A 241,986-nucleotide genomic window follows, 5' to 3' on the forward strand; every position below is an offset into this window, starting at 1 on the left:
AGTCAACACACACCCCCACAGAGGTATATTTAGTAAACTTTTTTCCTCACAGGGCTTGAAACATCAAAATTGCTTTTTAAAAAATAATAAAAGGAAACAGCCACTGTGGTTTCTTTTGACACTAGCCCAATTTCTTGGCTGTCACAATACTTCCAAATAACATGTGTAAGACTTCACTGGGCTGTCTCTTTTTCCCTAAAACCCAAGGCAAAAAATGTCAACAAAAGCCTGCAGTTCCAGCTGCATGATAATGTTTGGTCAGAGGCTTCCTGAGATCTTGAACACTCCTGGATGGCTTATAGGACCTGATGTTTCCCCTGCAACTGTGAAATGGCTTTATGCAAAGATAATATGGGCCAAGGTGTAAACCCAGACTCACAGCCTAACCTCCTGGGTTCACTATGTATTCCTATGGATCATCCTTGAAACCCACCTGGCCAACCTTTACAACTATAAAATATACCTGGGGCGCCTGGTTGGCTCAGCAGGTTATGTGTCCGAGTCTTGATTTCAGCTCAGGTCATGAAGTCAGAGTCATAAGATCAAGCCCTGTGTTGGATCTGCTTGTGATTCTCTCTCTCTCTCTCGTCCTCCTCCTCCTGCTCACTGTCTCTCTCTCTTAAATAAATAACACCGGCCATCATAGTCTTCCTTGTGGGAGATAAAGAAAGCTTTGGGGCTGTTGAAGTTACAAGGTTATGTTCCACTGTGGCACTAAGAGACTTCTCACTCCCTCCAACCTCAAATCTCTCTGTTCTGCATGTCACTTTCTTTCTTTCAGGTATAGCTTAGAAGAAAAAGTCTGTCTTGTTTTGTTCAAGATTAGCTCTTCCCTCTATTGTTATTTTTTTCCCTCTATTGTTTTGATCCCATTTTATGCTGAGGACTTGGTCTCCAGTTAGTCTCTCTCTTCCATGTGAAAAAAAAATTGTTTTATCAGCTTTACTCAAGTATAATTTACACACAGCAAAATGCAACCATTTTTTAAAAAATGCAACCATTTTAATGAATGGATGAGTTTTGACAAATGAGTACACTATGTAAGCATTAGTACCACAATCAAGGTATAGAACATTTCCATCACCCTCAAAAGCTGCTTCCTGCAGTCAATTCACCCTCAAATCCACCTCCCTCCCCAGCTACCACTGCTGAGTTGTGGCAGATTTGCTTTCTGTCACTGTGGATTAATTTGGGCTGTAATAGGATTTCATATAAATGGAATCATACAGTATACACTTGTTCTGACTTCTTCTGCTCAGGATAATGCTTCTGGGATTCATCACGGTTTGGTGCAAATCAGAAGTTCACCTGTTGTATTGATGAGTAGTATTTTACTGTGTAGATAGAAATACTGCTATTATTTATCCATGTGCCTGCTAATGAACATTTGGGGTGTTTCCAGTGTAGGGCTATTACGAATAAAATTGTTACAAACATATGTATACAAGCTTTGTTTGGACATGTTTCCACATCTCTTGGGGAAACACCTGGAAGTGGAATTTTGAATTGCATGTTAAGTGTATGTTTACCTTGTAAGAAACTGCCAAATTGTTTCCCAAAGTGGCTATACAATTCTATACTCCTGCTGGGCATATGTGAAAGGTCTACTGGCTTTATATCCTTACGAATACTTGGTGTTGTCAGCCTTTTTAATTTTTGTCATTTTAGTGGGTGTGTAGTGGTGCCTTGTTGTGGTTTTAATTTTCACTCCTCTGATGACTAAAGATGTTGAGCATCTTTCAAGTAGTGCTTGTCGGCTATCTGTATCTTCATTTTTTAAATTTTTATTTTTTAATTTATTTTATTTTATTTTTTTATTTACTCATGAGAGACACACAGAGAGAGAGGCAGAGACACAGGCAGAGGGAGAAGCAGGCTCCATGCAGGGAGCCCGATGTGGGACTCGATCCCGGGTCTCCAGGATCATGCCTTGGACTGAAGGCGGTACCAAACCGCTGAGCCACCCAGGCTGCCCCTATCTGTATCTTCTTTTGTGAAATGTCCATTCAAATTTTTTGCCCATTTTTTTTGTTCTCTTACTATTGACTGTAACACTCTTCTAACTCCTAGATACATAAGTATATCTTTATATGAAAATATGATATATATCCATATATATATTTGTCTTTTCATTTTCTTAACAGTGTCTTTCAAAGAGCACAAATTTTATACTTTGATGGAGTCTAGTTTATCTCTCCTATAATTTCAATCTCTGATGGCTCCTTCCTTTTAACATATAAACAGGCTTAAGGTGTCTCAGTTGGCTAAGCCTTCTGCTCAGGTCATGATCCCAGGGTCATGGGATCGAGCCCTGCATGGAAGTCCCTGCTCAGCTGGGAACCTGCTTCTCCCTCTCCCTTTGCCCGGCCCCCAGCTCTCCCTCCCTCAAATAAATAAATAAAATATTTAAAAAAATAAACATGCATAAGTCTCTCCAATAACTACAAAAACCAGCTAAACAAAAATAGGGCAATAACCACTTCAAACTACTATGTAGTAGTACTCTGTATCCTTCCCTCTTTTCACAGACAAGCACTTCCAAACAACAGTCTTCCTTTACTCTATCTTCCCAAACTGGTCACCTCTTTAGCACACTCCCATCACTGCACTGAGAAATCCCTGGCAGAGTCATGAACCCTGAGGTACGGCCAGGTACTAACATCTTGGGAACCAAGAGCATACAAATGTACCACCTCTGGTTTGCAAGGGCAGAGCTGGAGAGCCATGTCTGGATGGTGGTGGGGACTGGGAAGCCCTTTGACTACTTTCTCCTGGTGTTTCAGAGCCCTGCTGCTTGTTTCCTCTATTGTCTTTGGGTTACTATCCAAATAATCATCACAACACATTACCTAAAAAAATGATTGACAGGGAGTTTACCTGCGGAGGGTTCTTATTGAGACTGTCCTTTTCAGCCCGGGTGGCTCAGCGGTTTAGTGCCACCTTCGGCCCAGTGCGTGATCCTGGAGACCCGGGGTCGAGTCCCACGTCAGGCTCCCTGCATGGAGCCTGCTTCTCCCTCTGCCTGTGTCTCTGCCTCTCTCTCTCTCTCTCTCTCTGTCTCATAAATAAATAAATGAAATCTTAAAAAAAAAAAAAATTCCACAGACTGGGTGCTGTAAACAACAAAAATCCTTTAAAAAAAGAAAAAAAAAAAGACTGCCCTTTAACTGGCTTCCACTCTGAGCGGCACTACTTCCTCCAGCCCAGCCCTGTTTTTCTGCACCACACCACTCTTTCCTGATGGGCTCCAGCAAGTGGGCTCTTGGGGCTTATTTTTCCTGATCAGCACCAACATTCTTTTTCTCCTACTTGTTGCCTATCTAGCTTAGCAAATACATACTGAGTTATATGAGTATATGTGATAAAACTCAACCACAAGGGATCCCTGGGTGGCGCAGCTGTTTGGCGCCTGCCTTTGGCCCAGGGCGCGATCCTGGAGACCTGGGATCAAATCCCACTTCGGGCTCCCGGTGCATGGAGCCTGCTTCTCCCTCTGCCTGTGTCTCTGCCTCTCTCTCTCTCTCTCTCTCTGTGTGACTATCATAAATAAATAAAAATTAAAAAAAAAAAAAAAAAGGAACTCAACCACAAGTACTGATTTAGCTCATGGTCTAGCTGGGGGGTCCAGCTGAGTCATCTATCACCACAGTTTGACTTGTGAGTACAGAGGAGTAACACCCAAGGCAGTTTAGGGAGATTAGGGCAAGTAAAGGAGCTCCAAGCTCTGTGATTGCACCTGCAAAGGAGCGTGAATGCATGTTTAAGCTGTGTGAGGTGTGGAAGAGCAAGACATTTACAGCAAACAGGTCATTTGGGAGAAGCTTAAGGAAACTGTGGGAAATATCACAGGATGTAAGCATCATAGGATACATTGCCTAAGTCCCTAGCTGTTCACCAAAATCCATTGTCTCTAACAGAAATGGGGTGGTTGCCTAGGGTATGGCTGTACTACCTTTCCCAGCCTTCCTTGGTGTCAGGTGGGGGACACGTGACAAAGTTATCACCAATGGACTGTGAGCAGAAGGGTGTGTCCCCTTTGAGCCGAGGCTTTTGAAGAGTGGGTGTGTCTCCTTCACATGCGTTTTCCCTCTTTGAGAACTGGATAGAGATCTAATGAGGCCCTGAGGAGATAGTGGACCCACATAACGGGAGGAGTTTTGGTCTTTGAATGACTTGTGGAGGCAGAGCTGCCCTGCCATCTTGGATAATCAGCCAAGATAGTGTAATAAGCAACAAATAAACTTATAATGTGTCACTCCATGGCAAATTTTGAATAATTTTATTGCTGCAGTATAACCAATCCTACATAATACATTCTGATAATGGTGCACTTATGAAAGCTTTCTAAAATATACATACATGTAGGGGGAAAATGGAATAAAGTACACCAAGGTGTTAAAAATGGTGGTTGTCTTTGGGTGGTGGAGTTATGGGTGAATTTCATTTTCTCTGTAATTTTCTGGCTTCTCCAAATTCACTACAATGAGCATGTTATCTTATAGTCATGACAAATAGAAATTCTCTAAATTCAGGTAGTTACAGAGATAATAACAAGTTGAGGAAGAACCTCATTAGCTGGAGGCATGTAGAAAGTCTATTCCAGTAGTAGAAGTCGAGAGTGGGAAAAAAGCAGAGGAAAAGCAAAAAAAACAAAAAAAAAACAAAAAAAACAAATTAATTCCACATTTATTGAGGATCTGGTCATGTAAAGGGGAAGAGTAGAGCACAACAGAGGAAAGCCCAGTACATGCTTCTCCTGTATTCTTACCCCCTGCCCAGAACCTCCGTCCAACCCCTGCATGGCGGGTGCTGCTGAGGGAGGGGGCTGCGTAACTTTGTTTTATATCTTCCTTCATGTAGTTGAGGGAGGCTGAGGCTCTCCATGAAGCTGTTGGACAGAGGTTCCAGCACCAGAAGATGGGAAAAGGAAAGTTGGATGTTCACTAAGGGGGCACAAGTGGCATGTAGATTACACACATATTTCCTGTTCCTCCAAATTCCTTCCTGAAACTCATCCCTCCTTTGGCTTCCATGAGAACCTAAATTTCTGGGGATCTTTCTATGTCTCCGACCACAGGTACTTTTCTCTGCCCATCTTTTTGGTTTCTCAAGGGTCCACTCTTGGTGTTCATACTATACTCCCTTCTGAAGTAGGCTCATCCTCTCCAATGTCACCCCAAGGCTACTCTCTAGTGTAGCTCCAAACCCAGATGGACAACTGCCGCTGAGCTCTCTTTGTTGACCGCCACCACTTCCCACTTCCCTCTAGGGACTCAACTCACTGCTGTCCAGCCGGAGAAACCTGGGTGTTAGCCTCATTTCTCATGCTCAGCCTACTTCTTTAATATCTGTTCAATGCATCTAGTTCCCTTCATCACTGCTGCTATGGCTTCTGTTCAAGCTATTTGATCTCTTCCATATTTCTGTATCATTCCCTAATTCACATCCAGAAACTCAGGACCCTTCATTTTCCACACAGCCCCAAGAATGTATTTTTTCCAACTTAAAAAAAAATTGTGGGGCAGCCCAGGTGGCTCAGTGGTTTAGTGCCGCCTTCAGCCCAGGGTGTAATCCTGGAGACCCAGGATCAAGTCCCACATCAAGCTCCCTGCATGGAGCCTGCTTCTCCCTCTGCCTCTGCCTGTGTATGTTCCTCTCTCTCTCTCTCTCTCTCTCTCTCTGTCTCCCATGAACAAATAAATAAAATCTTAAAAAAACAAAAACAAAAACTATGAGGGGCACCTGGCTGGCTCAGTCAGAAGAGCATGTGACTCTTGATCTTGGGGTCATGGGCTCAAGCCCCACATTGGGTACAGAGTTTACTATTTAAGTAATAGCAATTTTATTTATTCAAAAATAAGTAAATCAATTTATAAAATACTTCTTACATTCAGAAAAGGACATTGGGAATTCATAATAACCATAAATATCTGTATTACCCACCTCCCATCCAGGATTAACTGATGAGAACATTTTCTTACTATTTTCTCAAAGATAAGTATTTCTAAAACAGAGATTTAAGGGTGCCTGTGTAGTGCAGTTGGTTAAGCATCCAACTCTTGCTCTCAGATCAGGTCATGATCTCAGCGTCACAAGATCGAGCCCCAGTTCAGTGTGGAGTCTGTTTGAGGTTCTCTCTCCCTCTGCCTCTCCAGCTCCTGCTCACTCATTCTCTCTCTCTCAGAAATAAATAAATAAAGCTTTAAAAAAAAAAAAAAACAACAAACAAACCTGTAGAGATCTAAAAATTTTACAATGTTACTTTCTTGATTAAAAATTCTCAGTAGATCTAAATAGCACTCAATATAACTTCCAAATTCTTGATCAGTCTTCTGAGACTGTCCAGTGGTTAAGAGCAAGGGCTGTGGGGTCTACCACTCACCAGCTTATACAAGTAGCTTATCAGTTATTTAACTTCTCTGAGCCTCAGTTTCCATGAGGCGATAGTGTTGTGGGGCTATTTGGGGCTTACCTGAGATATGCGAATTGCCTAGCACAGTACTTGGCACGTAATATACACGTCCGATGTCTAACTCTTCTGCCCTGAATTTCAAGGCAAGAGAGAAAAGTGGAAGCAAGAAGAGGGAGGGAACTCTCTCAAAGGAAGGGAGAGGAAAGGAAAGAGAAAAGGATCAATCGAGTTTAAGCAAAGAGTTGGATAAGAAAGAAGCGAGAGGTGCCTTGGTGGCTCAGTCTGTTAAGCATTGGATTCTTGATTTTGGCTCAAGTCATGATCTCAGGGTGATAGGATCAAGTCCCCCTCACCCCACAGTCGAACCCTGAGAGGCTCCAGCTCAGAGGGGATCTGCTTGAGACTCTCCCTTCCCCTTCCCATGCTCATGCCCATGCTTGAATTCTCTCTCTCTAAAAGAAATTTAAAAAAAAAATTTTTTTTAAAGAGAGAGAAGAGAGGGACTGAGAAGATGAGAGGAGAGACATCTAAATAGAGAAACAAAAATAATGAAGGAAAAATGCCAAAGGAGGAAGAACCTTCCCAGGATGAAAGAGGACTTTGGTGTCTGGGAGGATTGGGAATGAAATCAAGGGCTACAGAGCCGGGGTTCGTTGGCAGGAGGGCTCTGCGGGCATGGGTCCTGCAGCATCTCCACCGGGGCAGGGTGGAGCCCTCGCTCCCTTTGCCTATAATTCACCTCCTCCCCAGAGGTGATGCAAGGGAAACACGGATTCAGTTGATGCCAAGTCGCTTGGATAGATTCTGCTACTTGTTATTTGAGGGATAGGACAGGTATCAAGCTTTCTGGAGATTAATTTTTGATTTATTGGTGGTAACAATGATTTATTCTGATACACCCCCAGGGCAAAGGAAGGGCTGTAAATATTTTAAATGCTGTTAGCCAGTGACAAGAAACATTGCTGGTCGGGGAGCAGGGCAGATGGGAATTTCAAATGCCTTCTCTAAATTACTTAAAGGCAAACTGTTAATACTTGCTAGCTTGTTGAAGACAGAGGCTGGGGGTAGGAGAGAGAAGCATATTAAATTGTTATCTTATTAACTCAGACAACATCTTATGCTTTCTCCGTAGAGTCCATTTGCTTTTCCTACAGACCGGATTGGCTTGGCTTTCACAGCCTGCTAAGGCAACACAGAGACATCTTTCAGGCTCCTGGAGAGGGACTGTCGGGGACAGGAGCCCCCTGGCCCATGTTCTCCAACAGGAGCCGAGGAGCCCAGGGCCTGAGGCAGGGTGGGGTGGTAGGGAAAGCCTTGGACCAAGAGCCTACGCCAATTGTGTGACCCCGGGTGAGACACTCTGACTTTGTTTTTTTTGTTTTGTTTTGTTTTTTGTTTTTGACACTCTGACTTTGAATCTCAGTCCCCCACCCTGTAAACAGGATATTAATCCTGGCTGGTGTGGCAAGGTGGAGACTGTGAAGTCTGGGAGCACTTGGTATAATCATTGGTGAACATAGCTCCATGGGATTTGCTTTCCCAGCCTCCTCCCCCCTTGGTTCTGGTATCAGCCCTGATTGTCAGGCCAAGGAGAGAAGGCTATTCCCTCTCACATGATAAGGAAACGGGCTGAGCAGTGGGCCAGGCAGAGAGCCAGGAGTGGAGTGAGTGTCAGGCCCTTTGGAAGCTGGGACTAGGGGGAGGTGAACAAGGCACTCACTTCTGGCCTGCAGGATTTCAGGGGGCACCAAAAACTCAGTAATCAAGATGAATAATATTTTAATGCAATAGTTAAAAAAATCAAAATTAATGCAGAATTCCACAATGAACAAAATACCTCATTTGAATTTTTAAAAAGATTTTATTTATTTATTCACGAGAGACACAGAGGGAAAGTTAGAGACATAGGCAGAGGGAGAGAAGCAAGCTCCCTGCTGGGACCCCAGGATCATGACCTGAGCGAAAGGCAGACACTCAACCACTGAGCCACCCAGGTACCCCAAAATATCTCATTTTTAAATAAAGACAAAGTCAATCAATCCTCATCTTGGAAAACAAGCTCAGTCTTCCTGCTGAGCAGAGAGGCAGAGACTCCCCAAAGTGGAGGAAATACTGGGACTCCGCATCAGGACTTTTGTTCTTCTTGGTCTCTCAGCTCAGGGTATGACTCCTTTCCTTTTCTGACTGCCAGCTGGCCCCCTAGAGGCAGGCAAGACTGATTTCAGGTCCTGCTCTATTATTTACTAGCTATGGGGTGTTGGACTAGTTGCTTCACACTTGATAAGCCTCAACTTCCTATCTGTAAACCTGTTTTCTCATCTGAGCCTGCCTTGTTGGGTTATTGCAGAGATCAAGTGTGAGATAATGTGGGGAAAGCACTTAAAGGGGGGGGGGCTGGTCCATCTTAAGTGCTCAATAAACATGAGTTATTATTCTTATCTGCAGAATGGGTATCACGTCCCCAGTCCCAAAGTGAGACAATTGTATGCTAAAGAGACATCATAAAATCTGGAAGAAAGGAGAAAAAATCCAAGCACAGTGCTCCATTCCATTCCATTCCTGGAAGCCGTCAGAAAGACAACACTCTCTGCTCATCCCTCCAGCTCCTGGAACAATTCTGGGCATGGCAGGGGCATCTCAGCCAGCACCCCCAAGGGAGTTGTGCCAGAACCCCAACCCGCTGCATCATCTGCCCCAGTGAGGCTGCTAATCCCAACCACATGCTGCCTGGGGCAGGTGCTGGGGCCCAGAGACAGGTCACCGTGGGAAACCGGACCTCAGGGTGGCTAAGCTCTGAGGGTCTGGGTGATGAAAAGCTCCCCCCAATACTACAACTAGTCCTGCTTCCCTTTTTAAGTTGGCTACCAAGAGCATGGAGCTAAATTTATGGCTCATCTCTAGCCAGCACACAATACTTCATTTTCTACATTTGGTTACGAACCTCCATCTAAAATGCACACTCTTATGTTCCCTTGTCTCATTTCCCTTCACTTGTTTTAATTTACTTTAAGCTGCCTTAAATCCATTTTGAAACAAGGTAAGGATAAATAAACACATCCTATCTGTATTTAAACAGCTTCCCATTGTATATGTATATATTCTTGTGCATCTCTTTTCCAAAAATTACTGCCTGCTGCTTCTTGCAAATGGCTGTGTTTGTGCGTGCTAATTGTGTAACTGGCTGCATTTAACACTGAGAGCTATGAGGAGTACTCAGGAAGGAAGGAAACAGTGTTTTAGTTTTCAGTATAAAAGGCAGGGTCGGGCCCAGGTGTCTGCCCCCAGGAAGAGTCCGTTGAAGGCGCTGGTTCTCAACAGGGGCGGATTTTGCCTTCCGAGGAGGCATCTAGCAACATCTGGTGGCATTTTTGGATGTCACAACTGGAGGCCAGGGGCGGAGTGGGTGTCTGGCACTGCTACTGGCATCTGGTGGGTCGAGGCCATAGAAGCTGCTAGGCATCCTACAAAGCAGCCCCACGACAAGAACGATCTAGTCCCAAATGTCAACAGTGCTCAGCTTGTGAAATCCTGACTTAAGGGTAGGCTGGTTCTAGAAGGCGGAGCAGAGGCTTGTAGATACCCAGAGTGAAAACAGGGGGCCAGCCTTCCTGAACCCCTCTGGGAAGAAGGAGCAGCTGAGACAGCCTGTCTCCTCAATTACCAGAAGAAACTGGGTCTCCCACTGGGGGCACAGGAGGAGGAAGGCCACCTTGGGAAAGAAAAAGACCTGGCCAGTGTCCCCAAGGAGGGTTCAGTTCTGGGTTAGCTGGGGTGGGGTGAGCCCCTTCATTCAGCATAGGCCTCCTTCCAGTGGCCCCTCTGCCTTTCTTTACTGAGATTTCTGCCCCATGAAGCTTCCAGTGGTGCTTGGCTAATGGGAGCCCCAGCAGAGGGGCAGGAGGCAAGGGAAGCACAAAGAAGGGAAATTGGTCCCAGCTGCTCCCTGTGGGCCTGCCTCAACCAAAGTCACAGCTCTCTCCAGACAGCACCCCCACACCAGTCCCTCCTTCCAGGTTCTGCTAACAACCTTCAGGTTGTCCCCTTTTGCCCCCTCCAGGCTAGGGGGTGTCCGAGCCCCGCTGGGGGACCACGTCATGTCTTGCGGTCTCCCCACAGCCTGCTATATGTTTGTAAATACCCCCTCTACTCACCCCTCCTCAATTTCTCCTAGTTTGAGTGTTGAGCTTATCTCCTGTTTCCTTCAGGGAGCTTAGCCATCACAGCGCCCCATTTGTTTATTAAATGTTCATTGAACACCTCCTATGTACTGAGACACTGTTCTAGGTGTTTGGGCTACCCAGGTAGACACCCCACCCCGCCACCCACTGTCTTTGCACCTTCCAACTCGCACCGAGGAGCACCTAGGGGAGACACACTCCTGGTTGGACAGTGTCAAGGTGTCCGGCTCCACTTCACACCTGCAATGTGGTAGGGCCTGAGTGAGGGCTGCTCCGGGGGATGGCCAGCTTCCTGAGACTGAACTCCTCGGGTAGGAGGCAGCGGGCTGCCACCCTGACGGCCGCAGCTCTGCAACCAGTCAGCTTACACACCTGCGCAGGTCACCAGCCCCTCTGGTGTTCCCCTTCCTCATTGGCAACTCCTCATCTGGTAAGGGGCCGGACCAGATGGCCAATCTGTAGGTTTTCCATATTTGGAATGAAAATATCCTGGCCCGATTGATGCCCACATCCTGGGTTGGGGGCAGCAGAAGCAGGCATCCTGTGACAACTGTATACATGCCAGGCCTTCCAGAAGGAGCCCTGGTGAGGGCCAGAGAGGGCGGGGACTCCAGGTCCTCCTGTTGGCTGTCTTGCTTACCTTCTGGGAGTATGGAGGTGGGGTGAGCTCCTCCAGGTCCTCTGAGGCCCCCTAACTCCCTCACACCTCCCCTGCCAACCACTCTTACTCTCAGGCTTGTAACTGTGCCAGGGCCAGACACTGCAGGCCAGGAAGCCCTGGGCCCCTCGGCACACCCAGGGTGTCCCTGTTGGCTCCAGCTGGCAGGCCTGGCAGCTTCCTAGGCAAACATTCACAAAGCTTTCTGGATGCTACAAGTTGGCAGGGCCTGCCAGAGGCCAAGGAGTACCCCGTGCCTCAAGGCAATGTTGCATCTGGCAGCCTAGACTTCCGGCGTCTCTCCTGCTCTGACAGACGTCCAGGGCTAGACCCCAGCAACCTGGCTTCACAAAGTCGGCAGAGCTTGAAGGATGGGCAGTGGGGCCACAGGCAGTGAGCAGTGCCCATGCTGGACCTGAATAAACAAACATTTGCTGCCGTCTATATGGAGCATAGGGCTTGAGCCAGGCATCTTCACGCAGAGCATCTCTGCGGGGGGGGGGGGGGGGTGTTTGTTTGTTTTTTAAAAGATTTTATTTATTCATGAGAGACACAGAGAGAGGTAGAGACGCAGGCAGAGGGAGAAGCAGGCTCCCTGTGGGGACCCTGATGCGGGACTCGATCCCAGGACGCTGGGATCACACCCTGAGCTGAAGGCAGACGCTCAACCACTGAGCCCCCCAGGCGCCCCGAGAGCATGTCTGCTAACTTCGCAACTCCTTGGAGAGGTGTAACCATACAGCCGTTTACTGATGAAAACCCTGGGTTTAGAGAGGGAAGTGACCGTCCTGAGGTCACATGGCTGGCAAATGGAAGAGCAAGGATTTGAAACCAGGACTATGGGCTCTAAACCCTGAGAGCTTCCCGTTACAACACATGCTTCCTGCCTTCAGAGACCAGCCTCCCCCCAGCTGCCCCCCAACCACCCCCGCAGGATTTGGTCTCCAGGGTCACCTCTTGGCTCGAAGGGAAAAGGTGGGGCCGCGGGGGAGCTGTCGCATGCCAGCACCCAGTCTGTTGGGGCCTCCAGCCAGTTACTTGGAGAGGGCGGAGAGTGCCGGGATGCAGGGAGGCCACTCCAGGAGAGCAAGACCGCTGGGCTGCCAGCCTGGGCACCCAGCTTTCCAGCCAGGGCTCACCCCTTCCGATGCCGGGCAGATCGGGTGTCCTGTGGGCATCTTTCCAGGACATTTTCCAGCGGGGAGAGGGGAAGACTACAGGAGCCAGGGTCTAAGGAGTCTCCCACCAGCCTGTCCCAGCCTGGGCTGCAGCCATATAGGAAGCGAATTTTGCTAACCCATCCACTGGGGGTCAAAACATCTTTTTCCCCCTTGAGCCTGGAAGAGAGCAAAGGGGACAAAATGCCCCTTTTTTCTCCATGAAACTTTCTTTCTTGACTGGCATGAAGAATTCCTCCCTCCCTTTCTTCTGCCTTCCCCTTTCCCTTCCACCCACTTCCCACCTCTTTCCCCCAATACAGACTCAGTTATCAACCTCCTCGTGCTTCTAAAATCTAGTGCGTACCTTTGCACAGCCTTGGTATGTGGCATCACACTTGCTTCTGCCTCCCTGGCCTCTTTGAGCTCGTACCCCTGCCCTGGCCCAGTGCCTGGCCAGGGAGGGGTCCCCTACAGAGGGCTCTTGGGAGAACCCAGCACCTCCATTTGCTTTCTTCCACAGGTGTCTGCACTGCCTGCGAGTGCCCAGCTCTGGGCTTGAGGCTGGGTGAGCTGTTCAGAAACCAGGAGCCTCATCCCTGCCTTCAAGGCTCCTGGACTGTATGTAAGGAGAACAAGACAGTGCATCATGAAGCAGGGACTGGACAGCAACCTCAAAAATATTATTAAGACTTTTCAAAGATGAGCACTGGGTGTTATACTATATGTTGGCAAATTGAATCCAAATAAAATATTTCAAAAAAGGGCAGCCCCGGTGGCGCAGCGGTTTAGCGCCGCCTGCAGCCTGGGGCATGATCCTGGAGACCCTGGATCGAGTCCCACATCGGGCTCCCTGCATGGAGCCTGCTTCTCCCTCTGCCTGTGTCTCTGCCTCTCTCTCCCTCTGTGTCTCTCTCATGAGTGGATAAATAAAACCTTTAAAAAAAAAATATTTCAAAAAAGACTTCAGAGGCAGACATAAGGACTAAAATTATCAGAGAAGTCACCAAAGAAAAGGTGAGACCCTGAAGGATGTCAGAACTGGATCCATGGAGAAGTGGAGATAGGCTGTGCCAGGTGGGGGCAGGGGAGGGCAAAGTGAGGACAGGTTACACGGAGGAGACAGCCCCGGCCACATCAGAGGGTCAGCATAGGGATAGATGGGAGAGGATGTAAGGTCCATTCCTGGTCAGTCCCAGTTTGCTGAGCACCTACGATGCACCACACACTGAGGCACCTCACATGCATGCTCCTCCTTACTCCTTACAACAGCCCTATGGGGAAGGCAGGACAACTTCTCGCTCCATTTTGCAGGTCAACAGCATGGCATGTGGAAAGCCCCAGAGGTGCAGCAAACTGTTCAAAGCCAAAAGACAAAGGAGTGGGATCCGTTTACACCAGGGCCTTTTGGTTCTAAAGTAGGGGCTGCTCAATGGATGGTGGCCATGGCAGGGCAGGACTTGGGTGCTCATTCATTATTTCAACAGGATTTCCTGAACACCTAAGGCTGGATGTTGGGGTTACTCCAGTGAGCAAAGCAGACACAGTGTCTGCCTTCATGGAGCCTGCAGACTAGTCAGGAGATGGATTTTTTAATGTTTTTTTTAAAAATCGTGTAAATGTTTATAGGCATGTAATTAAAAATATGTATTTTACTTTAAAAATAAACTTCATTTTGGGGATCCCTGGGTGGCTCAGCAGTTTAGCGCCTGCCTTTGGCCCAAGGTGGGTGATCCTGGAGTCCCGGGATTGAGTCCCACATCAGGCTCCCTGTGTGGAGCCTGCTTTTCCCTCTGCCTGTGTCTCTGCCTCTCTCTCTCTCTCTCTCTCTCTCTCTCTCTCTCTCTGTGTGTGTCTCTCATGAATAAATAAATAAAATCTTTAAAAAAATAATAAACTTCATTTTAACACATATATATGAATTTTGGACAAAAAGTGCAAGGTGCTATGAGAATAGGTAACAGTGTGCTAGTAGGTTCAGATTTCTTCAAAGAAGGTAATTAAGGTTGATCATCAGGAATTCCTCTTAAAGCTTTGTTGGACTTAATTCTTGGATGCAGTGGTGTGCCGGTCAGGGGCTAACAACAGGCTGGGGGTGGGCTGCCCTGATGCGTTGTGATGCGATGTCCTCAGAGTGAATATGCCCACCACGGTCAGTTTCGTGCTACCAGCAGGATGTCGCAGAAGGCAGACCTAAGAAGAGGTGCAAACAGTGGGCTCTCATGAGCTCATGCCAGTGGCTCTAGCACACCACTGAATTTTGCTTATGGGGGGTAGGGGCTTTGAAGGAGTAGATGAGACTCTAAAGTACCCCAAGTCACCCCTTCGTTCTCCCCTGGAATATCCTACTCTGGGGAGAGAGGAGAGGATTGCTCCTGGCCTCCTATCTGGGCCGTGTTTGGGCACTGCCTATGGGGTACCTACTGACCACTGTGCACATGACTCACAGTGCCCCCAGCCCATCTTCAAAGCACCCCGTGCCCCAGGTGGCCAGGATGAGCAGCATGTCCCCTGCAGACAGGATGGCGACATGGCCAAAGTCTGTGCCCTAAGGGGTTGATTGGGCAGGTAGTCGCATCACAGAGAAAAGAGCCATGGTCTTGGAGCCAAGAACTTGAACTGGAGTCGCACCGTGTGGCTTATGCATGAGCCACATCACCATTCTAGGCCTCATTCTCCTCCTCAGTGGGGTGAGAAAGGGTTGGGCCGGCCCTCTGGGGTGGTAGAGGACCAGAAGGCCTCTGTGAAAGGTGGCATCCAGGGCTGGAATCCTGGGCCTTCATGTGTAATTCGCTAAACCACAGTGACCATTTATAGTCTACGGAATCCTGGAAGCTGGGCCTGGGGTGGGCCTGGGGCAGTCGAGGGGGGAGTTGTAGATTTCTCCTGCTCTGGTGAAAACTCCCCTTGCAGAATCCCTGGTGGTGGCCACCCCGTCTCTGCGTGGTCCAGTCTAGAGGCCCAAGTTCAACACATGTTGGAGCCCCGGGCAGTCCTCAGGGTTGGGACGTTGCTCCCTTCACTGACCTGAAATCTGCCCACTCTGCGTCTGTCAGCAGACCCTACCCTGCATGCACACATACACTCTGACGCACGTCAGCAGGAACATACATATTTATGACACGTAGCTGATGCAGTTGGCTTGTAGGATTTCCAATGCTTCAGATGGAAGCTTTTTGCACAAGAAGACTTCTATCTGGGGAGGGGTCCTGGATAGGGAGTGGAGGATTCGGGCAGTTGCGAGGAGCCTCTTGGCCTCTCTGAGTGTTCTGGAAGCTTGCCCTTCACTGCAGCAGCCCTAGGATCTAAATTTGAAGGAAGGTCAGATGGCAGCTGCCACCTTGGGCTTTGAGCATTGACAATCCATCAGCCTTTGAAGGCGTTTACGCAAGAAGCCCCTTCCTAGCTCTGCTAGGCCAGGCCTCGAGACGAATGGTCCCTATTCAGAGGAGTCTAAAGCACTCCTCAGCTGGTTGCCCTGAGGTTGAGCCTTTAAGAGGGCAGAGCAGAGGGTTCTTACTCCCACCCCCCACTGGCTTCCAGATTTCCTCCAGAGCTGAGTCCAGGGGTGACTACCTAGATGACTGCCTCTAACCTCCAAAAGACCCCCGATAAAGTCAGCTCTCAACATCCCCAGCACATAGCCCACATGTCAGGAGATGCAAAGACTTCAAAGACTTCAAATGGGGTAGCCAAGAGCTCAATACATGTGGGTTCCTCCTATGGCTGGCCAGCTAATGCCTTCAGTGTGGTGGTACTTCTGAGCATCCTGGGACTGAAGGTATATATCATGCTCTGGACTCTGAGGAGTGTTGTGAGGTGTGATGGGCAAAGGAGTGAGAGAGAGGGGCAGGGGAATAGTCAGCTTAGGCCTAGAATGCACCTGCTCCCTGGGAGCAGCCTAGGAGCATCCACAGGGGCAGAGCCTGCTCTTGAGAGGAGAGGAGAGTGTTCCCTGGAAGGCAGTAGGATAAATCCCAGAAGGACCCTTGATGAGGCAAGATCTAATCACCCAGAGGCTACTTGCAACCCCTTCCAAGCATGCATTCCAAGGCTCTATTTCTCCAAGCAGTGTCTTAGACTCTACACCACTCACCTACCACCACCATCTCACCTCCCTCCATGTGACCCATTGACAACACTGGTTTCCTTTCCCCTACTTGGGGCAGCTCCTCTGCTGGGGAAGAAAGGGAGACAGGGTGATAGAGGGTATCAAGGATAAGAACAGGATTAGCTGTAAAAGCTGGGCTGGGCACCCCAGACTCCTATGTATCAGTAAGGCTAAGCCATAGAAGCTTTTCCACCAGGAAACTGTCCCTCGTTCCACTCCCCGCCTGCGACCAGGGTAACCACCTTCCTGTGTGTCCTTGTAGCACCCCGGGCAGATATCTCCCTATCACTGTGCTAACAACATTATGTTCATTTTGCTCATATGACTATTTTCCCCCAAAGACTGTAAGCTCCTTGAGAGCAGAACTTGTGTATTGTTCATCTACCTTCGAATTCGGGATGCCCACCACAGTGCCCGACACATAATAGGCGTTTCATAGATATTTGGTGACGGTTTCCCAAGCTTGTGAAACTCACCAAAGAAAATGTAAGCTCCAGGACACACCTATCAGTGGTCAAGGCAGGGGTGGAGTTGAAGTGCAGTCACAAAAACCTGACTGCATTTGCACGTTTTCCAGAGAGCTGGGAGGATGGAGCCCAGGACCATGACGGCGATGAAGAGAGAAGCTGCAGGGTCTGACCCCCCAGGGCTGAGGCCAGCTGCAGGCGGCCCCTCTGCTGGTTTGCTATTTCCACAGCAGGAAAGGTCCACAGTCCTTGCAGCATAGGAAGGGACCTTTCCTCCAGCCGCTCAGGACCAGGTGCTGACAAGTTGGGGGAGAAGTAAAGACAGCTGTGATCTATGTGGAAATTCTATTTCAGATCCTACAGATCTTGCTTTATTACTTTTGATGGCTTCATAGCATTCCATTGCACACATGTGACAAAGTAGTTTAACCAGATCTATATTAATGCACAGTTATTTTCCTTTTTTTTTTGCTATTGTAACAAATATTTAAATAATATTCCTGAATATATATAACTTTATACATGTTTATCTAAAGGAACAGCTAGGTCAAGGAATATGTACATTTTAAACTTGACAGATAATACTCATAGTCCACCACAGAGGTGCCATTGCATGAGAGTATCTGTTTCCTTCTCACAGCAATATTAAACTTACTAGATCTTTGCCAACCTAAAGCATGGTATCTCATCATAGTGCTAATTTGCATTCTGTGTGAATTAAGTTAAACATACTTTTACATGTTTAAAAGGCATCTTATTTGCATTTCTTTTGCTACGTAATGTTTAAAACCTTTCTCCATTTTTTCCTATTAAATTCTTCTTTTTTTTTCTTATTGATTTATAAGAATGCTTTATTTATTAAGGTAATCTCTTGTTTATGATGTTGCAAATATTTCCCCATCTGTCATTTGTCTTTTTACCTTTTTTTACAGTGTTTTTTTTTTTTGTCATAGAAACATGGTGTTTATGTGTCTGAGCTTATCAGTACTTTCTTTAATGGCTTCTAAGTTTGGGGCATGCTTAGATCTTATACACTTCAAAATTAGAAAAATTTGCTCCCATATTTTCTTCTGGCACTTGTAGAGTTTCCATTTTATATTTATTTATGTAGTTATATTTTTTTATTTAAAGATTTTATTTTTAAGTAATCTCTACACTCAACATGGGGCTCGAGCCCAAAACCCCGAGATCAAGAGTCACACACTCTACCAAATGAGCCAGTCAGGTCCCCTCATTTTATTTTTAAATATTTGATTGATGACCCAGAGCAAATTTTGATGTTAGGAATGGCTTTGCAAAAAAAAAAAAAAGGAATGGCTTTGCTTTTCTCATATAGCTTGGATCTCATCCTTACCAGCATATGAAAGTCATCTCATTCTTTTTATTATGTGCATAGTTATTCTATCATATGGTTTATTATAATTTAGTAATTACTTTCCCAAATTATAGATTACCAAATTATTTCTATATAATGTGCCATTTAAATGACAATTAATGAGCAACCCCTTCAAAGACATTCTAAAATGTTTGTTTGTTTTATAAGATCTTGTTTATTTATTCATGAGAGAGACAGAGCAGAGACAGAGGCAGGAGGAGAAGCAGGCTCCACGCAGGGAGTCTGACGCAAGACTCGATCTCTGGACATTCTAAAATGTTTAATGCTTCTGAAACTATCATGTGCTTATGAATCACATGGGGATCTTGTTAAGATGTGGGTTCTGGGCAGCCCCGGTGGCTCAGCGGTTTAGCGCTGCCTTCAGCCCAGGCTGTGATCCTGGAGACCCAGGATTGAATCCCACATGAGGCTCCCTGCATGGAGCCTGCTTCTCCCTCTGTGTGTGTGTGTGTGTGTGTGTGTGTGTGTGTCTTTCTCATGAATAAATAAATAAAATCTTTTTTAAAAAAGATGCAGGTTCTGATTTAGTAAGTCTGGGTGGGGCCTGAGAGCCTGCATTTCTAACATGGCCACAGGAGATGCTGTGATGCTGGTCTGTGGACCTCACATGGAGTAGCAAGGCTTAGCCAACTGCTTGTAGAGTTCTTAAATTCTCTGTATGCATCCTGTTCCCTAGGGAGGAAGAAGCACGATTGAGCCATCTCATTACATCTTTGAATGGCTCCGGTTGACACTCTTCTTCATATTAAGTCAAATCTGTATTTCTTGGCTCTAGTTTTATTTCCTGGATCTAGATGGATCAAGTTGGAACTGTCACTCACATGGCAGCCCTTCACATTCTTGCTAGACAGTTCTCTCGCATGTATCCTTTATTCCGGCTAGATGGGCTCCTCTTCCTCACCTGCTCCCCGCAGGCCAGAGTGGGGGTGGGGAGGCGATCAGGAAGTGGGCTGCCCTGCTCCAGCTTCCTCCTTTTAAATTCCAGTCTCTGTTGTAAGCTCTCCACATCTGCCTGTCCCGGTAAGGTCATCAAGTCTTCCCAGCGCGAGAAAGGTCAAAGCCAGGTCTTGCACTGCATCTTGTACAGCCTGTGGTGGGAGGGTCTGGATAGGGTGGGGTGAGGGGTGGGCAGGGATGTGCTGGTAAATGTGCAACAACTGGCCTTCTGAGAGGAGGAGATTCTTCCTTGATTCACAGCGTTTGCTGATTTCGTGATGTGAAGCTCCCGCTGTGGCCTTGCAGACTAGCAATGTGATGTCACCGCGTTGTAGAGCCAGACTAGCAATGTGATGTCACCGCGTTGTAGAGCGTTACCTTGCAGGATACACGCAAGTAGCCTGAAGAATATGTGTAATAGATGGCATTATCACAGTTAGAAAGTGATGCGGTTTTAGTGTTTATTACTTTTATTTCTTTTATTATTTTATTTTTTTTACTTTTATTTTGAATGTAACTTATTTCATTCTAAGTTTTGAAAGATGGCTGTGTTTAACAGCAGGCTTGGGGGATGAGCACTGGGTGTTATTCTATATGTTGGCAAATTGAACACCAATAAAAAATAAATTCATAAAAAAAATTAGATCATGAAAGGATTAATGCTAGCATGCTTATCCTACACGAGCTAATAGTTCAAAACAACAACAACAACAACAAAACACAACAGGCTTGGAAACGTTTTGAGAATTTAACCATGGGCTCTTGTGAGCCTGTCCGATCCAGCCCTGGCACACCCCGGCACACCCCCGGTGGGCATCTATCTTGCAAGTCTGAGGCCTCTGGGAGGGAGCAAGCAAGGGCTCTCTTCCCGGCGACCTCGGTCCCCAGTCTGGAAAGCAGACCCCACATCTGCAACGTCAGTGTTCTGCTGTCCCCTCGTGGCAGCTCCTGCCCTCTGCGGCCTCTGGGAGCTTTCTCCCCGCAGGACCCACCAGCAAAGTGGCAGGATCAGAGGCTACCCGGCCAGTTGAGCAATCTCCCCCTCCCACCCCAGCCTCCTGGAGCCCAAGGGGGAGCCGGGCCAGAGCACCCACGGTCTCCAGCCCTGCTGCGCCCGCTCCATCCCGGATTCGTGGTTTCCCACTGCCCTCTGCAGTTCTCTCGGGGTATTGATAAGCAGAGCAGCCGGGTCTACCTGGCACTGGAGCTCCACCCAGTGCCCCCTCCAGGTCAGTGGCATAGGCACCTGCATTGTCAGCCCCATACAGGGCATCCCTGAGAAGAGCTGCTCTAAGAGAATTCTGACTTAAGAGATGTGGTTTGTTGTTGTTTTTGCTTTGGGGCCCCATGAGAAACTCACCAGTCACCTGCGTCAGAGCGGGGCCTCCTGTCATCTCAGAGCGGCTGAGCAGAGGCCAGCACAGCACCAACACTTCTCCAATGATGGGGTCAGTAGCCTCACCAACAGTCTGGCCACCAATAGTCCCAAGTAGAACTCAAAGCTCCAGCTTGGGAGAACCCTAGGATCCCCGAAGGCAATGGTCCTCACACCATATTGATAAAGGCCCTCAGTAAGAAGTGTTTTACAACGTAACAACTGCTGACATTTCCACGATTCCCAATTCTGCCTTTTCCATTAAAAACAAAAACAAAACAAGTTTGCTGCAACTTAATAAGTAAGAATTCACAGCTCATCACTGGGTTATCACCAGCAGTTTGCAAAACACTGGCTTAGGTCAACCCCTCATTTCAGAGAAGAAACAAGGCAAAGAAAGAATGAGCTTGCATATTAGCAAATCAGGGGCAGGTCCAGGTCTCGAATTCAGCTCTCTGAGCTCTTCTGCCATCACGCCAGGGCCTCCCCTGGGCTCTGTCCCAGGGCTTCCTTTGCAACGAAACACGTAGAGGCCTCACTGTCTGTGATGCTGATCCAGTTACCATGGACTATCATCAGGATCTGACCTTCTGGCCCCTGAAATCCGGGTTGTCGTGTGAGAGCTCACGCCTCCCCTGTGCCAACACAAGGCGGCAGCAAAGAGAAGCAAACAGCCTTGCTGGTGGGAAGGGGAAAGGGCGTGGCAGGCGCCGGACAGGTGCTGTCACCTAGGAGGTAATGAATATCATCAGCACTGTCACTTGAGGTCAGAGGCTTAAAGGCAGTGGCTTTTTTTTTTAAAGGCAGCGTTGTACCAAAGACCTTTGGGATTTACTCACTCTAAAGAGATCCAAATGCATGAGGATATGCTTACAACCAAATAATGCCGGGTGCAATGTTTGTTGAGTGAACTCTGACGGAAGTATACATCTGTGCAATCTTCCTGAAAAGTACTTTGTCATTATGTTTCAATAGTTTTTAATATTCAAGCCAGAAACTCCACCAGTAGGAGTTTAATGCAAGGTGCTAATTATATATACAAAGATGTTTGCTACCAAATTAGAAATCTTTAATGGAGAGTATTAAATAATGTCAATATGGAATTCATTTTTGGGATCCCTGAGTGGCGCAGCGGTTTAGCTCCTGCCTTTGGCCCAGGGCGTGATCCTGAAGAACCAGGATCGAATCCCACATCAGGCTCCCGGTGCACGGAGCCTGCTTCTTCCTCTGCCTGTGTCTCTGCCTGTCTCTCTCACTGTGTGCTTATCATAATAAATAATAAATAAATAAATAAATAAATAAATAAATAAATAAATAAATAAAATAAAAAAAAAAGGAATTCATTTTTAAATTCTGCTACAACAAAAAAAAATGTATACTCTGCAACTATTAGGTATAGTGATGCATAATGTAAAAAGGGAGTGTACAAAGTAGTACATGTGCAATGAGCCATTTGTGTTGTGTCCAGGGATTCTCTTTGTAGTGGGGTGAAGGTGAGGTGCCTTCCTAAAGAGGGTGGTCACCTGGGGAGTCTTTCAAACCACACAGCCTCCCCCAGCCTCTTGCCCCAGCAAACTGTGATGTGGCCCCCTGGGAGAGACAGCTTCCTTTTGAGAATCATAGCCAGGGGTGGGGGGCATACACCTATTTGCACATGGGATGTGTGCGCATCTGGGATGTTAGTGGGGTGTCACTAGCATGTAGCAGGAGTTGTTTCTGGGTGGTGAGATTTCCAAATAATTTTTCAATAATAAAACAATAATTTGAATAATTATGATAAAAATACAGTTTGTTTAATCATTCACCTGGTGAAGGCATCTGGGCTGTTTTTTCTTCCTTCCTTCCTTCCTTCCTTTCTTTCTCTTTCTTTCTTTCTTTCTTTCTTTCTTTCTTTCTTTCTTTCTTTCTTTCTTCTTTCTTTCTTTCTTTCTTTCTTTCTTCTTTCTTTCTTTCTTTCTTTCTTTCTTTCTTTCTTTCTTTCTTTCTTTCTTCTTTTTGTTATTACAAATAAAGTTTCTGTGAATGTTCACATACAGGTTTTTGTGAGAGCATGCTATTGTTTCTCTAACATAAATGCCCAAGAGTGCAATTGAAACTTGTTTTATGGCCTAGCATATGGTCTATCCTGGAGAATGCTCTGTGTGCACTTGAGAAGAAAGTATATGCCATTGTTGGCTAGAGTGTTCCACAGGTGTATGTTAGATCTAGTCGGTTTACAGTTTGTTAAAGTTTTCTGTATTCTAGTCAATTTTGGAAAGTGAGGTATGGAGGTCTTGAACTATTATTGTTGAATTGTCTGTTTCTGTCAGATTTTGCTTTATGTATTTGGTGCTCTGTCATTAGGTGCGTATATGTTTATAATTGCTATATCTTCCTGATGGATTGACCCTTTTGTCGTTATGAAATATCCTACTTTATATCTGGTAACTTATTTTATTTTATTTTTTAAAGATTTTATTTATTTATTCATGATAGACATAGAGAGAGAGAGGGAGAGACACAGGCAGAGGGAGAAACAGGCTCCATGCCAGGAACCCGATGTGGGACTTGATCCCGGGACTCCAGGATCATGCCCTGGGCCAAAGGCAGGCGCCAAACCACTGCGCCACCCAGGGATCCCCCAACATATTTTATTTTAACATCTGTTTTGTCTGCTATCACTCTGGCCATTCTAGGTTTCTTGTGGTTGCTGTTTGCATGATGTATCTGTTTCCATCCTGCCACCTTCAGAGTGTTTGTATCTTTTGATATGAAATGGGTCTCCTGTAGTTGGATTGTGTTTGTGTGTGTGTGGGGGGGGGGTTGGATTTTGTGTGTTTTTAACCCATTCTGACTATCTCCACTTTATTTGGATTGTCCAATCTACTCATGTTTAATGTTTCTGTTCTCTTTTGCACTAAGGGAATGTAATGTTTTAATCTTTTAGTGATTTTTTCACTTTTTTAAGCTATTATTTTAATGGTTGCTCTAGGCCTTACCACATACATCTTAATTAATCAGAATCAGCTTCAGACATAGACATGGCCAACAAACACATGAGAAAATGCTCCGCATCACTTGCCATCAGGGAAATACAGATCAAAACCACAATGAGATCCCACCTCACACCAGTGAGAATGGTGAAAATTAACAAGGCAGGAAACCACAAATGTTGGAGAGGATGCGGGGAAAGGAGAACCCTCTTGCACTGTGGTACGAATGTGAACTGTTACAGCCACTCTGGAAAACTGTGTGGAGGTTTCTCAAAGAGTTAAAAATACAACTGCTCTACAACCCAGCAATTGCACTGCTGCGGATTTACCCCAAAAATACAGATGCAGTTGAACACCAGGACACCTGCACCCCAATGTGTATAGCAGCAATGTCCACAATAGCCAAACTGTGGAAGGAGCCTCGGTGTCCATCGAAAGATGAATGGATAAAGAAGATGTGGTCTATGTATACAATGGAATATTCCTCAGCCATTAGAAACGACAAATACCCACCATTTGTTTCGACGTGAATGGAACTGGAGGGTATTATGCTGAGTGAAGTAAGTCAATAGGAGAAGGACAAACATTGTATGGTTTCATTCATTTGGGGAATATAAAAAATAGTGAAAGGGAATAAAGGGGAAAGGAGCGAAAATGAGTGGGAAATATGAGAGAGGGTGACAGAAGATGAGAGACTCCTAACTCTGGGAAACGAACAAGGGGTGGTGGAAGGGGAAGTGGGTGGGGGGATGGGGTGACTGGGTGATGGGCACTGAGGAGGGCACTTGACGGGATGAGCACTGGGTGTTATACTGTATGTTGGCAAATCAAACTCCAATAAAAAAATAATAAAAAAAAGAATCAGCTTCGGATTTATGCTAGCTTAATTCCAGTGAGATAAAGAAATGTTGCTCCTATATAGCTCTATTTCATCCCTTCTCCCTCTTTCCCTCTTATTATGGTATTATTGTTGTATAAGGAGCTTTTTTAAAAAAGATTTTATTTATTTATTTGAGAGAGAGAGAGAGAGAGAGAGAGAACATGGTGCCCCAAGGAGCTTTTTTTTAAAGTACAGACTTCTGGGATCCCTGGGTGACTCAGTGGTTAAGCGCCTGCCTTCTGCCCAGGGCGTGATCCTGGAGTCCCAGGATCAAGTCCTACATTGGGATCCCTGCATGGAGCCTGCTTCTTCCTCTGCCTGTGTCTCTGCCTCTCTCTCTCTGTGTCTGTCATGAATAAATAAAATCTTTAAAATAAATAAATAAATAAATAAATAAATAAATAAATAAATAAAGTACAGATTTCTATATCAAACTAAAAAGATTTTGTCCAGCAAAGGAAATCATCAACAAAATGAAAAGATAACTTAAAGAAAATATTTGCAAATCACATATCTGATAAGGGATTAATATCCAAAAATACATAAAGAACTCGTACAACTCAATGGCAAAAAAACAAACAATTTGATTTAAAAATGAGCATAGGATCTTCCAGACAGTTTTCCAAAAGATATATAGATAGCCAACAGGTACATGTGCACAAATGTAGCAACAGTCAGACGCACAAGGAATAAGAAGCTTGTGCGCGGAGCCTGGGTCCCACAACTCCCACCCAATGTTCTCCCCTACCCACGCTGCCGCTTCCCCAGCTGACCCTCTCAGTTTCTCTCAGTTTCCTGCTCTTGGCTCCTGCTAGCTTTTCAGACAAGGAGAGGAATAAAATCTTTTGCAAATCATTGGGTCTTCATGGAAAAGTTGGGAACCTTGCACAGATTCGGCCAGGATGACCGACCAAGAATTGGTTGTGACTCATTCCAGGAAGAGCTCTACTAACCCTTGTGTTACCCATGAGGAAATAATCTGGGAGAAGAAAGGACATTTCACGTATTCATTTAACATTTATTTAGTGTCTAGTGTGTGCCAGGAATTGGGGTAGGCATTAAGATAAAACACCATTCCTGTTCTCAGGTTGCTTATGAACTTTGTAAAGAATACATGGAAAAGGTTAAATCTGCTCAGAAAGTTTTATGAAATGAACCTTTTTCATAATTTATATGGTAGTAACCCTAATTTAACCTGAAATCATTTGGTAGCAAAACCTGGCCTGAATTATCATAAGGCAATGAATTACAGCCTTATTCATCTTGCTTAGTGTGACTATTCATACATTTCACTGCAGAAGTATTAATGTGTCTGATTTACAGAGTGCTGCCCCAGACATCACTGAGGTTATTACATAATATACAGTATCTACATCAAATTATCTTTCTAAAATTGAAACAGTTCTGAATTCTAAAATACATCTGGCCTAAGGAGTTTTACTCTCCCTAGGGGATATACCTGTGTATATCCTTTTGACCTTTAAGTCCTTTTGACCAGGAGAATTCTGGAGATTTGAAGTTCGTGTCCATGGTGAAGCCAGAATTTCCCCATAAAGAGCCTCTGAATGACCACTAAGATAAAATGTAAGAGCACTAGTATTTTTATGTGAGTCAGTCAGGCTATGGCTCTTTGAACTTCTCCTGTTGCAGAGCATTGGGCCCAGCTTGGCTAGGGAACCTTCCAGAGCATCACAACATAACCCAGGATATGGTATGACCAGTTTTGACAATGGTGGCCAAAGGGGACAATCAAACTGCATGGACCCACAGAGGTAGGGCAGTCCCTGCTGCAATTGCTAGACAGTGACCCTGGGTCAGTGGTCAGTGCTTGAGTCAGGTGAGGGTCTGGCAGGAGCGAGCAATTCTCCAACCAGCTGGGGACAACCCAGTGATGGGAAATCCAGGGTGAGAACATGTAGAGTCCAGGCCAAGAGGTGGACAGCAAAGTCCAAACCCTAGACAGGGGGTTCAGAGGAGGGCCCCAGTCCCAGAGAAAGGCACAGGAAAAAATCAAGCACAGCCTCAGTCTGAGAAGCTTTCGGAGCAAGAGCTCGTTGATGGAGATAGCACAGAACACCAGGTACCTGCCTGGGATGCAGATAGGGACTGGGTCTCAGCAGCAAGACTACCTGATTGCTGAGTTGCCGATAAGGATCTAAGGTAACCTAAGTCTCTCCCTACTACGGTCGGCTTTGGCCTCTGAAACTGGGTGTGGACCAGAATCTAGAAACGTTCGTTCTGCAGGCAGAGCACAGCACCAAGATTTAAAAGTCCATAGAGGGGCAGCCCCGGTAGCTCAGCGGTTTAGCGCCGCCTTCAGCCCAGGGTGTGATCCTGGAGACTCAGGATCGAGTCCCACGTCAGGCTCCCTGCATGGAGCCTGCTTCTCCCTCTGCCTGTGTCTCTGCCTCTCTCTCTGTCTCTCTCATGAATAAATAAATAAAATCTTAAAAAAAAAAAAAGTCCATAGGGAAGAGAGATTAGGGATCCCTCCAGTCCTAGTGACTTGGGTTGGTCCCTGTGCCGTAAAGTATTAACCTTGCCCAAGGAAAGATTTGGTCCTTGCCCAGCTCCTGGGAGATACCTCTAAAGCCTTGGAATAGCCTACCTGACAAGGGTGTCTTTGTTTACCGAGAGGCTGTGGGTCACACCAGATAGTCTATGCCCATAATGTGATATATGCTGGAGGCCTTGGCCAAACAGCATCAACTTGCCTTTTGGAAGTGCTGTACACCAAGGTCAGCCGTCCTACATGACTGACCCCTATAAAGAACCTTGGAAAAAAAAAAAAAAAAAAGAACCTTGGACAGCAAGGCTTTGGGTAAGCTTCCCTGGCTGGCAGTACTCTCTACATGTTGCCACTGGGAAAAGTAAGTACTGTCCTCATGTCTGTAGTAGGAGAGGACCACTGGAGGTTTGCTCCTGCTCTCTCCTGGGTCCTGCCCTATGCAGCTATCTCCTCTGCTGATTTATTTTATTTTTTAAAGATTTTATTTATTTATTCATGAGAGACACAGAGAGAAAGAGAGAGGCAGAGACACAGGCAGAGGGAGAAGCAGGCTCCATGCAGGGAGCCCAACGTGGGACTCGATCCCGGGTCGCCAGGTTCACACCCTGGACCGAAGGTGGCACTAAACTGCCGAGCCACTGGGGCTGCCCTCCTCTGCTGATTTTAATCTATTTCCTTCCACTATGATAAACTGTAACCATGAGTACAACAGCTTTTCTGAGTTCTGTGAGTCCTTCTACTAAATCACTGAACCTGCAGGTGGTCTTTTTTTTTTTTTTTTAAGATTTTAATTATCTATTCATGAGAGACAGAAAGAGGCAGAGACATAGGGAGAGGGAGAAGCAGGCTCCCTGCAGGGACCCCTGGATCACAACCTGAGTGAAAGGTAGACAGACCAGACACTCAACCACTGAGCTACCCAGGTGCCCCTGCAGGTAGGTGGTCTTGAGGATCTCCAAAACTGCAGTTCCAGCTTCCTCCCTACATCAGACTTGAAATCAACCCTGAAAGCCAAGCCCTTTTGTACCATTCTCACTCTTCAACATGTCCCTTCTCCTGAATCTTCAGTGACCAGCTGGATGTCCTCTGCAGATCAACGTGCAATGGCTGCTAGTTTCATTTCATCCCCAAGGTCAGGGCCCGTAGAAGCCAGTACAGCAATCTGAGCTTCCTATTGGCACCAGTCAGAGAATTCCACTTCCATTTGTCACCCTCCCTTTCTGGCTTCTGGACCACTTCCCTACCACAAGTCCAATCTGGGGACTAAGTATGTGTTTTGGAGGTAACAGTTTATTAGCAATGACTTCATAAGATCCTATATAAACAATTACCCTGAACTCCACCCCATGGGGGAGCTGTGTAGTAACAGTGAGACCTCCAACAACTTACTTCCTTTCTCCAGGCTTCAGTTCCCTAGGTTTGGGGAGCAACCACCAATAACCTACAGTGTCTGTAAGTGCTGCAAGCTTCAGGAAGGACATTTTCCCAGCGTTCTGTCCTCACTAGCATTGGGCAGAAGTAAAAATTTTTGTATAGGCTTCCCCAGTCTCTACTTTGCTTAGAAAAGAAAGCTTTTATTGCTATCAAATAAAAAACTTGAGGAAAGTTTGAAAAATAGAATTTAATGCTCCACATCATGTGTCATTGGGGAAATGCAAATTAACTCACCAATGAGATATCACCACCTACCTATAAGAGTAACCAAAATCCAGAGCACTGACACCAAATCACTAAACCCCAAATGCTGGGGAGGATGTGGAACAATGGAGACTCTCATTCACAGCTGATGGGAATGAAAAATGGTGCAGCCACTTTGCAAGACAGTTGGCAGTTCCTTAAAAAACTGAACATACTCTTATCATATGATCCAACAATTGTTCTTCTTGATATTTGCCTGAAGGAGTTGAAGTTTGTCCATATGAAAAATTCTACACAGATGCTTATAGAAGACTTATTCATAATTGCCAAAACTTGGAAGCAACCAAGTTGTCCTTCAGTAGGTGAATGGACAAACTGGGGTGCATCCACACGATGGAATGTTATTCCACACTAAAAAGAAATGAGCTATCCAGCCATGAAAAGACATGAAGGAAAATTAAATGCGTGTTACTAAGTGAAGAAGGCCAATCTGAAAAGCCTAAATACTATATGGTTCCAACTATAGAACATTCTGGAAAAGGCAAAACTATGGAGATGGTAAAAAGATCCGTGGTTGCCAGGGGGTGGAGTGAGGAGGGGTGGGCTAAATTGGTGGACCACAGAGGATGTTTAGGACAGTGAAAACACTTTGTAGGATGCCGTGATGATGGATACATGTGACTATATGTTTATTTAAATCCATACAATGTACAACAGCTGGAGCAGAGCTGAAATATAAACTGTAGCCTTTGTGTGATAATTCTGGGTAGGTTCATCAGTTGTAACAAATGCACCCTGCTGATGGGGATGCTGATAGTAGGGGAGGCTGTATGTGTGCAGGCCTGGGGGATATTGGGAAATCTCTGTACTTTCCCCTCAATTTTGAACTTAAAATTACTCTAAAAATAGTCTTAATTAAAAGAAAAATAGAATGTAGAGCAGGAGAACACATTCATTCACACTTTTATGAGTTTTCTGCACCTATTTTTTTATAAGCATGTTTTTAATTGGCTATAACATAGAGAAATGTCTTTTCCCCTCCACATTAAACATAGCCCTCTCGTCTCCTTTTCACCAAAACAAGTCAGCCTTGACCCAAGGTTCCACTTTCACTGTGATCCCTGCCCTTCTCCCCATCATTCTAGGGGTCTCCCCCCCACCCCCCATGTCCCGTTCTGTGGTTGCCCAGCTGATCCCTGCACGGCACAGACATAGCACTCTTTTTGGTGGAGGGTTTTCCCAGAACGACCATAGCCCACCTTGTGAGATAGACCATGTGGTGACTCCCGCAGGTGCCCCAGCCTGATCCCCCGCCCCCAACATCCTAATGAGCTGGAAAACAGAGGGAAATTAACTTCATGAATATGCAAATGAAATTCCCAGGATCAGAGTGTGTCCTTATTCCTTCCCAAGACATCCTCAATCCCTCCTCCATTTGTTTGGTCATCTTGTTTCCCACTGAGCAGAATAGAGACCAGAAGGATGAAAAAGCCTTTGTACCTACTACCCTAAGGTCATAGCAGAGTGACCATATCTCTACCCCACCCCCACCCCCCTTAGGAAAGAAGTAGTTCACCAATAGCTAAAAACCTAAAGTTTTAGCTGCAATAGTTATCAACTTTTGCTTTCTACTTTAAAACAAATCTCCCTTTTCTTGAAGACATCTACTTTTGGTTAAAGGCACAGGCTCTCCAGCCATAGCACATGGGTTTGGATCTGGCTTTTCAGTTTGACAGCTGGGAAACCTTGGACAAGGTACTTTACCTCCATTTTCAGCCTTGTTTCCCTCATAGCCTTGATGTAGTGATTCAGTGTGTTTAATAGATATCAAGTTCTGGGGCTCCTGGTAGCTCAGTCCTTTAAACATCCAACTCTTGATCTCAGCTCAGGTCTTGATCTCAGGGTCATGAGTTCAAGCCCTACTTTGGGCTTCACACCAGGCATGGAGCCTACTTTAAAAAGTAGATAAGTTCTTAGACTGGGGACAGGTACCCAATAAGCACTATCTATGTTAGCCATTATGACTTTAACATGAAAATGTATAAAATTACTTAATAGCAAATTACTAACTTTCCCCATCCCATCACTGTCCCCATCAGATCTGAGTGAAAGAATTATGATCCCTGGAGATATACCATGTTCTAGAACCCTTCATACTGTACTGATGACCCCGTGTTACAAAGCATGGAGGTAGAGAAAAGTTGACCCCTGAACAACTCCAGCCCAAATCCCAGTAGCTGGGTATTTGGTGCCAACTGGCCCCATTCCCTTTCATACCGAAGCTAAAACCCTTTTGCCTTGCACCAAAGCCCAGACCAATCTTGCTTGATCATGAATTTCTATCATGGTTTCTCACTGCTCCTGAACACCCTAAACCTTGACTAATCATTAAAGGAAACTTCCCCAAAATTGATATTTTGAAACATCACTTCTATATCCTAGGGCAATTCACCATAGGAAAATGGGAATTTTCTTTTCTTTTGTAAGGTGAGAAGTGGACTATTTTGAATACAAGCCCTTCTCAGACAATTCTAAGAAAGTGCAAATATAGAATTTGAGGACCCAGAAACCAGTTCCCTTAAAATTACTCTTGTGCACATACTTCTTGAAAAAGTCTCCTGCTGCCTATAAAGGGTAGATATACCCCATTTTTGAAGACCACTGATCTAGTGTACAGTGCCCCAAATGCACTAGATACTTGCTACATTTAAATTTGTCTTGAAGAAAAAACAATAGAATCAAAAGCACAGAGACAAGAGACCCAGGGCAGGTTTGAGGAACAGAAGGCAGTCGGCTTGGGCTGAAGTCACGGGTGGAAGTAGAGAGAATCCTAGGAAGCAAGGCCAGAAGGGAAGATTGGAGGCAGAGCACTAGGGCCTTGAATGCCTCACTCAGGTGTTTGGGCTTCAGCTTCATTCTAGAGTCACTGAGGAGTCTTAAAGTAGAAGCAGCAGCTATGGGATGACAGCAAGAACACTTTCTTGGGAATCAGAAGTCCTGAGTTCGTTTTGCTCTGGGAAAGCAGAAAGTCAGGGAAGTCTCTCTGAGGCTTTATGTCTTTGGTCAAGTTCTCTAGAAGTAGAGCCTGAGACAGGAATTCAGATGCATGTGGCACATGGAGGGAGGGCCTTCAGAGAAAGGGAATGTGGGGAGCATGCCAAAGAGGAAGCTGCCAAGCCAGGCTGTGTTTCAGGTGAAGACTGGGCCTTGAGCAGCCCGGGTGGCTCAGCGGTTTAGTGCCGCCGTCAGCCCAGGGCCTGATCCTGGAGACCTGGGATCAAGTCCCATGTCAGGCTCCCTGCATGGAGCCTGCTTCTCCTGTGTCTCTGCCTCTCTCTGTGTGTGTCTCTCATGAATAAATAAATAAATAAAATCTTTTTTTTTAAAAAAAAAAAACCAAACTTGTTTAAGACTGGGCCTCATTCACAGCTGCTCTGGGTGTAACTCATACCACAGCAGAGTCCTCCTGTGCAAAGGGCCAGGCTTTGGACCCTACGTGAGCTGTTGGCCATTGTGACCTGCAGGCATCTCAGAGAAAGGCACTCCCGTCAGCCTGAGCTGGCTCCCAGAGGACACAGGCATGAGCCTTCGTCATTTTTGCCACACTCACGGAGGCTCAGCCACTAAGGTGGGTATGCACAGTTAGTACCACCGTCTACCACATCTGGCTTCCTCTTCTGTAAAACAGGCTAACATACTGACCTCACTGAGGTTGCTGTGGGAGCCAGGAAATAGGAACTCTAAGCTGGGAAGTGGCAACAGTGAGGACACAAATGTGTGGCTGAGTGGCCTTGGGGTGGAGGCCAGAGCCAGCCTGTGGCAGTTCATAAGGGCCCATTGCTAAATCTTTTTTTTTTTTTTTTTTGGACAAAAATATATTTTATTCTCAATTAAACAAAATCAAAACTCCAAACAAGTAGTACTTAAAAGATCCACTGACTTTATACTTTAAATTGTGTAAAAGTTTTCTCTAAACCAGAATTACCTCAAATATGTCAGCATATCTTCTTTGAAAAATCTTTACTAAGACCAGTTACAACCACAATAGCACTTGGTAGAATAGTGATGTCTGAGAATCCCTGCACAATGGACAGCATCCAGTTAAAATATCAGTGTAGCTTTCATTCATCAAAAAAATATTTTATTCAAGCTCCCAAAAGAAATTTGAGGAGTTAAGTTGGGTTTGAATTGAAGAACAAGGCCAAGTTAAATACGGAAACCAAGTTTTCATTTGGTGAAGTTGAAATCCGTGTATACATTCTAATCAAAGACCAGTCCCGTGTAGGATTTTTCAGGGGTTTAAGAGTCTACCAAGCCAAACCCTTCGCTGCTTTTGCTGCTTTGGCTTTGCTTTTCCCCTTCCCTTTTTCTCGCTTTGCCTTAGCCTTTTCCTTTGCCTCTGGTTCGTCCATATGGGGTACTGTCCATGCTGCTCTATAAGGCTCTTTCTGTTTCTCTTCATTTCAGTCTCCATTTTCATGTCATCTTTTTCACCTTGTACTACACACTGAGTTTGCTCTTGACAATGTTTGGGTACCAGCACGGTGGCTATCCCTTGAACATCTTTCATTAAAACATCACCATCCATTTTAAGAATACTCTTAAGTCTGCTGAGTTCCTTTGGGCATTCTTTTTTCTCTTTTCCGCATGCATCTTCCTTTTCCACTTACTCCGTAAGCTTTTAGCCACGTTACCTGGAAAGCGGGACACTCCGAGGCCGGTCACCGTGCGCACGGCCACGCCGACCGGAAGCCCCATTGCTAAATTTTTAAGAACTTTGCAAGCTGGTTGTGAAACGCAGCCATTAGGAAAAATTAAATTATGTAAGTTTACAATTAAATAATTCTATTAAACACATAGTAAGAAATACTTCAAAACTCATCATTTCCTAATTTTTCAGGTGCATTTTAAAGTGCTCTCTATGATCTTGAGGTTATTTACATCTATTGTATTGATATGGTGGAAATATTATATAATGGTGAGTTGCAGCACATCTTTTCCCAACTCCCTGCTCAATAACCTCCTCATGTTGGCACCTTGAAATTTTTTATTTTTTATTTTTATTTTTTGGCACCTTGAAATTGACCGTAGTGGGAGAATTTACATCACAGAAACTGGAAAATATTACAGATCAGGGCTTCTCTTTTTTTCTTAGTGAACCAATTATTAAAAATTTACCAGCACATCACTGCTTCATGCCAACTCATTCTCCCCCAACACACAAAAAATGCATACAATGGTCACATGCCTGTTTAAGAGAAGGTTCTTTCTGGACAAGGAGAGGGGTGGTGTTTGTTTTGGATTTGTTTTAAAGATTTTATTTAATCATTTAGAGACAGAGTATGTGCACAAACATAGGGAGCGACAGAAGGAGAGGGAGAGAGGGATCCCTGGGTGGCTCAGCGGTTCAGTGCCTGCCTTTGGGCCAGGGCATGATCCTGGAGTCCCAGGATCGAGGCCCGTGTCAGGCTCCCCGTGTGGAGCCTGCTTCTCCCTCTGCCTGTGTCTCTGCCTCTCTCTCTCTCTATGTCTATCATGAATAAATAAATAAAATCTTAAAGAAAAGAAGGAGAGAGAGAATCTTCAGCAGACTCCCCACCTAGTGCAGAGCTTGATATAGGGTTCAGTCCCAGAAGGCTGAGATCATGACCTGAGCCAAAATCAGCAGTCAGACACTAAACTGACAGCTACTCAGGTGCCCCTTGGATTTTTTTTTTTTTTTTTAGATTTTAGTTTTAAGTAATCTTTATGCTCAACATGAGGCTCAAACCTACAACCCTGAGATCAAGAGTTGCGTGCTCCACCGACTGAGCAGCCAGGCACCCAGTTGGTTCTTGGAATTTTTAAAGCAGGGTGTTAATGAGGGCGGAAACACTGTGGGGCAGAGGGATAGGGAGTGGAGTGGGGGGTGCCTTCTCTTCTACCAAACACACATCTTTGCAGATAAGACCTACCTGGTTGGTCATGGTACTTTGTCTCTATGAAACAAAAAAGAGCCCATGGCCCATGAAAACTTCTCAGGTGCTTGGAATAATGTTAAATTATGGCCATTTATCCATTCATTCATAATGCACTCTTGTGTCTGAAAGCGTGTGGTACTGCTTATTTTAGGCCCCAACCTCAAAGACAAAGTGAATGATAAGACTCTTTCCAAGCCAGGAACTTCCCTAGCAGGAAGATGGCCTTTTCTCCAGCTCCTAACACTTAAGAACTTGAAGAAGTTAGTCCATTTGAAGTCTTTAGAAGAAGATTTAATTACTAAGGCTATTGTATTTACAAAGCCATTGTTATTTGTTAGACAAATTCTTTGTCATAAGTAAACTCTTAGAGGGCGCCTACCCAGAAGCCTGCACAAACACTGGTGAAGTTGTGACAAATCTTGTATTGAGAAGCACACACTGTCTCACCTGCCCAGTCAGATCTGCTCTCCTGGGGCCACCCACCAGGGGGAGGTAGGAGGCAGAAGACCACCCATCTTGGGCCTGGCTGAGCATGGAGCTCAGGTGTAAAGCTTGCAGACAGGAAATGCAGATGCTTATTTAAAACGCCCTCCTGCTCACCTCCCAGGGGTTCTGTGCTAATAAATTGGCATTAATAAGATAAATTAATTGAGGGTGGCCTGGCTCACAGGCCAGGTTCTCAGCTGCTACCTCCTGGCTCCCAGCACTGGCAGCCAGCAGGAATTGTGCTGGGGGGTGAGGAGCGGGGTGGGGATGGGGCAGAGACAGAGGAACCCAGGGTCTGGAGTGCAGGGCCCCTGGCTTGCTATGAACGACAGTTGAAGCCTCCTCTGTTTCTCCCTGGCCTGCTGAATCTGGTCTGGTACAGAAGGGAATACTTTTAACCATTCAGATGTATAGTTCCCTTGGCAGAGTAAAATTATAGCCCATAGGAGATGGACAGGATGGAGAGACACAGAAACCACATTTTCCTGTTAGAAAACGGAGACACATGGTCACCGGACATTTATACATTTACGGTGCACAGAGGTAGAGCCTGAAAGATAGTTTGGAGGTTGAAATGTTGCAGTGGATGGGACATTGCAATGGTTTATGGAAACAACATGGAAGACCATTGTAAATCTTACCTTGCCCAGAAAATCAGTGGCTGCCACCTTAGTGAGATTTTATGTTTGCTACATGAAGACAAATGTTTTCTTTGGCTATGTTTCCATAGCCAACATGGTTATTTCTGGCTACTATGAGTATTTCTCTAAGAAATAATTATAGAAAAATAAGGTCTATTTCAAACATAAGTAGGGAAACACATTAGTTTTCAGGCTGTAAGGATGGCCAGGTTCTTTATATATTTTTTTTCCTTTGGTCTGTTCAATTTTTATATATTTGACAACCTGATCATAATCTGTTTACTTCATTTAGCCCATATTTATTCAAGGAAGCATTCTTTATAGTGTGCTTCTATTTAAAAAAAAGATTTTATTTATTTATTCATGAGACAGAGAGAGAGAGAGAGAGAGAGAGAGAGAGAGAAAGGCAGAGACACAGGTAGAGGGAGAAGCAGGCTCCATGCAGGGAGCCTGACGTGGGACTCGATCCAGAAACCCCAGGATCAGGCCCTGGGCTGAGGGCGGCGCTAAACCGCTGAGCTACCCAGGCTGCCCTATAGTGTGCTTCTAGATGGTCTCATGCCTGTCTTGGACTATAAATGTCTGTGTAATTATTTGACCAGCAAGTAGCACAGCACCGCCTGTAGGAAGGTACTTTGAATGACCCATTTTGAACAATTTTTTATTTTAGTTAATTTAAATTTAAATAGCCACATGTGGCTACTGGCTACCATCATTACACACTGTTCACAACTACATTACAATCTATGTTCACAACTCTGTTAAAAAAAAAAAGATTACTAATTTGAGAGAGAGTCTGTGCTCCAGAGCACGCATGGGGTGGGGGGCAGAGTGAAAGAATCTCGAGCAGGCTCCCCCACTGAATGCAGAGCCTGACGCAGAGCTCAAACCCAGATCCCGAGATCAAACCCAAGCCAAAATCAAGAGTCGGATGACTAACCACGGAACCCCCAGGCACCCCCACAACAGTTCTGCCCCATTTCTGCTTTTATCCGTACATTTATTCACCCATTCAACAAATATTTTTGGAGCTTCAGCCCTAGGCTCTGTGGATATAGGATTCCCTGCTCTCAGGAAACTTCCAGGCTAGCAGGGGAGACACACCTATAAGGAAACATGGTGTGATGAGCACAGGGAAGGAGCATTTATTGTGTGCACTGCTGCCCAGAGGAGAGGCTGGTTCTGGCAGGAGAGAATTTTTTCCACAGGAGTTATGTTTAAGCTGGGTCTTAAAATAGTAGTATACCACAAAGTTAAAATGATTGAGAGCATTCAGGAAAAGAAGTTGTTAAATATATTTTAACCATTTGATCATAATGGCATGGATGCCTTTGTGGTTAGCAGTGTATAATCACTCTGAAGACTACTCATACAAATAGGTTTGCAAGGCAACTACAAAAGAAAAAGCTCTTTAAATTTTTTAAAGTTTTATTTATTAACGAATCTGTACACCCAATGTGGGGCTCAAACTCATGACCCCAACATCAAGAGTTACATGCTCTTCGGATTGAGCCAGCCAGGCATCCCTTTTTAAAATTTTAATCGTATTTTTTTTTACATTTTAAGATAAAGCTATTTTGACAAGGGTTTTCTGAATGTCAGGATTTTCCAGCCGAGGAGGGATTGTGTTCATTGCAGTTGTTTGGAGACTGGGTCAGAAAGCAACCTGCTGGAAAATCAGCCCTTAAAGGCCTCCGGAAAACTAAGGTTTCATATATAGAGTGAAAGAGTCTGAAGCTGAGCTTGTCTTCTTGCCAGCTGGCTGATGGGAAGTAGGAGAGAAATGTCCGATTTTCCTACTATTACTGGTAAACAGGTGGGGAGCCTTCTACTGCAGTAGAGAACAGCTCCAAAAATCCTTCTCCCTCTAATGCATTGATGCGGATGAAATTTGCCCCAAACGATCATTGCAGATAGTTTCAAAGGGAGAAATGTGCCCTGCGTAAAAGTAGGCATCAGGGTGGCTCCATTGCTTCAATCTCGGAGCAGGGACTGGGCTAAGACACGTGCCTAGTCTCGGGGCTGGCTACTTGCTATTCCGAGGTCTCTCCTCTCCACCTACCTCCTTGTTTACTGCCCAGTCTACTGGGAATAGAATTTTGCCTGCCGAGGGTAGAAGACTAATTCCACATACTTGGGGAAGGCTTTGCATCTGGGAGCCAACAGCTTGGTGACCAGAAGCTCAGTTCTGCCCTCAGCAGTGCTGGACAGGAGGCTAATCCAAAGCAGAGTTTATTTATTTATTTTTTTAATCCCAAAGCAGAAAGTGGGAAAGCAAGTGGAAAGACACTCTCCAGCTGGATGGGGGCAGAAAAGGCTAAGTACCTAGGAATGTGCTGAATGTAGGGGCAATAGGGGATTGTGGGAAGCATGAGGTCTCCATATGTGTGCTGCTGCTGCTGACCACCAGCACCGTGGTGTGGCCAAATGGGAGAAGGATCAAGGCCAGTCTCTCCTTCCCTCAATTCTATATACAAATTGAAATGTGATCCTCCCTCTTGGCCTATAGGGAGCAGGGAGGAGATGCTGAGGCAGACAAGAGGAGAGTCTTGTCTATATCATGGCTTCTAGCTTCTTGGAAGATCTATAAGGGACCAGGGCTCCCTGGTTGCTTCCCCCATCAGCTTTTTTCTGCACCTGCTTTCCTGCCTTCCTACATTGTGAGGGACACAGATTCCAGGAACTTTCTGAAATTTGCTCTTTCTATTTTCCTTTTTAAAGATTTTTTTTTATTTATTCATTTGAGAAAAACAGAGAGAGCCAGCAAGAGCACGACTAGTTAGGAGGGGCAGAGGAAGAAGGAGAGAGAAAAGCAGACTCCCCAACCCAGGGCTCAATCCCAGGACCCCAGGATCATGACCTGAGCTGAAGGCAGATGCTTAATCAACTGAGCCACCCAGGCACCCCTCCTATTTTCCCTTTGAGCATGCTATTCAGTTTGCTTTCCTATATTCTCGTCCGACCACCTTGCTGTCACTGGTGTGGTCATCACACTGTTCTGGCTCTTCCTCGTGGTGCTAGAATGTCTTCTCTTCAGCACTTGTCCAACGTGGGTCAGTGTAAAAGAGTGTGGTGAACTGGGAGGAGGGCACACTCTGGAGTCTCTGAGATCTTTGTGCAAATTCCAATTCTACCCTTTGCTATCTTCAAAGTTAGCAGCAGCCTCCAAGACCACCCTCACTTCTGACATTACTTGAAATTTTGGGCGTTGCCAAGATGACTCTTGACCTCTAATCTGCTAGTAGAATACACAGAACTCACTGGAAGCCACAGTACCCATAGTTATGTTTTATTACAGCAAAAGGATACAGATTTAGGTTAGCCCGGAGAAGAGGCACATGAAGCAGAGTTCAGGAGGGCTCCATCTGCAGAGCTTCCAGTTGTCCTCTCCCCATGGAGACATGGAGACAGGACTGCACTCCAGTAGCAATGTCTGACGGTGTGCACAGAGTGTTGCCCACCATGGAAGCTCGCCCAAGCCATAGTGTCCAGAGTCTTTACGAGGCTCAGTCATATAGATGTGGCTGACCACCCATGTAGCTAACCTTCCTTTCCAGCCTCTCCAGAGGTTGAGCTGATGCATGCCCCAAGCCCCCACTGTAAATCCCTTTGTTAGCATAGACTACCTAGTGTGGCCTCAGGTCCCCAGGTAAAGACACTCTCGTCAGGCGGAATATACCTAGGGTTCAGAGATGACCTCCCGGAAGCCAAGGACAAGGCTAGGCTTCTCTTCGGGCAAGGTTAATCCTTTAGCACATCTCATCTGTGTGATGTTGAGATTTTATAGCTTCCCTGGGCCTCTCTTTCCTCATTAGCACATTGGACGCAATGACCACAGATCTTACTGGGTTTTTGTGACAACTAAGTGATATGACAGATGTAAAGGACCTTGTATGTGAAAGGCTTCAATGAAAATTAGGTCCTCCCTGATATCCTCCAGGCGATTGGTTCTAGTCTCCTAAACTGGCCCAGGACATCATTTTCTCTTTCCTCTTCTTCCCACCCCTTACACCAACTGATTTTCCACTGGAAAAGGGTAATATCCCACATGTTATTTTTTTTTATCCCACATGTTATTAAGCTGTTCTTCTTTTGAAAAGATATATGTGATCTATTTATTTATTTTTAAATTTATTTATTTTTTGAGTGGGCTCCATACCTCTTCATTGCACAAATCAACACATGTCAGATCATTGCCCTCTGGATGGGCTACAGTGAACATCCCTATGCAGATACATCTTTGTGACTTGTGCAGTGTTTCTACAGTCTGGATTCTTAGAGGTGGCACTGATGGGGTAATATGACCATTCAGAGTCCTGATGGTACTGCCAAACACTGTCCCTAAAGCCTGCATCAAGTTAAATCTCTATCCAAAATGCACGGAACAGCCTATTGCCCCATACCTTCTGGGGACCATGTGCAAGAGGGTGGCTTGGAGGGCATAAGAGACACACTGAAGCCCGGCCCTGTCCCTCAGTTTCCACCAACCCTGTGCATGCCCAGAGTCCTACTGCATCTGAGACTCAGTGCATGGAGGCTTTCTCTTCGCCTGAGCCCAGGATTACGCAGGGCTTGTGCCATCCATTGGGGGCAATGAGATGCTAGGGGATGTGAATGTCATTGGTGTCTTGCCATTCACCAGGAGACAGGACACAGTGAGTGCAGTTTCAGGTCCAGGGTCAAAAGAGTCCATGCCCGCTGGGGTTTCAGCCAGAACTTGAAATACAAACTCAGGGAAGTAGAGGAAGCAGCAAGGCCAGATGAATGTCTGGAAAGAAAAAAGCAAGCACTGTCTGCTGTTGGCACTGAGAGGTTCTATTCCTGACACGCTAGCAGAACAGCCTGCACCAGATCCAGGCCTGTCTTCATCCTGGGCATCCATCGACAGCAGGTGATGTACCCTGCTCAGGGCAGGCCAGTGGCTGGGGACACGGAGGCCTAGGAAACATCTGCCTCCACTGCATCTGGGCATCTGGGGGCCTCACACTCCCGTCAGGCCTGTACTTTACTTCTTTACACTGAGGCCATGAAATATGAGCTCTAGTTCAGTTTGAACCACCAAATCATTGCATGAGTTCTATCTGTGTGATCTTCTCTCTAGGACTTGGTTTTCTCAGATGTTTAAAAAAAATGAACGAAAGAAAGAGAAGTTTGGGTAGTAACTAACATTTGTGCAGGGCACAAAGTGTCTTATCTCCTTGGTCCTCACTTTATCCCCACTTTACAAATGGGAAAAATAAGTCATAGAGGGGAGATCCCTGGGTGGCTCAGCGGTTTAGGACCTGCCTTTGGCCCAGGGCGTGATCCTGGAGTCCCAGGATCGAGTCCCCTATCAGGCTCCCTGCATGGAACCTGCTTCTCCCTCTGCCTGTGTCTCTGCCTCTCTCTGTGTGTCCCTGATGAATATATAAATAAAATCTTAAAAAAAAAAAAAGTCATAGAAGGGTTAGGTGATTTGCCCACATTCATCCTGCTGGTCAGCCAGGACTTTCTTGGAAAATCCTGTGTTTCTCCAACTTGACCATATTGGAAGATTCTAACATCATAAATCTAAGACTTTTAGGGCCCATTCTAAAATAATGAAGGGATTTTATGTAGGAGTTTTCAGACACATCTGCTTTGAACCATTACTTGGGCAGGTTACTTGCGCTTTGGTTTTCTCCTCTCAAATAAAATAAGGCAATATTTATTGAGTCTTTATTACATGACAAACACTGTGCTACATGAATTATTTTGCTTATCCTCACAACAACTCTATGAGGTAATATAATTATCCCCATTTTATGGATGAAGAAATTGAGCTTGACAAGGTCAATAACAGTGTCCTGGGCACAGGGAAACCAACAGAGATTGGAACCTGTCAAAAAGCTCCAGAGAGAATCTTCAAGGAGATAAAATTGATAAAATTTCTGACAGTTCTGAACATAGGGATAGAGACAATTGATGGAGAATTTAGAGTTGAATTATAATTACTGTACATAAAACAAGTAAACAAAACATGCTAATTATTAAGTCCCAAAAAACCGAAAAAGTTTGCAGGAAATGAAAAGGTCAGTTGTGAATGGAATTTAAGTCATCATAATAAATACTTTCTTTGGTATAACCAATATGGAGTGATGTGACTAAACTGGGAGGTAGGGAAGGGGACAGGAAGGCTATGTGAGAGATGAAGGTAGAGCTGAAGGAATGTCTTCTCTAGGGTTTTCACTATTCATCAAGAGATAATGCTTGAACCAGAAGCAAGAAGTAGCAATTTAGCATGTTATTTAGAGATAGGAAGGAAAAGAGCCAAAGAAACAGCTCAAAAGAGTTGAAAGTGATGGCTTCTGGGGAGGGCGGAGCATGAGGGAAATATATTTTATAAGAAAACTCATAGGATGATTTGACTCTGATTCTGCTACATGCTTGTGTAACTTTAATGATATTTTTTAAAGAAATAAAAGGAAAATAAGTAAATTGCCCAAGTCGACCCAGACCTGATGTGGTGGAGGTGGGATTTGGACGCCAGCAGTCTGCCTCTAGAGCTGATGCCACAGCCACTGTGCAATATGGTCTATAAAATATCTACCTCCTAAAGCTGTCAAAGGCAAGTGACTGGTACATTCAAGAAACCCAGTGGCTGACATACAATAAGTGCTTAGAAAAGGAAAATTATTTTCTTTTTCCCATTGAGCCAGCTACATGGACACTTCTGGTAAGGAAGAGAGGGGGGTCCTGCCCTGGGTCTAGGCCTGAGGGGCCCTGGTGCTTTGAAGCAGCTTCCTCTAAGGTCTCTAAGTGACCCTCCCCCCCCCCAGTGCTTGGGACCCCCTGGGATCAGTCGTGTCATCTGGATGGGGCTCCCCTGTTTCCAGATTTTCCCCTTCAGAGAATTTTTCAACCATGTACATTCCCTCCTGCCTCTCCCCAAAGAGGTTGACCAGACACCCCCAGAAGTGCCAGGACTGACTGATACATCCCAGGGCCTCTAGGAGGGTGCACTCTTTCATTCACAGGATTGTGTGAGGTTAGGCTGCTGGAATCCTGCTGAGAAAAGATTTTGGGTGAAATCAGATTGTTTATATAGACAGGGATCCTATAGACACTTTTGCCCATGGTCCCTGACGCCCACAGGCAGCTATGCTTTCAGGCCCTGCCGTATGGACCTTTCCGTTTCCCATGACATAGTCTTCATCCCATAGCTCCGACTGCAGCCAAGGGAAGAGCGGGACATTTTGTCGGTTACCCGGAGGAGCGAGTATTTATGGAGCTCCTACTCTGTGCTAGGCTGGGAGGGCATGGGGGGCAAGATGCATTCGGGCTCTTGCACACCCACAGGCTGGAAGGGAGACAGGCGGGCAGCGGGTTACAGTTCAGGGAAGATGGTGACAGACAGAGAAGACAGCGGAATGTGGCCTTGGATAAGACTTCAGAAGCAAGTGTGCAGGGAACTGTGGTTCGGGATGAGGGGTCAGACGAGAAGCTCCCTCCCAGGTGTAAGGTTTTTTGATTCCTCAATTCAAACCTTTCCACTGATTCGGCTGATAACTATAGTTAGATCTCTGTGTGTCTGCAGGACCCGATGTACTGTCCCTGTGGAGCTAGGAGGGGCGTGAAGGGATCATCCAATCAACTTGTCTGTCTTCAGTGGAGGACACTGAGGGAGTGTGGTGTCCTCGTGAGAGACTTGGCACCAGGTGGAGCACAGATCTGCGGCCTCCCAGTCTTTGGACGTCTTCACCCTCTCTCAGGTCTGGGACAGGGCCTGAGGCCACACAGGGCAGAACGAGATCTCCCCTTTTTATTTTTATTTTATTTTTTTTAATTTTTATTTATTTACGATAGTCACAGAGAGAGGGAGAGGCAGAGACCCAGGCAGAGGGAGAAGCAGGCTCCATGCACCGGGAGCCCGACGTGGGATTCGATCCCGGGTCTCCAGGATCGCGCCCTGGGCCAAAGGCAGGCGCCAAACCGCTGCGCCACGCAGGGATCCCCGAGATCGCCCCCTTTTTAAACCACCCCGCTAGGCCAGCAGGAATCGCAACTTTCTTCCATCCCCAATTCCGGATCCAACACTTCTTCAATCAACAAACGTCCCTGGAGAGCCCCCCGGGAGCCAGGGTCCCCGGGAACGCAGGCTCCCCGACACACTTCTGCCTCCGAGAAGTCACAGTCACAGCCCGAGGGTTCTCACCGCCCCTGCGCGGCCGGGAGCAGAGAGCATCCTCCGGCTCCTCGCCCGGGTCCGTCTCGGCGCGCGGAGGGGGGGCGCGGGGGCGCGCACGCAGGGCGGGGGCGCGCGGAGGGAGGGGCGCGGGGGCGCGCACGCAGGGCGGGGGCGCGCGGAGGGGGGCGCGGGGGCGCGCACGCAGGGCGGGGGCGCGCGGAGGGAGGGGCGCGGGGGCGCGCACGCAGGGCGGGGGCGCGCCGGCCGCCCGGGGATGCGCACGGGCCGGTCTCTGCCCTAATGCGGCGGCGGGCTGCGAGCGGCGCTGCGGGGGCGGCGGCGGCGGCGGCGGCGGCGGCGGCGGACGGCACCGACTGCGCCCGGGGCCGGAGCCCGCGCCCTCGCAGGTAGGCGAGCGCGGATGCCGGGGGGATGCGGCGCGGCCGGGGGGTCACGGAGACCCATCTAGCGACACCTCCTTGTTCCCGCCCCGCTCCGCCCGGCTGCATCCCGACCTGTCCCCATCCCCCTCCGCCCACATCCCCGTCCCTTCTCGTCTCCGCACCGTCACCTGCTCCGAATCCATCCTGTTCTGCGGACATCCGGGCCCACCCCGTTCGGCGCCCACCCCCTGCCCACCCCAACACCTTTCCGTCTCATCGGCCGCATCCCCTCCCCCTTCCTGCATCCTCGACCTCTTCCCCTTGCCTCTGTCCCTCCCTGCCTCCTCCGCAGCCCTGCCCCTGTACCTGTTTACCTCCTCACCCTACTTTGAATGACTCCATCCCTTCCATCAGCCCCTCCCCTTGGCCTCCCCTGTCCTGGTCTCCACCTCACATCCCCATCACTCCCTGTGGCCGGCTCTGCATCCTCGGTCTCTGTCCTCCCCAGGTCCCCCTTACACATTCCGTCCCAGGCCCTTCCCAGCTGCCTCTTGGTTTCCTCCTGAACCATAGTCTCTCTCAAGAACCCCGTCTTCCCCTCCTTGGCTGTTAGCTGGCCCGCCACCCATCACCTTTCCCACTTGCCCTTCCTGGTGCTCTGTGTCGCTACAGGGCTTGTACGGAGCCCCATCACCTGCCACAGGGCCCTCCTTCCCTGTCTGTGGAGGCCTAGGGCTCTGAAGGCCCAATGTACTCTGGTTGCAGAATCCACTCATAACCCCTTTCTGCATGTTTGATCCGATTCATAGCTTGAGGATGCAAGGTGCTGGGGGTTAGCAGGCCTCTTATGTGCCTCCTCGGCCACCCTCTTCCCCTGGCTGTTCAGGTTTGTTTCCTAGATGGACTGGGGGGAGGGGATGCTAAGCACAGGGAAACTAGGTTGGGCAGGAGTCAAGGTCCAAGGGAATGGCTGAGGACCTCTTCCTGGTCTTGCTCTGAGTCCTGGGATGCAAAGGCCTGGATATGGAGCCCTACTGGAGGGTTGGAGAATTTTGGATTTTAGAGAGAATTCTTCCTCAGCCTCCAAGTCAGCACTTTGGCATCAGGAGCTGTCATGAGTGTGGCCCATGGGCTGGGCTGAGAGCGGGCAGAGTGCTGAATCACTTAGACTCTGGTCCCCATGGCAGCCCCTCTCCGACCCTGAGCCAGGTTCTGCTCCTGATCCCTTCCTTGGCACTTGGCAGTGGGTTGTGTGTGTGTGCGTGTTGGTCAGAGATGCCTCTTCCCTCAGTCTGGAGGAATGGATGACAGTGCCCCTTTCCAGCCTGCCTGGGATGAGGGCCTGGTGTTTCTTATCTACCCTTGGAACTGTGGTGAGCCCTGCTGGGGCCCAATCAGATCTCCAGCAAGGGCAGACTGCAGGCCTTTGAGACATGGTTGGGCCGGAGTTGAATTGTTTGTAAGGGGCCAGAGCCTGGCAGGTTCAGAATGCACCAAACTTGAGGCATAAGTAGGAGAAGCCCAGGGGAAATGTGTGTGGCAAGTGGAATCCCCTGGGGATGGGGGCCGTATGAGCTGTGGGAGTGGGCAGCAGGGAGAAGAAGGAAGGCAGAGGCTTCTTCTCCCCTCTGGTTTGGGGATGATTGGATCCCATTGAATTGTACTGCAGGAAGAATTGAAGGAAATTGGGGGGGGGTGTCATTCTAATCTTTTGTCTTGACTGAGTTGGCATTTCTTTGTGTGTGTGTGTGTATGTGGAGGAAACTGGTGGGTTTTCTTTTTTTTTCTTTTTTCTTTTCTTTTCTTTTCTTTTTTTCTTTTTGGTCACGCTCCTGAGGGATTAATATCTTTCCTTTTGGATTCACCTGAAAGTGTGTGTGTGTGTGTGTGTGTGTTGTGTATGTGTGTAGATAAAGAATGAGAATAACACAAATGAGGAAAGAGACTCGTTCACATTTAACCCCACAAATTGTGTTTTCCCCTCAAACAGGGAATGGCAGCCCAATTCCTGTCTTGGAAACCTCAGCTAAATCCCCAGGGCTTAAACTGAAGGTTAGCGTACATTGCTGATGGGTTCTGTCCCATTTCTGTAAGGATCCCTCACTTTAGAAATCCAAGTGTTTGGACTCCAGCTCTTGTGTGACAACCCTAAAGGGGACTTAGATACTGCCTGGCCCGGGGGCAAGGTGGGGGGACGGGGAGGGGTGCACTTGCATCTAGGGGGATAGCTATCTTCTGCTTTGTCATCTTTCTGTGCCCCCTCCCATGATAGGGGGTGGGGCGGGAAGCTTCCCGAGGCACTTCCTGGTTCCAAGAGGAGGCAGCACCTGGAGGGCTGCTTGGATTAAGGTTCTGCTGTTGAAATGCATGATTGGGGCTCAGTTTCAGTGGGGGATTCTGATAACAATGTACATATTTGCCAGTTTTGTGCAATGAATCTCACCCCACATCCCTTGTTTGGCATCATAAAGGCTAAGCAGGGATAAACCAAGGCACATAGAAAGAGGAGCTGGCTCCCCCCGGGAGAGCTGGAGTAAGAGGTAGCTAGCTCCCTATGGGCCGAAGCAGATTGGCTTCCAGGGCTGCTTCTTTCAGGGGCGCATTGAGGAGGTGGCTGATGTCTGGGGTGGGGGAGAGTTCGGGCTTGGATATCTGAGGAGGAGGTACAGAGGAGGGTCCTTTTGCTGCAGTGACTGAGAGACAGAATTCCAAGGCTCCCATCATTCCGTTGTTGCATCTTGTTCCCTTCCCTTGGCACCACTGTCCTCCAAGACCATCCAAGAACTGGGATGTGAGGATCATCACTTAGTCTTTAGAAAAAAGAAATCCTTAGGAAGCCAGAAAGGAAGAAGCAGAGAAGTTCAGTCCTCAGTCTGGTTGGCCTGGAGGACATGGGGAGAGGGAAGTGGGAAGAATTTAAGGCCAACTACGTACTTTTTTTAATTTAGTGAATACTAAGGAACCCCTGCAATGTGCTGCTCTGCTCTGTGTGGGGATTGTAGAGATGAAAAGCGAGACAGTGTCTAGTCTCTCAGAGCTTCCAGGGTCATGGAAAAGAGAGACAATAAACAGACAAATACCATAGATAAGCTTGAGTGAGAACATCTGGACAAGGATGTTGAGCAGTGGATCTTTCTTTCCAGTGGTATCAGCCCCCTCTCTTCCAGAACCAGGAAGAGGGCTGGGTGATGCTATCCAGAATGGTAGGTCAGAGCTGGCCCTGAAGTTGACTGAGGAAAAGGGTGGAGGAGAAGGAGGTAAGATGCAAGATTTTTTTTTTTTAAAGATTTATTTATTCCTTCATGAGAGATACAGACTGAGAGAGAGAGAGAGGCAGAGACATAGGCAGAGGGAGAAGCAGGCTCCTCACAGGGAGCCCGATGTGGGACCCGATCCTGGATCCCAGGATCATGACCTGAGCTGAAGGCAGGCACCCAACTGCTGAGCCACCCAGGTGTCCCAAGAGATGCAAGATTTTGCCAAATCCCTGGCTTCAAGGGGAAGGGAAATGTTCCTTGCACAGCTGAACCTCACTGGGTGCTGCTTTAGCTTGATGGGGGCAGGGCACCTCTAAGGAACTCTGGGACAAGATCAAGGCTACTCAACTCTCCCATATCTGCCTCCTAAGCCCTTGTATTTTAGGGGCAAATTGTGGTCTGGGTGTACTTAGAATGTTAGAGTCAAAGGAAAAGAAGCCCAAGGTCTGCCCTCCCGGAGCTAACTATCTGACAGGAAAGTAGCAAGTACATGCATAGATGCATGCTCAAAAATAAGATCAGTAGGAAAATTACAAGCTCTGATATGTGGGGAAGAGTCTTGGAGTTCTGGGGAGGTTGGAGTCAGGTGGGAGCCATCAGAGAAGTCCAGATGGAGGAGGGGAGGTTGATGGTGGGCAGGGGAGGGTTTTGAAGTTATACTCCTGTGCACAGGTCACCATGAACATCCATATTTGACCTGGGAAAGAATGCAAGGATAGACACACTCAGCCTTATCTATCCGAGGAGCACCCTTCTTCCCCACACACTTATTTTAGTTCATTTCATTAGTGTGTCCCGAGTCTTTGAATATATCCCAGGAAATGTGCTCGATGTTGGGCGTATGAGTGAGTTGGAGAGACAAAAATGAAAACAAATTAAAATTCAGTACAAGAAATGCTATAAGAGAGGGTGGATGAGTTCCTGACACTGTAGGAGCATGACTGAGGGGTCATGGTGGGCAGTAGGACCTGGAGTGATTGTACCACACTGTTTAGGTAGACCCTGTTTTGGCCAGAGCAGCTTGATGTCAAGCTTTTGAGCATTTACTCAGAATGTCTGCTAGAGCCCACACCTAGCTGCAAGGGCAGATGTTGGATGTATATGGCCTGGTCCTTGGGACTGTAGGGAAGGGCCCTGAGAGCTAACTGCTATGCTGGGTGCTTGAGTAGGCACTTCTAAAGCTTTGCTGACCTGCGGCACCAGTCAGATTGTGCCAGTCAACTCGAGAACTCTTGAGCCACCCTCTTTTCCTTAGATCTTGAGGCAGACCAAGAAAAATAGAAGTGTCGTGCTATAATAGTCATCATTATAGATTGTTTGATATGTTCTAGGCACTCTACTATGTGCTTTATATGCATCATTTCATTTAATCTTCATAAAGGTTAACTTTACAAAAAGAAGTATTGATAGGATTCTGGTTTTATAGATAAGGAAGCAGATTCAGAAAGGTTGTTATTTAAGATTGTAGAACAGGTAAGTTGCAGAGCTAAAATTTAAACCTATATTTGTTTGACATCAAAGTGTATGCACCGGGGATCCCTGGGTGGCTCAGCGGTTTGGCGCCTGCCTTCTGCCCAGGGCGTGATCCTGGAGACTCGGGATCGAGTCCCGCGTCAGGCTCCCTGCATGGAGCCTGCTTCTCCCTCTGCCTATGTCTCTGCCTCTCCTCTCTCTCTCTCTGTGTTTCTCATGAATAAATAAATAATTTTTAAAAATCTTTAAAAAAAAAAAACCTATGCACCTCTCCTCTATATTATAAGAAAGGAAAAATAAAAGCCTGAGATGTTTTACCCAGTGGTCCAAGGCTCTCCAGGAAAATCTGTTAGAAAGGCGTAGTTAGCATGCATATTTGAGTACCTACTATGTCCTGAAGGATACAGAAGTATGGTTCCTGTTTTCAAATGGGGGAAATAAATAGAAACGTGACAATTCTTAGGAATCATATAAAACAGTATGTAATTAAGTCTTCAGACCCTGGAGAGTAGAACTTCAAAGGAAGGAGTGATCCCTCAATATGACTGTTGGAGTCAAGGGAAGTGATATGCATAGTAGAAACTACTCAGCCTTTGAGGTCAGACAGATTTACATTCAAACCTTGGTTCTTCCGTTTACTAGCTGAGGAGCTGCAACTTCTCCATCTGTAATTTGGAGATATTAATATGAACCTCCCAGAGATGTTGTAAGGATTAAATGTGATAAGGCAGTGAAGGCCCCAGCAGAATACCTGGCTGATAATAAATGCTCATCAAATGCTAGCTGCTTTTCACAGAGGAGATGAGAATGGAGTTGAGCCTTGAAGAATTAGTAAAATTGGTAGAAGAGGGGAGTATTCTAGATGAGGGAACCCATGAGGTATATCAACAAAAACCTGATAGGTTCAGGTTCTCTGAGAAAGAAGTGACCTGCTTCATTGAGCCTGCTCACTCCAGGTCCTTGCAGTAACATCCTACAGGAAAAGGACACCACCATGAAAAGCATGAGGGGCTTATGTTTTACTTCTGGCCCCCTCATTAACAGAGCTTAACTGTGTTTCTCTCCCTGTAAAACTACAAGATTGCTCAATGTCTCTTGTCTCAGAAGCTCATGTCTCTGGAAGTTATATCATTGATTAATTTCTTGTCCCGCCCTTCTTCCCCCAAATGTCATGCCTTGAGAAAGTTATAGTGCTTGGGTTCGGTGGGCTCATCCCCTCGGGCTGTTATCATCCCCTCCTGGCTCCTGCAGCTTCCTTCTCTGGGAAGCAGCTGCCTGAGCATCTGCCTTCTCCTTCACCTGCTCCTCCTCACTCATCCCCTCCCAGGCTGGTCCAGCCCCTCCTGAAAGGCCTCCCTGGCAGCCCCTCTCCCTGTCATTATGATGCTAATCGTGTTGTTAATTTTTCTGAGATGCAGAAAGAAAGCCCCAATCTGTTCTAATGAATTTAATTAGAGAGGGGTTTGGAGGGCTTCAGAACCTCTTACCAGGATCACAATAAACAGAGTTAACGAGATAAACAGCCTGGGATCAGCGGCTCAGGGGTAGGAAGGGAGGATTTCCCATTCAGTCCTAGATAGAATGAGGAAAGCCCAGGCACCCAGAGTTGGAGGAAGGCTATGTGAGCTGTTGTCCACCATGTGGGCTCCCTTTAGGGCTGTTTCCATTGGCCTCTATTTCTGTCCTTCAGTGGCAGATGCGCTTTCAGAGAAGGTCCTATCATTGTCATCATCATTACCAAATATTTGTTGATCACCTCCTGTGTGCATAAGGAGTATTGCACCAACTTCTGGAGGCTCATGAGACCCTGTCTCCTCCCTAAATAGGAAAGAAAAGATACATTCAAATATAACAAACAATTGCTAATTCCAGACAGTAAGTGCTAGAAAATTGGCAAGAGATTATGTTGGGCTTGGGTGATCTGGAAAAGCCTCTTGTGAGACGAAGTACTTGAGATCTTGAGATAGCAACACTTGAAGACTTAATAATCAGAACTCCTGGAGTAAGAGCAGGGATGTGCGACGGGGCAGGGCGGGGAGGGGGGGGGATCTTTGATTCAGGATGAATAAATGGTATGGCTTCGGTGTAGGTGCATGTAATACGGAGATGTAATTGGAGAGGACCCTGAATGCTGGGGTCTTTACTCTTCTAATCTGGCTGTGCTGGAGTCTTCCTGCTTTCCTTTTCTGGAAACTTAGCATGGCCAGCTTGGGGAAGGGCCTAAAACAGGATGGTTTCTGTGCTGAGCTCACTGTCCTGGATCTAGTTTAGGCCAACGGGGGTGGATTGACCAGATGCTAAGTTTTGTTCTCTGATCTTGTGATTTTCTGGGATGAGAGTGAATGGCTGGCAGAGCAATTCCAAGGACTTTTCCCGGTGAGAGTTCCTTCCTTCTTTACTGATGCTGGCCAATTTGCTTTGGCAGTAGCATTTTTTGCAGATATTCAGTGGAATCTTCCAGTTCCAGGGTCAGTGAGTTTCATAACTTGTCTCTTTATATTAATAAGAGTTCTCTGAGTATGTGTATGTGTATGTGTGCCTGTGCTTGTGTGTGCATGTTGCCTATGTTAGTGAAATTATTCCAACTAGATTCTAAATCTAGCTTGATCTTTATTTGCAACACAACAGTTGTTAAACATTTCTGGGCCTTAATGTCTCCATGTGCAAAAGAGGAAAAGTCATCCTTATTTCTTTTTGTGTGTAGGTCTGTAAACTGAATGCTTTGAGAGTAGGGTTTTATTTTTTTATTTTTATTTAAAAAATTTTTTTTATTATTTTTATTTATTCATGATAGACACACACACACACACAGAGAGAGAGAGAGAGAGAGAGAGAGAGAGGCAGAGACACAGGCAGAGGGAGGAGCAGGCTCCATGCAGGGAGTCTGACATGGGACTCGATCCTGGGACTCCAGGATATTGAGCTGAAATTTTAAGTCAATTCTCTGTCCCCTTGGAACTTCTACCTGTGAGACTAGCCAAAGTTTTATTTTGGGGCTTCACCAAATCTTTCACCAAAGATTATGCATTTTGTTATTTTCCAGAGCCTATCTGGACTTATACATAATTAATGAGAAGTCAACACTGCTGTCAGGTGTTGGACACTGTTATAATACCCATTGTGCAGGGGATCCCTGGGTGGCTCAGCGGTTTAGCGCCTGCCTTCGGCCCAGGGCGTGATCCTGGAGTCCCAGGATCAAGTCTCGCATCAGGCTCCCTGCATGGAGCCTGCTTCTCCCTCTGCCTGTGTCTCTGCCTCTCTCTCTCTCTCTCTCTCTCTCTCTGTGTGTGTGTCTTTAATGAGTAAGTAATCTTAATCTCTCTCTCTGTCTCTCATGAATAAATAAAATCTTAAAAAAATACCCATTGTGTGGTATATTTCCAAACATTGATGGTGACATGTTCTTTATGAAGCAAAATGCCTTTGAGGCCATAGGCAATTTTCCTATGCTGATGTAGGTGAGGACAGGAACTCGATCTCTTTCTGATCATTATCATACATTGGGTGGAATAGAAGGCTTTGGGACTCATGTTGGGAACTATATCAGGGTTCTCTGACTGACCTAAGCTCTGCGCTAGGCCTTGTAGGCATATATATATATATATATATATATATAGAGAGAGAGAGAGAGAGAGAGAGAGAGGGAGAGAGAGAGAGGCCTTGTAGGTATATATCCAAAGGAATATATATATATCTCTACCTATATAGGTATATAGGCCTTGTGCATATATATGCAACACATATTATGTATGTAATTATATATAATATAATAATTATATATATAATATATATAATATGTGTTGCACCTGCAGCCAGTCTTCAAAGGCTCTACTATTTGCATGGCACATTTCTAGATGGCTTCTTGTTTTGAAAGAATCCTCAATTTCATAGAATGTTGGAGATGGTCTAATCCAAGATCATTATTTTACTGATCAAGAAACAAACTCAAAAGGGCTACATATATTGCACATGGCTCCTTGGCTAGTTGCTGGCAGAGGTAGTTCTTCCACATACTAAACTACCGGGAACTTTAAAAACTGCATATAAAGCTAGTAATTGTGCAAGAGAATAAGTAAATATTCTTTTTTTAAAAAAAATGATTTATTTATTTATTTATTTATTTATTTATTTATTTATTTATTCAGGATAGACACACACAGAGAGAGAGAGAGAGAGAGAGAGAGAGACAGGCAGAGGGAGCAGGCTCCATGCCTGGAGCCTGATGTGGGACTCGATCCCGGGACTCCAGGATCGCGCCCTGGGCCAAAGACAGGCGCCAAACCGCTGAGCCACCCAGGGATCCCTGAGAATAAGTAAATATTCTTATACTAAAGTTCCCTAAAGCACTATCTAAACCAATAATACTTTGGGATATCAGAGAAGAGAGGAAGTTCATGTAGACTAAAGTCCTTTGGGAAAGTTTTGAAAAGAAGCAGGGACTGGTTTGGGGCTCTGAGTATAGGTAGGATTTGAATAGGTAGAGGTGAGGAAATGGGCCTTTCTGGTGGGGTAAGAGAACGTAATCAAAGGTTTATAGGAGGGAAGCTGTGGTCAGGCATTGCACTGGCCAGGCTGGAGCAGTGGAAGATATAATTGGAGGGAATGGCTGGGGTGGGACTACAGAGAATCTTGACCCTGACTGAGTAGTTGGTCAGGAGCATTTGAAGCGTCTTGACTGAGCTCGTTCCCTGTCTGGGGTGGTGTTTGAAAGGTAGTTACTTCTGAAGAGGTATTTGGGGAAACTTTTTCTTGGGTGCTGGCAGGGAGCTTGCTGCTGTCCAGGGTGCTGACCTGACTCTGAAAGCTTTTTCGTTCCAATGATGCCAGGTTAGAAGGTAAAGCCACAGAATGTTTAGAGCAATTCAAAGGGATCTAGAAAACAATTCTGGCTGGGACTAGGTAGTGCGTGGGCTTTCTGGCATCAGCCTAGTTTACAGCATCTGATTTTGCAGTCTTTGTAATGAAAGCAAAAGTATGGATTGGGGGAACTAGTAAATGGCCCTTTTAAGGAGAAAACACGTGTGTGCACATATGCATGCTAAAATGACCCAATTTGTAGCCTTGTAAATTTTGCCTTAGAGTCTTTGTATTTATATGAGAATCTCAGCACATTTTTCTTTCATTCTGAAAACACACTCCCTAGGGCAGCCCCGGTGGCTTAGCAGTTTGGCACTGCCTTTGGCCCAGGGTGTGATCCTGGAGACCCAGGATCGGGTCCCGCATTGGGCTCCCTGCATGGAGCCTGCTTCTCCCTCTGCCTGTGTCTCTGCCTCTCTCTCTCTCTCTCTGTGTGTGTCTTTAATGAGTAAGTAAAATCTTAAAAAAAAAAAAAAAGAAAGAAAGAAAACACCCTCTACTCAACATTTTGGAGTATCTAAAACCTCTCTAGGGGGTGCCTGGGTGGCTCAGTCCATTAAGTATCTGACTCTTGGTTTTTGCCCAGGCCTTGAGATTGATCTCTGTTTTGGGCTTGTGCTCCTCCTCCCCTTCTGTTTCTCCCCCCACTCGAGCTCTCTCTTTCTATCTCTCTAAAATAAATAAATAAAATACTTTCAAAAATAAAAAAAAATAAAAGTTCTCTAACAAACATGGAGAGAGCAACAGAATTTCCTAGAATACCCTACTCATTAGGGTATTTTATAAGGGTATTAAGGTAATCCTACTCATTAGTTCAAATGAAGCACTTCAAAGTTCAATAGTAGTGCTGTTCAATAGAGCGTTCTGTGATGATAGAAATGTTCTATATCTGTACTGTCCAACATGGCAGCACTAGGCACATGTGGCTTCTGAGCACTTGAAATGGGGCTCATGTGAGAATTGAATTTTTAATTTAATTTAATTTAAATAGCCATGTGTGACTAGTGGCCACTGTATTGGACGGCATAGCTCTATAGTCAGAACTCTCGATGTTTGCCACTTACTCTTGTATATTGGCCTATCATACCTAGACCTCTTTGACATAGAGCAAAGTGGACTTTTGAATGGGAATGAGCTTGGCACAATGCTGGGAAAGCCCCATGCTAAATTTGACTGGAAATCTGCTTCTGGCTATGAGTTTTGCCCTGGCTTTTTTATTGTCATGGTGAGAACAACCATACATGATGTACTGTGGTTTTCCTTTCTTTTTTTTTTTTAAATTTTTATTTATGATAGTAACAGAGAGACAGAGAGAGAGAGAGAGAGAGAGAGGCAGAGGGAGAAGCAGGCTCCATGCACCGGGAGCCCGATGTGGGACTCGATCCCGGGTCTCCGGGATCGCGCCCTGGGCCAAAGGCAGGCGCCAAACCGCTGCGCCACCCAGGGTTCCCTGTGGTTTTCCTTTTAAGGTCAGAGAGTATGCTCCTTGAATTCTGGCTGGGGTCCTAGGGACCTGATCCAAGACTTTTTAGAGCCTTGAATGGGCAAGCAATGCACTGTGTATGGCCCAAGAAACTTGGCATTGGGGTGAAGTGGCAGATAGATGATATGCTGTTGTGTTGGATGTTTGTGGGCATCTAGCAGAGAAAAGTTTCTGGTCTTGATCCATCTCCCCTTCTAGCTCTAGGCATATTTAAGTCCTGTTTATCTGGTATAGTGGACATGGCCCAGGATGGGGAGTCTGGGTGAGTAGTAGAGGTACTAGAGGGAAAAAATACTTAAAAATGCCAATCAATAAGTAAGAAATAACCTGTCAGAAGACTGGAGTAGAAAATTTCCATTGTGTTGGTATATGCTAGTGTACGTAGGTGTGCCTAACTTTATCACAAACATAACTTGATTTCCTTGGGTCTCTGGCCTTAGGCTTGGTACATTGAAATCTGATTTCCTAAAACAGAGGCCATGCTTTTTGAAGATGTGCCTTATAGTTTCTTATTTCCTCCTATAGAATCTCAACGTGCTGATGGTAATCCTTAATAAACGCCTGTTAGTGAGTAAGTAGCTCTTTGTTAGCCTGGAGCTATGAGTTTGACTTCAAGAAAATGTGTGCACATGAATACAAATAATATTTATTGAGCCCCTGCTGGGCGTAAGTCTCTGTACTTAGTACTGTGGGCAGTGACAAAGGAGGAGCAAGGATGGTTGCTCTCAGTCTAATGAGAGAGCAAAGGCAGGCATGTGTGAAAACAACACACACATACAACTGAGAGACAGAAACAAAGACAGAACTGGTAGCAGGGATAAAGAGCTGGGAGTGGGTTGCAGGATGCTGGCAGGGGCCAGATTTTCTGTGTGTCTCTGTCTGGCCTTCTCTCGAGGATTCCCTTCTTCATGAGGCATAGCTGGTACCAGCCACCTCCATGCCTGCAAGGACAGTGCTGCCTTTATGGTTGGTAGGGCAACTCGATGTCTCACTGGGGCTGGGCGGTGCTGTCCTGAGTGTGCCTCTTTCTCAAAGAGCACTTGGGAAGGGGGAGAAGAGTGTGTGGAAGGGGAAGAAACTTCTTTATCTTCTGGTCACTGAAATGGTGACAGGGTCTAGCTCTCAAACTTCCTTCTAGCCACAGAAGGGATTTGTTGGGACTCCAGCAGCTCCTGTACATGGAGTCCCATGATGCAGGCCCAGATGCAGCTCTGGGGGAGACAAGAAAAGTAGAGCTTGGTGGCATGGCTCCCTACAGTCACGTGATGCCCACCTCAAGGAGTATGCGCTGCCTGGTGGGGATCAGGTGGGCTATATCTATGTCCCAGCTGGGGCTAGGTGGGGGACTTCTTTGGTTGACTCACGGGAAGGAGCCTGCCCTTTCCCATCTTCTGTGTGCACACAAGTCACCAAGGATCTTGTTAAAGCGTAATGGCAGAATGATGAAGTCTGGGTTGGGCCCGAGTTTCTGCGTTCCTTACCAGCCTCCATGTGATGTCAATACTGCTTGGCAGCAAACCATACTCTGATTGGTAAGGCCCTATATATGGGTTCTTAACCTGTAAACATATTAGTCTCACCCGGGGAGATTTTAAAAATCTACAGATGCTGGGGCCCACTCTACAACCAAATAACTCATAATCTCAGAGTTGAGTCAAGGCACTAGAATGTTTTAAAAGCCCCTCAATGATTCTGATGTACAGCCCAGGCTGAAAATCACTGGTTCTCTGGATGGCTTTTCTCTTCCCTCTGATACACTTTTTATCTGGCTGTGTCTTCCTTACCCCTAAGAGCCTGTAAGGTGCCTCAAGGGCACTGAATGTCTTATGTCAGATTATCAGTCATACCCTGCAGTCATCCTCAGTCAGCCTGTGGGTGGTAGGCTCAGCTGGTTACAGCATGATGTGTCACCATCTATCTCTCTGGCCACTGCTCGCATGCACGTACCATCAGCCATGAGGGATCAAAGAACGTGACTGGCTTAGAGGAGGACAGTTCTACTCTTGGAACAAGTCAGAGTGGGCATCCAGTGCCTAGAACCATGCCTGGAATCTAGTAAACTTTCAGGAAGTCTATATTGAATGGATGATGATTCCAGGGTGGGGTGGCAGAAAGGGCACTAGATTAAGGATCTGAAAACCAGAGGGATTAGGGGGTCTAAAAGAGTAGGGAAAATTATTTGACATTCTTTAGCTTTAATTTTCTCAGTTGCAAAATGAGAATAATAATGCCTAGCTAACAGGGCTATATAAATAGAAAATAATGTAGGAAAAAGGGCTCTGTAAATGTTTGTGTTATGCAGACAAGAGATTGTGTAAGAATTTATTTTTATTTTTTAAAAGATTTTATTTATTTATTCATTAGAGACAGAGACAGAGAGAGAGAGAGAGAGAGAGGCAGAGACACACACAGGCAGAGGGAGAAGCAGGCTCCATGCAGGGAGCCTGACGTGGGACTTGATCCCCCATCTCCAGGATCCGCCCCTGGGCCAAAGGTGGCGCTAAACCGCCGAGCCACCGGGGCTGCCCAGAATTTATTTTTAAAGTGGTGGGCTATACTAGAGGCTTGGCTTTTGTCATCTCATTGATTCATCACAACCCTTGGACTGGGTGTTATGATCCTGATTACACTGAGAAAATGGGGGCTCGAATGGGAACCAACTTGCCTAAGGTAGGACAACTCCAAGTGGCAGAGCTGGGATTGTATCTGATTCCAGAGTTTCCTAATCCTGGCACATTACCCAACAGGCAGCCCTGGCTTCCAGCATGGGCTGGTGGTCCCTTGGTTTGAGAAGCTTCCTTGTCTTGGGGCAGTCACTTGTTTTGAAGAGTGAGATAAGAGTCTGAGTATCTCAGAAACACCAGTCATTAGGGAATGTTAGAGTCTTGGCCAAAACTGCACTGTAAGGTCACTGCTCAGGCTTCCTCAGGCTCCAAGGCAGAGGCTGTGACACCTTTCCCTATAGAAGAATCACCATCTGTCCCCATGGTCCCCTCCCTGCTTGCAGAGCCACTGACTGAGCCAGCTCTCATCTCTTTTGCCTATCTAGGTTTTCCTTTCATTCTTGTAAAAAAAAAAAAAAAGAAAAAGAAACACAAAGGAGGCAATCCCATGAGCCTCTCCTATCCACAGGTGTAGCATCAATAGGATTTTTTCATTACCTGGTGCTCGTGCTCCCCTTCTAGGGCGATGCAGGGGAGGGGCCCATCTCCTCCAGTAGCTTCAGCACAGAGAGGAGGTCCCAGTGTCTGCTGTCCTCCTGCCCACCTCTCTGGCTTTGGCAATGCTGTCAAGATAATAAGGACACGTCGTGGCAGAAGTCAGTCTGGCTAAGTTGTTCAAAAAAGAGGAAAGAGGGCTGATTTTTGCATGGTTTGACCAATTCCAGAGGGATCTACCTGGTCCAGGTGCTTATCTGTGTCTACCTGGGAGAGTTCTTTAACTCAGGGCCTTGTTGGGTATTAGCTGAGACTAACTGAATCCACACTGAGAAAGAGAACTAGACAGGAAACTCAAGTGACTTCACAGGCACTACAAATATCCCATGGTGGGCTTTGGATATAAATATCTGACTCTCTTCACTGAGATGTGACTAACTGTCTATTCCTATGTGGTCCACATTCATCCTTTTCTGTGTTCTAATTTGGCTGATTTTTCTCTTATGTAGTCCATGAATTCTGCGCTGAGATATTACTTTCCTGTATCAGGGCCAGGATTGCTGCATCCAGAACCTTCTTTGGCTTTATGAATTGCCCAGAGTTGACTTTTAAATACAGAGGGTTTATCCATTGTGTTGCCTCAGTATTTCCTCTGCTAAATCCTCATTTATTTTTTTAAGCCATTTTGGCTTTTTTCCTCTCTCTTTTCTCTTTGAGTATCCCTAGGGTTTTCTTCCTGAGAACTCTGCTTCCTGTCTGTGGTTCTGCATGGTCAGCATGCTGCCTCTCTGGTAGAAATAGATGCCCAGTTAGGCCCAGTCTGCAAATGAATCCCCTGTTGCTTGGAAGACTGGCTGCCCATGACCCCTTGCGCTAACACCATGCAATACCCCATCCAACTACAGGCGTCTGGAGTCTAAGTGCATCATCTCTCCACTCCCAAGGACACGTGGCTATTCCAGCACAACCTGTTCTGAGTATCTTAGCAATCACCATAAAACCTATTAGGCTTCTGGAGCTGGAATAGGTTTGGCTGGAGGGCCGGCCCCTAGGCCTCTGACCCTCTTCATTCTCCATCTGGCTGCCCTCAGATGTGCAGGCGAGGGAGGAGCCGAGGTCAAAGGAAATGTTGCAAAAGACTAAGAATGGTGTGGGGCTAAGTCCAGCTGGAAGGTTCTGGAAGGCTGGTGTGAGGAGAGGATCAGGGTCTGAGTAAGGCATTGGCCCCATTCTTAGACAGATTGGGAAACCCTCTCTGAACACATTTCCCAGATTGTTTGTGTTCTTATACCTTGAGAAATAAAGAGAGAGCTTTTAGATAGCACCCCCAAAAAGTTGCAGCTGGGGTTTCTGAGAGCAAGAATGCTTTGTTTCTCAAAAGGCTGGTGACGTGATCTGGTATCTACCCAGATGCTGGCATGTCAGGAACAGACCAAAAGGCCAAGGGCTACTCAGAGGTGGCTAAAGCTATTCTGCTAGCTTGGAGTGTGTTTGCTCCAGATCAGTTGTCAGCCTTCAAACCTTTCTTCCTAACCCAGGTTTGTTTTTTCCAGTTTCCATTGTAGAAAGCCCAAGGGCATGCATCTCGTCTTGGAAGGGGAAACTAGCTCTAGAGGAAGAGCCTGGGTTCAAGTCTGGCTCTACATTCACCAGTTGTGTGACCTTTGGCAAATTATTTAAGTCTCCCCTACTTTTCATCTGTAAACTGGGTTGTTAAGTGGTGCTCACCCCACATGGAATTGTTAGAATGAAATTAGATAATACACATGAACCCCTTTGCATAGCGCCTACCAGGTAAGAAGTGGCCCATGGAAGTGAGCTCTTGATACTTCCTAACCCCCTTCCTTATAGTAGCTTCATGCCCTACCTTATCTGCTAATGACTTTGGTGAGCAACAGATAATATTTTTGAACCTCAAAAAGGTGCTCAGTTGTAGGAAGAATTACAGCAGGAAGTAGGGGCAGTCTCTTCTGGTAACGTAGTTGTACCTGGTACTCTAGTTGACAAAGCACACCAGGCACCTGTGTGTAGTGAAGGTCACTAATTACACAAAGTAATAAAGGATAGATGCAAATGGCTGGTTCAGACCACAGAGCTCATGCAGTTTAGCAGAGAGAGTGCATACAATCTATGGTAACCTGAAGACTTCAAGGAGATTTACAGTGGAACCTTTAAAGATGGAGCTCTTGCTCTTTCTGCGCTCCAGCAAGCTCGTTAGGGAGTGTCTCTAAAAGGGAGGGGGCAGAAATTAGGAAGAAATGGGCAGTCTGGTTATCCTCAAGATCCAATTTCCTAATTTCACGCTGGCCACACCCACAGGGAAAAAAGATGGCAGGGAGGAAGGGTGACTTTTCCTTCCGAGGTTCAGAGATGGTGAAGAAGTCAATATAAGGTCAATTAGCAAAACAGAAATTGATGTGAGATGCACATCTCAGGACTGGGAATGAGAGTCCATTTCTCATAATAAACCATTTTGGTCCCCTTGTCTTGGTTCCTCTGATCTAACTGTATCCTTATCATACCCCTGACCACACTGAGTTAATATATCACTTTTAGATAATATTTCATTTCCAGGTGAGAAAATCAAAGCACAGAGAATTGAGTGGCCAGATGAGGAAGTGGCATGAATCAGGGCAGAACCAAGGCTGGGTCTCCACCTCCTGACTCTTGGCCTATGGATTCCTAGTCTAGCTGTCTCCTGGGCATCTCCTGTGATTCAGGTTTCAGCTGGTATCTAGCATAAGGCAGCCCTGGATCTCTAGGTGGGGGATGGAGAGCAATCCACCCAACACAAGACCTCTTCCAGTTCAAGCAGTTCTGGTCCAGAATACCATGTGACCATCACTGTACCCTCTCAGCTTTGGCTGGGTTTCAAGTCCTGGTCTCAACAGCCACGGGACTTGGTGGCCAGGCCTGGGAAGAACCCATTGTCTTCTTGCATCATCACTGGTTGTGTGGCTGCTGGCTAGCTTGCTTGTTCATTTTCTATTTGTTTTGTGTAGGCTGCTCTGAGCTCTATATTCAGGCACAGCTGGGTAGCTGGCACCTCCTCAACCTTTGCCCCAGTCTATCCTAGAATTCTCCATGGAAGACTGCTGGCTCTCTATGTATGTGTATGCATGCATAAGAGAAGAGGGGGAGAGGAAGATGTAAAGCTTCCTGAATAGTAAGAGATCTCTTTTTCCAGTGAGGCTTGGTTCTGGGTTGAGAGATCTAGGAGCCCCCGTGCTTTTCTTCTTGTAGATGTGTGTAAATTGACCATGGTTATCAGCCTGATTAGCTGTGGGAGGACAGGAGGTATGCTGTATTTAGGCATGAGTGGCCCATAACCTTTCCCATCCCTGATTATTGTCATAGCAGCAGTAGTAGTAATAAGAAGAGCAAGGTTAGAATAATGACAATCACCAGATATCCACAGCTTACTATGTGCTAGGTAACGTGCTAAGGGCTTTTGATAGATATCATCTCACTCCACACTTCACTTATGATGTATTTTCAGTAGCCTTGTTTTACAGGAAAGCAAAACCCAGATACTTGAGCGACATTTTCCTGAGGTCTCAGCTACTAAACTGTGCAGTTGGGGCTTCAAATCAGATCCATCTGGTTCCTTTTTTTTTTTTAATATTTTTTTTAAGACTTTATTTATTCATGACAGACACAGAGAGAGAGACAGGCAGAGAGACACAGGCAGAGGGAGAAGCAGGCCCCATGCAGGGAGCCTGATGTGGGATCGATCCCAGGTCTCCAGGATCACACCCCAGGCCAAAGACGGCACTAAACCGCTGGGCCACCAGGGCTGCCCTAATCTGATTTCATCTGATTGAGCTCCATGCTACTGTGAATGCTGAAAGCCTCTTACCAGCCACAAAGTTCACTGTAACTCTAGGCAGAGACCCTCTTCCTCCTGCTGGAGTAAGAAACACACAGGTCTGAGCAGCTGATAGGTTCTTTGGTTATGAGGAAGCCCTTAGTATCTCGTGTCTGAGCTTAGGGAGATTTTGGGACTAGTGTCAAGTCCTCCATTTTGCACAGAGGGGAGTGAAGGTCCAGGAAGTGTCTCACTCAAAGCTGTGCATCAACCCCAAGGCAAAGCCAGGAACAGAACCCACCCTCCCAACTGGTAGCCAGAATTTTCTCACCAGCTGTCTATTTGTAGAATACCTTTGCTGCCCCACACCCCTCCACCCACTTACCCAAGATGCCATTGTGAGACGGGAGGGAGGCAGGAGGGCCAGGCCAAATTATCTTTTTCCCACAGGGCTGCTGACTTGCTTTGCACTGCATAGGCTGGGAGGGTGTCCCAGCTGGCCCTTTCCCCCCAAATCCAGCAGCCTCCTTTCCTTTATGTCTCTTCACTCACTGATGCTCTTGGGAAGTCCGGGGGTTATAGAGGACTTGACTCCCTCCTGCCACTCCCCACCCACTGTGACTCATTCTTTCTAGAAAATTCTGCAAACCCAGGAGATTGAGTCACTCCTCCTGACTCCATGTTGGATGCACCTCCAACTCCACTTGAAGGCAGGCCACCTTATATTTTGCTTCTTTCCCTATGAGCAGTGGACATGAGGAACAAGGAGTGGTGGCAGTTTGTCAGGTCTGTCTGTCTGTCCTTTTCCAAGGTGAAAGCTCATAGGATCTCTGGGGGCAGAGGAATTCAACTGCATTAGTTACAGTTATGATGCCTGTTTCTTAGACTTGCATTTGGGCCTATGAAGAAGGCTCAGAGGGCCACAGCCACTGAGTGAGAAGATATGGCCTTATTCCTGGGCTGGTTGGCCTCAACCATTTGTGTCTGAGCCTTCCTACTGAGATCTGTGGGGTGTGGAATTATTTGTTGTAAGGTGCTCAAAGGAGTGTTTGGTGCTGCAAAAAGTCAGCAAGTGTTTGTTGTTGCCATCATCATCTCCTTACGCAGGCTGGGCTGGAAACTGCGGAGCTGCAGAGGACCTGAAAGGCAGGCTAGTCTGTGATGCTCAGACTTTAGCCTGATCACAGTTCCTGGAGGGCTTGTCAGAACACAGGTTGCTAGGCATCCCCCCCCCACACACACACACACAGCTTCTGAGTCAGGAGGTCTGGGGTGGGCCTAAGAATATGCATTCTGACAAGGTTCCAGGTGATGCTGCTCTTGCTGGGTCAGGGACCACACTTGGAGAACCACTGAATCAACTCTTCCATTTTCACAAGCAGATGTCTGCTATGGCCTGAATGTTTATATCCCCCCCCCCCCAAATTTATATTCCCAAGGTGATGATATTAGAAGGTGAGGCCTTTGGGAGGTGAGTAGGTCATGTGGATGAAGCCCTCATACATGGGATAATTACAATTATAGAGAACACCCTAGAGAGCCAGGTCACCCCTTCCACCAAGTGAAGACACAGTGAGGAGTCAGCAGTCTGCAGCCCAGAAGAAGGCCCTTGCAAAACCTGATTATGCTGGCACCCTGATCTTGGCCTTTCAGCCCCCAGAACCATGAGAAGTAAATTTCTTTTGTTTACCAGCCACTTAGTCTGGCATTTTGGTATAACAGTCCGAAAAGATGAAGACAGGGCCTGAGTGAAAACAGTAATGGTCTTAATACTACTTGGTTCCAGAGCTAGGATCAAACCCAGGTCTTCTGATTCTCAGTGTAGTGCTCCAAACATATTATCGATGTCCTGGTCACCTATCCCCTTGGGGCTGTCAGCAGCTGGGTGGTGAGGGATGGTTTTCCTGACAAATTAGAAATGGTCCTAACTTTATGGAGGGGGATAAGAGCTGGCACTGCATGACTTGGGTAGGGAGTGGGGGGGCACCAGGAGCACAAATCCTGAGCCTGCTGCAATTTCATCCATTTATTTATCTGATAAACATTTGCCATGTGTCTCCTGTGGGGAAAGAGCTGGGCCTGGCACTGGATGGGGTAGCCAGGCAAATAGGACATAGTCCGAGGGCTGGGGCTCTATTTCTTACCTCATTCTTTCTGATCCCTTGACACTGCCATACCCTCTAATGGGCTTCTGGGTCCATAGTGAGGGGAGAGCACTTAGGCCCCTGGACACCAACCTTTGCTTCTTTCCGGTATATCAGGTGAACTCCACCTTCTCCCTAGGCCTCAATTTCTTCATTAGAAAATTCAGTGTGGCCCCGAGTGAGGTAATGGTTAAACAAGACTCCTTTCTCAGCCTGTGCTTCTAAAGCTCTGGGAGTTCTTCAAGGGCTAAAACGGCATCTGACTTCAGTTCCATTTATTAATATCTTGATTCCATTTTTCCCTCCTGAAGCAGATTGGGGCTGTCTGGGGTATGAGGTATGAGGAGTTCCAGGAGATCCGGTGGTATGTTACGTACGAAACACTGCTGACTGACTGCAGGTCTGGCTTTGGCCTCTCGGTTTTAATTTACTCTTTCTTCCTAGCCATCTATTGTTTAGTTTATCCATAATGAGCCATGAATGGAGAAGGGAGACATATGGAACTTCATAGAGTTAACGAGGAACCCAATGATAATAATAATAATTCTGCCAATTTGCCTGAACATCATGGTTACCAGATTGTATTCATTGGACCAGAATTTTTATATAGCACATCAAGATGTTTCTAGTATTCAAAAAAGTGATCTTTATACTTAAAGTGGATTTTCATTCACTGGAAATAAACACCATCCACACCTGTAACAGAGAAGTCCACATTAATCACTCTGAAGGCTTCTCTGTTTTAGAAAGAAAATTTAAAGCTGACAAAGTCCAAGGATAAGAATTTCCAACTTCAGAGTATGAGAACAGCTTTTGACTATTTTTATACCTTAGCATTTGATTAAATTATTTTAATGGAATATGGTCCCTGGGGCTGACATATAATATGACATCTACAAATGTGTAAACAAATCATGCTATTTCTTCTCTACTTAATCTGAACTAAATGGGACAATATGTGTGTGCCATTTGCCAAATGAGGGGAAAGTTGAATTTATGCACGTGATAACCATTGATAAAGATTGTATTAAAACTACACTTGATAAACATTATAGTAACAAGCTGACCTAAGATGGCATATTTTTAAACTTAAAAACATGAAAAAATAACCAAATTATGTTACATTCCCTTAGAGTGCTTACAAGATAAAGGATGGAAAGGATTAGCAAGAACGATCTCTGAGATTCCTTCTGGCCGTGACACACTGGGATTCTCGAATGGTGCGGGGTCTGAATACCACGATGAAGAGCAGGAGACTATAATAGTTTGGCTGAGGGTAGGGAACACGGGGTGCCCTATTCCCCACAGAGTGTTTTTGGAAATGGGGTGAGACACATTCTTTGAAAGTCCAGATGTCAGAACTATAGTCAGAGAGCAGCTCTCTGTTCAGTTTACCCAAGAACTGTTAGAATCACCAGGTCACAGAGTAGGAAGGGATATTAGACATCACCTGATCTATTAGAACTGCCCCCAAATAGAAAGGGAAGTGAGAATCCCCCAAGGACTGAATCCTGTGTCTTAGGTGTGTTCACACAGAGGACGTTGACGCCCCGACGGCTGGGGCGGTGGCCTGCTCTGTTCTGGCTGGAACCTGCCAATGGGGCTCAGAAGCCAGTGCAGCCAAATGGACAGTACATTCTCCTTTCCTCTCCCATCAGCTAAAAGTTGTCTTTGCTAAAGGTGGATCCATTCATCCATGAATGGATGCATTTTCGGCCCAGTCCTAGGGCTCCAGGGAACACGGCTGTGGCACCCTGGGAACTGTCACCAGCCTAGTCTGGTGAGCTAGCTCTTACATGGCTTCATAATTTTAGTTACGTGTTTGTGAAGGAGGGGGCAGCAACATGGCCTGGTTTGGAGGAAATGCCCTTGAACTTGGGTTGGGGATGCACCTGTGGCCTCTCCTAGGCCAAAGCGTCCTCTGCTCTGTCAGTGGACACTGTCTTTGTATCACTTTCCTTGCAGCCTGGCTTGCTGCTTTTATGACCCCCTTAACAGATGGGAAGCAGTACTACAGAAAGCCTCAGCCCCAGATGATCTCCAACCTACATTTGGCTTAGGAGCAATCTATTGGATGTCATTCACTTTTACACAGATTAACCTTCCTTGTTTGTCTTTTGTTGAGGCTGAAAACAAATGCTTTTATATACGTGGAGTCCATGTCAGAAGTGGGTAGCCTGGAATGCGCTCAGGCTCAGGCTCAGAAGTAAGCTGTCCTCGGCTGAACATTTGCTGTAGATAACTGATTGCTTTTAGTTCCCCATAATCACATTAGCTTATATTTTTATGTTAATCCTTTTCAACTATGGTCATTTCCTCTCTCTCTCTCTCTCTCTCTCTCTCTCTCTCTCTGTCCCATTTACTCTATTTACACTTGACTGACCTCCCAGAACCCCCGCAGAGACCTTTCTGCATCTCTCTATAGCAGGGCTCAGTAACTGGCTCCCCTGACGTTTTGGGGTGCTTTAGGATGAAGCCAGCTGAACCATAGGTATATAACCCTGGGCCACTCCTTTGCATTATGTTCCTGTCAAGGGGAGTAATTTGCTGTAATCCAGCTGTCCACTCAGCCCATACCTCCTGGTATTGTGTCAAACCCATGCCAGCCCCTCCATATTTCACAGACAAGTAGAGAGAAGTCTCTGATGCTCCTGGTTTGCCCACCTGGAGAGTGAAATGGGGGAAGGGAATCCCCTGTGGTGAGGGTGTGAATGAGTTTCTCAGCTGGGCTTCTCAGGACATACCCTCTCTGCCTGCTACTCCCACCATTAGGGTCTGGTAGGCACACTCGTGGATCTCTGCTGGCAGGGAGATCTCCCCGGAGCAATGGGAGAAGGGCTAGAGAGAGACAGACTGCAGGAAAGCTGATTGGCTTCTTTTCTGCTCTTTCTTCTAAGAGGGTCCAGGCAAGCTTCCTGGCTATCGCTCAAACTTGGACTTGACCGTGAGCATAATCTTGCAACTAGATTGTTCACACTGATTGACCATTTCCTACTCCCACCCTATAGCCCTTCTGAGTCTTCATAGACCCAGCAAAAGCCAGAATCCTTACGAGCTCTCTGTTGTTCTTTCTGTTCTTGGGCAGGGGACCGTCCAGGGAACCTGTGCATGGGAGCTTGTGTGTGGGTAGCTTTACCTTCTTCCATTTTCCCCACACCAGGCTCCTTCAGTTTTTGGCTGACTCTCAATAGATGGATGCCTGTCTTGGGGGAAGGGGCCAACTCTGCTGGTGAGCTTACTGAGTCACTGGAGCTGTGTGGGTGCCGCCTCCCACCCTCCTGACCTGGGAAATCCTCTAAGCTGACCTAATTACCTGCAGTGAGGGACAGTGGACTGAGTCCCTGCAGATGTTGCTGTTTGAGGAGGGAGGGGATCCCTGGACAGGTGGGTGTGTGCCACTCTGGGATTAACCCTCTGGTCGCTCCTCCTTAGGACGATTGTCTGTGTCTGCTTTCACTTTGCTATCTTTCGGTGTTCTTCCAGGCCAGCCAGCCCTCCCCTAGGGATTCATTTATCTCAGTGACATAAGGGATCACAATCCCAGTTTAGCACAAATCTGCCTGATTCAGGGGCATTTCTGCTCCTCTCTCTTGCCAAGGTATCATCAGGAGATGGTGTGTTTAGTCAGAAGCCCTAATCTTTGCTCCTCCAGGGTCCCCTCCCAACCCTGTCTGAGCAGGAGCCATTCAGTCCCCTGATAAGTCATTGGACTTTGAGAAGCTGTTTTCCACTGAAGCCTCTCTGGACCTCACCGGGCTGCCAGCTGTTCTTTAGACCCACCACCTTCAGAGAAGCTGGAGTCCTGGAGGGTGGTTGCAAGGCGCATTCACCCAGCTCATCAACCAGTTACTGAGTGTGTGCTTTACCGGTATGTGTTACATTGTCTCATGCTTTGTAGTGTGTGGGGCTCTTTGACCTGCAGGGCCTGGCTGAGCTTCTGTACAGCACCGTGGGAACTCTGACGGGGAGCCTGGATGAAGACCGCTCAGGCTCCTTCAGTGAATGAAGGATGGGGCTAGGATGTGCTCAGTCCAACTGACTCCAGCAGTGGGCTTTTCCCACTGCTCCAGCTCAGTGTGAGCCCTTGGCAGGTAGAGCATGTGTATGAGACTGAGTCTCTTCCTCAAGTTGATAATCTCAATGTGGGAGTAAGATTTACACATGCGAGAAAGACTTAAGAACGCCATTCCATGCTCAAACATGACTGAGGATGACTGGAAGCTGATGGACGACAACGGGATGAGGAAGGAGAAAGGCCGTTACTGACGAGAGTCTTTGGGGAAGGCTATGTGGGAAAGGCAGGCTTTGAGGTGGGCCTTAAAAGATCGCTATTTTGAGGGGTACCTGGGTGGCTCAGTAATTAAGCATCTGCTTTTGGCTCAGGTCGTGATCCTGGGTCCTGGGATCCAACCTTGTGTAGGGCTCCCTGCTCAAAGAGGAGTCTGCTTATCTGTCTCTGCCCCTCCCCGCCTTGTATGTGTGCGTACACGCTCTCTCTCTCTCCCTCCCTCAAATAAATGATTAAAATCTTTAAAATAAATAAATAATCAATATTTTGACACATGGAGAAAAAGGAGAGAGGTCTTTAGGAATAAGGAGGCATAGGGAGGAGGAATGGTAAGGAGACCTCTCACTGCAAGGCTTGGGTCTCTGTTGTGTAGGGGGAGACAGAGTGAAACCTCATTTGTGGGGGGGTTGAATTCCAAGCTGAAAATCAATCCCAATTACACTCAAGAACTGGAAGGGAAGAGGCCAGGGCAGCTCCAAAGAGTGCTTGGAAGAGAGATAGGGTTCCAACCAAGCCTCACTCTTGAGCACAGCCTCGACCTCACCCTCCAGCCTATGCTGCCTAGGGCCCCAGCCCCACCCTAGTGAGACCTGGAACCTCTGCTTGTTGCAGTGACTGGCCACATAGCAGATATGGTGGGACCATCAGGTGAGGTGGCTAAAATGGAAACTGTACCTGAGATTGGCCTTGAACACATTTTAGGGGGAGAGAAGAAGAAGGAAAATATTTATTAAAGGCCATTTTCTGTTGGGCCTTTCGTGTATGTTTGTTTTGTTAACCTTCACAAGGACATGACAAAGTAACTATAATCATTGTTCTCTGTTTGAGTTGGGAGGTGCAGGATGCTCAGAGAGATTCAAGTACCTTGCCCTTGGTCGCATAGCCAGTGAGTGGCGCTGGTCTGTTTGGCTATAATAATGCTTGTTTGGCTCACCCCTCGTAGTAAAAGTGAAAAGTTGTAGCCTTTACCTTCAAGGACTACAGTCCAGTTGGAAGAATCAGCTAAAATGCCCAAGAAAATCTCCCAAGAGTGTTGGGCAACAAAGGGGGAAAAAAGTGAACACACAGACAGAAAATGTTAGCAGTGGGGAGTCCAGGTGGGACAGCTACCCTGAACTGTTGCAGACAGAGCTTCACAGGGGAAGCTGGGTGTTGAGGATGTCAGTGAGGGTGTAGACAGGAAGGAGGGTGGTCCTGACGGGGATGACCACAAAAGTGCCAAGGAGAGATGCAGAAAGATATGTGTGTGTGTGTGTGTGTGTGTGTGTAAATGTCTGTCAAACATACACAAAGGCAGAGAGACTAGACTGATCTCCCATATACCTACAGTTTAACTTAAAAAAAAATAATTGAAGAGCAATTTTCATGACATAAGATTAACAATTTTAAAGTGAATAGTTCAGTGACATTTGGTATTCACAATGTTGTGTGACCATCACCTCCTTCTAGTCTCAAAACTTGTTCATCACCCCTAGAATACCCCATATGCATTGGCTCACCACTCCCCATTTCCCCTTCCCCTGGCCCCTGGCAACCACTAATCTGCTGTGTGTATGGATTTGCTTGTTCTGGACATTTTGTATTAAAGAAATCATACGCTATGGAGCCTTTTGTGTCTGGCTTCTTTCATTTAGTTTTCACTACTCCATGTTGTAGCATGTATCAGGACTTTGTTTCTTTTTATGGCCGTATAATATTCCATTGTATGGATAGACTCCAATTTGTTTATCTGTTCATCCACTGATGGGCTTTTGGCTATCTTTCGGCTATTGTGAATAGTGCTGCTATGAAGATGTGTGCGTTTGTGTGTGTGTGTGCTTGAGTCCTGTTTCCAATCTTTTGAGTGCATACCTAGGAGTAGAATTGCAAGGCCATAGAGTAATTCTGTGTTTAACTTGTGGAGGAATTGCCAAACTGTTTTCCTTCACAGCTGCGTCATTTTACATCCCCACCAGTGATGAACGAAGGTCCCAGTTTCTCTACATCCTTCCCCAGTGCTTATCTTATGACTTAAAGATCTCCCCTCGCTTTTACATACTGGATCAGTATAATATCCAGTATCCCTGTGTCCATGTCTGTGTCCAAATCTTTTTCTTTTCAATTTCTTTTCTGAAATCCACCCACCTTGGGCCAGGGGCCTTGGCTGCTTCTAGCACTTTCCATTCCATGTCTCACACTGATCCAGCCATCGTTCAGTGGTGAGTTCTCTTAGGGTAGAGATCAGACTCTGAGAAGTTGGACGAGTGTGCTCTAGTCATCCTGAGTGGAGGAACCCAGGACCAGTTTCCTGCACTGCCTGCCCCTGATTTCCCAGCTCCAGGCCTGCTGGCTGGTTTCTGGCTGAGCTGTCCTATCTCTCCCCAGCCCTGCCCACTGGCTCCAGGCCTCTGAAGCCCATTGTGTAAACACCAGTGACCTCAAGGTTCTCTGACCCTGCTGCTGAGATAATGTGTTCAATCCATTTGGGCACCCCAAAACAACAGCTGGCTTTAAGAGGGTCCTACTGGTGGTGTATTAATTAGGCTGCTAGGGCTGCCATAACAAAGGACCACAGACTGGGTGGCTTAAATAAACAAATTTATTTCTGCACGGTTCTTGAACCTGGAAGTCCCAAGATCAAAGTATCAGCAGGGTTGGCTTCTTCTGAAGCTTCTCTCCTTAGCTGGTAGATGGTTGTCTTATCCCTGTGTCCATGTCTGTGTCCAAATCTTCTCTCTTCAGAAGAACACCAGTGATCTTGGATTCGGGCCAACCTAATGACCTCCCTTACCTTAATTATCTCTGTAAAATGCCCTGTCTCCAAACTCAGTCACATTCTGAAGTCCTGGGAGTTAAGACTGGCATATGAGTTGGGATGGGGAGCCCCATTCCAGCCATAGCAGGAGGAGCAGAGCAGCAGGGGTGCATAATGGCCGGGGAGGCAGAGAGGGGGTGAGGAAAGGGGGTTGGGGGCTGAGGGGAACTGATGATTCTTCTGGGCCCCTGTTGGGTTTCAGAGAGACCAGCTTCCAGGCAAATACAGAACAGGTGGAGGAGGGGAGAGACGGTGGCGGGGAAGAGGGCACTGGTGGCGGGGAAGAGGGCACTGGGGGTTTCGGGGAGGCAGGAAAGCAGTGTCCGTGATCAATAATTTATTCCTGGATGGCGCGCAGGAGGGCGTCGTCATGGCAACGGGTGGGCTGCTGGTGGTCAGGGCCTGACAGTTGCCTCTCAGAGCTGCCTGTTCTCCCCAGCTCCTCTCTCCCTCCCCCTCCTTTTCTTGTATGCCTCTCAGGAGGTTTTTTGTGGCCTGCATCTTGCCTGCGCCTGGGGCGCCCTGGTGTGTCTGCTCTGGGGTGGGGACCCTGGACTATCAACAGCTGTAGCGGCTCCTCCTCCAGTCCCATGTGGCCCTGGGCAGGTGACAGGGAGAAGCCTGACTCCCTCCAGCGGTCATCCCCCTGGCTTCCCTGCCACAAGGCCTCTTGCCGCAGGCGCTCAGAGCGCTGCTGCTTCTGGCAGCCTGTTTCACCCTGTCGCTCCTCCTCACTCCTCCGCTAGCAGGTGGAATGCATTGTCTTCTCAGCGCTGTCACTGCACTGGGTGTCTCAGTCCCCGCAGAGATCCACCCCAGCAGGGCAGCTGGGCAGGGCCTTTCCCAGCCTTAGTCCCCTACACTCCAGCCCCCCCACCCCGTGGATCATTCTTGGCTCTGCCATCGTTGGCTACAGCAGCTGACCATTCACTTCCTTCTGGCCTCAGTGGGCAGAAGATGCCAGGAGCATGCAGCTAACCTGCAAGTCTGTCCTCCCCACCATATCATAAGCTCCAAAGTGCCACATGGTAGGTGCTCGGGAAATATTTGTGCTTCATTGTGAATGAATGAAAGAGAGGTCTGAAGGAGGCTTGTGAGTCTGGAGCAGGTTCTTACACTGGGCAGGCATCCTCTGGGGTCTCTCTCCCAGCCTTTCCCAAAGACGGGCTCTTAGGTTCAACACCTAGTTGTACAGAGCCTCAGTGATTGAGACCTTTGAATTTTTAAAGTTATTTTTCATATGTATTACAATTCACTGCTCCCCTGATTCACTGGCTGTCATGACTAATAAGGGATCTGGGTCTGTAATAACCATCTAAGACTTAATGTTATTAGTCTTGTAATTGCTGCTAAGAGTCTTCTCTGTTCTCTGAATTTGTAAATCCTCATGCACAAAGATTAGGAAAACATACCCCTAAGCTGGAAGCTGCCAAAGGGGCTGGGTGGTTGGAGACCAGCCTCAGCTGCCTGGCTGGGGTGTGAGTTTCCCTGACAAAGCCTGGAGCCAGAGATGCAGATATGCCTGGGGAGCATCTGTGAGCCTTCTTGGGGAATTGGGGAAGGAGGGGGTGCCCTGCAGGGGAGCTTGGCCTGGGTTGCCCTCATGACAAGCAGCTGCTGGTGGAGAGAAGCGCCTTATCTCCAGGGAAAGGACACTCCTTTCCTGCCCCCTCCCCATCCCAGAGGCTCACAGCCCTGATGGCCCAGAAGAGATGGCAGTGATGTCCTAATCAGATGGTCGTGATGCTGTAGGCAGAGATTAGAATCGACGGGAAAACCAGCTGTATTAGAAATGTTCTCCCCTGGCTTGATCTCCGGAACAGTTGCTGCCTCTCCCCACAGGGGATCTTTTCCCACGAATGGCTCTCTTGAGTCCTCGTTGAGAAGGGTTTATCATGGGTTTGATAGTACTGCTGTGGTGGAGGGCTAGGGCACATGGCTGATTGTCACTGGTTTGTGGGCCAGTGTCCCTACACTACCCTCCTGCTCTTCTATCTGTGAAGGCCTCAACACTGCTGCCTGTGAGTATTCCCACCCAGGGCCAGCACCCTTACCCTCCACATACCACTTTCCTGCTACCAATTAGCGTGGAAACTCTGCTCACTGCTTTCTCCTTCTTTTTTTGTGATGAAACACACATAAAGTTTGCCTTTTTAATCATTTTAAAGTGTATAATTCAGTGGCATTCAGTACATTCACAACATTGTGCACCATCATCACTGCCTGCTTCCAGAGCATTTTCATCACCCCAAAAAGAAACTCCCTACCAATTAAGCAGTGACTCCCCATTCTCCCTCACCCACCCTCCCAGCCCCTAACAACCACTAATCTCTTCTGCTGTGTCTCTACCAACTTGCTTGTTCTGGATATTTCATATAAATGGAATTATGTAGTATTTGGGCTTTTCCTTTATCCATCATCTCTGAATGGATATTTGGGTTGTTTCTTGTGAATAGTATTGTTATGAACAACACTTTGAGCATCTGTCTTCAGTTCTTTCAGGTAGATACCTAGGAATGGAGTTTTCGGGTCACATGATAATTCAATGTTTAACACATAGGGAAACCGCCAGACATCACCAACTTCTTTGCATGTGCCACACTCTGTCGTCTTCTTTTTTTCTCTGTCTTCTTTTTTTAAAAAAAAATTCTTTTTATTTGAGTAGGAAGGGGCAGAGGGTGAGGGAGAGAGAATGTTAAGCAGACTCCATGCTGAGTGTGCAGCCCAATATGGGGCTCCATTTCATGACCCTGAGATCACAACCTGAGCTGAAACCAAGAGTCAGACACTTAACCAACTACCCCACCCAGACACCCCTTCCCTCTTTTTTTTTTTTCCCCCCAGACTCTGCCTTCTTTTGAGATAGGGGGCAGCTTGTTCCTTATGCCCATTCCAGGCTATGACATTTGGCAGCCACTTTTGGAAAGTTTCTGGTTCCTAGCCCCTGGTCAAGACACAGTGACGTGAGTGGATGCAACAAAGGAATCTAGTGTTGCCAATGGAGTGATTTCTAACTGCTTTTAAGGATGTTGCCAGATTTTGCATACCCACACATGTGCTGTCCTCCAGAGCCGTTTGGGGGCTACACATTGTTCCTGCAGGGGAGCCAGCACTCGGAACCTTGTTTCATCCTCCCCAGTAACAGTCTTCAGAGATCTTTCTTTGATAATCATTCTTTGCTTTTGACATGAAACGGTATTCCCAACTGCATCACCCACCATGTTTTTCATTCTTGGCCCGATCTTTGAACTTAAGGAAGAAAACTCAAATCTACCCTCATAGGATAGAAATTTGCCACCATGGGGGCCCACCAAAAGAATATGCTATAGGTTTTGAAAGCACTTCCAAAAGAGAAGCTTCAGAAATGTTCTAAGCATGGGCAGGTGCATTGTTAGAATATGGATGTAACCTCCCGAGGGGACAGCTTTGAAAGAGGTGACGCTCATTTAAATGTATAAATTCTGGTGTGTTCATTTAAATGATCAGTCAGACGGCTTTATGGGCATATAATAAAAAAGAGGATGTGAATGGTTATTGAATTATGTACACCTCTAGAAAATCAAAGAAAGTTACACATTTTAGGAATTTTAAGAAGATGAAGTTCAAATTCCTAACCCAAGACTGTAGTGGGATGGTTAACACAAAATAGTGTTGCCCAGCTCCTGCGGAGGAGAGAGGTCAGTGGGGGAACCCAAAGGCTTAGAATGGCATCCCCATCTTCATAAGAGTTAGAAGACAGGTTATTACAGCCATCAGTCTGGCTAGGAGGGGGCCATTCTCCATCTTCCGGGACAATGAGAGGGTAGGCTGGTGAGAAGTACAGGTGAACTGCTATCTTGGTGAACTGAGTTTTAAAATTTTTTATTTCTAATTTTTAAAAAATATTTTATTTATTTATTTGACAGAGAGAGCACAAGGTGGGGGGAGTGGCAGAGGCAGAGGGAGAAGCAGGCTCCTTGCTGGACAGGGAAACCGACATGGGACTTGATCCCAGGACCCCAGGATCATGACCTGAGCTGAAGGCAGATGCTTCACCGACTGAGCCACCCAGGCACCCCGAGTTTAAAAATTTTTTAAAATAGCCTATCTCTTGCTCTAGCCTGCACCACTAGGGCTTCCCTTTGATGTTTAAATATTGTATCCAGCTTTGGAAGAAGTTTGACAGAGAAGCTTTGGGCAAAGCCCCTAGGCCAATGTCTTGGGTCTATTTGACCTACTGGGTAGTGGTGTTTTTCCTCCCTGTTCAGAAAGCTCAAGTCAGCAGCGAAAGGAGTGGGACCAAAGACATCTAGAGAGGCCTGGAGGGAAGATGGAGACTCAAAGCAGCTAGTCTGGCTCTTAGAAGATTTCAGAGTTATGTTGGAGCCTGCTGTATATGATATGACATCCATATACCTAGCCTATAGGTATAGGCTATACCCTAGCCCGGAAAGGGGATGACAAGGTCAGTGGAATTTCAGAGCCAAGAATAGATCCTCTCTCACTCATTACCTCAGTAACTCACTTCAAGATTTGAAGAATATCCCCCCTCTAGGAAAGTGGTACTTCTGAAACCTGTTTCACATCTTTGTCTCATTAATCCCTGTAATCATTTATTTAGAATCAGATATTGATGAATTTGACAGCAAAGTAGAGAAGGATGCTGCAGTGACTTAAAAAAAACTTTATTACAGAAAATATATACTTTTTATATTTTTATGTATCATATATATTTATATATTTTTATGTTTATATATATAATTTGCCATTTGAACAATTTTAAATGTATAATTAAGTGGTATTTAGTATATTCACAATGTTATCTAATCATCACTGCAATCTATTTCCAAACTTTTCCATCACCCCAAATAGGAACTCTGTAGCTATTAAACCCAACTCAAAAAAAAAACCCCAACTCCATATTCTGTGTTCCCCAGCCCTGGGTAACCTCTCATTTACTTTCTATCTCTATGAATTTGACTATACCAGGTACCTCCTTTAAGTGGAATCATACAGAACTTATCCCTCTGTGTCTGGCTTATTTCACATAGCATAATGTTTTCAAGATTCATCAATATTGGAGCATGTATCAGTACATCATTGCTTTTTATGGCCGGATAATATTCTGTTGAATGGATATACCACCTTTTGTTTAGCCACTCATCCATCCATAGACATGTGGATTGTTTTCAGCTTTTGGCTATTATGAATAATGCCGTGATGAACGTTTGTCTATAAGCATGTGTTTGCATTCCTGTTTTCTATTCTTTTTTTTTTTTTTTAATTTTTTTTTTTTTCCTGTTTTCTATTCTTTTGAGTGTATACCAAGGAGCAGAATTGCTGGCTCGTATGGTAGTTTTATGTTTAACTTTTTGAGGAACCAAATTTGCATGTTGGCCATTTGTGTATCTTCTTTGGAGAAATGTCTGTTCAAGTCCTTAGCCCATTTATAAATTGGGTTGTTTATATTTTTGTTATTGGGTTTTAGGAATTCTTTATATATCCTGGATATTAAATGCTTACCAGACATACAATTTGCAAATATTTTCTTCCATTCTTCAGGCTGTCTGTCCATTGTCTTGATAATGCCCTTTAATGTACAGTTTTAAATTTTGATGAAGTCCCATTTATCTGTTTTTTCTCTTGTTGCTTATGCTTTTGGTGACACATGTATAAGAATCTATTGTCAAATCCAAGGTCATAAAAATTTACCTCTCATTTTCTTCTAAGAGTTTTATGGTTTAGCTCTTATTGTTAGGTTGTTGATTGATCCATTTTGACTTAATTTTTTTACATGGTGTGAGGTAGGGGTCCAAATTCATTCTTTTGCCTGTATAAATCCAGCTGTCCCAGCGCCATTTATTAAAGAAACCATTCTTTCCCCATTGAGGGGAAACCATTCTTTCCCCATTGAGTGCCCTTGTCAAAAATCAATTGGTCATAGATGTATGGGTTCTATTCTATTTTGGTCTTTATGTCTATCCATATGCTAGTACCACACTGATTTGACTACTATAGTTTCATAGTAAGTTTTGAAATCAGAAAATGTGAGTCTCTGATTTGAGAGTCTCAGGATTGTTTTGGCTAGTTAGGGCCTCTTGCAATTCTGTATGTGTTTGAGTATAATCTGTTTTGGCCATATCTTTTCATGAATGTATAAGTACTGATTTCTTTTGGGTGAATACCCAGAGATACTGCTATGCCATACAATATAAGTATGTCCAGCTTTAGTACACTGTCTGTTTCACAAAGTGGTTGTGCCAGTTTATTTTTCTACCAACAATTATGGGAGTTCCAGTTGTACCAGGTCTTTCACCAACATTTGGTAGTCTCAACTCTTTTGCAAAGTTTTTACCTTTTTGAGTAGATTGCCCCCAAATTATGAGTCAAACATTACTGTATTTTTCAAAGGCAGTGTAATCATCCATGTCTTTGTTCAGGTGATCTTTCTCTTGGCATCAGGTCTTGGAAAGTGCTGCTTGCTCCATGCCCCATCACCAGCAGCCAGGGTCTTGGTCAACTCCAGAGGCTGGAGATCTGGCTGGTGAGCTGCATCTTTAAAGCACAAAAGCTCAGCCTTTTGTGATTTGGAGTGTGCCTGTAAAGTTGCTAGAGGAAAATCGATAACTGGAATCTGTCCTGCCTGCAGCAGTCAGCCATATGAACACCATTGTGGATGAGGCTTTTAGAGCTGTGCCTAGACCCTGAGAGAGATCGGTTCTTAGGTAACTGCTTCACAAGAATGAGGAAGCTAGCAGAGCCATCCTATTTGACTTTGAGCATTTGCTCCTAGAAGAGACTCCTTCAGACACAGAGCCTGAGTCCAGGAAGGGTAAGTGGCTTCTCCTAGCCCTACAGCACACTAGGGCTGGAGAGTCTTAGATCTGTTTTTCGTACTTGTCCAGGACAGCGACTGCTCTTTTCTACTTTCAGCTTGCTGGTTAGCCAAACTCAAGTCATATAGTTCAGTGAACATTTACTGTAGGCCTCTGTGTACCAGACATGGAACCAGGGACCTTAAGAACTGCAAAAGTCAGGTTGAAGTCACTATGTGTTGTTCATCATTCTACTGTAGGGGAGGAAATAACTTGCACACATCTTTGCAATGAAAGGAGGATGAGGTCTGTGCTTAGTGAGGAATATACATAATGTGCTTTGGAAGTCAGAAGCCAGAATGTTCCTATCCAGCCAAAGGGCGGAATTGGCTTCCTGGAGGAGGTGGCATTGGCACTGGCCCGTAAAGGATGAGCAAGATTTTGTTGAGCAAAAATGGAATAAGGGAACTCCAGAAAAAGAATCATGAAAAGCAGAGGTAGAGGTGGGCTGTTCCAAGCATTTGGGAAAAAGCAAGTGTAGTCAGATTACTGGATGCCGACAAGGAGTTTCCTAGATGTCAGCAGGGGAGATGGATTTTATTCTGCAGGAGGAGGGAGCCCCTGCAGGGTTTGCATGAGGATCAGTCCTTTAGTGTTGTGCCTGACTAGAGAGCATTCTGATAATGTAGGGAGACCACGGGATTGCCCCAGCCTCTCCTGCCTCTGCTTCTGCACACATAGTATCCACACATAAGAAAAGCACAGACATAGGACACACATCAAGGAAGATGTACATATTTACAAACATACCTATAGGAACCAGGACAGACACATGCATGGAGCCCAAGAGACCCACACATCAAAACACACCAGTATGTAAGAACTTATTGAATATGCATACACACAGATTCACACTCACATGTACATACAGAGTGATCCATCCTGTAAGCTGAAGGAGACATGCAGCCAGTGCCACATCCATGGACTAGAACACCTATAGATAACCGTAAGACAGGTACCCACACATACTGAGACACACTAATAACATAAGTCATGCATATAAGACGGAAATTATAGGACACACCTACGCATATGCCTACCAAACCAGCCAGGAAGACATATACATACCCTAAACACTTTTTCTCTCTCTCTCCCACACACACACACATACACACATACACACACACATACACACACACATGTGCACATACACACAGAGCCAAGCAGAGTGCTCACACTCACTGAGCCACACATTTGGGAACTGAAACTCTTCCCAAGGATGCACAGGTACATGCTTTCATGCACACTCATGAATACATGCTCACATGTAGACACAACCCCAAGCACACCCATGAGGCAGTCGCACCACAGCTGAGGCAGACATATGCTCCAGTGGGTGCTGACTCAGGTGCTGTGGGTGCTGGTGGGCGCAGGGAGACTCCTCACATTTTCCTCCTGGGTCCCCTTTGAATGGCTTCTTTCTTGATGGTGCCGCCAGCCCTGTGTGATCCTGGGGTCTCCACGCTGGATGAGCCCTCAAAGGTGCTCTCCGCCTCCGTGCTTGGCTTTCTACAGCTCCTCTGACAGGAGCCACCCACAGTTCTGCTTAAATCCTTCAGACAAAATACTGCAGGTTTCCTGTTACAATAGAATTCACTTTCCATCCCTGGAAGTGAGGATTATGCACCCAGAGAGGAAAAAGACCTTTAGCCAGGACAACCAGGGTCATTTAACAACTGCAGTTTGAGGGCCTCAGGCTCACCCAGCCCCACGCTGTCCCCTCCTTTCCTGTAGGCAATCACTTGGCCACACTCTGGCAAGGTCAACCGTCCCCCAGATCACTGCATTGCTTATCTCTTCTGGTATGGGAGAGTGGGTAGGCGGGGCTTGGCACACCGGGCCTCTAGGGGGGGGGCAGTGGGTGGCAGGGGGGTGAGCCTGCAGGGGCAGGGGTGGGGAGCCCCGCCTAGGACCTGGGTCAAGCTGGAGCTCTCCCACAGGCACGCCAGCTGTTTTCACAGCCACGGCCATCCTGTACTGCTGTGGGCTGTCCTCTGCGAATGTGACCCACATTGAGGCCAGCCAGCCCCAGCAGGTCTCCCTGCTCCCTATTGCATTCCTCCCCTCTGGCTACCAATCCTTCCTAACCCCCTGTTCTGCACTGGGGCAGTCTCCCTCACTCAAGAAGGGAGCTGTGACACAGCTGGCTCTGGGGGATTGACCTGTATGGCTGCCTCAAAAGAAACCTCCAGAAGACAGTAGACCGCCAAAGCAGTGGGGTGGCCCTGCTCTCTGGGGACACCGCCGCCCCCATCTGAATGCTTGCCTGATTTTCTCAGAATCTAACCTCCTTGGGCACCTGGGTGGCTCAGATGGTTAAGTGCCTTTATCTGAGGTCATGATCTCCAGGTCCAGGGATCGAGCCCCACGTTGGGCTCCCCACTCAGGGTGAAATCTGCTTCTTCCTATGCCTCTCACTCTGCTTGTGCCCTCTCTAATAAGTTTTTTAAAAAATCTAAAAAATAATAATAATAGAATCTGGGGCACCTGGGTGGCTCAGTGGATGAGCGTCTGCCTTTGGCTCAGGTCATGATCCTGGGGTCGTGGGGTCGTGGGATCGAGTCCTGCATCAGGCTCCCCACAGGGAGCCTGCTTCTCCCTCTGCCTTGTCTCTGCCTTTCTCTCTGTGACTCTCATGAATAAATAAATAAAATCTTTAAAAAAAAAATCTAACCTCCTTTTTTTCCTTTCAATGTGGGTTAAATCTGGTTTCTCTCCTAACCCCTCTCTTACCGTGCTGATGTGGGAAATGGGCTCCCTTTGCCCCCACCTGGGGTGTACCCTTCTATTCTGGCTCTGAACCATAGGACCGACACCCTCCACTCTGGTGTGCCTTCCTCAAGTATCCTTCCTACATTCTTAGAAACTCTACTAGCGAGTGTTCATTATAAACAAGAGAAATGGCTCGACAGTAGTCCCTGGGAGAAAGCCAGGCTGGGGGCAAGGTGTAGGGCAGGAGGGAGCCAGGGCCAGGGGGCTGCGATGTTGACTTGAGCTCAATAAGAGCCAGCAACGTGATGTGATGGTCAGAGAGGCAGTGCAAGCTGAGCTTTCCCAGAGGAAGGGCAGCATCTGGAACCAGGGCTGGTGTGTGTTCTGTGCTGGGGATCATACCACACTGTTACAGATACCTTTTCTTATGAATAAAAGGAGTTTATGTTCTTTGACGAACATTTAGAAAATATATATAAGTGCAAAGGAAAAAATGCGGATTATCCGTAATTTTACCACCCAAAGAGACGCCATTCTTACTCTTTTTGTAATTTGCTATCTTCACTGAATAATTTTTCGTATCATTAAAATATGATTTCATCATTTTAATAATTATATGACATTTAATGGCTTATGATAGTAATAAGAATCCAGTTTTTTTTTTGTTATTTACCATATGTGTCGGGCATTATCATTCATTGAATTTTGTAACTTGAGATTAATACTATTATTATCTTAATTATACAAATGAAGAGAATGGGATACAGAGAGGCTGAATAACTTGCCCAAGGTACACAGCCAGTAAATGGCAGAGCCAGATTTTGAACCCACATCATCTGGCTCCAGAATCCTTATTTTCATTTTTTTAAAAAATATTTTATTTATTTATTCATAAGAGACACACAGAGAGAGAGGCAGAGACACAGGCAGAGGGAGAAGCAGACTCCATGCAGGGAGCCTGACGTGGGACTCGATCCCGGGTCTCCAGGATCATGCCCTGGGCTGAAGGCAGACGCTAAACTGCTGAGCCACTGGGGCTGCCCCAGAATCCTTATTTTCAGACACTACTTCCTGTCACACCATGGACATGGCATAGTTTATCATTTCCCCTAGTGATGGCCCTTTAGATTGTTTCTAACTTTTTACTATTATAAACAATATTCTGATGAACATTTGTGTGAATTACATGTTTTAGTTATCTTTGATTATTTACCTAAGATCTACCCTCAGAAGTAGAATTTATGAAACAAAGCATAAACTTTTTAAAAAGATTTTTTATTTATTCATGAGAGACACACAGAGAGACAGAGACACAGGCAGAAGGAGAAGCAGGTTCCCTGCAGGGACTCAATCCCAGGACCCCAGGATCACGACCTGAGCCAAAGGCAGACGCTCAATCACTACTCAGGTGCCCCAGCATAAACATTTTTAAAGAAGATTTTGTTTAGGGCAGCCTGGGTGGCTCAGCAGTTTAGCGCCGCCTTCAGCCCAGAGCCTGGAGACCGGGGATCGAATCCCACGTCGGGCTCCCTGCGTGGAGCCTGCTTCTCCCTCTGCCTGTGTCTCTGCCTCTGTGTGTGTGTGTGTGTGTGTGTGTGTTTGTGTCTCATGAATAAATAGATAAAACTTAAAATATTTTGCTTATATATTAAAGAGAGCGAGAAAGCATGAGCGGGGGGCGGGCAGAGGCAGAAGGAGAGAGAATCTCAAGCATACTCCTGCTGAGCATGGAGCCTGACAGCAGTTCAATCCCACAATCCCAAGATCATGACCGGAGCTGAAATCAAGAGTCAGATGCTTAACCGACTGAGCCACTCAGGTGCCCCAGGGCATAAACATTTTTAAGACTTTATTTTTTTTAAAGATTTTATTTATTTATTTATTTATGAGAGACACACAGAGAGAGGCAGAGACAGAGAGGGAGACACAGGCTCCCCACGGGGAGCCCAATGCGAGACTCAATCCTTGGACCCAGGATCATGCCCAGAGCCGAAGGCAAATGCTCAATTACCAAGCTACCCAGGCATCCCATTTTTAAGACTTTTAGATGCATTTTCAGATTTCCCTCCAGAGGAATGTCAGCAGAGTCCACTCTTACCAGCAATATAGGAGGGCTGGGCTGTACACTTTAAGAGGAAGCCTGACCCTCAGAATTTTGGCCATTGCAGGGGGAACAGGTTGGTACAGGATATGGAAGTAGTTGCATGCAAGGCAACGGGACTGGAGATACATAGTCTGGCGAGGACTTAGATGCTAGACAGAAGGCGAGGGTACACTCGTGGCCACAGTCACATGTGTGATGGGCTATTGAGTGGAAGAGAGAGAGGTTTGTCCTGAGGCTTTAGAGGAGAAGTGGGCCAGCGAGCTGTAGTTGACACTGTGAGCCCTCGTCCTTTGTGGGGCTTTGGATTGGGCGGGGAGGGTGTTGAATAAGTGTTACATGACCCGCTGCCATCCTGGCTTGGGTTCGGGTAGGGCATGCGTATGGGGGAGGCCGATACCACCCACAGAACATTACATCTTCTGGTCTTAAGTGGGGGGTCTGCTCCTCCTTCCACCCCTGCCTTGGGGAGCCTGGCCCAGCCTGGTACTTCTCTCTGTCTATTCCTTCAGAGGCTGAGCAGCACAGCCTGGCTTGTGTCATGGGCCACATAACTCTTCCATTATGCATGAGGGAGACCCAGTGGTGAGCGAATGAGCAAGCTGGGGTGGGGGGGTGGGGGGCTGAATGGTTATTAATAAACAAGTGTATTGTGTGGGATTCCATTCACAGCACTTTGAGAGGACGTGGTGGGCTTGAGATAATAAAGCCCTGTTTATGTCACCAAGGGCTGGGGAGGTGGCAAGTGGGAGGTGGCAAGGAACAGGGAAACCAGGAATTATTTTGATTCCACCCGGAGCAGGGCTGCTGTGTTTGCTCTGAGGCCAGCATCCAGGGGGGCAGATCTAGCTGGGATTTTGCTCAGGCTTCTGCACATTGGAATAGCCTGGGTCCTGAGAAATGCCCAGCTTTCCATCCCCATCTGTCCCCACGGAGGGAGGCTGAGAAGACGCTGGATGAACTGGAGCACAACTCGTTCAGGAGAGAGGTGGAGTGGTCAACTCTACCCCACTCCCGGCCTCCTGTCCCTGCCCCATTCCTTCTGGGTGAGTCCTTCTGCTTTGGCCTTCTAAGATCCAAAGTGGCCTGTGTTAGGATTGTGCCTCATTTCCTGAAGATGCTGGAGTTGTGTGTATGTGCAAGGTCTGCAGGAAGCTTCCTAGCCAGTGAGAGGACTGGTTTGGTATTAGGGTGTGAAACATGAAGGAAGCAGGCCAGAAGGGAGAGAAGTGATAAGGAGGGATTAGCTTCAATTTTGGAGGAAGCGCAGCAAGGGACGAGGCTCCCAAGTCCTGGCAAGGAGAGCCTCGTAGGGGAGCTTTGTCTGAAGGGTGTCTGGGAAAGAGAGGCTGAGGAGCATTTGGCAGAGGAGGATCTCAGGCTGTGCACCTGATTGCAAAGCCCGTATTAACTCTGTGACTTATCCCTCTGGGTTAGCCCTCCCGAGCTCCTCCCTGTCTCTCCCTCAGCCCTTGGCTCTGGGCCCCACCATCCCAAAACAGCCCTCTTCGGCTCATCCTGTCCCACTCAGTCCTGGCATGCAGAAGCTGCTGGTTGGGAGGAAGTGAGAATAGACCATTTTGCTCTCCGCTGGCTTCTAGGGATGCAGAGCAGGTTTTGATTCAGGGTGTCTTGATTCTCTTTCACTTTGAGTTGAACCAAAACAGGAGGGAAGCCAGGGCGCAGGCAGGCCTGGGTCAACTGGCTCTGTCAGGAGCTAATGGTACTCCCTTTGGCCATGGCGAGTGGCTCTGGCCTGGAGCTCCCCTGATCCGGGAAACGTTTCCATCTCAAGCCAGCTCTAAGAAGCCGTGTGCTGGTTTGCTTATAAGTTGGGGGTGAGAAGGAGGCCGGTGCAGGGACTGTCTCTCCTGCCTTCCTTGTGGGTACATGGCTCCCTGAGGCAGGGCTTGGACTCAGTGACTTGAACTTTTTGTTCGGATTGAGGATTACATGACCCTACTTAACCCAGGAAGGTTTGAGGCTGTATTAGAGCCAGAATGGGCTGATTCTAGGTTATTGGAGGCTCAAATCAGAAGGGGCAATCTCCCCAAAGGCAAGCCAGACTTTTCCCCAGGGCAGTGTCAATGTCAATGTCTCAGAGCTATGCAGGCTACCCCCTTACCTGAATGCACAAAGCAAACAATGCAGGTTCCTTGAGTACGCTGCACCCCTGGATGGCCCACCCTGGTCCTAGTCGCAGAGCAGTGGGATGAGGAGGTGGCCCTGCAGAGTACGGTAGCTCTTCCTCAGGCTTTCCACTCCTACAGATGCTGTGGGCACTCATTTCCCTTCCTTCCCACAGTCAGAAGAGGTGGTGACTATTTTTAGAAGCATCTGCATGCTCCTCGGAGCACTGTTTCTATGATTTATGTGTCAGGCTGGGTACTCTTCTACTAACAGAGGGCACCAGAGCTGGCAAAACAGCGGGAGGTCAGGAGTAGGGGTGTGTGTGATTAACCCAACTGCAGTCTGCCTGCCTAGGCACCTAGCCTGGAGGAATGACCCAGCATCTTCCACCAAAATTTTCGGGGATTCCTACTGACTATTTTATGGTTGTCAGTTGGTGTGGGAGGTTCCTAGAAGGTCCAAGAACAGAGACAAGGGCCTTCCTCATAGAGGCAGGCAGGCTGAGTCGTGCCATGGGCCCTCCCCTCTCAAGAAGACAAGCCCAGCGTGTACCAGGAGGGATAGGCAAGATGGCCTTTCTCAGGGATGGGAAAGCCATCACAACTATAACTCTAACAGGCAACTGCTCACTGAGAGTCTACCTGGGATGGGCTCTTCTCCAAGCACGTGGTGTCTGGTTATCTCCTGTAACAGGTGCTACTGTTCTTTTAGAATGGAGGAAACAGAGAAGATAAGCATGTTGCCTAGGGTCACACCATCCGTGACCAAGCCAGTTGTCCTCCCCAGCCCAAGACCCTGCTCTCCTGAGACTGTAGTGGGCTGTCTCCCAGTAGAAGGCAACAGCATGCTTTGTTTTGGAGGTAGGCCATAAGGAGGACTGAGGTCAGATGCAAAGAAGGACTTCTTGACAGTAAGAAGGGCCAGGTGAAATCTTCCTTGGAGATCTTTGGGAAGTATCTAGTGCTTCAGGAGGAGGCCTTCGCACAGGCCGGACTCTGGATTAATGGCCACTTGGAGATCTTATGTCAGTAAGCTGTCCGTGAGAGATGCAGGACCATGCATCAGTTGCACAGCAGCCTCTGAGCATGCCACGGATCCAACTGAGATTTGGATCAGCCCTTGAGATTTGGGGTCTAGAAAAAAAGGCTGGCATGGGGAGGGGAGTGTCTGCTGAGGGCCCAATAGAGAGAGGAAGCCAGGAGAGGGAAGCCGCCCCAGGGAGCTCTGGAGCAGCCTGGGGGTTAATAGGTTTTTCATTTGAGCCTTCCAGTCAGACGTGCCCAGAAAGAGATCCCTGGCTTTGCTGGGGCTCCATTCCTGGAACCACCCCCTCCCATATGATGCAAGCATCTGTAGTTCATGTGAGCTTAGGGACCACTGCTGGGGGCTGTCCATGCTGAGGTGGGATTGGTGAGCCATTTGGGGAGGATGCTGACTCCTCTAGCCAGGCAGCCCCAGGGCTACCCTCCCCATTTCATGCCCTCGGTCCCCTGATCTATACCATGGCGGCAACCTCAGAGTAGAATATGCAGGGTGGGAGAATGCTCTCTCTTCTCCCTTGATTGCTGCAGTGAGGAATGGGTGTAGGCTGCCTGGGTTTCTGGCCAAGTTCTACCCCTAGCTGGCTGACCCCCTGGTTCCCTCAGCTGTCAAGTATGACATTAACAGCACCTGTCTCTTGGGACTTCATGAAGATAGATGAACTAATCCACAACGTCACTTAGCCCAGGAGAAAGGAGGAAGACCCCTCTGTCCAGGGCCGCCACACAGCCACTTCAGTCTCTCTCCCACGCCACCCCACTCTGTCTCCCACTGGGGCCCAGTTCTGTGTTGGGCAGGTGGCCTCACCAAGTGCCAGAAGCTCTATCCTCTGCTTTTCTCCTTGGCTCAGGTTAAATAGTCCAGAGGTCTCCTGGCTGCATCCTGCTGCTGCTCCCTTTAGCTGCAGGAGCCAGTGTGAGGCCAGATGCTCAAGGTCCAGGACTTCTGCTCCATGAGCTGCCTGCAGCCCCATTTATTTTGGGTCTATAGAGGTAAGAGTCCACTTCTGGTTTATCCCATGTGTCTGACCTGGCGAGTCTTCCTCATAGCTCAGTGTTACCCACCGTTTGAGGGCCTAGAGTTGAATCAGGGCTCTCTTCTGCCCCTTTCTGCCCTGTGACAGGCTCTCCACATTCCAGCTGCTGCACCTCCAACCCACCATCCTGCATCCATTTCCTTCTCCCCACCTTTCTGGCTTTCTGTCCTGACTGCCTCTGCCCCAGGTCCCTCCCTTTCTCTACCAGCACCCTTCTCCTTTGACCAGCCCTGCCTTGTCCCTGGGCTGAACATCGTCCAGTTTATACTTCTCAGGGATCCAAGGACACTATGCATGCCTAAAGCAAACATCTGTTGACATTTAGAAGTACCGAAGGATCCACATTTTCATTTCTGTATGAATGTCACATATTCTCCTTCTGGTATAGGAAGCTTAAAGCTGGGCCCTGTGATAGCCCCACATTGATGATCATTTTTTAAAAGGACAGGTAACTTTCCACTTGGCTCCAGACTAAGCAGGGTCAGAATGAGGGGGTTGAGAGGACAATGGTGACATAATGCTTTCTGGCTGTCCCCAGTCACTGCCCTATCCTTTTGATTCAGTTCTTTCCATAACTTGATGAGTCAAATACCACAGTCCCCATTCTATCTGTAGAAGGGGAAACAGGTTAAGTGACTTGCCTAAGGTCACACAGTGATTAAGTGGGAAAGTCAGAATTTGAAAGTGGTTCTGTTTTGGGTCTGCAGACACCTCTGGAAGCTGGATTTCTGACTCTGAACAAATCCAAGTGTCCTATTCATGTTCCTTCCTCCTAACCCTACATTCCCTGGTGGTGAATCTCTGAAGGTGAGAGAGGAGACCTCCACCTTGGGCCACTGCCTGTCAGCCTCCAGGGTGGGCCAGCAGTCAGCCATACTGCTCAACATGTCAGAGAACAGACTATATTTAACTGGAAGAAAGGGAATAAGAAACAGAATGAGGAATCTGGAAGTGCCTGAATAATACAGTATTAGAAAGTGAAAATGCTTCTCCTCCCAGAGTGCCTGGGCAGCTCAGTCAGTCCGCTCTTGATTTCAGCTCAGGTCATGATCTCAGGGTCCTGGGATTGAGCCCTGCATTGGGCTCCCTGCTCAGCGGGTAGCCTGCTTTTCCCTCTCCCCTGCCACTCTCCCTGCTTCTGTGTTCTCTCTCTCTCTCCCCCCCACCAAATAAATAGATATTTTAAAAATAAATAAGTAAAGTGCTGCTTCTCCCTAAAAACAGTCTGTGAAGGAACATTCTGCAAAATGTTTGCAGATGGACCAGAGGCCTTAGAGCCAGAAACCTGTACAATCCGTAGGAGTAACTGCTCCCCATCACCAGGCTTGAGCTGTTCTCAGGGCTTTCTCTCTCTCCAGTGCCCCTCAGCTCCCCTGCTGGGGGCTCTTTGTATGGGAGTGACATGGTAATGGGCCTAAGCACACACCAAGAGCCAATGGTAGGTACCAGCCACCCTATTCCCCCCCCCCCCCCCAAATCCCCAACCAAGACAGGATGTGATTAACTAGTTCTGAAGAGCATTTGGAACTCAACTTCCAGCGGCTTGAGGAGAGGTCTGATGGAGTCTTTGTTTGCCTAACTCTGAAATTCTGAGGTTGTGGGAGAGGTGGAGGGAGGAGGGCTCTGCAGGCCCTTTAGATTCAGCCAAGAATCGTCTGGTAAATATACAGTCATTTGGAATGTATTGTCTTCCTTCTTAAGCCTTTAAGATCTGCCTTCTAAATTACTACTAAAGCACACGAGTCTCTAGTGCTCATAGTGTTTTTATCTTTTCACTTTTAAAATAAACTGTATTGGAGTATAATTTACATTCAATAAAATGTACTCATTTTAAAAGTGTAGTCAGATGAGATTTGACATATGTAATCACCACTCCAATCAAGTTATAGAATATTTCATCACCCCTGAAAATGCCCTCATTCTATCTGCAGGCATTCTCCCCCCAGCCCCTGGCCCCAGGCAAGCACAGAGCAACTTTTGGTCACTGTAGATTGATTTGCACATTCTAGATATCTATGTGTGTGCAGTATGGTCTTTGTGTCACTGCTAGAGTTTGATAAGCTTCAGGGGAGAATAAATTATTTGAGATTCCTGCACGGGCATGGCCCCTGCCGGCATCTCTGCACCCCCTCTGTTCTTCCCGAGCCCTTCAGCCTACTCTCACCTGGTGTGTGGACATGGTATTCCTTGAGTCTGTGGCAGGAGAAAGATTCCTCCCTTCCCTTTGCTTTGGCACTAGGTCTAGGGAAATGGTAGGGAGAGGAGGTTTGGGGAAAAGCAAGATGTGAGGAATGACTCTCAACCATGAGAAATGGCTGTGAGGTTCCAGGTGACGGAGCCTGCATAATGTGGAGGTGGACAGGCAACTGAGCTGGCTTCTCTCCTGCTGCTGGCTTTGTTACCACTACTGCTGCCATTCTTTGCATTGAGGTGAGTATGAAAGCTCCTATCCTAGAATTCAGGGGTTCTTTTGAATGAATTGAGGGGCATGGAAGGAGAGGAAGCAAACTTTAGGTCCAGCCTGTGGGGTGTGTATCCTGCCTGGCAGGGATGTGTTGGAGGACAAGCAGCAGGGAGCTTGGCTTATTGGCCATCTTGTGACTAGAGCTGACCGTGCCACAGTCTTCTCTTTGTGCTCAGGTCTGCAGCTTCTCGTCTTCTTGGGCAGGATGGAAAGGCAGCACATGTAAGCACTGATTCTTACATGGTGGCAATGATCCTGGGTGTCAATCTGGACAGAGAAGGACACAGTGCTAAAGATTTCCTGCAATTTGCATAACCTTTCTGGGATCCTGTTGACCTATCTCCACAAGTGGGCATATTTGAAGGATTTTTTTTTTTAATTTGAAGGATATTTTAAAGGTGCTTTCATTTCTTGGGGAAAAGGAATACAAACTAAAATCAAGATGCTGTCATTATGGTATTTTTTTTCTTTTGTTTTATCATCATATTATTATTTCATTGTGGTAAAATATACTGTTGGGGAGGAAGAAATTTTTCTATATCTTTCAAGATTCCTCTAGCTACATTGAGAATTAAGTCAATTAAGTTGACGTGAAATAGAGTAACAAGAGAAAATTCGAGCTTAATTTCATACATACCGGGAATCTACACAGACATGACAATCCAAAGACATTCAGACAAAATGAGGTATATATGTCATCCTGAATTAGGGAGAAGGGGTAGCATCTGTGACTTCAAAGAAAAGGAATGCAATTCACAGAAGAATGAAAAAGTGTCAGCATTTGGTAAACAAATGTTGTCGGACCACTCAGAAACGGTGGGACCTAGAGGACTTTGGTGGGACCTAGATGACTTTGGTCAGTCAGGCTCTACTAGGTACCTCTCAGCCTACTCTCCCTAGTTTATAGCATAATGTAGTTATTTGTGGTGATAGCTCCCTTTTTGGAGCAGGTCCTCTATCTAAAACTTTTTAGGCAGTTGGTATGTGTAGAAGGCAGAGGTCAAAGTTTTTTCCTGAGTCTTTTGGGTCTTGATTTTTTTTTAGCTTAATAATCTTTTTATAAACTGCATGCCAGTATGGTACACCTTGAGGCAGCCTGCCCTTGGCTCTTGCAATACACAACATAAAATTTTAACCATTTTAAATTATACTGTTCATGGTACCAGACACATTTACATTAGGTGCAACCATTACCACCATCCATCTCCAGAACTTTTTATCTTCCCAAACTGAAATTCCATACCCATTAAACATTAACTCCCCATTCCCTCTTCCCCTGGCACCTGGCAACCTTCATTCTACTTTCTGTCTCTATGAATTCCATTATTCTCGGTATTTCATATGAGCAGAATCATGCAGTGTTTGTATGTGACTTATATCACTTAGCATAATGTCTTCCAAATTCATCCCTGTTGTAGCAAATATCAGAATTCCATTCCTTTTTAAAGCTGAATTAACATTTGATTGTATAGGTATACCACATTTTGTTTATCCATTCATCTGCCAGTGGACATCTGAGTTGTTTCTGCCTTTTGGCTGTTGTGAATAATGCTGCTATTATGAACATTTGTATACAAATATCTGTTTGAGCCATTATGGTATTTAAATGCTCAGCAGCCCCTCCTACCAGCAGTTCCTGCTTAAATTTACTGCTGTCCAAGGCCCAGAGTGATGTGCATTCCTGCTCCTCTAGCCTGGCACCCTGTCTTCTCCAAGTTGGTGCCTGTGGCAAGTGGTATGCTTCCAATACTTCAGTCTTTGATAAGTATTGGGACTTAGGAGTTTTGAGTTCCTTTCTCTAGAAGCTTCTTTTTTGGTGTGTTTTAGCTACTCTTGGCCACCAGCTGACTTTTGGAGTTTGATTCCATTAAGCTTCTTAATATCAGAATATAACAGACCATCTTTGGTTCATCAAGGAAAGAAAAACTAAATTTTATCAATTATCTATTATGTGCTATCAGGAACCTGTGCTATTCTGTATATTCACGTACTACTAACTTCACATCCTTTTATAGGGCTGTCCAGTGAGATAGGGACCCATCCTGAGTTTTAAAGGTAATGAAGCTGAGGAGAGGTTCAGGGAAGTTAAGTCACTTGCCCAAGCTCATGGAGGCCAACATTCTATACACTACCTAAATACCTCCCTGGTCTTTCAGATGCAAATGAGCCAGAGAAATTTTCTGGACCTTTTCTTTTACAATGGAAATCCAAGCCTGGAGTTCCCCCCCTATGATTTGAAAAGAATAATCCTTTGGGCTTCGTTGCCCTAGTTTTGGTAAAATATGGAATTATTAATTAAGGCTTTGCTTTGTTTTTCTGAATATACAAAAGTAGAGAATAGTATCATGAATCCCCACGTACTCCTCACCCAGCTTCAATAATTATGGACTGTTGGTCTGTCTTGTTTCATCAGTCAGGTTCTTCTTTTTGATCCATGGGGTCCTCCCAAGTGATATGGCAGCAGTTGGTGTTTTCTAGAAGAGAGGAGGGGAATAAGCAGATCTGGAAATCGTGGAGCTAAATCTCTTCCCAGCTGGAAGAGTGTTAATTGCCACCGGTTGGAATCCCCTCTGATGGTTCATTATTCAGCTGGTTACTGAACACCATCCAGGAGGCAGGGGAAGGAGGGCAAATCTTTTGAGAGGCCTGGCAGGACCTGGCAGGGTGGTATGCAGAGAGGCTTCCCTTTCTTAGAGCATTTTCTTCCTACTGTTTGATTTTATTGGAATTCTTCTGAGTGGCAAGAGAGAAGGTTATGTGAGGATAACTGTCCCCTTAGGAGAACAACACTAAGCCAAAGCAGTCTTGAGGTAGAACAAGGACTGGTGGGAAAAAAGCCTATAGCCTATTCCACTAGATTTATTTAACAAACATTTTCACTTTTATTTTGTTATGAATATCCACAGTGGGCCAGGACTGAGCAATGTAGTAGACAGATCCAACTATGACACATTGGTATCTGCTCTCAAAAACTTGTGGTCCACAAAAATAATAGCTAAATAACAACTAACATTTGTGTGTGCCAGAGACAGCCAGAGTACTTTATGTACGTTGTCTCCTTTATAACCCCTACTCTGCCCCAAACAATCTGCAAGAATTATGTCCATTTTATAAACAAGGAAAGTGGGACTTCCTGCTGCCCTGTCTGTGCAGAATGAGTGACAGATGGGGAGGACCAAGGGTCAGGAGAGGGCCCAGGAGACTGGGACCTTCTCTCAGGCTGCAGGAATGTACTTCTGTAAAACCCAGGCAGATGTGCTTTCTCATAGAATTGAGGGCAGCCAAATGGCACATTTTTTCCTTGGGACTTTATTGAGGACCATGGGACTGATTTTTATTTAAAAGATAAGGCACTTCTTTTGGGAGGAGGAGAGGAGTAAAGACTGGAACTTGAGAAAGAGCACTTTTCTGAGGCTGCAGGAAGGGATGGACTGTTTGGGTTTTATTTAAAAGAAGATTTGGGAGGCGCTGGGTGGCTCAGGTCATGATCCCAGGGTCCTGGGATCGAGTCCTGCACCAGGCTCCCTGCTCAGCGGGGAGCTTGCTTCTCCATCTTCCTCTACCGCTGCCCCTGCTTGTGTATGCTCTCTCGCTCTTACTCTCTCTGTCAAATAAATAAATAAAATCTTTAAAATAAAAAAATAAAAGAAGATTTGGTGTCTTTCAAGCTGGAGAGACTAAAAAGAGATAGTTTTAAGGACAAGGAAGGAGCAATTTCTGATCCAGGCTGATTCTTTCCAGGATCAGGTGGTTTGGGGTTTCTGTGGCAGTTGCAGGAACAGCTGGTGGTGCCATCCTTGTCCTTCTGGGGTGAGGCCGGCTCCGTGGGCCCAGTTTCTGCATGGAAGCCTGCTTTGTGCATTTGAACATATTTTCTACAATTGTCTCGGCTAATGTGTCTAGCAGGGGGCAGCAAGTCATTTCTTTAAAAGACAACCCATGAACCTCTTTCCACGCACCGTGGGCATCCCCTCATCCCTTGCTGTGTGTAAGTCATAACTTGTAGGGTTAAGGTAAATTTAGAAGGCTCACTCCCCCTTTCCCCAAAAGGATGTGAAACGTTGAAATGAGAGTCCCAACGGCATGACTCTCCTTTAAGAAACCGAAAGAAAATGAAAGTTTATTATATTATCATTCTAATTTTTAAATTTTTAATTAAAAAAAAAATAAAGAGGTTTTTCTACCAGGAGATGAGGTGTGGGGTGCCATCTGGATCAGAAGCAGGAAGAAGAAACAGCTCAAGGTTCTTTCCAACTATGTCATTCTCTTGTTGTTTCCCATTCTGGGCTCCCAGATAATTTAAAAGCAGGGTTGCATACAGGATTAGCTTCATATAGAACCCTAGAGAAAATCCTGCCTTCAAATCAATGCATTGCCTCCATTTGGACCTTGCTGACAGAGAGAGGAAACATGAAAGTGGATGAGGACACCTCTTTCAGAAACGGAGGGCGTCCCAAACTGGCTAGACAAAATGCATGTGGCCTTTCAGAACAAGCCAGAGTCCGGGCAGGCTGCCTGCTCTCCTGGGACTACAACTCAGAGATGACGGTTGCTATGGATACGGGCAACTGGGGCTCCCCTGAGACAGCAGGGAGTTGAAGGCATGAAGCTGTTTGTTGCAGTGATGTGAAGGCTGGTGTCTGTACTTTCCTCACTGTGGAGCCACACTGTGAGGGACAGAAGACCAGCCTGGCCTAAGTGGTGCCTGGGCCTGGAGGACCCCAGGTGGCCCACCCTGGGGTGCCTGTGTATGTGAGATGGGGCACACCACCAGTGCAGAGTCACTGGGCTTTAGGTGACACATGGAGGACCTGTCCCATCAGTGTTGGATGCATAGTTCTCTCCTCTTTTCTCCTAATTTTGGAGGCCGGCAGTGCTAATTGCTCCCCAGACCCAGGAGTGCATTTCTGGATTGGAGGCGCTACCCAGTGAAGCTTTACTGTGAGTGGGGCTCCATCCTGGAAGCTGCAGGAAGGGTGTTAAAAGGTAGGGGGAACATAGTTTGTGCCACCAGGGCACCCCTGGTGTGAGGGGAGAGACACAGCCCCTGCCATCCATGAGCGCCCAGTCTGATGCAGACAGCCAGAGGTACATCAAGGACCCGGGGTGATAGACAGAGACAGGATAGAAAAAGCCCATCACTTCACACTTCCCATGAAGTCAGACACATCCGTGGTGTACCTCTAGGCTCAGCATTGCTACTCTTTCCCCAAGCTCCCTCCACTCCTGCCATGCCAGGGCCTGGGCTCTTCCATTTGGGTTCTTCAGATGGTACAGTGGGCCCTTCCTTGCTGTTCCCTTGGCTTGGGGCTGTTTTCTCCATCACCTCCCAGCTCCCTCACTATTTCACCATATTTATTCAGACCTCTGTTTTGGTATCATTTCCTGACCACCCTGTGGCAAGCAGCCCTTCCTGGCTTCCCAAACCTCTCTCTTAGCCACTCTGCCTGCTTTATTTTTCTCCATGGCACTTGTACTATTTACTAGTCTATTGTTTGATCATCTGCCTCCCCATTGGACAGTCAGCTCCTCCAGTGCTGGGACAATGCCTTGCTTACCACCGAATCCCATTGCTAAGAGGATCACCTGGCACCTGGGAGGTGCTCAATAAATATTGGATGAGTGAGTGACAAACTGTGTAGCTCATGGTTCACAATGCTTCAATATTAGTCCACCAGTTGTAAAGATAAAACTTCTCACTTGCAATTCTAATTTGTGACTGAAGGACATTTTTCTTAAAATTAGGTTTTGGTTTCCTAAGACGGTATCTGTCACACAAGGGTATACAGACTTGGGGAGATTCTTAGATATGATCATGGCAGTTTGGGGATTTGTGTTACCTTTGGAAGATGGGTCTGTGTATTAGTCAAGTTTGGAGGACCCATATGTAGTTATTGGAAATCTGGTACATAAAACTTTTGAGGTAGGGTGCGTTGGAGGTAGCCTCAGAACTTTCTGGAGAGCAGATCTTGAACAGCAAGTAGAAAGAAAGGGGAAGGTCTTTTGACAAGACAGAAAGCCATTGGATGACTTGCTATCAAGGTCTGGTTTGTAATGTAAGGGGCCATATGGAGCAAGCCCCCATGGGCCAGCAGGTCCCAGCATACCTACTTGGCTAAAGTGGAGTCTGAACTTAGATACAGCAAGGTGAAGCAGTTAAGTTGAGAGCATTCCCTGCTCTGGAAACCTGCATTTGAGTGACAGCCGTGCAGGGCTGGGACTGCTTTGGAGCGGTGACCCATAAACTCTGCTCTCTGGCCCACTCCCCATCACTTATGTCTCACTGTGGTCTTGTTGGCATGACGGCCCCCCCAGGGGGGGCACCGGCCCACCTGCCATGGCCTGTGCAGCTGGGGCGTGGAATGTGTGCAGGAGTCAGCTGGCAGGTGGAAGATGACCCAGCCCTCGGAGGATGGTCCCCAGCTCACCAGCTTGCAGTCCTTTGTCTAACTGGGAATCAACCAGGCCAGAGGTCAGCGTTTTCCTTGGAAGACTGTCAGAGCCTGCCTATGGTTGAGGGGGTAGCAGGGTCAAGTTTCCAGGAAGTGGGCCAGGACAAAGCTCTATCTCCTGAATCAGCTCTCCACTGTCTGCAGCCTGGCAGGTGCCAGCAGCATGCGATTGGCAAGTTGGCCTCTGGTCACTGAGCTGTAGACCCGGGCCACTGGGAGGCCCTTTACAAACCACACAGTGACCTCTCTGTTATAGGGAGGAGGTGCCCAGAGTTACTGCGGAGCTGGGACCCAGACCAGCTCATTGCTCTTTCTGCCACCTCCTGTTTGGAATGGGGGCCCAAGTGAGCAGTGAGATAGGTGCCACAATGCTGTGCACCTCAGTTCCTGCACTTCTCTCAGCAGTATTAAGGTCTGCTTTGGGAGATTAAAAGTATGCCGCTCTCTGCTGGTTTGGCAGTTGTCCTTGGACCCATGGCTGTGATGTGGCTTCCTCACCCTGCTGGGGGTGGCAGGAGGCACACACTTAACCGCTGTGCCTGGGGGACTTTCAGCCCTGGGGATGAAGTGTGTGTAGTGAGTAGCCCTGAAATGGAAGGGAGGGCCCCATGCCTGGCGGGGCCCTACCCTTCTCTGTCGGCTGGCTTCCTTTCCACCTGCCCTAATGCTTCTGTGGTGGTGGTTCCAGAAATCACCTCGGGGTTTTGAGGTCCCTTCCTCCTGCCCCCTCCCCGCCCTGGAGGGTGGGATCATCCAGAGGCCAGCAGAAGGGGCTGGGGCAGGGAATGGGGCCTGACCTAGAGGATAAACTGAAGGCCTGTTCTAACACCTCCATTTGGGATCTTGAGTTTGGGAGTGAGTCTGAGTATTAAGGGCTCTGGTTTTGGAGCCTGGGAGACTGAGATTTGCACCCAAACCCCTCTCCCTGACCTTGAGCAGCTACTTAACCTTTCTGAGTCTCGATTTCCTCATCTAAAAAGTAGAGTTATTTTTTTTAAAGATTTTATTTATTTATTCATGAGACACACATACACAAACACAGTGAGAGAGAGAGAGAGAGAGGCAGAGACACAGGCAGAGGGAGAAGCAGGCTCCATGCAGGGAGCCTGATGTGGGACTTGATCCCAGGACTTCAGGATCACACTCTGGGCCGAAGGCAGGCATTAAACTGTTGAGCCACCCAGGAATCCCTAAAAAGTAGAGTTAAAACCACCTTGCACACAGCACTGTGATGAGGACTCTCTGAGATAATACATGTATCAGTAGAGCACTCATCCGAATGCCCAGCCCCTAGTAGACATACGTGATAACATAACTTAGCGTTGTCATCATCACCATGTGACAGCTCAGTGCCTACACTGTGCCTGCTCAACACTGTGCTGGATGTTATAGAAGATAAAGGGAATTTCTGTACCAGCCATTGGGCATTGGTCTGAGGACAGAGAATGACATATAAAGGAGAAAACATACTCAAAAAGATAAAATGGGGGGATTTCAACTAATATGGTATTGGGAAGGAATCCATAAGGGAAGAAGGCGACTTGAGCATGGGACTAAGAAAAAGCTTGATATATATTCAAAATAATATTCTACTTTTATTATCTCTCCCCACCTTCCTCTCCCTAAGTGAACACTTGAGAATAACACTGTGAGGTTCAAGGAGGAAGTCCTTAGCCCGGTGGCCAGTAGCGCAGGGAATAAAACCCTCCATCTCCACATTTGCCTTGTCCTCCTGGGGGCAGAGACCACCAGGAGCCTCCTTCTCAAAGACCAGAGTGTCTGCATGGCCCGATGAAGGAAGAATCTTCCACCTTCTTTGCTCTCACTGGACTCTGTGGGAAGCTAGAAAATTTTTCAACCCACCGAAGGAGAAAGAACTGACCAGGGCTGGTGCCAAAATATTCAGTAAATTCAAAAAGAGTCTTTTGTTCTATGAAGAAAGCGGCTGGCCTGGAGCCTCCTCTTCTGATTTGACATCACAGCCTGGTGGGTGGGGCCTTCCATTCTTGTCCAGCCCCCACTCCCAGGTTGAAAGGCAGCAAGCCTACTCAGGATTCTTTAGGAAAGCTCATTTGTGAGTCCACCTGTTTGTTTGACAGCCTGAGACAAATAAATCTTTGGGCCCCTCTGGCCTTAGTTGCTTCACCTGTGAAATGGCCATGCTGGTTCCTCTCCCTCTGTTGGACCAGTTCTGACCTGGTGGTCTCTTGCTCCACCTGCAGCTCTCGGGTCTGGGCTTGGATAATGTGTCGCCCCTTTTCCAGATGGGCACTCCAGGATGTCGAATATACAGTTCTGCCGTTATCCGAAACACATTTGAGTTCTGCTTTGGAATTTGCCTTTGAGCTTGGGCACATTCTTTCAATATTCTCAGTGACAAACAGTCTTCTTCCTTTTAGAGAGAAGTTGATTTCCTAATGGGGGCAGTAAGTCATGTCGTATATATGTGTCATGACAATAAGGATACGATCAAACTGAATGAAGATGCTTTTAGTTCCAAACAAATGAGGCTGATTTTGTTCTGCTTTAAACCGACCGACTCAGAAGTCAGTTCCAAGTAAAATTTTAAGAACGTTTTGAGCAAGAAATGCAGCCTGAGAACACAGGTGGTAGACTCTTGCAATTTTAAGGACAGCACTCATTTGGATACATTAGTTCTGATTTTAAGAAAATGAATTTGCTGCTTTATGTTTCCGCCTCATGTTTTAAAAAAGTGACTGTCCTCTTCATTCCTGTTCATTTCCTAATGCATTTGTTTTATGTTTGGGTGTTTGTGCTTTTTATTTTCTTGACAGTGTGGCTTGCCCTGATTGTTATTAGTTATAAAAACATAAAAAGTCCTGTCTCAGTGGTTCTCAGCCCTATCTCAGCTCGTTGAAACCCAGACTTCTGGGCTCATGCATACTTTCTGATTTAGGAAGTCTAGGAAGGCTTTGTAATTTGCATTTTTAATATATTCCTAGGTTATGCTGCTGCCCCAGGACCATATTTTGAGAACCGTTGGCCTAACTGGAAGGGGTTTTGGTGATTAAAGCCAACCCCCTTATTGTACAGACTGGTAAACTGAGGTACAGGGGGAAGTGCCTCCCTTGCTAAATGGTCTATAACTAGTTTAGTGACAACACTGGCAGGAGAATCCAGGCATCCTATATGCCCCAAACTCATGCTTCTTGGTTAGAGACTAGTTAACAGGACCACCGGTTTGGGGGATTTTGCAAAACCTTCTTAATTTCAAATAATCTGGCCTGTTATCCCCTTTAGTATGACCAAACCATGATTTTCATCTCACTAGAGAAAAAGCTCTTTTTAATTTGCTCTTTTTATCATGATAACATATCTGTGACCTAAAATTTACCTTTCTCGCCATTTTTCAGCGTGCGGTTAATTCTGTAGCATGAAGCACATTGACACTGTGGTGCAGCCATCAAGACCATCCATCTCCAGAACTCTCTCATCTTCCCCAGCTGAAGCTCTGTGCTGGTAGCCACCGCCCCCAAACCCCCGTGACCCCCATGCTACTTCCTATCTCTGGAAGTAACCACTCCAGACACCTCATCTAAGTGGACTCAGGCAGTACTGGTCCTTTGATAACTAACTTATTTCACTGAGCATGATAAGGCCTTCCAGTTTCATCCACGTTGCACCACGGATCAGAATCTCTTTCCTTTTTAAACAATAATATTCTGTTGTAGGAATATACTACACTTTGCTTATCCATTCCTCTGTTGATGGGCACTTGGGCAATCTCCACATTTTGGTTATTGTGAATAATACTGCTGTGAACATGAGTGTGTAAATATCTATTTGAGTCCCTACCTTCAGTTCTTTTGGGTATATGCCCAGAAGTGGAATTGCTGGGTCAAATAGCAATTCTGTGTTTAATTTTCTTTCTTTCTTTTTAAAATATTTTATTTATTTACTTGAGAGAGAGCAAGTGCAAAAGAGAGAGAGAAACAGAGACTGAGGCAGAGAGACAGAGAGAAGAGTAAGCGCACAGAGGGAAAAGGGGAAGCAGACTCCCCACTGAGCAAAAAAAGCATAATGCGGGGCTTGATCCCAGGACCCAGAGATCATGACCTGAGCCAAAAGCAGACACTTAACTGACTGAGCCACCTAGGTGCCCACCCCCCTTTTCTTTAAGGTTTATTTATTTATTAGAGAGAGAGAGCTCTTGAGCACAGGGAGGGGCAAAGGAAGAGGGAGAGAGAATCTCACCGAGCATGCCACTTGATCTCACAACCCAAGATCATGACCTGAGCTGAAACTCAGAATGAGACACTTAACTGACTGAACCACCCAGGAGCCCCTGGGTTTAATTTTCTGGGGAAACTGCTTTGCTTTTGATTCCAGAAGCTTAAGAATCTGCCAGAAACAAATTTGTGGATAACAGAGTCTGAAGAGTCCCTGGCTCTTACCCCTCTGGTTGCCCATTTTGGGAGGTGATTCGGTTGCCCTTAGGCCTTGTGATAGAGTGACCCTGTTCTTCCCAGTTTACTACCAGCAGCTATATAGATAGTCTTCCAGGTTTTCTCTCTTCTCCTCCTTGACTCTGCTTTGACTGTGCTGTCACCAGTCTCCACTCATATTTGTCTTTGGGCATTTATGTGTTTCCATTCCTGTCCATCAAATCTCACTAGTCCCAGAATGCTCCCACTGCATTGCAGAATGAAGTCTGGAATGAATGGGATGAATCCCATCACACTGCACCTTCCATTCTCTGGGTGGAATATGACTGTCCTTCCAGGAAGGCAGCATGCCAGGGGCTGGGTGGGAGGACCTCAAATATAGGGGAGAGTAAGAAATACTTACAGCATTAATGAATGAATGGGACAAAAAAACAGCCTAGAATGCTGTCAGGCAGGGTTCTCGGACTGGGCATTTTGCAAGAAATAGCCAACTACTTGGCTTGGCTTTTGCCACCACCCAGCAGTCTCTGGAGCCGCACCACCTCCAGGAAGCCTTGTGGTGCCCTGGGAATAGAGAGGGCAGTTGGTAAGTCTGGTGTCTTCTGCTTCTGAATGGGCGCCAGCCTGAGGGTTGAAGCAGAGTCTTCCTTGGGATCACCCTCATGTGGGGGCATCTAGAGCAGTGACTTCTGGAATTAACAGAGCACTGTGGAGTGAAGAAGAAGGAAGAACAGGCTCTAGACTTGTCAACTTGATTCCAGCCCAAGACTGCAAAGTCCCAAATATCTTTTCAGCGGATTCAAGAGAATATTGTGAAACTTCAAAACCAAAATGACTGTACTTTTAAGTTTAAGGAAAATCGAGACTACCTAGCATTCTCTTTCTGGCTGATTTGCAAAATTATTCAACCAATGAAGCAATAGCAAGCAAGTGTGGAATTCCTTAAAATGAGTCAATATCACTTTTTCACCCTTCCCACCCTTCACTTAACAGAGTGGCTAGGTCACCTAAAATTTTTTGAAAAGCAACAAGATGCCTATTATTGATGTCATCATAAATTACTCTTTTGGTCTAGTCCTCATGCCCATTAACCAAATTAACAGAGGGAAAAAGTGAAGCAGATGTGCTAGTTAATCCACGGAATCCTTGTTGGCTAAGAATAGCATCCTTTTTATTGATTTTGTATCAGCAGATGATACTGCCTTTCTGTATAGAGAGTGCTCTGGCTGACAGTTCACTTTTACTGACATGTCTCTACACATTGGTAAATGGCTTGTCAGATACAGGACTTCTTGTTTCCCTTCCTTCAGGCCATCTTCTTGGAAGGAGGTAGTCCAGACTCCTCCCCCTAACCCCCAAGTGTGTTTTATCCTTGTGTCCTTCCCTCTAGTTGGAATGGAGGCTTCTAAGAGTTCCCAGACCCCAGGAACAATCAGGAAACGTGAATGTCCTGAGTGGTAGTTGGTGATATCTGTCCGGCTGCTAGGAGCCGTCATCAGGTCTTCAGAGGACAAATTTGTAGAATCCATTAACATCAATGCTTGCTGCTAATGGACCAGACCCCACCTAATCTCAGCATCTTGCTGCTTGCTACTTTAAAAGGGCAATTCCCCTCTGGGAGCTGACTCCCCTTTCCTGCTGCTCTATGTGTAAAAATGAGAGGTTGTTTATTTGCTTGAGGCCGTAACAGAGTCTTCAAATGAGACCAGCAGTCTTTATGGGCCTCCCCAGTCTCTGAGAGCTGTCTCCCTACATCTGCTTAAGGTGAGGCAGAGCACACCAGCAGATGTGGCTGACTTGCCAGGTATTAGACCTCTGGGAAGAGTTATTCAGGGCCTTAAATCCCCTGAGATGAAGGCCGTACGATGCTTCCTTGGTATCATCCATCTCTTCTAATATCCATTCTTTCAGGTAGCGTTTGCTGAGTGTTCAGGTACTTGTGCTAGGAGCAGCCCAGCAGCCAGACCCAGCATGTGCCATCTCAGAGCCTCCAGTATGCTGGAGGAAACCAAGCTGCTCACGGCAGGAAAATGTAGGCAGCAATACAGGGCAGGCCTTGGGCCAACAACCCGTCGTGGTCTATAACAAATAAAGAGCATGTGAAACTTAAGCTCTTGCTCCTAAACAAGGCATGAAGTAATACCAGGAGTGGGGGAGAAGTGAAGTGTTTCAAGTATCTTAAGTAAAAAGTACTTGAGAGAAATGGTGTCTGTATCTTTCAAAAGTGGGGACCCTTTTCCAAGAAGTGATTTTAGGGGGAGTGACAGTGGATGCATTTCCTGGTGGTTGCCCAGTGGGCTGGTACCATGGTAGAGGGCAAGGCTTTCTTGAGCAACGATAGTGGGATGGGCAGAGAAGGTATTACCTCAGCTGAGAGCCAAAGAAATTCAGGTCTCCATTGAGGCAGTTGGACATAAAGTGCCTTGAGTCATATTTGAGGGTAGAATGTAAAGATCTCCTCCCAGACAGGATCCTTAATAACTTAGCATCTGGGCCTGGAGCCCCTAGAACACAGAGCCTAAGGTAAGGGCTTTTGTGCTACAGCTTAGGGAGCACAATCTCAGAGAACAAAAGTGAAGGAAAAGGTGAGAGATATAGGGAAAGAGGGCGAGGATGTGAGAATACTTTACTGCTCTGGTCATCTCTTGGTATCAAGCCCAACCAGTGGCTCAGACTTTCAGAATTATAACACTGATTGCTCCTTAGGACAGTCAATCAGGAGAGGGAAGGCTACCCTTTACCAATGGTGAAGAGCTCATCCCACTGGGCATCCATTCCCCTGCCTCTCTGGGTGGCATGTGGCTGGGCTCCCTCAGTTGCCTTGCATTTTCTCAAGCCCCAGTGCCTATAGGAAGCCTAAGGAGTGGAAGCAAGAGGTACAGGAAATAGGAACTCCTCTAGCCACTGCTGGTAATGCCCACATGAAGTGGGTAGCTCTCACAGCTGGTCACTACAGTAGGGTCCAGGATTAGAAGAAAAAGCCAAAGGCCCTGGGGACAGATGTGGCTGAAAGGCACCTGACCACATACCTGCACACCACAATGGACAGGTGGCAAGAGAGATTTTCTTTCAGTATTGGCATGGCAACAAAAGTATGGGGTGTAGAGTGGGGTGGAGGTTGGGGGAGTGGGGCAGGGGTAGCCCAAGAAGCATTATTGATTTTCCCAAGGAAGATGGAAATGAAGAGGAAGATGCCCAGGTAAGCAGTAACAGCTGCCACTTAGTCTGCTGCAGCCAGATCTCTAGTCAGACTAACCTAGTCCACAGGGAAACCACTTTCTTCTCCATTCCTGGCCTCCGTGGAACCCTGTGCCTAACCCAGCCCAGGGACAAAGATTCTGGGTGCCTCTCTGTTAATACTGAGCACCAGCGTGTGCCTTGTATTGGTATAGGCATGTCATGCTGGGTGTTTTAATTTGAGTTCGTCAGTGAGCCCCATAGTAAGCAATATATGAGCATAAGAAGGCAGCTCAGGGTTGGTAAAAATTGAATGTTTTGAAAAAAGTGAGTTCTCTGCCACCTACTACACCCAGAGAGGTTGCTTTTGCTAGGCTACATTCATCTTTCTTTACCCTCTTGAAGAGTTAACCCTTTCTATTCTTGAACTCTTAAGACTTAGTTCTTCAGTAGAAGTAGCAGCACTGCCTACAATTGTGTCTGTTACCTACTGCCGCATAACAGGTGACCCCCAGACTTAAAACAACAACCATACCATTCATTCACAATTCTGTGGGTCAGCAATTTCAGCAGGACTCAGTTGAGATGTTCTTCTGATGGTCATGCCTGGAGTCACTCATGTGTCTACAGTCACCTGGTGGCCCAAATGGGGAGGATGATCTAAGATAGACTCACATGGCTGGCATGTGCCTCTGTTAGCTGATTGATGTGGGGCTATGCTATTCAAGATGGTAGCAATTAGATGCATGAGGCCATTGAGCACCTGGAATGTGGCTGGCCTGATCTGAATGCGCTGTAAATGTAAACTACATACGCAGTGGATTTTGGAGAGTTCATAACTGTCTACTATAAGACATCTTATTTAACATTTTTATATATTCAGTACATGTTGAAATAATATTTTGGATATTGAGTTAATAAAGTATATTAAAATTAATGTTACCTGTTTCTGTTAGAGTGGTTTTTAGTTTTTTAATACAACTTAGAAAATTAAAAATTATGTATGTGGCTTGTGCTGTTATATTTCTGTTGGACTGCGTTACACCATATGAAGTAAATGTGTAGTTGCATGACATGTGGATCTAGGATATACATTCCCTGGGTTACACATGTAACTGATAAACAGTTATATGTTCCAGCCTTTCACCACTTGCCCATATATTTCACTTTTGGTGGAAGAAGGATCCAGAATCACTTACACTTGGGGAGCCTGGGCTAGGATGCAGAGCCTTGTTTTGCAACACCTCTGCTTTGTGAAGAAGGGAAACAAAATCCCAGAGAGGGAAATGACTTGGTAAGGACTAGAATCCAGGATTCCTGCCATCCAGGTCTGTCTAGGCTGCCTATGCCCTTCAGTGACACTTGTTGAATCCCCAGCCTTCTCCATGGATCATCTGCTTCTCCAGCTTAGGTACTTTCCTCTTTCTAGTCAACCCAAAACCCTTCCCTAACCTGATTACATGTCATGCCTTTATGCCACAGGCAGCCTTGGAATTTTATATTCAATCCCAAGCACCAGAAGCAGATGTAGTAGCTCAGAGTCCTGCAGTTTGACATTCTGCTGTAATCAGCTGTTGTTCACTCACCTAACCTACGCAGGTGGAACAAGACTGAAAGCAGGGTCCCCAAGTCAACCTGGAACCCAGAATGAAAAGTAGAGACTATGGTTACTGTCTATCACTGAGCTGGGTGGGCTACAGCACATCCACTTAGCCTTTTGACCCAAATGCCCTGAGGTCCTTAAGGGAGTCCATAGCTTCTGTGGGTACAGCAAAGCAGAACTCTGCCACACACTTTGCAGAAACTCAAACACAAATATGGTTAGGCAGCAGGAAAATAATTATGTGTTCTAGTGATCTGGTTGAGACTTGAACTAAAGCACAGCAGGAAGCATGAATAGGAAGGGACAGAATAATTAGATACGTAGGAGCTAAAATTGATAGGAATTGGGTATGGGAGGTTGGAGAGAGAGAATTCTGGTTCTCAAGCCTAGCTGGTTCATCAACCTACTGGATGATGATGTCCTTCACTGATAATGCCTCTATGAGAAAAAGAAGGAGGTTTGATAGAGAAGATCATAGGTCTGGTTTAATTATGTCGTTTTAAGGTACCTGTGGGAGATCCCAGTGGAGAAGATCAGTAAATAACTAGAAACACAGATCTAATTGCAGGAGCAAAGGAAAGACATCAGAAATGGTTATTGAGTAGCATCAGGTGATTGCAACTATTGGTGGAGATAAGCTTCTTCAGGGTGGGTGTGGAGACTAAGAAGACAACATGACTGAGAGTGAGACCCTGGGAAATAGGCATGTTTCCAGTGCAGGGAAAGAAAATAGGACCTTTGAAGAAGACCAAGAAGTGATCTAGCATTGGGGCCTGGGACTTCATCTATAATTGCTCACAGAAAGGAGAAAAGAGATTCCTGGAATGTAGTGAGCCATGTGTTGTTTGTCTTTTTATTCCCCAAAGGCTTTTAGAAGACACACAATTAATGTTCGTTAAACTGAATTAGGTTGCATCATAGTGCACTGCACTGATGTGAGCTGAATTGAGTTTACGATTTCCTGAGTTGCTCTAGTAGTTTAGGCTTTTCCCCTGCTCTGTCCAGATCCTCCCTCTTTCCTTTCTCTCGTTCATTAAATCCAAGACACAGCAAGAACTTTGTTGCCCAACTAAACATTACGGGTCTTGGAAAGACCTACAGATTATTTTACCATTACCATTTGCCTACTTTCAGGTGATTGTGAGCACAATGCCCAGGTAACAGAGGCTTAAATAAAAGGACATGGAACCACCTCTAATAAACAGTCTGAAATGTTGGTGGGGCAAGACTTTGGTTGTAAAGGACCTGTTCTGTTTTTTTTTTTTTTTTTTTTTTAATCTTTCCACTTTGGTATCTTTACTTTGTCAGCTCTCAGTTCCTACATTTGTCACTTCATGGTTTTGAGACAGCTCCATAATTCCAAGCATCAGGTCCTAAAATAGTCAAGTTCTTGGTCGGAATAAAATGCCAGGCCTCTGCTGTATCTTTGATGGAGATAAAAATCTTCATCAGAAATTTCCCCAGCTAACTGCCTGTTATGCCTCATCAGCCAAGTTTGCCATATGTCCATCCCCAAGCCAACTACTAGCAAAGGGGAATGGTATCACCATGCTGTAGCTTTAACCAAATCATGGCTCATCCTTTGGAGCTGGAAGAAGATCCACCTTCCCTGGGTATGGTACCACCAGAAAAACAAAAAAAAAACAAAAAAAAAACTGGGGCCCCATAAACTAGGGAAGGAGGGCATGGCTGTGGGAAGGAAATCTGTGGTGTCTTCCTTTCCCATGTGTTTGGTTCTTGTGACTTAGGTTTGCAAACATTCAACATTTATTGAGGACTGCTATGTATCATGAATAGTTATCTCACCACTGAGGCAGCTAAGAGGTCAGATTTTAAAATCTGAGTAGATTCTTCTGCCTACCACTTTTCATTGGGCTCTGTTACTTTGGAGGACTTTTCTGCTTGGGATCCTGAACCAACCATCTAGGTTCTGCTCAGTTCTAAACTGATACTGCAGCTAGTTCCCTCACCATCTTGGTTGGTGCTACCCTTGACTTTCAAAACCCTGGATTCCCATCACCTTCATTGCATTTGTGCTGTGTTTATCCTCTATACTCCTGGTCTCCTCCCTCTTTAAAATATTCTCCTGCCAATTCTTCTATATGTCTCTGGTCAGTCTCCCTCAGAATCTATTTCCATCTGTCAACCTCAGTGTCGCCTTCTAGCTGGTGTGATCACTCCCTTTTTCTTCCTACCCCATTCACTCTCCTCCACCTCTGCCTTGTACCACACTCTTCCTCAGAAGTCACCTGCTGACCTCTGCTCTGCTGACTCTTTCTGATTTGGACAGTTTCTGGCTCAGATAGTTCCTATGAGTCCCCATTGACTGTTACATGAAGTCTGAAATCTGATAAAAAGATAGATACCTAGCCAATGCCAGTGTTGCCTTTGTAGAGGGGACTTGGGTGAGGAGTTCCTTAACATCATCTGTATTACTTGAGACTCTTACTGCAGGAAAGTATTTTGTGTGACTTGCATAATTAAAAAATAAAACGAAAAACCTCTAGCCCAGCATTCTGAGCTTTCCATATTCTTTCCATATTCCAGATCCTCTCCCACTAGTCTCTATGTGAACTTTCCTCTCCATTCATATTGGCATCCTTCCTCCTCTAGAGACCAACCTTGAACTGTTGCTCAAGATACAACCCATTATCAAATGACCTATGCCCTGCCCTCCTGACTTAATCTTCTCAAGCTTCCTCAAGCTTCCAAGACCTAGACTAAGCAAGATTAACACCTTGCCTGGCAGCCCCCATCTTACCTCCTGTCAGCCCCTCTCTCTCCCCATAAACCTTTCTCAATCTCTTCCTTGTCTGCATGCTCCATGAGCTTGCTATTGTATATCAGGGACCAGAATACAGCAACTCCTGTGTCACTGGGCTCTGCTCTTTGGGTGCTGCCTGATATCACATGCACTCCTGCTGCCTTTATTTATTCATTGTGATTTTTGCTGGTGACACTGAATATGGCTGGCGTGGCTGAGCCAGAATGCCAGCTGACAGCAGTGGGTTTAAGATGTGGTCTCCCAAAATGCACTGACTATGAACTGAAACACTTGCTCTATTCATTTGGCTTTTAGATGTGTACTTCCTGGTTATACTTCTGATATTGTAGCCTTGAGGCATTTCTTAAATGGCACATTGTTATCCACGACTTCCTATATATCTTATTCCCCCATAACAAGATTGTAAGTGGCATAAGGGACAGTCTCATATCTTATTTATTTATTTATTTATTTATTTATTTATTTATCTTATTTATTTCTTTTACTGACCCCCAAGCCTCTTTCTCAGTAAATATTTATTATTTTTATTTTAATCCAATTTCCTTACATTTTCTTCATGGCTCTATTTTCAAACCAGCACTCCTAGACTTACTCATTTTTTAAATACTTAAGACCCCACATTTGAATTTGAGGGTTGATGTTTCCAACCTCCTTTATGTAAGTGACCCTTCTAACCCCATAACTAACCCCACCAACTTGGAGGTTCAGAGCCTTGAAGAGCCTACCCTGGGTTTCTGCTTTACTCCCTGATCCATGGGAGGTTGAGAATGAAGGGAATTGGTTCTGCAAATAGGATGAGTTGCCTGGAAATGGCCTGACCCACTAGCTCCCTTGAGATTTTGTTGTGTAGAAGCTTCTGAACTGCACACAGCTCTGCCCACTCTCTGGCTTGAAGGAGACAGCAAGGAGTAGGTCAAAAGGAAGAAAATGGGGGTGGGGGAACTGCAGTGGTGTAATCAGAAAACTGAATGCAGAGAACTGAGGCCCATTGCCTAAGATTGCTGCAAAATTGGTAGGAGGGGGAGCATTGCAGCCCCCCTTCCACCCGGCTGGTGCTCCATGACTTTAATAATTGTATTCTGAGTAGCATTTAGACTGGCATTTAGTCAGGCCCAGAATGTGAATTCTTGCAGAGGAGGCAGCCAGCACAATCCTGCTTTGTTCTAGTTCTTTGAGGACTAAGGAAATAATTTTTAAAACAATACCCTCCTTCCTGGGCTGTCACTTGTTTGTTTGCTCTGAGGATTTCTCAGTAACTCTTTGGTCTCTGTTGTTTGTGTTTAAACTCCATACTCCTAACCACAAGTACGAATTGGTAGAAAGGAAGGTTTGGGTTTATATGAAAGGCTGGCAATGTATTAATTGTGCCATTCTACGTATGTTGGACACTCGTAAAGGGCCATAGACCAGGGTCTCTTTCCTTTTTTCTCCTTTAGGCATCCCTTCAACAATTTGCAGGCCTTGGTTTTGTGTCCAGGACCATTCTAGGAATGATTTGGAGGTGGAAAAGAAGCAAAAGACATACTGTAATCAGTATAGAATATTATTATAAATGGCTGACACTACGTATTGAATTTCTTTTGCTCTGAACAGTAACTAGGCTAGTAACATTATAGATATCACTAAGTGTAATTGTAATTGTCAAACATGTCTTGAGTACTTTTTATCCAGACACGATCCTAGGGGCTGGGGAGGGAATTTAGGCTAGCAGAAAAGATGGCTAGCATTAAACAAGTAATTATAGGTGTGTATGGGGGCCTTGCCACTCTTAAGGGTGCTCTTCCCAGCTGCATCGGGTCACCTGGAGCTTGTTAGTAGAATATAGCCCCAGATATGCTGCATTTTAACAACATCACTGGGTGATTCATTTGTATGTGCAAAGAAAGCACTGCCAGCAGACTGGGATTTAGCTTGCTCCAGAATAGCAGATCAAAGAAGACTCTCGGAAGAGTGTCGTTTAAGCTAAGAAATGATGAGGGCCCATCAAGAAAGAAGGTAACAGATGGAAGTTGAGGTGGAACAAGCTTTAGGCAGAGGGAGAAGCCCGTATGTGCATGCTGGGGCTGTGATGTGCACTATACAGCAGGCCTAAGGAGTAGACACAGGCCAGCCAGGGGAATGCCTTGTAAACTAGGGTAAAGAATTTAGATCCACCGTGAATGGATTGAAGAGAAATACTGTCCTCAATTTACAGATGAGGAAACAAACCAGAGCTCAGACAGGTTGAATAATTGGCCCAAGGCTACACAGTTAGAAACTCATTGGTAAACTAATAAGAGCTGGAATGTATGTCTGGGTCTCTAATTTCAAAGCCTATTTTTTGAACTCCTCCATGATTTTGTTTTCTCAGGTCATTAAGAAGACAAAATATGATAATTTTTAGTGCATGTCTGTAGTATTTAGGATTTGAATGATCTTAAAGTGGCTTCAGTAAGGCAAGATGATTACATTTGGAATAAAATAATAAAACTAATGATATCAGAAGAGATATAAATTCCTTTTGAGCACAGATTTCCCCCTCTCCCCCTTAGGAGTGGGAAGGTACAGTATAAGTTTCTTAGGAGACAGAGTATAAAAGGAGACACTATACATCATATAGATAACTCGTATCTAAAGAAATAGAGGACTCCCTCAAAAAGAATCTTTTTATTTTTCTTACCATAAAGTGTGAGAGGAAGCATAAAGTGGTGAATTGTGAGGGTAAAGCACAACATGATTAAACTAGGGTTGTTTCCTTCCCTTGTGCTGCTGGGCTGAGTGAGACCTAGCCTCCCTCTGTTCTGTCGGTTCATGGTGGGGCAGTGCTTGTGTGGCCAGAAGGCAAGAGGGAGCAGAGAGAGCAAGCACAGCCTGCGTGCTCCACAGTCCAGATGTGTGAGACTTGGCATTGGCACCAGCTCAGAGAAGCTCTTCTCAGGAGACCCAGCAGGTCTCAAGTGGCTCGCTGATTTCTAGGAGGTCATATTGGCCAACTCAGCCACTGCAGGGAAAGATTGAAAGCAGACCCCTGTCCTTGGTGTGGGAGAGGTTAAAAGAGGAGATAGGAACCCTGGAACTCAGAGGTTTCCAAAGCTATTGCGAAGTATGACCTTTAACCTTCAGGAACTTCCAGTCTAATAGGAGAGGCACAGTCCATGACTTTGGAGAGCCGCAAGTGTGATGGGGGAGGCACAGCTCCTGTCTTCATGAAGTCCAGACTGAAGGAAGGAAACAGACCTGCCCCAGGGAGCCTCCAGGCTGATGGGAGACATAGCAAGCAGCGCAATTATCAAGGTTGCCAAACTGTAAAAATTAAATTTTTTTAAAAATTAAAAAAGCACCAGCATTCCTGACTCCACATTGGCATCAGGACTGAAATATGACAGTTTGCTTCTTCTTGCTATTTCCTGGCCAGCTGCAAAATCAACAAGTGCTCATCACATGGGCAAAAGTAGGAGCCAATGAAGATAGTAATGTCCCAGATCATGCTCCTCTTAATTAAATGGGTTCTCTCTGCCCAGGGTTTATTTTAGGTTGTTACTTATAACCCAGCAGAAGAGAAGGAGGTGCTCTTGAGGCTGAGGCAGGTAGCTGGGCAACACTCAGGCCATCTCTCCCACTTCCCCCTCATCTGAATACCAGCTTTACTCAACAGTTCACACTCCCCTGCACAGCCAAGGCCCATGGCACCAGCAGTGGGTGACACATTTGCCAGTTCCCACCTCTAAGGAATGCCTGTGCCTTCCAGCTGATGCTCTAGAACACTGTCTAACATGTGGTATATTTTTCTGGCCTTGGCAGAAAAGGATCCTTCTGTCTCCTTGCCCTTCCTCCCCAACACCTCTTCTGGAGACCGTGACTGCTGACAGCAGGCAATCAAGAAGAAGGGCTTCAGTTTACTGAACGAGAAGAGGTTCTTGCTTTTATCCCACGACCGACTTACATGTCACCTTGAGCAAGTTCTCTTCCATTCCTTTATTCTGCTACCAGGACCACTATTTTCCCATTAGTTTTAAACTAAGGAAGCATGGTGGACACGCAAGACCACATGATCTGAAATCATGAGACCCAGTTCAGTTCCTAGTTTTACTACTCCAAGTTGCATGACCTTGGATAGGTGATCCTATTTGTCCTCAGATAAAGGGTTTCTAAAAATCATTTGAGTTTAGTTTTCTTACCCATAGGAAGGGAATGATAATGATAATACCTGCCATACTGAGTGGTTATGATGATCAATTGCAGTGAATATATTGAGGTGCTCTGAACATTTTAAAGCATTTAATAACTAGATTATATATGAAGACAGAAAGTTCATTAAAATATAAGAGATTAATGTAGCCGAAATAAATACTGAGTTCACTCGAGCCTGAGAGCCTGAGTAGTAGGAACAGCTAATTCACGATCAATACTGTGCCAGCACTGATGGGGAGAAAGGATAAGTGGGACACCCGGTCTCAGGTTCAGAGAAACTCAGAGCTTAGTAGGAGAAAAAAAGACTAAGAACATGGCAGTAATACATAATATTAACTGCTGTATTTCATACTTGAAGGGCTGGGAAGGTCAAATAAATCCAGGAAGCCTGCATGGAAGAAACCCTTTTTATTATAGCTGCATGTATAAATGTACTCATTTATTAAACAAATATTTTTTGAGCCACTTCTGTGGGCTGGGCACTGTTCTAGGAAGTCACAGATGTAGCAGGAAATAGATGAAATCCTTGCATTTCAAGGGCTTACATTTTAATGGGGAAAGACAGGTAATAAGCAAGGAAAATAAAATAAGTGTACATTAGGAGGTAGTAAGTGCGAATGAGTTACAAAATAAAGCAGGTATAGAGGGGATAGGGAGTATCGGGGCAACGTGGTCTGCAATTTCAGACAGTGTGACTAGATGGTTCATACCTGAGAAAGAGACAATGGAACAAAGACCTGAGGTAGAAAAAGAAGATAGCAGGCAAGAATGGTGGTGTGGACCAGGGGAATAGCTGGAGTGGAAGTGAGGACAGAACAGATTCCTTTCAAGGCAAGAGGCAGTAGGATTTGCTGATGGCTCAGGTGTGAGGTGAGAGGGAGGGAGAGGAGTCACAGAGGACTCTGAGGGTTTGTCATGAGCACTTGGAAGGAATTACCATGAACTCAAATGGCATGTTGGTGGGAAAAGTGAAAGAAGATACAGGGAGAGATGCCAGGTAGGCAGAAGGGTCCAAAGTTCAGTGGAAGGGTTCTGGGCTAGAGATGTAAAATTGAGAATTCCCAGCATATGGATGATATTTAAGGCTGTGAGACCACATGAAGTCACCAAGGCAGAGAGTGTTAGAGAAGAGATCCTAGGACATAGCCCACTGACAGAAGTTGGGAAAAAGAGGAGAAACCACCATAGGAGACTGATGATAAGGCAGTAGTAAGGAGGGGACTGTAGAGATTGTGGTATTACAGGTGCCAAGGGAAGGAAGTATTTCCAGGAAGATGGAGTGGTTACTTGAGTTCGATCAAGAAAGATGAGAACTAGAAATTTATTTGCCATTAGGCTTATATTGTGGAGGTGACCTTGATAAGACCAGCTTGGGTTGAGTTGGAGAGGGAGGGAAAATCTTGATTGGAATGGGTTTAAAAGAAGTTTGGAGAAGAGAAATTGGAGGACCTAAATGTGAGCAGGACTTGTAAGGATTTTTCTCATAAATGCTAGAGAACCAGGGCAGTTGCCAGAGAGGAGGGTGGAGCTAAGGGAAGGCTCTTTCAGTTGGGAGAAATCATAGCATGTTTCTAAGCTGGTGGGGAAGATCCAGTGGACAAGGAAAATTCAATGAGGCAGGAGGAAGAGAAGAATTGCTAGAGCATTGTCACCAAGTAGGTGAGAGGCAATGGGGTCCTGAGCCCAGGTAGTTCATCCTAGGAGTGGGAAAGAGGGTGGAACTTACGAGCACAGAAGCAGGGAGGTGATCCCTGGGGGATAGCACCTGTGGAAATTCCCTTCATTGCTTCTATTTTCTATCAAAGAATAAACATGACCATCAGCCAAAAACAAAAGGATGGGGAAGCATTTTTTCTTTAAAAAATAAAGTCTAAAAAAAAATAAAGTGTAAGGGAAAAAAGAGAGATGGAACAGATAGATTAAAAGAGATGTAATATATATATAAGAACTAATGTTATTAGGACATTATTTGGATTCTGATTCAAACAGAAAAAACAAAAACAAACAACAAAACTAGACGTTTGTGAGACCATTGGAAATCTGGGCACTGAATGGATATATTTGAATAAAAAATTATTGTTAACTTTGGAGTTGTGATGTTATTTAGATTGTGTTTTGTGTAAGGGTCATTTTTTTAGAGATAGATGCTGAAGTATTATAAATGAAATTGTGCAATGACAGGGTTTGCTTCAAATTAATCCAGCACAGACATGGGGTAGGGTGTATAGATGGGGTGTGGTTGGCCTGGGGTCAGTAACTGTTGAGGTTGGCTGGTGTGCACATGGAGTTTTATTATACTTCATAATAAAAATTAAAAGAAAAAGGAACAGGGAAGGAGAGGTGGGGGTTAAAGAAGAAAGGTAAGGTATGAATTACCATCTGGGAGGGTGACGGGGGTTTGGGGGAGAGATGCATTTGATTGTCAGATGCCATTAAGGGCCCATTGGAGATTAGAGAACTTGAATCTGAAGTGAGGCCAGATGGCATTGAGGTGCGTATTTCCTCAGCCATGTTCATTACGCATGTACAGGCACAGAGTAGGCAGAGAGCTAGAGTTTACCAGGGTTGTGGGTTTAGCCAGCAATGTACAAGGAATTGAGAGTATCATTCACCCATCATGTTGATAAAGTCTTGGAGGACCAGGGAGGTGTCATTTCTTCTATGACTTCACAGCTAATTTGACTAGCTGATTCCCCAGTCCACCCACAGGTTTTGACTAAATTTAATACTTTATCACAAGTACTTAAAAATTATTTATTTGGAAGTTTTAAGGACAGAGGGGAAATGGAGATTTATTGCTGAATGGATATGGAGTTCCAGTTTGGACCTGGTAGGGGTGGTTGTACAACAATGTGAGCATACTTAATGCCACAGGACTGTAAAATGGTTAGAATGGTAAATTTTGTTTAACGTATATTTTACCACAGTCTTTTTTTAAAAAAAGATCATACCTGGTTGCATCTACAAGAAGAAATAAAGTGGGAATAGAAGTGATTCCAACTGAATGCAAACTGGTGAAGCCACTCTGGAAAACAGTATGGTGGTTCCTCAAAAAGTTAAAAATAGAGCTGCCCTACAACCCAGCAATTGCACTATCAGGTGTTTACCCCAAAGGATAAACATAGTGATCTAAAGGGGCACCTGCACCCCAATCCTTATAGAAGCAATGTCCACAATAGCCAAACTATGGAAGGAGGCCAAATGTCCATTGACAGATGAATGGATAAATAGAATGTGGTTTATATATACAGTGAACTACTCAGCCATCAAAAAAGATGAAATCTTGCCATTTGCAAGAGGGTTACAGGTGAAGAGAGGGAAAAATAAGATGAAATCAGAGAGGGAGACAAACTATAACAGACTCTTAACTATAGGAAACAAACAGGGTTGCTGGAGGGGAAGTGGGTGAGGGGATGGGGTCACTGGGTGATGGGCATTAAAGAGGGCACATGATGTAATGTGCACTGAATGTTATATGCAACTGATGAATCACTAAACTACTTCTGAAATTAATAATACACTATATAGTAATTAATTAAATTTAAATTTAAAAAAGAAGTGGTTCCAAGCTTGTTCTATGGAGGGTGTCGTTGTGGGTCAGTTGGGAAGCAAAGCAACCCACATTCCTGATTATGGCTCATCTCTTGTAGGTTGTTCCTCTTATCTCCTCCTGTCTAACAGTTTCCCAAGACTTCCATCTGAAGCAGGAGTTCTCTTTCACTGCAGCATTTCTTTGTAGGTCCTAGTCACAGGACGACTGGAGGCCCAATTTCTATGGCTTACTGCCTTTCTGGAGAAGAGATGTTTCATAATGCAAAATATTTCTCTGGCAAGGTCATGTGATCAGTACAAATATGTCTGTGATTCATGCATGGTATACTTTAAAACCGAGACATACTGAATATCTAAATCAATTTTAGCTACTCCTCTTATTTTCCCTTGGGAGTAACAGTAATTTTTCTGGGATAATCACAGTATCTTCAAAAGGTACCCCAGGTGATTGCTGGTGATAGGGGGAATCCAGCATCAAGTGTGCCTCTGCAGCTATGCCTGCCCCAGTCAGTGGGAGAATGGGAAGACATTTTAAAGAAATCTTTAGTTTTGTGTAGTTTGCTTGTCTTTGTGTCTTCTACAGGGCCATTTGCAAAGTAGTGGTTGACATTTTGTTGTATGGCTAGGAGGTAGATTTTAGCTTGACATCAAAGAGCATGGGGCAATGGGGACACCAATGTGGGTTGGAGTTTTTACTCTACTACTCACCAGCTGAGAACCCCTAGAAGAGGTATTTATATCACCAGGCTTCAGGTTTCTAATGTGTAAATCCAGGGTAATAATGCCTTCCTTAGAGGAATTTGTAAGGACTAAAAGAGAGGGTTGCTCTAGGAGTGAATGTTCTTAACCTCCTTCATTGCTGCCGCTTTTTTTGGCAAACGTAACTGTGAAAGAATTAGAATGTAGATATCTGTGTGACCTTAGATCACTGAACATCTCTGAGCTTTGGTGGCTGAATAATATTCCATTGGATGTGTATGCCACATTTTGTTTATCCACTCATCCATCCACAGACAATTGGGTTAGTTCCACCTTTTGGCTATTGTAAATAATGCTGAGATAAACATGGATTTACAAATACCTCTTGGAGACTCTGCTTCCGATTCTGTTGGGTATATACCTAGAAGTGGGATTGCTGAATCATATGGTAATTCTATTTTTAATTTTTTGAGGAACTGCTGTACTGTTTTCCATAGAAGCTGCCCCATTTTACATTCCTACCAGCAATGTAGGAGGGCTCCGTTTTCCGCAGCCTCACCGATGCTTGTTATTTTCTGGTTTTCTTAGTGATAGCTATCCTAATGGATGTGAGGTAATATCTCATGGTAGTTTTGATTTACATTTCCCTAACGATGTGACATCAAACATCTTTTCATGTGTTTGTTGGCCATTTGTGTATCTTTGGAGAAATGTCTTCTCAGGCCCTTTGCCCATTTTAGAGTCAGATTGTTAGTTTTGTTGTGAACTGTAGCAACAATCATCATCTTGGATCTAGTTTCTCTTATTCCCTATTTGCTTATTATATAGTTTTATTGCATAGCACTCTAACTCACTTATTTCACCTGCTGTGTAATATTTCATTGTTTGACTCTGCCACAGTTCAATGACTCTATCCATTTCTCTGTTGATGAGCTTTTGGGCTTCTTCTAGGTTTCTGTTATGGTGAATAGGGCTGCAAGAAACATTTTTGTGCAGGTACAAGAAGAGTGTTTCATGGGTATATATCCAAGAGTATATTGCTAAATCATAGTTTGTGAATGTTCAATTTTAGGAGGGAATGTAAAACTTTTTCCAAAAGTGGTTGTACCCTTAGCAGTGTATAAGAAATCTTCAACCTCTTTCAACACTTGATATGATTGGACTTATTAATTTCTGCTGATTGAGTGAGTATAAATTGGCATCTCATTATAATCTTGATTTGCATTTTCCAGATCACCAGTATGTTTATTAGCCACATATATTCCAGTTTGTCTCCTGCCTTTATTTCTGTTGGTTATCCTCTTATTTGCTTGTAGAAGCTCTTTGTATATATTCTTGATGGTAATCTTTTGTCAAGTGCATGCATACCCAGTATCTCCTCCTAGGTTTTAACTGGTCTTTTCGTGTACCATAAGATTTCTTTTTTCCAAGTCAAATTTATTAAAGTATTACTTATATAGAATAAAATTCACCTATGTTAGTTGTAGAGCCCTATGAATTTTACAAACACATATGGTTATATAACCACCACCTAATCAAGATACAGAGCCTCTCCATCATTCCAAGAAATCCTCATGTACCCCTTTTTGGTTAGTCCTCTCCTACTGACCCTCACCCTTATTGGGTCCCTAAAGTTTGCATTTTCTAGAATGTCATATAAACAAAACCATACAGTATATAGCCTTTTGGGACTGACTTCTTTTAGAAGGCTTCTTTTGAAATGACTTTAACTTGCTACATGTATCAGTAGATCATTTCTTTTTATTGATAAGTATGGTTCCATTGTATTATGTACCTGTTTATTTATCCACTCACCTGTCAACAGACATTTGGCTTGTGTCTAGTTTTTGGCAATTATGAATAAACTTACCATAAATATCCACATATAGGTTTTTGTGTGGACATATATTTTCATTCCTCTTGGATAAATACCTAAGGGTAGGATTACTAGGTCATATATTAACTGGACCTTTAACTTCCTAAAAAACTGCCAAACTATTTTCCAAAGTGACGTAACCATTTTTTATTCCCATCAGCAATGTATTTGAGTCCCATTTGCTTTACATGCTCACCAGGACTTGGTATTGTAAGCTTTTTGGTTTTTTGAGCTCTAACAGGTATATAATCATATCTCATTACAGTTTTAGTTTGCATTTCCCTATTGACTAAAGATGATGAGTATCTCTTTGTGTGTTTATTTGCCAAAAATGTATCTTCTTTGGGAAATGTTTACATCATTTGCTTGTTTTTATTGTTTTTTTTTTTTCCCATCCAAGTACTAACCAGGCCCAACCCTGCTTAGCTTCCGGAGATTGGATGAGATCAGGCACATTCAGGCTGGTATGGCCACAGACTGGGTTATTTGTTTTCTTATTATCAGTTGAGAATTCTTGGTATATTCTTTGACTGGCCCTTTATCAGATTTGTGCTTTTCAAACATTTTTCCCCAGTTTGTGGCTTGTCCTTCATTCTCTTAGCAGTGTCTTTCAAATGGCCATGCAGGGACCGCTAACCCACCTTGGTCATTCTCCCACTGACTGGGGCAGGCATAGCTGCAGAGGCACACTTGATGCTGGATTCCCCCTATCACCAGCAATCACCTGGGGTACCTTTTGAAGATACTGATTCTTCAAATTGTTTACTGCTCTGTTTGGACTGGTCTACTTTTGCTAGATCTATGGGCAAGACTGTTCACGTTGATCTTGAACTTTCCAAATGCCTATCTTCCTTACAGTTAGAGAATCTCTTTTGGCATCAGAACACAGGTCCAGCTGTACTGAAATAACAGTGTCCAATTTTAGCTGGATTTTTTGCACCTTTGGAATGTGAGATCCACTCAGTGAAGCAAGTTATCAAGGAAAGTTAATCTCTTTTCTTGGAAATGTCATTATTGAACACTTATGATGCTCAGCACTGGGCAACTTATTTTGAGGAAAAATAGCTTTTAAATACATCTGGCAAAGTGTTTTTGTTTTTAGAAATACTGTCAAAATTCTGTAATCATGCTAGCCCGTAATGAGAATATGTTAAAAAAATTATTTCCATCCAGTTTGTATTACTTTATGTAGTAGCAGATTTTTCTTCCTAAATTGTTTTGCATTTGTTTTTGTATCTTAAATTTAATCTGCTGAGAGAAAGAAATGAGGTATAAAAATTGGAAAGGAAGAGATGTTATATTTACATAGAATACAGAGAATCAAATGAAAACTATTTTTAATTAAACTTTTTATTTTGAAACAATTATAGGTTCATTGGCAGTTATAGTAAATAATACAAATAGATCCTTTATATACTTTTCCCAGCTTCCCCAGTAGTAGCTTGCAAAAGCATAGCTCAGCTGGTTAAACAACTGACTCTTGATTTCAGCTCAGGTCATGATCTCAGGTCTTGAGATCAAGCCCCCCCATCAGGCTGCACACTGAGCATGGAGCCTGATTAAGATTCTCTCTCTCCCTCTGACCCTCCCTCTTTCTGTCTCTCTCTAAATAAATTAGTAAATATCAAATCTTAAATTAAAAAACAAACAAACTAGAGCACAACCTAATAGCCAGGATATTGGTAATCGACTGTCAAGATCAAAACCATTTCCATCACAGCAAGGATCCCTCTCGTTGACATTTTTTTTCAAAGACTTTATTTATTTACTTATTTGAGAGAAAGAGAGAGAGAGAGAGAACGCAGAAGGGAGAGGGAGAGAATTTGAAGCAGACTCCAGGCTGACAGGAGAGCCTGATGTGGGACTTGATCCCATGACTTGAGACCATGAATTGAACCATACCTAAGAGTCAGATGCATCACATACTGAGCCCCCCAGGAGCTCCTCCTCTTGTTGACATTTTTTTAAAAGATTTTATTTATTTATTCATGAGAGACACAGAGAGAGAGAGGCACAGACCCAGGCAGAGGGAGAAGCAGGCCCCATGCAGGGAGCCTGATGTGGGACTTGATCCCGGGTCTCCAGGATCACATCCCAAGCTGAAGGTGGCGGTAAACCGCTGAGCCACCGGGGCTGCCCCTCCTCTTGTTGACATTTTTTTTTTTAAGATTTATTTATTTATTTATTTATTTATTTATTTATTATGAGAGAGAGAGAGAGAGAGAGAGAGAGGCAAAGACACAGGAGGAAGGAGAAGCAGGCTCCATGCCGGGAGCCCAACGTGGGACTCGATCCCAGGGCTCCAGGATCACACCCTGGGCAAAGGCAGGCGCTAAACCGCTGAGCCACCCATGGATCCCCCTCTTGTTGACATTTTAAAGCCATACCCATCTTCCTTAATCTGTGGCAACCCTAATCTGTTCTTCCTTTCTATAATTTCATCATTTCTAGAATGTTATATAATAAAATCATGATCTATTAATTTTAGGGGATTGGCTTCTTTTAGTCAACATAAATCTCTGGAGATCTAAGTTACCACATGTATCAATAATTTTTCCCTTTTTGTTGCCGCTGTAATATCCCACTATACTATACCACAGTGCAACCATTCACCCATTGAAGGATACTTGGTTGTTTCCTTTTGGGGGCTATTATAGAGCTGCTATAAACATTCCTGTACAGGTTTTTGTGCAGACATAAGTCCTTACTTCTCTAGGGTAAATGCCCAGAAGTGCATTTGCTGGGTCATGTTATAGTTACATGTTTAATTTCTTAGTTGTATTAAGAAATTAAACTAGAGCGTAACCTGGCTGTATTGTATTGTTCCTGTATTGTAACCTGGCTATACCCTTTTATGTTTCCACTAGCAATGCATGAGTGATTTAGTTTTTCTACATCTTGCCAGTGTTTGGTGATGTCGTTACTTTTTATTTTAGCCATTCTGATAGGTGTGTAGTGATAACTCATTGTTTTGTTTTTTGTTTTATTTCCCCTCTCCTTTTCATTCCGTTAATGGCTAGTGACGTTGAACTTCTTTTCAAGTGCTGATTTGCCATCTGACTATCTGTTTTAGTGAGATGTCTTCTGGCCATATTCTAATTGGATTGTTTGCATCTTTGCTGCTGAGTTTTGGAAAGTCTTTATATATTCTAAACTAGTTCTTTGTCATATGTGTAATTTCTCCCACTCTTCATCCTCTTTTGCAGAACAGAGTTTTTAATTTTGATGAAATCCACTTTATCAGTTTTTTTCTTTATGGATGGTGCTTTTGGCATCAAACCTAAGAACTGTTTGCCTACCCCTGGATCTCAAAGATTTTCTCCTGTTTTACTTCCACAAGTTTTCTAAGTTACATTTTACATTTAAGTCCACCATCCATTTTGGGTCCATTTTGTATAAGGACTTCGGCTGAGATTAATTTATTTTTTTCACCATGGATTTCCAGTTGCACCAGCACCATTTGTTGAAAAGGCTGTCTTTTCCTCTATTGCCTCATTGCTTCTGCATATTTGACAAATTAGTTGAGCATATTTGTGGGAGTCTACCTCTGGATTTTCTATTCTGTTCCATTGGTCTATGTGGCTGTTCCTTTGCCAGTACCACACATTTTTTATTACTGGAGTTTTTTTTCATTTGGGTAGACTGCTCCCTCCTGTGTTTTACTTCTTTTTCTAGCTATTCTAGATCCTTTGTATTTCCATATAAATTTTAGAATAATCTGAAGAGCCTGGTGGGATTTTGATATCTGAGATTGCATTGAGCCAGTATATCAATTTGGGGAGAATTCACATCTTTACTGTGTTGAGTCTTCCAATCCATGAATGCAGTGTGTCCCTCTGTTCGTTTAGATCCTTGATTTCTTTTATAGGCATAGCATAGTTTTCTGCATACAGGTCCTATACATGTTTTGTTCATTTTATACCTAAGTATTTCATTTTTTAAGGGATTGCAAATGGTATTGTATTTTTAATTTTTCCATGTGCTCATTGCTTATATATAGAAATACAGTTGATTTTCAAATGCTTACCTTGTATTTTGAAATCTTGATGATTCCATTTATGAATTCCAGACAGGTTTTTGTTTTTGTAGATTCCTTGGGATTTTCTACATAGACCACCATGTTATCTGCAAATAGAAACAGTTTTATTTCTTCCCTTCTGTCCTGTATGCCCTGGACTTCCTTTTCTTGCTTTATTCCACTGGCTAGGACTTCAAGCTTCAAGTAAGATTGGTGAAAGTGGATATCCTTGCCTTGTCTCCAAATTTAAGGGTAAAGCATTCAGTCTTTCGCCATTAAGTATAATGTGTTAGCTGTGGATGTTTTGTAGATTTTTAAAAATCAGGTTGAGGAAGTTTCTCTCAATTTTTTTCTGAGAGTTTTTTATTTTAATCATGAATGGGTATTGAATTTTGTTAAATGCTTTTTCTATCTTGATTGATAGGATCATGTGATTTTTCTTCCTTAGCTTGTTAATATGGTGGATTACCTTGATGATTTCAGAATATTAAACCAGACTTGCATCCTTGGAATGAACCTACTTCGTCATAGTGTACAATTCTTTTTATATATTCTATTTGCTAATATATTTTTAAAGATTTTCATATCTATATTCATCAGAGGTATAGTTTTCTTCTTTTTTTTAGAGGTATAGTTTTCTATGTTTTGTCAGATATTTAGTTTTCTTTTTCTTTTTCTTTTTTTCTGTATTTGTCTGATTTTGGTATCAGAGTCACAGCTTCATAAAATGAATTGGGAAGTGTTCTCTTCTACAGTATGGAAGAGATTTTCTTTTTTTTTTTTTTTAAGATTTTATTTATTTATTCATGAGAGAGAGAGAGACAGAGACAGAGACATAGGCAGAGGGAGAAGCAGGTTTCATGCAGGAAGCCTGATGTGGGACTCAATCCCACAGTCCTGGGATTATGCCTTGAGCCAAAGGCAGACGCTCAACCACTGAGCCACCCAAGCATCCCTGGAAGAGATTTTCTAAAATTGGTGTTGATTCTTCTTTAAAAGTTTGTTAGAATTCTTCAGTGAAACAGTCTAGGCCTAAAAATGCCTTTTCTGGGAGCTTTTAAATTATGAATTAGATTTCTTTAATAATTATGAAGCCATTCCAATTATCTGTTGCATATTAGGAGTTGCAGTTGTTTGTATTTTTGGATACAAGAATTGGTCCATTTTGAGTAAGTTTTTAAACTTATGTGTTGAGTTGTTTGTAGTGTTTTCTTATTATCCTTTTGATGTCTGGAGGATCTTTAACGACATCTGCTTTTTCATTCCTGATATTGGCAATTGTGTCATCTCTTTTTTTCTTTTTCAGTTTTGCTAGTTTGTCAATTGTATTGCTCTTTTTTCTTTTCTTAAGATTTTACTTATTTGACAGAGAGAGAGAAAGAGAGAGAATGAGAGCACGAGCGGGGGGCAGCAGGCAGAGGGAGAGGGAGAAGCAGGCTCCTCACTCAGCAGAGAACCTGACATGAGGCTCAATCCCTGAATCCTGGGATCATGACCCACACCAAAGGCAGACGCTTAACCCACTGTGCTACCCAAGTGCCCCTGTATTGATCTTTTCAAAGAATTAGCTCATGTTAAAAAAAAGAAAGAACTAGCTCATTTCATTAATCTTTTTATATTGGTTTTGCTTTCTAGTTCATTGATTTCTGCTTTCTTGTTTCCTTCCTTCTGCTTGGTTTGGGTTTATTTGGTCCTCTCTGCTAGCTGGCTTTCTTTCTTTGTTTCTTTGTTTGTTTGTTTGTTTGTTTCTTTATTTCTTTCTCTTTTAAGATTTTATTTATTTATTTGAGAGAGAGAGAGAAAGAGAACAAGAGCAGGAGGAGGGGGCAGAGGGAGAAGCAGGATCCCCTATGAGCAGGGAGCCTGACCCAGAGCTGCATCCCAGGACACCGAGATCATGACCTGAGCTGAAAGCAGACACTTAACCAACCAAGCCACCCAGGTGCCCCTCCTCTCTACTTTCTTGAAGTGGGACCTCATATTATCGATTTAAGACGTTTCTTCTTTTCTAATATATGTATTTAGTACACAAATAAATTCAGGATGAAAATAATGATGTGGAAAAAATTTCAAGCTCCTCTTATAAAGAGTTAATTTTCCTAGTAAGTAAAGAGTTACTTCAAACTGATAAGGCTAAACTAGCTACCTAGTAGAGAAATGAGCAAAGCATAGAACAGTTAAAGAAAAGGAAAATACTCAAATTCATTTATAAGTGAACCACAAAAGGCAATTAGCAAAAAAAAAAAAAAAAAGAAAGAAAAGAAAGAAAGAAAAGAAAACAATTAGCTTGTCAAAGGGGAAAAAAAAACACTAGTAATACAGATACAGCATATTGGAAAAGTGGGAAACAGAAACTCAAATATTGCTGGTGGGAGTATAAATTATCACAGCCTTCACAGAGAGCAATTTGGCCACCTTCCCTTTGACCCAGAAATTCTGCATCCAAGAATTTATCCTAAAAATAGTCTTGCAAGTGTGAGAAATCACATATATCCAAGGATGTGTACTTGCAACAATTTTCTGCATCCAATGATTACAAACATTCTAAATGTCTAAGAATAGAGGATTGAGCACATAAATATGACATGTTCATCCAATGGAATACTATGCAGCTGCTAAAAGCAGTTTTACCTGAGCTAAGATAGATATCTAAGATGTTTGTTAACTGAGGAAAGCAACGTAGGTGAACAATGTGTATACTATAATTTTTTTTTAAAATGTGTATCTATGTATACACAGCCACCCTCTGAAAGGATACACAAGAGACTGGTAACAGTGGCTGGCCAGGAGCAGGGGCTGAATGGAACTGGGAAGCTAGGGGATGGAGTTGGGGGGGAATTTACTTACATATATTTATATATACTCATATACTTGTGTATACCTTTTTTGAAGATTTTATTTATTTACTCATGAGAGACACACAGAGAGAGGCAGATACACACGCAGAGAGAGTAGCAGGCTCCCTGCAGGAAGCCCAATGTGGGACTTGATCTCAAAACCCCAGGATCATGACCTGAGCCAAAGGCAGATGCTCAACCAGTGAGCCACCCAGGTGTCCCTGTATATACTTTTAAAATATACTTTTATTGTATACTCTTTTGCATCTTCTGAATTTCATATCATGTGAAGGGATTACCGATTCAAAAAAAGTAAAATAATTTTTTCAATGCTTAGCTTAAGTAAAAACCTCCAGAAAGAAGTAGAGACAGAAAAAAAAATAAGTCTTTGTTTCCTGTGCACAGATTAGATATCCAGGGGGAGGAGGGACATGAACCAGGACTCAGGAGAATTTTTATTTTGTATGTCCTCAGAAGTACACACATATAGAATCCTAGAATTCCAAGGCAAGAGGGTGTTGGAGATTCCCCCAGCCCCATGTTTATTCTGTGACCAAGGGCAGGACAATCTGAGAATAAACATTTGCTAAGAAGAAATCTGTAAACTCTCCCCATGCAGACATTGAGATAGGAACACCAAGGGATCGCAGTTTGGGAGCCAGTGAGCCACCCCACATATTCCCTCCAGTCACTAGTTGGACATGCTTTGCCTGCCCCTTATTGCTGGGGGCACATTCCACTGCCCACTGTGCCCCCTGAACCCAGGCCTCGTTCATAGGAACCCAGCGGGTGTCTGGCCTTCTGGTATATGGAGGCAGTACCTCAGGTGCCCAGCACCCTGGGAGTGGTCCCCACACATCTGTGACTGAGAGCCTCTCTTCTTGCAGCCTGTGGGATATTGGATATCTTTCTTGATCACAGTTCCTACCCAGAGTATCAGGTGTCCTTCCTGGATCTTTTTATCCCTGGATCAGGTGGAGAGTCTCTACCATGGATTCTAAGTCTCCCTTCCCACTTAACCCTGAAGTCCTATGAGCAATGATGATAAAAACATTGGGGGTAGTTATAACCTCCGCATCTTTAAGGTTCTCTGGCTGGCTGGCTTTTTATCTGTCCATCTCTCTTCAAATCACAGCTCTCATTTGATACTCACAGCAACTTCTTAGAGCAGATCTAATCCCCAATTTTCAAATGACAGTACAAGGATTTGTTTTTCAAGTGTTTTCCTGTACATTATCTCATTGTAGACCCCCCCAATGCTCTCATATAGGCAAGGAAAGTTTTATTAACCCAGATATACAAATGGGGAGATTAAAGAAGCAGCTGTGGAATAGTGGGCCTTTGGGATAAGAATCTTTGGGTTTGAATACTGACTCAATGGGTTTATTACACCTGTTTCCTCCAGTGTGAAATGGGAATAATAATATCTGCATCCTTTGTCATCAGACTGGATTGTTGTTAGGATCAAATAACTATGGTTCAAAAGTGTTTCAAGAATTAGCATTCTAAAAAAAAGAATTAGCATTCTAATAATTTATTGTTTCTCAGTCTGTTCTATCATTTAAAATTGTATTTTGAAAATGTTTTGCAAAGGAGAAGATTATGTAACAAACCTGATGTGCCAATCATTGTCTGCAATAATCATTAGTACAAAGCCAGTCTTGCCTCAACTATACCCTTCCCACCTTTTCTTCTTTTGCTTTACTGACTCGTTTTCAAAATTATGAAGTATTTCCCTAACATCCTTAAAATGGATTATTTGGAGTTGCAAAAGATATTCTTAGGGATTCATAACATACTTGTTATGTTTCAATCTACTGCAGTTATGATCCTTGTTGATGTCCAGTTTGACCAAGGAAACCTTATTCTGGTTGGCTTTTGAGTTCTTTTGGCATGACTCTTCTAGTTTTTGACAATGCGTTTGATCTTTTAGTTTGGTGAGATGTTCTAGGTTTATCTTGCACAATTGCTGTCTCAGACATTTCTCCAAGGAAGCCTGATTCCTTTGAGGGGGATGGTATTTAGAGTTCATAAACTGATTGCCAGAGGTGCTCAATTCTCCTGGGATGATCCTTGTTTCTAGGTCTTAGTGAACAGGGCTCAAGAGAGTGTGTGTGTGTGTGTATACATGTGTGTGCATGCATGCATGCGTGTGGAAGATAAAACATGAAATTCATCCTGATACTCCAGTTAACAATCAGGACTACAGACTTTTTACCTGATCTCGTCAATTTTACATCTGTATCACCTTTCAGGAAGAAAATCTTTTTCTTTTTTTTTTTAAGATTTTATTTATTTATTTATTTATGATAGTCATGGAGAGAGAGGCAGAGACACAGGTAGAGGGAGAAGCAGGCTCCATGCACCGGGAGCCCGATGTGGGATTCCATCCTGGGTCTCCAGGGTCGTGCCCTGGGCCAAAGGCAGGCGCCAAACCGCTGCGCCACCCAGGGATCCCCTTTTTTTTTTTTTAGCAACATCAGTATTATTATTCATTTGACTTATTCCACAATACACTACAAAAGTCTCAGAATAATAGTAAGAATATAACAGTACCATTGATAATATGATTATTGAAAACAGTTTAGGGTTGGAGGGGCACCAGGAATGGGGCAGTTCCTTTTATTCTTAAGTATATCCTTCCAAGGATATATATTCAAATTACTATGTTTTAATTTCTCTATAAACTCATTTGCTGTATTTTATTTTAATTTTAGGCATTTCTTTTAAAATATTTTTTTTCTTTTAAAATATTAATTGTGCTTTTATAATTATGTCAGATATTTACATGTTCCAAAGCAAATTCACAAAATAAGGTCTATTTAAAACCCAGCTTCTATCCCAGTCCCATCCACTTCATTCCTCTCCCTCTCTGTAGGTCTTTAAAATTTTATTTTTTTAACATTTATTTATTTATTTGAGAGAGAGAGAGAGCATGCAGGGTGGAGGGACAGAGGGAAAGGGAGAAAGAGTCTCCAGCAATCTTAGGACCCTGAGATCACAACCTGAGCCAAAACCAAGGGTCAGATGCATAACTGACCATAACTGCCACTCAGTAGCTCTTAAATTTTATTTTATGCTTTATCCTTTTATTATATTTTTTTAAAAAATAAGCAAATACGTATTTATCTTTGCATTTCTCTCCCTTTCTTAAATAAATGATAGCATATTAAACACACTTTTTTCCTACCATGTTTGTTGTACTTAACAGTAGAGATCACAGTATAGACACATAGTGTATCTTTCAAACATACTCCTAGAACTGGGATTGCAGGTCAAAGAGCGAGTACATGCAGATTTTGACAGATGTTGCCACATTCCCCTTCACAAAGGTGGATTTTACTATTTCCTGCAGACACATTTTAATGTTAAAGCAAATGGTTAAGTGAGCTGTGTTATCTGCACCACGAAAGTTAATTGGTTGCCCAGAAGGACTGGCACTGGCCTTGAACCTGCAAATTCTAACTAGTAGCCAAGTGGTCTGACCCACTCTATACTAACCATTTTACAGATGAAGAAACTCAGACACATGCAGGGAAGCGATACACCCTAAATGACATAACAAACTAGAACTTCAAATCCATGTTCCCTGACCCTAAAATTAGTTCTCCTCTCAATATGCTATAGATTTCTTTGTGGGGAACTCTGTAGATGGGGAAGCAAAACATAATAGTTCTCCTAAGTTAAGACAAGTAATGAGGTAATTATGAGTAAATTCCCCCACGGGTATAGGAGAAATTCTCCGAGATAGGGCTTAACTCCTTTAAGTGAACAGGGAATCAGCAATTAGATTATGATATCAGGGCACTAATAATGATCTTATGGACGAGAGAGACCGCCAGCATCCAACATGTTTAGGCACTTTGCAGAATCACTCTCATTTCTTGCACGGTGTCTTGAATTCTTTAAACAAAGGTATCATTATGCTAAGCAAAACTTTCCAAAGGGGTGTGGACAGAGATGTAATTTCCCAGTGAATGGACAGGCTGCAGACCACAAAGCCTTTTCTCTTTCTTTCCTAGAGTGACCCCAGGGCTCTTTGTGCTTGCTTTGTGACAGGTTGATTGACTTATGTGCACTTTGGGATACTGGCGTTTCCTTCCCTGCTGCAGGCTGGAAGAGAGCCTCTGGTATCGCAAGAAGGAGGCTGAATGAGGCAGAGACGGTGAGTGGGGCGAGTGGGGGAGTGGGGCTTGGCTGGTGCACATGACTCTGAGCAGGGGGGTGGGGGGAGATTCTTGCCTCTCCTCTTCTCTTTGATGAGCCAAGGTTCTTTGGCTTCCCCAGTTTTGTAAAAGGACATCCCCTTCTCCCTAGAGCAGGCCACAGAACCAGACCTCCAGGCTCTCCTTTGCAAGGAGGCTGGCACTGGGGAGACTTTTGCTTCTTTTCTCCAGCAGATGCAGTCAGTAACATTTGTCTCGTCATTGTCCCAACTGTCCACCTGAATTGAAAAGTGGGGAAACAGCTTTGTGACCCACACCCTCCACCACCCCTCCCTGCCATAACGTGGCCTCCACAACCTGAGAGCCTCCTGAATGACAGCCTCAGCATATGGGGGGCAGTCTGGAGAACCCCTCCTCTGAGGGGTGCATGGGGGCCCAGCAGATGGACCAGTAAGCAACCCAAGGCCCTCATCCCTAAAGCCGACTCTGTGTGTACGGTCTGCATTGTTCCATTCTCAGCTAGAATTTCCTGCTGCCTGCCTCTCCTGTTTTAGTCTCAGGCTGGAGTGGCAGGGGAGGAAATGTGGGCAATGAAGGCTGCTATTTTAACCGAGGAGTCACTGGTGACAGATCATTAGCTAACGGCCTAGAGGCTTGAACAAAGAGAAGTTTCCTTATTCTTGACTTTGGGCACCTCTGCCTCGTGGCATTCGGTCTTTCTCTCTCCAGCCCCTTTTTCCTGTTCTCCCTGAAGTTGGAGATGGGGCTGTGGGGTGAGGGGTGGTACAGGGAGGGGGTTGAAAGGTGGGAGCAGAGCATGCTGATGACATGTATTCGGGATCTGGACAAAATCCAGCTCTACTTGCTTGGCGACTTTAGGAGTATTTTTGACTGCTCCTGGCCTGAGTATCCTGGTTTATACGATGGGGATACTAGTGGACATCTGGTCAAGATTTAAGATTAAATGTATAAAGAGTGCTGCACAGTGCCTGACATGGAGCAGGTGTTCAGTAAATGAAAGTTGTTATTATTTATCCTATGAACAGAGCTCAGATATACTTGTCTCATCAAGGTAGTTTCTGTGTGGGCTCTTTTAGGGCTACAGCTTGCTTTTAAAACTGTCAGGTTTCAGGGACCCCTTGGGAAATCCATCTGAATCTCTGAATCATTGTTACTAATATTGAACTGGAACACACTGCCTAACCTTGAGGGTGGGAGGCACCATTCTTTTGTTCTACTGTTTTTGGAGGACTCTCATCACAAAAGTGGTTTGCCAGGCTATTTTCATGGACATGCAAAGATAGTAAAATGGCATGGGAACAGACCCCCCCCCGCCCAGGTCCAGGACAGAATCAGGGGGTGGTCAGCTTTGTGTTACCTTGCCCCCACTTTTGGCACTTTTTCATGTACCCTCCCTCCTGTCGATCCCTTACCCTCCAAAGCCCCTCACTGCCCTCCCTGGGCACAAGTACTATGGGTTGCCTCCCCAGACCCCCACCTGAGGACCCTTCCCTTCTCAGATGATAGCAGCACCACAGCGCAACGGCACATCCGGCTGATGCCAAGCAAACTTGTGCTGGGTCGCACCTCCGAACCCTTCCAATCTAACCAGCAATCAGTCCCTAGTAGTGGCTCAGAACTTGATTTTTATAGTGTGTCCATTTCAATATGTCATTTGACTTTCATGATAATTCTGTGGTGCGAGCAAGGCTAGTGTCTTCATTCCACTTGATTGAGGACTAAACCGAGGCTCAAGAAATTATTTCTCCAACATTCACAAAATTTATTGGCAACAGAGCCTGTACTAGAGCTGAGATGCCCTGTTTTTCTTGCCATGACACTGCGCTGCTTCCTCCAGTCTCAGGCACCCACACACCATGAGGGGTCAAAGGGTCAAAGGAATTTCAGACACACAGAGAAACCTTTAAAAAAAAAAAGAATGCAGAGAGTACACGTGAGCAGGCACCTATGGCTATTGATGAAACAAGAAGTTCAGGGAGAAGAGAGCTATCATCCTTGTAATAATCAACATTTTGAATGCACCCTGTATGCACCAGGAGCTGTGCTCTGGACTTGATGTGACTTTCCCATTTAATCCTCACAACAAACCTATGAAACAGGACCCGTTATTGCTCACAGTCTACTGGTGACCGAGATACGGAAAGATTCCGGCATGTGCCCAAAGCTCCACATCTCAGAAAGGGCCGGTGCTTGAATCTGAATCCCAGCAGTCCAGCCCCAGGACCCGCATGGCTGGGTTTGGGGTGGCCGGTTCCAAGTCTTATTGGAAACTCTGCGTAGCTTTCTCCCAGCCCACCTGCAGCCAGGTTCCAGGTGGGAATCAGATTTCGGAAGCCTCATGGGGCAAGTCATCCGTTTCTGGGTCCTCCTTCCCTCTGACTCCTCTCCTTTTGTTCTGAGGCAGCTGCCATCTGGAGCTGCCCCAGGCATCTGCTCTCTGCACACTCCTCCCTCCCCGCATGAGGCACCTTCCCCACTCAGACTAATCTGTCACCCTCCCTCCACTCCCCCAGCCCAGCACTTCAGCTCCTGGTCCTCACCAGGCACTCGGAGCAGACACCTGCCCTCTGACACAAGGCAGAGAAACCTCCCAGTTCCCCAGGCCTTCAGTTTCCCAGATGGATCCATTTGGCTCATTGCACTCACGCTCCTAAGCCCTTCTGCCTGTTGCGGAGAAGCCGGGCCTCCTCTCTCCAGAAACATTACAACAGGCCACCTTGGTTGACATGGGCTCAGGACACAGGACTGTGGGTTGATGGAGAGGGACGGGAAGCTTCATTGGGAGCTGTTTTGCATCTCTCCCCCTTCCCCCAAGACTGATTGATTGACTCCAGGGCCCTTAGGCAGCACCTGTGGTTAGCCACCTTCTCCTGGGGGCACAGAGATCTGCAGGCTAGGTGTGGGGACAAGGTAGCAGCAGTGAAGTCAGTGAAAGCTGTTCCGCTAACAGCTATCTACCTCCTTCCTCCTGAAGTGATGCAGCCTCTTTTCCACCCCTCAGCCTTTTCTGCCACCCTGCTAAACCCACCTTTTTAAGCAGAAGATGGGCTGTTGAGTTTGAGACGGCAAGTCGCCTCAGCTTCTATTTCTAACAAGAGGACTGCATCTCTAGCAAAGACAGATGCTGTTCTACTTGCTGATACATGCACTTCTCAAGACATAAGACACACAGCTTTCCTCTGCACCCCTGGAACCAGTCTTTGGTGTAAGCGCTATAGCTGCCAGCACTTTGCATCAGACTCCCAGACACACGGCTCATCCTTTAACACACGCGGCAGCCCTCCCTGTCTGCACCGTCTCCCCTCTCCCAGGCTCCTGTGTTTTCACACCCGCAGCCTGCAGAAGCCTGCGGAGATGCCAGTTGGATCCAAACTGATGTCTGTCTAGGATGTAAATGGAGGGGGCTGGGGGAGGGGGGCAGCTGCCACTCCCTCCTGCTGTCTTAGTTCCTTCCCTTAATCCTGTACCCCTTTATCAGTCCAGCAGGAATTTTAAAAATGCTGCTGGGGCTATGCTATCCTCAGAATATCAGCGGCCACAGCAATATGGAGAGCAGGATGGAAGTTACCTCCAAAGAACTGACACAGCTCCCTCTCCAGGGCTGACTCCAGCTAGAGGCAGTTGACATCATAGGTCATGGGGCGTCAGTGGAGGAAGCTGACATGAACAAAGGGTAGGGGTCTCCAACAGTGTGAGGTGCTTGAGTTAAGGAGACCCTGACAGAACAGGAAAGGGAGGAGCCCAAAGCTGCTTTGGCTGGTCTGGGATCTTGCAGGAACCCCCCTTTCTCTCTGGTCTGAAGTAGACAATGCCTGTGCAAATAACCATAGTTGGTTTTAAGAGGGAATAATAACTCCTTGGCCACAGAGCCCATGTTAGGTTATTTGCACAGACATTGTGCACTTTGTAGATCTATAAAGTAGACTTGCAGATTCGAAAGCCCAGCTCGTCCAAAGCCATGGAACATTGCAGTATACCAGCTGTAACTTGGGGAATAGGAGAAAGGACCAGTGGTTTTTGAATGCCAAGTTTGCGCCAGGCCTTGGGTCAGATGCTGTACATATACTTTAGCACACTAATTAACTTAAAATTAATTGATTTAAAACCAATCATTTAATTAATAATCATTGCAACAGGGGCACCTGGGTGGCTCAGTCGGTTAAGTGTCTGCCTTCAGCTCAGATCCTGATCCTGAAGTCTTGGAGTCAAGCCCTGCATCAGGCTTCCTGCTCGGCAGGGAGCCTGCTTCTCCCTCCTGCCTCTGCCCCTACTCATGTTCTCTCTCTCTCATTCTCTCTCTCTCAAGTAAATAAAATCTTTTTAAAAATCATCACAACAACCTTTTAATAAGTGTCTTCACCCCACTTTTGGAGACAAGAAAACTGAGGCTCTAAGAGAGAATAAATACCTTGTTGAAGACCACACAGCAGGTAAATGGCCAAGGGGGCATTGAAGCCCAGATGTGTGGCTCCAAGTCCATGCCTTTTCCACATGCCAGAGCAATTCTATATCACTTCCCCTTGAAGCCACATCTCTGAATCCATGTCTGATGTGTTTCCCCTGGTCTGTATGGTTTCCTAGCTAGTTCACTGTTCACCTTTATTGATTTTAAGCCCAGCCCTGTTCTGCTTTGAACAAATAAACCCTTGTTCCTGTGAAGGACACAGGAAAGAGGTAGAAGCCACTGCCCTCACTCTCAGGAAGCTCACAGTCCTCTCTCTTTCCTGCACTCCAAGCAAAACTATCATCTTATCCCTCTTTTTTCTCTACTTAAGCTCATTCTGTGGTTTTCAAATGGCTTCAGGACCTTGGTCTGTTGAAACCAGGCATAGAACCGCACAGAGGACAGAGTAAGCAGCTTAACATGAGTGACATTGTGAGGAGATGGATCCAGATGGTAGGTCCTTCAGTGATCAGTAGCCTGGACTCCGAATGGGGCACCCCACTAAGGGAACCTGGGAGCCCATTGGTCAGTGCCTAGGGTAGGCAGCTGCATATGAAAGAAAGATGGCTAGGGCTTAGATGTACAGTGGTCTTCCTTTAGGGAAGCCTCTGAGAGGGATTGAGTTTCCTACCTGTTCTCTCTGCAGCATGCCCTCTATACAGCATTTTGCAATTTACTATGGGGTGAGGGACAAAACTGTAACTTCCCAAAGGTAGCATACAAGAACTTAGCCCTCCATCTTTTGTTTTTCATCAATATCCAGTATATTAAAGTTCTAAGTCCCCAAACCAAATTCTTCCTTAAACTTTTCAACTGACCAATTTTACAATTCTCTTCATAAATCTCATAAATTTTGACAAGCGTTTGTTTGATTCCGTTAAGAAACAGTTCAAAAATAAATAAATGAATCTAAAAGAGAGAGAGAGAGAAACTTAGTTCAGTGGGGTGCCTAGATGGCCCAGTCAGTTGAGCTCTTGGTTTCAGCTCAGGGTCATGATCTCAGGGTCCTCTGCTTGAAGATTCTCTCCTTCTACCCCTCCTCCCGCCTGCTGGACATTCGCGTGCCCCTCCCCCTTAAATAAATAAATCTTTAAAAAAGAAACCTAGTCCATTAAATCCCTTTCACCATTTGAAACTATATTTGTAAATTTTATCATTCACTTTCCTTTTTGAAACATCAGTTTTCTAACAAAGCCTTCCTATTCCTTATGTAGTTCTTTTTTTCTTATTGATTATTTAAGTAATCACTTTATTGAGATGTAATTCCCATAACATACAATTCAACTATTTAAAGTATACAGCTTAATGATTTCTAACATATTCACAGAGTTGGGCATTCATCACCACAATTAATTTTAGAACATTTTCATTGCCTTTACCCTCCAACCCCCCAAAACCCTATACCCACCAGGGATTCCTTACCTTTCTCCCACTCTGGTATTCCTAGCCCTAGACAACACTGATCTACTTGCTACTTCTATCAATATACCAACTCTGCATTTAATATTAATGGGATTATACAACATGTAGTCTTCTACAACTGGCTTCTCAAGGTACATCCATGTAGTACCATGTCTCCGTACCTCATTCCTTTTATAGCTGAATGATATTGCATTACATGAATGTACCATGTTTTATTTATCCATCCATCAGGTGATGGACATTTGAGTCACTCCACTTTCCGGCAATTGTCAGTTATGTTGCCGTGAACATTCCTGAGCAGATTTTCATTTCTCTTTGGTACAGACCCAGGAATGACATTGCTGGGTCATATGGTCACTCTCTGCCACCTTCTGAAGGGCCCTAGGTCTTTTCATACTAAATGCAAGCCTCTCTTTCTGGCCTTCTACCTTCCATGTCCATCTTTTCTTCCTCCTAGTTCCCTCCTTCTTACCCTACCCAAATCTTGGGCCCCACCCTTGGAGACCTGTTACATAGGATTATGATTGTGACCTCTCCAGCCTTCTGCTGAGCCACTTTCCTTTAATGACAGGCCTGAGAAGACAGCTGCTGCTACCCTGGATGTCTCCCCCACCCCCTTGGAGAGGAGGTGGGGGCCTCACAACCCTCTCTCTCCAGCTGTGAAGAAAGATGTGCGCCTAATTGCTGTGAAACTTTCTCCCCGAGGGTAGAAGACGGGAGCCAGACAGTGCTGAGTTCTAGAGAGGTGGGGGCTCCTTTCTCCTTCCTGGAGGTGCCAGAATTCCTCCCCAGGGGGTTGCCCCACTGCCCTCGCAGACCACCTTGCCTGGTGTCAGTTTGGTTTATACTGATACCTCCGGGGTGGGGGCTGTCCATACACCCTACATGTTAACTTCTGTTTCCTTTACCATCTGCTTTACCTGCTAATCTTTATACAGATGCAGACAGGTCAGAACTCATTTAAGCACAAGCAGGGCCAGTGCGTGGAGCCTGAAACATGGAAAGTCATAGATGGCCACAAACGTTATTTAAGCCAGCCCCTGCGCTGCAGGTCAGACCAGTAGTCCTCAGCTCCACTAACGACATTGGAGAGCCTGGCCCATTCCATGTGTTTCCTAGTCCTGCCTCCTGGAGGATGAACAAATAAGCAGTAATGATAGGGAGAGAAGAGACATAGTCCCAAAGAACTTCAGAAAGTCAGCTGGATTATAGCACCGGCCAAGTCCTTCCCAGTGTGGCCGGCAACCACTGGCCCATATGGGACTATCAGCAGGGCCGGGCTATGCACCAGGCAACCTGTGTACTTTGGGCTTCCGTGCCAGGCCAGGCTAAGATGTGCCAGGCTCCCCCAGGCCTGGAGTCAAAGAGGTGAGATGATACAGCAACCCCACTTACTCCACGCATCAAGCTATATGTACACGATGTTCATTGTGGCATTGTTGTAATGAAGAAAAAATAAGGAAGAACAATCTAAAAGGTCTTCTACAAATAGCTGGTTCAAAGCTGTGTGGTAGAGCCTCACGATGCAGTGAGGAAGGAGAACGCCATGGCAGGCCTCCGTGTCCAAGCCCCATGGCTTGATGACCCAACCTCTTATGCCATGGCAAGCACCCCTGCCCCCAATCCTGGAAGTGGCTGCTCTCTCTTGGTGGATGCAGCCTTCTAGTGGGGCCCCAGCCTGCCTGGTGGCTTATGAGTACCAGGTGCCCTATAAGTGCTTTGTGCTCCTATAGAACCTGGTGTGAAAACTGGATACTCACTAGATATTCATGGAGGTCACCTTGAGAAAAGAGCCTCTTCCCCCTTTCTTCTCTCCCATTCTCTCCCGCCCTTGCCCCCAACTTAATAAATAGTCAAGTGGTTCAGGTTGCAACCTATAATTAGTTCTGGGTGTTGAGCAGGAGACAGCTGTTTTCAGCCAAATCCCTGATCTTAAACCGAGGTGTCCCCTCAGCTCCCTCCCCAGGTGGGCAGCAAGGGCCACCTGACACTGTTGTTCCCCACCCCCCACTCCTGCTGAGCCCGGTGGTCTCCGTGAACTTAGCTGAGGCAGGAAGAGGAAAGGCTGGGTCTGCTAGGTGCCCTTGCCACTGCCACCGCCACCAAGTGGATCACTATCAACAGTTAAACACAGCCCCTTACTCCTCCTCCCAGATCTCTCCCCGTGACAATGAAAGGGAGCCAAGGCTGTAACAGCCACTGAGCAGATGGAGACCACCCCCCTCCAACCCTGAGAAGGGAGGTGGGGGAAGGGGAGAGTCGAATCCCATATACTGGGTTTCCTTGGCTATTGGAAAAATCCTACGAGACAACTGGTTCAACCCCACGCAGGCAAGGAAGCTGGGTCTCTCTCCTCCTGGGCATGGGGAGAGGCCGGCGTCTAGAAGCAGGCTGGTGAGTGATTTCTTAGGCTTTCAAGCCCTGGTGCCCCCAGAGGGTGTGCTGTAGTTACAGATAGCACTTCAGAGTGGGAGGTGTGTGGATTGTGTGGGCAGACACTTTCTTAAAGATGCTGAGACATGCGGTCATTCCGTGGGGGTGAGTAGGGGGATGTGGGGAGATACTGTAATCTTTTGGCAAATGCTCCCAGAAGAGGAAGCCAAGGACTCCTCCTTGCTGCTTCCCTTTCTACTCTTGTCTTCTTCCAGAGATCCTTCTGTCTTTCTCCTCTTTGCTTGACGCTCTGTCTCTCTGGGACAGGCTGATGATTGTCAGTAGGGGGCATTTCTAGTTTCCTAGGAAACCCACCCCCTGCCCTTCAGATGCCTGTGAGCAGAGGGAGCGGAGCAGGCTCAGGTCACCATCTGTTGCATCGTTTATTCCTTGGCATGAGAGAGATAGAAGGGAGGTGGCGGTGGGGAACAGAGGGCAGGAGCAGGAATGGGGAAGAGGGTCCTCTGTAGCACCCAGGGCAGTCCTGTGCTGCAGGTGGACTTCAGAACCCAGGACAGCTACACCGAAGCCCTCGGGATGCGGGAACAGGCAGGCTGGGAATGGAGAGGATAGCAGTTCCAGGACTAGTGCCTGACACAGCTGAGCCCCTAGGTTCTGAGACCTATCTGGGGGACAGAGAAAACAGGGTAGCCCTGAGAGAGCGTACAGAAAGCTCCGAGAAAGGGGATGGGGAGAGGATTTCAGAAAAAAGGAGATGAGAGTGTCTGCTGAGACGATACTGGATAGATGTTCCTATTAGGTTATTGTTGTTCTTTTCATGACTCAGGCTTCTACTGTAACAATGGCTTTGTCATATGTGATATCAACCAAGGATTTACAATATACTGATTCGCTAATGGGATAAATATCTCCCAGTAATAGGAATTATCTGATCAGATAGCTGTTCACCCATCCCACATATATATATATATATATATTTTTAAAGGTTTTATTTATTTATTTGAGAGAGAGAGATTGAGAGAGAGAGAGAGAGAGAGAGAACAAGAGCAGGGGGAGGGAGAAGCAGACTCCAGCTGATCAGGGAGCCCAACATGGGGCTCAGTACGAGGACACTGGGATCATGACCTGAGCCAAAGGCAGAATCTTTTTTTTTTTTTTAAGATTTTATTTATTTATTCATGGGAGATACAGAGAGAAAGAGAGGCAGAGACACAGGCAGAGGGAGAAGCAGGCTCCATGCAGGGAGCCCGATGTGGGACTCGATCCTGGGACTCTAGAGTCACGCCCTGGGCCGAAGGCAGCGCTAAACTGCTGAGCCACCTGGGCTGCCCCAAAGGCAGAATCTTAACCAACCGAGCCACCCAGGTGCCCCCCACACATATTTTTTGTCTTGTCACTACAGAGGGAAGCAAGACATGGACTCTGAGCTCAAGAAGTTCAGAGTTTGATGCAGGAGACAGACATGGGAATCCCAAGGGCAGGAAGAAATGACATGTAGGGGAATACAAGGGAAACGTAGTCTACGTTTAGGGGGAGAGCAGGGTTTGGTGAAGAAGGGAATCTGCACTGGAGAGAAGTAAGCAAATCGCATTTTTGGCCAAGGCAAAGCAGGAGCAAAGGTGGCCGAAAGTACAGAAAACACTTGGCCTGTTAGGGGAGCAGCATGGGCCCCAGCGCTGGACCGGCTCCTAACGGAAGAGAGGCTGCATGGGGCAGGAGCCAGATCACAGGGACTTGAGTGCTTTCCACAGAGTGTAGATTTTGTCTCTTAGGCCGGCTCCACGACCACTTTCTCTGCCCAGACAGATAGGATAGAGGATGACCACAGGCAGGGCGTACACTAGCTCTTTGTCTCTTCTACTAGAAAGAAAACAGGGAGTGAGAATGTGGTTATTATAGTGGGAACCCAAGCCATTGAATTTATTTGTTTGTTTGTTTGTTTGTTTGTTTATTTATTTGAGAGAGGGAGAACTTGCAAGCTCAGGGTAGGGGGGGAAGGAGGGGCAGAGGAAGATAAAGAATCTCAAGCAGACTCCCCATTGAGTGCAGAGCCTGGAAGCAGGGCTCTATTTGATGATGCTGAGATTATAACCTGAGCCTATATCAAGCAAGAGTCAGATACTTAACTGACTGAGCTGCCCAGGTGCCTCCCCCAACAGCCACTGATTTATATTTATGTAAAAATCATTTTCAACTGTTACTTGTTTGTATTGGGCACGAATCAACTGAGCAATACCTTAGCTCCGAGTCCTGGGTTCCCACTAAGAGAGGCACCTGCCTGTCGGCATAAACCCTTCAGCCTAGGATGGGACACCTCTGAGCTCTTTCAGCTCCCACACACCTGGCCCTGCCCCTTTTCTTGTTTTGAGGTCCCTTTGTTTCCTCTTGTCATTCAGCTCCCCTCTCTGATTTCTAAACAGGTTGCTTCCGGATGGTTATAGAAAATAAGCCCTGCTGTTTTTTTTTTTTTTAATTTAATGCAGAATGGTGGAGTTTTATGTAGGCTCCGTTGGGCTTTTATTATCTTTCTGTTCCCTCACAATATCCTGTGGCAGTGACGTGTGAGAATGTATTCCTTAGTTGGTTTTTGTAGTACTATTCTAGTCATTTCATTATTTATTCTGAGAACTAATTCCTGGCATGTGGCCTCATGGCACTAATCTGTTAGTATATCCCTAGGCATTATTAATTCAGAAGCACAGGCAGCCTCCAAGTACCTGCAGAACTGCTTTGTCATGGCTCTGAGGCATCAAACCGAACATACTCAGTTCCAAGCTCATGCTCTCCCTGCATCCCAACACTAATAGATTCATTCACCTTTCTGTATTTTCGGTACCAATCATTAGCATCTTCCCAATCCAGTTTTCTAACCTAGAAACCTTGATGCCATTCCTTTTTCTCACTATCTACTACCAATCAATCATCCGTTTCTGGTGATTCTAACTCAGAAAATATCCTCACATCTCAGGGGTCCTTGGATACTATAAGCCATCCGCCTGTTGTACGCACACTCTCTCACACTGTGTGCAGAGGCACCTGTGCCACTTGGAATCCGGGAGAAGGTGAGTGGAGTAACAAGGAGAGGAGATGATCTCTGAGGAACCTCACCCTGGGGATTCTCTCCCAGAGCAGGAGAATGCTGTAGGGCAGACAATGGCCTGCAGCTAAGCCCACATGATGGGCAGAATGATGGGCAGGTCACAGGCCCTCTCTTAGACTTAGGTTTACCCAATATTCAAAGAAAAGTCTTGTGTGGAGTGGAGTCACTTGAGGTCATTAGGAAGAAGCACAACAAGAATAATAAAAGCAGCTTAATTGGTGTTGTTCACTTTCCTATGTTTTATCCACTTGGTTCTCCAACAACAACCATTGGAAGCAGGAATATTTATTTCCAGTTTTGAAAATTTTAAAAAGGCTTGGGACATAAGTAATTTACAAAAAGGTGGCAGAATTGAGCCTTTTACTTGGATTTTCCATTCCATAAATATTCCCCAATAGGCACCATGCCGGGCACTGGGACGCAGAATGATCGGGGCTCATGATCTCTCTCTCTATCTCCTTCACTCAAAAAAAAAAAAAAAAAAAAATTCCACAGAGAGGGAAAAAAGGTTGAGCCAGTGACAAGCAAACTGCAGGGATCCCTGGGTGGCGCAGCGGTTTGGCGCCTGCCTTTGGCCCAGGGCGCGATCCTGGAGATCCGGGATCGAATCCCACGTCGGGCTCCCGGTGCATGGAGCCTGCTTCTCCCTCTGCCTGTGTCTCTGCCTCTCTCTCTCTCTGTGTGACTATCATTAAAAAAAAAAAAAAAAAAAAAACTGCAGCCATCAGGTCAATTCCAGCCCACTGCCTGTTTTTGTAAGTAAAGTTTTATTGGGCCATAGCTATGCCTATTCACTCCCTTACTGTCCATGATGGCTCTCTCACTGCAGTAATAAAGTTCAGTAATTGTGACAGAGACTGAATGTCTCACAAAGCCTAAAATACTTATGATCTAGACCTTTACAGAAAAGGTCTCCAATCCTTTAGTTTAAACATATATAGATTTACCAGTGTGCTAAGTGCCCCAGAGAGGCAGATGTAAGGTAGAATAGAGATGGACACCCCCAGCTCTGCTGGGGCAGGCAGTGGGGTGGGGGCGGGAGGCACAAAGAATTAGTCACAAAGCAGAAGATGCCTGAGAGGATGTCTGATGTTGCGGACTGAGTAGGAATTAATCACATGACAAGCAGGGAAGGCCTTTCTGGGGACAGAGGATGGCAGGTATAAAGTGTGGGGGTTGTAAATGGTGTGGCATGGTTAGAAGATGGCATGTCACTTAGTCAAGGGAGCATTTAGCATTTGGGTGGGGTCCCAGAGCCTTGCAGGAGCCTGATCTCCCAGAGCCTTGCTATACTCAGGAGTTTGGATCTGATCATATATACTGATTGGAGTGATATGAAAGGGTTTTCAGGGAAGCTCTGACAGGATCAGACAGGGCTTTAGAAAAATCACTGTAATAGCAACATGAAAAATGGATTAGACAGAGACCAGTTGGGAGGTTATTGCAGTTGTCCATGAGACATGATGTGTGTCAAAGGAAGAGGGAACATGGAGAAGGGAGTGGGGGCAAGAGACACCAGGAGGGCACAGTCCAATAGTCTTGGTGTTTGGTGTGAGGTGTGAGAGGAGCTGAGATTTCAGAGTGATTCCCAGGTGTCTGGCTTGGGTGACTTGGGTGGATGCCAGCAACACAGACAGGGAATAGAGATAGAGGGACAGGACCCCAGTGGAGACACAGAGAACATCAGGCAGAAGGAGAGGATCCAGCAGTGTGATCAGTGCCCCCAAGGAGCTTTGAAGGGCCAGAGAGAAGAGAAGCTCTGGAGTGGTGTTTCAGAGGAAGAAGAATGTGAGGAGGGATGGATGGAGTAGTTAAGGATTGCTGATGCCTCCAAGAGGTCTAGCAAGATAAAGACTGAGAACTCTGGAGGAGTCAGCCATCAAGAGGCCAACAGGAGGTCTGCAGAGAGAGTTCCAGAGTTTGATTGGAGGAGTGAAAAAGAACTCAGTAAGTAAAGGCAGAAGCCACATGAGAAGAGATATTGGGGAGAAAAAAATTCAGGTATATGTAGGGAAGCTGTGGGATCCAGAGAAGATTCCTTTGGTTTTGTTATGAGAGAAAGTTGAAGGTATTTCTCTGCTGAGGCCTGGAGCCAGTTGAGAAGAGTTTGGAAATTGAGGAGCATGCTAAGGGGATTGCTGATGGTTAAGGGCAGGTCTCTGCAGGAGAATGGGGCTAGGTCCAGCAGAGGCAAGAGGAGGGAGGGACACTTTTTATACAGAAAGTGGAGGCCATGAGAAGTTTATGCATTCAACCAACATTCCAGGGGCATTTCTGATTCTGGCAGCGCAGTCAGTTACTAGTGATAGAAAACGCTCCTGCAGCTAGCTTAAAAATTAAAGGGAATTTTTAATGTAAACGTATCTGCAATTTAAAAATCCACAGTTAGGACTTGCTTCAGGAAACGCTCCATCAGCAACACAAACAGTGGCATGAAGAATCATATCTTCCTACATCTTCCTTCTGCCTTCTGCAGCGTTTGATTATCCTCACATTACACGTGGAGACACTCCGCCACTCCCAGCCACCTGTGGTATCGGGTGGGGGTTGTGAAGCTGTCCGGAGAAGCCCTCTGGGCCCGGAGAGCACCCCAGGCCTCAAGGCAAAAATGCTAGTCCTGGGAAACCATACAGTTTCCGGGTCTGGCAGTGCAGCCCCAGTCTGGTATGTTCTTCCTGGTATGTGTGCCTGGCTCTTGTGCCCCTACACTATTGTTGTTGGGTGCGCTATTGTTGGGTGCGAGGCATTTGGAAAGTTAGAAGGTTCAAGGATTTTCAGTTCTTTGTTTTACTAATAGAATCCTTTCTTCAAATATAACCTTATGCAAAACCCAGTGTAAAAAACAGGGACTCTGAAGCGGCCCTGGTGAGAGTGAAGTGGGGGTGGGGGGCTGAGCCACACCTTTTTCTCCTCCCCAAATGCCCTCCCACCTTAGAAAAGGTCCCCAGAGGCTGCAGAGCCTTCTAAAGGGTCTCTGTGCTTCCAACTATTGCCTCCACAGAGCAGCCAGAGTGGTCTTTGTGAACAAATTTCATCAGATACCCTACCACTTAAAACCCTGTACTAACCTCCTGACATGCTTCGAATATAAGCCCTCCATGCGTGTGCCCTTGGGTGTCTTCCCCATGTGCCCTCCAGGCTCTGGCCACACTGGTTTCTTTCAGTTCTTGCACCTACCCATCTGCTTTTTGCCACCGGGTCTTTGCACAAGCAGTTCCCCTGGCCTGGGATTTTTTTCTGACCCATCTTTACAAAATTGGTTCCTCCTTGCCATTTAGATCTTGATCAAATGTCGCCTTCTCACAGAGGAGGCCTTCCTTGACCATTCACTTCTCTTTCTCACATCAACCTATTGTGGTTTCTTTTCCTTTCTTTTTTATTAATAAGCTTTATTTTTTAGAACACTTGTAGATTCATAGCAAAATTAAGTGGGAGGTACAGAGATTTCCCATATACCCCTTACCTCCCCCCCCCAACATACATGCAGCCTCACTCATTATCACCAGCCCCACCAGAGGGGTGCCCATGAACCAACACTGACACGTCATCATCACCCACAGTCCATGGTTGACATGAGGGCTCACTCCTAGTGGTGTCCATTCTGTGGGTTTGGACAAACGGTAATGACGTGGGTCCATCATTATAGTCTCATACAGAGTTTCACTGCCCCAAAAATTCTGTGTTCCACCTATGCATCCCCCCATCCCACCCCACTACCAACCTCTGGCAATCTCTAATCTTTTTATGGTCTTACCTTTTCCAGAATGTCACTCAGCTGGCTGACTTTCACTTAGTGATGGGCATTTAAGTTTCCTCCATGCCTTTTCATGGCTTGATAGCTCATTTCTTTCTAGTGCTGAATAAAGATCCATTGTGTGGATGAACTACAGTCTATGTATCTCTTCACCCGCTGAAGGACGGAGGGCATCTTGGTCACTCCGCGTTCTGGCGATTACAGATGAGACAGCTCTAAACCCCTGTACGGGTTGGATTGTGTTTTCTTCATTGTGGTTATTGCTACCCGATTTTTGTTCAGCATTTATTTCCTGTCCTCCCCACTAGAAAGAAGTCTCCACAAGAGCAGAGAAACCTTGCCTCTAGAGCTTATGTATTCTCTAAAGCAATACCTGCTGCCAGGTCTATGAAAGGAATGAGTGGCCTGCTGACTGCCACCCACAAGTCCCAGGTGGGCTCTGCTCTCCGAGACCCGGAGCTGCCAGCTGAGCCATGTTTCAGCACTGCCAGTCTTTTCTCCCATCATCACAGATGTGTTGTGACCACTGGTGCAGCCCGCCCAGAACGGGGCTGCGGGAATGTGGGGGGCTCCCGATGATGACAGCTTGCTGGAGCCGTGGGCCTCTCCTCCATCTGCCAGGGACAGCTTGTGGTACCACCACCAGGGGCCCCCCAGTCTGGGGAAATAAAGCAAACCGAGATCCAGAGAGAAAGAAAAAATAGGAAAGCAGACTGATTCTGGGTGGATAATTATTACTACTTGCCGCTATTCCTAGTCACTTCCTGTATGTAACCACGATGCTTCTTCCTTCATCCCTTTGAGGCCAGAACCTGCTCGGTGGCAGCAACTAACACTTACTGAGATTTGCGCTGCACCCCACACTTTGCCAAGTGCTTTATATAGGAGATGTGCATTAAGTCATCCCAGAAGCCCTTTGGAATGTTATTGTGTGCATTTCTCAGATGACAAGACAAGGCTCTGAAGGTTCAGTACTTAGCCATGATCCCCACCTTATAAGTGGGCAGCAGCTTCAGACCAGACAGTCCATGCTTTCAAACTTGACCAAGGGAGGCTGTCACGTCACGCCCAGTGGTCCCCACTGCTGACCATCACTCAACAAACATACCCACCATGGGGTGGTCTCAGACATCCTGAGTCTGAATCTCCCACAAGGCTCGCACATTTAAAGTTCAACTGAAACTTGAAAGCTTCAGTTCAGGGAGGTTGCATAAGTGAATGAAGCATCCCTGTGTAAGATCATAGGGCATTTGAATTCAAAACACGTTTGGTTTTTTTAAAAAAAACCTGCAGGCCTGACTTGTCCCCTGCCTGGAGGTTTGAGGGTCCAGGGACCCGTGTGTTTAAATAGCGCCTAGAGATCCTGATGAGCATCCAGTTTCCTTTCTGTGTGGGCACATTATCATCACAGCACCTGACCAAATGGTATTTGGATTCTTTATGAAACAGTGAACTCAGTATTTCACATAGCAGAACATTTCATGTGAGGGCGACTCTGTTCTCTCTCTCTCTCTCTCTCTCTCTCTCTCTCTCTCTCACATTCTCTTTTCACACAGGGATTGTGGAGTGCAGGAGGGACTTCAGATATCCAAGAATTGAATTAATCCTCTTCTCCAGTTCACAGTACACCATCAGTCCACACAATATTTCTCTTTCGGGTTTATTTATTTTTGTTCATTTCCTCACTTGCCCCCCTTGCAATAGCCCTCCCTTTAATGTCCTTCGCATTCTTACAATCCACCTCTTACGTGTTTGATTTGATACAAAAGGATCTTTCAAACACATCATAGTGGTCGTGTGTGCGGGTAGAGCATTTACTATCATGGATGGTGTTGTAGAATGGCTGTATTTATTAGGTTGCTCCTCCTTGCATCTCAGAGAAGCAGTTGCCTCTCTAGAACTCTCTCCCATTTGGTTCTACTTTTGCCCTCATGGAGCTAAACAGAATAATTCCACACCCTCCCCCACATTCCAAGACAGTCATCATTGCCTCTCCTCTGCAGCCCCCATATGCCTTCTTACAGGACATGGGATGTTACTCATTCCTCCCCAGGATGCTCTGTGGTTAGATGGCATTCCCCTTGAAGGGTCATGACTACTCCACCCACCCCCTGCACCTGCATCTGGATGATGTACTCCTCTACTTCTAGTGGGAGAGGAACCTGAGATATTATGTGCCTGGGCCATACAGCAAGATAGTGTAAGAAGTAAGATTTAGTTAGAAGGGTGCATTTAACTGCTTTCAATTAGACATCCCTGCTCTTGGCCTCTTCTACCTGGTTATCAGGATAGGGAAACGGTAAGCCTCGGTGATGTGGGGGTACCTTCAGGCAGGGCCTCTCCCTCCTCACTCCACGTTGGGTTCTTTGAGAACAACACTAAAATTCCCATGCCAAGACACCAGTTGACATTCTCCTTCCTTAGATGGGTGGAAAGTTCTTCAGAAGGTACTGGAAGGATTGAAAGCCATGTGCCTATCTTCCTGAGTGGACTGGGCTCAGAGATTTGAGGGTGCCTGTATCCCCAGGTAGAATAACCTGCCCTCCTCATCCTTGGCTGTTTTATCCTTATAAGCACATTGTAGACACCAGTGCTTACATTTCTTTGTTACTGAGATAAAATTGACATACCACAAAGTTAAACAATGTTAGTGGACAATTCAGTGCATTCAGTGTGTGCAACCATCACCTTGATCAAGTATTGCTTATTACACTCCAGTGAAATCCCTTTCTCACCCCAATATTATCATCATCCCAAAAGGAAACCCCCTACTCATTAAGCCATTCTGCCTTCCTCTCTGCCTCTGGTAAGCACCAATCTATGTTCTGTCTATATGGATTTACCTGTTTTGGATCTCTGATATAAGTGAGATCCTTCTATTTGTGACTTTTGTATCTTGCTTCTCTCATAACCCTTATGGGCTTCATATACATCATAGCATGTGTCAGCACTTCATTACCTTCTATGGCTGAATAATATTTCACAGAATGTACATACAACCATTTTGCTTATTTATTCATCTCTTGATGGACATTTAGGCTGCTTCCACCTTCTGATTGTTGTGAATAATGCTCCAATGAACATGTGTGCATGTGTACTTGTTTGATGACTGGTTTTTAATTTGGGGGGGACCTATATCTAGAGATGGAAATATAGGGTCATAAAATAATTGTATATAATTTTTAAAGGAAGCTATACATTTATTTTTTTTAAATAGCAACTTTACTCTGTAACTTTCCTGCATATGGAGAGACAAGGAAGGTGAGTGAGGAGTAGGAGATCTAGGTTCTTTTCCTGGCTTTACCACTAATCATCTGAGTGACCTTGAGCAAACTATGTCCCCCTTCTGGGCTCTTGTTTCCTCATTTGAAAAGTAAGGGGATTGCATAAAGCTAAGTGATCTTTCAATTCTCTTTTAAGATTTTGTTGGAAAAATTGGGTTCTAGAGAGAAGAGAGAGAATTGTCAAACAGCTAAAAGTAATTATCTCTATATGCCTTCTCTACTGTGTTTTTAAATTGTGAGTTGAAAGCACCCCCAAATAATTGGGCTTTTTTCCCTTGCCTATGTGTTTTCTAGTTAATAAATAGCTTCTGACTTCCTATTTCCATCAAGATTCCCAGAGCAAGATATCCTTTTCTTGCCCATCACTTCCTACTATTTGGCAGCTCCTGAACAAAACATGGCAGTCATGAAGCCAAGAAGCCATTCCATCCCCACTGTCCTCCATGGGGAAATGCTGAGCTTCACCCCATACCTCTCTCAGCACTAAGGTATCAGCTGGATAAACTGAGTCTAGTTTTTGGAGATGTCGAATCCAAGAGAAGAGTGAGCAGACTCTTCCTGAGTCCATGTAAAGACCATCTTAAAAGGTTAGGAGAAAGAACCAAGGACCTCCTGTGATAATGTCCAGCCAGAAGATTTTCCTCCTTGGGGGATTTCTACTCCTCTAAGCTTCTTTCAGCTGATTGATTTCCTGGCCCGAGTGCAGTGCCTAGATTGGGAGGGAGATTTTCCTCCGCTAATTGGTAGCCTCCACAGCCATCCAAGTCCAAAGCATGTGTTCTCCTGAGTTGCCTGCTGGTTTTCTGGGGGAAACACAAAGTTTAAAAAAAAATGTGATCCAAGTGGTTTATTTCATTCAGTCAGCTATTTATTTGCTCATTTTCATCCACCCATCACATATTTTTGAATGCTTGCTGTGTTTTCGGCAGCATATTAAATTCTAGGAATAAAAATGAGGCACCTGCCCTATGGAGCCTTCCTCTTTTAATAGGAGATATAGAACATGTAGCTTTTGGAATGAATACAAAGTGACAAGTGCTGGGGTGCCTGGGTGGCTCAGCCGGTTAAGCATCTGACTCTTGATTTCGGCTCAGGTCAGGATCTCAGGGTTGTGAGATTGAGCCTCATGTCAGGCTGCAAGTTCAGCAGGGAGTCTGCTTGAGATTCTCTCTCCCTCTCCTTCTGCCCCTCACCCTGCTCATGTACTCCCTCTCTGTGTCCAAAATAAATAAGCTTTAAAACAAAAGTGATAGGTGCTATATAATGGGAGGGTGGCATAAATGGTGTTCAGGAGTACAGACAGGGTACACATGAATCATACTTGGCAAATCCTCATGAGAAGGCAGATTCAAAGCATGTTCTAGACAGAAACTAATCTGTACAGCAGTCACAGAGCAGGACCCAAGAAGGGGTAGGTGACCAATATTGGCTGGAACACAGAACACAGGGGGACAGTGCTGGGAGGGGAGATGCAGAGAGGGCTGCCCTGGGGAGGACATCTGAAACGCGTCAAAAGATTTGGCTCTCTGGCAGCTGTGAGCTAGTGAATCTGACTAGGGAGTGGCGTATTTGTATCTGTGCTTTAGAGAAGAGCAAGTCTGGTGATGGTGGAGAATGAGTCTGAGGGGTAAGAGTAGAAGTGGGGAGGGGCGCCCGGCTGTCTCGGTCAGTGGAACGTGCGATTCTTGATCTTGGGGTTGTGGGGTCAAGCCCTACATTGGGTGTAGAGATGACTTAAAAATAAAATCCTTTTTAAAAGAAAAAAAAAAGAATAGAAATGAGGAGAGCACTCAGGAAGCTGTTGTGGTCACTTCGTGAAACAATGATGACCAGAACCAAGGTAGAAGCAGTGGGAAAGAAGGTAAGTGGATGGAGTCCAGAAATATATGTGAGGCTGGAGGTGGGGAAGGCTGCTGTTGGGCCCAGCTTCCAGGAAGGAAACTGCTGAAATCGGAATCTGAATCCTTTAGCTTGACCCATGTCCTGGCCCAGAGGAGGTGCTTCATCTTCCAGGTCTTAAGCGGAGTAACCTTGTCTCCCAGGAGCCAGCGCTGGAGCCGTGCTCCTTTCACCAGTAGGAAATGGATAGATGGGAGATGATGGTGGGGTACAGGTAAGAGAATAATTCTGGAAGAACCTTCTGCTGCCATCCTCATTGACACGGCCCCATGGCGGAACAGCAGACTACACCCAGTTTGAAGACGGACCCTATGGCACTCTTAAAGCACTATACCTCACACCATCCCTGGGCCACTCTTCCTTTTTCAAGTAGAATGAAAAGTGTTTTCAAGTGTTGTATTCATTTCAGGTGTACGATATAGTGATTCAGCAATTCTATACATTACTCAGTGCTCATGGGGATAAGTGTACTCTTAATTCATTAATCGATTTCACTCACCCCACACCACCTTCCTTAGGCCATTCTGTCTCAGGAGGAGGAGAAAGGGGTTTATCTCTTAAAGACTCATTCCAGGCCCCTTGGACAGTCATTTTAATCCTTCCCCTTGTAGGGCCTGAAATGACTTGTTATGCTTGAAGATGTGAACATTGGGCTGTCATAATATTCCTCATTCTACCAATCCTCTGGAATCCCCTTCTTCTGGGTCGTAGTCTCAGCATTGCCATTATCTCTAAAGGGACAACATCAGGGACCGCCATATCTTTGCTGCACAAAATATCTGCAGAGGGATCCCTGGATGGCGCAGCGGTTTAGTGCCTGCCTTTGGCCCAGGGTGCAATCCTGGAGACCCGGGATCGAATCCCACGTCAGGCTCCCAGTACATGGAGCCTGCTTCTCCCTCTGCCTATGTCTCTGCCCCTCTCTCTCTCTCTCTGTGACTATCATAAATAAATAATAAAAAAAATTAAAAAAAAAGATAGTTTGCAATCTTAAAAAAAAAAAATATCTGCAGAAATCCATTAAAAAAGAAGTCCTCTGAGCAACCAGATTTCACCTAACTCCACCCAACACATAGGGGGTCAGAGAAGCTCTGAGATTGGTGTATTTCTTACTGCCCAGTGCATGCAGGTGTTAGACCCGTGAGACAGTGTTTGTTTTCATGATTCCTACATGTAGAGTTGCCCTTCCTTCTACAACAGTGATTCTCAACTGGGCATGGTTTTGTCCTCCAGGGGACAGTTGGCAATGTCTATAGATATTTTTGATTGGGGGCAGGAATGGGCTTTACTGGCATCCAGTGGATAGAGGCCAGGGATGCTGGTAAGCATCCTGCAATACCCGAGATCATTTCCCAAACAAAGTATTGTGGGTCCCAAATGTCAATAGTACAAGGTTAAGAAACCCTATTTCAGAACACCAGTCTGTGACCAAACCCTTGAGTTCTTCAGGCCCTGTAGGATTGCTAGAAGAAACCACAAGTTCAAGAAAAACTCACGGCATTATATTTCTTTCCACAGCTGAGCTCTGTCCAGGAGGCCCAGTTGGAGCAGCTGGAGGCAGCAAGACCCCGCAGGCCGGGGAGCGGGGAACGGGGCCCAGTGCTGAGGATGGCCAGGCAGCCGCCGCCGCCCTCGGTCCATGCAGCCATCCTGCTCTTCCTCCTCAGCCTCAGTGGGGCCATCAAGATTCCCATGGATCGTGAGTCCTGCTCCATCTCCTTCTTTGATTCTCCTGATTTGGGGCAGAGGAGCTGGAGGGAAGGGATGGTCAGGGGGAAGTTAAGACCAGCTTTCGAAGAGGTGGAGAGAGGAGAAGCAGTGGATTCTGGATGCAGAGCTGGGTTTCCCTCCAAAGAATTGACGCAAGCAGGCTTGTGTTTGGGAATGTGAGTCTAATTGTGTAGCACGATCTCTGAGGACTCTGGCCGAGCCTATACTTGGGCTGCTGGGAGCCTGCTGAGCAGAGTTTTCAGGTCTGTGTGTCACTCAGGAGTTCTTGTCTCCACTCTACTCCCACGGCCTTCTGTGGTCTTGACCTGTCCATCAAAGTGGAGCTTCCAAGGACCAAGTGTAGTGGACAGTTATTTGCCTTTCTAATATCCGAGCTGGACCCTTAGGCCGTCCTGGCTGGACTGACTGACTAATCAGGGCAGATGGCCTAGGGAGGGTTGGGAAAGGAATTATTTCGCAGAAGACTGGGGCTAAATGAAACATTAAAATAGAGCTCTGTTATAATGCTGCCGTGGGAAAACCGGAAGGCGCTGCTTCCTTCTGTCTCTTTTCACCTCTCCCATGGCAAAGTTGGAAAGTAAAATCCATGGCATTCTGTTTCCCAAGGTGGCGGCATTATTTGGCTGTCAGAATCGTCAAGTAAGGGGCTTAGGGTGCTGATCCTACAGCCACGTCTCTAGCAGCCATATCCATTGTTACATTCATAAGTGGCCCATTGACTGGCAGCTATGCTCCCTGGCCCCGCATTTAGATGTGTTCCACCTGTGCCACAATTATGGCACTTCCATCAGAATGTCTTGGCGTTCCAGTGCTCTGATGTGGGCATACCACCTTGTCCCCTGTTTTCTGCTTCCAGAAATAGATGGGACCAACATGATGCCAACCCTGACTTGGGCTCTGTCCAGGTGACAGATGTCTGGGGAGGGTTGGGAGAGTGATACAGCCTCCAAGGAGTGCCCACTGAGCTCTCCAAAGCCAGGCCCTGGGGCCTGGAGTTAGCACAGCTTGGAGAAGAGTTGCACGTACTTCAGTACCCTCCCACCCAATCCTACCAATAATAGCTGCCCAGAGGAGTGGGCACTTCTGGGTAAGAGAAGACCAGCAGAAACTATAAATTGGACCCAGAAGTAAAATGGGCAAGGCCCCTGCTGCCCTCCTAATAACCCCAAGTGTGTGTGTGTGTGTGTGTGTGTGTGTGTGTGTGCATGCGCGCATGCGCATGTGTGTATGTATTCGGGGTGGGGGGTGTCATGGAAGGAACTGTTCCCATGGAGACCATCTGTACTGCTAACTCAAGGTAGAGAGAAGGCCACGTCCCTGGAGAGGAGAGGGGCGCAGAGGAGATTGAGTTATCAAGGAAGTGGTGAAGGCTCATTTCTGCTGCTTCTCCTCACTCATTCACCTGCCACTTTGATCCCTGGGGCTAGTGGGTGAGGGGTTCCTCCAAGATGAACTTATAAACAGATGGCTTTGACATCTATATTGGGAATCTGAATTTCTAGAGCTCTACTGGAGCCGTGGGCAGGTGACCCATCAGTGGATGTCTCCAAAGTACCATGTGTGGGGCAGAGAGCTGCAAGTGCCCTGACCTCCCCACATCCATCTCTCTGTCTCCTCAGTGTCCATGAGGAGGGTCCCCACTTCTGGAATTGTATTCAAGGAAGCACAGATCTTCCTTGCTCTGAGTCACACGGCGAATGGGTGCTGGATTCATGAATAGAGCCCAGGTCTCTTGCCCTCCCATGAGGTTGGCATTCAGCACAACTCACCCCTACCTCTGGTAATCCCACCTTCTTTCAGTTCTTGGATCTCACCAGAGTAGTAGCTTCCATGCACCCTGCTGAGAGCTAAGTGCTTTCTAAGACCCTTCTCGGATTCTCACAGCTCATCCTTTGGGGATAGGTTAGAAAACTAAGGAGCCGTTGTCTCCAGCTCATACATAGCAGGGCCAGCACCTCTCTGAATGAGGATGTGAATCCTTTTGTAACACCATGCCTGGTACCCCAGCTGTGTCACAGCAGGAAACTCACAATACCTTCCGGGAGCAAGTGTGCCTCCTGCACACTGGACCTCCCAGTGGCTGTAGGCACAGCGGCTATGGTGACATCTCCAGAATGAGTCTACTAAAGCTGAATGCAAGGTGAGAAAAGGCCAGCCAGCCCTTCAGAGGGGACCCAGTTGCCCCAGGAAGAGCTCCTGTTTAGCCAGGTTTTCCTCTCCTGCTGGGCCAAGCATGACAGACACCCCAGCCCAAGATACCTGAGCCCAATCCTTCCCTCTTATCCTGGGCTGAGGCCCAGTGGGATGGGCTGGGGAAAGATCACACATTCTTTTTCCTCCTCCCCCCGCCAGAGTATGTATTGATATACAACATATGTAAGTTTAAGATACACAACTTGATGATTTGCTACGTGTATGTATTATGAAATGATTGCCCCGTGGGTTAGTTTATACATCCATCTCCTCACCTTATTACCTTTTGTGTGCATGTGTAGTGATAACTTTGAAGAGCTACTCTCGAAACAACTCCCAGGTACATAATACGTACACTCGGCCCCTGGAACATATCCATCTTATAGCTGGAGATTTGTACCCCTTGACCAGCATCTCTCTACTTCTCCCACCCTTGGCTCCTGACAACTACCATTCTACTCTGTTTCTTTGAATTTGACTTTTTTTTAGATTCTACATATACTGAACAAATGTCAGATCTTTCTCTGACTTAAGGTCCTCAAGGCCTATCCATGTTGTCACAAAAGGCAAGGGAGATACCTGCAGCCTCTGATTACTGTGGCATCATTCACAATAGCCCAGATGTGGGGCAAGTGAAGATCAGGGCTCCGAACTTTCTCTGTGTGTTGCCTGGGAGTGGCTGAGGGGGCTCAAACAGGAGGTGGCCCTGTCAGGTATGCCCTTCCGCTCGCTTGCCCCTTTGGGGGGCAGTATCTGTACCGTGAGGACCCGACATTGCTTCTACTCTGGGGCATTTGGGCCCAGCAGGCTTCCTGGAACAGCCCCGGGCTGCGACACAATCCCTCATTGAAGCACCGGCCTCCAGCCCCTGCTGCTCTGCCAACAGAGTCACACGCACCCACCTCCCCCCTCACCAGCCCCAAGGAGAACAGCGTGACCTTTGAAGAAAGCAAAGGGTCGCCTCATCAACAAGAGGGGGTTTGCCAAAAAGTGAGTCTGCTGGCAGCTCACCCCTCCGTTCTCCCCACATCAAGGGACTTGGCATATTTCTCCTAGGAACTCACAGAGGATACAATGAGGTGGGAGAAACATTTTCTCCTTACTGTCATCCCAAATAGTGCTGCAAGATGACCTCAGCACATATCACACACGCGCACACGTGCACGTGCACACACACACGCGCGCATTGACACACACTGCATCCTCCAGGAATTGATGCCAGGGCATGTAGATACCAGCCAGGGAAGGAGAAGAAGTGCAAGGATAAAGAAACCTTGCAGGCCAGCAGGCTTCTGCTTTACCCCCTGCAGAGCTTGTTGGGAGATTTCCCCTTCCCCTCGTAAGCCAAAGGAGCAAAAACTCATTTTCCACTTGACAGTTACCAATAAGTTTTGTAGATGGAGAGAAGGGCAGGTGGCATGACATGGGGTCTGGGGGGTGAGGATCACAGGACTATGTACGTTGTCCTTATCCCCAGGCAGCCGGTCCTCCCTGTCCTCTCCCTGTGCTGGCTTGTCTTCTGGGTTGGTTCTGTCTCTGTAATAAATTCCTTGGTGGCATATGGTGGTTGCAGATGTCATTACCTCTCAAGAGGCCCCGGGCCTGGGGACAGCATCCAGCCTCTGACTTTTGTCAGAATATCAAGGAGAAGAGAGCGCTGGGGCCCCACCTGACCAACCCACGTCTCTGGCCAAGGATGGATTTGCAAAAAGAGCTTTGGATCAGACTACAGGAGAGCTGGTTTCTCATTCCAGTTCTGCAGCAAATTTCCTATGTGACCTTAACCGAGTGGCTTCCCTTCTAAGAATCTGAGATTCCCTGGATAATGCCTAGGGCTTTTTCCATTGAGCCAGCCCTTGATTTTATAAAAGAGAGGCTTGAAGGCCATGTGGGCCAAGCAGAGCCTCTGCCAGGGCAAGGACAGAGCCCTCCACTGTGTGTGGAGACCGAAGAGACATCAACTGTGTCTTGAGATGAAGAAACTGCTGGCCTGGTGGTCAAAAGGAGTAGATCCAGTGTCCACCCTACTTACCTGAAAATGGCCCCTTCTCCCCACCTGTCCTACATGCCTCACCATACTGGCTTTCCAGAATTGCCTTTCTAGGGCCCCTGGTAGGAAACTCTTATATGGATGAAGATGCCATCATGGGGAGCTCCAGGGAGCATGTGTTAAAAAACCACAGGTTTCTGCTTTTCCCCAGGACTCGTCATTTCTTTCTATTTCCTGCCATGGCTGTACCCAGGCAAATGGTAAAGCAGATAAAATTTCACTTCAATGCCCCAGCAGGCCACACAACCCTGGCCCATGTGAAAGAATTATTCTGAACCCTTTCATGGATCTTTCTCAAGACTTTCGCTTACTGACAGTGTGTATAGCAGGGCACTCCTTCCTGCCCCAGTCAGGCTTTCCTCTTTAATGTCTGTCTTCTCTCTCGTGACTCTTGTGGCACTTGGGTCCTGCCTTCACTCTGCCTTCTCCACGGTGTCCCCTCTCTGGGCCCCTAAACCCCTCTTCTTGCTGTGGCTGGGTCAGAAAGTGTCGAGGTCACCTTGGCTCACCAGCAGCCTCGGCTTCCCCAGAAAGCAGCCACTCCGAACAAATCAGCCCGCAACACCAACACTTATCTGACATCTGCACTTGGTGTGAAATAAGATGGGCGTATTACCTCATTCTAGAATCATAAAGAAAAGGCCTCTTACAAAGTGGCAGAAACACATGTTCTCTTTTCTGCAAATTTTAACCAGGACCTTCTCCCCCAGGAAGTATATCACCGTTGAAAGTGTTGCTGTTTGAAGCGTGGTACCCAGTTCACCAGGATCAACACCACTTGGCTGCTTGTCGAAATGTAGGATCTGCTCAGTCAGAACGTGCATTTTAACCAGACCCAGCTTCCCTCCCCTCCCCTCCCCCGCCAGCTGATTTATATTCTTGTCAGAGTTTGAGAAGCCCGACCTCAAACATGCACATACCTGTACACAGGCATGAGCACGTCTCAGACGAGGGCTAGGGAAGATTTGGGCTACCTACCTCTTTATCCCTTCCGTAAAAAGCACAGAAAAGAGTGGTGGACTCCGCTTCATCCCTGTAGTTGTTTAGAAGAAGGATTTCCATAGGGCAATGTACTTCTGCCATGGGCAGGGCGACAGTGATTCATCGATCTCTAGAATTATCTGATGGATAGGCAGGAAGGTGCTTGCATGTGTGACAGAGAAGAAGGTACAGAGGGAGGAATGAAGCCTGTGGACCATGCTGGGCCCTTGAGGCTTTGCCCTGGAGCCCTGTTCAGATCAGCTGCTGCCCAGACTTCTCAGCCCCACACGCCGTGGGCCAGGAAGCCAGCTTTCCTCAATGGCATCTAGACAGGATAGGCAGTGTCTTCAGAGCCCGGCCTCTTTTAAGCAGCTCTGTCACTTGCAATATTTGGACTTCATGGTGACAACATTTGGTCAGAGGCTGTATGGTTTGCGCTCCCTGTGGAGGTGCTCTCCACACAGGGCTCCCTGGGCCTGTCCACGCCTCCGTGTGTCTGTCCCACCGAGCTCTACAGCCGGGAGCAGAGAGCTCAGGCGCTGCGCCCGGCCCAGGCCGACCTCGGTGCTCCCTGCAGGCTGGGGCGGGAGCAACCCGCGGCAGGTGGTCACATGCGATAACCTATAACCGATGTCTTCTTCTCTCCCCTCACAATGCTAACCCATCGGAACTAACAGCAAGCATTCAGAATGAGCGTAAGTCCCCTCTGCCCAGCACCTCTCTGCTCTTGAGCCTCTGGGAGGTAGGAAGCCTGCAAGAAGCAGGGGAGAAGGCCAAGTGAGGAGTTACGGCGGGCGGGCGGGCTGGCTGGGGGGGGGGGGGGGGGGCGTGTTTCTCCATCACTCCACCCTGCCTGCTGGGGCTTTTTGACACCAGAGTCCCTGTGGTGCGGCCCCTGCCACACAGGAAGGGAAGGGGCTCACCCAAGGCATCCCATTGCTGGAAAAGGCAGAGGGGTAGGTGGTACAAAGAGCTGCTGCTCTCTATCCCCTGCTGGCTGGCATAGGAGCGCCATGAGGAGCACTGGGGCTGGACACCAGGAGTGAGAGGAGCGGAGCTAGCAGACAAGTCCTCTGAGCTCCAGCCTCACCACAGTCTGGCCATGAACCATCATGGCCACTGTGCTCTGGAAAGCTAGCTGCTTTATGTTCCTTTATTCATTTAGCAAATATATGTCAAGAAGTCTCATGCAGAAAGCATTGTACTGAGTGTTGAGATATAAGAATGGGTAAAACAGAAGTGTCTCATAGGAATGCTGTGAGGTCTTAAAGGGATTTTTCTTATGCTCAGTCCTTGGCGTGACCCCCCTTTCCTGCGGTCCTGTTTAAAGAGCTGGGTCCCTGGAATGGGGCACTGCCCACCCCCTGCTTGCCTGCTTGTCATGTGGCTCTCGAAGCTCTTATTTTCAGCCATTCCCCAAGCCAGGACCCCGGACAGGTCCCCAAAGCCCTGACCACCCCCTGTCTGTGCTCTTGCAGTATCCCAGCCCCCAACCATCACCAAGCAGTCAGTGAAGGACCACATTGTGGATCCCCGTGATAACATCCTGATTGAGTGTGAAGCAAAGGGGAACCCTGCCCCCAGGTGAGTGCACTGGCAGGTCAATCCAAGCCCACCCCCCCACACACACACACAAAGAGGAAGTGAAACCACACTCTTGCCTTGGCCCTGATGATGATTGAAGAAGCTGAAAAATTCAGAGCAGAGATGACAGGACCCCATGCAGGGTGTTTGTCAGGAGAAACCAGGGAGGGCAGGACCTCGAGTGTATGGCAGCCTTCTTCCACCACATCCCCTGCCCGGTTTGCAGGAGCCCGAGCACAAACAGGGCCTCTCTCACCCAAAGTGGAAGAAGCAGGGCCACCCGGAGAGGTGAGGCCTTCTGAAGTTTGGTCTTCCCATCATCTCTCTGCAGGGACAATGATTCTATGACCCTGAGCAGCCACTACTGTCCTTGTCACCTTTTAAGCTTATATCCTGGGTGGCTGCAGATGCACATGCCCACCCCCAGAAGCATAGGGAGAGTCTAGTGTCTTCACCTCTGGGATCAGTTTTATGAAGGCTACGGGTCCCTTCAAAGCTGCCCCTCCTGGGCTATAATGTGTGGCCCTGCTTTAGACTCTGCACCAACTGAGCAGGGCACAGATGCCCAGGGCCATTATTGGGCTTTGGTTTTAGAGTCGGTTATCAAACAAGGAGACAAGAGAAGCAGAGTTAGCTACCTAATGTGCTTGGCTCGGGTCAAATATGAATTCAGGTTTGCATTCGTAATCGGAGGTTGGGATGTCCTGGGGTGGAAGCATCTGCTGACTCTGGATTTAAAAAAAAATCAAAGTCCCTGCCCACTCTTGCAAAGAACATAATCCCCGAGTGGCGACCTGGGTATCTATCGCTGACAGCCTTACCCAGCCTTGGCTGGTTCGAAGCACTAATGTCAGGAACCTGTCCCCAGAGATTCACTTGGCTGTTACCTGGGACTCTGCATTTTATCAGGCTTCCCAGCCCGTTCTGCCACTTAGCCAAGGTGGGGACGCACTAGTGTGGAGGTGTGATTACGGGACCAGGTCAGGGACCAGGGCCCTGAGGTTCTCCCTGGAGCCCAGCACCCGTTTCCTCTTCATTGCCCCTGCTGCTCTCTCCACCCCCTCTGTCCACAGCTTCCACTGGACTCGAAACAGCAGGTTCTTCAACATCGCCAAGGACCCCCGGGTGTCAATGAGGAGAAAGTCTGGGACCCTGGTGATCGACTTCCGTAGTGGTGGGCGGCCCGAAGAATATGAAGGGGAATACCAGTGCTTCGCCCGCAACAAATTTGGCACGGCCCTGTCCAATAGGATCCGCCTGCAGGTGTCCAGTGAGTAGCATGGGGTGGGACTGGTATGCCTTGCTCCCGAGTGAATGGTGGGGTGGGGAGCATAAAGGATCATTCTAGAAGGGCCACCCTTGGCCAATTGGTGCCTTGGCACCCTGCATGTCCTACTTGCTGTTCTACCTCTGAGCAGGAGCACACCTCTCACTACTCAGAAAGATTCCTTAGAAAGGAGGCTTCCAAAGCAGAGTCTCAACCTCACCAGCACTCTGGACACGAGAGAAGAAGACAGAGAGGAGCTTTTAGAGAGAGCTTCTATGACAGAATGCCTCTCCTCTCTTGCTGCACCTCGCCTAGGCCCTCTCTTCTCCCTCGTTCTCCCATTTGCCCTTCTGCTTCCTCCTTATATGCCTGCCTTGAACCATGCTCCTTACCCTGGCCCCAGCCATCACCTTCATTTCATGCTCCTCTGTCTGATTCTCCCCAGAGTCTCCCCTGTGGCCCAAGGAGAACCTAGACCCAGTCGTGGTTCAAGAAGGTGCTCCTTTGACACTCCAGTGCAACCCTCCACCCGGACTTCCATCCCCGGTCATCTTCTGGATGAGCAGCTGTAAGTCTTGGGGGCCTGGTGTTTGGTTTCTACTTTCATCGTAGGGAGTCGGTTGGGTGTGTTAAATAGGAGGGGTTTGCCCAAGGTTGGAAGACCTTGACACATGAGAAGCAGGTGTAAGGGGCCACGTGGCTGAGAACACATCGAGGCTGCTCGGGCTCCTTTCCCAACCCAGTGATCAAAAGCAAGTTGCTTAACATCTCCGGGGGCCTCAGTTTGCTCTTATAACAGAACCAGATGCTCAGTAAGTGCTCAGTAATATTTGTGATGATGAAGAGGAAGAGCAAGAGAAAAGGAAAGGAGGAGGAAGAGGAGAAACTGTTTGTCAACAGGCCAATTAAAGGCGGGTTGACAGCAATTGCACTGCTGGGGATTTACCCCAAAGATACAGATGCAATGAAACACCGGGACACCTGCACCCCGATGTTTCTAGCAGCAATGTCCACAATAGCCAAACTGCGGAAGGAGCCTTGGTGTCCATTGAAAGATGAATGGATAAAGAAGATGTGGTCTATGTATACAATGGAATATTCCTCAGCCATTAGAAACAACAAATACCCACCATTTGCTTCAACGTGGATGGACCTGGAGGGTATTATGCTGAGTGAAGTAAGTCAATCGGAGAAGGACAAACATTATATGGTCTCATTCATTTGGGGAATATAAATAATAATGAAAGAGAATAAAGGGGAAAGGAGAAAAAATAAATGGGAAATATCAGAAAGGGAGACAGAACATGGAAGACTCCTAACTCTGGGAAATGAACTAGGGGTGGTGGAAGGGGAGGAGGGCGGGGGGTGGGGGTGACTGGCTGACGGGCACTGAGGGGGGCACTTGATGGGATGAGCACTGGGTGTTATTCTGTATGTTGGCAATTGAACACCAATAAAAAATAAATTTATTATTAAAAAAAAAAAGGCGGGTTGACACCAAGCCTCCTTTCAATCTCTGATCAGTGTGAATTTGCTAAGTGCTGCCCGCATAGGACAGAGGGAGCTATAGGAATGAAACCTTTGATAAAGAAGAGATGGAGAAACAGGATGTTTGCAGCCAGCGGACAGAGTATCATCACTGAGAGCTTGTCCTGTTTCATTTTGGATGGAGACTCATTTAACCACTCAGGACCTCAGTTTCTTCCCATGTTCAATCAGAATAAGTGGGGGTGTGTTATAAAGGTACCTGGAGCATTGCCAGCTGTGTCTTCCTGGCTTCCCCTCCCCCTTCTCCATACCTGCTCCCCATCTGTCCACCCATCAGTCTACAGATCTGCCTGCCTGCCTGCTTAGCATCCATCAACCGTCCATCCCTGAAGGAGGCAGTGTTGTGAGCTGTTTGGCAGTGCGAGTATGGCTTTGTGTTCACCCATTGTCTCTTTCTTCATCATTTTGGTGCATATGCATGGGGAAGACTGCCTGGCCACAGGCTGGAGAGTTGGTTGGTTCGCTAACTATTCAGACTCTCTTGTCCCCTGCATCACGCCTGTCACCAGCTTATGTCTGTGCTGCCTCCTGAGCAGATCTCATTACCCTTCTTTTTCCATCATCACTGGCATCTCCCCAGTGCAGGCCACCATCAGCTTTTCCCTGGCTGCAGTAATCATCAGTAACCACCTCCCTGATCTTTCTAAAAACATATATCTGATAGTTTCATTCATATGCTCCAGGCCCTTCACTGGCTCCTCCATCACCTCGGACAAAGTCCAGACATCTTTCTCTTCCTGATCTGGTTCCCTCTGCCTCCCCGGCCCCTCTCCTACCCCCTACCCCAGGCTGTGTGCTCTTACCTTTAGCACCCACTGTTCCTGCTGCTTAGAAACCTCTTAGGGCCCCTGTCTCTTCTGCCTAATGTCATGCAGCCTCCAAGTCTGAACTCAGGGCAGGAACTCTGTGCTCTTCCTCTCTGCTCATCCTCTTCTTACCCAGGCTTCCCACTCACCATAGTGTATAGTGATGATTTCTTTACCCACCACCTCTTCTACTAAGCCACAGGCTCCTTGAGGGCAGGAACTGTCTTACTCATCTCTCTTTCACCAATACTAGGCACAGTGTCTGGCACACAGTAGGCCTGCAGTATATCTTTGATAAGCCATTTGAAGACCAGCCCATCATTGGAAAGTTGACATCATTAACCTGTGCTTTAAGAAATGGTGACTTAATAAACAGTTGTGGGGCATAGGAAAGAGTTAGCTACAAATAGTCAACCTGACAAGTATGCTTTTACAAACCAAATAACCTGGGCACCTGGTCATTTGAAATGACATCTGATGCTTCAAAAATCATAGGTGCTTATCCTCAGCCACTCCTGTGATGTCATTAATTCTGAAAAGCATCATTTTCATATTTTAACATGCCTAAAATTAGAAAGCATCCTAAAACTGATGGTGTGCATTAGTGATTAGTATGTATCTTACAATTATAATTGGTAGTGCTTTTCTCTTTCCTGGTGGGAGTGAGAGCTTAAGGAAAACGAGTGTAATCCATGGGACGCCTCAGTGGCTCAGTGGTTGAGCATCTGCCTTTGACTCAGGTTGTGATCCTGGGGTCCCAGGATAGAGTCCCACATCAAGGTCCCCACAGGGAGCCTGCTTCTCCTGCCTGTCTCTGCCTCTCTCTGTATCTCTCATGAATAAAAAAATAAAATCTTCCAAAAAAAAAAAATAGAAAAGAAAAACAAGTGAATTTGACTCCTGATTTGGAAAGCTATGATCCCAAATCAGGAGTCAAAGATCTGAAGGGCTGTGATCCCTCCCTCTCATTCAGGGCCGGTCAGAGCTTTCGTGACATGAACAGGAGCCAGAAAAGTACGGGCATGGTGGGTAGACAGGTCTAAATCTAAATCCTCCTCTTCCCACACTGTTTTTGCAACCCAGGACACTTTAAATTCACTGCTTTCTTATTTGTCAAATGGAAATAAGCCCTACCTTAGAGTTGAGAGGAGGAGACCAAATAATGAACTCCTGCCCCCACCCCACCCCGGGGCTCTGTAGGTGCTCCATCACCTGACCTATCACGATGATCACTTCTGTTACCATGACTGCTCACCCCTCTCCAAACCTCTGCTTCCTTACAGCCATGGAGCCCATCACTCAGGACAAGCGTGTCTCTCAGGGCCACAACGGTGACCTGTATTTCTCCAACGTGATGCTTCAGGATATGCAGACAGACTACAGCTGCAACGCGCGCTTCCACTTCACCCACACCATCCAGCAGAAGAACGCGTTCACCCTCAAGGTCCTCACCAGTAAGTGCGGGTCCCTGCCCGGGCCTGGGAGCCAGGGGCAGAAGCCCGCTGAGCCCAAGGAGCCCCAGGAACCTGGGGCTGAGAGAAGCCTTGTCCCTAAGGCTGACCCAGAAATCCTTCCAGCTTATTGTCCCCGAGCTACTTCAGCAGCTCTTAATCAACCTCTCTTGATATTGAAGGCTTGAGTTCGAATTGGTCCTCCTCTTGCTTAGTGCTTCTCAGGCTCCAGGGTCAGGCTGAACCACCCGGCCCACGTGGCCGCTGTCCCAGGCCTGTCGAGCCTGCCTCCACCATCCTGCCTCCGTGTCCTCCGGTAGCTCACCAGGTGCTCCGGACACACACCAGCACGGGAGAAGCGCAGCGTTCAGTGTGGTCTTCCGGCGTCTCTTCCGTGCACACAGCTGGAGGATTTCTTTTCTATCTAGTCACCATTTGGTTGTTTGTACTTCTAGCAAAATGCCACAGTACAGAATGTCCAAATCAGCAGGGACCCCTCCCGCCCACAATGTGAACTGTGTTTGATTCTGTGATATGTAGATGCCGGACCCCTTGGAATAACAACATTTTCAAGCTGCAGATTTATGTTCTAGTTGTATGTGTTTTCATTTTTTATTTCCTGATTCTGTTTGGCTGGTCCCAAAGGGAGTCAGCATTTCCTGACCCCACATAGCATGGGTACCAGGCCCTCTGCAGAAGAGAGAACTGAGTTGTCAGTTCACAGACCCGCAGCTGGGGATCTGCTGGCTTGAAGCTCTGGCTGCAAATCCTTAGCCAGCCTAGGACACTGAATTCAGAGTGGCTGTGTTAGTTTGCACCGTGGATTTGTAAGAGGCCTTCTAGAGAGCGCTTCCCCTGCCCCAAAGACCTTAGTCTGTCTGACTCAGCTGTGAATGCTGTATTCCACACAGGGGACCGTGGTGGTGGGAGAGGCCACGCAAAGGGAGAGGCCATGCAAAGGCCACACTGGCAGCTACCCCAAGTTAGAGAAGAAAGCCTGAACCCTGGCTTCCCCAAGCCCACGTGCCTCTCTGGGGGAATGGGGGAGAGGCACAGGGAGCTGGCTTTTCCCTCAGGACAGCTGGTGGCCTGGTCTTCTTTCCTCAGCAGCCCCTGCCAGTGATGGAAGCTGGTGGTGCCGAGAACCCCAGCCCCCACTCTGTTTCCACCCAGCATCGAGGCAGACCCACAAGAAGCAATTTCCTTCTCATTTCTTCTCCCTGTGACAGTTTTTCTCTTCTTTTCATTGTCTTCCCTTTGCTTTCTCACTTCCTTCCTATTTCCCTCCATCCTTCTTCCTTTCTTCTTTCCACCTTTCATTTTCTCTCTCCTTGAACCCTATCTACTTGCCTCCAGCACTCTCAGCAGCTCTGCAGCTCCCCCACACACTGTCCGGAGTTGGGGTCAGGCAGCCCGCAGTTTGCTAACCAGCGGGATAGCCAGAAACCCCAGGGTAAGCCCCATGTGCTCCTGGCAGTGGACCCAGCTTTGGTCTCTGCCACCCCCTTGCTGGCCTTCTTATTCCAGACCCAGGCCCAGAAGGAACCCCTGGAGGAGAAAGTTGGTTGTCTGAAGTGTCTAGTGCACATCAGGAACCTGCCAGCTGGCTGAGCTGGGGAGGACAGTGTGGTCTGCCTAGGACCTCGGAGTGGCCTGCGGGGCCTGGACGGGGCTGGCAGTGTTGGGCAGTGAGGGAGGCAGGAGCATCAAGCAAGATGCTCACCGAGCTGATCCCCCAGACAGCCTTAGTGTCGTCACCTGGATTCCTCTCTGCCTACCTAGTGTGATGCTTCAAGTCAGGCACCTGTTTGGGGACTGAGTCAGGTGACCTTCCACAGTCCTGGACGAAGGCCCTCCAGGTCACACAGGCTAGAGCCAGGGAGGTGGAGGTGGCAAAGAGCCTTCCTCTGTGGAACTAGGCAGTAGAGATTATCAACAACATTTAGAAGTTGGACTTTCCAGAAACACCTTTTTCTCTACCAGAGGAGGTAAGGGCTGTTTGTTTCTTCTTTATTTCTGGGTCCCCTTACTCCACTGAAAACTCCTCCAAATGCCAAGAACCTCCCCCCAGCCCCTCCCAGGTGATGGGAACAGAGCCCTGTCTGCTTCCTGGAGTTCTCCCAGGGGCAGCTTTGGCCAGGAGCAAGTTCTGGGCATCTGAGCCAGCCCAGAATTGGGCACAGTTGCTTAAAATAGCACAGTTGTGCTCTCTCTGCTTTCCTGCCTGGAAAGGACACAGGCTCTTTCTTGTACCTTCAGAACCAGGTCTGGGGATGGGAGGCAAAACAGCCATGCTGGGACAGCTTCAAAGTCTCTCCTCACCGCGGGTTTCCATCACAGTTTGCTCCTTGGGGGAAGAAACCAATCTCATCATGGCTGATTTTGCATTACCTACATTTAAGGAAGGGCGGGGGGGGGGGGGCGGGGGGGAAGGTATCTAATACAAAACACTGGGCGATCTGAAACCATTTTTAAAATTTGTTCTGGGATGCAAAGACAACAGTGGAGTCAGGCCAACAGAGATGTACTTGTCCCACTTTGTCCACACCAGAACAGGCCCCTTTGGGTGCCTTCTGCCACAATAAGAGGTGACCATGGTGAGGGAGAAGGATTCTCTCCTGAGCCAGGCACAGGAGCACTAACCCTGCTTCCTCCTAATGTCTGCCGTCTAAGTGACACTCTTAGGAGTCAGAAAGTCTCCCTGAATTTCTCAGATGTGCTGGAGGATCCACAAGCTGTGAGATCACTTCTAAGCTTGGATCACTTCTCTGCAAAGAGAGCAGTTCTATTTCACCTGGTGGCACGCGAGCTCCGGAGTATGAAGCCAAAGGGCCCATTTAGCTGTGTGCCCTTGTTCTCCCCCAAGAGAGAGGAATGTCCCCTCCTCGAGTGCATCCTCATTCCCCCCTCCCCTCTGCCACCCTGCCTCTTTATTCCACTGCAGGTTGGTTCCCACCCATTGCTCCAGATGAACCCAGGCTGACTTCTCAAACAGGCTCCGTCTTTCCACAGACCGCATCTTAAGGGGGTAGTTCTGGATAATGCAGATCTCCCTACTGGGCGTTAAGCACTTTTGGGAACCCAGACACTACGGGTCCCAGCAAAGAGTGCGCACAGCCTCTGCAATCAATTCTAACAGTTGATCTGTCTTCAAATATGCAAATATTCCGGCACAGCGCGTCTCCTCCCTCGAGCGTTTGGACCAAGTCTGGCTTCCCTGGGCTGTCTGCTTGGCTTCCAGTCGGCTGTACCCGCCCCTCACCCCCTTGGGGACCGTCAAAACTTGAACCCAGTAGCCAGACAGGGATGGCGGTAGAATGAAAAGCCTAGCCTTGGCAGGCTTAAGTGCCTTATTCCAAACTGTCTTTCACCAAGGATTAAATGCCCAGGGGTCTTAATTACCTAACACTGGAATCAAAGCCACCAGTCTGCTCCTGAAGAACCCAAGCCAGTCTAGGAGCTCTGAATCTCCAGCTTACTCAGAGGGCCTTTCCCATCCAAGTGTTGGACTTCTAGCCCATTATACGCTCTGTCCTGCCCAGGCTCCCTTTCTCTTCCAAAAATCTGAACCGCAGCCTGGTTCTCTCTGCCTCCCGAGAAATTCTGGCCTCCTCAGAAGAAGGCCTTTCTGCCACTGGAGGCATCTCAGAGACCAGGATGGTGCCCATTGGTCAGGTGGGGGAGGGCTGCTTGCTGCTGGTTAGCACATGATCGCTGGGCACGGCCAAGAGTCCCTCTGTCCTTCTCTCTCAAATTATGAACTGTATTTCTTGGACTGTCTTCTCTCCCTGGCCTCCCACCTTTGCATCTTAGTTCCTGCCCAAGGAGGGCTTTGCTCTTTTCCTCAGGGATCACTCACATTCCTTTCTCTTTAGCTACCCCAGGAGCTGGCCTGATCCAGAGTCCTGGGAACTGAGGATTTTGATGGGAAGTTGTTCAAAAGACTACTACGGGATGCCACTAATCCTTATCTCATTTGTTTGAAACACAGTAGGATCAAGCCATTAAAGGTCAAGCCTAATTTCTTTCATTAAAAAGAAATTTCTTTTATTATTGCCTTCTTTTGCAGGATTTAACCTTTTCTTCCCTTTTTTGGGTTGTTTTATGTTGCTTATTCTTCACCAAGCACATTTCCTTTCCAAATATGCCGTGTCTTTCCTTTGCAAAAACACCAGTTGTTTTCGTGGCTTTGCATTTCTGTTGTTTGCCCCCTGTTTATGCCTCCACAAGCGCTCTGTGGCCTCCTGTTTGCTCACCCTCTTTTGTTTATTGCAGACAACCCCTATAATGACTCGTCCTTAAGAAACCACCCTGACATGTACAGTGGTGAGTCGCCGTGGTAACCTTGGGAGTAACCTTGCCTGTCCTAACCCCAGTTCTCCTAACCTGACTGATACCGTGTCATTAACTCACTCGGGGTGTCAGGACTGACCGTTGCCCAGACCAGGGTGCTGAGGTGGCCCCTTCCAGACACTGCTCTCCCGGAGGACAGTGGCCAGTTTGGGAGTTTGAGGTAGCTCACGTAGTGGTTTCCCAGCACGTGCAAGCCTCTAGTCACTGAGATCTGGACAGGTTGGTCAGACCAGGGCAAGACTTCAAAAGAGATTCTTGGCGAGTTCAGTAGAAACACAGGAATCATAGGACCCAGTGGTGGATGGATGGAGAGTATCTGAGGATAGATGAGTCTGCACAGTGAGGGGGGAAAAGGAAGGAGGAGGTTTAGAGTACACGAAGGAAGCTTTGTGATATATTTAGTTAACTCTTAAGTGTCTGGATGTGAACTGCCTGCCTTGTAATCTTGCCTTAGTTACCGGGGGGCACCCCTTCACAAGCCCCATGTCTCTTTAAAATCCCTTTGGAAAATATGAATAAGAGTCCAGCCCTGAGTTCTCTTTTGAGGTAAGTATAAATGAAGATGAGCCATGCCTGGCCTCTGTGGCCTGAGTTGCTTCTCTGCTCTGGCAGTGTGTGCAAATCCAGTGCCCACCAGTCCACACACTTGCAAGTTGTGGAACAGTTTCCATGAGGCATATTTCTTTATTTATTTATGATAGTCACAGAGAGAGAGAGAGAGAGAGAGGCAGAGACATAGGCAGAGGGAGAAGCAGGCTCCATGCACCGGGAGCCCGACGTGGGATTCGATCCCGGGTCTCCAGGATCGCGCCCTGGGCCAAAGGCAGGCACTAAACCGCTGTGCCACCCAGGGATCCCCCATGAGGCATATTTCTAACTCATCACACAACTGGTTGCTCAGGCTGAGTAGTAGAGTAATTAGCTATTTCCACACCTGAGCCACCCCCGCCCCCCACACACTCCCCCGCCCCCCCCAACCCCCCATTGCTCGAGAATGTCTTGTTTTCCTTGAGCAGCCAGAGGGAACGTCATTTGCTGGCTTTGGTGAGGCAGCTGGCCCCCATCATCACTTATGCCTCAGAAGCTGAGGCTGCAGGTCCCCAGGGGTGTCATTGTGGACTCAAATAGATAGGAAGTGTCTGCACTGAGATGTGCTAATATAAACAATGATCGTAGTCTGGAGCGGGGGATGGGAAGAGAGTGAGAGTGAGAGCCCCGGAAAGAGGCAAAGGCTCTAACTTGACATCAGGCGGCTAGAGCCACACTGAGACTCTGCCAGAGAGATTTACTGCCCAAGGAAGCAGGGGACCTTTGTTGGATTTGGGACATTGTTTGTTTTCAAAATAATGGGGCCCAACCACCATTGTGTCAAGAGCGGCCAGAATATTGGTGTGGAATGTGCCTCTCTCTAAATTGGATTTCAGGTAATCTATTATGGAAGTATTCTTGAAGCTAGAGCATGTCAGAGCCAGAAGGTCCCTTAGAGACCATCTGATCCAAGCACCTCACTTTGTATCAGATAAACCATTCAGGGGAACATGCATGTAGAATTGTTTTATCAATGGGATAAGTCTGAGTGATTCCAGCCACTTAAACTTTGTGACCAGTTATAGATGTGACTATAAGTGAAGGAGTGGGAGTTCTAAGAAACATCCAGGGCTGTGAAACCAAGCAAACTTTGCAAGAACTCACGTGGAGATCGACCCGTTCTCAATCCAGGGTAGGATGAATGAAGCTGACCTAAGCATGAAGCCAGCTGGAAAGGATATAAAGTCAAAGTGAGACATATGCTGAACAAAGCACACCAAGGTGAATGCTTCTAGAAAGAAAGAGAAAGTGGAAAGGAAGGAAGAGAAGGTCCTTCCTAAGTGAAGGGCTGGACATAGAGGCGTAACACAGTGAAAAACGCCCAGTGATCTGTCTGCTTGGCCTTGAAATACGGCATGTCTCATAGCGGTAGGGCCACCCCATAACTACATTTTATTCTAGTGATTTCTACAGTGGTTTGGCATCCTTTAAACATATGCCAGATGTCCCCTGACCTGCCGAGTGGCAGGGGGAAGCTGGTCTGAGATTGTAGCTTACCACGTAGAATTCACCCAGCAAGGAGACAAGGACGAGAAGAGTGGGCATTCTGAGGTAGACAGCCTGGAATTAAATGCAGGCTACAGGAGGTGCCACTGAGTGGCCTTGGGCAAGTCATTTAGTGTGTGAAAACTTTAATCTCCTCATCTGTAAAATAGGTAGATGACCCACCCCAAAGTATTGTCATGAAGATTAACCAGGATAACGCGCATCTGATTAGTATGTGTTAACACATTATTGGTACTATTGGCATTGAAGGGAATACTTTAGTGTTGAGTGAAGTTAAGATGGACACAGAGAACTTGAAGAGAAGCTTGCTTGTTTAGCAAGCACAATTATAGGAAGGAAGTACTGTGGAGGGAGAAATTTTAGGGCAGGCCAGAAAAATGAAAGCTATTCAGATCATCAGCTCTGCTGAGAACTGGATCAGAAAAAAAAGTTCCAACTATTGGATAAGGGATTTGGGTCAGACTTATGGAAGAGACTTCCTGACAGTGGAAGGTATCAAATGTTGCTAGACAGAGAGTTTTTCTCGTCTTCTGGGATTGTTTGCTCAGCCATTCCTGGAGCCAGAGAGGTGGATGAGATGCCACAGATCCAGCCCCATGAGTTCTTAATTATGAGACTTGAAAGCAGCAAATGGGGGATTCACCTGCCCCTAAAAGCCGTTTTTGGCAGAGGTTCTCAGATATACCTGATACGTTGGACTCTCTTCTGCTAACCCGGAGTACTTAACAGATGGGAGCAACTCGGGTTTTCAGCAACCTTGACCTTTCCTCTTGCAGGAGTCAAGCAAGACGTTTTCTCATCACTTTTAAAGCTGGGGTGGTTGAGGCAGTGTCATCTCTCGATGTCTCCCTACTAATCAGATTCCCTAGAAATCCATGATCCCACTCTTGAGCCACAGCTTAGGAGAGCCAGAAAGGACAGATTGTCCTTGGGTTTGAGATCAGAGGGGCCCATGGTTGGAAGCTCTTCCTGAATACACCGATGCTTTGGCATCTGGGTTTGGAGTTTGATCAGCTATTAGGTCTAGCCCTAGCCCTGGAGATCGGGGAGAATGAGAGAAGCATCATCAGGCTGGACAGGCTGAGTCCCCACCTCTTAGGAGGGTATGTAAGATCACACCCTAGGAGACTGTCATCCTCCACCATATAGAGCCCTAGAGAGTAATCACCTTTGTCTTGGAGATTCTTTCTGGGTCACCTCCTGGGAAAGAAATTAGCCACCTTCCCTTGGGAGCAGTGGCCCCCAAAGCCGCCAGCTGGATTATCCTTCATAAATTTTTTATATAAATACCTCGTGCTGCAGCTGACCACATTTCTTCACAACCTCCCCATTTGGGTCCAGCTTCTCATCCCTTAATGATACCACATGTCACCCTGACTCCTCTTCAAGCTTTCCATGGCCTTAAGAATCCATGGAAATGGATTCTTGGATGCCTTGGGAATCTCTTAATTCCCAGCCCAGCTTCTTTCTCTAGCATGGGCCTGAGTTTATTTGATAGCCATCAAGGAGGGATAGAATCTTAGCTGAGTGGAAGAGGCTCACCAGAGCAGCTCACTAAGACTGCTAAGTCTTTCTCTATTGCCTCTTTTGCCCTTGAATTTTGGTTTTCTTTGGTTTGATACTCCCAGAGCTGGCTGTCAGGAGGGACAGATGGGGTATTCATCTTTAACGAGGCGATATAGTATAGCTATCAGAGCACACACTTTGGTGCCAAATGGCCCACAATCCAAAACATAGCGACATAGCAGGCTGATGACCTTGCCAAGTCTATGGATTTCTTTGAGCCTCAGTTCTCTCTGCTGAAAATGGAGGTAGTACCCCCCACACATACCAGGTTTGTTGTAAAGATTGAGCATGACTATGATGTCTAGAGAGAGCTGTTAGCATGGGCCCAGCCCATTATGAATGCTCACCAAGTGGTAGCCCTGATTATTATTTCTGACTTTTAGGATGTTCTTCCCTATATTTTTGAACTTTGGCTTGTTTCCCAGTAGCTTCTCTTCCTTTGGGATAATTCTATGGTTGCTAGCCCACATCCTACAAATGAAGTGCTGCTGTAACCTTTTTATGGTCACAGCTACAGCACGTCAAGGCACTCGCAGCGAGACTCAGCTCGCTTCTCCTCCTTCCCGTACTTCATGCTTTGCTGGTCAAGTGTGCTTATGGTGCTGCATGCTATGGTGTGAATTAAATGTCCACAGGGTGGCAGATTGGTTTCTGCAGATTCTGTTCCTGTGTGGAAGGAGTATGCCAACTGGGCTGGGTCCTCTTTCACATGGTCCCAGGGCTCCCAGCCCTCGAAAGAGTCACCAACCTGACACCAGAGTCTCCTGCCCTGAAATATCCTTCTCATAGTTCCCTTGACCTTGTGTTATCTTGACTGTTTTGGTGATTCCATGATAATGGGTGGGACGAAGCTGCTGCTTTGGTGTCAAGCTTCCTTGGTACTGAGAGCTGGCTGCTTCAAGAGTCCTAGATGGTAACCGATTAACCACATAATGGATTAACCTGTTCAGTAGCCGCTGTTGTATATGTGTGTGCTGGTGGGACACATGAGGACATCTTACAGGAAGAGAAATAACACATGGGGTAAACTGTTGCCTTCTTTTTTGTTCCCGTCTTCCCTTGAATTCATTCATCCCACAAACACTTACTGAACGCTTGCTATGTGCCACATATTGTGCCAGCCACCTCACTGTGTATACGTCTCGTCATTTCTTCCCCTCACAAAAGCATAAAGTAGACACCAACTCTGTGACACGAACTCCCCAATACCTAATGGAGAGACGCTGAGTGCCTCTAAGACAGGAGCTTTGCTGATCCAGCCAGGCACCAGCCTGTCCAACAAGCTCCTTTAGGAGTCACTGGTGTCACAGAGACAAGAGTTCCCCTGCCACTCTGTCCTCACTGCCAGGACCCGTTAAACAGCCCCCAGCCAAGAAGATGCCTTTGTTCCCACTCCAGGCATCTCTGACCACTCCCAGCTCCTGGCAGCTCTGCCTGCCTTCCTCCTCTCACTTCTCCAACCAAGTCTAAGACCCACTGCACCCATGGGTAGGCTCAGCTTCTACCTTTAACTCTTCTTGTTTATGACCCTATGCCTTGGGGCAGGGGTGCCTCCTCTGGCTTCCCTTTGCTTTGGGGTTCCTGGTTGGAAAAACCCTCGCTCTTCTCCCTTCCGTCTTACCCATTTCCATAGAACTGTGCAAAAAGCTCCCCGGGAGAGGTGAGGCGCAGGTAAGGTGGGGTCCACCGTACTGGGGGTGTGCCCAGACTTGCATGACCCCGTCCACGGCCAAACAGCCATCCTGGCCATGTGGATCTCTGTGAGCCACCTGGCCATCAAACCCTGCATGCTTGTCACTGATTGCTGACGTGGCTGCTCCAGCCTAGTTGAATTGTAGATCACCTCCTCCATCTTGGCTGCCACTTCCCGCTCCCCCTCCCTTCCCCCTCCCCCAGTCTCTCACATCCAATTAACACTCTCCTCCCAGCCCCATTCTAGAGTCATTAGTGAGGAAGCAGAATGGTCTTGGCCCCAGAGTGATTTCCTGTCATCTCTGCTCATTCATTCTCTCCATGTCTCTGCTAAACCATTAATAATGCTGCTTGCATCTCTGACTGTTCATCTGGGTCTCGGTGGCTTCATCCCAGCTCCTTGCCTCCAGGGTCCCAAAGAGCAGGTTATCTGTCCTGTGGCCCCAGTATGTGCCTTCTCGTTCATCCACTGCTGCTGAGACGGCCTTCCAGGGGGGCCACCACATTGGTCTCTAGGGTCCCAACACAGGATGCTCAGGGGGTAAACCACTTGCTGCTCAGGCAACCTCCTCCTCCTTTCCCAGGAAGGAAGGGTTTACTGAACCGGGGAGGAAGCTGGACTCCTATTAGATCCTTTCAGAATTTAGAGCTGCTCAAAAAAAAAAAAAAAAAATTTAGAGCTGCTCACACACATGTGCCAGTGGGGCCAGGGAGCCCCGCGCTTCCTAACACACCTCTCTTAATGTTGCCCCGGCCCTTTGGGGGGAGGTTCAGCTGGGAGGGTCTGGGGCTTGGTGCCTCTAAGGGTAAGGGGCGTGATGACACTTCTTTCTAGCCTGACCGCTTTGGCCTAGCTGGGTCAGCCCTGGGCAGGAGGCTCATGAGAGCATCTTCTGTCCTATTTCAGCACGAGGAGTTGCAGAAAGGACACCCAGCTTCATGTATCCCCAGGGCACAGCGAGCAGTCAGATGGTGCTGCGTGGCACGGATCTTCTGCTGGAGTGCATCGCCTCTGGGGTGTATGTACAGCCCACACCCCCACTCTAGTCACTCTCCAGGAGGAGGGGAGTAGGAATTCGCTCCTTGCCACAGTTTGGGGGGCAGAGTCAGAAACAGGCCCGAGCAAGGCCTCTGCAAAACATCATCATTTCCCTCCCGTTCTGGCTGTCTCTTTTATGGGTAACAAGGAAAGGAGGTGGGTAGGTGTCTGGCATGTGCTAGAACCCCGGGTGACTTTATATTAGTCCCTCAGTGCTGTGTGGCCTAGCATCCCCTCTGTACAGGAAAGATCTGCTGTCAGAGGGCATGCATCCTTCTGGGCCCCAAGTACACTTCAAGGATGCCTGGGTGCCTCCGGCTCTGTAGAAGAAAGCAGGGTCGCAGCTGGTGATATGTCCCCATTTCCCACTTGGCCCCCCTCCCAGCCCCACGCCAGACATCGCATGGTACAAGAAAGGTGGGGACCTCCCATCTGACAAGGCCAAGTTTGAGAACTTTAACAAGGCTCTGCGTATCACCAACGTCTCCGAGGAAGACTCTGGGGAGTATTTCTGCCTGGCCTCCAACAAGATGGGCAGCATCCGGCACACGATCTCGGTGAGAGTAAAGGGTACGTTGTGTGTATTTCTCATTATGATGATTTTGCCAACCCTACACACCACAACCACCTTTCACTCTGCAGGGGGATGTGGGGGGGGGGGGTCAGGGTGAGTACGGGAGACCCAATAACACACTGGTTAGTGGCAATAGTGATCTGCCAGGGATAGCGTCCCCCCCCCCCGTGTGTGTGTGTGTGTGTGTGTGTGTGTGTGTGTATGTGCGCACGCGCATGCTCACTGGGTATGAGGGGCAGGAGATCCATCCTGACCATCCCCCAATTTTTTGCTGTGCCTGGGGCTCCCTCCGCAGGTGAATTTACCCCAATGGGCCATTCGTATTTCACACCATGCCTTTCTTTCATTTTGCATTCCAGTTCACGGTGTGTCGTCTTAGCCCTGTGCTGTGTACTTGTGCATGGTTCTTTCTTTAAAATGGGAGGTTATCATGGCACAAATTATTTTTTAAAAAATCACCTCACTCCCTTCCAAAGCATAGATGGCCCATCTGAGCTGTTGCAGGCAGTAGAGCACGTGCCTTTACGTGTCCCAGCCACAGGTGGTGGGGTGCACCAGTCACTCCTCAGCCTGGGGCTGACAGGATGATTGGGACAGATGAGGTCTAATACCAACAGTGCAAGAACTTTTGAAACACACGCTCAGTTAATTTTATGACTTTGGTTTCAGTACTACACTCAAACCAGGGTTTTTTTGTTTTTTTTTTTTTTTTTACGATTTTATTTATTTATTCATGAGAGAGAGACAGACAGAGAGAGAGGCAGAGACACAGGCAGAGGGAGAAGCAGGCTCCATGCAGGGAGCCCGATGTGGGACCCGATCCCGGGTCTCCAGGATCAGGCCCTGGGCTGAAGGTGGCGCTAAACCGCTGAGCCACTGGGGCTGCCAAACCAGGGGTTCTTAACCGTTTTGGGGGTGTCAAGATGTTTGAGAATCTGATCCAAAGGAACTTCTCAGGGAAAAAATCCACATATCCACATATTCACAATTGGAAGGGATAGCCAGCTCTACTCTACCCAAAGCCCAGAGCCTAAGAATGCATATGAGGCCTTTTCTAAATGGTCTGATCTCACAGCAATAGCAGCAGAATCCACACAGGCCGACCCCGGGTGCACTTTACCACCTGCGTGGCTGGAGCCCTTGAGTGCACATCGTGGATACCCATGGGGTTCTAAAAGCGTCCTCTGTCCAAGCCTCCCCTGAGAATTCTGATTTAGTAGGTCTAAGATAGGCCCCAGTGTCCATGTTTGTTAAAAGCTCTTCAGAGGATTCTAACGAGCAGCCCTAGTTTAAAACTATTGTTCTGTGAACTCAAAATAGAGCGGGCAGCATGTGGTGCCACGTCAGCCGCAGGCAGGCAGGGCTGAGTCATCCCATGAGGAGGAGCCCTGGGCAGGTGGTGAGGCCTTGGAGCTGGCACTCAGGGGCTCCTGCCTTCCTAGTGGGAGCCGGTCTGGTGTCTCCTGCCTGCCCCGTGCCATCTAACTCCACTGCCTGTGCTCTGCTTGCCTTCCAGCTGCTCCCTACTGGCTGGACGAACCCAAGAACCTTATCCTGGCTCCCGGTGAGGACGGGAGACTGGTGTGTCGAGCCAATGGGAACCCCAAGCCCACTGTCCAGTGGATGGTAAATGGGGAACCACTGCAATGTAAGTAACAGTCATGGTCCCACCTGGCTCTGCTGTGTCTCCTATCAGAGGCTCCAGATCCCCATCCCTGTGGGCCAGCCCCAGGTGTACCAGAATGAGGTTCAAGAATAACCCCTTGGCTCCTGCTTCTGGAGCATCCCAGATCTTTGGACATCAAGAGGCAAGGAAACTGCCTCATCTGTGTGTGAGAGAACAGGAAACCTGTGGTTATGTTCCCGTATTTAGGGAGCATAAAACTCCCTTGGGTTTTTCTTGAATCTTGCATTCTGCCCTAAACAACCGCACAGCCCAGTTGAAGGTCTGGAGACTGGGTCTGCATCTGCGGAGAGCCAGCCTCTGAGTGGCGATGGGGCTTGGAAGGCAGAGCAGAGCCCAGTAACCCACTACCGTTAGTGACCCAGGCCTCACTCTCTGTGGAGGGCAAAATGAGAGCCAGGTCAGATATGAGGAAGAACTTCCCCACGAGAACAAAGGTGAATGGATGCAGTTAAGGGCTATGCCCAGATTTGGGGAAACTGAGTCCTACCCAATGGCTAGAGTAGGTGCCTCCAGGGCCCCCTCCAGCCAGGGCTCTTGGTCAGGTTTTCCCATCGTGTCGTGTATAGTTGCATTTACTTTCTAACGTGTCCTGGCGGGTCTCTGTAGGAATGCAGCACACTGCACCCTCTACTGAGCACAAAGCTCCCTCCCAGCCAGTGTCCTTCCCCTGGGCACAAGCAGAGCTCCGGACATTGCCTGCCCTCTGCTGTTCTCCCCGTCCTGACAGCACTCTGAGAACAAGGCAGACTGAGGCAGCAAACTTCACGGCACCATTGAATAAATGCAGAGCCTGGGACCCGCAACTAAGTGGTGGCCCTGGAAAGGTCACCTGTCAGTCAAGGGGGGGTGGCTGAGAAGAAAGTTGGGTCTCTGAGAATTGCCGGAGGGAGGAGGCATTGAAGTTGCTGGGGTGGACTCCTTCGTGCCTTTTTTGCTGACTGGGGACTTGGGGACGGGCGATAAGGATGCTGACTTCATCTTCACTTCCTTCTTGCTGACTCCCCAGTTCCGGGCTCAGACATGGTATCTGTGGCATGGCGCCTCGGGGGCCAGACCCCACGTTGGTTCTTTGCCCACTGCTGCCATAGGTCTGGGTGATCTTGGGTGAGTTCACGACGATCCAAGCCAAGTCACCTGGCTTAGTCCAGAAACTTTAGAGAGGAAAGTCACCTTCTAGTGAAAGATGAAAGAAGTGGGGGTTCTTTACATTTCTAGAAAACTTTATGTGTATAGCTTATTATCATTCTTTTAATAACGCTCGTCGGAGTGAGGAAGGATGGGAGTAAATCTCCCCTACTTGACAGAGAAGGGAAATGAGGCCTAGAATTTATTGATTTGTCCCAGCCCCAGATAGACATGTGAGTGGGACTGAGACCCCACAGCCACTCCCCAGCATCTGCTCTCCGCACCCCAAGCCAGCCATACTTGAAGAGTTGCGGGGGGAAAGGTCCTCTGTCCGTTTAGGATATATTTCTTGGGACAATCGGGTAGCTTTGGCAAATTTAAGGACTCATTCGGTTTCAACAGGCATTGGCTTATTGGTTGAACTCTGAATGTTTGCACAATGCTCTGTTCAGAGGATGGGAAGTTGGTAGACTCCATCGAGTTGACATTTCTTTGTCCTTTTCAAAACATTTATGTATATGCACAATGGATTAAAATAATTAACAGCAACAATAATCAGTGCGTGCGTGCCGGGCCTCTGCCAATGACTTGAGACATGCATTAAAATCTCAGGTTATCCTCATAACCTGAGGTGATGTGTCATCTCCATTCTGCACACAGGAGGCTGGAACTTAGAGGAGCTGAATGATGCTGACAGGTCATATGGTTGGAATTCAAACACCTTTCTGTTTCCACACCTGTCAACCACATCTGCCCAGCTGTGACATAGGTCCAGCAGGGATTCACAGTCCCACTGAACAGACTGAGAAACAGACTCCAGTAGGTTTGACGATGGACCCAAAGTCACAAAGCTAAGGAGCAGTGGAGCTGGAGGCTGGGTCTTCTGGGAGCCACCCCGGGCTGCTGCTTCCAGGGCACCCAGTCATCTTAGGGAGCCCTGGCCAGAGCCCCAAGTGCCCTCCACCCTGCCCCATTTCTCACAAGGAGCATCTTTCCTGTCTGTAGCGGCACCACCCAACCCAAACCGTGAGGTGGCCGGGGACACCATCATCTTCCGGGACACCCAGATCAGCAGCAGAGCTGTGTACCAGTGCAACACCTCCAACGAGCATGGCTACCTACTGGCCAACGCCTTCGTCAGCGTGCTGGGTGAGTGCACCCCTCCACCTGGTGGAGCCTCCCTGGGGCTTGTTCCTGTCGTGGGGCCCACTTTCTTCTCCAGAGGTCAGCCAGGCTGGGTGGGGTAGGAGAGCAGTGGGGTGGAGGAAGCATGGAGACTGAAGATGGATTTTCCGGGGAGGATGGAGGACTTCGGATCTGGGTGTGCAGACTGTTAATTCCATATGAGGCTCCTATCTCCAGATGAGAGGGTGGGGCCTGTCTCACCCCCTCCCCGTATCCACGCCAACTCTGTGTTCTCGGTGGCCTCAGGGTGGCCTCTGAGTACTAGTGTCACTTCTAGATCCAGGAGAAGGCACGGGCAGCTCAGAGATACCTTGGGGTTGTGAAGGGGCAGGTTCCTGTTTGTAGCGGCACCACCCAACCCAAACTGTGAGGGTTTGGAACCTGGTGGATAATCTGGGAGACCCTTTGCAAAAGCTGGATTGGGTGGAAGGTAGGTTGAGGACAGATAGATGAGCTCCCTCCTCCCTCCCCAACCCTGGGAGGTTGCAGGGGATCCCTGGGTGGCTCAGCAGTTTAGCACCTGCCTTTGGCCCAGGGCGCGATCCTGGAGTCCCGGGATCGAGTCCCGCGTTGGGGTCCCAACATGGAGCCTTCTTCTCCCTCTCCTGTGTCTCTACCCCCCTCTCTCTCTCTATCATAATTAAATAAAATAAATAAATCTTAAAAAAAAAAGGAGGGAGGTTGTGGTGGGGGGTGAGGAACAGGGGTGCTTGGAAAGCTGCTGTGCTGCCAGAGCACATGGAAGACCCTGGGGGAGGGGAACTGGAGGAGCTAACCCCCACCAGCCCCCCAGCCAAGGTCCATTCTCTGGAAATTGTAGACGTGCCACCCCGGATGCTGTCACCCCGGAACCAGCTCATTAGGGTGATCCTGTACAACCGGACACGGCTGGACTGCCCATTCTTCGGGTCTCCCATCCCCACACTCCGATGGTAAGTTCCAGACCAGGCCTCACCCCCGGGGGGTGGGGATTCCTCTGGTTTATAGCACTCGTTACCCTCCTGGCCCAAAGTAGGGTATTCAGTGAGACCAGTGAGCCTTGTAGGGTGGAAGCTGGGAGAAAGCTGATCAATCATCGACGTCAGCCCCATTCTATGCAGAGAAGAAAACCGAGGCCTAGAAAGGGCCAGAGACTTGCCAGGGCGGCCCAGCAGTGGGAGGCAGAGCATCGGGGGCTCGGGGCTGCACACTGCTCTCTCAGTGTGCTGTGTGTCCCGCTGTTCTGTTGTGAGGTTTAAGAACGGGCAGGGAAGTAACCTGGATGGTGGTAACTACCACGTCTACGAGAATGGCAGTCTGGAAATCAAGATGATCCGCAAAGAGGACCAAGGCATCTACACCTGTGTCGCCACCAACATCCTGGGCAAAGCTGAGAACCAGGTCCGCCTGGAGGTCAAAGGTAAAGGAGAGGTTGGTAGATAGAGGCGGGGTGGGGCAGGCAAGGAAGCCATCTCCTCCAAGTGGTTCCCGTGAGCCATTCCCTTTGAAAACACACCACACATCACATCAGATCCCCCGTGGGGCCCTCCCGCTGGGCTTCTGTGTCCTCACAGGGCTTCTGGCCGGCCTGGGGGCCGGGAACACAGAGTTCTGCTCAGTTCAGTCCCCGTGGGACTAGGAAGGGAAGCTGGAGACCCCTACCAGCACCCTGCTACCCCCCCAGGAAGTGCATCGTAGATTCCCCAGCCAGAGAGAAAGGACATGGGGATTGTTTCCTCCTTGGAATTGCCCCTACTAGCCCCACCACCACCATTCATACACCTGGAGGTTCTTTCTGCCTCCTCCCGCGGTCCCTCTAATCTTGAGGCCACACGTGTTTCACTGCGTGGCCACGCGGGGTGGGGGGCAGAGGCCTTGCCGATGACAAGCTCCCTTGGCTTCTGCACAGACCCCACCAGAATCTACCGGATGCCTGAAGACCAGGTGGCCAAAAGGGGCACGACGGTGCAGCTGGAGTGTCGGGTGAAGCACGACCCCTCCCTGAAGCTCATGGTCTCCTGGCTGAAGGATGATGAGCCTCTCTACATAGGAAACAGGTTTCTCTGCTCCTTCCTTCTCTCTTCCTGGTGTGAGTCCGGGCCATCTTCTTCCTCCTCGCTCTCGGTGACACACGGAGGAACCCAGGGACGGAGAACCTGTGGCATCGTGTCCCCCAGGAACTGCCACGGAGGGGGTGGCAGCATCAGTACCTCCCCCTCTCCCACCAGTTCTCCCCCTCTCCTCTTTCTCACTCTTTTCTCTCTTCCCTCCTCTCCCCTCACCCCTTTGCCTCCCGCTGCCTCCCTCTTCTGCTGGGAGCACCCCCATCCTCAGCCCTACTCGCAGTGCCCCTGGTGTCCAGCAGAGGGCAGGGCTGGCCCGAGCCGCCTGCCACCAGGGTGTTAGTGGGGCGCCTCAGCCCACAGGCACTCAGGGTGCTTTTACTAGACCTCACTGGCCTCCTATGTCCAGATTTAAGTGGTGTGGTGGGAGGGGAGGCATTGAGAGTGTCCAAAAGTCCCGGCAGATATCTCTGATGTGCAGTCAGTGATGGAGGGGGATGGAGAGCCCTCCACGGGGCTCTTTGTTGTTCCCCCCACATCTCGGAGGGTGGTTGTGCAGGGCCCTGAGGTTGGGCATAGGGAACGACTGTTTCCACAATCATCTGGCTTTTCCCAGGGTGTGCTCTGCAGGCAGGCACAGGCCTTGTGCACTCCCAGCTTTCCCGGCCCACCCTGCTCTGTGGTGTCCACCTCCCTCCTCAGGAGACAGTTCAGAGGAGCGCAGGACAGCTGGCCTGAGCCTGGGTGCACAGGCTGGCGTGGGCTGAAGGGAGAGCTGGAAGTAGGGGAGGAGGAGGGCTGCCAGCCTGCCTTTTGGGGGGTGGACCTAACCGTGCCCTGATTTGGGGGGGAAGAGCACAGCATAAGAAAGGCAGCAAGGAATAGATAATAGGCAATCTGAGGACAGTGAATGTGAGTCTGAATGTGATCAGGGCCACTTCTGCTTCACCCACTTTCCTTTTCCCTTCCATCAAGCACCTAAGTGCTCCAGGTAGTGGTGAAGACCATGGCCCTCTCAAATCATGTCCCCTGCGAGGGGCTGTGGCTACCCTGCCCAGCCTGTGATGCTTCCCTCTCACTCACCATCCCCACTCCAGGGAGAAAGCAGGCAGTGCCCAGAGCTCCCCTGCACCGCTCACTGTCTACCCACTCGCCCTCCTCCCAACCACTCCCTGGTGCCCCTGCAGGATGAAGAAGGAAGACGACTCCCTGACCATCTTTGGTGTGGCTGAGCGGGACCAGGGCAGTTACACATGTGTTGCCAGCACTGAGCTGGACCAGGACCTGGCCAAGGCCTACCTCACCGTGCTAGGTAACTGCCACTGCTCGTACATGCTCTGACCGCCTCCCATCCCACCCCTTCCCAAGGTCAGAGAAGCAGTGAGCCCCACACAGGTCCCAGGACATTGCCTGTGGTCAGCCGGCTGGTCAGGGGTGGTGATCTCCTGCCCTTTGATCTAAGAGTTAGGAAGCTGCTCCTTTCAGAACAAGCTGTGCTGGACACCTTGCCTCCTGAGTAGAATCATTAACTCCCCCAAATCCTCAACTGATGGGTGCCTGAACGAGAGGGGGAAGGTAGATGAGGGATTCTTCTTGTGATAATCCATACCGACTTTACAGCTACCTCCGTACCACTACGTCAGTTAAAACAATTCATCATTGAAGCAAGACTGAATTTTGAGTCTGTCCTGCCAACACCCTCTACTAGCCTCCCTCCCCCTCCCACCCTGCTCCTGTTTCCTTAATGGGATTTTATAGGGCACTCTGCACTTAGCAAACCGATTTCATCTTTTCTTGCCCTGTGTCCAAGTCAGACTGTAAATACTAAACCGTCCCAACCCCAGGGGAAGACAGCCTTTCCCATCCAGGGAAGAACATCCCCTGGTGTCCCCTCATCACCTCTGTCCTCTCTCTGGGCATCCTATTGCCATTACTGTTGGTTCACTCTGTCCCCTCTGTGGCGGCAATGCAGTCGCTGAGGATGGTGGTCCCAGGCACATAGTGGCATTGGGATGGGAAACACACAGTCCCCTCCACACTGTCAGCCATGGAGGAAGCACAGGGGTGTCTCCATGGAAGCAAAGGTGAGGGTGTGCCTAGAACACCTCAGCCCAGGGCAGCCATTCAAACCTCAGCCACCTATTCCCATCCTACTAGAACACCTGTAATCCTGGATAATGTGCTAACCTGAATAACCCGTCTTACCTTTGCAGCTGATCAGGCCACTCCAACTAACCGTTTGGCTGCCCTGCCCAAAGGTAATTTGTACTAATCACAGGACCCCTTCCAAAGCCCTCTCTAGGTAGCTGGGAGGGTGGAGTCCGAGGAGGAAGGTGCTACCGGACAGGAGGTACCACATGTAGGCAAGTGGGTCACACTCTCCACTCGCTGCCAAATCTGATTCCTTTCAAAGGTCCTGCCCCTTACCTCCCAGCCCTGCCACAGCCCTGCTCCCAGCTTCCTCGGAAGTCCTTGGCTGCTCACCCATCCCTTCCTTGTGGTAACCTGTTCTCTCCCTGCCAGCTGTCTCTCTCCCTGCACACTTCTCAGGAAAGCCCACGTGCTCCAAATACCTGTAGGCCCATCTCGTTTGCAGCCTCCCCGCCTCTGCTGCTGCACACCCGTTCACAATCTGTATTCACACGTGTGCACACATACACGAATGTGGGCTCATGTGACCCACCTTCCAAATCCTCCCAGTTACCAGCCAGAGTTCAGAAATAACTGGCTCAAGCAGCCAGGATGGGGAAACATCACACATACCCCATCAGTCAGTAGTGAGGTAGCTTTACCCCCAGGCCAAGATGGCCCTTACACCCACCAAGGAAATCCAGTGAGAGAGGAGCCCCCAGTCCTGTTTGGACGCTTGCTGATGCTCTTCTGTCCTCCTGTCCATCACTGAAACTCTGGATTAAGTCCCTATTTCCTCCCTGGCCTGGTGCTCAGCCTTTGTCCCTCCCACACTCCTAACCCAGCTGCCTTGTTCAGCTCTCCAAACACCCGCTGAGCTCCTGTAACCTCAAAGCCTCGGCACACAGAGTAGAAGGTAATTATCCCCAGAAAATGAGACCAAATCCCACACTTCCTTGCCAGCTTCCCTAAAGGTTGCAAGCACGGGTCTCATGAAAAGGGCATCATTTTCCAAATGCTCACACCCTAAGAATACCCACCCCTAAGAAATGGGGTGGGTCGGTCCCAGTTCTCCCTACACCCTACATCCTTTGATGCTCTTTTGGGGTGCTGAAATTTTAAGTCTCCCCTTTGTTCTTCCTCAGCCCCCTGAGGGAAGGGGGTAGTCCCTGTGCTGACCTTTCCAGGCAGGCCAGGGCTGTTTTCCACTGGTGGTGACCTCAGCCCCTCAGGGGCCCATCACAGGCCAGAGTCCAGGGCTGGGGCCAGCGCAGGGCAAGCTGGCTCTAATTCGGGAGTCCCGTGTGGTGTCTTCTTCCTCTGCTGCCAGGACGGCCAGACCGACCCCGGGACTTGGAGCTCACTGACCTGGCTGAGAGGAGTGTGAGGCTGACCTGGATCCCAGGGGATGATAACAACAGCCCCATCACAGGTCAGCCAGGGGCCCCGTGCTCCAATCCAGGAAAGAGGGATGGATGGCGGCCTGGTTTCTGGGAGCAGCCAGGGGCCTTGCCCTGGTTTCTGGTCCCGCTTCTGCCTCCCTTGGCGCGTGCCCTGGGCTGTTCACACAGCGCACAGAGGCCTCGGGTCCCCTCAGTGTCTCGGGAGGAATTGTCCCTGGGTCTTCGTCTACCCAAGGCAGAACGTTAAGACTAGCGGCAACCGCGAGGGAGAACCTCACAGAACTCCGTCAACTCAGCTCCCAACCAGCACTGTCTTCCTTGCCCACTCAGACTACGTCGTCCAGTTTGAAGAGGACCAGTTCCAGCCAGGGGTCTGGCATGACCATTCCAAGTTCCCAGGCAGCGTCAACTCTGCCATCCTCCAGTTGTCCCCATATGTCAACTACCAGTTCCGGGTCATCGCCATCAACGAGGTGGGCAGCAGCCATCCCAGCCTCCCCTCGGAGCGCTACCGGACCAGCGGGGCGCGTGAGTACCTGAGGGCCAATGGCCCCCAGTTCCTGCCCATGGAACGTGGGTGGGTCACCTAACTTCTCCAAGGTTGGACTTTCTCAGCTGTGAAACAGGGAATAATGACAACACCGCCTCCATCACGGGGCTGTGGGGAGGCTTTTGTCTGAAAATGCGGGTTGGGTACCTACCCTGATGCCTGGTGTGTAGCTAAGTGCACAGTGAATGCTAACTGTGATTATTATTATTAATATCCTTAATAATTCTTGACGATCTGCTTTAAAGGGAAGTGCTATGGCAAAGATCGGCAGGAGAAAAATATAATCTGGTGTTATGTCAGATTTCTTTTTCCTATCATGCTTGGGTAATGTTTAGATTTCTGAAAATATGCCCGCTCATTGAGAGTGGAGCTGCTTCCCCAAAATGTTAAATGCCAGGGATAAACCAGTCTGATATTAAATTGATTTAGTGGATAATCCATGGAGGGGATAATCCATATTGAATTGGCTGTCGGGACCATCCAAAGTATGGGAAGCCTTATGATAAATGCTGTCTGGTGAGGGATTAAAATTCAAAAGAAATTAGCCCTCCTTGGGGGAGGTCTAATTTCTTGGGGGTGAAGTCTTAGGGAAGCATATCATGCACCTGAGAAAACAGCAGAGCAAGTTTGGTTGCCTGTGGGACTGAGGGCGCAGAGAGATGCTGGGGAAAGATGGGGCTGGTCGGCTGGGAGGGAGAGAGCTTGCTCCCTGCCCCTGGTGGCACAAATTGGACTTGACCTTTGCATCCACTTGGGTTCTAGCCCCTGAGTCCAATCCCGCCGACGTAAAGGGAGAAGGGACCAGAAAGAACAACATGGAGATCACTTGGACGGTAAGGGTCCCTCTGTCCCCCTTGATGGGCCCGCTGTCTTGGCCTTGAGTACCTGGGAGCCCTTGCTCTTTATGCCCCTGAGACCCCAAGGCTCCTGGACCTCCAGAGACTAAACTAGAGCATGTCTAAGAGCAAGAGTTAAGACAGGAGATGGGAGCAGAGGTGACCAAAGAACGTAGCTAGTTTGGCAAAACCAGAGAGAGTACAAGCAAACTAAAATGGTCTTCTCTCGGAGAGGGAGGGGTTTAGGGGGGCCTCTAGGAAAGATTTGGCCTAAACATCTAGACCTAGTTTGGGTGTGTTCTGGGGTCCTCCCACTGGAGATGGCTGGGGGTAGAGGGGAGACCAGACCCGAGCTGCTTTCCCTGCAGGCTTTCTTTTAGTCCAGGAATGAAGATGATGCAAAAGCTTCCCTACAGGCCAAGATTGGGAAAAAAAAAAAAAAAAAAAATCTCTATCTTGGCTCACTGACTATATTTTCCAAACCAAAATTGGGATATGTGGTCTCAAAATGACTTTTTTCCAAACCACTTCCAAGTCTGAGAAATGCACATTTAGCCACTGAAATATTAACATTTCTGTGCTGTCACCATGGGTAAGAAGCAGGGAGAGACAGCATGTGGGATCGTGTCTATCCTCATCCTTCTGAGGGCTTGATCTCACAGCAGCCTGGGCAGCTGGGCTGAGCCCAGGTTCAAGACACTGGGGCTCGTCTTTAGGACCTTGCAAGGACCAGCTCTTGGTCTACAGCTCTGTAGGGTGGGCTCCCATGGGACAGCTTCCTGGACCAGGCCCTTAGGGAAGAAAGAACAGAGTCACACACACCCCTTAGGTGCTGGGAAGGACAGGACAGTCACACATGGATTCGGTAGAACCCAAGTCAGTTCTGGAATTCTGAGTTCATTGGTAGTGGGCATGCTGTGGCTGGCTAACCCAAAACTCATCCCTCTCCAACTTCAGAGAATATTCTATTATTTTCTTGTTTTGTTCTTCCTACTGATGCATCATCACAGGAGAGTCCTGTTGGACATGCAGCTTTGGCTCCCTATGGACTTGCAAATGTGGGTGGCTCTGGGAGTCAGAGTGACTAGGTTCTTGAGTGTGAAGCTCGTGTCACAGAAGAGCTACATGCTGCTGAATTCATAAGACTCTGGGCGTTGGGGGACTCAGTGTGAGGGTGGCACGCTCTTCCAATGCTGGGCAGATCGGGGCAGAATGGCTGGCACAGAAGGAGGGTGCAGGCTGTGGGTGGGCCTGGGTTCCACCCCTGCCCTCCCTCTCTCCCTGCTCAGCCCATGAACGCCACCTCTGCCTTTGGCCCCAACCTGCGCTACATCGTCAAGTGGCGGCGGAGAGAAACTCGAGAGACGTGGAACAACGCCACAGTGTGGGGCTCCCGCTACGTGGTGGGCCAGACCCCTGTCTACGTGCCCTATGAGATCCGAGTCCAGGCCGAAAATGACTTTGGGAAGGGCCCTGAGCCAGACACTGTCATCGGTTACTCCGGGGAAGACTGTGAGTACCCTCCCCTGCCCCAGCAAGGACCCACACAGCTGGGCTGCACAAAGCCAGCCTCACAGACCAGGGACCTCAGGGTGGGTCACAGGACTTCCAAGAACATCTTGGGAGGACAGTCGATTTCCAGGAAAGAGAAATTCCCTAGAGTGACCTGGGACAAACAGGCCCCTGATGTCAGGAGCAGAAATGTCATCACCTGAACTCTAGTTGGAATTACTGAACATCGTCACCTGCTCCAATATTCCCATTTTATGGATGTGAAAACTCAGGCCCTAGGAGGGAAAACTCTTGCCAGTACTACACAATGGCAAATGTCAGGCTTGAAAATAGAAGCCGGGCCTTCTAAGCTACCTTCCTGCCAAGCCTTGCTGGGGCCAAGACTTCAAGATTCTCCCTCCCAAAGAGCCATAATTAGATTCCTCCACAGGAAACAGGGCCACAGGCCAGATTCTTGCCTGGCTCCCCAGGGGAGACCTCGAGAAATAGAAAAGGCCTCCAGAGCCCCAGACTGGAATGATCCAGATCAGCTACCAGCTGGCATCCCAGTGTTGCTCTTAACCTTTGGAATTGGGCATGCAAAGTAAAGTTTTTGGGAAGCTAGCCTTTGTACATGATTCTGGGCATATATGTGGAAGTATGCACCTGGCTTTGAAGATGGCAGTGGTCTCCCTCTCCCAAGCACATCAGTGGAGTAGGCTGCTGAGCAGCCCCTCCTGGTCAAGGTGATCCAAGGAAAGATCATGTAGATGGATACGGTGACCAGAAGGAAGGGAGGAGGAACATCCCCATTGGGGGAATTGCAAGGGCCAGTGCTAGGGATTAAGAGTAGGGTCTGTGTTGAGCATGACAGTCAGGTGGGAAGAAGTGGGCCCCAGGCATCACGTTTCTGGAGGTGATTATGGATTGGACCCAGTCTGTAATAAGTGGGTAGTACCAGCCGACTCTGTCCATCCTGCTCCTTGTCTCGTGGTGCAGGCACTTCCAGACAGGGGACTGGCAGGCACTACTGGCTGGTGAGTACAGAATGGGCAGTGTCTAGTGGACTTTGTGAACCTGCCCCCAGCTTCCATGGCACCTGCCCACCCCCTCAGCCTGTGCTCTGTTGGGCAGAGTGCAGAAAAAGGAGGTACAAATCAGCTCCAGCAGAGGGAAGGGGTCTGTCTCTCCACGTAGTCAGGATCAGAATCCCCTCCTGAAGGAGGTTGGGACATCTTCAGTATGTGGCTGATGTTTCCTGCAGGGTGCTGGTGGAAAATGAGTGTCATTCAAAGGGGGCTACCTCTAATGTGAGGACAGGGTTTGAGGGAAACTAGCAAGGTATCAGAAACGACCCAGAGAGGTAGCGACAGCAGGACCCTGCTATGACATTCTGAGCCTCAAAGGGCCAGGGGACCCTCCCTCTCCTCCTGCCCTGGGGTCTCCTGTTGACCTTTCCTATTGAGCAAACCCATCTGGTAGCCTGTGAATAGCAGGACCCACTGACACAGTCCAAAGAAGGGCAGCCTGCTGGGACACAGAGCAGGTGGAGAAAGGTAGTGCATGGGATGCAGGGGCAAACGGAGGCTACCCAGCATGGGAGGATAGCAAATAATTGCCCTCCAAACATGTAGGCAGATCCGTCCCACCCGATGGCCGCCCTTTTGCGCTGGCTTTCCCCCACTCCCCCAAGCGCAATCTTGTGGAACAGTCATAGCCCTTGCCTGCATGGAGTACCCAGTGTCCAGAGGAGGTGGAGGCCCCAGCAGAGAATAAGTCCGAGAGGACCCTAGAGTCCAGGGGCCAGCCCCGCTCGCATAACCAGTTCTCTATCCCAAAACATTGCAGATCCCAGGGCTGCACCCACTGACGTTAAAATCCGAGTCCTGAACAGCACAGCCATCAGTCTCCAGTGGAACCGCGTTTACCCTGACACAGTCCAGGGCCAGCTCAGAGAGTACCGAGTGAGGACACCAGCTCTCAGCCCCTCCTAACTACCCAGCTTGCTAACCAGGGCAAGGGCGTAGCAGATGCAGGCCATGAGATACCTGGAAGGGGTCCTAGGGGTAGTTGTTGGATCCAGAGTTAATTCAAGAAGATGGTGTTGGCTGTTCAAAAATACACCTGGAAAAAATTTTATATATATATACATATACCCAGGTGTGTCCTGCAACAGATATGCTGAGATTCTGCTCAGCAGAAGATCACATGAAGGGTGGTGGGTTTGGGTTGATGCTGCATATCGCTCATCATGCTCATAATACATGTGTGAGCAGACACACATGTATCTTAGGAGCAGTGTTGAGGCAGCACTGAGCTACACCCCTCTCCTAATGGCCCCTGCTGGGCTGCTTGCCTCACCCAGTCTGGTTTCATGAAGCCCTCACTAACAAGGCAGAGCCACCAAGACATTGTAAGCACTTTCCCTGTTGTCGCAGCCAACTCCGGATTCTCCAGCACGTGGATTATCAGGGCCCTTGGCTTCTCCTGATCTCCCTGCCTATGGGCAGTTTCTGCTCACGTGTCTCTCCTCTTTGCAAAGGTGGGCTGAGGCGGGGAAAAGAAGAAGAAAAACAGGTTATGCCAGGCTCTCCCTTACACATAGCTTTATTTAAAAGTTGCCTGGGAAGTGACAGAGGCTGTAGGCATGGGATGCTGCAGGTTCTGTGACTCACAGGTCATTGAGAGTTGGCTGATGGACAACTGGGGACAGAATGGAAGGGATCGGTCTCTTTTTAGGACATCAATTCGGTAGGACACTAATAAGGAAGACAAGAGAATGTGTACACTTAATGAGCTCTTCCCCAGCACTCGACTCACACCCTTAACCTACTTGCCTGGAGATCATTCCAGCTAAAGCTCCCCTTGGGTCCCCTTCTCAAGTGTGGATCTCCTCCTCTTCCTTTGCCATCGGAGGCCCAGGTAATGGTGACACGGTAGCCCGACTTGGGCCTTCGTACCTAGTGCTAACCGTACCTTATGTCCCAGACCTCTTGACTCTATCCATAACACTACCACCTTCTCAAGGCCATCCCATCCAGGATCTTGCCACCAGGCAGCCTGGTGTCCACTGACTTGGACTTGTGTCTATCGCATTCTAAAGGTCTTCAAACAATATTAAAAGAAACCGCTTGACTTCAAAGGATTAAATCAACTCTCATATTCAGACTTGTGGGGGTAACCTGTTACTTTTCAACTCCTGCTTCCTGCCAACCTAAACCATACTAATCCAACTCAAGGGGATGTGGCCTTTGAGCACAGAAGAGAGCTCTCCATGCCTGCACCCTGGGCTTATCCTTTGTGGTTCCAGCATGAACTCCATGAGCATCTTGTTCCCGGGCCTGGAATTAAGTGCCATGATGGAAATAAGCACCAGCTCCATCAGTAACTTTGGCCAACTTGCCTACTTCCGAGAGAGGCAGTGTGGCTCAGAAAATGATTGAACCCCAAGCCCCCATGTCCTGTTTGACATCAGTTCACACTCACTAGGGACTAATGAATGGGGCCTCTAAGGCCACTGCCCCAGCCCAGGCGGGGCTACCCAGGGCATTCGGGATGCGGAGCCTGTGGCAAGCAGAGGGCAAACTGTCACTACCGCTGGCACTAACTACTAACCCGGCTCCACCTGACCACCCCCTCACCGGCCTGCCTCTGTCCTGAAGGCCTACTACTGGAGGGAGAGCAGCTTGCTGAAGAACCTGTGGGTGTCTCAGAAGAGACAGCAAGCCAGCTTCCCTGGTGACCGCCCCCGCGGCGTGGTGTCCCGCCTCTTCCCCTACAGTAACTACAAGCTGGAGATGGTCGTGGTCAATGGGAGAGGCGATGGGCCTCGCAGTGAAACCAAGGAGTTCACCACCCCGGAAGGAGGTAGGTCTGCCCTGAGACTCTGCAGGGTGGGGCAGGACAAGGGCAGCACGTCCAGGTGGGCCTCGAGCAGCCCCAGCATACATTGGCCAGACAGCACAAGGTGACCTCTGCTGCGACCCCCAAGGCACCTACGTCCTGCAAGCTGAGCCGCTCCTGCCATCCCCCGAGTGCTGCATGACCGGCTGGCCTGCCCTGACAGGACTGTGTATCTCAGGAGAAGACCTCTATTGCCTGCTGACAGAATTCCAGAAGGGCTAGCGGACTGACCTTCCCCCCTACAAGGGTGCTGCGGGAGCCCTGGCTACCCCCTGACTCCGGAGGTCGAAGCACAGTCTCCCTGACCACCAGAAGCACCCGGCTTATTCCCCAGCACTCAGGACCTTCAGAGTTCACTCAGCACTGTGATCCAGAAGCTTCTGTCTGGACAGGTGGCCCTGCAGGGGGGGCCCTGCCTGCTGCTGGTTCCAGGTCCCCCTGGTCCTGGGAGGCAGATTCCTGCAAAGCTCACTACGTCCTGTTTATCAGCTCTCGTTTATCAGCTCGACATTTGCCGATTTCTCTTCTCTTTCTCCTCCCTCCTTCCTTAATGGCTTCCCCCATATTCTTCTTCTCTTCCTCCTTCTCTGTTCTTCCCTCTTGCTTTCTTTATTCCTCTCTTTCCTGCCTACCCCCCCCCCCCATTTTGCTTTCCATCTCCAGCCTCTCCCCATCGCCCCCGCTCCTGGTGCCCTGTCCCTGAGTCCCATCCTGGGTTTCTTTCTCCTCGCCCCTGAACCCACATTCTCAGCTCGGGGACTGAGAATCCTCGTCTGAGGACTGGGGACTGCGGCCTCTGCACACACAGCTGTGGTTGGGTCCCTGAACAGCTCGAAGGCATCTTTGCAAGGGAACAGCCTAACGTGTGCCCAATCCACCGTCTTTGCTAAAGGAAAACCTGACTTCTTCCCCATTTTAAACAGAGTCTGAGCCGTGTGTGTCGTAAACGGGAGGGATACAGCGTCCTGGCTGGGGCTGAGGGCTGTGCCCCCTCACCCCCATGGTCCTCCTGGGTTCTGACGTGGCAGCCAACCAGCGTGGGGGTTGCCCAGAGGTCCATGCCTTCATACTTGTGCTTTGTTTTTTTTGTGTTTCCTCATCCTGCCTCTACCCACCCCTTCTCTTCCCCTGCCCTCTCCTCCTTCCCCAAGTACCCAGTGCCCCCAGACGTTTCCGAGTCCGGCAGCCCAACCTGGAGACAATCAACCTGGAATGGGATCATCCGGAACACCCCAATGGGATCCTGATCGGATACACTCTCAAATATGTGGCTTGTACGTTCCATCCTTCTTTCTCTTCATCTGGGATTCAGAAACCCCATTCTCACCATTTCACTAAGGAATCGAAGTAGAAAGCCTATGGGTGCAGAGAACAGTGCAAAGGGATGGAAGCGCCAAGGAGAAAGTTCCCCGGGGTGTTAGGTGAGGCAGGTGAGAGCCAGCCCTCTGCTCGCCTGACACAGCTCCTTTTGCAGGAATCTTCTAGTTGGCCAGGGAGAAAAAGGGAACTTCTGATCTAATGAGGAACTCAACCTCGGCCCCTCAGGGATCTTAGTTAGAGTCTCCAACACCTACAAGTTGTGCACTTCATCCGATGGGGAGATTGCATACAAGAGAATCCACACAATACTCGGGGACAGTAAACAAAGTGTCACGTATGGTAAGGCAGCTGTATCTTGAGTGACTCAGTCAGGAACGTGGGCAGGGAAGACCTCACCAAAAGAGCTTAGTGTCACCGCTGGAGGACAGGAGGGTCATTATATTTGAAAAACCTCTAAAGTAGGTGATGTCGTACCTCATTGGGAAGCTCAAAGGGCCAGCTGTTGTGTTGTTGACGATTTTAATAGCCGACTGTGTGCCTGTACGCTGCTCTGAATCCACCTCTGGACCTGACCATTCCCCTTTGAGCTATACTGAATAGGCCTTTTACAAAGGAGGCATTAATGATCAAAAGCTCTAGTGGTTCTGCCCTAGTTCTGTTTGAAAGGAAGAAAGGAACTCAAAAGTTTTGTCCTCGTTAAAAAGGCCTGGGGATTATAAACTAAATCTTTCAGAATCAGCCACATAACTTTATAGTGAGCTGGAGATAATGAGATCAGTGAAAAAGTCTTAACCCCTGGTTTGTCATTGAAGAGCCAGAAAGTTCTTGCCCAGCAGTCTGCCCTTGAACCCAAATCTCCCATCCCCAGGGTCGGGGATCAGGCCCCACTTGTTCCCCTTGCCACAGAGTCAGGAAGGCTTTCTCCTTCCAGCTGCAGATTATATAACCCACCACGGCCAATGTTACTGAAGTTGAATTCACTTACCTCTCTCTCCCCAGTTAATGGAACCAAATTAGGAAAGCAGATAGTGGAAAACTTCTCTCCCAATCAGACCAAGTTCACGATGCAAAGAGCAGACCCCGTGTCGCGCTACCGCTTTACCCTCAGTGCCAGGACGCAGGTGGGCTCTGGGGAAGCAGTCACAGAGGAGTCACCAGCACCCCCAAATGAAGGTAAGTGCATTGCAGCAGTTTTGGGGGTGAAAGATCCCGGCTAATCCAGATGCCTAGAGAAACACCCTGGCCTGGCCTTCTGGCTGGCCGGCCTTCTGGGATGGAGAGAAGACAAGGCTGCAGGTCCTCCAGCCCCCAATAGAATACAAGAGAACCCATCTCCTATGCTGAGAGGTAGATGCTGGTGATGTATCCGGAAAACTCAGATCTTCTTCGATGGCTGCAGTCAGACCTGATCCCCACTTTGTCTTGACTTGCTCTGGCTCCTAACATCTATCATCTGTCCTCCTGGGGCGGGGACGGGGGTGGTGATTGTGTAGGTATAAGGAAGCAAGCCTGAGTCCACAGTGGACGTGACATGAGGGAAAGCACATGGAAAGTAAACCTGCTGATGAACTTCAGAGAACTGTGGAAGTGTTCGCCTATCGAGAGCGGCAGCACCGTTACTAAGGTTGCCTGGGGAGGGCTCTGGGACACCCCTTCTCCCAAAGGCACGTGGGCCAAGGAGGGAGGGAGGCCTTGATTGAGGCTATTTGCCAGGATAATGAGCTGAACAGGAGGTGTAGTCTGAGCTGGGTGGGGTGTCAGGCCATGGGGAGGGGGTGTTGGGAAACAGCCACTGGCCAAGCCAGCTTCCCCAGAGCGAATGCGCTCAGCTCTTGGCTCCTGGCATCTTCCGCCCGCGGAGCATCCCCCAGAATGCACCTGCCTGTGAAGGCCACTAGAGGGGACTCCAGGCTCACTTGTACCCAGGCTGGTGCTCAGAACCTGCAGCGAAGGCGGGAGGTCAGGTTTACAGAAGCCCGGATATTGGCAGCCCCCCTCCAGAAGGAGGGGACTCCCTGCCTCTCCAGAGGTACAGTGGTGTATTCCACAGCCATTTCCTGAGTACCCCCAACATGAGGTGCCAGACCCTGTGCCAAAAGCAAGGAACACAGTCTAGAAGGGGAGACATCCACAGGAATATCTAATTGCTGTTCAACATGAGGAACGTTACATTGAGCAGAGGCTGTGCAGAGGAGGGCTCGGTTCTACAAAGGAAGAGACAGTGTGGACAGGGATTTTTACAGGAGATGACAGGGTACTCTGTGCAGTGCTTGCCCAAGAAGGCTGAGGGGCGACGCCCTGCCCCTGGCCCAGATTGGCCCTCCCGAACACCGCCTCCCCACCCCAGGAGAGCCTCGGTGCTCCTTCACTGGGGCTGCCAGGCCTGCTGCCAGGGCTCCCAGGTCAGCCTCATAGCAGCCCTGCCTCCCTCCCCAATCCGCAACCCCCCCTTATCCGGCCAGCACACCAGTGCTGGGACAAGCTGGAGAGGAGATAGGCAGAAGCTGGAGAAAGGCCGACTGGGTCATTCTCTGGTCTTGTAAGCCAGGCCTGAGCCACGCAATAAGCTCTCCTCCTAGTTTGCTCATCAACCCCCGGCACTTGGGCAATTTATTATGGCGGGGGGAGGGGGGGACTTTGTGGCTAATAATATGCCTCTTACCAAAAGCCTGGCCAGACAGGGGATAGTGCACTTTCCTGATGACTCAATTCTATACGGAGAGACATAAAGAGAGCCCCTTGTCCCTCCCCATCTCCGGCCCAATACAGAATATCAGATCAACAAAGCCCCATTGTCCAGCCTTAGTGACCACCCTGGGATACGTTCTGGGGCCCCAGAGGACAAGAACACAAAGGGAGACTTTCTTCTCAACTTAGGGTTGCAGTAAATTCAGGAATTTCTTTTAGGGCTCCCAATCCACAGTTGGGTTTCTTATTTCATAAAGTACAGCTGGTGGGAAAGAACTGGGGCAGCAGACCCTCGGGACAGGGGCCTCAGGGCTGCAGTCTGTGGCAGTTCCTGGGCCTTCCAGGGCTGAGATGGTATGGGAGAGGATTCATGAAATATGCTCACCCCTCCTCCATCCACTGCAACACTCTACCATCTCCCCACAAAGATACAGGAGCCATCCTTTTGACTGGGGTAGATGTCCTCCTATGCCACCTACACCTTATGCCCTCAATTCTTGGCATCGTGGGTGGTTACCCAGCCTTCTTCATAAAGATCAGCCCCGGCCAAGGAAAGGACACACCCTTGGGGAAAGACCTGGAAACAGAGCACTCTAGGTAGACTGTCCCTACTAGCACCCCTTAGATGATAGTCCTTGAGTGGAAGTAGAATCAGAAAGGTCTCCAAGATCCTGGTGGACAGTTTTCTGTAGGAACATACCAGACCCCCATGGAGTTGAACATGGACACCAGTTGGCATCCTCAGGGCAGTAGCCAGCACCTGGCCACACTGTCTGGGTCAGGTTTGAGCCAGACGGTCCTCTACTTGCTTGTCCTGTGGTTTCACCTGTGCTCTCTTTTGTCTTCCCTCTCTCATCCTTTCTCCCTCTCTCTGGCCATCTTGGGCGCTGTGTTCTGAAGCTACTCCAACAGCAGGTACCGTACCAGCAGCAGAGGTAATGGACATGGCATGGGACAATGCAGGTGGAGCCCAGCCCAGCCAGGGTGGAGAAGGAGGGAGAGGCTCGGGACAAAAGCATGCTCCAGACTCACTCTTTCAGGGGTTGGGAAGCCGGACTGTCAAGAAGGATGTGTGTGTGTGGAGGATGGGATCAGAGGAGGTCAAACCCCTCCCCTCTTCCCTTCCCTTACTCTTGGCCCCCTAGGATGGCTTAGGAGTGGCCACCCCACATGCACAGGGGCTCCAGACCTAGTCTCTGCACCTGCAGCTTTCTTAGAAGCTGAGTGATTACTTCCCCTGACTGACCTGGGCCCTTGCCTGGTTTTGACGTCTCAGAGCACAGAGAGAGGGTCCGTAGCCCTTGGGTGGCCAGCTGTGCCCCTTAAAGGAATGCTCTACCATGAATGCAGGCAGCTGGCTCCTGGCTTCTGGTCAGGCTGCCATCTCCTGGAAGGGTGACCAACGGGTGAGCACGCTGTGCATGCTGACCATGCATGCTGCATGGGGCCCTGGCGCCAGCTCTGCCATCTACCGTGGGTTCTGGTCAGTGACAATGAGTGAGCTTGTCCTTGGATAGGGCCAGGGGCTCCAGGACTTGGACTCTTAGTGGGCACCGTGGGCTGATTGTTCCCTCGCTCCTTAGAAACCCGGCTTCTAAAAAAAACAAAAAAAAAATAAAAAAAAAAAAAAAGAAACCCGGCTTCTCAGAATCTTCAGCATTAAGAACAGCCTCCACTCTCAGGGTCTGGGAATGGATAGCAGACACGAGGAGTGGGCAAGCAGGCCCGGCTTAGGCAATGACCTGCTGACCACAGTCCTCCTCTCAAGCCCTCATGTTGTGGGTTCAAAGGCACCAAAGGGCGTGTCGCCATAGAAGGCCTATCCTCAAGCTGGAGATGCTTAGGCAGGGGATCCCGGGGTTCCTCCCCCTGTCTTCCTCTGAAGCTGACAACAAGGCTCACCCTGGCAGAGGTGGGGGGCAGGGGATCACTAGAGCCTCCTGAAGCTCTAGGCAGTGGAGAGGACTGAGAAGCAGGTGAGAAAGCCGAGGGTTAGCTTATGATCTGGGTTCCTCCCTCCCCCTTTTTAGGTTGATTCTATTTCCGTTGCACACCCTGCTTCCTTCAGTTTGTTTGTTTTGCCAGATCTGTGGGTGGTGCGCAGCTATCATCCTTCCCTCCCCCCCAACCCCTTCCCCCTCCACATCATCACCCAGGCTGGTGGGTCCCAGTGCGTCCCCACAGGGCCTAAACACCTCCACTGGGATATGAGGTAGAATAGAGAGGTGTCCTGGGCCTAGGGACCATGGAGAAAGCCATCCTTGTACCCTGGGGGCTGCCCTAACTTTCTGACTCAACTTTGCACAAAAGTCTCTTCTGGAACTATTCTAGCAGGTGCTCAGGGTAGCCTAAGCAGACTTAGTGAACATAGAAGGGGAGACACAAGACCTCAAGTGAATCAGCTTGATGTTCATTGGTCAGGCAGGTCCCAGCCCGCCTCCCCCTTTCTGGGGCCCAAGGCAGCTCCACCTGGCAGCAGGGAGCCTGCCCTGCTCAGGGAGCATCCGTGCCAGGCCTGGCTGCCCCTCTCATGAGTGACCATTCCAAACTCCCCACTGTCTGCTCCCCATTTAGAGAACATCCAAGCCCATCACGTATGCACAATGAGTGCAGGTCTCTGAGCCTCAATCAAATGTGCCTCCTAGGCTTCAGCTTCCCTATGACACGGCAGTAGAGGCCATGACACTGCACATCTTTGGAAATGAGATGTGCTGGTGGCATTTGCTGTTCTCAGCTGTCAATGCCCAAGAACCTCCTTTGCAATTTGCAGGGGCCAAGCTGTGGAACCCAGGTTCGACATTTTTTATATCGGTCTGTTGTCCAGCCCAGGGCTCCCTTCCCTGTCGTCTTCCCTGAACCTGGATGTCCCCCTCCCCCTGCCACACTGATCTGTTCCTATCTTACCCAGTGAAAATAATCCCTCTCATGCTCCCGTGTCTGTAGCCTCTCAGGGTTGCTGCCCATCTGTCCTGGACATCTGTGGTTTGGCCAGGGTAGTCCGTGTGCCAGGTGGACATTTTTGGATGGACCTTCCACCTTGGAGTGTCTGGGGAATGTCCTCCACTGTAACTCAGATCTGCACATGTTTGGTGGGCAGCTCCATGGCAGGTTCTGAAAGTGGAGGGGTCAGAAAGAGTCCCCTCTCAGTTTTCTCCAAAAAATGTGGTGTTCCCCAAAACTCTGGTGGAAAACCCTCAGCCGTGGCATTCGGTGTCTTCCAATGTGCATGAGGTCACCCATTAGGCTGACGTGGCCCTGGGGGAGGGGTGCCGTATTTCCAGTTCTAGGCCCACCCTGGACACCCACACACACACACCTCATCCTCCATTGCCAGGCTGGTGGTCTCCACCCATCATTGACAAGGGTGGTGGTTCTCCAGCCCATAATTCCTGCTTTCACTGGAGATGACATCCTGGCTCAACAACATGCCTGGCCAGCCTATGGGCCACTCCATCTCCAAGCCCCTTATCCCGTTCTGTTCTCTCTCTCTCCACCCCAGGGGATGGAGTCCTCTGAATCCCCTTGGACCTGAGCCCTGGACCGTTTCCGTGTGAAAACTTGCCTTCCCCACTCACCTCTATAAGCCTCCAACTCAGCCCGAGGTTTTCCTTCTTGCCTCTGCTCTCCTGGTCTCCCTGTCCATCTGGCCCTGTCCAACCATGGGACAATAGACGCAGCTAATAAGTGGGTCAAAGAGAACACTGATTTGCCAGCTGGGACCTCAGCCAGCCGAGGCTGCCTCCTCCATGGTGACTCCAATGAGGAGTCCTCGGGGAGGACATTTGGGAAGCCACTCCTTGCCTCTTGTTCCCCTCTAACTGATACCCTGAGACTGTTACCACTGAGCTGAAAGAAAGGCAATTAGGTGGCTGTCATCAGAAGGGCTTCCTTCTTGTCGCGCTTGGCAGAGGGACCTTTGCAGGGGAGGGACTAGACCTTGAAGCATCCTCAGAGTCATTTCCCATTCTTATTTCTGAACAGCAGGACCAGGGGAAAAATCTCGCCCCAACCTAGCCTCTCTTAGCATCTGTTTCTAGGGCTAATTACTGGAGCGCCCAGGGAAGCAGGTGCAAGCCTAACTGTGGGCCTGTGGGAGTGTAGCGTGTGTTTCTGCTTTATGAGAACCAAGGGGCATGTGAGAGTATGTATAGCTTTTGGGGGGAAATGACACTGATTCTGGGGGCCCAGGAAACGTACAACACTGCTCAGGTCTGCGCTACGCAGAGTGGGATGGTCTTAACTCAAAAGGAATTTCTCCCCAAAGCTTTTTGATGATGCCTTTTAAATAGTTCTAGAAAAGGAGGGCTCTGTGAACATTGTACTTGCCAGAAATTATTAGAAAATACGTACCGATACAGGGAACCAAGTCAGAGCAGATCCTGCCCAGGTGGGCAAGATAGTCTCTCCAGATTCCTCCCCGCGGCGCAGAGTGGCCGGAAAAGCCCATGTGTGTCCGTGGCCACAGGAGCTGCAAGGAGCCGGGCCTGGGAGAGAGCCGACCTTTAGCTTGTGGGGCTCTCGGGCTTCTCCGTGCTTTTGTCTGTCTGTCCATCTGTCTGTCTTGGTGAGTGGGATAGGTGAATTCTCTCATGCTGAGCCATAGAGCACTGAGCTCTCCAGGCCTGGAGCCACCTTGAACTAATAGATCTTTGAACAGTGACTTTGACAGGGAAGGGCTATCCCCTCCTCACACCTTCCTGACCTCGGAGTTGACTGGAGTCCAGGGAATCTAGCAGTCTGCTTTGACCCTGCCCAGGAATCTTTGGAATGCATGGGACATAGTTGGCCACCCAGTGTGACTTCTGATCTTACACATAGGGGAGTGGCTGGGATCCCAGAACAGCCCTTCTTTCTCTGTGGGGACTTGTACCATCAGAGACCTAGGGGAATGAAAGGGCTTTTGTTGGTCAGGCTCTTGTTGAAAAGGTCTGGGGTCTCTTCATTCTCCCCTGAGAAAAGCTCTCAGGCAGGTGTCTCTCTGGTTCCCTCCCTGTCCTGGCTCCCCTTCTGGGCAGTGGGGATATTATCTTCCTAAACTTCTGGAGCTCTGAGATAGGGCTGGGATGTGGCTATTCCTCAGGGGTTACAAGTATCTTCTTATGTCTTAACGCCCTGCCTTGTGCCCCATAAGTGGACTGTGATCAGATTACAAGAGATGGCAAGGGGGAGAGTTGGCCCTGCCTCTCTCTGATTTGCCCCCACCATTCTCATACTCTCGGCTTTCGTAATATTGGAACTAGAGAGTTGTAGGGCAGTCCTCAGCTTCCACGACCCCTCTGCAGAAGGAAAGAGGGCCTACGGAAATGATGTCATATTGTCATATTGGTAGACAGCCCCCCCACCCCCCTGCCCAGGGCTGACTGATGTCAAGCATAGCTTTGGACGGGCGATAAGATTGTGAAAGTAGGCACAGATTTGAACCAGTCCCCCTGAAAATATATGTAAAAAAGAAGCCCACAAATGTATCTCACTTGCATCCTGGGATTTCTCCATCTACTGAGCACAGACTATACGGTGACCCCAATAGCACCCATCCCACATCCTAATGTAAAAGGAAAGGACTTGTGGCACCTGGAGCCCGAATGTCCTTGGAAGAGAGGAGTCACTACAAGTTACTGCAAGGTGGAGCAGGATCATTGCAGGAAGGACCGTCACTGGGCAGAAAAGAAGGGAGGAGAGGCAGGGCTATGGACAAGAGCCAGAGCCTGGGGACAGGCGGGCAGTGAGACCACGCTGGGAGGCTGACCCGCAGAGTGGGGATTGTTCTCTCTCTGTCGTTGGGTTTGGGGGTGTTAGAACTCAAGCAGCCGTGAGAAGGGGCACCTTTGGAGTGAATGGCTGGAATGGGAGTCTTCCCAGTGCTCCTACGGGACACAGCCAGCCACCTGCCCCCCTCCAAGGCCGGAGCTCCAGGGCTGGACCCAAGTGCTGCTAACAGGCCTGTGTCTGGGTGGCGCTGGCCAGGGACCCCATGCCATCTCTGGGGCCTGAGCGATTCGGTGTGGGTCCTTTGCTATCCTCATCCTCACTCTCAGCCGGGTGCATGCTGGGTGCTTCGAGCCACACAGACCATGAGAAGAAAATGAAACGCACGCGGGGCTTCATTCTCTTCCTGGCCCATGGCTGTGTTCTCTCACTGTGATCCGTCCGACCTGGTCCGTCACGCTGGGGGAGGCTTCTGGTTCCTGAGCTCCATCTCCTCCCGGGGGCTGCCTGCCTTGCACGCGGGGCCACGAGTCCAGGCTGGGGACCCCCAGACCAACCAGACGCAGCTGTTTTACATTTCCCTCTCAGCTCCTCCCACGTTGCCCCCGACCACGGTGAGTGTGACGGGCGTTGTGAGCAGTACAGACGCTACTGCCACCGCTGCCACCACCGAAGCCACAACAGTCCCCACCATCCCAAGTGTCGCACCTACCACCATGGCCACCACCACCGTCGCCACAACTACAACCACTGCCGCCACCACCATGGAGAGGCCTCCCACCACCACCTCCGAGACTAAGATGCCCGAATCCGGTACTACCCACTGTCCCTGCGCCCCATCCCTCTGCCAGAGGCCCCCCCGCGTAGGAGGGCGGGTCTGGGATGCCGTCGGCCAACACCTCCCTTTGTTTTCTACCTGGAGAGCACATGGGGATTCTCAGTCTGGTACCCTGGGGCACAGAGCACCACCCCCCCTCGCCCCCGCCCGGTGCAGGCCTTGGGTGGCTCTCCACTCTTCACGCCCCCATTCTGGCCTCAGATCCTTGTTACTGGAGTGTCACCCTCCCCAGGCACCACCTCTGCGTTCTGAATGGGAGACTTGCCTCTACCTCCATGCTGAGCAGCAGCTCAGGGCTGAGTACCCTGGAAGGGAAAGAGTGTGAGCAAGGACCAGGGCCTAACACTGGAAAGTCGGCCAGAAAGGGCTTCCGGCCCGGGCCGTGTCACACCCAGACCTGCAACATAGAGGGCCGAGCAGTGGGGAGTGGCCGGCCCTGCTGGGCAGCTCTGTTCCCAGAACCCTGCTCTTCCCTTGCCCTTCTCCCAACAAACCACATTTACGGCCTTTTTTTTTTTTTTTTTTTTTAAAAGAAGAACTTGTAGGAAAGGGCATTGCTAGGGAGCCCCGTAATGCCCGAGGGTGCTGTGTTGCTCTTTCCACTCACATTCCCACACTCCCAGATGCACACATGGAGGGACAATCACAACCTTTCTAGGGGCCCCTGGTAAGAAATGACTCCAGGGCTGGCCTGCTAAACCCAGAAAATGTGCTGTTCCTCCGTCATACAGCCAGGCACAGAAGCTCTGTATTTCTACCATGAGGAGAGCACTGCCCCTAGGAATCCAGCCGTATGTCTGAGAACCAAGCATCAAATACTCTTGAGGGCCTCTAGCTTGCAGAGCCCAAAGGCCATCTGTAAAGTCAGCATGATGCAGCTGGCAGGGCAGGCAGGAAGCACCCAGAACCTTCTTCTACCAGCAGCTATGGGATTGTAGGCTCCCCTGTGTCCTAGGCAAGTCCTTTTACCTTCTGGGTCCTCACTTCTGAGCACCTGAATGAGGATGGTGGCTTAATGCACGTGTGAGTATTGTCTTTAACTCCATTATGTGGACTTTTGTGAGCCATAAGGGGACAAGTGATACATAACTGACATTATGTTCTTCAGGCCTTGGAAACACCGATTTGCTTTAAAGGTACAATATCTAGAATTTAAACAATATGGACTTTAGGAAGATGTCGGTGGAGGAAAAAAACTGGCAGGCTCTTAGAAGCTGCCACCAATAGTCTGGTGATGGGTGTTCTTTGGGGCCACAGGGAGGCATCTTTGCCTTATAGCAGGGCTCAGTGTCCCCATGAATGCTGTGGGGTCACAGAGGAGATACACAAAGGATGAAGGGACTGGATCTTGCTCCCCAGCAGAGTTACTTGTCCTCTGGAAAGATTGTCCTTGCTGCCCCGTAGGACTAGCCCAGTGGACTCTCACATGTGACTCCTAACTGCCCAAGACTGTGCAGAAGACCTGCCTGTGCCCCTGAACTTATCCTTAAAACCAGGGACACCCTTCAAATATTCTCTTTTCCCTAATGAAGCAGAGTGGCTCTGCCATCCACTTTTTTTTTTTTTTTTAGTGATCTTTCATCTTTATCCTGTCTTATGTCTTGGGACCAAATGTTTCCTGAGTTTACTTTTTTCAGGGTGAAATGGGACTTTCTATTTGTCCTTAACTTGTCTCTTTCAGATTTCAAAGGATACCCTCTAATTCTCCCATTCCAGGACTCGGTCTGCCGATACGTACTTCCTCTCACACTTTCTGGTTTTATAGTAACTGATAGCTGTCCTTCCTGGTCTTACTCTTTGCACGTCTTCTTTAGCAGTCAGATCCAGGTCTCTCTGCACGGCCTGCCTTCCCCCACCTCCCGCCTCTAAGTTGTTTTTGCTTTTCCCCATCACTTCATCTTTTCTAGTGGTGCCCTAATCTCCACTACCTTTGAGACTGTCAGATTTGGGTCGATACTGTATTGGTGGCCAAACTGTTTAAACCCAAATTCTCTGGCTATTTCCAGGCCCCAGAGCTGAGGAGGAAGAAGCTCAAGTTCCCAAATCATGAGTTCTCCTAGTTCATTCCCACTAGCAAGAGCCATGAGATTCCAAGGAGCTGGGATTTGGGGTGGCTTAAAGCCACCAGTACAATGGAAACACCTGGCAGATAAGTAAAGCAGCCTGTCTTCTGCCCTCCCCACGGAGAATGCCCCATGGTGCCGTCATTGGAGTCTCTTTCTTGGCCCCTCACCTCACACGAATCATATTCACCTGGGGGCAACTGGGCAACTGAGAAGGTTGTCGTAGGGAAGGCGCTTCTTTGAAGTGACGACCAGGAGATCTTTTATCACTTCCCCAGCCCTGCAGACTCAGTCACATGTCAAATAGATAATGAATAAATGCATCACCAACGTGCTCTATTCATTTACTTTTGACAAGTGAGTTGGTGACAGTGCCCCCTTACATGCTAATAAAATATACAGGAGCCACACTTGTAAAGTCTTTGAAATACAAGGCTTCACGCTAGTACTCCACTATTAAATCTTTGCTGGGAAATGGGGTAATCAGACTGCTGGGACTCGTGAAAAATGATTATGTTTGAAGATTAGTGCCACTCGCCTGTCCACAGGCTATGGTTTCAGATGGTGCAGTGGCTTTGATAAAGTAGCTCCCCGCTCGTAGGCACTAGATAATTAATGTCTTCCGTATTGTGTGGAGATCAAGCCTCAGAGACAATTTAGTGTGCTGAGAAACCAAAAGAACTGGATTCTTCTGGTGTCTGAACCTCTGAGAACTGGGTGTCAAGAAGGAGTTGTCTTCTTGGGGTCCCAGCTAGCCCAGGAGATGGTGAGCTGGGACCTCTGGGGTTATAGACACCCCCCCCCCCCCCGCAGTCCCCTTGGACAATCTGAGGCCCTGTTCCACATAATCTGACATCTTGCTGACCAACATGGTCACAGGGAGTCTGGAGTCACCCATCTGGGTTACTGTTCTCTTCCAGTCTCAGGCTGGAAGGCTTTCCCACGTTTGGTCCTGTCCTTCCTACATATCATGACTCTCAAGGGGCTTCGAAAGATCCCATTCTCCTTTCTGTAGAGTGTGGTTGAAAGGAACAACCCCTGTCGGGCTATACGCTGGCCAATGGGGCTTTCTCCAGGTTCCTTCCGCCGCCCCATCCCAATCCATGACGATCTAAAAAGGGAAAGAGCCCAGGTTTGAGCCTCCAGTGGCATGGATCGAAACCCACTCTTTCATTCCTGCCCCTCCCTGTGTGGACACACAGACCATTTCTAGCTCTCCCTGACACACAGATCCTCCTGACCGCACCGCTCATACCTGGATGGCGACTTCCGGCCTGGCCACCAAGGCTGCAGCTTGGAGCTCTGTCGGGCCCTGTGCACAGCCTCTCCTGAGTCTTCCCTCCGAGCCGCGCACGTGTGTGTGTGTGTGTGTGCACGCATGTGTGTCTCCAGAGCTGCCTCCCTCCCAGAACTAACCCCTCTTCTAACCTACCCACCAGCCCCCGACAGGCAGTCCATATGGAACGTCACGGTGCTCCCCAACAGTAAATGGGCCAACATCACCTGGAGACACAATCTCGGGCCCGGAACTGCCTTTGTGGTTGAGTACATCGACAGTAAGCATTGCTGAGCGGGGCGGCGGCGGCAGCGGGTAGCGCGGATGCCATTAAGAGATCCTGTGAGCTCCCCCGGGCTCCGAGGGGCCTGGTATCCCAGCTGAGTGATGACTTAATGAAATCGATACGTGCCCAGGCGGCAGCGGGGCGGGAAGAGCAGCCGCAGGGGAAGGAAGAGGCTTCTGCAGCCATCAGTAGAGGTCTCAGGGCGCATGTGCCGGGGAGGACCTGGGTGAGGGGGCCCTTCGCCTATTTCCTGCCCAGGAGGAGGGTTCCGGATGGCGCCCCACGTGAGCCCAGGCTCACTTCTGCTTGGATTTCCTTAACTCAGAATCCATGTTTCTGGTGTCTCCACTAGACGGGCTAGGCCAGTTCAGACGTTTGGGTACAACGGCGTTGTGCTCACGAGGAATGCCAGCGGCCTAGCATCTGAGGCACAGACCAGGGTGACTTGTCTCAGAGAGCAGGTGGCTTGAGCTAGCTGTTCACTCTTTATTGGCTCTTGGGATCAAGGGTACATCATTATTACACTGTAGAGTGTAGTCAGGATATCCGCCTTCTTTGAGTGAAGGCCCCTGCCCCCAAAGACTCAGACCCACCATGTTTTTATCCTTGGCAATTAAACCAGCTCACCCAGCCAGAAGGTCCACCTGGGCTAGCTCCTCGAAGGCCCCTAGGGAAAGAGCACAGCCAGCTCTTAGTTGTCTGTGGCTGGAGGGGGTCACATCCATAGAATCGGCATCCTGAGGGTGGTCCCTGCCATTTCAGCTTCCTACACCCACCATTCGCCCTCCACTTCACATGCAAGTGCACTCGCTTCTCCTGATGTGTGACTTCTCCACGTGGTGAGAAATGAGAGGTGAGACCGGAGTGAGAGCCAAGAAGTAGAATCCTGCCTCACCTCTGTTTACCAAGAGGGATGCTAACTGGCTCTCTGACCCTCACCGGGAAGCTCCCCACCCCCAGGAAGTTTGTCACCTCCAGGATGACAACACTGGCTGACACGCTGCCAGTGTAAGGACGTAGGTCATGCTGTTTAGTGCTGAGCCGGTAGAGAGGAAGGAAGGAAAGCTTGAGGAGGAAGAAGAGGGCCCTTGGCGGAAGGGCTGCTGGGTAGGAGAGTCAGCATCGCGTGGAAGGGCTGGCGGAGCTGCCTGGTCACCTTGTGCCCTGTGCCATGGCCCAGTCCTTTGCCCCATGCTTCTGCCTTTGACAGGTGATCGGGAACCTAAGCACTGCCTCTCCAGCTCCTGGCGCCTGGCCCCAGGCTGACTGAGGTTTCTGTTCCCCAGGCAACCATACGAAAAAAACTGTCCCTGTTAAGAGCCAGGTCCAGCCCGTACAGCTGACAGACCTCTATCCCGGGATGACATACACGTTGCGCGTTTATTCCCGGGACAAGGAGGGCATCAGCAGTACCGTCATCACCTTTATGACCAGTACAGGTGAGAGGGGGTCCGGCTCAGCCACCCCTGCAAGCATGGGGCATTTCATTCCATCTTCGGCTTCCTGCTTGTCTCTTCTCCTTGGAAAGAAGACTCATCCCACCCATTCCCCACCTTGCATGGCGTGTCTCGGCTCTTAGTATGTATCAGTCCACAGCTCCCAGGAAGCCAAGAGGAGCCAGAGTGCATGCGCAGTGCAGGGGAAGCGCCCTTCCCACCCCGAGGCAAGTGTGTGGTGTCCAAAGGAACTAGGGCTGTAGGATGAGGATGGAGGAGGCCGCCTGGCCCCCCTGACTGTGCGTGGAGCCAAAGGGCTTGGGCCCTGTGCATGGGGCCGGGGGCTGGCAGATGCCGAGCAGCCTACCCCATATGCACAGACCCTGCTCCCTGCATGTAGAATTAAGAGATAGGGCCATCCAAGGGTCTTGACCCAAAAATCTTCCCAGGGTCATCACATATGTCACTACCTTGTTACTGTCATCTGTAAAAAAAAAAATCCAAAGCGTGCGATGCGCGTTGTTTGGGGCTTGATCTTGGCTTCATTTTTGTCCCAAACTTTCCACGGCTTCAAAGTAGTTGATCTTCCGCTGTGCCGGGGAAGAAGAAGAAGCTCTCTAGTAGGAGAATAGTTCTGGCTCAAAAGGGACTTCAGCTATAGCTACAGAAGCTACCTCAGTGCACCAAAGGACTGGGCTGGCAGGGGCTCAGTACAAGGTAGAAGGTCAGGGTGGGCAGGCAGTTTGGAGACTTGAGGGCACCTGCTCATGTGCTTGGGTGTATCTTCACAGTCGGCTAGGTGGGTGGCCATGCTAAGCCCTGAGGCGAAGGGTGAAGGTTGGGGAATGAGCTACAGAGAGAAGAGGACCAGTCCCTGTCCCCAGGGTGTCCTAATCAGCTGCAGGTTAGTAGACACAAGCATAGAAACAACACAATCACACACAATGATTTATATGACATTCTGACTGTTGACTGAAATATTCATTACTCTTCCTAAGCCTGGCCAGGCTCATCCTGGCAGCCTGCATCCTGAGAGTCACCACCCATCTGTATAAATGTCTCATTCCACCCCTCTGGCCTTGTCCCTCCTGGTCTGGACATCCTGTCCTACGCCCCGTGCCTCTGCCTATCCTGCCCATGTCTAGGCCATCAAGACTCAGGGAGTCTGTGAGTCCAGCTGTCTGTTAAGGCCAGCCCAGCCAACTCTGGCAAGATGCCTGACCAAGTGGCCAGACCAGCTTGGGAGCCAGGCAAGGGAACTGGACCGCTGACTGAGCAGAGCAGGTGGATGGACTCCGTCTGACCCAGTCGGGATCCCAAGCTGTTGCTCATCCGTGTGTGCATTTGATTTTGCTTCATTATCAACCTGAGTCCAGCACAGAGGCCGGAAGCACAGATAAGGTTCCAGGCTAGAGCCCCCTCCTAGGGAATGCTACAAAAGCTGGTGCCACCTGCTTCCAGAGGCTTCTCTCAGCACTAAGTCCTGGGGCTGTGAGTGAGGGGTGGGGAGAAAGGGCCAGAGAGGGAAGCACCAGTCCCCATCCTCAGGGATGTCCCAGTCTGCTACATATCAAACATGTGGTACAGAAGAAAAGAAAAAAAAGACGATTGATAGTATACTTCTCAACATTGGCTCAATTTTCTTCTCTCTTTTCCTGTGCTTGGTCTGGAGAGACTCTTCCTGATAAATTGCTTTCAGAGCGAGTGAGTTTTCCCAGATTCCTCTCCATTCAGGTTGGGGTGAGCAGGTTTGCGACCCTAGTGCCGAGTACACATTGCTCACTTACTACGTCACTGGCTGGCTAGAAATTACTATGTGCAAACCACATAGGGGAGGGAAATATTTTTGCTTTCTGAAGGCTGTGTGTTTCTGGATTCTTGGAAAATGCACACTGTGTATCCTGTGGGTAGACTCCGGAGCCAAATTCACATGATCCTCTAGGTCCCAGGGTCTCCTCAAAGCAAGGGTTTATGAGCATCTCTGGATCCAACCACTGGTCATTTAGGTGACCACAGGCCATCACTTTAGTCCACAGACTCAAACATGCGGCAGTGGTTCAGGGAGGATATGGAAGAAAACCACTAGGAATGCTAACCGCCTCCCTGACCTTTACCAGAAAGATCCCACATGGAAAGTTAATCACCTCTTTGAAGCTTTTGAAGCCAAAGAGACCCAAGGGGCCGCAAACATGTAACTCTGGACTCCAGGGGGGTGGGGGGCAGCGCTCGTCAACTCTTCTGTCCTGGAGTGGGTGGGATGGGGCGAGGTGGCAGCAGGCAGGTGCTGATGGTGGGCCAGTGGGCCAGCCCTTGGGACGGTGGGAGGAGGGACACGGGGGACTGTCACTGTAGTCAGCTTCTTTCAGCTGTTTGGAAGAAACCCAGGATGGGTCATGGTGGTGATGCGGAGGCGGCAGATGGTGCTTAAGGAAGAGCAGCTAAGCCCAAATACATCTGAAGGAAGTCTACCCCTGTGATATTTGTTCATCTATCCCTATTTCTGAAATTCTGCAGACTTTGAGTGACTGCCTGCCTTGCAGATGAATGGCCCATTTTTGAGCTGTGTTACAGAGAGTGGTGTGTGGAAGGCACACAAAATAGGGCCTCTGGTCTAGAGGAAGAGGCATTTGGACCTAGTTTGCCAGGCTTTGTGGACCAGAGGAGCAGGTGCTTTTCCGGTTCCTGTTCCAGCTGAAGTTGGGGAGCGTAAATGCATCCTGGTCTTTGAATGTTGTCATTACTGTGTCCATTAGGAATCTTGAAACACATTGAACAGATCGATTAAGAGTGATGTTGGCAGCCAAATGTAATGCTCTGAAGCCTCACTACAATACCTTCCGTCTCAGAGTCCACCGTGTCGGGTCACGTTGTGAGTGAGATCATCTTGTCCTAAATTGCTTTTGGTTCATGAGAAATTAAATCATTTTGATGGAGTCTGGTTGAGCCTACCTCATCCCAGATCCCATTTGGTTTTGGTTCTGGTTTTTATTGACATATCGTGGACACGTAACATTGTATTAGTTTCAGGCGAACAATGTATGATTTGATATGTGTATATATTGCCAAGTGACGGCCACAATAAGTTTAGTTAACATCCAGCACCACACATAGGTACAAAACCCACTTGGATTTTGGGTCCAGCTTTCTGGGTTCAGAACATTCTTTGAACTTTTTTGGTAAGGACTGAAGGTAACATTGGAACTTGAGGTGTCATCAGGTGCTGTCAGGAATGGGGAGCTACATCTGCTTTCCAGATTGCCCATATGGCCACTCTCCCTGGAATTGTGACTTTCTCTCCCAAGAGAAAGGGAGTCCCAGGGAGATGGCTTGTCAGGGCCTATCAGAACAAGCATCAGGAAGATGGTAGTGGAGCAAACAAGTCACTGCAGACCTACAAGCCAACTGCTCTGCGGAAGGTGGGAACCACCATCCAAATTCAAGGCATGGTGCATGGCCAGGCCAATGTCCCTGTGACCCCAGCAAGTGTCCCAAATTAACCATATTAAATTAGGATTAAACTGATCTTTACTAAGGAGTCACTGCCTGCTTGCTATGTGACCAGCATCCTGCTAAGCACTAGGTGGCCCAAAGACTCTCCTGTTCTCAAGCCTTTGATAGTATAATTAAAAATCTGGATCCAGGAAAACAGAGCAATTGAATGTTACATTTCGCAGAGTCAACAGGGGTGAAATCGGACTTTTGAGATTAGTGTGAGCTGGAGGAGTGGGAGATTCAGGAAAGAGGGGGTGGAGTGTAGAAAGGTGGAGAACAAGAAGGGTGGCAGGCAAGGCTCTCGAGCATGATGGGAAAGTTGCAGGGAGGGGAAGTGCAGAGCAAGGAATGATGGGAGGTGTCCCGGGAGCATAACAACACGATGTGTCATTGTATCCTTGGGATCTGATAGACCTAGGGTGAGGAGAGGACCCTCTAGACTGGAGCAATGAGGCAAACATGAGAGACCTTGGAAGGAGAAATGATAACCCTTAGGGATGGCAGGAATGGTGAAGCTGCTGGAGAGAGCGGGGAGCAGCGAGGGCAGGAATACATGGGTTGCATTTCAAGCAGACAGACCATCCAAGGAGATGTTCAGAGGATGTCACCCGGGACACAGGGCTGACAGCCACAGAGCTGGCTGGACGGACCATGCAAGAGGAGTAACGGGATTGCCGGTTGGAAAGTCAGTAAAGGGAAGGTAGGAGCCAAGGATGTAGGAGCAGGTTTGGTAAAGACCCACTCCAGCTGAAACACTGAGTAGTGGGCAGCCCCTGTGGCACAGTGGTTTAGCGCCGCCTGCAGCCCGGGGTGTGATCCTGGAGACCTGGGATCGAGTCCCACGTCATGCTCCCTGCATGGAGCCTGCTTCTCCCTCTGCCTGTGTCTCTGCCTCGCCGCCGCCCCCCCCCCCACCTTGTCTGTATGAATAAATAAAATCTTTAAAAAAAAAGGAAAGAAAGAAACACTGAGTAGAGAGGGTCTTGAGGTTGGCCTGACAGGGTTGGAGGAAGGAATTGATGGGAACTGGAGACCATGGAAGATGAAGGAGTTTATCTGAGCCAGGGCTGAAAAGTCTGGCCGGTTCTTTTAGGGTTTTTTGCTTTAAGATACAGGAAGCTTCAATGTGTTTAACAGCAGAAGGAAGGAGAGAGTAAAGAGGGTGGAGGGCTGGAAGATTTGAGAGCCTTCTAGGACTGAGCCCCCCTGGGAAGGGAGAGCTGCTACCATTGCCACAGAGAAAGGGACAGCTGTGGAGGCTGTGAGGTTTCAGTGGTCAACCGAGCAGAGTGGGTGATGTTGCCAACACAGAAAGAGGATAGCGTGGGGCAGTGGGATAGGGAGAAGCAGTTTGGGGGGACAGGCAGAGGGGAGTGGAGGGATCCAGGCAGCAACAAACGTCCAGCTGAAGTGCACGTAGCTTATGAGCAAATCACAACCTCAAGACCCTCTCTGTGCCTCAGTTTTCTCATCTGTAAAATAGGGATAATGAAGCCTACCTGGTGGGGTTGTGAAGACTGAATTGGATGATGAGGGGAGAAGTACTCAGAGCAGTGACTAGCCCACAGGACGTGCTTCCGAGTGTGCACTGTGATGAGTACCGCCTCAGATGGAAACAAGTGCTAGGAAAAAGAGGAATGAGAGCCCTCAGGGAGTGGCTGGTTGAGAGAGAGGGCTTTGGCATTAGCTGAGAAGGTCTGGAAGGGGCTTTCTAAGAGGAAATGACGCTTTCGGAGGCAGCCATCTGAAGAAAGAGCAGCACATGTAAAGGCCCTGAGGTTGGAGATCAAGTTGCCAGTATGGCTAGAGGAGAGAGGGTGGGAGATAGGACGAGTGCTCAGTGTCTGAGACCAGCCTGCGTGGGGCCAGGACAGGGTAGGAATGTAGGTTTCTCCCCAGTAGCAATGGGAAGCATTAGAGGGTTGAAGGAAGGAAGCGAGTTGCTCCTACGTGGGGTGCTGGGAGGATGTCTGTGGCCCCGCACAAGGAACGGCCTGCGGGAACAGGAGTGGGAGGGATGGGACTTCACCCTCACAGACACAGATCGAGTAATCACAGCCCGGGGCAGCCCGAGCATGAAAGCGCTTGCTTATCAGTCTTCCCCATTTGTCCAGACCCTTCCTGGTACAGTGCCCTTGTCTGGGCACAGAGGAGGCTATAAAGACGGTTTCTCTGTCCAAGAAGAGCAAAGGGTAGGACTGCACCCAGGCACCTGCCCCACCAAGCAGCATGTGGTAAAGACCCCGGGGCACGGGAGCCCCCTCTGTTCCTTATGTTCCTCCCGGGAGGAGGCCCAGGGCTTGGCTTGGGGCCTGTGGGCTCTCTGGGACCCTGCTGTTGACTGTGCTCTGAGATGCCCCTCGGCTCACTCGGCTGGCTCCAGATTACGTTGGGTCTGCTTGGTCGCTTGGATCCTGTCTCTCCTCCCAAGTCTTGGTTTCCATGGCAGGCTGGGTTTCACGAGGGGGTTGTTCTCTAGCCCATTGAAAGAAGAGCGAGTGGGTCCTGCCCACTCTAGATCCCCTCCCAAACCCTAATTCCAGCCATTGGGTCATCCAGGACACTATCACATGACACCTGAGCGCCTGTCCTCTACGCCTACCCATGTGTCCTTTGAATTGTGAAGGGGTCTGCCCAGGTTGAGATGTCTTCATGCACTCCAGGCAGGGATAGAGAGGGACTCATCACAGGGCGGTGTGTGTGTGGGGGTCCTCTACGTCTGGAAGTGGCATGGGGTGTGCTGAAGGTGTGGCCCCAGCCCCAGCCTCACCACCAGCCCACCTGGGAGTACCTGCGCAGGGATCGTCTCCACTGTCAGGGAGCACACAATCCAGTTGGGGGGACGTGAAAAAGTCTCGGGCATCCTGAAACTATACCCTGCCCAGCACCCACTGCCAGGAAACCTGGTTGGCTTCGGGGCCTTATTGGTGGGGAACTTGCTATTCTTTGCCCACACAGTCCCTCCAAAGTTATTCTTATAACAGGTTTTGCAGGGTAACCACGGCCTCCGTTCCCCAGTGGGTAGCAGAGTCCCATTTGCTCACCCCAGGTGCATTCATGGGGGAATCGTACCTCCTTAACCAATCCCTGGCCTTCCCTCAATTCCCCACCAGGCTGTGACCAGCCATCCAGTTTGCAAGAATACCATGCCCCATCCTTAGGAAACTTCCCCTACAAGGACCTGTTCACACTTCTGCTGCTTATTCTGCTCCCTGTACCCTTTACCAGTGCCTCTTTTCTGACCTTTTGACCTTGGCTCTTTAATTGTTTTTTCTTTGTACCTGTAGCAGGGTGGTTTGGGCCAGAGGGCTGCTAGGTGGTAGCATAAGGCTCCAGGAGGAACAGCGACATGACATAGCCATCCTTCCCCCTCATCTCCCTCTTCACCTCCCCCATGGGAAATCACTCGTGTGTTTGCTTCTGGCCCTCCCCCACCAGCTTACACCAATAACCAGGCAGACATCGCCACCCAGGGCTGGTTCATTGGGCTCATGTGTGCCATCGCCCTCCTGGTGCTGATCCTGCTCATCGTCTGCTTCATCAAGAGGAGTCGAGGTGGCAAATACCCAGGTAAGATGTATTGGAGGAGTAGGCTTGGGGGAATGGGCCGGAAAGCTTTCTGGGAGCCAGCAGGTCTCAAGCCAGATCCAGAGGCTCTGTTCTCCCAGTGAGCCCAATCCTGGCCCAACTTGGACATATAGTCCTCTTGTTGAGTGTCCATGCGTCCTAGAGCTGCCAGAAAGCATCTGAGTTAAGTCCCCCTGAGGTGGATGGATGGCGAGGTCCAGGCAACTCCAAAGAGGGGGTAGAAGGAGCCCTGGCTCCTATTAAGAATGACCTTCCCTCCCCTTGACTCACCATCCATCTGCTCAGTAAATGGGCTTTTTTCAGCCTGAATCTCATTAGGATCCTGTGTCCCAAGGAAGGAGGAAGGAAGAAAGGCATTTTCTCTCACCATGAGAGAGAGAACAGAGAGGGGAGGGAGGGTCTGGATGGAGGAAGTGCACCCATGAGAGAGGCTCTCGGTGACCGGGCTGTAATGATAGATATCCCAACAGAGGGTCAGGAGCTCCTTGCATGCAGAGGCTGAGGGGAGGCTGGCGTTGATACAGACCCCATCGGTAAAGAGCTGTGGGCTTCCCTAAAGTCCCAAAGAGCCATTTCTCTTCTGGGGGCCCCAAGATCCACGAGCCCAGACAAACCAAGGTCAAGAACAAGGACCTCTGGCATTCTTGCTTCTGGAAATATTGATTGTTTTTCAAAGGGGCAACAAAGCCATCTATCTGTGATGGGGTGGCTAGAATGACAGAAAACAGGCTAATGGATGACCCAGTGAGTGAAAACCCTGCTGGGCTGCAGAATAAAACTGCTCCCTGCTCCCCAAAGCTCCATCGACAAGCACAGCCTGTGCTCCCCAAATGCCTGCCTCTCCCCACCTCTAAACAAGGCCTCCTCCAGGGTCCCCCTAAAAAACTCAACTCAGAGAGAAGATTCTGTTTTATTCCCTTCCCCTGCCCGCATACCCTCAGACCCTAGGATTCTAAAGAGTTCTGCCTCTGCGTTAAGTGAGGGAGGGCAGGAAATTATCATTCTTCATTGGCAAAGAGCATTTTTTTTTTCACTTTGTTGTGCTGTGTTGGGATTGTTTTTCTCATATAAAAGAGAAAGCCAGTCAGGGAGAAGAGCATCCTTACTGAGCTCATCCCCACCCTAACTCATCAGATAACCTTCTAGCCTCCCTTTGCCCATTTAGAAAGTGTTCCTTTCCAGAAAGTTCTTCTCACAGCTTATCGTGCTAGTGTGCTAGAAAGATGAGCAAACCATGAGGCCAGGCTCTTGCCTTCACGCTAGACTTTATTCAGTTACTAATGAGTTATGTGACATGTTCTTCACCTCTGAAGGGCTCAGTCTCCCTCTCCTAAAATGGGGGAGATGATCCCGCCCTGTACCTCAGAAAGGATACGTAGTCGTGTGCGTACGTATTCCTGTGTGTCAGGCTCTGTGCTGGGTGCTAAGGGCACTAGAAGGAAAGGTGATCTCTCCATCAAGACACTGCAGCCGGCATAGCAGGAAGATCACAACCCAACCAGACAGGCCCTTGGGTGGGTGTGTGCAAGCCACAGAGGAGGTGTGGGAAAAGAGAGTCACACATGCTAGTGAGATCACAGACATGAGAGCCTTTTCCATTCCAGAGATGGAGCGTCCTCTCTGCCCAGGGCACTCTGCTGGGGGCCTTGTACAAACTGTGCATAAACAATTATCCTACAGAGCAGAATAAGACAGGTGCCAGAGAGGGTCACATCCATTCAGTGTTTAGGGGTGACCCCATGGAGAGGTGGGGGGAGGAGATTTCAGTTGTCAACAGAGATGTGCAGAAGCACTGGGGATGAGGTGTCAACTTGACAGCTGGTTAAATGTGGGAAGCAAGAAGGAGGGAGGCCTCGATGGTACCTCCTTGAAAGGGAGAGTGACACTGACTCCACGGTCGGGGCCCTGTGGAGCAGGAGCATAATCACCATATCTGTGTCTTTGCTTCTCTCCTTGGCCAAGTGCGAGAAAAGAAGGACGTTCCTCTTGGCCCCGAAGACCCCAAGGAAGAGGATGGCTCCTTTGACTACAGGTGGGTGATCCGTTTGGCCCATGGTCCCCATCCCACCATGCATCCAGTTGTCACCTCTGCCTCTCTGACAGCTCCTCCTTGTCCTGAGTGTACTAGACAGGGCTGCATCCCCACAGGAAGGACGTTCCTGGCACACTGACATGGATTTGAGGGACAGGTTCCTCTCATTCAACAGCACAGCTCAAATTTATTGAGTTCCTTGGATGTGTGTTTCACCTCTTTCCTCTGAAAGCAGACACTGGCAATGCTATTGCTGTGAAATGAGCTGTTGCCTTCCTCTCTGTGCCCACACCCCACCCTCACCCTAAAGACAGTGACCCGGAGAAGCTGTATTGTCTTGAAACCTCAACTCAGTGAGGGATGAGTGATGGTGGTGGCCATGAGGGTGAGGTGTTCTAGACCTTTTCCTCATGAACTTGAACAGTTCTTAGAGAGGCAACTGGTTGGGGCCCATCACAAATCAGAGGACTGAGGCCCAGACAAGGAAGTGACCTGGTTATAATTCCCCTGCACACCTGCTGCCCAGTGAGCTTATGGCAGAGCTGGAGAAGCCAAGGCCCGACTTCCAGCTCTGTGGTCCTGCAACATCATGATCCCTCTTAGATCTGGATGGGCCTTTGCGGCTGGTGTCATAAAGTGGTCATCTCCCATTTTGATGGCAAGTGTATTCTGAGTTAAGGAATGATGCACAGTGGGTCACGGAAGCCTCATTCCCAGACCAAGGCGGATGGGAGGAAATGCTCTGATTAGAGCCCTACTTCCTACCTCTACCCTGTTACTCTCTGGGGCAAGACCACCCTGTCTTCCCCTGACTTCTCCTTATCCCTTATCCCCTGACTCTGCTCATCAGCAGCCTGGTGGGCAGATGCTGCCCAGAGCCCCTGCCCACCCAGGAGCCCATCTGGAGGCTTACGTACCACATATATCTTACACTCCCAGTATCTCCTAAAAGGGCAATGAGGAGAGAGGCCCCTCCCCTGACTGTCCCCAGCATCCCTGGCAGGGCCCATCTTCCCCTCGGCCTGAGACCTACTCCCTAGCCACCAGTTCCAAAGAACACGGGGTTTCCCTCCCATAAGCCCTCCGTGCAACAGAGAAGGGGTGAGGCCCTCCTGTGCTGAGAGAAGCTGCTTCCTCAGGCACCTCTCCTCCCCCAGACACCGAAGCTGTTGGGCAAAAATATCTGCCTTCTTCCCACCCACTCCCCTGTGCCACCCACACTGAGCCTGGATATACATACACAGGTGCACCCATGAGCCCACACACCGCGGATGCACACGCACATGCACACACACACGCGCACACACACGCCCGCCTCAGTGTGAGCTCCGCAGCCAAGCACCTCGCTGGTGGGTCTCTCTCCCTCGTCTCTCCACCTGTTTCTCCAAGGTCTCTTGGGAAGATGGGCTGACAGGGAGTAAGACCAAGGTCCCCCTAGTCATTCTGGTTCCTTTCAAGCTTCCCTTAGAAGAGGTCTGTTCTTTCCAGATCTAGATTCTCTTTCCCTGTAAGAACCTGACACACTAAAGCCCTTCCCTCTGCCCCCCACCCAGGCTGGGCCATTAGTGTCCAGTGGCTGCATGCGGCTTAGGTACCTGGAATCCCCTAGGATCACACAGACACAAACCTCATGCTCCTGGGAGGGAGGCATGTAAGAAAAGACCCATGAGTGGGGCAAGGACCAGGAAGAAATTGCTAGTTTTCAAAACGTGAGTCCCCACTCCCCATATGGACTCAGAGGAGCCCTCTAGACCTGCTGCTTCTCACGTAGCTCCGCCAGCAGAGGACACAGGCCCGTTCCTGGGGCATAGAGGGAGTAGCTAATAGCTGTCCTTGTACTAACGCCCAGCTCGGCCTCTGGCTCCAGGTCCTCCCCTGACAGCTGTCTCTGCCCAGCACTACTGTCAGAAGCCAACATGCGCTGCCCACTATAATGGCAACTCAGCCACTTGTCCTCCCCCCTTACAAACACACACCCAGGAAGGACTCAGTGTGGCCTGGGGGCCAGGGAGGGGACATTGTGTGCACTGCAGTGGCCTCACCTGCTGGGACCCAGACTCACACTGCTGGCCCGGCTGCCTCCTGCCTTCGGGCTCCCTCCCCTCTGAAGTGCAGCCAGCAGCACCTGGACCCCCTTCTGAGTCAAAGGACCAAGAGTCTTGCAGCCAGGGGAAGGGATGTGGTGCCTGAGCAGACACCAGCTGCTGGGGGGTCTCACTTCTCGGGGGCGCTCCAGGCATCCCAGCAGGTAGATGCCGCTTTGACCACCAGCCTGCCAGCTCTCCTTGCACAGGAAGGGTGGAAGGGCTGGGCCTGAGGGCCTCTGAGGACAATCCTTGGAGCCTTGCTGGGCTTTGTCTCAAGCTGCTGGCCTGCACAGTCCTATGTATGCCCCTCCCCTCCCCCCCCACCCCCCCCCGCTCACTTGAGGCCCCAAACATCTGTTGGTTGATAAATCAGAGAGCAACAGAAACCACAGCAAGGTGAGAAGGGGAGAGGCAGGAGTGAGGTTTGTTTCCCCATGACCTGGACCTGTTGCTTTTCATCAAGGACAGAGCCTTTTGAGACAGGGCCACACAGATCACGGAGAGTCAAAGCTGGTTCAGCCCCTCCTGACAGAGAGATGAAGGCCCCGTGAAACCTTGGAAAGGCTTTCCCAACACCACAGAACCCCACAGTGACACACGGGAGACTAGCATCCCAGCTCCTTGGCCCATCCCGCCTGCCCGGCTCACAGGCTGCTGACTCTTCTTGCTGTGGGGTGGCTGTCCTCTGTCCACTCCCACCCCAGAGAACAGCCCAGCCTCATGAAGGGGACCCCAGAGCAGGAGCCCAGAAGCGTAGGCCCGGCTCTGCGCCGCCTTGCCACCTCACCTGGGAGAAGATGCTGATCCTCTCCAGGCCTTGGGTTTCCTTCTGTCATCCAGCGGACGGGGGAGGTCAGGGAGTAGGGCAGGGTGGGGCAGCTGACCAGTGACCTCAGAGCTTCCCTCTCTGAGCAGGGTAGCACCCATGCTTGGCAAGAGACTAGTGGCCCCGTTCTGTCCCACCTGGGTTTCAGCAACACTGGACTGGGCCAGGCCCTTGATTCTCTGTCTCTCTCTGGCCAGTGACGAGGACAACAAGCCCCTGCAGGGCAGCCAGACGTCCCTCGATGGTACCATCAAGCAGCAAGAGAGCGACGACAGCCTGGTGGACTATGGCGAGGGTGGCGAGGGGCAGTTCAATGAGGATGGGTCCTTCATCGGCCAGTACACGGTCAAAAAGGACAAAGAGGAGACAGAGGGCAATGAAAGCTCAGAGGCCACATCGCCTGTCAACGCCATCTATTCTCTGGCCTAACGGAGCCCTCCTGCCGCCCAGGGCGCAGCCTCTACTTTGCAAGTGGGAGGAAGGGAGAGGGGGAGACGAAGCCACCGCAGACCTACCACACAGCCTCCACCGCCTTCAGGGACCAGGGTACAACACGGGGGTCTGCCGAGCTGTGAGGACCAGTGACCACCCAGCCAGCCGCAAGCCCCCTCCCGATGACCCCCTGCACCCTCCGAGGTGCCACCATGTGGGAGAGCTAGAGTCCTGGCTAAGCTCAGCCGGAGAGAGCCCAGCCCTTTGCTCAGCCTCACAGCCACCTTGAGCCTTCCACCCCCACTGCCCACCCTTGACCTCGGCACACACACTCACCCGTTTCTGTTGGTCATGGCCCTTCACGTTATCTTTATATTTGCTTTGTGGGTCCTCCCCACCCAGACCCAGCATCTCCATTTTCTTTTCCTTTTGAAGAAATGTCCCTGGACAAAGAAAAAATAGGTGGATTCTCCCCCAGAGAGGCAAAGGATTGACCTGTAAAGGAACTACCTAGAAAAGCTGTTAGTATTCAAACCGCCACTGGGCCAGTGTATTTCCGAAGGATGCCTTTCTCGCCAGATGCCTCCCGTGCCCCCAGCCCCTTCGCCTTGGCCTTGTCCGTTGCTGAGCTGGGCTTGGCTCCTTCCTGGGAAAATGACAGTATTTTTGGCAGGGAGACAGCAGGCAGGCCCCCTTGCCTCGCCCTGGTTCAGTCGGGAGGTGGGCCTACCTCTTGCTCCTTGCCCTCACCCTGCCACTTCCTCCAGAGTGCCCAAGACAAGAGCTGCGCCGGCTCTGCAGAAGGAGTCTGAGGAAGAGGTGTGGGCGCTGATGGGGAAGGGCCGTGTCCCACCCGCAGTGGCTGTGTACCTCCAGCAGAAGGAGACCAGCCGTCTGGTCCCTGGGGAGCTGTGCTCACCTCAGAAGAGAAGGAAAGAGTTGGGTTTGGACTTCCTTCCTCCCCGTCCCCATCGGTGAACCCAGGATGTGGGAGCAAGGACCATGCCTGCTGCCTCCAGGGTAGAGGGTGTCCCCGACCTGGTCAGGGATCTGCACAGCTACCCTCGTGGAGACGGAACCATGCAATGCAGAAGCTCTGCTGGTGTGTTTGGGGGTGTAAGGTGCTGCTCCCCCTTTCATCTCTAGCAGAGAGCATCTCCTTGGGCAGTTCTGTAAGGCGCTGATACTTGTGTTTTACACAGTGTGTGGATCGGGGCTCTGCCACCCCTCCCCCCCAGGACTAAACCAGTGTGTCCCCTCCTCTGGGTATTCACATATCAGGAGAGCCCGTGCGAACACCACACCGACCGCGCTGTGGAGCCTGGCCTGGGGACCCCGTGCCCTCCGTATGCCTTATGCAGCTCTGATCTGGCCCTGCAGCTTCCCAGGTTCCCAGCCCCTGCCTGCAAGCCTCGAAGCCTCCAGCGACGTCTGTCTCAAGGAGAGGGAGGCGGCCCACTCAAGTGTCCCTGCAGGACCAGAGCAGCCACTGGACACGTGCCCTGCAACCCATTGTCCCAGACGGAGACCTTCACAGACTGCAGCTCTGAGAGCCAAGGCGCGGGCTTCATCCTCCCCACCTAATCCGTTTTTGAAACCAAAGGTACCTAGCCTCAGAGAGATCTTGAGCCGAAGAGCAACCCGATAGCTGTTGCTGCGGCTAGAGTCGGTTTCGGGAGGGTGAAGCTGACCCCTGGTAACGGACTGCCTGCCACAGGCCCAGCCTCTGATTGGAGCCTCGAGCTACTTGCCGGGGAGCCTGGGCAGGAACAGGGCTGTGTCCTTCAGAGACTCGATTAAAGCATCATTTGCCACACGTTTAAGCCCACAAAGGTATTAGCAATGCTTGCACCACTCAATAATCGGTCAATTGAAGGCAAGCCCATAGACACGTGTGCTCGGTCTGCAGGTAAGAACCCATAGTCCAGAGCTGAGCCAATTACGTTGTTTGAACCTGAGAGCAGGTAACTGTCCTTTGGCCCAGGCCAGGCCAGGCGGGCAGCCTGCAGGCCCGAGGGGCAGCTCTCTCATGGTGAAAGGGGACAGGGTGAATAACGGGGGGCTAGGAGAGAGCTCAGGGGTCCCCCACCCTGGCTCTCCTCTGACACCTGCTTGGATACAGCTGGGAATTCCTGCAGCCTATGCCCAGCATCCCTCAAGGAAATGTCAGGGAAGTGTGCCTGTAGACTGAATTAAAGGACCGGACGTTCCAGGAAACACATCTAAGCAGAGCAGTCAGTGTCCCAGGCCCTCACCCCACCCTCACCCCATGCTACACCATGCACACTAGTGAACTCCTTGCACCACGTACGGGCTCAGAGGGTGAGAGGACTGTGTGCCGTCATGGTACCCATGCCCCTGCCACCCAACCAAGGACCGCAGAAGGGGCTTCTGCTACTGTGGGGTCTTGGGGGAAGCGATTCCTCAGCCCGTGTGCTCCTCGTTTGTGTCCTGCCAGCTCTGAGCCGCCCCGCTCCGTGTAAAAAGGCAGTGCCAGCAGCCACGTGGAGAGGCTGTGGTGCTGAGAACACTGAGCACCACCCCCCAGCCCCCGGCCCCCACATCACAGCCCTCCCGGCAAGCAAGAGCCAACGGAGCCTAGAGAACCAGTTTCCCCCCAAGCAGAGAGGCTTAGAGAGCTGTGTGGATTGCAGGGTTAGGGAGCAGCCCTTCTAGGAAGAGGAAGCCCGTTTCCCATGAGCCCTGCCAGAGCCCACACAACACAGCTTAGCAGGAAAGCAGTATTGTCCCGCACTCCCTGCCAGCTGGGGCTCTTCAGCAGCCACCGGAAAACACACCAACCCTGGTGCCAGGAGACGGTGACACTGTTGGTGCTTCTGCCTGCCTGGCTCTTTGTGGGGGGGAGGGAATGTGGATCATCTTGGAGTGACCCTAGACATCCCACTTGCCATGCTCAGCCCCAAGAGCTGTGGCTTCCTGTGCTCCCGTTTGTCCATTCTTGGGCCAGGAGATACTCTTGAACACCGAGTCTGAGCCATAGTCAGGTGCAGCCCCGCCCTCCCAGGGCTGGCAGTCCTGGAGCTGAGAGTCGGGATACAGTGGACATCGATTAGGAGCACCCTGCGTGCTTAAGCCCTCAGTGGCTCCAGGCGCAAAGGGAGAGGCTTCAGGGAGCATGTGTGGTCCACAAAGCTGAGCGAGACGGGGTGGTCAGAGCCTGCAGCTGGGGCTGAGGACCAGTCCTGCTTCCTGAGCCTCTTTGCTCTGCCCCTTGGGGCAAGTTGCTTAACCTGTCTGTATGTTGGTACCTCTGCCTCCCTGATGTAGTCTCTCCTTTGACTACCCCTCCCCACAGAGGGGCAAGAGCCCACCCAAAGGAGCAGGGAGGCCTAGTCTCTGAGGACAGCACCGCAGGGCCCAGGGGCAGCTGCCTCCCACCTTGCCTGGCTTTTGGTGAACGGAACCCATCATTCCCTGAGGTTCAGTTTAAGGGCAAACCAGGTCTTTCCTTTGTCCATTGCCTCTGCCCTGGGAGGTGGGAGGCATCTGGTCCACCTCCTTCCTGGCAAGTCCCAAGGTCTGGAGAAGTGCCCGCCTGTCCGAGAGGCAGCCAGTGCCAACGCTGCTCACCCTGCTAGGGGTATCTGCAACCTGGGCCAGATACTGCTTTCATAGTTTCCCCGAACGCAGCCTTAGGAAAGGGTTGAGGATATGTGTGGGCTCTCCAGTGAAGGGGCTGTCTCCCCTGCCCACACCCAGCACCCACGCATGGCCATATCCACACGAGCGCGCACACAGCACGGAGGGTGCTTTCAGGGGGGCACAGTACAGATTATGACATTGCCTTAGGATGAATTCATGCCCTGACCCACTTGAGATGAGATGTGAAGGGCTGCATGGGGTGCAGTGTGCCATTTGGGGTTGGAGGGCAAACAGGCTGCCCAGGTTGGACCCCATTTGGGTGATTCGTGCAGGCAGGTCTGAGAGAGGGTCTGATCTGAAAGAGAGGGAACCTTCCCCAGGAACAGCCGTAGGACAGAAGGAGTAAGCATTTAACACTTTGCCTCAGTCTTATTAGGCTGCATCACCTAACACTGAATTGGGGGGGCTCCTCAGGCTGTCATGGGAGGGCAGCACGTTCCTTGGATGCTGGCACAGAGCATGCTCCCCATCCATGACACCTTGGTCACCACTCCTGCAGCCCCTGCCAAACACACACACTGGTCTGCTAGGAAGAAGCCCCTGGGGGATCCTGGTTGAACTTCACACAGTGGCTTAGAAGAAGCATGTAGGAGGTCCCTGATTTAAAAAAAAAAATCAAAAAAAATCAGAGGAGTCACATGAATGAAACAAAAAGCTTGACATGTCAGAAGGTGACAGTGTCCTAGGCAGAGCCCAACTCCTGGCAGCCCCATCCCCTAAACCAGGCAGGGGCCAGTCCACAGGAGTTCAAACCAACCTTGCCGTTGTCGCCAGCCCACCCCGCCCACGCAGGGCAGCATCCTTCCTTCTCTCCCCTGTTGGGAACAGCCCTCCCGAGATAGGTTCAGAGAAGGATCAGAGAGGACAACCACCCAGGGAAGCCACGAGACCCCACCAAGCAGTGTCTCGAGCCACACCCCAGGGCAGGGCACCTCCATCGACTCAGTAGTATTAAACAGCAGTCCTGGGATGCTACTGGGGGAAGTGAGCTCAGCACCAGGGTGTCGCTCTGGGCAGCTTCAGATTGCAGCCCGCGGAGGGACAGAGCTCATCTCCCGGACCTGACTCTTTATACACACAAGGACACTGACGTCCAGGCAGGGGTCGCGCGGCTGGTAAATCAGGGTGAGGGGAGGGCTGAACCTGGGCCTTCGGACTCCTGGGCCCCGGCTCTCCACCCCCTGCAGGTGCCTCCTTGGAAATGGAGGTGTGACTTCACATGTGTCCTGCTGGTTCGCCCTCTGTACCTCCTATCACTCCTCCCCTCCCCACCCCCATCTGCCTCCCCAAAATGAAAGACACAGGATTTTTCTGAGGCCGAGACCAGTCTGCTGCAGCCCGTGGCGAAGCCAGTGGTGCCAGGCAGACCCCGGGCCAGGAGAGTGAGGAGCGGACCGGTGTTTGTCACTGTGAAGTCTCGACTGTACTCTAGAGTGGCGTCTCTTGTTTCATGACACTTGGGGCCCTCGGTCGTGGGGTCGTGGGGTGCCAAGCGGGGCAGCAGGGCCGCCGACGCTCTGTCAGCCCCAGGAGTTCGCTGGGCTGGAGTTCAGCACACATAAAGAGTTCAGTGAAGCAATAAACACAAAAATCTGGGAGAAGAAATCCAGAATTTTGTGCCCTACACTGTTTTTTGTTTTGTTTTGTTTTGTTTTGTTTTGTTTTTCAAAAACGATGCCGATCGATGACCCGTCCCTGTTCTTTTTCTCTGCTCCCCATCCCCCGGTTGGTTGTCCTTGGTCAGTGTTGCCCCTGCCCAGCCCCCAGCTCTTTGCCAACCTCACTCTGCTCCTGGGCTGAGCATCAGAGGCCAGAAACGTGGCCGCCTTCCGCCCGGGGGCACCGCAGCCCGCGCCGGCCCCGGGACCTCTTGTCCCGCCTGCCGGCACCCGCCCGCCCACCCCGCCGCCAGCGTGCGAATGTTCCTTCCAGGGGAGATTTTTTTTCCCAACGTCTCTGCCCTCCTGCCCTCCTGCCCCCCCCCGCACACCCACACACCTGGCGCCTCGCACACCCGCACACCCGCACACCTGCACACCCACACACCTGCACACCTGCCGCCTCGCACACCTGCACACCCGCACACCTGCACACCTGCCGCCTCGCACCCCCGCACACCCCCACACCTGCCCCCCTGCACACCCGCACACCTGCCACCTCGCACACCTGCCGCCTCGCACACCTGCACACCCGCACATCTGCACACCCGCACACCTGCACACCTGCACACCTGCCGCCTCGCACCCCCGCACACCCCCACACCTGCACCCCCGCACACCCACAAAGCAGTCTGATCTCTTTTCCATCGGTTAAAGACTTAACTCTCCATGGCAGGCCTCCTCTTAACCCCTCTCACATCATGTTCTTTCCTCTTGGCGAGTTATTTTGCATTAACCGACACTGTCAGCGACAGACGCTACCTGAGGGGTCAGCAGGACCTTCAGCAGGGAAGACTTCCGGGCCGCGGAGGATCATCTAATACGTGGACTTATAAACTGACTGCATGAGCAATGAAAAGGCCAAATTATTCAGAATTTTTTTTTTGGAGTCACTGTAAAAAAAAGAAAACACACACACAAACACCACAGACTGATTTCTTTTGTATAGAGAACACTAAACGTATAATAAAAGTTGTTCAAAATGGACTCTGGCCAAGTGATCTGTTCGTTTCCTTGGTTCATGGAAAGAGGGAGGGGGGTGTCACGATTAAGAACACAGGGAATCAAATAAAGGTTTCTCAGGGCAGCCCGGGTGGCTCAGCGGTTTAGCGCCGCCTTCAGCCCAGGGCGTGATCCTGGAGACCCTGGATCGAGTCCCACGTCGGGCTCCCTGCGTGGAGCCTGCTCCTCCCTCTGCCTGTGTCTCTGCCCCTCTCTGCGTCTCTCATGAATAAATAAATGTTTTTTAAAAAAGGGTTTCTCACGGACACCAGCTGGCACCCACTTAGGGAATTCTGCAATACCAGCCCCCATCTCGAAGTTAGTCTTACCCTGGAAGCCTCATTGGCATAATTTACATTTTGGCTGTGCGGTGACCGACAGGGAGATGTGGACAGCCACGGAGACGCCCCGATTCAGCACGACTGCATGTGTGCTTGTGCACCACGTAGGAAGTGCCTGTGGGGACACTGGGAGGGGGAGTGTGCAATGAACCCCTGCGTCCTATTCCCTCTTCCTGCTCCCCTGCCTTAGAGGAGAGAACACCAGCACGTTTCATGTCGTTGAAAGAATGAGTAATACTGCCTGCAACAAACCTAAACCCCCTCTCAGGAGACTCAGAGTCTCAACCAACAAGAAAATAGGGGAGGGAAAGAGCAGAGAAGGCTGTGTTGGGTGGGGGCTGGGGGGCACAGATCCACAGTGACACCTCCTTTCTTGATTCGTCAGCCCGGAGTTGGGCTAATTCTTATGGGGCCGTCACCCAGGCAGGATGAATGGCGAGGGACCCCCCCCACGCTCACATTGTCACTCCCCTCCCTCTGCTCAGCGTGGTGTGGGGGCTAAAGAGTGGGAGGTTGCTCTGCTCACTTGGAAGTAACACACAGTTATCTAACTGACGGTTTACAGGCAGAAATAGGTGATAAGGACAAAGGATTCCCCTGAAAATGCAGGCCCAACTCTCCAGGATAAAGGACCACCAGGTCCTTTCCAGCCCACCTGTGTTTACTCTCCCTTCAAAAGTCCTCAGAACTCTCTCTCTCTCTCTCTCTGTCTATCATAAATAAACAAAGAAACAAACAAACAAATAAATAAATAAATAAATAAATCTGGGCAGCCCCGGTGGCTCAGCGGTTTAGTGCCGCCTGCAGCCCGGGGTGTGATCTTGGAGACCCTGGATCGAGTCCCGCGTCGGGCTTCCTACATGGAGCCTGCTTCTCCCTCTGCCTGTGTCTCTGCCTCTCTCCTCGCTCTCTCTGAATGAATGAATAAATAAATCTTTTAAAAAATAAATAAATAAATAAATAAATAAATAAATAAATAAATCTTAAAAAAAAAAAATAAAAGGTCCTAAGAACAGTTTGGGACCTGAGGCCTTATTTCCGGATCTGGCTCCTCCTGAATTTTTGGGTACGTCATTGGGTATGCCACACAACACCCCTGAACCTCCCTGCTCACTCCTTGGAATACAAGAAAGATCTTTTTCTCATCACTCTCAAGTTCACAATCTGTCTTTGAAATCTGCCCTCCACCCCACCTGTAGTCCAAGCCCCCATCGCAAATCCATAGTGTCCTTACCTCTCCTGTTACCTACTTCCCACTCAAAACTGCAGCCAAAGGATCTTATAAAATGTGATCGTGTCACTTCTTAAACTTTCAAGTTTGCTACAATACCTTCAGCCGACTACAGTAGAATAAAATCTTAATGCCTTGGCTTGGCATGTTAGGCCTTTTGTGACCTGACCCCTCCTTCCACAGCCCTGTTTTTTACCACTCCTCCACATATACCCTAAATTGTAGCCATTCCAATCTGTTTCCTGCTCCCCTTGACGTGCAGTGATTTCTCACATTTCTCAGCTTTGGCAATTCAATTCCACCTAAAAGAACTTATTAATAACCTACTATGTGCTAATTAATGCTGTAAGATAAGCAGGATGGAGCTCTAGTCCTCAGGAAGCTCTAGTCCTCAGACTGTCATGAGAAACAGTCAAGTAATCAAAAGCACTGGTACAGGGTCCCTGCCTGGCTCAGTCTATAAAGCATGTAAGTCTTGATCTCAGGGCCACATGCCATGTTAGGACTAGAGTTTTCTTTCAAAAAATTAAATGTTATTGTATTCAGGGCAAAGGGCTCAATAAATGTGGGTTCAATAAATGAATGAATGATGGCCCAACGGTAGGTCTACTTGGTACACTCTCCTCCTGGCCTTCCACACGCCCCTTCTAGATAAGCCATAATCACTGTAGTTGCTGCTCACAATCAGCCCCTTCACCACCTGATTCCTGATTCCACCCCTTTTCCTCGCTCCCACTCCAAACCCCTCCAATCTCCTTTCTTCTTATAGATCATCTCTCCAGTGGCATCTGTGCTGGGTCACAAAATCCTGATCTTTAACAATTAGCTCAGGTGATACTGAGCCCAGGAAGTCATCCCCCTACCTGATATAACACACACACACACACACACACACACACACACACATCACAAACTGGGCTGAATTCTCTGGTTCAGACCCCTCGCTCCACCCCCAGCACATCCATGTTATGTCTGCCCCAGAGGGTCTGCCTACATGTATTGCCTATTTCCTTCCCTAAATTGTGAACATCCTGAGTATGAGAGATTTTTTATCTGTGTGCCACAGGCCAGCAGCCAGTGCACAGCAAGGACAAAATGAATGAATATGAATGGGTGAACAGATGAATGATGGCACAGTCGTTCCTTTGAAGGAAGTGACTAGGTGAATTCAAGACTTCTGTGTCATCTTCCTTGGATGTTGGACTTGGATATGACTTTTCTGGGGGCCACGGGCAGTCCACGGGCCCACTTTTAGAGCGGGAAGCCCCCCCCCCAACTCAAGGAGACAGAAATGGCTTATTTGAAGAAAGCCATCCTCAATTCAACGGAGGCCAAACAAAGCCGTCTCTTCAGGGCCCATGGGATTCCCAGAATATGTCATCCCTCATCCCTGTCTCCTGAAGGCTGCGCCTCCCAGCCCATTAGAAATGCTAATCTCCAGCATGGAGCTGGATTAACGGACCCAGTGGGAGGGGACGAGTCATCTTCCAATCTTCATTAAGAGTGAAGGCTCTACCCCATCTTGCCCAGCTGCCCCCAACGGGATGGGATCTGGGAATTCATTATAGCGCCTCTCATCAAGGCAGCCACTATGCTCAAAACCATATTAGGTGGAGGAAGGTAGGCCTCCCCTCCCCACTTAATGCATCAGAGCCCATTTGTTTGATGTCAGTTCCTGCTGGAGCACGGACCAGGCTGTGGGCCTCAGAGCAATTTGGAGCCACAGCTGAGGCCCAACAGCCTGGCTCCCAAGCTCCACTTTCACACCTCCCCCGCCCCCCCCCCCCCCCCCCCGCCCCTGAACTTGCTGCTGATTAGCCCCAGACCCCAAGGCAGAGAAGCGGGGCATTGTGTAGACTGAGGGACAGTCACTCTGAAGCAAACAAGCGAAATTACTTAGCACTTAGCGTATATTTAAAATCACAGTTGCCCTCTAACAAAGCTGAATCCTATTCAGTGGAGGGTCTGGGACTGACCTGGGTAGGAAGTTTGCAGATGGGCAGCAGGAGAGTCCTGCGGTATTAGAGAGGGGAGCTTTTGGAACTCCAGGGCAAGAACTGGGGGGCAGACGAGGAGCAGAGACAGGCAGAAGGAAGATTCACACTTCGGTAAGTAGAGTCCCTCCACCAGCAGCATCAAGATCTCCCGGGAATTTATAGAAATGCACATTCTTAGGCCCTACCCTGATCAACTGCATCAGAAACTCTGGAATGTGTTTTAGCAACCCCTGCAGGTGATTGTGATGCAGGCTAATGTTTGAGGACCACTAGATCAGAGGGACTGGGAGAAGACAGGGTACTCCGGGATGAGTCCCCTCCCCGTGCCCCCTGAAGTGCCAGTGTACCCAAAGAATTTGCATCACGTGAGCGGATCTTTCATAGAAACTGGCAAAGCTGGTGGTGTCTACACACAAATGAATGCAGGGTGAAGCACAGAGCACAGGAGAATGCAGGGCTCGGAACACAAACCCCCAGGAATTAGCAAACGTTCTGGGGGAGTCTTCGACTTTCACAGAGCATGGAATTGGCGGGGAACTGATCCATTTTCATCCATGTCAAAGAGGCAAGAGGGCACCAGATGGTATTTGGGTCACAAAACATTTACATTAAGTGACTTCAGAGAAGAGTCACTAATGACGTTGACGCCAGCCGCCAGCCGTCTGCGTGGGGAGAGTGATGTGCGCTTTGTGCAAATCCTCTCCTGTGACCCTCAGGCCAGCCAGGCCCGCAAGGCAGGTAGGTTCTATCCGGTCGTGCCAGCTGCTGAGTAATGTGCCCGGGAAACGACAACTCACGGCCAGGTCTGTCTGACGCTGGAACCCCGCGCTTTCCAGAGCACTTGGGTGTGTACAGGGAGCGTCTCTGTAAAGCACTGGGCCTGGCGCTCTGTGCATCAAAGGCATCGAGTCAGAGCAGCCCCTGTCGGCTCGGCTCTTCCAACGGCCCCTACTGCTCTGCTCTGCTCTGCTGGGGGGGCACATGCAGGCTCCCAACCCCACCCCAGGAGAGCCCGGGAGGGAGGGTAATGGGTGCAGGGCCACCCAGTGGTCACGTGATGACGGGGCTGCTGAAGCCATAGGCGCTCATCCTGCTCCAGGTCTGCCTTGAGCACCAGGAAAAGAAGAGCCAGGGCTTGGAAGATGAGTCGGGCACTAGCTGTGTGACCTCAGGTCCTTGCCTTAGTTTCTTCACCCATAAAACAAGGACTGTAACTAGCTCTCTCATATGTTGGTGTGAGGATGAAATCGGTTAAAACGGGGAAAGTTCTAAGAAGAGTGCCTGGTGCATGGTACGTATTATATAATAATTTGTTAAATGAATCCCCTTAGGCTTTGCCTTTCCTCTGCATACTAGAATGGTCTCCCTAGCCTCTACTTCTTCCTTCAAAAGTCCTCCCCATCCTTCTAGGCAGGCTCAAATCCCACCTTTCGTGACCAGTTTAGCTGCCAGGGCTGTTTCTCTCCAAGGGGCTGCTCTTGAGCTTCCCCCTCCCCCAACCCTCCCACCTTGGCCTTCAGTAGAAGTTCTCAGTTCTTGCTACTACTGCAGGGACTTTTGTCTCTTCTATGCCTGGCCAGTCTATGAACTCTCAAGGACAGGACCAGTAGTCATGCCTGCTTGTACCTTTGTGGCATCCAGCCCTGCCCTTCCCTCGCGGTGAATAGTCCCCTGATCTTTAGGACCTGGTGGTCTCCACCCAGTAAGCAGGCCTCATTTGTATTCCAGCCCACTGCATTACTGTATTTACTGCTCAGCCAGTGGTTTAGTCTGTGTGCTATTGACCAGGGGGCACGGGGCGGGGGTGGGGGGGTGCGCAGGCAGCATATTTGTCTTCCTAAGAGCAAGTTTACCAGGTTCCAAGTGCCTGGATGTGAGGGCCCGTGATGAGTATTGAAAGCTAGAGGTTCATTCTACAGCCCCATTAATTAACTTCCCCAAAGTCCCCTAAGTGCTCTTGTCTGTCTTTAAAGCCTAGGAACCCACTCTCATTTATCGGAAAGAAATGTCCATATTCCACTTCCCTCCCTCCCGCTCCTCCTCTCTCCTTCTTGCTCCCGCCTGGCTGTTGAGCCACAGCCCGGCCCTTGGGCCACAGGCCCTCCATGAGGTGGAAGAGGATGAGGCCCAGGTTTGTTGAAAGAGAATGACGGGCCTCAGCCAGTGCCCCCACCCTGAGTATGCACAGCCCGGATCCCCATGGGACCAGGTCAGGGAGGAAGTCACCTCCACCTCCCACGGTGCATTTTCCCCAGGGATTCAGGAGCCAAACTCCCAAGCCTCAGACAGAAGAAAGCACCTCCTCCAGGCCACCAGGCTCCTTCCTCCTCAACACCCAACAGCAATTCTCTCCAGGGAAAGGGAGTTTGGCAAAGACCTTCATCCTTGCAATCCTCTCAGAGGCTCAGAAGGGCTAAAAATCTGCCATCCTTCTCCACCCCCAGGCCCACAGCAATGTCCATGAAAAACAAAAAACAAAACAGAAAGTCCTTCCTTACAGCCACCTGGGCCTCCTTCCCACGTTTTCCGCAGCATGAAGCCCTGTGTAGCCGGGATAGTCAAGGCTGCAAGCTAATCCCTGGGCAGAGAACATGCTCTGGACCCCCGGAGTACAGGGGCCATAGGGACAGTCGTTGGTCAGCAGGCTCCCTGGAGAAAGCCTAGTCCCTCCTGTTCCGTGCACACGTCTCAGACCTATAGAGCTGCTGTGAGCCCTGGTCCATCCTCCCTCCACAGACTCCCCAAATCAAAGGCTAAATCCCAGACTGGCTCCCCCCTCCCCACCCCCACCCCCAGCAGACCTAGCCACCCAGCCACCCCCTCCGTCCCACAGTAGCTAAGCTCCCTGGGGAAAGCAGGTGCCCATTTCAGATCCTGGCCAACCAGACAGCATCTGAGAGTCACTGAGAGTCCTTCCTGGGGGGTTGGGGGGAAATGCACAAACTTCCAAATACACTCATTCCACCAAAGCCAACGGAAAGAGTCTGAGATCTTCAGCCGCTCTGGACTCTCCCTGGCCCTCTAGCACCCCCTCCCCAAAGCAGAGAGCTAGGAGCGGGTCAGAACCGGCAGTATGGCCATTCTCTCGAATCTCACCGTATCCTAAACTATCCTAAACGGAGGAACATGAAGAGCAACCTTAGTTCCCAGACACAGACAGACGGTAGACTGGGGTGGTGGGGAGCCTCTCCACCACCTCTCCTCCCTCCCTCCAGCCCTGACATCCATTTCCAATCCTCCAGCCCCGCTCTCAGGGCTGCAGGCACCCTCTGGTGGGTCCATCAGTGGATTTTAACGGAGCCCCCGCCCCCGCTTTCATCCTATTAGTGAGCTGGGAGTAATTACGACTTCATTAGCCAAATAGATTCTTGGTTCAGAGATCTCCCCCACCCCACAAAACAAAACACACACCCGCTTCCCTCCATCTGAAGTCCGTCCCCTGGGGCGCCAGCTAACAATGTAGCAGGCTCCGGGGACAGCAGCAAGGAAGGGGAAAGAAGCCAGGATTGGCTGGCCAATGGGGAGGAGGCCAGCACCCCACCTCCTCCGAGGCGCATCTGTCAGCTGGCTGCCCCCCCCTCCCCCGCCAGATCTTTGACAGGGAGAAGGATGGCACTCCAGCAAATGAGGGCCGTGACCCCTGGCATCTGTCTGGGGTCCCCACTCACGCTTCCAGTCACGGCTGGCCATCAGTTGATGGCCAGCTCACTTCCCAGATGGACGGGGCAGGCTTTCCCCGGGGCGGGGGATGTGGGGGAGCTCTCTGAACCAGTGCCCCGGGGGGCCTCTAGAATGTTGGGAGTCCCCAGCTTCCCTGCCCTCAGCGCCCCAACTGCACTTCAGCTGCTGCAGCTCCAGACAAGGAAGAAGAGGGTCTGCCAAGCAAGCAGAGCTGTGCCCCAGGACCATCTGGCTGGGGGAGCGTTAGCCAGCCCAGGCCACCAGACCAGGCAGGCAGGTCCCTGACACCTCGGAAAGATTCCACAGCTTCCCTGTCACTTAACTGGCACCCCATTTCTCAGCCTTAGAAAGAGTTTCCTTTGGGTCTAAATTAGCTCCACGTTACGATGAAAACCATCCCCGCTTGGGAAATTGCTTATTGTTCTTCTCTTTTCTGTTCTTTTAATAGGTTTTAGGAGCGTGGAATCCAAGCCTCCTGCCTCTGACCCATCCTACGAGCCTTCCTTAGTTACTGTGAACCACACGGCGCCAATCACAGCCTCCTGCCCCCATCGCCCTGCCGCCCGGGCAGGCCAGGGGAGCAGCAGAGCTAAGGCCACACCAGCTCCAGGGACCGGCCGCTCCCACTGCCTACGCTCCACCAGAGAAGGCACCGACTCCCTGCAGACCCTCGGACACATGCCTCTTTGTCCATGGAGTTTCAGAGAGAGCTGGCTGCTTCTTCTGGGGGCTTTGCAAGTAACAGCTGGTGAATTCTCATTCCTGCTGAGGGCCCCTCTGCTTGGATCCTCAGCTGGCAGGATGCCATCTGCGGGGGCTGGACCTAGAGGCAGGAGGATAGATGAGATGACCTCCAGACAGCCCTGCCACTTCCCAGACTCCAGGCTATGTGCAGCCTGGCCCTGGCCCTGGCCCTGGCTCTCACCTGACCCTGGTCTGCCCCCAGGCCTGACAGCTCTGCCTCTGCCCACCTTCCCCAACCCATGAGCAACCCAGAGGCCAGGCAGGAGGACCCCTGCTCCTGCCCTTCAAAAAAGGGGAGTCCCCAGAGGCCAGCCCAGCTGCACACACTGCGTTCCTGCTTGTGTTCCCTGAAAGCTACCCTCCTTTGTTAATTCTGCAATTTCCCAAAGTGCCAGGAGCATCTCATTTGACAGTCACTGCATCTGTTCCTGTCACTCTCCAGAAGGTCGGGTGGGAGCGGTGCCAGCCCCTTCCCTGAGGCTACCGACACCTTACGCTCCTTCCGTCAGCTTGGGCACCCTGCTCACCTGGTCTCCTGGGAATACCTCCAGGTCCTCTCGTGTCCCTGGCCCCTGGTACCCCTCCCTCTGGCCTTGTCTGACAGCCTCGGTAACCATCTCCCCTTCCAGGACGAAGCTCACCTGCCTGAGTAGATGAGCACCGGTCCTATGCCTCAGGGGACTTCAGGGAAGGAGCTAGTCCTCCGTTTGAGGGATGTCTGGGGCCCTAACAGGTATGGCAGCTTCAAGGGACCAAGGAAAGGAAGCCTCTTGCTTGGTCCTTCTCGTTGCACACCCCTGGCCCCCAAAACACACATACACACACACACACACACTGTACACATAGTCTTTGGGCTGCTCGGTTGCAAGGCAGTGAAAGTGCCGGCGGGCTCCTCAGTCTAGAAGGCCTACCGGGAATCAGCTATGCCTGCGTCCTGAGCTGCCACATGGTGGTCCCAGCACCCTTACTGCTGACATTGGGGCTATGTAATTCCTGGGAGCAGGGGCTGCCTGTGCATTATAGGACGTTCAGCAGCATCTCTGACCTCCCCATAGATGTTAACAGCACACATTCTGCCCCACACGCACCCCTCACAAGCCAAAAATGTCTCCAGACGCTGCCAGAGGTCCCCTGGTTGAGAACCAATGAGCTAAAGCAAAAAAGAGACCCGAAACTCGAGTGTCTGTGACCGGCACCTCCGCAGGCTCCAGAAGACCGAGGGATGGCTTAGCTAGGCTTTGGCAGGCCTCTCCTGTGAAGGTCCAGATAGTAAATATTTTCAGCTTTGGAAGCCCGGTCTCTTTTGTCACAGCCCGACCCCGGTGTGGCATGAAGGCAGCCAGACGAGACGTAAATGAATAAGCATGGCTGTGTTCCAATAAATCTTTATGAACACTGAAATTTGAATTTTTTATTATTTTCACGTGTCATGAAATCATCTTATTTTTTGTGTTTTCAGCCATTTAAAAATGTAAAACGCACTTATTCTTAGCACGTGGACCATGTTCCTGGCTTCGAGGATCTCAGAGGAATTGAAATACCACGGTTCCTGCTGACCTCCCCCTACAGAATTAACGAAGTCAGGGGCAGAAGTTGTGAATCGGGTCCTGGTCCTCTGAGGAGGTTGAGGGAGCCTGTCACCCCTAGTCCCTTTGCTTTTGTTTTTTTTTTTTTTTTTTTGTTAAGATTTTATTTATTATTCATGAGAGACACAGAGAGAGAGGCAAAGACACAGGCAGAGGGAGAAGCAGGCTCCCTGCAGGGAACCAGATGTGGGACTTGATCCCAGGACCCCGGGATGATGACCTGAGCTGAAGGCAGACACTCAACCACTGAGCCCCCAGGTACCTCACCCCCAGTTCCTTTGGCCCAATAACTCCAGGTACTGTGTCTAGTGGGGCCACCCCACTCACCTAAGCAGGACTGGCTGCATAATTTGTAATGCCTGATGCAAAATGAGAATGCTAGGCCCTTCTTCAAAAATCATTAATAATTCCAAGACTCAGCAGAAGTGCATGAAATAAGCAGGGGCATTCTGAGCACAGAACCTGTGTGATCACAGGGGCTGCACACCCACCAAGGCCACCCCGGATCTGTCTTCTCCCGGAAGGTCTGCAACCACCTCACATCACAGCCTTTGCCAGGCAGAGGAACTGGCACATTAAGCTGGTTCTCTGACCCTGGGGGACAGCTTCTCCCACAGGCCTTCAGGCTAGATCAGCACATATGACTGTGCCCTGCACAGTGACATCTGACTGAGGTAGTGACTGAGGCTTCAACATAGCCCACACTCCCCTTGCAAGCCCAGGGCAAGAGCTCGCACTAAATGGGCTGATAGTTGTTCCATCTCCTGGGTGCACCAAGGGTTGGTTGAGCAAGAAGGAGTCAACTGCACCCCAACATGGTCTCTTCCCCCCTATCCTGAACCGCAGAGGAATGAATGTCCCGATCATAGATTGCACACCAATGTGCTCTGCCGAGAGCACAAAGCAAGGAGATCCAGGGTGGAGACATCCGCCCCAGACAGATCAGTGGGAGGCGTGCCCAAAAAGGAACAAGGCTGCCCAGTGCCTAAGAGAGAACCAGTGACCACCAGGCCGGTTCTTGAGGGCGTGTGGAGGATGCAGGCACGTATACCCAAGGAAGAAAGACAACAGTTCCAAACCAGAAACAGCCCTAGGAGGGTGAAATGAGAGAGTTTAGCCCCTTCCAAAAAGGGCAAGCTGGTCAACGTGGTAGGAGTGAGCTGGGGCAAGGCAAGAGCAAAGGGCAAAGCTAAAGAGGAGGCAGATCTGAAAATCTCCTGTGTCGCAGGATGGAGCCTGGCACCAACCTGGAGACAAGAGAAGCTGAAGAATTTTTAGCAGGAGAGTGACAGGCTCTGATTTGCATTTTAGGGAGCTCACTCTGACTGCAATCTGGAGGGTGGATAGGAGGGGCTGAGACTGGAAATGAAGGCTGGTGAGGACGAGATGGTCAGAATTCAGATGAAGCCTGTGAGGGTCAGAGCCAAGACCGTGGGGCACGCGGAGGAGACGGCTCTGAGGAGCACAGCAGTGGGGCTGAGCGGTTGACAGGACGCAGTGGCAGAGGGGAGGATGTGAAGGTCTCGAGGGTGTCATCCTTGGGGACAGGGAACCCAAGAGGAGCAGCAGGTGGACAGGACAAGGTGTATGAGTCAAGATTCTCTGGAGAAACAAGACAGGTAGGCCGTATGTGTGTGTGTGCACAGGACACAGGTGTCATATATGTGTGTGTATACGCATATACAGACAGGTGCATATATAGGATTCGTTTCACGGAATCGACTTGTACAATCGTGGGGGCTGGCTCTGTCTCCTGTAGATGATCAGGAAGGCTGGAAAGTCGGGCAAGTGCTGATGCTGCAGGTTGAGGACAGAATTTCTTCTTCCTCAAGAAAATCTCAGATATGTTTCTAAGACCCTTCAACTGACTGGATGAGGCCCACTCACATTCTGGAGGGTAATCTCTTTAAAGTCCACTGATTGTAGATATTGCCCACATCTACAAAATACTTTCACGACAATACCTAGATGGGTGTTTGCTTAAACTACTGTAGCCTAGCCAAGCTGACACATGAAATTGACCGTCAAGGGGACTAGGGTGGGGGATTGGGATGTGAGAGGCCCACAGGTATTCGAGTGAAGGCTTCCTGCTGGCCAGCGTAGGTGAAATTCCCAAGGATCCTTCTAGGTCCTCCTCACCTCTTCTTTGACCATGCCTGACTAGCTGGCCTCCCCGCCTCCAGGTCTGCATCTGTTCTGTGCATTCCACACCCACCACCTCAGAGTGGACTTCCCAAAGTACATGTCTCAGCCGGCCTCTCGCGGGCTCAGACTCCTCCTATTGCGCTTGATTGCTCTTGGATAAAGCCTCTGTAGGGCCCATAAGGCTCTTCATGAACTGGACTGGCCTACCCTTCCAGCCTCCTTCCCTCCCTCCCCAAGCTCTGCACGTTCTGCTGCTGCCTCTGCCCGAGCTCTTACTACTTCTTGGAGTCACACTCTCCCAACCTCCTCCCAGCCTGTGCCACCTCCACCCAGTGAGTTCAGAGATGTCCTTCCAGACCCAGTTAAAATATTTTCTCTGTTCCTGAGCCTCACCAGGCCAAGGCGTACCCCTCCAAGACATTTTATGCAAACTGAGGTGACAGCTCTTACTGGACTCAAGTATCATCCCACCATTACACTATGAGCATCTCGAGAGGATGTATCATGTCTTATTGTTCCCAGTATCCCCAGCACTGGATATAGGGCTTAGCACAAAGGTGCTCAAAATTTACTTGTTGGATGGATGGATGGATGGATGGATGGATGGATGATGGATGGATGGACGGACAGATGGATGGGTGGATGGATGGATATAATTTTCTAACAATTTCTGGCTATCAGTTGTGGATGTTTCTCTTATTCCAGGCACTGTACTAGGAGCTTTAAATCCCAAATCAATCCAGGCTCTCTGGATTGATCAAATCAATCCCTGAAATCTAGTTGCAGACAGCAGATGCAGACTTTGGACATCACAAGCAGAAAAGAACTTCAGCTATCACGTAGATCACAGAATCAATGGCCACAGAAGACAATGCAGAATGGGCAGAAGCCGAGAGAGGCTAGCCAGCAGAGACTCATTGAGGTCACGTCTCAGGAATGGCCTGATCAGGACACCATCTTTGGCATCACCCACCCTGGACACTCCCTGTGAGGGTGCTAGAACCTTGAGAATGCCACCGTCCCCTCTCCTGCTGTCCAACACCATTCATGTCACTTCATCTGATTTGTACGACCCTTCAAGGCAGATGGTCTTGCCTCAATTTTACAGGTGAGAACACTGAGGCTTAGGGAACCTAAGGTAGCACAGCCAAACAGTAGAGCAGCTGGAACTGAAATCAATGTTTGTCTGACTCTAAAAGCCATTTGCTTCTGCTCTGCTGTGCACATGTCACTGGTCTTGTGAAAATGCAGTCCCCTGGGTAGAGCACCACAGCCCAGACACCACAGCCTCAGAATTCTGATATACCATCTTTTGTGTAACTATAGCTTTGGGGTATGTTTCTGGCCCAACCAGATTATGGTGGGGAGTATGGAGATAGCAAAGTTGGCACAGGTAGGCTGAGCAGTTAGAGAGGGTCTCTCCCGACATGGGTTAGAGAGGGTCTATGCCCCAGCGTAGGTCACCTAAAGCTGCTTGCAAGAGGTTAGGCATCAGGAATCTGATGTGTAGGTCTGGCCCGAGGCTCTAGGAGGCCTGCAGAGTCCAGCCAAGGCACCCCAGTGTCCTCACCTGCCCCAGCTCCCATGTTACATGGCTGCCCATTAGCTGCCCTGGGCCGGCGTAGTAAACCACAGTCACGGGCCACTGCCCTGCAGCCCAGCCCATGTCGTGGCTGCCCTCAGCCAAACACAGTCTGGTCTTGCCAAGATCAAACGCTGCCCCCGCCCAGTACGTCCTTCTCAGACCCCGATGAACCAGTGGAGTAATGGGCAGAGATCCGGGCAGGGAGCCCAAGCACCCACTCTTAGTCCTGGCTCCACCTCCACCGCTCTGTGACCTTGGCCCAATTATCTTACCTCTCTGTCCTTTACTCTCCCCATGACTCAGCCTCTTTCCACTGCCCCTGCCCCCCCCCACCGCCCCCCGAATTGGCCATATTGTTCCATTAAAAAAAAGAACTCAGGGTTCCTTGAGCTCTTTGGAGAGACCACATAAATGCAGGGCATTATTAGCATCATTACTATTAAATATTAATAAGGACATTAGCATTGTCTATTATAAGCCTGAAAAAAGAAGCTCCAAGAGCCCTGGGTCGAAATGGCTAAAAGAATAATTAGGCCCCTCCAGGCCACAGACCCCTTCTGGCCCTCAAGCAGAATTAGGAAGGCGAGTGTAGACAGACCATTGAGACTCCCCTTCCAGCTCTGCTGCTCAGTCGCCAGCAGCTCCTCCTGGCCCCCCACCACCCCCAGCTAGGAAGATACTCCTCACCTCCTCTGTCTACCCAGGCCCAATCCCAGAGGCACACATTCACCCCTCCCAGCACCCTCCCTCTGCACCCAGCCTGCAGGTTATTTACAGAGCCTGCCCTCTGCACTTGAGCAGTGTCCTAGGGGGAGGCGGGTGGCAAAGGGAGACATTCAGGAGATAAGCCCTACCTCGAGACACAGCACAATCCAGGGAACAATGATCAGTATTTAGTATGGTGCTTGGCCACACAAGGAGCACTTTTAAAAATCATTGTGTTTAGGGGGGCACCCTGGGTGGCTCAGTAGGTTAAGTGGCCGACTCTTGATTTCAGTTCAGGTCAGGATCCTGAGGTCCTGGGATGGAGCCCCTGTGTCAGGCTGCGAGCTCAGTGAAGAATCTGCTTGAGGATTTCTCTCCCTCCTTCTCTGCCCCCTCCCTCTCCCCACTCAATCTCTCTCTTTCTCTAAATAAGTCAATAAATCTTTAAACATTTTATTGTGTTTAATCCACATGTCCTCACAACCATCCTAAGTAGGAATAGGATTATTCCCATTTTTACTGATGGGGAAGTGGGTTCTCAGAGCAATTAAATGTCCTTCAACAATCAGCCCAGTGCCATCAGGCTAAGAGTGACAGAACTGAGACCCAGCCCAGTTCTTTTGAGTGCCAACGCAGAGCCGCCCAACCATTGCTGCAGAGAAAGGCTCAGCTTCATAGAGGCACACCCTCGTGTTAGAGATGGGGCGGCTGAGTCCCCGAGAGGCCCAATGGGAGGTAATGACGTTTATTGAGCACCTACTATGTGCTTGGCACCATGCTAGATACCTCATCCATGAGTCAATGTTCATGTCAACTCAGTGAGGTTTATGTCTTAAGCCCCATTTTCCAGATGAGGAGCCTGGGGCTCTGAGGTGGTAAGTGGCTTGCCCTGGACCACAGAGCTCATAAGTAGCAGGACTACATGTCAAGCCAATCTGGTTGCAGAGCTTTGTCCGAGCTGCCTTGTCATCCTCCCTGAGAGCTGGGAAGGGTCGTGTCTGTCACCACTATCTACCTCCAGGAAAGTTACAGGTGCATTAAGGACAGACCAATCCTATGGCTCTTGAACCCCCACTGCTAAAGCAGAGATGCTGCTCCATAAACACACAATCTCCTGAGATCTTTAGGAAAGGGTCTGAAACCAGCAGAGATGCCTGTGGCTGGAGAGGCTGGAGAGGCCAGGCAAACCTAAGTGAGGTTTGGACTGATGAAGGAAGAGACCTATGCCGTCAGAACCCTGGGGCCCTGGCGGGGTCCCGGCTCCCTCCCCTCTTGTCCCCTAGGGCTGAGCCTCCAGCCCTTCCTTCCTTGACCATTTGGAGATACATTGATCCAGTGGAGGCATAAAGGGAAGGAGCAGATGGTCTAGGAAAGGTTGGGTGGCCCTCAAGATGCCTTCTGGGGGCCCCCCTTCCAGTGGCCACCATGTGTTTACAGGCGAATTAGTGACTCATTTGATTAGCCACCTGATCGTCTTTGGCTGGCCCTGCTCTGCCCTGTCTGGGGGTCCATGGGGACGCAACTCGGGGATACCGTGTCCTGCTCCAGACTCCAGGGAGACATATTGATTAGCCACAGATGCGAGATCTGCCCCCTACAGCTAACTGTAGGGAGGATTCCAGGATCCAGCAGACACTAAAAAAGAAGACACTGGGATCCCTGGGTGGCGCAGTGGTTTAGCGCCTGCCTTTGGCCCAGGGCGCAATCCTGGAGACCCAGGATCGAGTCCCACGTCGGGCTCCTGGTGCATGGAGCCTGCTTCTCCCTCTGCCTGTGTCTCTGCCTCTCTCTCTCTCTCTCTGTGTGACTATCATAAATAAATAAAAATTTAAAAAAAAGAAATAGAAAGGAGAATCATTTAAAAAAAAAAAAAAAGAAGAAGACACTGTCCTGTCACTGACTTTGCCCCCCCACCCCCAAAAGAAGGGGAGTAGCTGGTGGCCGGAGCACATGGCATAGTGATTGAACCACGGATGCTGGAAGCAGACCAGCAGCCTCTGCTTCTCCGCTTGTTCCCTGTCTACTTTGAGCAGGTTCCTTAACCTCTCTGAGCATCATATGTGAAGTGGGAACCATGATAGTAACACCTACCCCTTGGGGGGATAAGTCAGATGGAGCACTTAGCACACAGCTCCTGGCACATTGGAGACAATTGAACTATTGTTAAGACTGTATATAATAATCATGATACTGTGAAATACTTAAGTTATTACTAGACAAATTGATATCACCGGCAAAACTCGGCCTGGACCCCCAAATGTCTACCTTACTGTCTCCTCAGGAACAGGGGCACCTGAGAAGCTGGCAGTGAGGATCCCCAGTAAGTCCCCAAA

At 48.5% G+C, this 241,986-nt stretch overlaps 1 protein-coding gene, 1 long non-coding RNA gene and 1 pseudogene across 21 annotated transcripts; 1 reads left to right on the plus strand and 2 right to left on the minus strand.

Moving 5' to 3' along the window:
- Positions 1-32,629: 32,629 nt before the first annotated feature.
- Positions 32,630-33,447, minus strand: LOC112642862 (uncharacterized protein C12orf31 homolog; annotated as a pseudogene).
- Positions 33,448-44,249: 10,802 nt separating this feature from the next.
- Positions 44,250-221,131, plus strand: NFASC (neurofascin). 20 transcript variants are annotated; one of them, XM_025421123.3, is made up of 33 exons: positions 44,250-44,329; positions 129,540-129,645; positions 151,483-151,663; positions 157,597-157,614; positions 158,398-158,503; positions 159,577-159,773; positions 160,216-160,338; positions 163,408-163,578; positions 167,851-167,901; positions 174,188-174,299; positions 174,705-174,889; positions 176,410-176,541; positions 178,711-178,854; positions 179,711-179,822; positions 180,123-180,289; positions 180,779-180,926; positions 182,120-182,244; positions 183,146-183,190; positions 184,393-184,494; positions 184,796-184,993; positions 185,778-185,848; positions 187,141-187,363; positions 189,191-189,306; positions 191,005-191,209; positions 192,397-192,519; positions 193,565-193,738; positions 196,154-196,168; positions 201,548-201,772; positions 205,300-205,416; positions 206,709-206,861; positions 213,789-213,920; positions 215,901-215,970; positions 219,081-221,131. In XM_025421123.3, the coding sequence occupies exons 3-33, from the start codon at positions 151,573-151,575 to the stop codon at positions 219,310-219,312; spliced, it is 4,083 nt and encodes a 1,360-aa protein (XP_025276908.3). In that variant the 5' UTR covers positions 44,250-44,329; positions 129,540-129,645; positions 151,483-151,572; the 3' UTR covers positions 219,313-221,131. The 20 variants fall into 20 exon arrangements, with proteins under 20 accessions (XP_025276908.3, XP_048962963.1, XP_048962970.1 ...); XM_025421132.3 differs by lacking the exon at positions 44,250-44,329 and adding an exon at positions 84,003-84,280; XM_035711042.2 differs by lacking the exon at positions 44,250-44,329 and adding an exon at positions 87,378-87,397.
- LOC112643238 (uncharacterized) lies at positions 189,909-195,357 on the minus strand. The gene is made up of 3 exons (XR_003125727.2): positions 195,228-195,357; positions 193,551-193,693; positions 189,909-190,101 (listed from the first exon to the last, which is right to left on the minus strand). It is a non-coding gene; the product is annotated as an uncharacterized LOC112643238 (long non-coding RNA).
- Positions 221,132-241,986: the final 20,855 nt, after the last annotated feature.

Source organism: Canis lupus, chromosome 38 (assembly GCF_003254725.2).
Source record: "Canis lupus dingo isolate Sandy chromosome 38, ASM325472v2, whole genome shotgun sequence".
Lineage (NCBI taxonomy): Eukaryota > Metazoa > Chordata > Mammalia > Carnivora > Canidae > Canis > Canis lupus.

Bases quoted from the DNA above. Each gene is read 5' to 3' on its own strand.
- NFASC (XM_025421123.3), top strand. From the start codon at position 151,573: ATGGCCAGGCAGCCGCCGCCGCCCTCGGTCCATGCAGCCATCCTGCTC. The intron at 163,579-167,850 runs GTAAGTGCGGGT...TGTTTATTGCAG, and splicing joins CACCCTCAAGGTCCTCACCA to ACAACCCCTATAATGACTCG. The intron at 201,773-205,299 runs GTACTACCCACT...CCTACCCACCAG, and splicing joins GACTAAGATGCCCGAATCCG to CCCCCGACAGGCAGTCCATA.